General features: G+C 40.3%; 1 protein-coding gene across 3 annotated transcripts; it reads left to right on the top strand.

Annotated features, from left to right (window-relative positions):
• Positions 1-64,582: 64,582 nt before the first annotated feature.
• LOC142143973 (putative cation-transporting ATPase 13A4) lies at positions 64,583-202,531 on the top strand. 3 transcript variants are annotated; one of them, XM_075202275.1, is made up of 33 exons: positions 64,583-64,704; positions 119,050-119,223; positions 119,420-119,566; positions 119,770-119,840; positions 120,197-120,277; positions 120,965-121,034; positions 121,279-121,413; positions 121,721-121,793; positions 122,945-123,076; positions 125,253-125,423; positions 125,886-126,043; positions 127,248-127,436; positions 127,796-127,857; positions 128,070-128,220; positions 128,306-128,389; positions 128,577-128,733; positions 133,386-133,503; positions 142,213-142,337; positions 143,195-143,355; positions 144,738-144,860; positions 145,304-145,383; positions 148,175-148,217; positions 153,143-153,252; positions 158,518-158,614; positions 159,261-159,333; positions 159,443-159,617; positions 161,273-161,460; positions 170,563-170,651; positions 170,758-170,838; positions 172,086-173,728; positions 197,785-197,917; positions 201,643-201,936; positions 202,258-202,531. In XM_075202275.1, exons 1-30 carry the CDS (start codon positions 64,642-64,644, stop codon positions 172,329-172,331), a joined length of 3,627 nt encoding a protein of 1,208 aa, XP_075058376.1. In that variant the 5' UTR covers positions 64,583-64,641; the 3' UTR covers positions 172,332-173,728; positions 197,785-197,917; positions 201,643-201,936; positions 202,258-202,531. The 3 variants fall into 3 exon arrangements, with proteins under 3 accessions (XP_075058376.1, XP_075058378.1, XP_075058375.1); XM_075202277.1 differs by lacking the exon at positions 197,785-197,917; XM_075202274.1 differs by lacking the exons at positions 201,643-201,936; positions 202,258-202,531 and adding an exon at positions 198,627-198,807.
• Positions 202,532-265,957: the final 63,426 nt, after the last annotated feature.

Raw genomic sequence — 265,957 nt, forward strand, 5'->3', positions numbered from 1 at the left:
GCCATTTATCTATGGCGGGGGCGAGAACCGGGAGGTTTTCCTGCTCTCTGGGAGGTCTCCCGGAAATGCGGGAGTCTCCCGGACATTCCGGGAGAGTAGGCAACTATGCATTAAAGAAAAGCAGCTAATGAATCTCTAGAGACTGAAGTGTCTTTTACTTTTCTGTCTCCATTACTGAAGTCATGTTGTCTTACCTGTCAGTCTTTGATTAAAGTTTGGTCACCATGAAAATGGACACCTCCATAGGCATCAATAGATGGACATAGGACACAATTTCTGAACTGTGTCATCATGCCACAGATGGTGAAGCCAACCACATCTTGTACTGGCTCAGCATCAGGGAGAATTCCAGACTATTCAGGGAGTGATCACCCCTATTTCAGGGAGTCTCCTTGACATTCAGGGAGAGTTGGCAAGTATGAGATAAAGTAACTAATGGATCATAGATGCTGATCATGTACATTAGAATGCCACCACTGGTAGCTACTTCATGGATATTTGATCCAATTTTGTTAAAAGGCCTTATAAAAAAAAGTTGAACAAAACTCTTAAATCTAAACAAATATTTGCAATACATTCATGCAACAGTGAATATCCTCTAAATTAGTAACTGTGTATCTAAAATGCTCATGTCTGATATCCATCATCAACATAAAGTCATTTATATTCTTCCCCTGAATTGTGCTGCCCTTGACATATACTAGTTTGCATTTATTGTAAATGCAACTTGATTAGATTGTTTTGTGTATTATGTACATATGTTTCAAATACTATTAAAAACTATACTTTGCAAAATAGGTTAGCAGTAAGTTCTGGACAGATGCTACAGGAACATGGAAAGTAAAAATTGTGATAGGTTGAAGTGCTCTCTCCAGAAGGTGTCTTGACTGTTGCAAGACTAATATGACAGTTAGCAGCTTTCAATCTCACTGTTCCCACTCACCCCTAAGAAATATAGTGTTCTGCTAGAGCTGCATCCAAGAGTGGTTCATAACAGTAATTTGGGTGATGCAAACTATACTAAAGCAGCGCTTTCAGGGGATGTCATAGGAGATGGGCAGGATTTTTTTTTTTTTTTTTAGTAAGTGCATTTTTTTCCCTGTTTCCTAAAAATTGAGTTTTATGCCTTCCAAAAATCTTGCATATCACTATCTCATTTGTATTAAGACTTCTCCAGAAATTACTAGGAGATAGTTCATTGATATTCTACCTCTGGAGAAGTATTATCATTATTATAATTTATTTATTAAGCACCAACAAATTAAACAGTACACTACATTGAGGTGATCATGATAATAAATAACATACATGCAACAGAAGCTGAAGATGGCTCTGCTCAAATGAGATTTCAATCTCAATCTTATATTGACATATAGGGTTGCAAAATAATAATTGTAGCTGGAGCTGGGAAAGTGTGGTAGCTGTAAGCCAGAAGCATTATCAGTCACCTAGATTAAAGCAGCCAATTCCAACTGGCATTTCTTTTCAGCTAATGGTGGTGTGGTACTGTTGGTTTGAGGGTTGGAATAAAAAAAGGCAGAATAGTGGAACCAGTGACTGTATAAATGCCAAGATGGCTGCTGGCCACCATGACAGTCCCCCGACATGTGGCCACTGAGCGTGCAACAGAAGGGGACAGCGACCAAGAAAGGTCAAGACAAGATACTAATCACTTGGCAAAATGACTTTTCAGGGATAAATAATCAGTAGTCAAATACAGGCAATGTCAATACACAGTGATATACATGGAAATAATAGAGTAGCCCATTAGAAAATTACTAACTATATGAGGGCATTGAGCTAAATGAAATGCTTGCTTATAATTAGAGATGGGCAGGCTCGGTTTCGTGAAAACCGAACCCACCCGAACTTTGGGGTTCCGAGTACCGACCTGAGTCGGCTCGGTACTCTTGCGCCTATTCGGATTCCAAAACGAGGAAAAACATCATTGTGACGTCATCGGATCTCACAAGTTTAGGAATCTATAAATACGGCCCTCCACGGCGATCTAGCGCCATTTGAGAGAGGGACAGAGAAGGGGTAGGACATAGTATAGAGCAGTTAGGCAGTCAAAGAGATAGAAGAGAAAGAGGAGGGTGGTAGCAGTGTTAGAGAAAGCTCCATTGCTGAATTTGTCATTGCAGAAATACAAATTATAAATATACAAGTCCTTGCAGGCTTTTTTTCTGAATTTGCACTACAAAGTGTAGGGTCTGATGTACACCCTTATAGAAGAGCTGTGTTGGTAATTTGGTCATTGCTGAAATCCTAATATACCAGTCATTGCACTCTTTTTTTCTGAATTTGCACTACAAAGTGTAGGGTCTGATATACACCCTTATAGAAGAGCTGCGTTGGTCATTTGGTCATTGCTGAAATACTAATATACCAGTCATTGCACTCTTTTTTTCTGAATTTGCACTACAAATTGTAAGGTCTGATATACACCCTTATAGAAGAGTTGCATTGGTCATTTGGTGATTGCTGAAATACTAATATACCAGTAATTGCACTCTTTCTTTCTGAATTTGCACTACAAAGTGTGCGGTGTTATCAAAATGGATTCACCTTTTACCGTGTTGAAGAGAGAAAGAGCTCTAATCCAGGTAAAGTTAACTGCCGATAAAAAAAATTGCCAACATGCCATTCTACACACGCAGTGGCAATGAAAGTATGAGACCTTCACCTTTCTCTATAACTGCGAGATCTGAAATTGTTACTGAGGCTTCTTCTTGTAATGTCTCTCGTGAGCAAGCAAGACCAAGTAATTTGGAGTCCAAAAGTTGTGCACAAATACTGTTACGTGTAAAAGCCGAGCTGGAAGAAAACAGTAAGGCATTAGAGGAAAATGTATGTTTAGATTCAGAAATGACACCAATCCCTGAGGAGAGTCCATCCACAATTGGCATTCTGAGAGTGTACTCATAAAGAAGGCCCCTTTCAGCATTTCTGCTGATGTGTGCCTGAACAGCCTTAGTGTAGCCGGTGATACACCAATTGAGGATGCCACTTTGGAATTGTAAGAGAATGAGGGGGATATTTGTGTAGGCGACGAGGGTGCTAATGATGATGTTGATGAGGATGAGGTTGTTTGTGTAAGTCCTGAACCAGTGGAAGCAGTTCTGGTACGTGATAAGAAGAAGGCCATTGTCATGCCTGGACATAAGACCAAAAAAGTCAGTTCTTATGTGTGGAATTATTTCTACCCAAATCCTGACAACAGTTGTCTAGCCATTTGTAGTGTATGTAAAGCCACAGTCAGTCGAGGGAGGGACCTTAACCATCTTGGAACCTCATCCATGTTACGCTATTTGATGAACGTTCATGGCAAGGTGTTGAGAAAAGCTGAAAGTTATGGTAAAAAAATAACATCAGAAAGGACCCTTCTCTCACCTACATTCCAACGCCTGTAATCTACTCCCACAACACCGTCCTCATCAATATCCTTTGTAGCGATCGCAGTTAGTCCTGCATCCAAGTTGGTAAGGATCGATGACTCCTGCATTATCCTTGATTCCTCTGAAGAATTCTTGAGTGTTAGTCCCACTGCTGCTGCTTTTGTTGCTGCTGGGGGTGAATCTTCCTCCCATAAGCAGCCCAAGAAGATGACCACTAGTACTTTACAACAATTAACTGTGAAACAATCATTTGCTAGTGGAAGCAAGTATGACAGCAGTCACCCAGTCGCAAAGCGGATCACAGACGCCATGGTGACTATGCTAGTGTTAGATCTGCATCCAATATCCACTATAAATGCAGCTGGTTTTTCACTGTTAATTGAGGTTTTGTGTCCCTGTTACAAAATTGCATCGCGACACCATTTTTCAAGAAAAGCTATTGCTCAACTGTACCATAACGATTGTAAAAATGTAGTAATTGGGCTCAAAAATGCCATTCTACCCACTGTACACTTAACCACAGATATGTGGACAAGTGGAAGTGGGCAAGCAAAAGATTACATGACTGTGACAGCCCACTGGGTTGGTCATTTGCCTTCACAAGCAGGGACAGCAGCAGCATGTACACCACTACATAACATTTCTCACAGGCAGGCTTCTATTTGTATCACCAGCTTCACTAACAGTCATACAGCTGATAATTTGTTACGAAAACTAAGGGATGTCATTGATACATGGCTTATACGACTTGGACTCTCCCCAGGATATGTCATTTCTGATAATGATCCATTAGATTGTACGCTCCTCTGAGCAGGGCCATCTCTCCTCCTGTTTCCACCACTTCTAACTCTGCTCTCCAGCTACTTAGCCCTCCTCCTCGAGGGTCCTCCACCCCACGTCCACTCTCGCTCCCTCCTCCCCCCTGGGGGTCTCCCTGTCTTCCGCGCCCTCCTTCTTGGGCCCCATCGTTTGCGGATCCTCCCTCCCCCTTCCCCGCCCTCTCTAGCTGTGCATTGAACTTACTGAGTTGCTGTGTTTACTGTACTGTGCTGTCTCCCATTGTATTGTAATTTTGTTTGTCTCTGTACGGCGCTGCGGATGCCTTGTGGCGCCTTATAAATAAATATTAATAATAATAATAATAATAATAATGCCAACAATATTGTGCAAGCATTACAGCTGGGTGAATTCCATCACATTACCTGTTTTGCTCACACAATAAACTTAGTGGTGCAGAGCTTCTTGAAAAATACCCGTGAGGTGCAGGAGATGCTTTTGGTGGCCCATAAAATTTCGGGACATTTCCGGCATTCTGCCACAGCATGTAGGAGATTGTAGCAGCTCCAAGAACAATTTAATTTGCCCTACCACCAACTTAAGCAAGAGGTGTTAAGAAGGTGGAACTCCTCTCTATACATGCTTCAGAGGATGGAGGAACAGCGCAAAGCCATCCAAGCTTATTGCACAAGCCATGACATTGGGAAAGGAGGGAGAATGTATTTCAGTCTTGCACAGTGGAGAATCCTTTCTGTGCTGTGCAAGGTGCTGAAACCATTTGAAGTTGTGACATGTGAAGTGAGTTCAGACTCTGCTAGCTTGAGCCAAGTCATTCCTTTAATTCAACTTTTGGAAAAACAGCGTGACAAACTGAAGAAGGAGATGAAAGAAAGCAATTCCACAAAGTATGTTGGCCTTGTAGATCAAGTGCTTTATTCGCTTTGCAATGATCCAAGAGTTATTAAAATCTTGAAGTCAGATCACTATGTTTTGGCGACTGTGTTTGATCCTAGGTTTAAGACCTACGTCGATTCTTTGCTTCAAAATGACCGAGATCTGAACAGATGCAAGGAGCTCTTGGTCAGCAAATGGACCGCTGAACTGCTCCTTGGCTTGACGACGTCTCCTCCTTCAGTTTCTCAGGCAGCTGCTGCTCGTAAGAAATTGCACTTTCCAAAGAGAAGCAGCGATTGTGGCAGCCCTTGTCGCTGAAGTGCTTGGTTTGTTAAAGTGTTGGGAGGGCCCAAGGACAATTCCATCTATCTTGCACCATTAATCTTTCCTGGCACTGATGTGTGTTTCTGCCTTTACTCTAACAAACCCATTGTTAGCTTGTTTAGGGAGAGCCATGTTGGACTTACACTTCAGCCACAAAAGTGGCACTTCTTGTGGATAAACTGGTTGGCTTGATAAATTGTACATGCTACCTCTCCTAATTGTGGGTGACATTGTTATCTTGTTTATTGAGAGCCGAAAGAAAATAAGCACTTCAGCCACAAAAGTGGCACTCCTTGTGGGTGAACTGCTTGGCTTGATAAATTGTACATGCTAACTCTCCTAAAATTGAATGGAAATTACTGGAAATTAGTGTTAGTGAAGTTAATAATAATGTAGCTACAAAATAATACCGAAATGATGGGATTTTACCCCAAAAAATGAAATTTAGTAAAAAATAGCTAAACAAAACCAAAACCAAAACACGCAAGGGCGGTTTTGGCAAAACCAAAGCCCGAAAGTAATCCAGATCCAAAACTAAAACCAAAACACGGGGGTCAGTGAGCATCTCTACTTATAATGCTATTGAGTTTGATCTTAAACTGATATGTGTTTTTGTACCAGCAGAGGTCAGTAAATCCACATGACTTTAAGGTCTGGTAGAATTGAATAATTAACCCCATTACCATTTCTCCAAAATACACCAGACATAATTTGATTGAAAAAAAGTGTATGTACAAATATTTGACACATTTTCTATTTTATTTTAGTTTATTCTGTGGAATGGAAAAAACTACAGTGATATCACAAATCTCTTTATTAGTAACAGCAAGTGAATTATTCAACATGCCTATTTATTTATCCAGTAAAAAAAGACATCACTCTGCATGTGTGGCAAATCCATGAATCTTTTCATGATTGCCTGGTGTCAATCTAACATTTTAATGCATTTTTATTAACTATTAAATTATATTCCGAACTATGATTTTTTTTTAAATGTTTCAGGTTATATCAGGACAAGTTATTTAAATTGTATTTAACCTCTAACTCAGAGGGTGTACAGTAGAAAGGAGGGTGTATACCTAAGCATTTGTCATGCATAAATTAATTAAATGCTCTAGAACAAGTAAATAAAGTACTTAAGAATAAAACAAGTACTGTTATGAGTCACAAATTACAGGAATTGATTTACACATATAAGGTGAATCTGAAACAATCAAGTCTTTGAGATGTCATTATAGTTGGATTAAAAGGGTGAAACTAGTTGGACTGGTGACACCTTGTATGCAACATTCCAATATAATTGCTCCTTTGTTGTTTAACAAAAGATCTATACTAATTAATAACAGGAGACTGATAATTAATCATGTCTGTAAGAGCCATCATAGAATGCATTTAAGTATATTACCATGAAAAAAATCTGTCGCGGATGCGAAGCATTATATAAATGTAAATACTGCAGTTCACAGCATTCCCTTCTCACTGTAAAATATCTTGTGCTGTCCGGTTAAAAGTCATAGTTGAAGAAAGGTGTTTATAAGAATTTTGAACTAACCTAGAAAAAAAACAAAATAAAGAAACATGTTTTCTGTCCACATGTGAAAAACGTTTGCATTTTTTTGAAAGAGTCTTCTTGTAATTCTGAGGGTGCTTTCAGATGCATTTATTGCATATTGTTGCATGCATTTTATTTTCAAAGAGTCTCCACTCTTTTTATATGTTCCTTTTCTTTCTGTAATTAAACCATCAACTGTTCTATGGTTTCATGTTTTCCATCTCTGGTCCTTAAAACTACATTACTGCTAGAGATGCTTGTGCTAGTTTTTCTGGAAACCAAGCCCACCTGAACTTAGAGGATCCGAGTAGGCCCACAAAGCCGGCTTGGTACTTTCGCGTGTCCTCTGATCTGAATCGAGGCAAAACGTCATTGTTGCGTTGTTCGATCTCATGGGTTTTGGATTCCATAAGTACCTCTCTCCCCAGTAGATCCAGCGCCATTGCTCACACAGAAACAGGGGTAGCAGTGTTCTTGTCACTCTCCAGTCTCCAGTGCCATTGCTCAGTGCCATTGTTCATACAGAAACAGGAAGGGTAGCAGTGTTCTTGTCACTTGACAAAAATTTACTGGATACGACTGGAAATTAATGTTATTGAGGTCAATAATAATGTGGGAACAAACAAGGGCCAAATTATGTGATTTTAGCAAAAAAAAATAGGGATTTTAGAAAAAAAATAGGGATCCAAAACACACGAGGGCGGTTTTGCCAAACCAAAACCAAAACACAAAGTTAATCCAGATCCAAAACCAAAACCAAAACTAAAACATGGGGGTCAGTGAACATCTCTAATTACCGCCTAAAAATAATCTGGTCCTTACCCTCCCCAAAGCCTGTGCAGATGTTCTTTCCTTGGTTTCATAATTTGTTTCACAGCCCCGGATAAAAACTGGGCTATGTAACAAGTGAGCAGGAGGAAAAATCAGAACCACTGGTAGCAGTAGGCAGCTTTAGAGAGACATACTGCACTTTGGGGGCACCACTGAGGCACTACCCTGCCAGACAGGCAGGGTGGGCTACCCTGTGCCAGTTATATTTCAAATGCCTTGGTCGGGTCACAGGTATTTGTGTAGGCTAAGTGGACTGCAGTTACTCAGAGAAAGAAAAGCACCCTCTTAATTCCTCTCTCCTATTGCTGCAGAGGACTGCCCCTATATTACATTCTGCTGGCCCCTCTCTCTGACAGGCCTTGGAGAGGCAGCAGAAGGGAGGGCCCCCCTCCACCGCACCCTAGTGGGTATTGGCCACACTGTGTGGAAGTGTAAGAGACAGTTCCCCTCTGACTATTACAGTGATGACAGATCAGTAACATGCAAGTGGGGATGGAGGGAGGAATCAATAAAATTGGTGGAAAGTTAATGTTGAGGCGGTTACACATGATGACTGGTAGTTAATTATGAGTGTGAGGGGTTAACTGATCTTCATGGGTTACTTTGATGAGGCTGAGGGAGATAATGAATAAGGGGGTTTAACATGAAAGAAAGAAATTAATGATGTTGGAGTTAATTATGGAGATGAAGGAGTTAATGATTATATATAGAGATGCTCACTTGACCACCGTGAAGTGGTTTTGGTTTTGGTTTTAGATCTAGATTAGCTTCGTGTTTTGGGTTTGGTTTTGGTTATGGCAAAACCATCCTTGGGGTAAATGTATGAAGCTACGGGTTCTTCAACACCCGCAAGTTCGGCGTCTTCAGCGTTTAAATTTAAAGTGGCGCTGCCTTGTAAAGGGAAACTTCCCTTTACAAGGCAGCGCCGCTTTAAATTTAAGCGCTGAAGACGCCGAACTCGCGGGTGTTGAAGAACCCGGAGCTTCATACATTTACCCCCTTGTGTGTTTTAGTTTAGCACTACTAAACCCTTTGGTTTAATTATATATGACATGTTTTCCGTGGTTTCAACTGTGACAGAAGGCATTGTAGAGAGACTAGTCGACAAGCTTATTGGAGTCCTGTTTGAGGCCTGGTTTTTGTCTGTACGCTCTGCTTCACGACACCACCATACTGGATGACAGCCATAGAATTTATGGGTAATTGGAGACACTACCCAGTGTGCTAGCACTGTGAAGTAAAGCTTTTTGTACACTAAAATCCAGGCTGCTATGGTATACCTATGGTTCTTCATCTTTTCCTTTTAAGGTTTCAGAGTGAATTGTTGTTAGTGACAATGAATAATCTTGTAAAACAACATAGCAAGACACAACAAAAGGTTAGTTAAAGAAGACTAGGGGCTAGATTTACTAAACTGCGGGTTTGAAAAAGTGGAGATGTTGCCTATAGCAACCAATCAGATTATAGTTATCATTTATTTAGTACACTCTACAAAATGACAGCTAGAATTTGATTGGTTGCTATAGGCAACATCTCCACTTTCTCAAACCCGCAGTTTAGTAAATATACCCCTAAAACTGTTCTCAGGGATTAGGATTAAGTCTAGTCATACTGGAGAAGATACATATGAGTAATGGAGAGAGGCTGCTTCTCAATACCTTGAGGAGTGGAGTGGTCCTTATTCCACTAAAAGACAAAGGATAGTAGAAGGCTTACAGGAACCCGCAGTGAATATTGTGCAAGCCACCCTGCTTAGTGAACCATAAGCTACAGCCCGGGACTTCTTGGCTGCAGAATCCAGGAAGATTCTAAAAGAAGAAGAAGCACAGATGGAAGCCCGAGATAAAGTTGGGAACGTACCTAAATTATTAGACCCTAAATCTGAAAACCATCCCTGAGCAGAGCAGTTACTAAACTTGAGAAATAGAGTGAACAAATCAACTGACCGTTAGCTTTATATACAGCTTGTGACATAGAGAAAAAACATAGTTGTATGATCCACCAGCCAGAATTGAATAAGAGTTTTAGCTCTAGTTTTAGTAGATGTTGACATCCTGGACACTTGTCCTGGCAATGTGGGTGGAACTTGAAAATACCACCGTTGATCCTACAATGTTAAAATGAACCATTGGCTAATGAAAAAGGGGGATTCTCTCAAAGAATGGAATTGATTCTCCAAAGGATTAATGGGACAAGCCCTTCATGTGCCTGACATCTTGAATGGGAAAGTGGAAACTATGCAATGCTTTGCTGGATAGCGATTCACAAATGTTCATTGTGTTTGAGAAGTGGTTCCGATATTTAGGATACATTGTGACATCCTTAAGATTTCTGAGAGAGATAGTTCGAGTCGATAAAGAGCTTTAGATAATGAGTCAGAGGAAAACCATGAGCCGTACCGATCATCATAGGTACCACTGTAAATTTGTTTAGCAAAATAATTGAGCAGTGTTTTTTTAAGTCAGGGTAAGCAACAGTAAGCTGTTTTGCAGCTTATTATCGCAAAAGAGGAAAGAGAAAGTTTGGACGAAAGTTCCATTACAGTTGATCAGCTTCAAACAATATTCTGATTGGAGAGATCCACAGATGATAGGAAGAAGTTGAGTCATGAAATAATTAAGAGAACTGCAGTTGTTTACCTTCATATTGGGATTTGGGGCTAGCTAAAGAGGCAAAACATTTGATTCCATTGACCAATGAAGAAGCATTCAGGGAACGATCTAGAAGACTGGCCCCTGAAGACTTAAATGATGCTAAAGGCCATTTGAAAGGGATGTTACAAAGCAAAGTTATCAAAGAGTCAGAAATCCTTAGGCTTCACCCATCTTTGAGGCAAGAAAAAATAATAGGAAGTTAAGATTGTGCGTAAAATACAGGGCACTAAATAAGAGGACGGTCACAAACCAATATGCCATTCCGAAAGTTGATGAGAAGCTTTATTGTCTTTAAGGAAGAAAGTGGACCTCAGACACTGAAAAATGCCCTTTATATTCCTCGTAGCTTTCTTTCAATTTAACTGTATGCCACAGGGAATGAAGAGAATCCATCCAACCTTTCTGAGGTGCATGGATTGTGTAGTGGATGACATGATTTATCCATGAGGTGTTGGTCTATCTAGATGAACTCACTGTGTTTGATTGTATATTGGAAGAACATAACGGGAGGTTAATGAAGGTGTTGAATCATCTGATGAAAAATGGATTGAACAAATTAAAATTTTGCCAAACCTGAGTGAAGTATGGTGTCACTCACCGGACCGTGAGTGCCTCTTCCCGGACATTTAGGAACCGTGGCCGTCCACCATCCTGAGGGTCTGCGCATGCGCAGCCCTTTTCTATACTTCAGTGTATACCCCTTTAACTTAATTGGCAGATCAGGCAACCTCCCTATATTAAGCACCTGTGGTCACTACCACGTTGCCTGATCTTGGAGTCTCATTCCTCATGAGTCTCTGAAGGTGTTCCTGTATTACTTGTGTATTCAGTGCTGCTGATTCCTGTGGTTTCCAAACCACTTCTACTACTGTGGTTCCATACCACTTCTACCATCAACTGTATCATCATGACTGTTTGCTGATTCCTATCCGCTGCCTCCGTGCACTACAGTCTTCTACACCACTTCAACGTTATTTTATATCAGTGTGACTGTTTGCTCATTGCTATCCGCTGCCTCCGTGCACTCCAGCTTTTACCTCACTCACCTGCTTCTCATCAAGTCTGTTTGCTGATTGCTATCCGCTGCCTCCGTGCACTACAGTCTCCTGCTTGCAACTCGCCTGTGTTTAACATCGTGACTGCCAGCTGACTACTATCCGCTGCCTCTGTGCACTACAGTCTCCTGCTTGCAACTCGCCTGTGTTCAACATCGTGACTGCCAGCTGACTACTATCCGCTGCCTCTGTGCACTACAGTCTCCTGCTTGCAACTCGCCTGTGTTCAACATCGTGACTGCCAGCTGATTACTATCCGCTGCCTCCGTGCACTACACTCTCATCTCATCTTTGCTGTGCCTTCCTCGAGACTGCCGCTTTTCATTACCATCTGCTTCACTTCGTGATCTACAGCTCCTGCCCTGCGCTGCACTCCTGTTTCTCATCGCTGTTGGTTCCTGTGGTTGCTACTGGTTACCTCCGTGTGCCGCTGAGTCCTGCCGCTGTGGTCAGCGCTATCGTCCATCTCCTGCTGATCCACTCTCCACGCCTTCACGTGTTCCACTGGCCTCTACCCTCCTGTCAGCATTGGATTTGTATCTCTTCTACTACCCTCTGCTGGATCATCTCCATTCTCCTGGGTTTCCTAGGAGTCCAGTTCCACGTGTTGCTGACTCCTGTGGATTCGTGTCCCTGTCGGTCTACTCACCTGTGCGCTGCACCTGCTAGACCGCTGCTTCTCCTATCCAGGGACTTCCTATCCAGTCGGCCTCCAGCCGCTCAGGTACCGCTGCAATCCCATCTGACTGCTACTGCTGAACCACGGTATGCATACTTCTCATTGACTGTGCTGTGTATTGCATATCTTGCTGGACTGTGTTTGGTTCTCTCTGGAGTCCGCTCTCCGCTGAGTCTATTGCCATCATTGACTGTGTTATCATTGTGCTGGACTACTTCAAGAGACTTTCTAGATTGCAGACCTGATCAGTCATTTACATATATATATACCTATATTGTGCATATTACTGTGGATCGTGTATAAGGTGCCTGTGTATATCCTGTGTTGCAGTCTTCCCCCGTGCACCTCCTCACATATATATGCAGTGGTACAACTTGCTGATGTCAGACCACTGATCCCTGTTTCCGGTATCACCTGTTCCATTATCCTCTCACATAGCAGTGGTACAACCTGCTACCGCAGACCACTGACTACCTGGATACCTCCACTTGGATTCCATTCCTTCACTCAGACAGCGGTACAACTTGCTACTCGCAGACCGCTGACTCTCATCACCTCCTTGTTTCTGTTGGACATTCCTCCTCACTATAGCAGTGGTACAACTTGCTATCGCAGACCACTGACTACCTTCACGTGTCCTTGTCCATACAGTTCCTTGTGTATCATTACCTCATTATTACCAGTGTTGCTAGTCATAGACTTTCCTGAGCATCTCATCGGTCATCATTTCATGTTCCGTGATCACCCAGCTACCAGAGTACCCTATTACCATCTACATTGCTCTGGTAAGCCTACCATCTGGTGATCCCTGGGTAAAGACTCCTAGTGCCCGTGACAGTAAGATCAGGCCATGACAGACTCAGATGTGGAACCTACCGCCAAAGAGATGCTGCAACATCTGGTTAGCCGTGTGGAGCAACAGGATGCCCGCCAACAGCTGTTACTTCAGTGTTATCAGTCATTAACCTCCCAAGGAACATCTGGACAGACTGTGACAGCTACTACTGAAGCTCCTGTGCTTTCCTCCGTTTCCCCATTGCCATCCCAGGTGTCTATAGCTTCCACGCTTCACCTGCCTACTCCGTCAAAGTACGATGGAGACCCCAAAACTTGTAGGGGTTTCCTTAACCAATGTTCAGTCCATTTTGAGCTCCAACCTCAAAATTTTTCTACCCATCGTTCCAGAGTGGCCTATCTTATCTCTTTGTTTTCAGGACAAGCCCTGGCTTGGGCCTCCCCTCTGTGGGAGAGGAACGATCCAATATTACAAGATAGTGCCAAATTCATTTCTACATTCCGAAGTGTGTTCGATGAACCAGGTCGTGTGACCTCCGCTGCTTCCAGCATCCTCCGTCTGCGACAAGGATCTCATACTGTAGGCCAGTACGTCATTCAATTTAGGATCTTAGCCTCTGAACTTCAGTGGAACACTGAAGCCCTAGTTGCCGCCTTCTGGCAGGGGCTTTCCGATAAAATTAAAGATGCACTGACTACCCAAGAGCTTCCTTCGTCACTTGAAGATTTGATCTCTCTATGCCATCGTGTTGATATGAGATTTCGTGAAAGAGAGGCTGAGAAAACGACTTCTGCTAAAGCACCTTTTCGCTCTAACCCTCAATTTCGTCCAGTGTCACCCGCTGTGATTCCCATGGAGATTGGACGTTCCAAGTTATCTTCTGAGGAGAGGAAACGAAGAGTCAAGAATAGACTCTGTATCTATTGTGCTGATTCCACTCATGTCCTCAGCTCCTGCCCTAAGAGATCGGGAAATGCCAGGCCCTAACTAGTTCTGGAGAGGTGAAGTTAGGGTCCCTGGAGTCCTCTCCATCGTCTATGAAATCTAAAGTCTGCGCTTTTGATGTGACTATTTCCTTTGCTACCAAAACCTTTGAGTCACAGGCATTGATTGATTCCGGAGCAGCAGGAAATTTTATTTCCAAATCGTTAGTTAATCAATGGTCTCTACCAATGATTACCTTAAAAACTCCCATTACTGTGACGGCTATCGATGGATCACGTCTCATCAACGGTCTCATCACCCAGAGTATGTCTCCAGTAACCCTTCAGATTGGTGCTCTGCATCATGAAGAGATATCGTTTTTAATTCTTCCTGTTACGACAAGTCCGATTGTCCTAGGCCTTCCATGGCTTCAGTGTCACTCTCCCCAGATTGACTGGCGCACCCCTCAAGTCACGTCTTGGGGGCCTGAATGTCACCATCATTGCCTTTCCCAAGTCATTCCTCTCAAGGTACAGCAAGCTTCCATCTCAGCTATTTCACCGGGACTCCCCCCTCAATATGCTTCATTTACCGATGTTTTTGATAAAGCTCAGTCTGAACGTCTTCCTCCTCATCGTTCTTGGGATTGTCCGATTGATCTTCTTCCTGGCAAGACTCCTCCCAGAGGCCGGGTCTATCCACTCTCGTTACCTGAAACTCAAGCGACATCTGAATATATACGGGAGAACCTCCAGCGTGGGTTCATTCGACCTTCCACCTCGCCCGCTGGAGCTGGGTTCTTCTTTGTCAAAAAGAAGGATGGATCATTACGCCCTTGTATAGATTTTCGTGGACTCAATGCCATTACTATCAAGAACCGGTATCCCATTCCGTTGATCACTGAGCTATTTGACCGCATCAAGGGAGCCCGTATTTTTACTAAGTTGGATCTTCGTGGTGCTTACAATTTAATCAGAATCCGTTCCGGTGACGAATGGAAGACGGCGTTTAACACCAGAGACGGGCATTACGAATATCTGGTAATGCCTTTCGGGCTATGTAATGCCCCCGCTGTTTTTCAGGGCTTCATTAATGAGATTTTTCGGGACTTATTATATGTATGTGTCGTCGTCTACCTGGACGACATATTGATTTTTTCACAGGACCTGCCTTCTCACCACCAACATGTGGCAGAAGTCCTCTCCAGGCTACGGAAAAATTCATTGTTCTGTAAATTAGAAAAATGTTCATTCGAATTACCCCAGATTCCATTCTTGGGGTATATTGTTTCCGGAGTTGGTCTGAAGATGGATCCTGACAAAGTAAATGCTGTACTACATTGGCCCCAGCCAACTACTCTTCGTGCCATCCAGCGTTTTTTAGGTTTTGCCAATTACTATAGACGCTTCATTCAAGATTTTTCTTCCATTGCATCTCCTATTGTGGCCCTGACTCGTAAAGGGGCTAATCCTAAGCAATGGTCTACTGAGGCTATTCAAGCCTTTCAAACATTAAAAGAGTCCTTCTCTTCGGCTCCAATCCTTCGTCAGCCTGATGTGACACTCCCTTTTTTCCTAGAAGTAGATGCCTCTAATGTGGGCTTAGGAGCTATTCTCTCCCAACGCTCGGAACAGCAAAAATTCCACCCTTGTGCCTTCTATTCTCGGGGTCTCCTACCCGCAGAGAAGAATTATACCATCGGAGACAAGGAATTACTGGCTATCAAAGCCGCATTAGAGGAATGGAGATACTTGTTGGAGGGAGCTCGCCATCCGGTGACGATCTTCACGGATCATAAGAACTTGTCATATCTCCAGTCTGCCCAATGCTTGAACCCTCGTCAAGCAAGATGGTCTCTTTTCTTTTCCCGTTTTGAATTAATAATTACCTTCAAACCAGCTGCCAAGAACAAAAAAGCTGATGCCTTATCTAGAGCCTTTGCTACGTCCTCTGATATAGAAGAGGTTTCCAACCATACCATTCTAGACCCCAAATGTATCTCACTGGCTGCTTCATCCACCAAAACGCTACCATTTGGGAAGACCCTCGTGCCTTCTACTCTAAGGAGGAAAATCCTTTCGTGGTTCCATGCCTCTCGTTTTTCTGGACACGCCGGTGAACACAAGACTTTTGAGATCCTCTCTCGAAGTTACTGGTGGCCTTCAATGAGGAGAGACGTCAAAGAGTTCATTGCTTCCTGTGAATTATGTTCGCAATTCAAATCTTCCCGCAGAACCCCAGCAGGGTTGCTGCGACCACTACCCATTCCGTCCAAACCATGGACCCATATTAGTATGGATTTCGTTACTGACTTACCACCTAGTAAGAACCATAACACTATTTGGGTGGTAGTGGACAGATTTTCGAAGATGGCTCATTTCATCCCTCTGTCTGGTTTGCCTTCCTCGTCTATCCTGGCTGAACATTTCATTAAAGAGATCTTCCGTATCCATGGATGTCCATCTGAGATTGTGTCTGATAGAGGAGTACAATTCGTGTCCAGATTCTGGCGAGCCCTTTGTAAAACCTTGGGCATACGATTAGCACTCTCATCTTCTTACCATCCACAATCCAATGGACAAACCGAACGTGTCAATCAAGATCTTGAGACTTTTATAAGGATATTTTCATCAGCCAATCAAGACAACTGGGTAGAGTTACTCCCTTGGGCTGAGTTCGCCCATAACAACATGTACCATGAGTCATCATCCAAAACTCCATTCTTTGTGGTCTACGGTCACCATCCGTCTTTTCCGGAATTTCCTGCCCTCCCGCCCACCCAAGTTCCTGCGGTGGAGACTGTTTGTCAGACCTTTAAAAATATCTGGTCTCAGGTTAGAACCTGTTTAAAGAAGACATCTGTCAAATATAAATCTTTCGCTGATAAGAAGAGGCGGGCTATTCCACCACTAAAAATTGGAGATCGTGTCTGGTTATCCACAAAAAATATTCGTTTGAAGGTTCCATCCATGAAATTCGCCCCTCGTTTTATTGGTCCATATAGGATCATTCAAGTTATCAATCCAGTATGTGTGAAACTCCTTCTTCCTAAGAGTCTTCGGATTTCTAATGCCTTCCATGTATCTTTGCTCAAACCTCTTATTATCAACCGTTTTTCAACTCCTCCCTCAGCTCCGCAGCCAGTTCAAGTCCATCAGGAGGAGGATTTTGAGATTACCGAGGTACTAGATGCAAAAATTTCGCGAGGAGTCCTCCACTTCCTCGTTCATTGGAAGGGCTTTGGTCCTGAGGAGCGCTCTTGGATCAAAGCTGAAGATCTTAATGCTCCTGCCCTTTTGAAGAAGTTTTACTCCAAAAATCCGGACAAGCCCGGTTCCAGGCGTTCTGTGCCCACCTTTAAAAGGGGGGGTACTGTCACTCACCGGACCGTGAGTGCCTCTTCCCGGACATTTAGGAACCGTGGCCGTCCACCATCCTGAGGGTCTGCGCATGCGCAGCCCTTTTCTATACTTCAGTGTATACCCCTTTAACTTAATTGGCAGATCAGGCAACCTCCCTATATTAAGCACCTGTGGTCACTACCACGTTGCCTGATCTTGGAGTCTCATTCCTCATGAGTCTCTGAAGGTGTTCCTGTATTACTTGTGTATTCAGTGCTGCTGATTCCTGTGGTTTCCAAACCACTTCTACTACTGTGGTTCCATACCACTTCTACCATCAACTGTATCATCATGACTGTTTGCTGATTCCTATCCGCTGCCTCCGTGCACTACAGTCTTCTACACCACTTCAACGTTATTTTATATCAATGTGACTGTTTGCTCATTGCTATCCGCTGCCTCCGTGCACTCCAGCTTTTACCTCACTCACCTGCTTCTCATCAAGTCTGTTTGCTGATTGCTATCCGCTGCCTCCGTGCACTACAGTCTCCTGCTTGCAACTCGCCTGTGTTTAACATCGTGACTGCCAGCTGACTACTATCCGCTGCCTCTGTGCACTACAGTCTCCTGCTTGCAACTCGCCTGTGTTCAACATCGTGACTGCCAGCTGACTACTATCCGCTGCCTCTGTGCACTACAGTCTCCTGCTTGCAACTCGCCTGTGTTCAACATCGTGACTGCCAGCTGATTACTATCCGCTGCCTCCGTGCACTACACTCTCATCTCATCTTTGCTGTGCCTTCCTCGAGACTGCCGCTTTTCATTACCATCTGCTTCACTTCGTGATCTACAGCTCCTGCCCTGCGCTGCACTCCTGTTTCTCATCGCTGTTGGTTCCTGTGGTTGCTACTGGTTACCTCCGTGTGCCGCTGAGTCCTGCCGCTGTGGTCAGCGCTATCGTCCATCTCCTGCTGATCCACTCTCCACGCCTTCACGTGTTCCACTGGCCTCTACCCTCCTGTCAGCATTGGATTTGTATCTCTTCTACTACCCTCTGCTGGATCATCTCCATTCTCCTGGGTTTCCTAGGAGTCCAGTTCCACGTGTTGCTGACTCCTGTGGATTCGTGTCCCTGTCGGTCTACTCACCTGTGCGCTGCACCTGCTAGACCGCTGCTTCTCCTATCCAGGGACTTCCTATCCAGTCGGCCTCCAGCCGCTCAGGTACCGCTGCAATCCCATCTGACTGCTACTGCTGAACCACGGTATGCATACTTCTCATTGACTGTGCTGTGTATTGCATATCTTGCTGGACTGTGTTTGGTTCTCTCTGGAGTCCGCTCTCCGCTGAGTCTATTGCCATCATTGACTGTGTTATCATTGTGCTGGACTACTTCAAGAGACTTTCTAGATTGCAGACCTGATCAGTCATTTACATATATATATACCTATATTGTGCATATTACTGTGGATCGTGTATAAGGTGCCTGTGTATATCCTGTGTTGCAGTCTTCCCCCGTGCACCTCCTCACATATATATGCAGTGGTACAACTTGCTGATGTCAGACCACTGATCCCTGTTTCCGGTATCACCTGTTCCATTATCCTCTCACATAGCAGTGGTACAACCTGCTACCGCAGACCACTGACTACCTGGATACCTCCACTTGGATTCCATTCCTTCACTCAGACAGCGGTACAACTTGCTACTCGCAGACCGCTGACTCTCATCACCTCCTTGTTTCTGTTGGACATTCCTCCTCACTATAGCAGTGGTACAACTTGCTATCGCAGACCACTGACTACCTTCACGTGTCCTTGTCCATACAGTTCCTTGTGTATCATTACCTCATTATTACCAGTGTTGCTAGTCATAGACTTTCCTGAGCATCTCATCGGTCATCATTTCATGTTCCGTGATCACCCAGCTACCAGAGTACCCTATTACCATCTACATTGCTCTGGTAAGCCTACCATCTGGTGATCCCTGGGTAAAGACTCCTAGTGCCCGTGACATATGGTTTGGTGAACACATAGTGAGTAGAAAAGGAATCTCTACAGATCGTGAAAAGCCCATTAAGTTGAATGAGCTCCAGTTACTTCTAGGATTCTGTGGCTACTATTGATGGTTTGTGCTCAACTACAAAAATCTCTGATGGATTTAACTCTTGGCTACCCACACCCAAGAGAAATCAAACCAAGCAAAGATAAGAAGCCACTGTACTGAGTCAAGGAACTGTTCAGAGATTGGTGTATTGACACCAGCGAAGAAGCTTTAAAAGTTTAAAAGACCAGCCATTCTCAAGAACATGTTTTGGCCTACGCTGACCCAACATTACCATATGCCCTCCATGTAGATGTCTCTATCAAAAGGCTGGGGGAAGTATTATACCAGATCCAAAAAGGAAGACTGGGGACGAGTTATTATATAAGCAGAGGTTTGTCCCCAAGAAGAAAAAGTCTGGATTAAATTAAGCCAGAATTCCTGGCTCTCAAATGGGCAATTGTTTACATGTTCCGCAAGTATTTATGTGGGCATTTGTTTATCCACATTGACAATAATTCCTTAATGTGTGTGCAGACCACTATTACTAAATTAGATGCCACAGGACGTCGGTGGCTGTCAGCACTGGCCATCTATTTCACGTTGAAAAAAAAAACCCGGAAGGCCAAATGTAGATGAAAATGCTTTGTTAAGACTGCCAGGAACAAATGTGGAATCAGCAGAGGAAAAGTGGATTGAAGTGCCAGTGCTCGAAGATAGATGGATATGTTGTGAAGGTTGCGTAGATGTTTCCCCACCCAGTCAAAGAGGGCATCACGTCATTAAGAGCAAGTGAAAAGTCTAAGCCAAAAAGAGCTTGGTGATTTGCAGAATCTGAGTTGGGCACAAGTAAAGAAAGACTAACAAAACAACTCTTCCGTAGAAGCTGTGTGATCGTTTGTGAAGCATAAAATAAAGCTTATACAGTCAAGTGCATAAATATTGGGACATCGACACAATTCTCATATTTTGGGCTCCATACACTACCACAATGGATTTGAAATGAAACAAACAAAATTTGCTTTAACTGAAGACTTTCAGCTTTAATTTGAGGGAATTTACATCCAAATCTGGTGAACAGTGTAGGAATTACAATGGTTTCTATATGTGCCTCCCACTTTTTAAGGGACCAAAAGTAATGGGACAAACTAAACAATCCTACATCAAACTTTCACTTTTTAATACTTTGTTGCAAATCCTTTGCAGTCAATTACAGCCTGAAGTCTGGAAGGCATAGACATCACCAGACGCTGGGTTTCATCCCTGGTGATGCTCTGCCAGGCCTCTACTACAAATGTCTTCAGTTCCTGCTTGTTCTTGGGGCATTTTCCCTTCAGTTTTGTCTTCATCAAATGAAAGGCATGCTCAATCGGATTTAGGTCAGGTAATTGACTTGGCCATTGCATAACATTCCACTTGTTAGCCTTAAAAAACTCTTTGGTTGCTTTTGCAGTATGCTTCGGGTCATTGTCCATCTGCACTGTGAAGCGCCGTCCAATGAGTTCTGAAGCATTTGACTGAATATGAGCAGATAAAATTGCCCGAAACACTTCAGAATTCATCCTGCTGCTTTTGTCAGCAGTCACATCATCAATAAATACAAGGGAACCAGTTCCATTGGCAGCCATACATGCCCACGCCATGACACTACCACCACCATGCTTCACTGATGAGGTGGTATGTTTTGGATCATGAGCAGTTCCTTTCCTTCTCCATACTCTTCTCTTCCCATCGCTGTGGTACAAGTTGATCTTTGTCTCATCTGTCCATAGGATGTTGTTCCATAACTGTAATGGCTTTTTAGATGTTGTTTGTCAAACTCTAATCTGGTCTTCCTGTTTTTGTGGCTCACAAATGGTTTACATATTGTGGTGAACCCTCTATATTCACTCTTGTGAAGTCTTCTCTTGATTGTTGACTTTGACACATATACACCTACCTCCTGGAGAGTGTTCTTGATTTGGCCAACTGTTGTGAAGGGGTTTTTGTTCACCAGGGAAAAATTCTTCTGTCATCCACCACAGTTGTTTTCCATGGTCTTCCTGGTCTTTTGGTGTTGCTGAGCTCTCCGGTGCATTCTTTCTGTTTAAGAATGTTCCAAACAGTTGATTTGGCCACACCTAATGTTTTTGCTATCTCTTTGATGGGTTTGTTTTGATTTTTCAGCCTAATGATGGCTTGCTTCACTGATGGTGACAGTTCTTTGGATCTCATATTGAGAGTCGACAGCAACAGATTCCAAATGCAAATGTCACACCTAGAATCAACTCCAGACCTTTTACCTGCTTAATTGATGATGAAATAATGAGGGAATAGCCCACAAATGTCCATGAAATAGGTTTTAAATCGATTGTCCCATTACTTTTGGTCCCTTAAAAAGTGTGAGGCACATATACAAACCGTTGTAATTCCTACACCGTTCACCTGATTTGGATATAATTACCCTCAAATTAAATCTGAAAGTCTGCAGTTAAAGCATATCTTTTTAGTTTAATTTCAAATCCATTGTGGTGGTGTATAGAGTCCAAAATATGAGAATTGTGTCGATGTCCCAATATTTATGGACTTGACTGTATGAAATCCATGAAGTCCAAGGAGGCTATATTGTTGAAAAAACAGAAACTACACATAAGCACTGTAGAGTGAAGAGTCAGTTGGTGTTACCGATAAAGCATCATCGTATGGTTCTGAAGACCTTGTGATGAAGAGTATATAAATAATCTATTATTTTATATATGAACATAACATATAACAGGTTCAGCCACAATTGAATGAGCACACTGGCTTTGCACAAAACCTTCCTTCCCCCACTGGAAACATGTGGCTTGTGAATACTTGAGAAACAGGCTTTGAGCAGTTGTTCAAATTGGCATATGAATGCTGTGTAGTGGTTCCTGTGGAAGATAGTCTCCGCCCACAAGAGGTGGTTTACACGTGACACAAGGAGAAACTTCCTTTTTGGTGAACTTGCTGCCAGCCTGACCAGTCATGTAGACAGTTTCTAGCTGGACATGCAGGTAAGTGAGCAGCCTGACGGCCTTCACAGGCCCTGGCTAGTAGGAATGATGGAGTTTTTGAATGGAATGAATAAAAGGTGAGTAACTCTGGATACATAAATGTTATAAATGTTGTAATGTGTTGTTGAATGGAAGGTGGTCGAATCTGGATGCATATGTGGTGAAGTAAATGAGAATGAATGATCATTTGGCGTTAGTAATATGGAAGTTTATTTGAAGGTACAGTTGGTAAACGTGAACGGAATTGCCTGAGTTTAGTGCAAGAATTATTTCGAGATTGTGTTGGTTTTAAAAGTTAGACCTCGGTTTGGTATGGATAGTGTTAACTACATGCCTGGTAATAAGTTGCAATGCTGTGTAGATATAACATAGGTAATGGTATGGTGTTAGTCTGATTTGTATGTGATTGTGTATTCTAATAAGAGCTGGGCCCCGTTGCTATGAAAGCTGCATTGGCAGTGAATTGGGCCATTACAGGCACATGTTGTTTGGATGGCTGACCATGTGTTTGACTCCTGCAGTACTGTACAATTCTTGGATTTCCTGTTGTGTTTGGGATAGATTGTTGGTTTAAATGGAAGCATTTGTGTTTTACATAGTCCTGTGTGGTTCTGTGTTGGTTTAATGTTGTAATGGAGTTTTGAATGGAAATAGTTTGCTTTATGCAGCTTATTGTAAATGTATAGTAAGTGATTGGATTGTTCAGGAAGTGGTCAGATGGTTAAATATAACATTTTGTTAGACTGTTGGTTTAAAGGGCAAGTAGAGAAAATGGATCTGGCATGCTTATAAAATGGCTGCCATCTAGAAACTCATGTGAAGGGAATGTGGATAGTGTATAATGGATGTGGGACTTTGTGAGAATATTTGGAAGATTAAGATGTGTGCATGATTTTCCCTGTGTGCTCCCCCCCCCCTCTATACACACACACACACACACACACCTTTAGACAATAGTTATATATTACGGTAGTAAATGGTCATCCATACATTTGGAAATCCTTTTACACAATGCATGACCCATGGCCACCTAGGAGTGAAGAAAACAGCCAGACTCATTTCAGACCATTTCTAGAGACCAAAGATGGAGAGAGATGTGGAAGAAAATTGCAAGTCATGTGGGATGTGTGTACTTACTATACCTGCTTGGGCTGCTCCATTAAAGAACATCTCTAGCAATGGACCACTGCATCTAGTGTGCATAGACTTTTTATATTTGGAGCAACATTCTAGTTGTAATTGATCATTACACCCAATACACTAAAGCGTATCCTACAATGGACAAAAAAGCTATGACGGTAGCCAAAATACTATGGGGAAAATTATTCATCACTATGGATTGCTTGACCATATTCGTTCTGATTAGGGCCATGATTTTGAGATCAGATTAATTCATGAACTGGGTTCATGAAATCTAGAACCACTTTCTTCCATCCTCAAAAAGACCCACAGCCTAAGAGATTTAATTGCTTCTCAACATGATTGGCAATTTGATTTCTAGCATAAAGCACTTTGGAGTAAACATATTAGGAGTACACTTTGGAGTAAGCATTTACTTAACTAGTCCACAACTACAACTGAACCAAGAATTAGTCTACAGGGTACTCACCTTATTTGTTAGTGTTCAGGTGAGAAGTGCTATTGCCCATTGCTAAGTGTGAAGACAATTGGATGCAAACTGTTGTTTGATGCAAAGATCTCAGACAGCCAAGATTAGTGCTCTGAGAGATAGAAAAAGAGAGGTTGTCTAGAACATTTACTTTAATACTTAAAGCCTTCTGCCCAGTGCTGTAACTAGACATTTCAGTGCCCTGGGCGAGACAGGGCACCGGCGCCCCCCATCTAAGTGGGAGTGACGATTGCCAAGTGGGTGTGGCCAACCTAATGTGGGGGTGTGGCTAGCACTTTACTGAAAGAATTCTGTTACACATATTTACAAATGCATGATATATATATATATATATATATATATATATATATATATATATATATATAGCTAAACCTCTCATATATATATATATATATATATATATATATATATATATATATATACCTAATGACCATTTAAAGTATGCAAATATATATACCGAAAGGTATTCTAAAATTTAATGCACTTAATACTCAAATAAGAACAGTAAAAGAGATACACAAAACTAGTAAGAAAGAGTTTTAAAATGTTAAAGAAAAAATATTGCAGAATACCTTATCTGACAAAAATCTGTTATTTAATATTATATTCATATTATGGCACAGTAATGCTCCCAGTTCATATTATGCCAGAGTAATGCCCCCAGTTCATATTATGCCATAGTAATGGCTCTCTTCATCACACTCTGCCATGTAGCCTTCCTTTGCCCCTCAAAATACTACGATGCAGCTTCCTTTGCTCCTCAAAACACTGCGATGCAGCTTCCTTTGCCCCTCAAAACACTGCGATGCAGCTTCCTTTGCCCCTCAAAACACTCTGCCATGCTGCCTTCCTTTTTCACTTACCTTTACTATCTGCTTCTTTCTTCTCTTTTCTTCCCTTCTTGTCGCCGACTCCTCTCTGCGCCGCTCTCTGCGCCATTCTAGGACTCCTGCAGATTTTCCTCCAAGAATTGTCTGTCTTCCGTCACCCATTCTGACCTGTATGTTGACAAGTTTTCCAGTCCCTGAACTAGAACACTTCCCTGTAGCATTATGCTCCCGCGGCAAAGTCTCACAGTAGGAATAAGGTTTTTGGGATGATGCATAGTGTTAGGTTTGTGTCATACATAGTGTCAAGTATTGGGACAAAAATGTTTAATACCACTGAAGAATATGGCACTGGCAGTGCAGCACAGTCCTTTTGAGCTACAGGGGTGCATCCCGTGGTTCCAATTGGGTGTCCCAGTCTGAGTTCCGGCAGGTTCCCTGGCAGTACCAGATTGGGGTGGTGTTCCACTAGGATAAACGTGACCGTCTCGAGTTCCGGCAGTGCCACTGATGGTTCCGACTGGAAGTCGCTACCCTGGTGGCGCGTTGATCCAGCGGGCCCCGGTCATGCAGGTGGCAACTGGTCCTTGGGATTTTGTGAGTGGCCCCATAATGAGAAGATAGTCTTCTCGGTACGACCTGGGTGAGGGACAGGGTCAACCCTGGAGTAGAAGGGGAACATCGACTGGTGTTCCCGAAGGTAGAGGGAGGAGGTCTAAGGAGTGTACTACACCCAGTACTTAGCGAAGTTGAGTACCCAAACATTAGTTGTTTGTTGTAGGGTCAGGGGGCCTGTGTTAGCTAGTACCAGTTGTGTGGGTGGTACATTTAGCCTCATCTGTAGAGTGGAGGGATTATGTGTTGTGTTCTGTCTTCCACAGTTGATGGAGAGGAGCAGGAGAGCAGGGACTGGAAGTTGGAGTGCCCCGGGTGAGTATTGCTCTTGATTCTTTCTTCTGGTTAGGCCCTCACCAAGAGGTGAGTGGAGTATGTGGGGCGGGACTGTTCCTGGTCCCAAATACTTGTAGTCTCGTGCCCTTGGCAAGAACAAAATGAGGTGTTGGCAGATGGGGTTTAGTGAAGGTCTCTTCTCCTTGCCGTAGCCTCGGACAGTACCTTTATGGTAGGCACAGGTTGTAACTTCTGTTTCTCCCCCATAGAGAAGGGGAGTGATCTGATGGAAGTTCAGTTGCTGGTCTGTCAGAGGAAGGAAAAGAGACAGTGCAGAGGTGGTCATCTTTTGGAAGGTAAGATATCAGTGTGCGTCTGTCCTGTTCCCCCGCAGGAATTACATATGCTGGTTTTCACCAGTATGTTTTGCACCCACTACAGGGCAGGTGTAAATGTTGACTGATAGTGATGACTGGCACTGTATAGTCTATGATTTAAAAATTACAGTTATGTGTGCCAGTAGCTATCACAGAACAACAGCATGCAGCTAAGATTAAGACTATAAAAAATTGCTGTATGTGCAGTACGCACTGAAATTATCTTTATTTATGAAATTAATGTTAAAAAAATATATTTGCCAATAAATATTTATAGAAATAATTATATAATGATCTGTTGAGTTATTTTATGATAAAGAAATAAACGTTTTTTGCTGATATGGCATTTTATTGTATGTATGCATGGGCATATTCTGCAGTCTATTTTGTGTGTCTACGTATAGCAAGTGCTGCTTAGGCACAGTGTACTTTCATCCAAATTCAAATTGAAACATATCTTGAGATACACTTGAACTTGAATACAGCCAGAACTATTCTCAAGTTGCATGCTCTTTTTACACACGCAACTTATGCGTAAGTTGCATTTGGACATGAATCAAGCCCTCAGGTTTCATATGTTAGTGACTGAATGTAAAAGAGATTCAATCTGGTGTTAGGACAGGGAATTTCTTGAGTCAATCCCTGGAGGGTTGAACCAGTCCTTTACCAAAGGCATCAATCAAGACTAAGTGGAGGCACCACTAATGTCCCAGAAGTGAAAGAAGACCCAGTGGTTCATTTATCACCACTTCCTCTTTGTGTAATAGGGCATTTAAATTAAGATTGACTCTAATAAAACACATTCCATCATAATAATTTTGTGAGAGAGGGGCATGGTGTTTGAAGTGCTACATCTTAAAAAGTAATAAAGCTATTGAGCCATACTTGCCTACTTTCTCATAGCTCTTTCCGGGAGAGGGACGTGACTAGATGGCGGAAAGGGGGCGGGGAGCGACCAATCGCGTCATTTTGGCCTCGCCCCCTGCACCGTATGTCATATTGTCACGGGGCGGGACCAAAATGACGCGATTCACCGCGAATCGCGTCATTTTGGGGTGCCAGTAGCGGGATGCGGGAGATTTGCCAACTCTCCCGGGAGTCCGTGAGACTGACCCGAATTTCGGGAGTCTCCCGGGCATTGAGCTGAAATTTGGCGTGCAAATGGAAAACAGTCTGAGTGCTGCATGTCAAATTCAGAATAAAAAAATAAAGAAGTGACAAATTTGGAATAGTCTAAAGTTAAAAATATTAACTTTTTTACACTTCTAGTTTTGAAAAAAGTCACAGTTTTACGTTTTTTGGGGGGAGGGCATAACTCAATGTTAACACCAGTATTCTGCAATTTTTCCGGTGGTTTTTAAAGCCGCCAAATATACTAAAGGCCAAAATGCCTGTCATGATCTCCCTCCTGGAGCTCCTGTCTGCCAGGTACTATGTTGGACTTTTGCCTTGTATCCAGGCTGCAGTACCACTGTTCCACCAAAGGGGCCACTTTGGTACTTGGACTGCTTTCCAACCTGCCAGAGCTAAGCTCATTACTCCGGGAAGCTTAGCACCTGTCCCTGGCCTATAAAGACTACCTTGACTGATGCTGGCTCTTATGTGAGTTATCCTGTTTGACTTCCTGGTTTTGACCTCAGCTTGTCCTTCCATTTTGGCATCTCCTCATGTGACTCCTGATTCAGCTTTGTTATAAAATCACCCACAGTTTGCATCCTGTTTCCAGTCTCTTCTGTGTATCAGTTCGCAGACTATTGCACCCTGTGTATCATCTCTTTCTTATAATGGCCATACTCTGCTGACTTTTCATGCCTTACCATTTATTGCATCACCTGTGTAACCCGGGTTAAATAAAAACCACTGTGTTCCACTTGCATTTTCTCAGTGGTTTTTATATTGGGAATCCTGACACTGCCATTCAAACGGTCAGAATAAAAAATAATTAAAAACAGCACTTTACAAATTGCCATCATAATTTTAACAATGTTGAACATACAACCCGCAGGATTTATTAAGCTGGGGTTTGCAAAACCGCCATCCAAACGGCCAAAATAAAAGAGGTGGTTCTGAGTGGCGAGATTGAAGAAATCACAGTCAATTGCCCTGCAGTTAATCATGATGCCTATAAAAAGGGCCAAACAAGTGTTTGCAGGTGTGGGTTTGTTGGAGAATGTTTTTTCAAGGAATCTTGTGCATTCTTGCCACTGCATGTATGCTGCTTTGCAGTTGATGGAGGCAGAAAGGAGGGAGGAGGATAATGAGCAGCTAACACCTGTTCCGCGTAGCCCGCACCGAACATGCACTGCACGTGTTTTTTCTGTGCATTTGAACATGAACTTTCTGTCTGACGTAGAGGTAGTCCAAATGTTCTGCCTGAACCGTACTAACCTCCTGAGGCTTTATGAGCCAGTAAAGTTGGATTTGGGGCCTCAAACCTCTCGCTTCCATGCACTGCACAAACTATTGTGTGCTGTACACTTTATGGCCACATGCTCCTTTCAGTCTGTGTCCTCCAGAGTAGTTGGGATAACACAGCCCACATTTTCAAGACATTTCACCCAGGTCTTAAGTGCCCTAAAAAGAGTTCCCCCTTCATCTCTCTTCTTCCCCAGCCAGGAGTCACAGTGGCATGAGCTAAAGGTAGCTTTCTATAGGCTCTCAGGACTACCTAATGTATTGGGAGCTATAGATTGCAGTCATATTGGGCTGACACCACTTGAACACAGGGCTGAGGTTTACATTAATCCCCACCAGTAACACTCCCTCAATGTTCAGGTTGTCTGTGATGATAACATGCGTATAATAAGTGTTTTGGCTGGTTATCCTGGTTCATGCCATGACACCTATATCCTAAGGCAGTCCGCCCTTTATGCGAAATTTGAGAGTGGAGAAATGCCGAAGAGATGACTTTTGAATATGTAAATTGCATAATTTTATGCAACCTTATCCTTGTTTTATTTGCCTCACATGTACTACCTGCTGTAGAGCATTCTGCATTCAATGTTAGATAACATTTGTGTATAATTACAGGGGTATCAGGATATGAGTGTTACTCCTGGCTGATGGCTCCTTTGGCAATCCTAACACTCCTTGCCAGCACACCGCCACTAGAGGTGTGATAGAATGTATGTCTGGTGATGTGCTTCTCTATTCACCTGCAAAGGTGTCTGATATTGTGCTGGTTTGCTGTCTGCTGCATAATCTGGCTTTACAACACCTTAGCGCACAGACTATTGCAGTAGAGAGCGAACAAGTAGATGTCTGTGTACAGAGCTGGATTAAGGCTTTGGGGGGCCCGGGGCACTTAAGACAAGGGGGCCCCTAAGATCAAAAATTAAGGTAGTGGTTCCCAAACTTTTGCAGTTTGCGGCACCCTTAGAGTCATCCACACACTCTGTGCCCCTCTGCATCCACACACTGTGTGCCCCTGCATTGCCTCCACCCACTCTGTGCCCCTGCATCGCCTCCACACACTGTGCCTCTGCATCACATCCACACAATCTGTGCCCCTGCATCTCATCCACACACTCTGTGCCCCTGCATCATCATACACACACTCTGTGCCCCTGCATCATCATACACACACTCTGTGCCCCTACATCGCCTCCACACACTCTGTACCCCTGCATCGCCTCCCCACACTCTGTGCCCCTGCATTATCTCCACACACTCTGTGCCCCTGCATCGCCTCCACACACTCTGTGCCCTTGCATCATCTCCACACACTCTGTGCCCATCTGCATTCTCACTCTGCCCTCTCCTTCATTCTTTTGCCCCTCCATTGTTTCCTATCACCATTCCCCTCCATTTCTTTACTTACCATACTTCACCTTCTTTCTTTTATTTCTTCTGTCTTTTCTTCTTTCTTCTTACCAATTTGGCGGTGCCTGGGACCCAGCATCCTCTCTCCTTGCCGCTGCTCACTGAATGTCGGGCGTGATATATATATTAATATTAGTACAGGTACTTGTAAATTGTACAAGTACCTCTGTATAAAACGCATGTAAAATAACGCCATTGGATATAAGGCTATAGGCATTGACACATCCTGCATTACATCACCTACAGCCCACAGTATGACACTTACAGCTCTCCCAGAGGGCTCGCCTAGGTTGTCTGCATAAGACAAATTATTGCTTCCACAAACTAAAATACTGTACATTAAAACAATCATCAAAGGCCCACATTAAAATGGGTATTGACACAACACATTAAAACTAACATTGAAACTGCACATTAAAAATAGTATTGATAACATACACTAAAACAACCAATAATACCGCAAGCTAAAACTAGCACCGATACTGCACGCTAAAACTAGCATTGATACCGCACTTTAAAAATACCATTGATAATGCACATTAAAACTAGCAATGATACCGCATATTAAAACTAACATAAAAAATAAACATTGATAACATAACACCAATTTTGACTATATATGTCTAATATATATATATATATATATCAGGCATTGGCGCTACCAGTCTAATATTAATGTTCAATGTATATTTATTGAAACATAACTGATAAAATAAATAATCATATGTATATACATATTGAAGAAGACCCTTCATAGCAGGATTAATACTCTATTGCTTGATTAAATATGTCAAATGTAGCCCTAATATATATATATATATATATATATATATATATATATATATATACACACACACACACTCTTACTACTGCAGGTGGCTACATATTTAATCAAACAGTCAAGTAATAATCAAGCTATGAAGGGTCTTCTTAAATATGTATATACATATGATTATTTATTTTATCAGTTATGGTTCAATAATATAATTATGTATATACATAAAATAAATAATCATATGTATATACTTGTTTAAGAAGACCCTTCATAGTGAATGGCATATTTATTTATATATGATTCTCCTTTTGTTCTATGGGGACTCACCTTCTCTCCTTCATGTGAAGTGGGAGCTGCTGCACATGCGCAGCAGCTCCATTTCAGCCATTTTAGATGGTCCAGCAGCCGCGGTGCTGCTGACAGAGAGTGGATGCATGCATCAGTGGGGATCCCGCCGGCCGCCGCATCTGACAGCTGTCAGACAAAAAATGACAGCTGTCAGATGCGGCGGCTGGCGGGATCCCCACTGATGCATGCATCCACTCTCTGTCAGCAGCACCGCGGCTGTTATCAGCATGTGAGGGTATGCGGGCGGCGGGGGGCCCTTGGAGAGAGGGGGGCCTGGGGCACGTGCCCCCTGTGCCCCCCCCTTAATCCGGCCATGTCTGTGTACCATCTGGTGTTGTGCAGATTACAGTGGGGGGAGACAGATTAGAGACCGTCTGATTGCCAACTACTTCACATGTAAGTTGATAATAATAATAATACCCCAAATCTTTGCTCATTTGTGTGATGTGTTTGCAAGGCATTAAGTTTTATATTTGTTTTTTAGATTAAGGATTGTTGGAGCAGAGGGTAATGTGTCCTCTTCATGTGCACCCTTGAATATTGATAGGTAAGTGACATACAAGTGAGATTTTTGTACAATACAGACATTTTTTTTATACCAAGTTTACCAATGTTGTTTCAGTACCAGTAAAAAATGTAATTAAAAAAAAAAGTTACAAAAAATATTGGGGTATGTAACATAAAGTATAGCAAAAACACAAAAACTCCAATGTGCACACTATATTGGTGACGGCATAAATGTTCATTGAGCATAACTAAAAGGCCACAAAATAAGTGTTTACCAAATTAGTGACCCCAAAACAAATTAAATTTGAGGATTTGCAAACAAATATGTTACATTGTATGAATCTTTTTTGACATACATGTTGTTACTTGTGCCTTTTGGCATATAAATGCTCGCTTCTGGAGGCACACTCTCCTCTTCCTCACCCACCCCTGGTGCGAAGACCTCACCTTGGCGGAGTACTTTTGGTGGATCAAGCAGGTGTACTTGCTAGACTTGTTTCTCCAAAGGAACTTATAGAAAGTAACCTTCAAATTATGTCCTAATGAATTTGTGCACTCATCCTAAGCACTTTTGCATTTATATCCCTCACCACGGTGTGTAATAATTCAACTGCACCAGTCATTATGGCTTAGATTTGTTTGCTTAATAGCTGCAGCAATATGATTTAAAGCAATGTTGCTTTCAGTGTTGGGGCAGTACTCACGCCTCAAATGGGCTAGAATTTGAGACATGTGTCTAGTTTGTGTCTCCATAAAGTGTGATTGTTGCACCTGGAAATTAGCATGGATTGTGCCATATCTCTTCCTGGATCAAGTAGAGAAGGTTGAGATGGCTGCTGCTGTGACTTCAGCAAGATCAGTGGGTTCGTCCTGGCGGCTAGAAATGGATACATAAACTAGGTCTAGTCAGGGCTGGATTTACAGCTAGGAAACCTAGGCACCTGTCTAAGCTCCAACGGTCCACAGGGAGCCCGGTGGCAAGATGGGGGGATGCCAGTCAAGAAAAAAAAAATATTGCAGCCAAGAAAAAAAAAATCACCTGATTCCGCAGTACTCGGCAGCCTCCTTCTCTCCTCTCTGGTACATTGCGTTCCACTGAATGTCGAGCATGATTCACGTGATGTCATCACACCCGATGACATATTAAGTGAAGACTCAAACAGAAGCGGAAAGAAGCAGCGCGTGCGATGGGCAAAAAAGAAAATAAAACAAAGAGAGAAAACAGAAAAAAGAAAAAAGAAAACAGAAGAGAAGAAAACAGTAGAAAGGTAAGTAAACTAAAGGAGGCACAGTGGCACACTATGATAAAGGGGCACAGTGTGATGATAGAGGGACAAAAGTGACAAAGGACACATATGTGGTTTTATGTTTATTATTATTGCAAAGAACTTAAGTATTTCTGTCCTGATCTAAATACTTATTAAGTTATTTTGACTAGAGATGCTCACTTACCCCCGTATTTTGGTTTTGGTTTTGGCAAAACCGCCCTTGCGTGTTTTGGTTTTGGCTTTGGTTATGTTTTGCAATTTGTTAAAAAATTGATTTTTTTTTGGCTAAAATAACATAATTTAGTGCTCCACCTGTTTGTTGGATAAGTGAGGTAATTCTACAGCTAATAAATGTCAAGAGCCCTGAGCCCCCTTTTGGACTCCGAATTATTTGGTCTTGCTTGGTCACGAGGGCTCAGTAACGTTTTTAGATCTCGCACTAATAGAGAAAGGCGAAGGCCTCATTCTTTCTTTACCACTGCGTGTGTAGAATGGCATGTTGGCAATTTATTTTTTTCTCGGCAGTTAACTTTTCATCAGTTACAGCTCTTCTTCTATTAAACACGGTAAAAGGCTTTTTTGTGTGTGTTTTTTGCCCTGACTTAAAAAGACTATGTACTTTTACATAGGCTTTACCTGATGACGTACGGGGAAGACTACCATCAGGACTGGTGCCAGCAGCTGCTTCCTGATCCTACTTATATGTGGACTGCTGTGAATCCATTTTAATGAGACCCAAAACACTTGTAGTGCAAATTCAGAAATATATAGTGCTGGTATATAATAATTTCAACACCAGAAAATAGCCTTTTTCAAAGAGGGGAATATCTGACACCCCAAACACTTGTAGTGCAAATTCAGAAAGATATAGTGCTCGTATATAATAATTTCAACACCAGAAAATAGATTGTTTAGAACAGGGGAATATGTGACACCCCAAACACTTGTAGTGCAAATTCAGAAAGATATAGTGCTGGTATATAGTAATTTCAGCACCAGAAAATAGCTTTTTACTACAGGGGAATATGTGACACCCAACACTTGTAGTGCAAATTGAGAAAGAAATTGTGCTGGTATATTACAATTTCTGCAGGCAGAAAATAGTTTCTTTAGGAGGGAATATGACACTCCAAACAGTTTGTAATGTTTGGAAAAATGCCTCCTCTATACTCCTCTTGTCACACACCGCTCCCATAACTAGGTACTGCTGTGTGACTTGCCCTTTAAGGAACTATGCTGGTGCTTGTCTCCTGTTTCAGAGTCTCTACCTGTTCATGGCTGTTTTCTATTTTCCTAATTGGAACCTCCTTCTGAAGCTTATTGGTTACTGAAGACTATTTCAACCTCTTGTGATCAGGGACTCATTGCCTGATCTTCATGTTACTTACCCCAGAGCTGGATTAAGGCTTCGGGGGGCCCGGGGCACTTAAGACAGGGGGGCCCCTAAGATCTAAAATTAAGGGCATAGTGACACATCCTGCATTACATCACCTACAGCCTACAGTATGACACTTACAGCTCTCCCAGAGGGCTCGCTTAGGTTGTCTGCATAAGATAAATCATTGCTTCCACAAACTAAAATACTGTACATTAAAACAATCATCAAAACACCACATTAAAATGGGTATTGACACCACACATTAAAACTAGCAATGATATCACACATTAAAAATACCATTGATAACGTACACTAAAACTAGCAATGATACCGCACGCTAAAACTAGCAATGATATCGCAAATTAAAATACCATTGATAATGCATCATTGGGCATGGCCAGGCCACTCTCCTACAGACAAAAAACCTGCATTGTTGTGTACACCATTGAACAGTCACCAAAAATTGGGATTGTCCCACTAGAATAACAATATTTCACAGACTTTGCTGCTCTCTCCTACCTGTTCTTCTCACTTTCTCCACCTGTGCTGCAGGTTTGTTTAGTTGCTGCTTGTCTGGATCCTGGAATGTTAGGGGCCCTATTTGAAAAAAAAAATGGGTACATTTAGAAAATTACAGCCACCCCCAGCATTAAATCAGTACCACCCATGATTAATGATTAGGCCTTCCTCCAGCCCCAACATTAAAATAATAGTATTCACATTTAATAAATAAACCTATTTCCCTCCCTACAAACAGCCCCAGCAATAAATTAATAGTATTTACATTTCAGAAATATACCTATTTCCCGCAACCGTCACTACCATTAAATAATTCATAGGCACATTTAATAAAGGGACCTCATTCTTCCCAAACTCACCCCCACATTCAGTAGCGCCCAAACCACCCCATCTTAAATTAATTGTCCCCACTATTGTGCCTCTCTCCCCTCCCCCTTTTTCCTCATGATGTGTCTCTCCCCCTTTTTCCTTACTGTACCTCTCTTCTCCCCCTTTTTTCCTTACTGTGCCTCTCTTCTCCCCCTTTTTTTCCCTTACTGTGCCTCTCTTCTCCCCCTTTTTTCCTTACTGTGCCTCTCTTCTCCCCCTTTTTTCCTTACTGTGCCTCTCTTCTCCCCTTTTTTCCCTTACTGTGCCTCTCTTCTCCCCCTTTTTCCTCATGCTATGTCTCTCCCCCTTTTTCCTTACTGTGCCTCTCTTCTCCCCCTTTTTCCCTTACTGTGTCTCTCTTCTCCCCCTTTTTTCCTTACTGTGCCTCTCTTCTCCCCCTTTTTTCCTTACTGTGCCTCTCTTCTCCCCCTTTTTTCATTACTGTGCCTCTCTTCTCCCCCTTGTTCCTCCATACTGTGCCTCTCTTCTCCCCCTTTTTTTCCTTACTGTGCCTTTCTTCTTCCCCTTTTTTTTTTTTACTTACCTCTCTTTTAGCTTCTTTCTTCTCTTCTGTCTTCTTGTTTTTTTCCTGGTCCTCTCCGCGCTGCTCCTCACTGAATGACAGGCGTGACTTGATGACGTCACACCTGTCATTCAGTGTTAACAGTGCAGAGAGGAGAAAGGAGGGACGCCAGCGCCGCGGTGAGGTGAGTATATCTTTTTTTTTGTTTTTTCTTTCTTTTACTATCCTGCTCCCCCCACCAATGAAGGGAGCCCCGAACACGCCAGCCCGCAACCCCCCCCCCCCCTGCCGCCGCCACCGGGGGGGGGGGGGGGCGCCATAAAAAAAAAAAAAAAAAAAGAGTATAAAAAAAAAAATCAGAGGTTAGGAGCGCGGCGGCGGGGGGCCCTCGGAGAGAGGGGGGCTGTGCCTCCCCCTTAATCCGGCTATGACTTACCCTGCCATGGGTTCTGGCTGTATACCTTATCCTCTGAGTGTCTTCTGGATGTTATCGGTTGCCGAGATCGCCTGTCATCGCTGATCTCTATCTGGCTCCGCTGAATACCAGTTCATGGTTCATCTCTAGCTGCAATCATTACTTGAACTTTATCTGCACATTGAACTGTTCCGTGAGTTGCCTATTACAATTTGTGCATACTGATTGGCTCTATTACCTCTCTGCTCGGCAGTCTGTAATTCTTATTGAACTACAATCAAGTTCTGGTCATCGGTGGTTCTGGTCCGGCACGGCTATTATTGTCATTCTGCTGTTAGTATTGCTGGACTATTATCAAGTATTATTGCCGAGCTAGGAGCCGCTCTGTTAATCAAGTTCTGTGCGATATCAGCTGCTATTCTATCAAGTGATGACCTATGTTTCTCCGTGTATTGGAATCCTATTGTCACGCTGTACTTCTAGCAACATTCCTTGCATGTCTCTAGTACTTGGACTATATACATCTGTTGTTCCGCTGATAAAGAACCATTATATTACCTGCAACTACCTGCTTAAGTGAATCACATTCCATCTGGATCAGCCAAGTCTCTATACTATCTTCATCAGACTTTCAAGCTGTGTCAATTCTTCTCTATTGATATTGGTGTTACAAGGTGTCAAGTGTTCTGGATCATCATCATCTCAGCGTTGAACTATATTATTTGTTTGCATGCTGTTGCCTATGGTTACCACCTAAAGTACTGCTGTGATTATTTTATTTATGAATTTCTGTTGTAACAAAAGGAGGCATTTAGCTGGCAATATACAGAGAAAGCAGGGAAGTAGAGTAAAACATTTGTGCAGTAATGCACCTAGAGTGAAGACTTATGTATGAAAAGCAATAGTTTAAATTTGGTTAAACTTACATGATCTGAAATCCTTCCTCTCAGCAAACAGACAGGGCGTGTCTGGTTGTGCAAACAGAGGCAGTGATGGGTGTTTTCTTTTAAAGAGAAGGTGGGTGTGTCACCTGTCCATCAAGCTAAGGCTGGGGGAGGAGCATCATGTATAAAAGCTTGTTTGTTTCATTTGTTCAGAGAGACCAATGCTGGGTGAGCTGCCTGGTCCTGAGAGAGAGCTGGACTATGTATAGCTAGTGTTTAGGGTCTCCATGATTGCTGTACAAGTATACGGTGTCAAACATTTACCATCCTGACAATAAAGCACCATAAAAAGGAAGTTGTTGTTCGCGTGTGCTTCTGAAGTAGCGGGCTCTTGCCACAAGTGGTGTCAGGAGTGGGATGCTCCGGGAAGAAAGTTTCCGCTACCCAACCCGCGCAGACTTCAACATGGAGGAAGTACTGAAAACCCCTCGTTAATGTGGCCGCTGCGCAGCAACAGCAGCAAGCTCAGATGCTACGAGTTGCCGAGGCACAGGTGGAAAACACAAGGCTCTTAAGGGAAGAGTTAAGCCAGATGAGGCATGACAGAAATGAACCACCTGGTCCTGTTCTCCTGAAAATGTCGCCAGGTGATGACATAGAAGCATATCTGGTGTCCTTTGAGAGACTTGCAAAAAGGGCAAAATGGCCTCCTAAAGATTGGGCTGAGAGACTGGCGCCATATCTGACTGGTGAAGTTCAGCGAGCTTATATGGATCTAGATGAGGAAAGGAGCATCTGATTATTTGTGCCTAAAGTCTGAGATATTGGCTCATATTGGAGTTTCCGGGCCAGGCCGAGCCCAGCGCTATCACCAATGGCGCTATAACAAAGAAAAACCGTTCAGAGCGCAAGTGGCTGAGCTTTCTAACATTTTAAAGAAATGGCTGCAGCCTGAGGGGAATTCGCCTTCTCGGATTATTGAAGTTCTGGCGATAGATCACTGTATCCGGGGGCTGAACCGCAATTTGCAAAGGTGGGTGCTGCAATCAGACCCACAAACTTATGAAGAGCTTGCCACCGTGGTAGAAAGGTTTTGTGCGTTACAGCAAATGATTAAAGAACCTACATTTGTGCCAAAGCCGCTGCCACGCCAAAAGCCAGGTTTGACAATCCTTGCCACAGGGCCCAATGGCAAAACTGCTACAGACAGAGGGCCAGGTGCAAAGCTGTCCAATCTGAAGTGTTTTGAATGTGGTGAGCCAGGCCACTTTAAGGCAGAGTGTCCTAAACTACAGGAACCCATGGACTGTTCCGTGGCACATATTCGGCCTACGTTTCCGAGCTGTTTTACCATGAGTCCCACATCAGGAAGTCCTTGTTTGTTCCGGGTGACTGTGCTAATCAACCAAAACCTTGTTCTGGCCTTGGTTGACTCGGGGAGTGAACTCTCATTGGTTTCCAGCTCTGCCTTACCCAAAACCATAACTTCTCGGTTGCCCAAAGTGAAGGTTCTTTGCGTATATGGTACGACAGAGGAGTATGAAAGAACAATACTACCAGTCACACTCAAAGACAAAACTGTTATGGTGGTAGCTGCCATAGCACCTAAACTCCCATATCCACTCATTTTGGGGCGAGACTTTCCACTGTTTAATGATGTCCTCGGTGAGCGGATCCGGCCGGACATGTCGGCAACTGATGCAACGGTCGGAAGCCCGGTCTTAAAGGAACCGAGTAAGAATCCACAGCATCTGGACATCGATCTTTGGGAATCGCCAAACCGGAATGCCATCCTGGGAGTCATAGCAGGAGTTCCACAAAAGCATCCACCTGCGGGGAAACATGGACAGTCCAAACTAGCATTGGTCGGTGATGTCGCAGATGAGCCCACCCCGTCTGTCAGTGAGGACACGGACTGGTCCGCAATACCAATTTTGTTTCCTCTGCAGGACTTTGCTTGAGACCAACTTAATGATGCCACTTTGGAACATGCCTTTAAAAGTGTGACTGAGGTAAATGGGGTAGCGAAAGCCGCCCAGTCTGCAAAAGGTATACCATATTTTATTGTTAAAAATAATTTCCTGTATAGAGTTGCTACTGTACAGGGGGATAAAGTAGAACAATTAATGGTACTTCAGGTCCATGTAACCCTAGTGTTAAAAGCAGCACATACACATGTCTGTGGGGGACACCTAGGGGAGGATACAACATGGGAACGAGTTCTGCTTAGGTTTTACTGGCCCGGTGTACACAAGGCAGTGAAAAAGTATTGCCAGTCCTGTCCCATTTGTCAGAGAACCTGTCCCAAACCCATGTACAGGGCACCTCTCATTCCAATACCAATAGTACAAGTTCCCTTTGAACGGATAGCTATTGACCTTGTGGGGCCACTAGAAAAATCCGCATGTGGGCACCAATATATACTATTGGTGCTTGATTATGCAACCAGGTATCCAGAGGCAATTCCCCTACGAAACATAAAGTCAAGCACCATAGCTAAGGAACTTATATTGATGTTTACACGATTGGGAATACCCAAAGAAATTCTCACAGATCAGGGTACTCCTTTTATGTCGAAACTGATGAAGGACATGTGCCAGTTGCTAGGGGTAACGGCGCTTCACTCCTCTGTATACCATCCACAAACAGATGGCTTGGTGGAACGCTTTAACCGCACATTAAAGCACATGCTCAGGAAAGCAGTGGCTCAAGAAAAAAAAGATTGGGACACTCTTATTCTCTATTTGATGTTTGCCATCCGTGAGGTACCTCAAGCTTCAACAGGGTTTAGTCCCTTTGAGTTATTGTTTGGGAGACAGCCCAGGGGTATCTTGGATATGTTAAAAGAAGGGTGGGAGCAGCAAGGTCCCAGGGAGCCAAATCTGGTACAATATGTGTCCCAAATGTATGAGAGGCTAGGAAAGAAAGGGCCCATTGTGCAGCAACATGTAAAAGAGGCTCAGGAATGACAGAGAAAAAGTTATAATAAAAGTGCTGTTGTTCGATCTTTCAAGCCTGGGGACAAGGTCCTAGTCCTGGTTCCCACCCAGGAAAGCAAACTTTTTGCCCATTGGCAGGGTCCATATGAAGTTCTAGAGGCTGTCGGTCCTGTCAATTACAGAGTCCGCCAATTAGGTAGGAGAAGGGAGGAGCAAATATATCATGTCAACCTCCTTAAACCCTGGCATGATGAGGAAACCTCTCCTCATGTAGTGAGTACTGCCATTGAAAAGTCTGAAGTGCCCATAGAGCCAGCTTTATCCATTCAGCAGAGACAACAGACTGAAGAAATGGTTCGTCGGAACAGGGATGTCTTCTCTTCCATTCCTGGGCGCACTACCTTAATCGAACACGACATTATCACTGCGCCAGGAGTCATTGTAAAGCAGAAGCCGTATCGTATTCCAGAAGCCAGACGGGTGGATGTGAGAAAGAAGGTAGAGAAGATGCTCCAGTTAGATGTGATTGAAGAGTCTACTAGTGAATGGAATAGTCTTATTGTGCTTGTCCCAAAACCCAATGGGACAAATAGGTTCTGCAATGACTTTAGGCGCCTAAACAGTATGTTGCAGTTTGATGCCTATCCGATGCCACGTGTGGATGAACTAGTGGAAAATCTTGCTGGTAGCAATTATTTAACAACCCTTGATCTAACAAAGGGTTATTGGCAAGTTCCCCTGACTTCCACGGCCAAGCCAAAGACTGCATTTTCCACCCCTGATGGTCTCTATCAATATAAAGTCCTACCCTTTGGGTTGCATGGGGCACCTGCCACCTTCCAAAGGGCTAAATTGCTATGACCTCACACAGCTTATGCAGCTGCTTACATGGACGATATAGTGATTTATACCCCAGACTGGGGATCACATTTAGCCAAAGTTGAGGCGGTCTTAGCTTCATTACAGTCCGCAGGGTTAACAGCTAACCCAGAGAAATGTGCCATAGCCATGAGAGAAGCCAAATATCTGGGGTACATTGTTGGTCGAGGGCATGTAAAACCCCAGCTAGACAAAGTGGAGGCAGTCAAAAATTGGACAAGACCAGAGAAAAAGTCACAGTTAAGAACCTTTTTAGGCTTAGTAGGTTACTACAGACGGTTTGTAAGCCACTTCGCCACTAGAGCTGCTCCACTTACGGACATGTTAAAAAAAAGTTGTCCAGATAGATTAACCTGGTCATGTTTCTGCAGAAACCTCCTGGTCTGATCTTTGGTTAGCTCTTTGTTCCTCTCCAGTTCTACAAGCACCAGATTTTACCCGGTGGTTCTTCCTCCAAACTGATGCTTCTGGTGTTAGTTTAGGTGCAGTCTTGTCACAGGAGAAGAATGGAGTAGAAAATCCTATTATCTCCTAGGCAGAGAGTTCACTTTAATAACAGACCATGCACCATTGAGATGGATGCAGAGCAACCGGGAGGTAAATGCCAAGGTAACCCGCTGGTTCTTGGCACTACATCCTTTCAAGTTCTCAGTAGAACATAGACCTGGGATTCTGCACAAGAATGCAGATGCATTGTCACGAAAATATGCGTTCCTTGCGAAGTCCGCGTCCCCAGACTTGGAGACGCTAGGGGGAGGGATATGTAACAAAAGGAGGCATTTAGCTGGCAATATACAGAGAAAGTAGGGAAGTAGAGTAAAACATTTGTGCAGTAATGCACCTAGAGTGAAGACTAATGTATGAAAAGCAATAGTTACTACTCCCAAAAGTCATATATGATAATTTGTATAGGGATTATATATACAAAATTATATACAAATTGTCATATTTGACTTTTGGGAGTAGTACTTTCTCTATTAGGGATATTGTTATATTATCCAAATTATGATGGAAGATATTTTCTCTATGACATAAACAAATATTGATCAACATATCCTTTTACACACATAACAGGGCCTAGCAATTCTATCTGCTAGTTTTAACAATTCTAATTAAAGGTTATCACTTTCCAATTACAGTTTTAATATTTCGCTATTTTTATGTTACTGTTTGTTATTTTAATGCATACCTATAAATATATAATTTAAGTTTTATTAATATAGGGTTCTAAGTGCCCCACTTATACATTCCCTTTTTTACTCCTTCTTTGTATTCGCAAGAATTAAATAAACAATATATTTTTTTAAAAAAAACAGCATGGCCCCCTTACAAAGTTCAGGGCTTGAGTTCAGGCTGTGGGAAATCCCCATGTTATAAATATGACTGAACCACTGCTAAGAGCTCATTTGCAGCTCAGCAGCTAGCTTTGTGGTGTGTAAGAGGGTTTTTGTTTTGCCAACTCAAGAATCCCTGGATTTATTATAGATTAAGAGGATGCCCTGTCTGGATCTAGATGAGCAATAAAGAGGGTGATTGAGGGATGTGTTGGGGTGTTTTTATTTCAATTAATATTATTTTTGAACTCATATATGTGTTTTAGTTACATTTTACTTGGTGCACTAGAGGTAACAGCATGCCCAGAGTGCCAAGGCATGCTGGCAATTGTGGTGCTAGCATTTCCTGGCAGCCTTGGGTATGCTGGTGCATATAGTACTACAAACACTTAATGGCAGCAATTTTTTTGTAAGTCATTGAATTAATTATCATCATCCCACATGCACCGCAGGGGTGTGGGAAGAGCCATAGTGCTTTTCAGCATGGGCTTGTTAAACCAAGGTGGGAGGCTGGCATTTTTTTGTGGACCTGATCACCCTAGGAAATCTAGCTCCATGCTGACAAGCCTGGGGTTGGATTAGCACTATGGCAGGAGGACCCTTTGCTGTGGATTTCCCTGATATAGTGCCACCAGCCCAGGCTGGCAAAGCCTAGTGCTCATATTTGTAAATTTGGGGGAACCCCATGCTTTTTGTCCCCCCAATTTTGCAAGTGATAGCCTAGACAGGCAGCGCTTGGTCTGGTTAAAATTTGTAGAGGGGTGTCAGGCTGGTGTTTTTTTTTTACTATTATTGTATATTTAATTATCGACCTTACGGCGGGTCATTTAAAATGGATTCTGATACAAGTGTGATTTATGTAAATAGCCACCCTCTGTTGATTTTCAATGTCAAATTTGTGGCTTAAAGTGATTCACCCCTTGCATGTGACAGAAAAGTTGGTGCGTATATGGGGCACATAGAGAAAAGTTGGTGGGTATATTTTAGATGCAGGGGGTGATATGAAAGAAAAACTGATGGTCAGTTAGAGTGAGATGTGAAAGAAAAGCTAGTGGGCACATTGGGTGGCATGTGAGAATAAACTAGTGTGTATATGGAGTGGCACGTATGAGAAAATCTGTCAGCCATAAAGGGTGGCATGTGAAAGAAAAGCTGGTGGGCATATGGGTGGTATTTCAAAGAAATACTGGTGGACATAATGGCTGGCATGTAAGAGAAAAGCTGATGTGTATATGGGGTGGCAAGTGAGAGAAAATCTGTCAGGCATAAAGGGTGGCATGTAAGAGAAAAGCTGGTGGGAATATGTGGTGTGATGTGAGTGAAAACCTATTGTGCAGAGGGTGACATGTTAATGAAAAACTGGTGCAGAGGGTGGAGACAAGCACAAGAAATGCTGGTGGACAGAGGGGTATGTTTGAGAACAGCTGGTATGCACTGCATCACATGAAAAACTGCTGGGCAGTGGGGCAATGCCAGAGAAAATAAGATAGGGGTTTGCATGTGTGGCAAGAGCCCGCTACTGCAGAAGCACACGCGTACAACTTCTTCCTTTTATGGTTCTTTATTGTCAGGATGGTAATAATGTTTTGACACCGTATACTTGCACAGCAATTATGGAGACCCTCAACGCTTACTATACATAGTCCAGCTCTCTGTCCATATCAGCCAGCTAGCCCAGCGTTGATCTCCCTGAAAAATGAAACAAGCAGGGTTTTATACCTGACACTCCTCCCACAGGCCTAGCTTGATGGACAGGTGACACACCCACCTTCTCTTTAAAAGGAAACACCCATCCCTGGCTCTGTTTAGATTATCAGACCCACCCTGTCTGTTTGCCGAGAGGAAGCAGCTTTTAAATCATGTAAGTAAACCAATTTTAAACAACACATATGTTTTTACCTGGTTTAATCTCCACCTAGGTACATAACTGTGCCAATGTTTTACTCTACTTCCCTGCTTTCTCTGCATATTGCCAGCTAAATGCCTCCTTTTGTTACATATGCCTCCTCCTAGCGTCTCCAAGTAGGGGGACGCGGACTTCGCGAGGAGCGCATATTTTTGTGACAGTGCATCTGCATTTTTGTGTATAATCCCAGGCCTATGTTCTGCTGAGAACTTGAAAGGTTGTAGTGCCAAGAACCAGCGGGTTACCTTGGCATTTACCTCCCGGTTGTTCTGCATCCATCATAATGGTGCATGGTCTGTTATTAGGGTGAACTCTCTGCCTAGGAGATAATAGCGCAGAGCTTCTGTAGCCCATTTTATGGCGAGACACTCTTTCTCCACAGTGGCATTTTTTGTTCCCTTGGAAGCAACTTACGACTTAGGTACAGGACAGGATTTTCTACTCCATTCTTCTCATGTGACAAGACTGCACCTAAGCCAACACCAGAAGCATCAGTTTGGAGGAAGAACCTCCGGGTAAAATCTGGTGCTTGTAGAACTGGAGAGGAACAAAGAGCTAACCAAAGATCAGACCAGGCGGTTTCTGCAGAGTCAGACCAGGTTAATCTATCTGGACAACTTTTTTTTAACATGTCCGTAAGTGGAGCAGCTCTAGTGGCGAAGTTTCTTACAAACCGCCTGTAGTAACCTACTAAGCCTAAAAAGGTTCTTAACTGTGACTTTTTCTCTGGTCTTGTCCAATTTTTGACTGCCTCCACTTTGTCTAGCTGGGGTTTTACATGCCCTCGACCAACAATGTACCCCAAATATTTGGCTTCTCTCATGGCTATGGCACATTTCTCTGGGTTAGCTGTTAACCCTGCAGACCGTAATGAAGCTAAGACCGCCTCAACTTTGGCTAAATGTGATCCCCAGTCTGGGGTATAAATCACTATATCCAAGTATGCAGCTGCATAAGCTGTGTGAGGTCATAGCAATTTATTCATTGCCCTTTGGAAGGTGGCAGGTGCCCCATGCAACCCAAAGGGTAGGACTTTATATTGATAGAGACCATCAGGGGTGGAAAATGCAGTCTTTGGCTTGGCCGTGGAAGTCAGGGGAACTTGCCAATAACCCTTTGTTAGATCAAGGGTTGTTAAATAATTGCTACCAGCAAGATTTTCCACTAGTTCATCCACACGCGGCATTGGATAGGCATCAAACTGCAACATACTGTTTAGGCGCCTAAAGTCATTGCAGAACCTAATTGTCCCATTGGGTTTCGGGACAAGCACAATGGGACTATTCCATTCACTAGTGGACTCTTCAATCACATCTAACTGGAGCATCTTCTCTACCTTCTTTCTCACGTCCACCCGTCTGGCTTCTGGAATACGATATGGCTTCTGCTTGACAATGACTCCTGGCGCAGTGACAATGTCGTGTTCGATTAAGGTAGTGCGCCCAGGAATGGAAGAGAAGACATCCCTGTTTCGGCGAATCATTTCTTCAGTCTGTTGTCTCTGCTGAATGGACAAGGCTGGCTCTATTGGCACTTCAGACTTTTTAATGGCAGTACTCACTACCTGAGGAGAGGTTTCCTCATCATGCCAGGGTTTAAGGAGGTTCACATGATATATTTGCTCCTCCCTTCTCCTACCTAACTGGTGGACTCTGTAATTGACAGGACCGACAGCCTCTAGAACTTCATATGGACCCTGCCAATGGGCGAAAAGTTTGCTTTCCTGGGTAGGAACCAGGACTAGGACCTTGTCCCCAGGCTTGAAAGATCGAACAACATCACTTTTGTCATAACTTTTCTTCTGTCGTTCCTGAGCCTCTTTTACATGTTGCTGCACAATGGGCCCTATCTTTCCTAGCCTCTCATACATTTGGGACACAAATTGTACCAGATTTGGCTCCCTGGGACCTTGCTGCTCCCACCCTTCTTTTAACATATCCAAGATACCCCTGGGCTGTCTCCCAAACAATAACTCAAAGGGACTAAACCCTGTTGAAGCTTGAGGTACCTCACGGATGGCAAACATCAAATAGGGAATAAGAGTGTCCCAACCTTTTTTCTCTTGAGCCACTGCTTTCCTGAGCATGTGCTTTAATGTGCGGTTAAAGCGTTCCACCAAGCCATCTGTTTGTGAATGGTATACAGAGGTGTAAAGTGCCAAAACCCCTAGCAACTGGCATATGTCCTTCATCAGTTTAGATATGAATGGAGTACCCTGGTCTGTGAGAATTTCTTTGGGTATTCCCAAGCGTGTAAACATCAATACAAGTTCTTTAGCTATGTTGCTGGACTTTATGTTTCGTAGGGGAATTGCCTCTGGATACCTGGTTGCATAGTCAAGCACCACTAGTATATATTGGTGCCCACGTGCGGATTTTTCCAGGGGCCCCACAAGGTCCATAGCTATCCGTTCAAAGGGAACTTGTACTATTGGTATTGGAATGAGAGGTACCCTGTACATGGGTTTGGGACAGGTTCTCTGACAAATGGGACAGGACTGGCAATACTTTTTCACTGCCATGTGTACACAGGGCCAGTAAAACCTAAGCAGAACTCGTTCCCGTGTTTTATCCTCCCCTAGGTGTCCCCCACAGACATGTGTATGTGCTGCTTTTAACACTAGGGTTACATGGACCTGAGGAACCATTAATTGTTCTACTTTTTCCCCCTGTACATTAGCAACTCTATACAGGAAAATATTTTTAACAATAAAATATGGTATACCTTCTGCAGGCTGGACGACTTTCGCTACCCCATTTACCTCAGTCACACTTTTAAAGGCATGTTCCAAAGTGGCATCATTAAGTTGGTCTTGAGCAAAGTCCTGCAAAGGAAACAAAATTGGTATTGCGGACCAGTCCGTATCCTCACTGACAGGCGGGGTGGGCTCATCTGCGACATCACCGACCAATGCTAGTTTGGACTGTCCATGTTTCCCCACAGTTGGATGCTTTTGTGGAACTCCTGCTGTGACTCACAGGACGGCATTCCGGTTTGGCGGTTCCCAAAGATCGATGTCCAGATGTTGTGGAATGTATTAATGTATCCTTATATATATCAAACACAGGAGCCAAGAGACAGGCTAGGAGACTAGATACTCTGGCACCCTAGTGATACCAGAGTCTAGTTTAAATAGTGGTGCCAGAACTGCCATTGGTGGGAGCGGAGGTCAGCGGTCAGCTGGTGTGAACGCCATCAGGAAGCGCTGCTTAGCGTCTCCGTTGCCAATCTCTGCTGAAAAGGTGCAGACCTCGATCATTGTCTCTCAATGAATTTAGCCAGAAGACGAGGGGCATGAAGATCCTTCTTAAATACCCACAATCGTTCTTCGGGTCCGAAACTCTTCCAGTGGACTAGGTACTGGGGGCACCCACGGAAGTGACGGGTATCCAAAATATGACTGATCTCATATTCGTCACCGGTGGTAGTTAATAGAGGCTGAGGTGAAGAGGTCTTGCGGGAGAATCTGTTGAGAACCAATGGTTTTAGTAAGGAAACATGGAAAGAGTTGTGAATCTTCAGAGAGGGGCGGAGATGCAATTTGTAGGTTACTTGGTTAATGACATGTGTCACCGGAAATGGCAAAATGAATCGTGGGGCAAGTTTCATCAAAGGTACCCGGAGTCTAAGGTTCCGTGTGGAGAGCCACACTTTGTCGCCAATATGAAGGATGGGAACAACTCTACGATGGCGGTCAGCGGCTTGTTTATATCGTTGAGATGCTTTTAACAGGTTTTCCTTTGTTGATGCCCAGATGTGAGCCAAATCCCGAACAAGAGAGTGAGCAGCAGGAACAGAAGGTGCTGAGGGACGAGAGAAATCAGAAAGGATGGGATGGGCACCAGAGATAGTAAAAAAGGGAGAGGAACCAGTGGAATCATGTATATGATTTTTGTGTGTGAACTCTGCCCATGGGAGCAAATTATACCAGTCGTCTTGATTACCGTAGGAGAAACAGCGGATGAACATCTCAAGATCCTGATTTACCCGCTCCGTCTGGCCATTGGTCTGGGGGTGATATCCCGAGAACTTTACGTTGATTCCAAGGTCCTTACAGAAAGCCCTTCAGAACCGAGATATGAATTGTACCCCACGGTCCGATATAATTTCTTGAGGGCAACCATGGATCCGGAACACCTCTTTAATGAAGACTTGGGCCAGTTTAGGGGCGGAAAGCAGGCCCTTAAGGGGTACAAAATGGGCCATTTTCGAAAACCTATCGACAACCACCCAAATGGTATTGAAACATTCACTGGACAGCAGATCGGTGATAAAGTGCATGGAAATGCTAGTCCAGGGGCGCTCGGGCACAGGAAGAAGCAGGAGTAACCTGGAGGAAGGGAATCTAGGAATCTTGTTTTGGGCACATATCTCGCAAGAATCTATGAAATCCTTGAGATCTGATCGGAGCGTAGGCCACCAGTAACTCTGTGTGAGGAGAGAAGAAGATTTTTTAAATCCGGCATGTCCAGCAAATTTTGTGGTATGGACCCAGTGGAAGGCTTTCAAACGAAGGTGGGGTTCCAAGTAGGAACAGCCAACTGGGGGAGTTCTGGCTCTGTTTAGTGCAATTATGCTGGAAGGTTCGAGGATGTGAGGAGGTTCAGTTGCGGACACCATATCTGATTCGTTAAAGGATCGGGAAAGAGCATCCGCCCGAGAATTCTGTGAACCAGAGCGATAGGTGAGTTTAAAATCAAATCGGGCAAAGAAGGAGGACCACCTTGCCTGACGGAGATTTAGGCAGCGTGCCTCTCGGAGGCAGGTTAGATTTTTATGGTCTGTGAAGACGGTGACCGGGTGCCTAGCTCCTTCGAGAAGATGGCGATATTCCTCTAGTGCTAGCTTGATGGCCAGTAACTCTTTATCTCCGATTCCATAATTACAATCAGAGGAGGAGAATTAATTTTTTGGAATAGAATCCACAAGGCCGGAAAACACCAGAGGGAGATTTCTGGGAAAGGACAGCTCCTACCCCGACAGATGATGCGTCCACTTCTAGAAAGAAGGGTTCCTTTTGATCCGGTTGAGTAAGGACAGGAGCAGACAAAAAGGCTTGTTTCAAGGAGGTGAATGCAGAAATGGCCCGAACTTCCTGTCAGACCGGAAGTGACGTCCCGTTGCCTAGCAATGGGACAAGCAGCTGCAGAGAGGGCATCCGTCCCGGCACCAAGTAAGAGTGCGGGACGGCGCCTGACAATGCCCTACCCCAACAATAAATCTCTCCACACATTTTAAATGTATCTCCCCCTTCAATGCAACATGGGTTTGCCAGGTTGCAAAGTTACTAATTTTTCTTGCTTTGCTCTCCTTAATGACTCATGGCTCATAAACTTGAAATGGAGGGTACAAGCTTTAGAGGAAATCTAAGGAAATATTACTTTACCAAAACAATAGTGGATAGGTGGAATAAACATCCAACAGAGGCAATATAGCCTAATATATTGGAACAACTTAAACATGATTGGTTATCAGGGATTAAGAAAAATATTGGAAACTAGATTTCTCTTTCATCCATCTGGGGGACACTCCTTAACCATGGGGTTGAGTCGATGGGAGGAGTCTGGCACCCAAAGAGTTAACTTTTTTCAGCTGACAGAAGTGTTTGTGAATTTTGAAACGTGATTTAGTTTTTCTTATCTTGTGATGGCAGATAAAAGCAAAACAACACGTACCAAACATAATGTCTGTTCAAAATGTAATGTTAAATTAACAAGTGAACGGCTGGATCAGGGGGGGCTCTGTGCAGCCTGCACTGTGGCTCCTGTAAAACAGTCTATAGACACCTCCACCATAACGGTAGATACTCCTGAGTGGGCGGCTGCCTTAACACAGGGAGTTAATACCCTTGTAAATCTGTTATCTAAACCAGTTGAGATCCCAGCTACATCTGTGGTTTCTAATGGTATAACAGTAGGAAACAGATGAGTCATTTTTCCCAGGGGTCGGTGTATTTCCCTCCCCAGCCCTCCCAGGGGTTTCCCAGATGGGAGAGGTGGGTTGGTCAGTGGTATCTAAAAGCCTGGACCGGCTTACCCATCTACTGGAGAACCCCAGACACAAGCGTAGTGTTAAAAGACGTAGACAAACAGCTAAAGCGCTGTGGTCAGTGTCAGACTCTGAGAGTTCCTCAGAGGAGGAGGGGGAATTGTTGGACGATTCAGATGTGTCCATTATAGAGTCAGAAGGAAACTCTAGGCACCAGGGTATGGACGATCTGGTAAGAGCAGTTCGTCAGACCCTGAGGTTTGCTGAAGTAGAGGAGATGAAGTCTTTGGACCGCTCCCTCTTTAAGAAGGTTTCTAAGCAGGTGGTCTGGTTCCCTCCCTCAGTTGAGTTGAGGAATACTGTAGAGGCCTCTTGGAAATATCCAGATAAAAGGTTCTCTATGCCAAGGAAGTTTGGCGTATTGTATCCCCTTCAGGAGGAGGATATGATCCGTTGGGAACAGGTGGCAAAGGTAGATACACCTGTGGCGAGATTGGTTCGTCAGACTACACTGACAAGAAATTAGAATACCTGCTGAAGTCGATCTTTTCGGCCGCCGGTATTAGCCTCAGGCCCTCATTGTCCTCTACCTGGGTAGCTAGGGCCATGGAAGTCTGGGCAGGGCAGTTAGAGTCTGCCTTGCAGGATTCAGATTTACTGCCTCTGGCCATGCAGCTAAGGGAGGCAGCAGGCTATGTATATGAAGCGGCCCATAATTCGGCCTCCATAGCTTCGTCTATTTCAGCTACAGCTGTAGTAGCTAGAAGGGCGTTATGGTTAAGGGCTTGGAATGCGGATTCAGAGTCTAAACGATCATTAGAATCCATCCCATATACGGGTGGGATGTTATTTGGTCCAGAATAAGACTCTTGGATTTTACAGGCTTCAGGGGGCAAGAAGACGTCCTTGCCTGTAAATACTCCAAGACCTAGGGCTAGGCCTAGGTTTAGTTCTTTCAGACAGTCTCCTTACGGGGGCGGGTCTGGCAGAGGCCAGACTACCGATCCAGGGGCCGTGGAATCCAGGAGACAGTCCTGTAGGGGAAGGTCATCCTTTGCCCCTGTGGCGCGGAGAGCTTCTTCCGCCAAGCTGCCAGATAGACCAGCGGCATGACTACCACCCACCTCTGGTTCCAGAGGGTGGGGTGAGAGGACGGCTGCTTGGGTTTGCCCGGCAGCAGACAGCTGTCGATTTGCTTTGTTCAGACGAAGCTATACAGGCTTAGAATTTCCAGTAAGGGAAAAGGTTTTAGTCACACCCGTTCAGGGTGCTAAGGCTAGACGAGTTGTTCAGTCTATGACCGAACTTCTAGAGTCTGAAAGGGTCACAGAGAATCCCTTGTCTAAGAATGAGTTTCTTGAGACTAGTGAGGGACTTGGTACGCAGCAGAAGGTTGTCTCCACAGGACAAGTTGAGGTCCTAGATGGAGTGGACAGGCAGGATCCTGTCAGACAAGAGGCTGTCAGTAGCCAGGTCTTTGAAGCTGCTGGGAAAGATGGTGACATCTTTCGCGACCTTACCCTGGGCAGGGTCCCATCCCAGAGGAGCATTCCCGTGCTCGAGGTACCAGTAGAGGAGGTAGGTCCTCAGCTGGTGGTTGCTGGACAAGAACCAAACAGAAGAACAAAGACAAATAAATATTTGGACGTAGTGAGGGCATTACGTATATATGTTAAGAGATCTGCAAAGATACATAAGACAGAGTCTCTATTTGTGTTGTTTGACTTTTCCAAACGGGGATGGCCAGCATCTAAGCAAACTATCGCCAGATGGCTTACCCTGACTATCAGGGAGGCTTATGTCCAAAGTATTAATCTCCCTGTGCCGAAACGTATTGTTGCCCATTCTACCCGGTCGGTTGGGGCGTCTTGGGCGGTTCGTAATGGAGCCACGGCGGACCAGCTGTGCAGAGCAGCCACCTGGTCCTCGGTCCATACCTTTACGAAATTCTACCAATTTAATATATTTGCGTCTGGGGACGCCTCCTTTGGCCGTAGTGTTCTGCGTGCAAGGAGATCAGAGCGGTCCCACCCTTCAGAGGGATTGCTTTTGTAAGTCCCCATGGTTAAGGAGTGTCCCCCAGATGGATGAAAGAGAAAACGGGATTTATACTTACGATAAATCTTTTTCTCTGAGTCCATCTGGGGGACACTCCGATCCCCCCTGTCATTTCATTGTTTTGTCTCCACTCCCCCCTCTGTTGAGTGGTGTGTCTTGGTTGATTGGCCTATCTTCCTAATGGCTTTTGTAATCAAACTGAGGTATGTGGGAATTGGCGGGGGTGATATGCTGTCAGCTGAAAAAAGTTAACTCTTTGGGTGCCAGACTCCTCCCCCTGACTCAACCCCATGGTTAAGGAGTGTCCCCCAGATGGATGAAAGAGAAATCTAGTTTCCAATATTTTTCTTAATCCCTGATAACCAATCATGTTTAAGTTGTTCCAATATATTAGGCTATATTGCCTCTGTTGGATGTTTATTCCACCTATCCACTATTGTTTTGGTAAAGTAATATTTCCTTAGATTTCCTCTAAAGCTTGTACCCTCCATTTCAAGTATAAATCCTGTTTTCTTAAGTGGTTGTTATCTGCTGTCAAATTCTAGGGTTCTGAATAGGATACCTAGTCCAAAAATCTTCTTTTATTTTTTATTTTTGGGATAATCTTAATGTTTGTAAATATCTCGCAGAAAATTCAAAAAACAACAATTTTTAATAATGTATTATTTTGGTTTCAGCAAACTTTTTGTTCCATATACATGTAAAATCATTCGGTCAGTAAAAAAAAAGTGCAGTGAAATAATGATACGTGCAATGATACACTGATATAGCAATGATATAGCAATATCTGAATGAGTCCTTGAAATCATTTTCAACAATAAGTGAAAATATATAAAATGTGTAAGTAATCAGTCTTTTCTTTAAACTTCTTTTGATCTTAGATACAAGTACCACTCTACATAATATGGAGAGTGGAACTTGCATCAAAATAAAATAAAAAAAAAAACAGACTACTTCTTAAGGTATATTTGATGTTTCAAATAAAAAGGAGAAAACCAGCTGAAAGAAGTCTGTAATCACTAGAGATGCTCACTGACCCCCGTGTTTTGGTTTTGGTTTTGGACCTGTATTAGCTTTGGGCTTTGGTTTTGGTTTTGGTTTTGCCAAACTCGCCCTTGCGTGTTTTGGTTTTGGTTTTGTTTAGCAAGTTTTTACTAAATTATTTTTTTGGGGGTAAAATCACATAATTTCGTTATTATTTTGTACCTACATTATTATTAACCTCACTAACACTAATTTCCAGTGATTTCCATTAAATTTTAGGAGAGGTAGCATGTACATTTGATCAAGCCAAGCAGTTCATCCACAAGGAGTGCCACTTTTGTGTCTGCAGTGCCTATTTTCTATCGCCCCTCAATAAACAAGATAACAATGTCACCCACAATTACGAGAGGCAGCATGTATAATTGATCAAGCTAAGCAGTTCATCCTTAAGGAGTGCCACGTTTGTGGGTGAAGTGCAAATCCAACATGGCCCTCCCTAAACAAGCTAACAATGGGCTTGTTAGAGTAATGGCAGAAACACACATCAGTGCCAGGAAAGATTAATGGTGCAAGATGGAATTGTCCTTGAGCCCTTACAAAGGACATGCACACTTTAACAAACCAAGCACTTCAGCGACAAGGGCTGCCACTTTTGCTGAAGTGCTTGGTTTGTTTGGGCCCCCACTAAACCAGCTATCGATGCCTTAAAGGCATGTTAGACGAACAGTGGTGTGAAATTAATTCTACACTGTCAAGATGATGGTATTGCTAAGCAAGTTTGTACATGGGTTTCCAAATGGCTTGTTTTTCCTCCCAGTATGGAAAGGGACTGCCTGACATTTCCATTTCAATTAACTCTTGAAAATAATCCTCCACCATCCTTTGCATGTTAATATTAGGATTGGATGGAGTTATGGCCGAGGTCACACTTTTTTTGGTAAAATCTTTCAAAACCAGACCAGATGTCAAACTGTTGTGGTCTACCACCTGCGTCACCCATGCTTCTCTTTGGAAAGTGCAATTTCTTACAAATAGCAGCTGCCTGAGAAACTGAAGAAAGAGACGTTGTCAAGCCAAATACCAGTTCAGCAGTCAACTTGCTGACCAAGACCTCCTTGCATCTGTTCAGATCTCGGTCTTGGATCATTGCAAAGCAAATTAAGTACTTGATCTACAAGGACAACATACTTTGCGGAATTGCTTTCTTTCATCTCCTCCTTCAGTTTGTCGCGCTGTTTTTCCAAAAGTTGAATTAAGGGAATGACTTGGCTCAAGCTAGCAGAGTCTGAACTCACTTCACATGTCACAGCTTTAAATGGTTTCAGCACCTTGCACAGCACAGAAAGGATTCTCCACTGTGCAAGACTGAAATACATTCTCCCTCCTTTCCCAATGTCATGGCTTGTGCAATACGCTAGTATGGCTTTGCGCTGTTCCTCCATCCTCTGAAGCATGTACAGGGTGGAATTCCACCTTGTTAACACCGCTTGCTTAAGTTGGTGGCACTCAGAAAATACAGCTTTTTTATAAGGGTGTATATGAGACCCCAAACATTTTGTAGTGCAAATTCAGAAAAATACAGTGCTATATTAGGATTTCAGCACTCAGAAAATACAGCTTTTTTATAAGGGGGTATATGAGACCCCAAACACTTTGTGGTGCAAATTCACATTTTAAAAACACCAACAAATTGATTTACATTATCCTGTGGTCACAGTGGAAACTTTGCAGTGGTGGTATGAAAAATGTAATGGGAATGTCAGTGAATGTAATTTGATGGCTTTACAATGAAGCGGTGGTAATCAGTATACCTACAAAAAAACCCACAACAACGTAATTAAAATGTACACTTACCTTTACAGCGACGGAGGAGATTAGCGAAAGTACTGGTATGCGACCACTGCTAAATCCGAACATGTTGGATGCCAGTGCTTATTTTTTATGTTACCAAAGACGGCGACATCTATTTAAAGAGGTTTGTTAGGGTTAGGGGTTCGGGAACTTATGTCACGTCAAAATTAAGATCCGGAATCCAGCATCTTCTGAATTACCAGCAGTCACATACCAGTACTTTCGTTAATCTCTGCCATCGCTGTAAAGTTAATTGTACGTTTTAATTATGTAGTTATTTAAGTGTTCGTGTTATTTTTGTAGGTATACTGGGTGTCGGTATCCCAAGCTTCCGGATACCGCCAGGGCCGGATTAACCCGAGGTCTAACTGGGCTACAACCCAGTGGCCTCGGGCATCCAGGGGGCCCTTGACAGGGCTCAGTGCCCCTGGCTGCTGTCTTGTCATTGTAATCCTTCCCCGGCGCTCAGTAATCTCCTTACTGAGGAGATCTCGTGAGTCTCACGAGATCTCCTCAGTAAGGAGCTTACAGCGCGCCGCAAAAGGACTACATTGAAAAAACAGCAGAAAGAGGTAAGCGCTTGGGGTGGGGGGCGGCTGGCGGCCTACAGTGGGGGGGGCGGCTCACAGGGGGAGCCTCACGGGGGAATGGTGGCCCCCTTAGCCAAGGGGCCTCCATTCCCTTAATCCAGCCCTGGATACCGTACCCAACCCAATGAAGGTAGTAGGAGAAATGGCCATATGATATACCACTGTATACACCGCCACTTTGACCACTGACTATATCCATAAAAAAAAAATGTGCCAACCTTATATATGCAGTCCTTTTAATTGTGATTTTTCAAAGGATAATCACTGAAAATACATAGCACACATGACTGTGTTTTATTTTTAATGCATAATAACTACATGACTGTGTGGTGTGTTTAGAATTTTTTTGTGAGAAATGCGCAAACCAGCCGTTCGGCTTCGTGCCGACACTTCCATTGAGACCCTGTATGAAACGGACACACTAGAAATGTAGCTGCGTACCGTGTATGTCCAAGCTCTCAAAAACTTAGTGAAAATGATCAGAGGCTTCTCACTACAAATAGATATAATGGAGGAGTCTGTGTGACCACACGGACATACAGAGAGGCCCAGAGAGTATTACACTATGTGTATTATAAAAGCAAGCCTGCATCTGTATAACTGCATAAGAGTATATCTAAATATACAAGTGTCTGTTTCCTGATCGCTGTTGTACACCAAACCTACCAACTATGAGTACCTGCATATAATCAAGTGTTGTTACCAAGTTCAAAAAACAGCAACCTGTTTAAGTTAAAAATGTTTGTGGCTTCACATCCACCTAACACCGCTGACACCTTTCACAACATCAAAGGTATAACCAATAGGTTATGAGTCCAGCACCATGTGTTGAAGTAAACGCTGAAATGAAAAGAATGGTAGCAGAGGTACGCAAGAGTAAAAGGAAGCTGATATATCAGAAAGGTCCTTTAATTAAGTACACAAAGAAAAATGCACAGCACAGGCGCCAGTATGAGCTTTGCAAAATTAAAAGGCTCTGAGAATTATGCAACATTGAACTTCGCCATGCAAATGCAGTTAAAGCAGAAAAAATTGTGGAAAGTCACAATTGATCCAGAAGATAGTCCAAACGCTGATGAATTGGATAGAGCCATGGGCACCATGGGCTTAGCTGTAGAACAGCACGTGTACTCCATCATTAACAGTAAATATTTAACAAATGGTATGCGGACTGATTTACAAACTGTGTTTGAGGATAAGGTCTGATGAGAAGAATCAACATGAGGCGTACACTGTATGGGACAAAGTTAAGTAATTGTAAGAACATGAAGGAGTATATAGACAAAATGCTATCAATAGTCCAGCAATTGGCATCTGTTGGAGCACAGGTGAATGATGAGGAAGTTGTGATGGCGATGCTGCAGAATCTAACATCAGAGTTCGATTTCCTATTAGAAGCTTTGAAGTCCAATGATACCAAGTTGACAACAGAAATCATGAGAGCCCAGCTGCTGCAATTTCAACACAGAATTCCCGATAAGGCAAAAGCTGAGAGTACTGCTCTACTCACAAAAGGTACAAAGTACAAAAAGCCCAAGTATCAGTGCTGTGTATATCACAAGATGGGGCACAAGGCATCTGAATGTAGGCTGAGAGATACAAGGGGTGCGCAGAAGAAGCATGACAAACCTAATGAGTCAGCAATGATTGTAGCAGACACTCACAAGAAGTACTGCTGGTATATGGACTCAGGGGCCACTAGACACTTCAGCTGCACTAAAAGTGGTTCACTACGCTGAAACCATGTGAACCTATTTCAGTTAAAGGAGTTGGAGATAAAGTTCTTACCGCAACAAAAGTCAGGACAATCACAGTGTGCCAAAGCAGAAAAGGTAAGACTGTCATTACAGTCATCCAAGACATCCTGCTTGTACCAGATTTGGGAACCAACCTTATCGCTTTAAGCATCCTAGAGAGAAAAGGTTATAAGGTCCAATTCGCAGACGGCAAATGTGTGGTTCAAAACCAGAGAGGAACTGTAATTGCGACAGCAACCAGGTGTAACTAGCTTTAGTCCTAGACACCGAAGATTGTTGAGTGATGGCGACTTCAGATACCAATCAATCAATGGAGCTATGGCATAAGAGACTGGGTCATCTGGGATACGACAACGTCCAGAGACTTGCTGATGGGATGGTGGGAGGGATCAGTGTGAGCAGTTCTGAGAGAACAGAATGTGAGAGCTGCTTAAAGGGTAAGCAAACACTTGCCCCTTTCCAAAGTCAGCAACTAGGGCTGAAGTACCGCTAGCTCTAGTGCATAATGTGAAGGAGCGGTTGCTCCTGAACGCATCGCTAGCGATGATGACATTGCAGTGCGGTGTGAATTGGTACATCTTTATCGCAGATTGCACATGTGCCAATTGACACATGTGCAGTAGCTAATTACATGATACCCGCTGTGTTTATAGACACAGACTGATAAGGCATAACATATCTCCAGTGGGCAGCAAAGCTGCACATGTCCCCCTCTTCAGAACCTGCTGGAGCTGTTTAAGTCAAGTTAATTAACGCGTCTTAAGAAACCAAGGTAACCTATACTGGGACAGCCCACATTTGGGGCAAACACTTCACTAAGAAATACACAGAGGTTTTCTACTATTCACATGCAGGACAGAGAGAGAGAATGGAATTGTGGCTACCCTGCTTATGAGCTGTTTTGAGTTGATTGAAAAGGTTAAAGGAGATTACAAGTGATACTGTTAGTGTATTTAGAAAGTGACTTGGAAAGATTCTGACTTGGAAGATTAAAATGGTTATTTTGGGAAAGTGCATAGAAAAACATTGTGTTGTTTACACTGTTTGTACATAGAAGAACATTGTGAATATGTGCAGGGCTGCCAAGATAAATTCAGGGCCCCGTTACAACAAGTACATGGGGCTCCCCTTATAGTTGAGCATGGTAAAAACATTTGCGATGCCGCTCTGCCCCTTACATTGGGCAGAACAGTCAACAAAAATTGGGAATGTCCCACTAGAATTACAACAGTTCACACACTGTCCTGCTCCCTCCTACCTGTTCTTGTCACTTTCACCACCTGTGGCTACTGCTTTCTTTAGTTGCAGCTTGTCTGGATCCTGGAATGTTGGTAGCCTTATTTGGAAAAAAAAGGGGTACATTTAGAAAATTACAACCAGCCCCAGCGTTAAATCCATTGGAGCTTGCATGGCTGGTGTCAGCAAGATGTGGACTTTTCTCCCTTGTTTTCCTCGTATTTCAATGCAATTGAAGTTCCGGAAGAGCTTCCTCTCAACCTCGGTAAGCGCTAGGGCCACATCTTTGTGGATATCCGAAGTGTCTCTTGAGGAAAAGGTAGTCAGCAACATTTTGGAAACTTCCCCTCCCCTTCATCGATTGAACAAGATCACCTGTGCCAGAGTGACTTTTGCAAGCAGTGGCCAGTGTCACTCACCGGAGTGTGAGTGCCTCCACTCTGGTACGTGGTTCTCCATCTTTCCCGCTCACACCTGTGTTGAACCGCGGCCGTCCGCCATCCTGTTGCACTGGGCATGCGCAGGTCCCTTTAACAACTACACCTGACCACTAATGTGATTGATGGATCAATCACCCCTCCCTACTTAAGGCACCTGCAGCCTTAGGTAGTTGCCTGATCTTGAAGTCTCACTCCCAGTGAACTTCTATAGGTGTGTGCAGTTTCCAAACTGCTTCCAGCTCTACTCCTGTGTGCAGTTTCCAAACTGCTTCCAGCTCTACTCCTGTGTGCAGTTTCCAAACTGCTTCCAGCTCTACTCCTGTGTGCAGTTTCCAAACTGCTTCCAGCTCTACTCCTGTGTGCAGTTTCCAAACTGCTTCCAGCTCTACTCCTGTGTGCAGTTTCCAAACTGCTTCCAGCTCTACTCCTGTGTGCAGTTTCCAAACTGCTTCCAGCTCTACTCCTGTGTGCAGTTTCCAAACTGCTTCCAGCTCTAATCTTGTGTGCAGTTTCCAAACTGCTTCCAGCTCTACTTGTGTGTACAGTTTCCAAACTGCTTCCAGCTCTACTCGTGCTTCAGCTTCCACGCTGCTCCCTGCTCAACTCAGCGGCGGTTCCCATACCGCTACAACGCTTCACTTCTCAGCTGATTCCGGATCTACACAACTGGGTATGCTCTACTGACTATTGACTATTGCCTATTGCTCGCATACCAGTTGTATCCATTGTTGTTTGCTGCACAGGGTACAAGTACCCACATAGACTGTGTTACTGCATTGCTTCATTTAGGACAAGCTTTCACTCAAGCTACGATATCTCCTCACGCTACTACTTAGCGTTATTGTGCATATCTGCTGTGACCAGATTCTCCTCCCTGCAAGGCATCTACTCCATACAGACTATTCATTGTGCCTTCCATCCCTGCCTCACAAGACATTGCTCTACTCGCGCTGTTTCCATACAGCCACAGTTTGCCTTTCAACTTCACTCTCCTGCACCTGGACAAGTCCTCATTCCTTCTCACAGCAGTGGTACAACTTGCTGCACGCAGACCACTGACTTTCCTGCTACCTACCCGCACCTGGACAAGTCCTCCTATCACAGCGGTGGTACAACTTGCTATACGCAGACCACTGACTCTCCTATTACCTACCTACACCTGGACCAGACTCCTCACCATAGCGGTGGTACAACTTGCTGAACGCAGACCACCGACTACCCTGCTTCCTACCTGCACCAGTACTATTCTTCCCATCACTGCAGTGGTACAACTTGCTGTACGCAGACCACTGACTCCTCCCCTACCTACCATCACCTATCCACGTCCACTCCTCGTGTCTACATTATCTTCAGCCTCCAGTTTACTGCTCCAAGTCGCTGACTTTCCTCTAACCATAGCTGCAAGTCGCTGACTTCCTCAGACTATCTCTACTCTCCTGCTGTTGTGTCACTCCAATCATTCACCTGCCTGTTTTGAGGTGTGTGCCATAACCCCGCCTCTCTAGCAGAGTTCCATCTGGTGAAAATCGGGTAAGCAACTCCTAGTGCCCGTGACAGCCAGTTGTTAATCGTAGGCTCGGTGGATAGTTCACTTCGGTATTCTTGCTGCTTCTTATCATGGTACAAGTGCTTTTTCACATCTTTCACATCTTCTGTGAAAGGTAAGAGATAAGACATGTTCCACTTGGACTTCTTAAGAGTTTTCAAGGCAGCCGATGAGATCAACTCTTTCATCTTGCTTCGTAAATCTTCCTGAAGTTTCATGTGTTTTCAACCACAGCAGTGCAGCCCTCCCTCATGCCTCGGCACTCCACAATGCTCGCTATCTTTGGCAGGCCGTGCCCAACTTTGAGTGCAAGCAAGGGCCTCTTAAATCTGCCTCTCTTCTCATCATAGCCAGCTACCAGCTTCACAGTGTCTACTACTTGCATAAAGTTCGATGGGGTGGTAAAGACTTCCATTCTCTCCAAAGGGGTAGCTCTTCTGGCCTGTAAAAAGTAGCCTGCCCATTTCTCTAAGCATCTGACGGATATTCTCGTACCTGCCAACATCTGAACCTGGTTGAAGAGATGCTGCCCCATCTGCATGATGTATTGGTCATTTTTGACTGCGAGTAAGACTTTATCCTGGTTCATGATGCCTAAGAGCTTCCACCACTGATATCAGGTGGAACAGGCTGAGCAAAGGAGCACAGTGACTGGACTCTGTTTTTGTCAAGTGTGGGCTTGTTGCCCCCTTGGTTTAGCTTACATCTATTCAAGTGTGGCCACAGGTATTTCTTTGCAAACAAGCCTTGACAAGCTGCACAGTGCATGAAACCTTCGGCATCCATCTCTTTGCCTGGAAGTTTGCATGGGACCAGAATGCCATGTCCTGTACTCACTACCTCAGCGTTGTGTGCTAAATTGCCCCAATTGCAAAGTTGTGCCAAGCGCATGCATCTTTCTTTCAAGTGCTTTGTGAATTGCATGGCCTGGGCTACTTCAGTTTAATTGCGGTGAACATGTTCCACGTGCCGGGCTATTTTTGAGAGGGTCTTCTTACAGTACAGGCAGTATTGCTTTTTGCTATATGCCCTGGAGCCATCACTGTTTCTGGATATCGTTTGGACAGACACCACATTTTCTCTCCGACCCTCTGTGTTTAAGACACTGCTGCCAGCAGGTTGGAAATGGACCTGTGTAGAACACATCGCTGGGTACGTGCACTTTGCTCCACTGGCAGGCAATGGGGCATTACCACTGTTGTCTGCACCCTTAACTGTAGAAAGATTACTGTTGGCATGCACAGTACGTCATTTTGTGCTGCAGCCATTTTAATTAATCGCATTTCCTCGGATTCAGTATAGCAAACAGTTGTTTTGAAGAAAAGGTTGCGCTCCTCAATATTCATACTGAAGCTGTCGTCATCACTCTTGTCGGGGTTGCCAGCATCGGGTATTAGATTAGCACCAGGATGTACAGGCAGCGAAAAGCGTGTCTGAGCCTGAAAATGTTAATGCGGATATCCAACCGGAATGCAAAAGTTCTGTGAGCAGTATCAAAGGTATTCCCCTAAGAGATATAGTGAGGAATTCGCAAACATAGACTTCTGTGAACCGCAAAACATACAAGAGGTAAAATCAAGTAGCGACTGGGAAGAGTGGAAGTTGGCTGTAGATAAAGAGTTGGCAACTCTGGATGACAACAATACATGGACTGTAGTTGACAGGCTGAATGACCGAGAAAATAGGAACTATATCTTGACTGTGTTTCATCTTTATTTAAAGGACATATGCAAAGATTTTGTTTACGTAGCAAAGAAACTAACACTATTAATTAGTAACTACTATGATTCTTTTCAAGGGAATTGTCAAAAGCTAGTATTACTATTATTATATGCCCATATTATCATTCAACATATAGGAATTTAAAGTTTAAAAATTATCTATTTTATTGCTGCTTAAAGACTATTAAACCTAAAAAGTTTTTTAAAATGCATTTTTTTCCATATATTAAGTGGTGTTGTTTGCTATTATTAAATATGAAAAGTAGATTATTGTCTGACAGTAAGGTATTATAGGTTGCTGGAGCTAGTGAAGCCTCTTAGGTGAAGCAGGACTGTTTGCAGTGCTTGTGAATTGCTTGCACAATCTCCCTAAAATTATTTTAAATAATTGCCATGTATGCCAATTGAGAAAGATAAATCACAAAGAAAAATGAACAGCCAGGGAATAGTCTGAATAGTAAGTAGTATTAAAATATATATGTGTATAGACCAAGTAAGGGCCGAACACAATATAGCAAGAGAACCGATATAATCAAATTAACAGTTTATTAATTTAAACTCAGTTTTCAAATTAAAAAATAAAAGCTACAGCATACTATTTAAAATGATAAATGGACAGATAACAACAGTATGATGACTTTTGAATAAAAATAATTATTTCAATATTCTATAAATATAGTTGCACAGCAGAATAAAGTATAAAGACATAGGAGCAGATTCAATTGACAGCGTTACTCTAGAAAGTAACGAGGCCCACGCACAATTACTGTTACTCTGGTAATAGTGCGCATTATTACCGTTAGTACTGAAATTTCAACGCTGATTGTTGATCGCGGCTCAGGGAGAGATCCGGTGTAAAATTACCGTATTAACAGTAATAATGTGCAGCCCGCGTTACTCGCGAGAGTAACGCAGTCATTTGAATCTGTCCCACGTAATACTAACGCTGCATTTCCCGATTAGGAACTAAATATTATAACAGACACACAAGGATCTCCTCTTGATATAATATAGAAATATCTCTCCTATATCTTAAATAAGAAAATGTGGTGAGTAGCTTAATAAAATAGTTAATGGCAGAAATTCCTGGATCTTTTCGAGTGTTCTCCTTAGGACAGGGTTTCCCAAACCCAGTCCTCAGGGCCCCTAACAGGGCAGGTTTTCCAGATGATAAGTGAAATAATTATAGCACCTGTGGATCAGTTACAATGTGTCAGTCAGCAATGAGAGCACCTGTGCTCCAGCAAGGAGATATGGAAAACCTGCACTGTTAGGGAGCCCTGAGGACTGGCTTTGGGAATACCTGCCTTAGGAGATATACCTCTCCAATCAGGGTTTTCGTTCGTTCCATTCAGAAAGTTTCAGCATACAGATGAAAGACAACTTGCATGTGTCTTCATAATCTGAATAAAAGTGACACTTGTTGATCTGTATCTGCAGAGCTTCTTGTTTTCACTCATTTCTAATTTGTTTTTTGGGAGTCAAACTACTTTCTTCAGGTGCTGCATGCTTTGAATATGGAGGCTTAGGGAAGGTTTTAAGTGTGAAACCCTGAGTCCACTTATTGCTACAGAGGCTAGGGACTTAGCTACAGGAGATGCCATGATATTGGCAGATGAGCTTATCCCAATATAGCTATATTGTGCACAAAGTTATCCTGTTTATGTATATGCTGACACATAGGGCCTGATTCATTAAGGAACTTAGGCAAGAAATTTCTTACTTAAGTCTCCTAAACAAAACCATGTTAAAATAAAAGAGGTGAAAACTAGTTTTATATTTTGCACATAAGTTAAATACTAGCTGTTTTTTTCATGTAGTACACAAATGCTCGATAGCTTATTTGTACACTGAAATTTAAAGTTGATATTTTTGAGCTACATGAAAAAACAGACAGTATTTAACTTATGTGCAAAATAGAAAACTAGTTTTCCCCCCTTTCATTTTATCATGGTTTTGTCCAGGAGACTTTAGTAAGAAATTTCTTGCCTAAGTTACTTAATGAATCAGGCCCATGGCGATTTATATATTGCCAGACTATATTTTCTTTTGTATCTCTATTTCAGCTGGTGCCTCCCGATAGTTGCTGAATGGATTTGGTCATCTTTTTGTGTCATGTAAATACTCATGTATGACACTAATCACTGCCTACATTAGGATATATGTCTTTCTACATAAGATTTTACATCTGTTAAACAATATCTAAAAGTATAAACTAAAGAACTTGTTATGATGAAGTTTAAAGAAAATAAAAAGTTTTCTAAGATTAACAGAACTCTTTATCCATTATTGTACAACAATAAGAAGGAAATCTGCATCACATTTGCACAAAATATTATTTAACTATTACAATTAAAATACGTTTATTTTGTATATCTGTAAGGCATTGTTGATCAATTTTGCAATCTATTTTAGAATAACTTCCAAGAATCAGCAGCAAGACATTCCTACAGTGTAAATTAAAGAGGCGTGTGCACTATGTAAAGAGGTGTATATAATCGCTTTCCAGATCTAGTGCTGCTCAGTGAGGTGAAAGTGGTCTGTTCTACCCTGACAGTAGGATTGCAAATTGCAAGGCTCTTTAACCTTGAAACATGAAATCTAAAGAATGCAAAGATCATAGTGCCATTATTAATGAAGGTCAAGATAATGAGATGGTGAGTACTTCAATGCCATATTTGTTTTCTAATTATAATTATATGCTACTAATACAGGGCAGGGCAGCATACACATTTTGAAAAAATGTTTTACCTGCTTCAGTCTGTATAATCTGCAATATTACTCTTGTCATGTACTCAAAAATTATAAAAAGTTTAATAATGAATAATGAAATAAATGGCACATATATTTTACTATTTTTGCTACTATTTTATATAATGATTTTATATTTCACTATTTTAGCCCCTTTACCACTTTTTTTCCCTCACAGCTCTTCTATCTTTCACCCTATGTTCCTCCCTATCCCCTCCCACGTATCTCTCAAAAATCAATACCTAGCTCCTTCCCACTCCTGTCTCTACCATCCATGCCCCCACCAGATCAGCATCATTTCCACTTCTCTTCAACCCGCAGTTCCCCTCCTCCTTTCCTCTGCTCCCACTGTGGCCCCCCTTGCAGTTCTGTTTCTCATCTCTTCCCCCCATATTTCCCCGTCACCCATCTTATTTGAAACTTTGCCAACCCTTGCAATTCAACAACCTCACCTCTTCTTTTCCCTCTTTCTCTCTAACCTGTGCTCTGGAATGCCAGATCAGTATGTAACAAACTGGCCTCCATCTATGATCTAGCTTCTTAAATTGACTTGCCATCAGTGAAACTTGGATATTCCCTGACAACACCACCACTCCTGCTTCTCTCCTTTTCATGGGCTTGTCTTTTTCCCATACACCCAGGCATGGGGGGCAGTAGTGTGTCAGTGTTGGAATCCTTCTTTGCTACTGCTGCTCTTTCTGGGATATTTTCCCTAAACCATCCTTGTGGCATTTATCTACTGTCCCCTTGGTACTGTGCTACTGTCTCTCAATTATTTGATCGCTTCTACACCTGGCACCCTCACTTTCTCTCCTCTGACCTTCCCTTCCTCATATTGGCAGACTTCTCTATAGACAATCCCTCTGACCATGCTGCTTCCAAACTACTCTATCTCTCCTCACTCGGTTTCTCTCAATGGACCTCATCTCTCTCCCCAGCAGTGGGGTCTCCATTGATCTGATCTTTTCCCACCTATGTACTGTCTCTGATTTTAACAATTCATATTTTCCTCTCTTTGAACACTATCTCCTTATTCTCCTTATTCTCACCAGGAGCAACCTGGATGCCATTGATCCTACCACTTTCTCCTCCTTTCAGGTCTCACTCCTCTCCCCCATCACCACCCTTTCTTGCCCTGATAAGGCTGTCTCCTTTTACAGTCACAACCTTATCACTGCTCTTGACTTTGTCGTCCTGGATGCCACTATCATTCTTTGTTGGTCCCCACCTCGACGTTGGTACTCAAAACTATGCATTCTCTTCAAAATTGTGCCCATAGAGAGGAACAGCTCTGGAGGAAGTCACACTCTCACATGGGCCTACTTAAAGGCTCTCATTTCCCCCTAATCCTCCAACCTTTTCCCCTTCCCATTTAATTTCTTGCTCACAGCTCTCAACTTTGCAATCCATTTCTTCTCCAAAAGTAAGTCCATTTATCAAGAGATCCCCTTCCATTAGCCCCTTTTGGTTCATACTCTCCCCCCCCCCTTGCTACCTACTTTGTCCCACCTCATACCCTCTCCTGGGAATGCTCTTTTTACCCTCCACTCCCCTTATTAGCCTCTACTTTTTGGTTTCTACACCCAACACTACCTTACCACTCTTCCCTTACCTTTCCGAATTCCCAATTCCCCAAGGATCCATTCTTGGCTCCATGCACCTTTCTCTTTACACCTTCTCATTTGGTGACTTCCTAAGTTCCTTTGCCCTTCAGTACCAACTATGTATGATGATAACATCTAAATCTATCTTTATTAAAGTCATTATTTCTAAGACTGAAATCATTGTCTTCCCCTCCAGTTCTCCCTAACCTACATCTTCTCTCTTTCTGATTATAACATTACCCTCTTCTTTGTCCTGCTCGATTCTTTGATTTAATTCAAACCTCACATCCAGTCCCTTTCCAAGTACTTCAACTTCCATCTCCAGTATATATATATAAGATCTGGTCCTTTCTCACTGTGGAGAAAATGAAAACTCCTATTCACTCCTTTGTAATCTCTTGCCTTGATTACAGTAACCTTCTCCTCTCTGGCCTACCCAACACTTGCCTTGCCCCTCTTCAGTCTGTCCTCAATGTAGCTGCATGCCCTATTTTTTTATCTCTCACTAGCTCTGCTGTCCCTCTCTGAAAATAAATGGTAGGAAGTGTCCTGTTTATGAGAGCTTGCACTCTAATTGGTAGTGGCCACAGCTGAACAAGAGGAGCGAATGTGGCTCAGAATAGAGATTTGGACAGTTGTGAGGGTGCAATAGTGTGAGTAGTATCAGTAAGAGTAGGGTAAGTAGGGTGTATCTTAGCTAATGTAGGACACAATGGACAATATACACACCTGAAATATTATCGGATAAAAGATCTTATTTTCTCAAGTACTATAACTCACAGATTTAGTACAGGCTTTGAATTGCCTGTACTTCACACTTAAGACCATGTAACAGAGGTGATAGTTCATCTTTAAAAAAACAAACAAAAAAAACCAGATGGTAACAGCAACAGTGATATAGTGATGCTGGATGATCAGGACATTCCTTCAAAATTGGTACTATCTTGATTGAATCAAGACAGTTAAGAAGTAAAGTCATGTTCTTTTACTGACCATAGTATCAACCATGAACACATTTTTATATATAGAATAAACATATAGAAATAATATATAATATATATCAGAAACTTTTTAAAATAATTTCATATATTTTATTGCCCATGAGATACTGGCCTTAATCTGCCTTATTTCATAATATACAGTGGTCAAAGTGGGAATGTAGAAGTGCTGGAATGGAAACTTTAAATGAATGGGCGAGGGCCAATGACCCCCAAAGCTTTAAAGATTTTGGTAATTTAGAATTGATTTTAGTTGTATTTTAACCCTATATAGTATAATATAAAATGTATTTAATGACGCATGCCTATCCACCTTGTGTCACCCACCACTCCTGTGAGCAATTATCACTCCCTAATGTCTCCTATGTTACTTTAGCATTTCCTAATGTCTCCTGTGTTTACACATCTCTCTCATGTCTCCTTTGTGCACTTATATGCACTTCATATCTCTTGTGTATCTTCAAGTTTCCTAATGTCTCCCCTGTGTTTCTTTACCACACCATTATGTCTTTTATGCATCCTTTCTCCTTTCCCTTATCTGTTTCATTTTCTGCCCACTGTCTCCATGTGCCATAATCTTCATTGCATCCCCTCTCTCCCTCTGCCCTGTGCCTCACCACCTGCTTCTTTCTTTCGCTCCTTCCTTACCCCATGCACCTCTTTGCCAATCCCTGTCCTTGCTCCTATTTTTCCCTCTTACCCACAACAGACAAGATGTAGAGATTGCTACTGTCTCATTGAACCCTCTGTAAAGCCCATATTCTACCCTCCTTTGACCACTTGGAATGTGTTCATGTACTAATACTGATCTGAACAAAGACTTGAACCTTTAAGACACTACTGATTGAAATATATCCAAATTTATAATTGCTCAACAACCATAAATTGTTTCTGTTACCAAGAGTGCAATAACTAAATGCCAGTTACACTTTTATGATGAATAAGTATATACTGCGGGTCTAGCATATCCACATTTGACTGAGTATTTTAATTAATGAATGGCGTGAATGAATATTTTATAAGCATAATATTTATGCAAGACAAGGCACCTCAGTTTCTACATTAAATTATATACATGTAATCAGACAGGATATTACCTGTCGATAGTTATGCCTGGGGCGGTACATCTGTCAAACCGTAACGCAGGTGTCCTAAGGCGGGCTCAGGGAGGACAGAAACCTCCCGTGGAGCAGTAGGGCTCCAAGGGAGGTTTCTGTCCTCCCTGAGCCCGCCTTAGGACACCTGCATTACGGTTTGACAGGTGTACCGCCCCAGTCAAACTCCCCACCTGCCACTGTCCTCGGAGAGGGCATTATTGTTATGTATTAGAGATGCTCACTGATCACCGTGAAGTGGTTTTGGTTTTAGTTTTGGATCTGAATTAGCTTTGTTTTTTGGTTTTGATTTTGGCAAAACCACCCTCATGTGTTTTGGTTTTGGTTATGTTAGAAAAATTGATCCTACATTATTATTAACCTCAATAACACTAATTTCAAGTCATTTGAAGTCAATTTTGACCACCTCACAGGTCACAATATTATTTTCATGCACCTTCAAACAGAGATTGCAGCAGTTCTTGCCAGTGATAAGAAAAAGGCCATTGTCATGCCTGGGCATAAGACCAAAAATCCACCTCTTATGTGTGCAATTATTTTTACACAAATCCTGACAACAGTTGTCTAGCCATTTGTAGTGTTTGTAAAGCCACACTCAGTATAGGTAGGGACCTTAACCATCTAGGATCCTCATCCATGTTATGGAATTTGAATCGAGTTCATGGAAAGCTGTTGGGAAAATCAGAAACTTATGTTAAAAAAATAACAACAAGCAGTCCAGCATCAGCTACCTCCCTTCTCTTATCTATATCCCAGCACCTGCAATCTACACCCATAACACCTTCATCATCAATATCCTCAAAAGTGATGGGAGTTAGTCCTGCATCCAAGTTGCTAAGGCTAGATGTCTCCTCCACTAACCATGATTCCTCTGAAGAATTATTAAGCGTTAATCCCGCCGCTGCTGCTAGGGATGGATCTTCAACACAGAAGAAGACTACTAGTAGTTTACAACAATTGACTGTTAAACAATCCTTTGCAAGAGCAAGCAAGTATGAAAGCTGTCATCCAGTGGCAAAGCAGATCACAGACGCCATGGCGACTATGCTAGTATTAGATCTGCGTACAATATCCACTATTAATGCAGCTGGTGTTAGACAATTACTTGAGGTCTTGTGTCCCCGTTACCAAATTCCATCACAACACCATTTTACTAGAAAGCTATCCCTCACCTCTACCAGAAGGTTAATAAAAATGTAATTATTGGGCTACAAAATGCCATTCTACCCACTATACACTTAACCACAGATACAAGCGGAACTGGGCAAACTAAAGATTATATGACTGTGACAGCCCACTGGGTCTGTGTTTTGCCTTCACCAGCAGGGACAGCAGCACCATGTACTAAAGTACGTCACATTTTTCTGAGGCAGGCTACTCTGTGTATCATCTGCTTCACTAAGAGGCATATTATTGTTATTATATATTATTATTATTAGTGTCAATAGTGTTATCGAGAATAAGGTTACCTCTAAAAAAGAGATGGGTTTGCAAAGAGCTGCTAAAGATTTAAAGGCTGTGTGAAAGTTGGATTGAGCGTGGTAGGTAATTCCATAAGTGGTGGTTATCAGACACGACACAAGGCGCAGGTCAGAGATAATACCACTGACAACCTGTTTTAAAAACTAAGGGATTTCATTGCAAGATGGCTTATCCTACTTCAACTCTCCTGAGGATATGTGATTTCTGATAACGCCACCAATATTGTTAGAGCATTACAGTGGGGGGAATTCCGTCACATTTCCTGTTTTGCTCACACAATCAACTTTGTGGTACAGAACTTTTTAAAAAATTACAATGACATGCAGGAGATGCTGTCTGCGTCCCGGAAAATGTAGGGTCATTTTCGGGATTGTGCAACAGCATGTAGGAGAATGCAGCAGCTGCAAGAAGACTAGAATTTGATGGGGAATGTACTTAAGTCCAGCGAAGTAGCCACCTGTGAAGAGAGTGCAGACACGGGTTAGCTTGAGTCAAGTGATTGCCTTAATTATACTTTTTGAGAAGCAGCTAGAGAAATTGAAGGAGGAAATTAAACTAAACAAATCTGCTTACTGTATTGTAATTGTAGATTAAGTACTTAATGTGTTTCGCCAGGATCAAAGAGCTATCAACATCTGTTAATGATGTCTCCTCCTTCAGTTTCTCTGCTTCTAGGATAAAACTAAGCTTTACAAAGAAACCCAGTGGTGATGCAGATGAGTGAGCACAGCATGTTGACATTTGCTCTGCTCTAAAAGAATTGCCCAAAAATTGTGACAGCTCTGCCATAAAATGAACTACAAATTCCATGAGGAAGGCCATTATCGGCAATTACATCAAAGTACACAGACTTCTGTGATGGTGGATTTCAGCGGGGATGAATTAGTATTGTTTGAGTAAGATATACACAATGATGAGGGTGAATATGATGACAGTGTAGATTACAGGTGCTGAAATCTAGCTAAGAGAATGGAGCTACCTGATGCTGGTATGCCTGGTAATATTTTGGGTAGAATAGCATCTTGGCAATTTTATGTTTTTTTACAGTAAACTTTCACCTTTTATAGAGATGTTTTTTTTCTTTAAAAAGGTACAAGCTTTTGATTTAATTTTTTTTTCCCTGACTTAAAACACTATGTACTTCAACGTAAGCTTTTGCACATGAGGTAAAGGAATTAGTATCATCATGACTGACACTGGAGAGGGACAATAACAATGTCACCCCTCCTGTTTCTCTATGAGCTAATGTCACTAGAGACTTTTAAGAACACTGACAGCCCTATTATTACAATTTCTGTTTCAGCACTGAACCCTGCCATCTCTCCTGTTTCTGAGTGAGCTATGGTACAGTAACATGTAACTGCAGATTTAGACCAAGACAGACAGCCCTATAATTTCTATGTCTGCAATGACTCTTAGCAATGGAGCACTGCTCTTTGTGTGTTACCTATATAACACATTAGAATTTTCTCTGCAAATTCAGAATACAAGCCTGCTAGCCCTCATATTTGTATTTCAATGTATCTTAGAAATGGAGCACTCCTCTTTATGTGTTATCTATATAACACAGTACAATTTGCCTGCAAATTCAGAAGACAAGCCTGCAAGCCCTCCTATTTGTATTTCAGCAATGACTCTTAGCAATTTTGTATTTCAGCAATGTCTCTTAGCAATGGAGTACTCCTCTTTGTGTGCTACCTATATAAAACAGTAGAATTTGCCTGCAAATTCAGAAGACAAGCCTGCTAGTCCTCCTATTTGTATTTCAGCAATGACTGTTAGCAATGGAGCACTCCTCTTTGTGTGTTACCTATATAACACAGTAGAATTTGACTGCAGAATTACACCAACCCTGACAGCACTAATATTTGTATTTTCTGCAATGAGAATTGGCAATGGACCTCTCCTGAATGTCACTGTAGACTTTGTTTAACACTGCTACCTCCTCCTCTTTCATCTCTATCTACTTGGCTGACCAACTGCTCTACACAGTGTGCTACACCTTCTGTGTCTCTCTTTCAAATGGCGCCAGATCGCCGTGGAGAGTGGTATTTATAGATTTCAAAGCTCGCAAGTTCCGAGATCCCACAACGTAACAATGACGTTTTGCCTCGTTTTCGATTCCGAAAAAGCGCAAAAGTACCGAGCCAACCCGGCTCGGTACTCGGATCCCCTAAGTTTGGGAGTGTTCGGTTCCCGAGGAACCGAGCCTGAGCATCTCTAATTTATTTATATATATATTATATATATATATATATATATATATATATATCTATATATATATATATATATATATATATATATTCATTATATAATGAATAATACATTTCACAAAGCATGGCTCACCTCTGGAGCCTGCAAGTGGAGTCTACACTCTTGAGCTCCGCAAATGCCCAGCTCTGTTTTGGACACTTTAATTTGTACTGTAGCTGTGCTGCTTCTCTAATGTAGAGACAGCAGTTGTAGTGCTATCTCTTAAATGGCCAACACAAAACATAAAGTTTTGGGATGTGGTGGTGGTGGTGGGGGTTCTGGTCTTCTGAACCTATTTGAGTGGATTTGATCTGTAGCTCAGTCAGTCCCATGGTCAAATTGGCTTGGGGCATAAGATGTGTAACACTGTTGTATTGGTCAGACAACTTTGTACCAAACGCAGAGTGCACAGAAGTATAAAGAAGAAAATAGTTTGTGTCACTGATAATTGTAGACAAGTCACGAAACAGAGAGAACTCCACCGACAAACCCATATATATTTATATCCGTTACACATTGTTGATCAATTTTGCAATCCATTTTATAATGACGTTGAGAATCAACAGCTAGGCATTCCTACAGTGTCAATTAAAGAGGTGTGAGCACTATGCAAAGTGGTGAAAGTAATCTTTTCCAAATTTAATGCTGCTCATTGAGGTCAAAGTGACCTGTTCTATCCTGTCAGTAGAAAACATCTCTTATAATTTTAAGTCCAAAGAGTGCAATTATCAAAGTATAAATATTAATGAGGGTTAAAATATTGAGATGGTGATTATTTCCTGCCATATTTGTTTTTTAATTACAACAAATACATGACTGTTATATTTTGTAGAGCTCTTTCTAGTTTAAAAAATAAGGTGTTCTAATTTCTGTGCATATATACTAAAAGAAAATGCCTTATATACTCCAGCCCTACAATAGCTTTAAGCTGTTGCAATAGTGAATTTGAAAATCCCTAAAACCCTTTTTGTACGCAATATGTTAACAAGAGAGAATAGTGTCTAAACCAGTGGTTCTCAAACTTTTGCAGTTCGCGGCACCCTTAGAGTCTCCAAATTTTTTCAAGGCACCCCTCCAAAATAATTATTGAGCAGTCCTGTTTTAGAAGAAGTTGGGTCAAAAAATTGTAATAAGTATTTAGGTCAGGACAGAAATACTTATTTAGTTGTATGCAAAATGCCCCCTCTGCATCCAGACACTCTGCCCTCAGGCACTCTGTCCCCTCTGCATCCAGACACACTGCCTCCTCTGCATCCAGACACACTGCCCCCTCTACATCCAGACACACTGCCCTCTCTCACACTGCCCCCCCTCCTCTGCCCTCTCTCACAATGTCCCCCCTCCTCTGCCCTCTCTCACAATATCCCCCCTTCTCTGCCCTCTCTCACGATGTCCCCCCTCCTCTACCCTCTCTCACGATGTCCCCCCTCCTCTGCCCACTGTCACGCTGTCCCCCTCCTCTGCCCACTGTCACGCTGTCACACTCCTCTGCCCCTGTTACACTCCTCTGCCCCCTGTTACACTCCTCTGCCCCATTGTGCCCCAGCTGTCACCCCCCCCTCTGCCCCCTGTTACTCTCCTCCGCCCCTGTGACACTCCTCTGCCCCGTTGTGCCCCAGCTGTCACCCTCTCTGCCCCTGTTACACTCCTCTGCCCCGTTGTGCCCCAGCTGTCACCCTCTCTGCCCCGTTGTGCCCCAGCTGTCACCCTCTCTGCCCCCTGTTACTCTCCTCTGCCCCTGTTACACTCCTCTGCCCCGTTGTGCCCCAGCTGTCACCCCCCTCTGCCCCCTGTTACTCTCCTCTGCCCCTGTTACACTCCTCTGCCCCGTTGTGCCCCAGCTGTCACCCCCCCTCTGCCCCCTGTTACTCTCCTCTGCCCCTGTTACACTCCTCTGCCCCGTTGTGCCCCAGCTGTCACCCTCTCTGCCCCGTTGTGCCCCAGCTGTCACCCTCTCTGCCCCCTGTTACTCTCCTCTGCCCCTGTTACACTCCTCTGCCCCGTTGTTCCCCAGCTGTCACCCCCCTCTGCCCCCTGTTACTCTCCTCTGCCCCTGTTACACTCCTCTGCCCCGTTGTGCCCCAGCTGTCACCCTCTCTGCCCCCTGTTACTCTCCTCTGCCCCTGTTACACTCCTCTGCCCCGTTGTGCCCCAGCTGTCACCCCCTCTGCCCCCTGTTACTCTCCTCTGCCCCTGTTACACTCCTCTGCCCCGTTGTGCCCCAGCTGTCACCCTCTCTGCCCCCTGTTACTCTCCTCTGCCCCTGTTACACTCCTCTGCCCCGTTGTGCCCCAGCTGTCACCCCCCTCTGCCCCCTGTTACTCTCCTCTGCCCCTGTTACACTCCTCTGCCCCGTTGTGCCCCAGCTGTCACCCTCTCTGCCCCTGTTACACTCCTCTGCCCCGTTGTGCCCCAGCTGTCACCCTCTCTGCCCCGTTGTGCCCCAGCTGTCACCCTCTCTGCCCCGCTGTCACCCTCTTTGCCCCACTGTCACCCTCTCTGCCCCAGCTGTCACCCTCTCTGCCCAGCTGTCACCCTCTCTGCCCCGCTGTCACGCTCTCTGCCCCGCTGTCACGCTCTGCCCCAGCTGTCACGCTCTCTGCCCCAGCTGTCGCGCTCTCTGCCCCAGCTGTCGCGCTCTCTGCCCCAGCTGTCGCGCTCTCTGCCCCAGATGTCACCCTCTCTGCCCCAGCTGTCACCCTCTCTGCCCCAGCTGTCACCCTCTCTTCCCCGCTGTCACCCTCTCTGCTCCAGCTGTCACCCTCTCTTCCCCGCTGTCACCCTCTCTGCCCCAGCTGTCACCCTCTCTTCCCCGCTGTCACCCTCTCTGCTCCAGCTGTCACCCTCTCTTCCCCGCTGTCACGCTCCCTCTCTGCTCTGCCGCGCACCAGCCATAGAAAAAAAAGAAAAAGCACAGAAACTTACCAATCCGTCTTCTGGGTCCCGGCGCCCGGCGGATTGGTAAGTTTCTGTGCTTTTTCTTTTTTTCAATGCATGGCCCGCGGCACCCCAGTGACAGCGCTGCGGCACCCCTGGGAGCCGCGGCGCACAGTTTGGGAACCGCCGGTCTAAACAATGTTATTAATAAATGCAAAAATCGCACCATATAAAGTATAATTAAAAATAAATATCTGCTGCTTTCTGCTCTAAAAACCAAATGGGAATATTCTTTCCTGCCTTGGTACAAATGGAAATATCAATTAAGTAGTGCGAATAGACGGCCACAGTTTCAGATAATATGGCAGTCACACTAATGAATTAAGTACTATCTGCAGCACCTGCAAGATATATGCCTCCTGACAGGAGTATATATATCTACATCCCAGTCTACCTCAGACGCAAATACCTGAATATGCCCTTATTGTATTTCGCCTAAGTTTGCCTGTCACTTCCCTCCCGTGTTCTGCCTCTCCAGGTGTGTATGTGTAATATGCAACAAGATTTGCATATGGATGATAGGTGTCATATCTTTGCGGGAAATAAAAAGTAAAATACAGAAATATATAGCTTATATCATGGTTATATATTATTAAAAAATATAGGTCTTTATAATGAAATGTGTAGTGATCTCACCTTGATTGCAGAATATAAGCTAAAGTATAGGTATACTGTATATTGACTATACCTTTAGAAATAAAAATATATATTAAGAGCATATTATAGCACCCGGGTGCACTGTAAGGAAATAAATGATAGCTTAAAGCTGCAATCAGCAGACCAGAAAATGGATAAATAAAAAAGATAGAAACAGCCAATAGAGTAAAGAAGATATAGTTAAGCAGAAGCATAAAGGCTGTAACAGAAAAAGTCAGTGGCTTAATGTATAATGACAAGGAGCAGCAGGGAATACAACATAGTGAGGAGTAAATGAGCTAGGGAAAGATATGCCACTAAAATAAAAGATAATAGTATCAGGACAACATGTCCTATCAGGTAGTATCAGGTCTTAAATGGTACAGTGCCCTAGATGGTGCATATAATGTTCTGAATTCATTTTATGGGAGACATGGGAAGACCCCGATTTGGTTACAAATCCCCAATTAACGTTTGAGAAGAAGAACAGAGATTAGTATCTAAAGGGCACTCTTTTGACACAAATACTTGATTATATAATGAAAATATAAAATCTTTAAACTTTATTGAGATCAATTTTAAAATACTATAAAGCGAAATATCAAAAAAGAATAGAAATTTTATTTGACCTGATTTGGAAACAGTTAAAATGTAGAAGCACTACCCTGCTGGCTTGCTGCTCTTAATAAATATAAGTTTAAGCTGACTGATACTATAAGTATCTTATAGTGAAAGTATTGGTATACTAATGTATAGGAGTGAACCCTGCATAGTCTCACTAATCCTCACTTGACTTTATGGGGTTAATGCAGAGTCCCTTACTATAGCTTTTTATAAAACTTCGATGTAATAAAGATAGGTTGGTTGGCTATATGGTTCTATGTGGTATTAGAACCGTTACCTCTGTATGGACAGATTTAAGTCTGATTGTAATCTGCCCCTTGTATATATCTCTCTTGATAGGTAAGTATTGGTCAATTGGTGCTGCTTAGTTTGGTTGTAGTAGCAATAAGCAGCTTTACCCTGCCAATCAATACTAATGCATGGATAGCTAAATTAGTTGTCACAATTCCCTGGAGGTTTCTTATAATGCCTTCTCTGGAGATTGCCGCTTTACTGCTAATTACATCATTTGATTAACACGCTATCCTAATGGATAGCGTGTTGATGGATGTTATATGTTTGTAAGTACACATGTTTTGTGTTCATTTTTCTGCAACTCAAAATTATGCCTTTTATGAGAGTCTGGTGACTTGAGGATGAAATTTCCAGAGAATAGGTGCAGTATGAAAAAAAATCAGAGACAAGGTGCCTCGTTTAGAGATAGGAACACATCAAGCTGAAAAGTAAAATTTGCACCAGGACAAATCATGTGTGCCAATGTAATTTTTGTATACAGGGAAAATACAGTCACATTTTAAATCCCCCCTGCAGGGCACCATGACTTTGAGTCTATTGGGGTTCATCAGAGGAGCCTGTAATGGGATTTTAGCTAATGACAATACGCTTTCCTTAATATTATTTTCAATGAGTAGCCTCAGTAATTCTGACTTTGTTTTTGTTGTTCTCATTCCTACACATTAGCCACCTTATATCTCTCCCTGAATTTGAGCCACTGTCCAGTCTTGCCAGAGCTGTGTGCTCAAAATTATTTGTGGAGCCTAATTCCTCATTGTTTGCACTTGTGTTCCCAATGTTGCCAACCAGGAAGTTCCCTGGATATTTATTTATTTTTACATTTTCACATAAAAGCTGTAAGGGTGGACTGGCTTGGAGGGAAATATAGTAGAGATGCTCTGGCTCGGTTCCTCGAGAACCGAACACACCAGAACTTAGGGTACCGAGCTGAGCCGGCTCTCAGTACTAACGCGCACCCTCGGAATTGAAAACGAGGCAAAATGAGTTTTGAATTCCTTTTTAAGTTCCAACATAGGAGGGGTGGGATGGAGGGCGGACCCACATTTTTCTTTTCTGCCACTGCTGTGTGCTAATGTATCCTAGATGTGCTAGGAACTGCCGTGTGTTTGTGTCATTGCTCTGTCGCTTATAATCCAGCCAGGTCGCTGCAGTATTTGTCTGAAAGTGTATGAAAATAGTATTGTGACCTGTGAGCAGCGCCGGTGCTAGGGTCCTTGGCGCCCTAGGCACAGTGTGAAAATCGCCGCCCCCCCTCCCGTGTGAAAATCGCCGCCCCCCTCCCGTGTGAAAATCACCAACCCCCCCCTTTAAAAATCACTGCTGCGCTTCCCTCCCCACCCCTCCCCATGTCTTTCTTTAACTTACCTGCATGAAGCTGCTCCTCTCTGCTCTGTCTTCTCCCCTCCACTCACAGACACTGTCGGGCCGTGATGATGACATCATCACGGCCTGTCACTGTCAGTGAGCGGAGGGGAGAAGACAGAGCAGAGAGGAGCAGCTTCATGCAGGTAAGATTCAATAGCCCCTTCCCTCCTCTCCTCCCCGTGGATTTCCGTTTTTTTTTTTATTTCGAGGCGCCCTGCAGGTCTTAACTTTGCCTAACCTTGCCTAATGGGAGCGCCGGGCCTGCCTGTGAGGTGGTCTAAATTGACTGCAAATGACTTGAAATTAGTGTTATTGAGGTTAACAATAATGTAGGAACAAAAAAAGATAACAATGTATGGTGCATTGTTTTTGATTATGCAGGGCCGTGAGTTGTGTATTAACTTATAAAAACTCACACGCAGTAGTAACTGCAGTTATGTAAATATTTCACATATAATATTATATGTCATGGAAAATATATATTTTTTCAGTTTGCTCTGCTAGCCACATTAAGCATTTCCCATGAACAACACTGTGAAAAAATATTGAGGTTGACAGGTCTAATGGTCTGTGACGTTGTGTTACATCTAGAGATGTGCGCAGCAAAGATTAGCAGCTCGAATTCGGAGAAATCCGACAGATCTGTATTCTGGGTACCAAGTTGTACCGAGTCATGACACGCGCCAAAATAGAACTTTCTAACACACGCTAATGACAGTTCCACACTGCTCTTTCTTCTAGTAATTACAAGTTTGCTAGTATCACACTCAATATTGTTTCCAAAAATAGTAATACGTATATGTAAAAAGTGCTGGAATCCTAGAGGTGGTAATTAGTAATTATATTTATTTGTATTATATCTCCTGACATCTCCTTATTTGTTTCATCAAATAAGAGTGATTTCATCAGAGGAGCATTCAGTGTAAGCACGATCTCAGCTTTTGGGCTTCTAAGAAGCTGAGATTGTGCTCAGCTTCTCAAATTGGATGCATATCCAGATGCATTGACACTAGCTGATAGGATGGTCATTCTAGACAAGTAGATAGATGAAGGTGATCTGGACCCAGAAGAAATTGTATTAAACCTTCTGGCAGCCCACTTGATCAAGATGAACTAATGTGGGGATCAGAGGGGCTCTGGGGAAGAGGTCAGAGGAGATATGTAAGCGTGCCATTCTTATGGCATGTGCACAAAGACATTAATTTCTGGATACCATGAAGTGGTCACTTCTGTGACTTCAAATGTGCTCTGTTTTTATAAAACACAACATAAAAACCATGGATGATCATGATGAAGCTACAGGCGCTGCTGCTGTTGATAGCAAATACACCTACCCTGTGAGCTGTCATGGCCTTTGTTTAAAAAGTACCGCTTGTCCACATATCCATAGTTAAGTTGATAGTCAGTACAATGACAATTTCTAGAGACTGAATTACTTTTTCTTTAACCTTCTGATACAGCTGAGGAATTGCTGTTCAGGAGAAATGTACTAGAGATGGAATTTGGTAGTGTGGACACATGACCTCAAATAATCGGCTAAAACCTGATGCGTTAATGGTGAAAATTGGACACATTCAATGCTAACATAGCAGTCATGGCTTTAATGATCTGCTGTGCAACAGGATGCTGACTGTCATACTTGGTTCATTTTACAAACGGTTGCAGACAATTGTTGTTTAAAACTGTTTACTCTTGTTGGTCCTTTTCTCTATAGAAGTATCAGCTCCAGCAGCAGCAGCAGCTGTAGCATGCATGGATGTCTCTTGGGAATCATGGATTGCATTAGGAGAGTCAGTTGGAATATTAGATGCTGCACTATGTACTAATAATGAGATGGTTGATGATGGAGATGTGTCACGATCCGCGGCGGTACGCCGCATCCTGGCATGAACTAGCAGCCGGGCGTGTGTTTTAGTTTCTGTGCTCTGTAATTATCCTTATGGCATAGATGTAGGAAGGTGTAGGGACAGCCTCCAACACCAGAGGGAGCTCTCTTATGATTTAAACTGGTTGACTTATATTTTTATACATGCTTCCTGGTTACGTTATTACCTATGTTAGTTCTAGCTAGTAATTAATTAGCTGCCTCCTGAGGCTGATTGTCAGCCCTATCCTCCTCTGTCCTGATTGGCTCTTAGTACTATATAAGGCAGTGAGATCTGAGCCTCACTGCCGGTTATAGCGTCCTGTTTCAGTACTGCTGCCTGCTCCTTTGTCCCTGTGTTTGGTGTTTAACCTAAGATTGATTCTCCGTGTATGACCCTTGCCTGTCCCTGGATTCCGAACCTGTGCCTGTGACCTCTGACCTTGGTTTGTTCTGTGGATATGCTGTCTGCTGCCGGCACCGACTCTGCCTGGACCCAGCGCTGCTGTCTGCCATAACACTCTATTCCTGAGTTCTCCTTAGCCAGTACACAACTCTCGACCCTCTGTTAGTCTGCGGCCAAGTCTGTCCCCACTACTAGGGGCTTCAGTGAACACCAGGCTTTCGGAACAGACTCCGGATTTTGTTGTACCGGCTGGAGGGGTTCCTAACAAGATGTTGAATTTTCTACCTTTTGACAAACTTGAATGAACTCGGTGCAAATGACGTTAACAGGGAAAAGGTGCCTAGATGATCAACATTCTTACCCCTACTTATTGTGCATCACAATGGCTACAGATGCCTTGACAAATTTAATTTGGGTCAGTGGTCGAAGTCGAAATTTAGAAGTGGGGGATCATCATCATAAGCTATTTATATAGTGCTACTAATTCCACAGTGCTGTACAGAGAACTCACTCACATCATCCCTGCCCCATTGGAGCTTACAATCTAAATCCCCAAACATACACACACACACACACACACACACACACACACAGACACATGGAAATTTTGTGGTAAACGTGAAAGTTCCAAGGTACAAAGTGTCACAGTATATAGATAGATAGATGGATGGATTTTTGTACAAAAAAAATCAGTAATACATATCAATCACAATGTAGCAATAATAGAGTAGCATAAATGTGTACAATAACTTATATTCATATATGAATCATAAGGTCCAATGATAAAATTTACCGTTAAGACAGGAAGGTTTAAATTAGCTGTAGAGCATTGCTGATAGCGGATAGTCCCAAAAATAATATTTGTGATCAAAATCCTCTGTCTTAGGCAGGAGACTTAATTCTCTGTTATTGTAGGCTGCTGTTAGTAAATGGCTATATGGTTTTTATATTCCAATAGGGGAGGGGTGGAAGTGGGAAAAAAACAATCCTGTTTTGATAATGAATGCGCAGCACTGCGTTTGTTCAGAAATAGTTGGTAATATAGACCAAGATGTTGTTCAGTAGATGTCTCACCTCACTGGCCTTTTAGTGTAGGAAAATGCTTTGGGCTACTATAGTCCTTAATCGTAAGATATAATCGTACAGAAGTTAACACATTTATTTATTAGCATTTACTCATATAGCATCATCATACTCCACGGTGCTCTACCATGGGGAATACACACATTAATTAAACAAGACTGGGTATTAGCAGACAGACAAAGTAGTTAGAGGGTCCTATTTGCAAGCATACAGTATATAGGAAAATATAAATATTTCGTAAGACCTGGCAAGATAAAGAAATGAATAACAATTGTACACAAAAACAGGGCATAAAGAGAATTTTTTGGCAACGGTAGAGCAACTTCTTGGGGCCCCTTCCATAGCCACCAAATGGGGCATCAAAACACCAGGTTTGTGGCTCATCCCTCTACACAGGCAGGCCAGGGCCTCCAGGCATGCCCAGGCCCCAGTACTTTGTATCTGCCCAACTCTCTCTGTGCCCCTGCACGAAAATGAGAGTGAATACTTTCAGTAGCATAAGACTACTCTATTAAGAGGAAGGAAAACCATGCCTTACTCAGCAGTCTATTGGAACTCACAAGCTATTATGATTCGTAGGGTCTGATTCAAATTAGACCACAACTTGCATGTAACTTGAACGTGGTTCCCACCATATTCAAATTCAAGCTGATCTCAAGATGCATATGTTAACAGACAGAACAGATTGCAGTATATGCACAGCATATGTGCAATATAAGGTCACATCAGAACGCATACAAAAAATGCTCTCTCTCTCTATCTATATCTATATCTATATCTATATCTATATAAAGTTCGTTTGTTTCTTTGTTGGTAAATATCTTCCACAGCCCTCAAGGTAAAAGTGCCAAAACTCACATAGTTATTTAGTATCAAAAAAAATAATCTATTACAAAACATGCCGACAACGCGACAGAGCGACAATTATTGAAAACATCATTTTTGGGTTGCAAACAATTGTTTGACAGTTGGAAGGAAACTGCGACAACACGACATAGCAAGAATGCAACAAATCAACCAATCTCGCAACAATTGCATTTTTTAAGTGAAAGTATAACTTTAAAATAGAATCTCTAAGTATGTCATACAAATGTATAATTTTTGAATCATAGCTGCAATAAAATTAATTTAATTTTACTGAAATAAGATTTTGTTTAGTTAAAATTTTATTTTATTTCTCTAATCAGAGCATTTGTATATTTTTGAAATAGCATTTTTGGTCTATTTACCAAATAATTTGCTAATATATAAAAACTGCTGCACACAACAAATCGGACCCGCACAACATCGGGTGACCCTGCTTGTTGTAACATAAATAAACAACTCTAAACAGTATAAAATCATTAATATGGTTGATTTAAGAAAAAAAAAAAGTTTATTTCTTTTACCTTAAATACATAAATCAAGATGCTCTAAATGCGTACAATACATACAATGCATTTTTATAGTCATTCTTATTTGCATACACATGTTCTGTGCTAGCTAGTGGCACTCTTATGTGCACTTTTCCAAACAAAGATTGGGCCGTACCAGTCATTAATTACACCGGCCCTGTAGCTGGTGTAAATGATTTGGCTAAAAACTAGTGTACTTAAGAGTAATCCAAAATTTGAATTGGGAACATCTACTTCGGCATGTCCTAACTACGTTTGCCCCTTTCGACCCGCGTTCTGCCCTTCACGTCATAAGCAGTCATAAGTGTCATTTGTGTTGAGACATTAACTGCATGCAATTGAGTTAATTGGCATAAGGTTTCAGAGCATACGCAGAGATAATTCATGTAAGATACAGTGCGCAAATGGACTTACGTCTGAACATGGGATAGAAATGATAAATAGACCCCAGAGTTTCTATTATCAAACTTAGAGCAGTAGACAATTCAGGAATCTCTAAGCAGGAAAATTCTTCAGGTATTAAGGACAATTTGCATTGCTGTAGCATTTTGGTACATTTTGTGTAAGTAAAGACTGTACATTTTTTTTTCTTGTAAACTAAATTTTGAAAATACCATACTGTGTTAATAATTTATATCATTATATGTAGGAAGAGACATAACTTTATATATTTAATTTCTTTAGGGATTGCATTGCACCATTGTTTAAGAATAATATTATTTTTTATGAAACTCATGCATACTATATGAATAGACCATTTTAGTAGACTGTCTCTATTTTTTATTTTATTTAACTAATGTCTTTTTGGAGACAGGGCATCCAGGAATGTACACGGTACTCAAGGTGTGGTCTTACCAGTGCCCTATAAAAAGCCAATATAACCTCCCTTTTGCTGCTAATTATACCTCTTTCTGTACAACCAAGCATTCTTCTGACTGTTCCCACTGCTTGACTACACTGTTTGTTAATCTTTATACCATCTGAAACTTTAACTGCATGATCCCTTGCCTTTGTTGTTGGTTATATTATATTACCATTCATTCTGTATTCTGATTTTGGATTTTGTGTCCCACATACATTATTTTAAAAGTCTGTTAAAATTCCAAGGGAGTTGGTTTACACACCCTAATTTACAAATACATTAAAAGGCATTACACTGCTGTGACAGGACACACTTAGAGCATTAAGCCAAAATGTATACATATTTACAGCAGATATGTGTTAAACTCTGCAATAATCTAAATGATAAATTATAATCTTAGAATAAATATGAGGCTTTTAGTACTTATTTTAATCAAATTGTGAATGTCCCTCAACCACAACAAGGTGACCCCATTCAGATGGGTTCTTACTAGAGATGGTCACTGACCCCCGTGTTTTGGTTTTGGATTCGGTTTTGGATCTGGATTACCGTCGTGTTTTGGTTTTGGTTTTGCAAAACCGCCATTGCGTGTTTTGGTTTTGTTTGGTTTTGTTTTGCTATTTTGTTGGAAAATCAATGTTTTTGGGCCTAAAATAACCCAATTTAGTGCTCCAAATGTTTCATAGATAAGTTAATCTAATTGTAGAGGTAATAAATCATCCAAAAAACAGTTTAATTCCTGGTAGGTAGGCCTTCATTTATTCTACACACAAAACAGATTGTCTTCCTCTTCATCTATGCATATTGGCAATGCAGCCATCATCTTTGGATGTATATTACACCCTACACTTATAGTTTAATATGTAAAGAAATGGAAAAAGGCAGTTTGCTTTCTGTCTCTATAGGCCCCCCTCCACTTGTTTAAAAAAACCAAAAAATTCAGCTGTTATAGACTGTACAATATTAATTGAAATGGACAAAGCCATTTTTGTTTCTGGCTCTCTAGGCCCCCCTCCACTTGTCGAAAATACCAAAAAATTCAGCCGTTATATTTTTTTTTTTTATCGGCACTTAACTTTTGCTCAGTAACACTTCTTTTTCGCTTCAACACAGTAAATTTTAATTCTTTTTTTGTTTTTTGGACTGATTTCGAAACACTCTGTAGTTTGACATCGCCTTGCCCAGAAGACGTACTGGGAACACTAACATCAGGACTGGTGACAGAACCTGGTTGCTCATTCTGATCATATGTGGACTGCTTTGAATCCATTCTGAGCGCAAAGCACTTGTAGTGGTAAAAATTATTTGGTAAGATACTGCTGACAGATATGACTTTTGACAGCCAGAAATATTTATGCACAATTATGGGGGACATCCCAAAAGCACTGGGGAGTGCTAAAAATTATTTGGTAGATACTGCTGACAGATATAACTTTTGACAGCCAGAAATATTTATGCACAATTAGGGGGGACACCCCAAAAGCACTGGGGAGTGCTAAAAATTAGTTGGTAGATACTGCTGACAGATAGTAATTTTGACAGCCAGAAATATTTATGCACAATTATGGGGGACACCCCAAAAGCACTGGGGAGTGCCAAATATTAAACAAATAAAATAAACCTCTATCCTCCTCTCTTCTCTAGCGATTTTTGTTACAGCAATTGGAATAAGAATATTGTATTCTCTGTCCCTGCTCTAATCAGCCTATGACTACACCCTGCTCTCTCCCTCTGTCAAATGGTGATGGATTGCTGTGGAGGCGTGTATTTATAATCTTGAAGTATCGAGAGAACCGAGCCACGAGATCCGACAACGTCACAATGACGTTCAGCCTCGATTTGGATTCGGAGCAGGCTGGAGAATACCGAGCTACTCAGCTCGATACTCGGATACCCAAAGTTCGAGTGGGTTCGGTTCTCGGGGAACCGGACACGCCCATCTCTAGTTCTTACACTAACAATTTTACTTCTTTGACATTGGACTTATCTTTCTTAGCGCCTCTAAACTACAAATTCTATCGATAAAAATAAATGTTTCAATCTAAACAAATAGACAGGTGGGGACCAATGCAGCATATCATCCACTGTATGGGATAGCTTCAGATGAAGCATAGTATGGTGTTTGCAGCATCAAATGGCGCCATTGAAGTTTTCTCTGAACAGAAGTCACACTTTTGTCAGTCATAGAGATGTTCAAATTTTGGGGCAAGGCAAGCTGACCAAAAGCTGTAGTTGCAAGAAGACAAGTGATCATGGTATGAGTACTTCCAGCATCTCTTCTAAAGTGTGGGCTCTGTCCTTCCCTAGAGCCATCTTGTTATCTGACTACCTGAATTTATTGCAGAACTAATAGGTTAAGAAACAACATACAGCTACTTCAATAACTATTTCTGTACATGTGCAAAGATTATTAAGCAACAGGTTCCAATATTATTATTATTATCTTTAATTTATAAGATACCATAAAGTTTCTGAAGAGCTGTACATGGAGGGATGAATAAAGTACAAATTTACAAGTAAAAACGATGACTACATGATACATTCTTATACAATAAACAAAGAGCTGCAAATTAGAAGAATACATGACAAATCATACAAACAAAAAAACGTACATGAGAAGAGTAAACATACATAGGCACAGATAAGGAGAATAAAAATGTATGGATGCAATAAGACAGCAAATTGCATAGCAAAGAGAAACAATTCAGCATATGGCATAATAGGGACAAGTGAAGAAGATGTAGAGTGTACAGACAGGAGACTATCATAGATCTTGTCCATGAGAGCTGATATTCTAAAGGGAGGAGAAATGAGAGACAATAAAGAGCAAATGGAACATAGGACAGAGGGGGTCTTATACGAAGCAGGGTCCAGATGGTGTATATAACGTTCTACATTAGAATGATAGTCATGTGAGACATAGGGAGACCTGGATTTGGTGACATATGACCAGATAATAGTAAAGAAATGGGAGATAAAAATGATGATTGAAAGATTCATGAGATTTTCTTCTCTGGTGACAGCTTGCGGATATTACATTTAAGCATTTAAGATAGGAAAAGAGTTCCAGAGTGTTAATTAGTCGGGAGTGTTGGTGGTACTCGCTTTCCTGATGGCCTAAACCCTGACAACACTTACCCCGGCAACTTCAGGGCGATGCTGTCATTTCCGGCTGACTTGTAATGCCTACTGTTAGTTTAAGTGACGTGAAACTAACGCGATGACTGAAGATCCCGACATGATGAAATGACGCCAATCTGCGATGCAACTCTCTTATTGCTGTTGTTAAAGGCGGTAATGGAAGCAGCCGGCGGATGTAAAATAATATTTTACAAACACTTTTACTTTGTACTGCCACCGCCTGCTTCCATTACCCCCTTAACAGCTGTAAGAGAGTTGCATCGCAGACTAACGTCATTTCATCGTGTCGGGATCTTCAGTCATTCAGTCATTTCACATCAGTTAAACTAACAGTAGGCATTAGAAGTCAGCCGGAAATGACAGCATCGCTCTGAAGTTTCTGGGGTAAGTGTTGTCGGGGTTTAGGCCATCGGAAAAGGGTACCAACCCCATATGAATACACTATTTTAGTAGACTGTTTCAATTTTTTTTTTATTTAACTAATGTCTTTTTTGGAGACAGGGCCTCCAGGAATGTACACAGTACTCAAGGTGAGGTCTTACCAGTGCCCTATAAAAGGCCAATATAATCTCCCTTTTGCTGCTAATTATTCCTCTTTCTATATAACTAAGCATTCTTATGGCTGTTCCCACTGCTTGACTACACTGTTTGCTAATCTTTATATCATCTGATAATTGCATGATCACTTCCCTTTGTTGTTGGTTATATTATATTACCATTCATTCTGTATTCTGATTTTGGATTTTGTGTTCCACATACATTATTTTAAAAGTCTGTTAAAATTCCAAGGGAGTTGGTTCACACACCCTAATTTACAAATACATTAACAGACATTGCACTGCTGTGACAGAACACACTTTAAGCATTAAGTCAAAATATATACATATTTACAGACATATATGTCTGGGGAGAAAACCAAATAGATTACTGATAGGCAGGATTACCAGATAGAAAGAATGCAATGTCTGAGGCGACGGCAGGAAGTAGAGATACTTCACTCTACCCCGATTGGCGTCACTTCATTTTATTCTGGGCCTGGGAGCGGGACCCCAGAATATCTTACTCACCGTGAAATGGGTCAGGGGTTCCTACTAAGAGAGATGACCCTGAAAGACAGTACTCACTGGGACCTGGTCGTCTCCTCTTTGTTGCAGTCTGCAACTCTGCAAGTTGAACACCTAGTAACAGAGGAGACACAACACACAACCACTCCACAGAGCTATCTACCCTCAGAAGTGTGCCTCCCACACTAATGTTATCGACAACTACAACAAAGCAGCGCCCTGAACCTAACAACAAACTATGTGATCAGGTGCTGCATAACTTTAACGCTACTACACTAGGTGTGTTGCTCTACCCTAGCTCACATTCCACAGTTCAAAGATACAACTGGCAAAACGCAGATAGTATAATGGAAACCAAGGGCCTACATTTAATGGGGGCGACTCCTGGATCCTAGAAGGGAAGATTCCTGAACTGGGTAATAAACCCACCTTTATTCCAGGGAGTCAGTGTCCTAATCCCTGGACTTTACTGTGAAAGTTACCCTTTAACTGACTAGGAAATGTTAATTTCCTCTAGGACCCATTGACACTGTAGTCCAGCAAGGGGCAGTCAGGAACAGCACAACACTGGGTGAGGAGTCCCCATCTGGAACCATCACCGGCTGCTGGTGGAACTCAGGACAAGTACTACCAACACCCATGGAACACACCGCCTAAATTGGAACAGCTGAACTAACCGCTGTAAGTCAAAAATAGGCATCTCAAATTGGAACCGCCAGCATCCGCCTTTGTAAATCAAAAAAGGAACTGTGCTGTGCCAACTGGGAACCATGCCACCAATCCTCCGAGTATGGTGAACACATCAGGGGACTTAAATGCCAAGGCCTTAATTGCGGCCTATGGGGAGAATTTGGCAAGGAATCTACTGTTACCTAGCCAGAGACCAATCAGAGGAAGAGGGATAGTCCTCCACTAAATAATACTGTCCACCTACCCACTGACAGTTAGGAATGCACAAACACTCTAGAGTGCTGTGCGAGAAAGCACAGAACACTACCTTAAATAGGTCACTACATAAAATGGCCACTTGCTTTTCATCAGGGAGAACAGAAAGGTTACAGTCTCACTATGAGAAATGCCCCCTAATAATTTCAGACCCAACTTACTGGGACCCCAGTATAATTCTGGCTGTCACTACTTCCACAGACTGATCTGGAATGACATGCCACCTCAGGTTTAGAGCCTGAACCTAATTGCCTCCACAGGCCTAAAGCCTGAATTAATTGTGCCCACAGGCCTAGAGCCTAATCTAATCATGCTCACAGGCCTAGAGCCCTGACCTAAGTGTGGCCACATGTCTAGAGCTTTAGGTGATTACTTCCTAAACACCTATTGCTGCCAGGCCTTATGCCTAATGGCCCAATGCTGCTGCTTGGGCCTAGTTCCTGGATGTAGCCAAGTGCCTTGTGCCCAAATGTAAAGAAAAAGAAGTATAGAGAGTGCAGGTCCAGGCCTGGGAGAGTTGTGTCCTACTCTGTCCATCTCCAAGGATTGTCTTAGCGTTCCCGCAGCTGTACTACACACTGCTGCAGTCCTCAATGCTCTTACTCCTGACAAGGGCGATGTTCTGCTTCCAGCACTGTTCATCTTGCTTGCAGGTCTCCAGCTATGTCCTTCCCCTACTGGCTCTGCTGACGGACTGAAAATGGTGCAGAGCGAGATGGCTTATATAGCAGCCGTCATGGTGGCGCAGGGAGCCCTGATTGACTTGCTGCAGCGCCAAGAATTCAAAAGGCCTTCATTTGGCTAATGGCGAATCACTGCTGATTCGCCGAGGCTGGAGCTCGCTGCAGAAGAACCGAAAAACTTAAGCGCGCTCAATCCCGGACCAGGTTGTTTTGGCTTATTTTGTTCGCACTCTTCACATTTTTCGACTCTTCACACGGGCATAGACAAAGGGGTGTGAAGCAGGGGGGTGTAAAGAATGTTGTATTTTGAACAATAATGCCAAGGAAGGAAAGTAAGATAAACTGTATAGTAAACATTGTGAGGTTTGAAAGTGGTTAGTAAATATGTGACAAGGTAATAATACAAAAAACAAATAAATTAAGTAGAGAGATCCATACTTAACAGGTTTCATTGTCCAGGTAGAAACATGAGTCTCTGGAGAGAACAGCTGAAGGTGTACTGTTTATTGCTCTCACAAGTTGTTCAAGTGTACCTGTGTTTTTAACTGTGAAGTTCAAACACTGTGGAAAAAAATCACTTGCAGAAAAATCTAAATTGCTCCTACCCCTAGCAATAGCTTTCAACAAGGGTATCTCAAAGATAGAGTTTGGCTTATTAGTGAAACTAGACACATAAGGGCTGATTTGCAACTGTTCTAAGTAATTCAATTGGTGAGATTTAGGCTGATTAAAGCTTGTTGTTGGAGAATCATAAAATGTGCATCACTGACCACAACTTTACCATGGGAATAAGCATTCTTTATAATTAGGAAGGTATATGTAATGCAAATCAGAACACATTCATATGTATTCCAGATTTTGATTGTACTCAGATGTGTTTCAAGCAGAGAAGTTGAAGTAGGGTTGGACATCAAAAGAAAAACCTGTGGATGAAAGAGAAGAAAGATGGTTAGGTCCAAATCATACCTTTTTCTATCATGATACCTGATACCTTCCACCTTCATGCCCTTCCATTATCACCCATCTTTTTCATACTTTACCTTCATCACCCCCCTTCACAAGTCTCCCCCTTTGTCATCCTCATTGATATTGTTCTCACTTCATCACCCCAGTTTATCATTCTCCCTTTTATTTACACCCTCTATCATTCTGGGTGAATGATAGAAGCAGGGATGAAGGGGAGAAATAACAAGGGGGGATTGGAGTTCTATCACCCCATTTTATTATTTCCCACCATCTATCATCCCCTTTTTTATTCTTCCGATTCTATTGCCCAATTTATCATTCTCACCCCTCTATCACCACCATAATCATTCTCCCTCTTCTATAACCACCTTTATAATTCTCCTCCTTCTATCATCCCTCGCCCCCCCACCAGCATTCTTCCTTTTATTATTCTTCCCCTTCTATCAATCTCCATTTATAATTTTTCTAAAAATCGTCTATTGCCCATTTCTGGCAATCACTCCTTATAGTTCACCCCTTCTATCAATAGCCCCTTATCATTTACCCCTTTCCATCACTCACCCTTTATCAGTCTCCACTTCTATCGTTTATCTTTTATCATTCACTACCTTCTATCATTCACCTTTCCTTCATGACTGCTCCTGTGAGGATCCAACAGTTCACAATGACAGCTACAATCACCTTCTTTCAATTCCTGTAATCAGCACTCTGATCTAGATTTGCATATTTTAAGCTTGAAGCCCTTACATTTTTTTAGGGATGGAAAAGCGTAAACTGACTACAGTAAGGGAATGTTCACATACAAGTGCTACTTGAACGATTTCCCAGATATTCTTAGGAGGGATATCTCTTGCGTGTACTGGAGTGCTGGTGTAAACATAAGCAATAATGACCATCAGTAGCACGGTGTAGCGACTTCTGTGTGATGGCCTCCAGCTGGTAGTACTTAAAGCTTTAGTGTTTTGGCTATATTATTTCAATTCACGGCTGCCTATTCACATTACTAATCTGTCATTTCTCATTTGGATTACTGCAGGAAGGATGATTCTCATTTATTTTTTTAAGGTTTAAACAAAGTATGTGGAGGTGTTTGCGTTTATTTATACTCTATGTGGTAAATGGGACTTTCCCTTTTATTAATAACTGGGTAATGCGATTGTTGTATTTACTAAAACTGTCAAACCATATCTCCATTGTCAATGTCCCCAAGCAGTTATTTTACTGATCCGCAGCTAGTTATCCAGTTCTCTGCCGTGTACTTGCTCAAAATCCTTGGTGGAGTCTAATTGCTCACTGTTTGCACTTGTGTTCCTTATGTTGCCAACCAGGAAGTTCCCTTGATATTTACACCTGTGGGAGCTTAACAAAAATGACATGCTGTAGGAACTGCAGTTATTAAATGCTTTTCACATAGAATTATGAATGTCATGGCAATTAGATGGAAAATACTGTGAAAAAAAATATTAAAATTTGCAGGTCTGTGATGTTGTGTTACAACTGAAACTTTCAATGACATGAAGAAAAGTAAGGTAAAAAGAGCCAATGCATTTTTGCAAAAAGAACTTGAAGTTAAATTAGACTCTCAGAATAAAGCACGGCCCTCTAAGAAATTGAAGAAAGAAATTACTCTAGTAAGAGCTCATCTTCAGAAAATGCTACTGTCTAAGACTCAATTAGCGTTAACTAGACTTCGACAAAAATACTACGTGGCTGGGAACCGAGCAGGGAAGCTCTTGGCTAGGAAATTGAGAGGCCAACAGGCTCAGAATAGAATTAGATATCTGATAGATGTGTCAGGAAAGAAAGTCTCTAATCCCAGGGATATTGCCAACATGTTCGCTCAATACTATTCCAAGCTTTATAACTTGAATGACGATGGCTCTACTTACCAACGTAAGCCCAGCAGACATAGAGGGGTTTTTACATAGTCTAAACTAGAGATGGGCCCGAACTCTGCCTATCCGAGTACCGAGGCGAGCAGGCTTGGTACTCTCCCGCCCGCTCGGATTCGAAATCGAGGCAAAACGTCATTGTGACGTATTCGTTTTTCTGAGCTCGGTTCTCGCGAGATTTGAAAAGCATAAATACCAGCCTCCACAGCAATCCATCACCATTTGACAGAGGGACAGAGCAGGGTGTAGTCACAGGCTGATTAGAGCAGGGACAGAGAATATACCTTATTCTTCATCCAAATCTGTTAACAATTCTGATTACAATTCTGATACCAATTGATAGAGAAGAGAAGAGAGGAGGATAGATGAGTCTTTTTTTTCAATATTTGGCACTACAAGTGCTTTGGGGTGTCACATATCCCCCAGTGTAAAACAACAATTGTACTGGTGCTGAAAGTCTTATCTAACAGCACTATCTGGTTAATTCTTTGCACTCCAAATGCTTTTGGGGTGTCCCCCATTCTTTTGCATTAATTTTTCTGGCTGTCAAAAGTCATATTTGTCAGCAGTATCTAAAACAATTTGTAGCACTACAAGTGCTTTGGGCTCACAATGGATTCAAAGCAGTCCACATATGAGCAGAATCAGCAACCAGGTTCTGTCACCAGTCCTGATGGTAGTGCTCCCAGTACATCATCTGGGAAAAGCGATGTCAAACTACACAGTCTTTTGAAATCAGTCAAAAAAACACACACAAATTTTTTTTTTACTGTGTTGAAGTGAAAAAGAAGTGTAACTGAGGAGAGTTAAGTGCCGATTAAAAAAAAAAATTGCAAGCATGCCATTCTACACACGCAGTGGCAGAGAGAGAATGAGGCCTTCACCTTTCTCTATTAGTGGCAGATCCAAAAATGTTACCGAGCCTACAAATGGTGCACAACTACTGTTATGCGTCAAAGCCGAGCTGCAAGATAACAGCAAGGCATTAGAGGATAATGTATGCTCTGAATCAAAAATTACACCAATCCCTGTGGAGAGTCCATCCACCAGTGGTATGTCAAATCGTGAGCATTCTGATAATGTACCCATAAAGAAGGGCCCTTTCAGCAGTTCTGCTGATGTGTGCCTGAACAGCCCGAGTGATACACCAAGTGAGGATGACACTTTGGAATTAGAAGAGGATGAGGGGGAGATTTGGGTAGCCAACGAGGGCACTGATGATGATGCGTTTGATTGTGTAAGTCCTGCACCAGTGGCAGCAGTTCTGGCACGTGAGGTTCTGGCACCAATTTGCACTTTCCAAACACAAGCAGGGATGACGCAGGTGGCAGACCACAACAGTTTGACATCTGGGCTGGTTTGAAGGATTTGACAAAAAAATGTGTGGCCTTGACCATAACTCCAACCAATCCTACTATTCACATGCAAAGGATGGTGGAGGGCCTATCAGGGATTAAACTGTATTTTTCCTAATTTGCAGTAATAAGGTTTGGATGTAATATACACCCAAAGACGAGTGCTCAATTGCTAAGAGTCATTGATGAAGAGGAAGACAAGCAGGCTTGTCTATAGAATTTGCAAGACCAAGTAATTTGAATTCCAAAGGTGGAGCACAACTACTGTTACGTGCGAAAGCCGAGCTGCAAGAAAACAGTGAGGCCAATCCCTGTGGAGAGTCCATCCACCAGTGGTATGTCTAATCGTGAGCATTCTGATAATGTACCCATAAAGAAGGGCCCTTTCAGCAGTTCTGCTCATGTGTGCCTGAAAAGCCAGAGTGTAGCCGATGATACACAAATTGAGGATGCCACTTTTGAATTAGAAGAGGATGAGGGGGAGATTTGTGTAGGCGACGAGGGCGCTAATGATGATGTTGATGATTATGATGCAGACAGATACCAAACTACCTTGGTTCATTTATTTTTTATATTGTTCAGTCTATCCAGGCTGCTTTTTTTCTATTCAACTACAAGTGGAGGGGGGGGGGGCTATAGAGACAGAAACCAAACTGGCTTTGTCCATTTCTTTACATATTTAACTATAAGTGTAGGGTGTAATATACACCCAAAGACGATGGCTGCATTGCCAATATGCGTAGACAATCTGGTTTGTGTGTAGAATTAATGAAGGCCTACCTACCAGGAATTAAACTGGTTTTTTTCATAATTTATTAGCTTTACAATTACATTACTTATTCAAGAAACAAGTGGAGCACTAAATTTGGTTATTTTATGCCCAAAAACAGTGATTTTCCAACAAAATAGCAAAACAAAACCAAATAAAACCAAAACCAAAACACGCAATGGCAGTTTTACAAAACCAAAACATGATAGTAATCCAGATCCAAAACCAAAACACGTGGGTCAGTGAGCATCTCTAGCCTAAACATACCAACAATTGACTCAGAGACAGGGACAGCCCTGGCAGCTCCATGGTCTCGAGTTGAAATCCAGGAAGTTATTAAGAATCTCCCTTCAGATAAAGCTCCAGGGCCAGATGGCTATATAAATGGCTTCTATGTAACATTTCAGGAAGAGCTCCTCCCAGTGTTTGAACACTTGTTTAATGAAGGCACATCTTAAGGATCTTTTCCTCCTGAGATGTTGGAGTTTCAGTTGGTTACCATTCCTAAGCCGGGGAAGGACCCTACCTCGTGTCTCAATTACAGACCAATAGCCCTCCTAAACTCAGATATCAAAATTTACGCAAAACTGATAGCGAATAGACCAAACGGACTTCTCCCGGAACTCGTTCACCCTGACCAGGTGGGATTTGTGCTAGGGCATCAGGTCTCAGACAATACTAGAAGGGTGCTCGACATTCTAGAATGGGTGTCTAGCTCCCAGACACAAGTGGTGGCTCTCTCTCTTGACGCTGAGAAGGCTTTCGATAGATTACATTGGGGATGTATGGAGAGGGTCCTTCTCCGGTTTGGATTTCATGGTCAATTTCTGTCAGCTATCTCTGCATTATACTCTAACCCTTCAGCTAGGGTGTTTTGTAATGGTTTTGTGTCAGATGGTTTTCGGATTTCAAAAGGTACTAGACAGGGTTGCCCGTTATCGCCACTGATTTTTGTTTTGGCAATGGAACCCCTGGCGATAGCTATTAGATCGTCATTACTGTTCCCTGGTATCAACATTAAGATTACGATTCACAAATTATGTCTGTTTGCCGATGATGTCTTACTATTTGTGACCAGCCTGGAGACTTCGTTGCCGGCCCTCCACAGTATACCTGATGTATACAGTCGAGCGTCATATTACAAATTAAACTCAACCAAATCAGAGGCCCTCCCAGTAAAAACCCCCCCTTTGAGGATAGAGCATCTTAAGAAAACTTTTAAATACTCTTGGAAAACAATAGCACTCCCTTATTTAGGTATAAAGATCACCCCAACCTTGGATAGCACAATCAATCTAAATTATACGGCTTTAATACAGCAGCTACTCACATTAACCAAATCATGGGCCTGTTGCGAGGTCTCTTGGCTGGGGAGGTTGGCAACCTTTAAGATGTCTGTACTACCGAAAATGATGTATCTATTTCGAAACATACCTACTAAAACCATTGTTTGATAAATTGCAGTCAATCATGATAACCTATGTATGGAAAGGTAAACCCCCTCGTATAGCTGGCTCTCGGATGTGTCTGCCTAAGCAACAGGGTGGTTTAGCATTACCAGATTTGCATAAGTATCACCACTCTTGTCTATTATCCCAAATTAGAGATTGGTCTCTGCCCCCAAGCCAAAAACCGTGGGTTGATTTAGAGAGAGCATTGTGTTTACGGTTCCCACTAGGGGACTTGATTTGGGTCCCTAAGTCATGGCGCCCAGTAACTGCCCTTCTTCCCAAAATAATTAAAGACTCCCTGGCGGTGTGGGATAGATTTATTATCAATAGCCAGAATTTCACGGTCCCTACTACGAATATCTCACTAGAGAAAGGGGCTAAATTTTGGTCTGATCTACTTGAGGATGAGAAGCTTTTGTCATTTATGCAAATGCGGGATAAATTTCGCCTCCCCGCCCAGGAATTCTATAAATACCTACAGATTAGACATTGGTTCTCTACCCTCCCTGGACAGGGACTGGAAATGTCCCGTGTTCCAGCCCCAATATATACGATATTGACAAAAGGATCTAACAGGGCAGGTATTCCCTTTTGGTACAAATTTCTCTTTCCTCCCCCATTGGATACCAAGTCCAGATCCCAACTACAATGGGAAGCAGATCTTGATATTATGCTCACCACTGAACAATGGAGGAAGTTATTTGTTAACTCCTTCCAAATGTCCAAATGTGTGAATCATTCGGAAATGATGGTGAAGCTAATTAATAGACTATACATTACTCCGACCCGTTTACATAAAATGTGGCCCACCCAATCCAAATTCTGTTGGAGACAATGCGGTTCACCAGGGGATATAATGCACATATTCTGGGACTGTACCCTCATTCGTCCATTTTGGGAGCAGGTGTTTGAGTTAGCCAATAAGGTCACCTCTCAAAGATTAGACCCTACTCCGGAAGTGGCTTTATTACAGCATTTTCCACCACAATTCCCTCTACATGCTTGATATGTGTATTGCCACATTCTGATAGCTGTTAGAGCAGCGTTGGATCAGAACTGGAAATCCTCGAACGTGCCCGTGCTAAATAAAGTGATTGCTAAAATACAGTTTAGCTTCAAGATGGAGACCTGGGGGATGCCATATTCCTCTTCCCCTTCATCACCCCTAATAAAGTGGTTTGCCTGGCATGTGTATAGTACAGAGGGTGAGGAGGCAACCAGAGCTCAAGCAGATTCGTTGCTACCCCTTTCACAGTTCTCCTTGAATGAACCCTCCCCTCGCCAGGTTCCATATAGTTTTCAGAGATGGATAACCCAATGAGAGTTTGACCTCTTTGCATTTGTTTTTTTTGCTGTATAATTGACCTACAGACCTGATAGCTTCTATTGTATTAAGTACTATAAATTTTTGATGCTGTGTAATGTGTTCTACCCTACTATGTACCCCCCCCCCCTTTCCCTCTCTTTTTTCTGGCCTTCCCTTCTCCTACCCATTTATATTTTTTTTCTGTATCCCTTAAATTTGGAGAAAAAAAAAATACTATTGAAGTTAAAAGTAAGGTAGATGAGATAGAGATTAGAGAGGAAAGACTATGGATTAGTTTGCCAATCATGCCTGAATTGGATGAGTTTAACCAAATGACGTGCCACTAGAAACTAAAATGTATTGTTACTAATATGTGTTTTTATATATGGTGCCACAAAGGGTCCGCTGCACCATACATAAACCATGGACAAAACATGGTATACAAGGTAGTACAAATTCAAAAAGAGAGTGCAATAAAAGAAAAACCAACTCAACAGAGAACAGGTTTACAAAGCAAAGAGGTATAAGTGAATACCAGAACACATAGAAGCTAGGAAAATGAAGGAAGAGAGGTGGGGAGTGAACTAAAACAGGTTGAGCTGTGCACAGCAGAGGGGCGCAACTAACAGGAACAGCGCAGTGATGGAGATGGGAAGGAAAGAAGAAGAGAACCAAGGACAGGGGCTTATTGTAGAGTTGTAAAATGAATCGGGGGATCTGAAGGCAATGGTAAACAAAAGGAGGAGGACACAAGGAAAAGAGAAGCTGTTTGAGTAATTTAAATGCGAAAGTGAGGAATGAGATGTGATGGTAGTTGGACAGGGTGGTGGAATCAAGATTCTTTTTTCAAGAATGGGAGATACAAGGGACTTCACCACACAAGCTGGGGCAAAAGGAGCACATAGGGTGATTGCTTGGGTGGATCTGAGAGAATTGGGAAGAGGAGATTTCTTTCCTGGGGTAAGTGTATCAAGCTCCGATTTTTTTTCACCAATTAAAAAACGTGGCAAATCACGGGTTATCCCGCAATTTTAGTCCCGCGATTTTAGTCCCCAGGTCGCCAGATGTATTAAGCTGAGATTTTTACTCTGATCTTTAAAATCACTGGTCATCTCTGGCATTTTGCCTGGATTTCAAACACTCACATGTTTAGCCAACTCTCCCGTATTTAGCTAAATCTCCCATGTTTAGGTTAAAAATTAGTAAACACATCACTGTTACACTGCCCTACCTATAGAGCCAGATTTCCGACGGCTGTCAAAAGTTTAAAAATAGATAAATGTTCCCACAAAAAAATGTGTGACGTCCCCCCCCCCACCATCCATGCATTATTAATCCTATTGCTGCCAGCCTACTGCTGGTTACGTGAAAATTGGGAAAACATTTGCGTGGGATTCCCCCAATTGTCACATAACCAGCACTAGACAAAACAGCCGGGGTGGTTGGCACTATAGCAGAGGGACATACAGCAGGGATCCCCCTGTCATAATGACATGCCGATCGCAGGCTGTTCAGCACTGGGCTGGATTTCCTAGGGAGTGGGGGCCACAAAAAATGTGCGGGCCACCCCCCTCTAGGAATAACCAGCCAAGTGCGGGCAGTGGATGTAGGGTAATGTCTGCGATTATAAAGCAAAAAAAAAAGACACCATTTTTTTTAATGGAATTACAAGTTCCAGTCATGCCAGGGTGCCATAAACAGTGTGGGCGTGCTGATTCTTCTGTAACTATAAGCACCAGCATACCCTTGGCAGCCAGGTCATACTGGCACTTGGAGAACCACAAGTGTCAACATGGCCTGACACCCATGCCTGGCTGAGACCTGTATTTCTACAAAGCAAAATGTTTAAAAAAAAACCACAACACTCTCATTAAAACCACATACTTCTAATAAAAAGTAAAAAAAAAACCAATAAAAACATAACACAGCCTCTTTTTTACCACATAAATTTAATAAAAATAATAAAACCCAAAATACTCACCTGTCACACAGCGCTAATTCGGCTTCCATAACCGAAGACTAAGACATTCACCTGTCCCTCATTAAACAGACTTCAGCTCCTAGTGTTGGATCTGCACATGCACAGACCTAGTACCTGTCTGTCTGTACCAAGATTCCTATTGGTTCCTGGTTCTGGCTCTAAACTTGAAAAGGCACTTCCTCCCTTTCCTCTGGGCCTGTTGATCACGTTACCTTTCTGATGAGGATCCTGCCTATTCCCTGTGCCTCCACCTGGATCGTCAGTGCCTCTGCTGTGTGTTGCTGTTCCACGGGCTATACTGCTCAAGCTGCACCTGTCTCCGCTGTGTTGCTGTTCCACGGGCTATACTACTCCAAGCTGCACCTGTCTCCGCTGTACTGCCATTCCACAGGCTGGACCGCTTAAGCTACACTTGTCTCCGCTGTGTCACTGCTACACAAGCTGTGCCGCTCAAGCTACATCTGATGCTGCTGTGTTACCACTCCACGGGCTGAACTACTCAAGCTACACCTGTCTCTGCTAGGTCACAGCTCTCCAGGCTTTCCTGCTCAAATCGCTCCAACTCCCATGGTCGTGCTGCCTGGCTCATCTACTCTGCATCTGTCTCTGTGACTCGATTGCATTACAGGTCGTATTATTCAAGCTGCTTGATCTCATCTTCTTCTGCTAGCTGTACCGTTCCTGCTGCACTGTTATCCATGTACATAGTTGTACTACGGGGTATTCCACTTTGTTTCCACTCATCATGATTACTTTGCTGGCTGGACTGTTACCTTTCTTATCATGCTGCCATATTTGTGGTTACAAATACTTAAGCTGCATTTGTCATTACCATACTGCTGCTGGACTGTTCATGCTATTACTACTATTGAATATGCCGTTATATTACTAAAGCTGTATTCATTCTTGTTACACTGCTAGTGGAATGGTTCACGCTGCCATTTGATCTCCTTGTGTCAATATACTAAGACTGTTCTGTTCAACATCTAGTCATCAATAATGTATTGTTCATCCTGCATCTGTCTTCACTCCGCTGTTTGGTCTTAGAACTTACATCTCAACATCACCTGTGTGTTACAGACCACTCCCCTGGGACCTTGCCTAACACTCCTGGTAGGGACCGCGACCTGCGGGCGAACGCCGCTAAATCCAAGTCACCTTGTGGTGACCCCTGGTGAAGACCATTTGTCCGTTAGACTCCGCGCCCTGCTAGGAGTCACATCTAGTTGGGCAGGTCCAAAAGTCCAGAGTACCAAACCGTGACATCAACAATCTGAATTTTTCTTCTTTTGTCAGCAGCATTTAATCCAAATGTGTTTGAAAAACATGTCCATAAAGAATTGTATATCCAAATGTCCATGCTTGACACCATGTCCATAAATAATTGTATATCCAAATGTCCATGCTTGAAACCATGTCCATAAATAATTGTATATCCAAATGTCCATGTTTGAAAATATCTTATATTCTTCTGGTCATCAAGACCCACTAGTTGCTTGCAGCCTTCTTATCTTCAGGCAACAAGGGCCCCCATATTTGTAAATCCAAATCCAGAACATGTTTGAATAAAAAAATAAACCCAATTTACAAACAACGCAACTTCTGCTTGCACAGTGTACAAACAGTCCGATACTAATGAATAGAATCCAGCCGCAAGGTCTACTTATACTCAATGTGGATTTCCCACGCTTTCATGGGTATTCACAAGTCATTGCAAAGTTGTCAAGTACTTGTGAGATGGGGCCAGGGGTATGATAAATGACTGCAAGATGGAGGTGAAATGGATAGAAGAGACAGATCATCATCATCAACATTTATGTATATAGCACCAGCAGATTCTGTAGCGCTTTGATGGAGTGGACCTCAAAGGAGGAGAACGTAAGGCAAGGCTCATGAGGAATGACTAACAAGGTACAAGTGGGGGATGGATCCCCACGCAGGACAGGCACCAAGCCTGATGGTGTGGGTGAAGGAAAGGCCTCCATATGAGTGACCAACAGGGGAAGTGGTGTCAGAGACGGATAGCCAGGTTTCAGTAAAGGCAAGAAGGTTAAGAGAGTTGGATATGAAGAGGTCGTGGACTGAGAGCAATTTATTGCAGATGGATCTGGCATTCCACATTGCACAGGAGAAAGGGAGAGTGGGGAAATGTGGATGAGATTGGCAGAATTACAGATGCGCAGGAGTGTCCTCAGTCTAGGACGCTGAAAAGAGCAGGGGGAGAGAATGGGACTTCAACAAGGAGGCATGGTATAAGGAAAGGGAGGAGGGGAAAGATATAAGGAATAAAAGATGAGGCTTAGCAAGAGAGATAGAAGGAGGGTACGGGGCTGCTAGGTTGGGGACAACAGGGTGTGAGGGTGCATTAGAAAGATGAAAGTAAGAGGGAGAGTCCCGGGGAGGTGACAAGAGGCAGAAAGTGAGGCAATGTTAATATGAAAGGTAGCAAATAACAGGATATTTAGCAGGATATTTATAGAGATATAAAGTTAGAGAAATCAAGAGTATCAAAAACAGAGTAGTGAGATGACATTATAGTACAGCATAGAGTGAATTACAGTGCATCAATGGGTTATATACCATATGTATCATACGGTAACTATAGAGCAGTAGTTCTTAAATCAATGAAAGGGATGTAAATAGTCCATGAGCAAAAGGGATGGAGGGTGTACAAAACCCCAAAAAGTAGGGTGGGAGATTGTCTATGGTGTTGATTGGTATAGAGGAGACCAGAGGCAGCGGAGATTCCAGAGGCAGTGGAGATTGGTGTTAGTGTCCAGACACCACAAAAGGAAGCCAGGAGTTGCAGGCGGGCAACTAGGCTGGGTCCATGGCCTCGAGTAGAGGAAGAGGGCCAGGTCAGGAAACAGAGAGATGGCACCAGCGGGAGCTCTGGAGGACAAGTTAGGAGCAGGGACTGTCCCAGGGATGGATATGGAGCATAAGGGTGGTAGGCCTCAGAGCATGTAAGACAAGGTTATTGTGCAGTGAGCACAAGAGCAATACAAAGGATCCAATATGACTAGGTTGAAGCCTCGGCTTAGATTGGTATTAGTAGGCCTGATAGCTACCTGAGGTACCCCAGTGCAGTGTGAGGCCCAGATCAGCAGCAACAGCAGGGGGCTGACCAGCAGATGGAGAGTGGGATGAAGTACAGGTAATGCTTAACTCACTGGAGCGGAGCAGTGATGCCGGGGACTATGGTGAATGGAGGGCCTTAATATGAGGGACAGATCAAATTAGAGAGGATAAGGAGCAGAGCAGCGTGGAGGACAACTTCATGGAACAGGACAGCATGGAGGACATCGGCTCAAGACAAGCATCAGGTCGGTGTGGATGGCCTGGAAGCAGAACTAAGCCGAAGCCATGACCTCAGTTACCCAGGACTTGAAACAACCACATCTGCATCGACATGCCCTTACTATACAATGCCTACATCTGTCCGCCCCTTTCCAGCGCCGTTCTGCACTTCAAGTCGTAGGCACTCATAATTGTCATTTGTGCTCAGACTTTAATTGGCGTAAGGTCCGTTTCTGACCATGCACAGAGATATTTAATGCAAGATACAGTGCGCAAACTGACTTACATCCGAACATGAGAAAGAATTAATAAATATATCCTATAGTTTCTCTTACTGAACTAAGAGCAGCTGGAAATTCAGTAAACTCTATGCAGGAAAATTGTTTAGGTATAAAGGACAATTTGCATTCCTGTAGCATTTCGATACATCTTCCCTAGTATAGATTGCATACTTTTTTTTTTTGTGCACTGTGCTAATAATTTATGTTTTTATGCTACCCATGCATACCATTTGAGTAGATCATTTATTTTTTCTGAACATACTGTGCTAATAATTTATACCATGTTTTTTTGCTACCCATGCATATCATTTGAGTAAACCATTTTAATAGACTGTCTCTAAATTTTTCTATATTTAACTAATGTTTTTTTGGAGTATCCTGTAGATTCCTAGGGACTCCAGGAATGTACACGATACTCAAGGTGAGGTCTTAACAGTGCCCTATAAAGTGGCAATATAACCTCTCTCTTGCTGCTAATTATACCTCTTTCTATACAACCAAACATTCTTCTGGCTTTTTCCACTGCTTGACTACGCTGCTTGCTAATCTTTATATCATCTGAAGCTATAACTGCATGATTCCTTCTCTTTAGTTACATTACATTACCATTCATTCTGTTTTATGAATTTGGATTTTGTGAACCACATACATTATTTTAAAAGTCTGTTAAAATTCCAAGGGAGTTGGTCCTCACACCCTAGTTTACAAATACATTAAAAGGCATTCCTGTGGCATAACACAATTAAGCACTAAGTTAATATTTATACATATTTACAGACAGTTATGTGTTAAATTCTGCAGTAATGCAAATTCTAAATTATAATTTTAGAATAAATATGAGGCTTTTAGTTCACATTTTAATCAAATTGTGGATGTCCATCTACCACAGCAAGGTGACCCCATTATGATGGGTACTTACACTAACAATTTATATTTACATCTTTAACATTGGACTTATGTCTCTTAGTGCCTCTAAACTATAAATGATATTCATAAGAATAAATGTTTAAATAAAAAAAATAGATAGACGTGAGGGAGGAGGCCAATGCAGCATATCATCCATGGTATGGTACAGCTACAGATGACGCATATCATGGTGTTTGCAGCATTAAATGGTGCCATGGAAGTCTTCTCCGAACAGAGGACCTCTGTCAGTCATACAGGTGTTCGAATGGTGGGGCAAGAGCTGTAGTAGTACAAGTAAAAACAATTAATACATGATGCATTCTTATACAATGAACAAACAACTGCAAATTTGAAGAGTAGATGACAAATCATGAAAAAAACGTACATGAGAAGAGTAAGCATACACGTGCAAAGATAAGAAGAATAAAAAAATGTATGGATGTAATAAGACAGCAAATTGCATAGTATACAGAAACAATTCAGCATATGGCATAATAGGGACAAGTGAAGAATATAAAGAGTGACCAGACAGGAGAGTTAGGGCAGAGCCTGTCCATGAGAAATTATATTCTAAAGGGAGGGGTAATGACAGACAATAAGGAGCAAATGGAACATTAGGCACAGCGGGTGTTCTATTTTTTAGGGCCCCAGATGGTGCATTTAGTGTTCTAAATCAAAATTATATTTATAGGAAACATGGGGAGACCTGGATTTGGTGACATATCACCAGCTAACAGTAAAGAAAAGAGAGATTAAAAAAGATAAGAGAGATGTATGAGATTTTCTTATCTGAAGACAGTTTGCAGATATTACATTTAAGAATTTAAGAAAAGAGTTTCAGGGAGTAAATTAGTTGGGAGTGCAGTAGAGAGGGGACAATATAGACAAAGGGGTGTGAAGCAGGGGGTGTAAATAATGTTGTAATTTGAACAATAATGCCATGGAAGAAAAGTAAGATAAACCATATAGTAAAAATTGCGAGCTTTGAAAGTGGTCAGTGAATATGCAAAAAAGCAAATTAAGTAGAGAGATACATACTTAACAGGTATCATTGTCCAGATAGACGCATGAGCAGATACTGGAGATAACAGCTGAAGGTGTATTGTTTGTTGTTCTCACAAGTTGTTCACTGGTTGTATACCTGTGTTTTAAACTGTGAAGCTACAAACTTTGTGAAAAAAATCTAAATTGCTCACTTAACTGGGTGGATGGTTGGCACCCCTGAAGTAGTGTAAGATAAGATACCACAGGCCCGGTGGTACGATAGAGAGGCAAAGGGTCCCCAGTAGTCTTGGAATGAAACAAGGATCACGGCTAAAACTGCATAAACCCGTGGGTTTATTCTCTTTGCTTGTGGCATAAGGTTTTACCACAGCAGCAGATAAGTAGTGGTGTAGGTAGGAAATACCGGGCCTGATTCATTAAGGATCTCAAATGAAGAGGATACTCATTTCAGTCTCCTGGACAAAACCATGTTACAATGGAAGGGGTGCAAATAAGTGTTCTGTTTTACACATAAGTTAAATACTGCCTGTTTTTTCATGTAACACACAAATATTTGATAGCTTATTTGTACACTGAAATTTAAAGTTGATATTTGTGTGTTACATGAAAAAACAGTCAGTATTTAACTTATGTGTAAAACAGAACACTTATTTGCACCCCTTCCATTGTAACATGGTTTTGTCCAGGAGACTGAAATGAGAATCCTCTTCATTTAAGAACCTTGATGAATCAGGCCCACCATGAGACCTTCAATATGTAATGTGATTCAAAATGTCATAAAATAAAAGATAATTTAGTTGCTTTAACAATATAAGCAATATGCAAACGTAATTCACTACAATACATAGGTCACTGAATAAATATATGTCACTTGAAGTTAGACACTAGGGGCCTGATTCATTAAGGATCTTAACTTAAGAAACTTCTTATTTAAGTCTCCTGGACAAAACCATGTTACAATGCAAGGGGTGCAAATTAGTATTTTGTTTGCTCTGATGAATCTGTAACCACCGTCAGTGCCCTTATATCACTCGGGTCCTTGGGAGCGCAGCCCGGAGGTCTCGGGGATGGTGTATAGCGAGCACCGGTCTCTTATGTGAACGACCTTGGGAGCGCAGCCCGGAGGTCTCGGGGATGGTGTATAGCGAGCACCGGTCTCTTATGTGAACGGACCTTGGGAGCGCAGCCCGGAGGTCTCGGGGATGGTGTATAGCGAGCACCGGTCTCTTATGTGAACGGACCCGAGTGATATAAGGGCACTGACGGTGGTTACAGATTCATCAGAGCAAACTGTCGGAGGATCCAAGATACAGCCTACAACACCCAGAATTCCCTGATTGCATTCTGTTGGCTGGATTTTGACACAATAATCAGCGCTCACCATCAGGCGGCCAGCCTTTCTCCAGGAACACAGTGGTTATCATCAGATGCATTACGGATTTAATACATAAATTGCAGTCCTTGGGAGGATGGATACCACCAAACGGAGTAATACTTTTTGTTCAGAATTGAGCCTACAATGGTATTTATGCTATATAAACTATATTGATTAGTGTTAAGCCTACCTGAAAGCTGGAGAGTCATTAGTGCTTTTATCGTTGTGGAACACCATATATACATATTTCTACGCGCTAAAGTATTGTGTTTAAGTGTGTTTGTAGATGTGTTTTGTTACATGTACCGTCACTGAGCGCTGCAGAAACTATTTTCAATGAGTCAGCGACTAGCTGATATTGTGGAAAGGCAGATTTGAACACGGAGATCAGGATGGACGTGAGCAGATGCGGGGAGGTAGTAGGGAAGTCAGTGTTCTGCGTACAGCAAGTTGTACCACTGCTTATGGTGAGAAGACTTGTCCGGGTCCAGGTAGGTAGCGGGGAAGTCAGTGGTCTGCGTACAGCAAGTTGTACCACTGCTTATGATGAGAAGACTTGTCCAGGTGCAGGTAGGTAGCGGGGAAGTCAGTGGTCTGCGTACAGCAAGTTGTACCACTGCTTAATAGGTGAGGATGTGTACAGGTGTAGATGAGTGGAAGCATACAAAGGATAATAGGATGCAGACACTGAGAGCACAGAGGAACTTGATCCCAATAGATATGCAGCATATCCAGCAAAGTCTATAGCGGTATGTGGCGCTGCTTGGTAGAGACTTGCTCAGCACAGATATGCAGGCCAATAAAGGATAGTCAATCTCAATTATGCATATAAGACTGAGTAGTACGGTTAATTCCAAACAGATATGCAGCGTAACAATAACAGTCTATAGCGGGTATGGATACCGCTGCTGAGAGTGGAAACTTGTCCTAGCGGATATGCAGAGTAAACGTAGAAAGACAATAACAGATAGGCATACCCCTATTCAGTAGAACAGTCTGTCCACAGGAAGATGCAGGGACTGCAGAGATGCTGAACGGCAGAGACGAGTGTAGGAACCACAGGTGAGTAGATCCGGTAATCAGAGTCCAGCTGAGGACACAGGCAGGAAACAGGAGACTGTAGCAGGTATGGAAACCAGCGATGAGTAGCACAGGGAATCCACAGGAACTGAAGACACTAGTAGTACACAGGAGACAGTAGCGGGTATGGAGACCATCGATGAGTAGAACAGGAATCAGCAGGAAACTGAAGACACTAGTAGAACACAGGAGACACCTTAAGAGACTCACAGGGAATGAGACTCAAGATCAGGCAATGAGGTAATGAGCACAGGTGCCTTAAATAGGGAGAGTTGCCTGATCAACCAATTAGATTAAAAGCAACAGTCACAAGAGTTCTTGGGTGCTGTGCATGCGCAGTCCACAGGATGGCGGACGGCCGTGGTTCAAGATAGGTCTGGCAGGAAGGCTAGGGAGCCACACACCAGCGTAGAGGCACTCACTGTCTGGTGAGTGACACCCAGTATTTAACGTATGTGCAAAATAATCAACTAATTTGCATTGAATCATGGTTTGTCCAGGAGCAAATATACACCTTTCTTTGCCTTACTTTCCTTAATGACTCAGGCCCCATGAGTTTGCCAAAAGCAAAAATGCACTTTACATATAAATCTTCACTTCAAGCTCTAAATAGGGCCCATAAGTGACAATAGGTGTTCAGAAGAGAGAAGGATAATTATTAGAGCGAAAGTAAGTGGAGATTAGGGATAACATTTAATGAGATGAATAATACTTGAACACAGAATGAAAGGTTTATGAATTAAGTTGCAGATATCCTAATAGATTGGATAGAGGCCATCTCTTCACTGGTAAAACAGGGTGGTTGCAGTACAGTGACTGGGATATGACTAGATCATGCACCAATATTTTAGTTGTTTTTGAACTGAAGACAGCAGATAAGCAAGAGCATGAAAGTAAGGAGTCAGACTTCGAGCTTTCTTACCAATCCATGTGAAATTCCAGTTATAGCTTTCAAAGACTCAGTTTGGAGTTGTGTCAGATGAGAAGAAGTCAACAGTAATCAAAAATGCTGAGGCAGCACACCTTAATATACAAGATACTTGCCAACTCTCCCTGAATGTCAGGGAGACTCCCTGAAATAGGGGTGATCTCCCTCACTCCCTGAAGTGTCTGTCATTCTCCCTGATGCTGAGCCAGTACAAGATGTGATTGACTTCACCATCTGTGGCATGATAAAACAGTTCATAGGCATCAATACATGTCCTATGTCCATGTATTGATGCCTATGAAGGTGTCCATTTTCTTGGAGACCAAGATTTAATCAAAAACATGACTTCAGTAATGGAGACAGAAATGTAAAAGATGCTTCAGTCTCTAGAGATTCATTAGCTGCTTTTCTTTAACACATAGTTGCCTACTCTCCTGGAATGTCTGGGAGACTCCAGCATTTCTGGGAGATCTCCCAGGCTCCCGGGAGAGCAGGGCAACCTTCCGGTTCTTGCCCCCACAATAGATAAGTTGGGGGGGCTTAATGACGAAAATATTGTGTCATCTTAGTCTTGCCCCCTGCTGTAATTGTCCAACATTTTGACAATCGTATGGGGGTGGGGCCAAAATGATGTGATTCATCAAGCCCTGCCCCCGCACGCATGATATACAGTAAGCAGTTGGTAGCAACTTTTCACTGTTCTTTGTTACTGCTATATAGTGTTTTGGTTTCTTTCCTCATAGCTGACCAGAATTCTATATAGGAAATCCATAGCATTTGATAACATTGCAAATAGCTACCTATAAACCCTGACTTTGTATTTTTGTAAATATGTCACAATCCTTGAAATCAATTTGGACTGTCATTAGGGGCACTGAGTCTAATGGCTCTGGCTTTCATCAGAGGAGCCTGCAAGGGTATTTTAGCCAATGACAATACACATTCATGAATATTACTTTCAATGAGAGGCAGCCCCAGTAATGCTGGCTTCTGTCTTTGACTTGTTTTGTTATACTCATTCCTATACACTTTACCCACCTTTATATCTCTTCCTGAGTTTGAGCCACTGTCCACAGGCAGTTATTTTACTGATCCGCAGCTAGTTCTCCAGTTCTCTGCTGTGTACTTGCTCAAAATCATTTGTGGAGTCTAACTGCTCAATGTGTGCACTTCCAACCAGGAAGTTCCCTTGATATTTAAATTTGTGGGGTCCTTTGGAGCTTAGCAAAACTAGACATGATGTAGGAACTGCAGTTATTTTTTTTCACATATTATAATGAATGTCATGGTAATTAGATGGAAAATACTGTGAAACAATATTAAAATTGGCAGGTCTGTGATGTTGTGTTACAACTGAAGCTTTCAATGACCTCAAGAAGACGATAAGTGAAGGAGATGAGGTAGAGATTAGAGAGGAGCGACTATGGATTAATTTGCCAATCAAGTCTGAATTGTATGAGTTTAGGCAAATGGCTGAACTTAGCATTTGCTTATATATCATCAGCAAACTCCACAGGTTTGTTCCATTCAGAAAACAGGCTATAATATAAAAAAGACAAGTTATTTTGCAGACAAAGAGGTAAGATGGCCCTGTTTGCAAGCTTACAATATATTGGAAAATTGGAATTTGATCAATGACGTTAAACACTAGTGCATATTAGTAGTGGCTATACATTAGATCAGCTCTGTGCCCTATCTATTAGATGATCATCTTCCCACAAACATAAACAAATAAAAACAATTGTGAAAGCAGTGGGAAATTACATAGTTGTCCTGATGAGTGTCATCACAGCAAAAATGTACACTGAATACCATCAGTGAGTTCAACTGTCATTGCTGTCAGCTGTCATCATGGCCGGACTGGGACTAAAAAATCAGCCCTGGCATTTAAAGCGCACAGGCACACCTCTGTTCCAGATAATAATAATATTAATAATAATAATTACAGTACTTTTTGCAAAGGTCATTGTTATACTGTGTCCCAAATGTATTACGCTCAGCTTGACTCTATTTGCAGCATAGGACACGCCAGTATCAGATAATGGTATGTACAGGACCGGCAAGAGAAATTTGGGACACTGGTACAGTGAACTTTCTGGGGTCCCCCTCTAGAGATGAGTAGCAAACAAACTGTGTGCCGAAAAGGGCGTGACTTCCTTGTGCTGGAGGCGTGATCAACATGGGGCATTTACATATGTATTGTAATAAAACATTACATTTATCACGCCCTCCCAGCCACATTATGACACCCCCAGCCCACTGTATCTATGCTTCTGGTGCTGCTGACATCCATAAGGATGGGAACTTTCTGAAGAGTGAACAGGGAAGTTCTTTGTCTCACGAGATTACCAAATCTTGTGATACTTAGAGCTCCTCGACTTCCTCTGCAGTCTGTGTCCTGTCCGTGGACCGGGAGCAGCTATCAGCTCCCTTTCCCTAACCAGAGCTGGCTTAAGACTTGGAGGGCCCAGGGTATTTAAGACAACAGGGCCCCTGTTATGTAACATGGTTATCATTTTAGACAAATTTTAGACAAATACACACACTATATTAAAATACTGCGCCCACACACCCACACTATATTAACATAACACGCACACTATATTAGCATATTATGCCCACACACACTATATTAACTAGAGATGTTCACTGACCCTCATGTTCTGGTTTTGGCTTTAGTTTTGGAACTGGATTAACTTTGTGCTTTGGTTTTGAATCCCAATTTTTTTCTAAAATCAATTTTTTTTGCTTTTTTCCCCCCTACATTATTATTAACCTCAATAACACTAATTTCAAGTAATTTTCAGTCAATTTTGACCACCTCACAGGTCACAATATTATTTTCATACACTTTCAAACTAAGACTGCAGCGACCTGGCTGGATGCTAAGCGACAGAGCAATGACACACAACACATGACAGTTCATAGCACATCTAGGAAACATTGCCACACAGCAGTGGCAGAAAAGAAAAGTGGTGCCAGATGGAATTGTCCTTGGATCATGAAATCAGTTATGGTTCATTTGATCACTCCACCCATTACTTGGATAACTGTGGTAATTCTAGAGCTTGTACATGGCGACGAGCGCTGACCCCCCTGGAATGCGTGCTTTTATCAGACCCAGACCAATCCAGGGTTCCAAACAATACACTAAAAAGAGCCATTGTAATTCACAGCAAAAAGCAAGTTACTCACTGAACTTCGAATCAGCCTCAATTCCCAAAAAATTATAATATAGTTAGGCACCTTTGACGTAAAGTGCAGATTACAAACACTTTGTGTAATACTGATGAAACCGCAGCAAAGTGGAAGGTAATACATATACACATCTATTTAGTCATCCATGCTTACAGTACTTCTGCAAGCAACGTTGTTCTTTGTTATTAAAACTGTTGTCTTTATACCGTTCAAAAAAATTAAAAATAATCCTCCACCATTCTTTTGATGTTAATAGTTACAGGTCTTTTTTTCTTGACCAAGGTGACAGGAGTTTTTTTTACATTTTTGTTTTTCTGACTTAAAAACACTATGCACTTTAACATAGGCTTTTGCCAGGAGTGCCAGATGGCAAGTCCGGCCCTGGCTGTCATTGCTGTTCTCATCTCTGTTTCTTCTTTAATAATCTCCACTGCCTTCTTGGTGGCAGCAGCTGTCGCTGAACATGTTGAACCAGTGTCCTGGCTCAGTATCCAGCAGTGAGAATAAAGCTAAAGAAAGTCACCAAGCTACACCCATCTATTCCAAGCCAGCTAGCACAGCTGGCTCCTCTTCATGTACAGTTCTGCATAATATGTCATTCCTTTATAAATAAATGATAATAATAATAATGCAATTAGAAAAAGTAATTAGTTGGGCCACATGATCCATATGGCCAATACTGGTTTGGCGGTCCAGGGTTGTTGTTTGGTGAGGAGAATAAATGTAAATTATGCCCGATTTTTGAATAGGATTAGTAATTGGGTCAAATAGGCTGAGTGTTGTTTAGGAATTTGATAAGCTTACTTAGTAATTTGAGTTTTTACAGAACACTTGAAGATTTGGTGGCTAGAGAAAGTCTTGTTGTAAGGGGGGAAAGGAGGATACAGACTGAAAAAAAGAACTGCAACTGGGATTAGGGGTAACTAAATGTGTGGATGAGCGGTGTGGGGCACAGGGGAAGTGAGTGTTTGATAATGTCAAATCCAACACAAAAGATAAGGAGAATTAGAAATGAGTAGTGTACTTTAGATTTAATAATGATTACATTAATTTCCACCTTAGTAAGTGCAGTCTCTGCATATGGTTGGGAATAGGATGGTTGGGAGTGTTGGGAATAAGAGCCTTACAACAGAACGTGGCCTTAATTCACATATGGGCAGTCAGTATGACGTCACTGACTGCCAGAATTATTATTGGACTGCCTGTATAAGGCAAACTCTGGCACTGACCCAGTGACAGAGAATTGAATCACCTTTCAGCAGTCTTGTTCTAGTTGTGCTTCCAAAATTATTTCAGTTCCACTGTTCTCCTGTGGCTGTGTTTAGATTTTGATGTTCCTTGTTTGACTCCTACTTGTTTACGACTATACTTCTGCTACCTCTTGATTTGGTTCTGCTTGTATCTCCTGGTACTGACCTCAGCTGTCACAACTATTCTGCTGTTTTTCCCTCTGAACTTCTATTGTTCGTTCTGGTTCTGACCCACCTTGTCAAATATGCTCTACTAATGATTCCAGCTACCTTGCCAGTGAATGGCTTTGAGGGCCATGACCTGCACTTCTCATGCTGGTTAGACAAAAGCTCATTGCGGGAGTCCCTTGTAAACAAAGGGAGCATGTTAAACTCCATGCCTCTTTGTTCAATAATGCCAACTGCTAACAGGTATTTGTCCATTTGCCCCAGTGAATTTGTGACAATAACAGTGGAGTGGAAGAGAGAGATATTAGTTAAGGCTGGGATGAGTAAAACAGTTAGCGATCAATGATTTCTAAGAGATAGGGCTGAGTGGATAGATATTTGAGTGGAAGAAGAGAGAAGAGAAGAGGACAGAGACATTGGACCTGATTAAAGAAAGTAAGGCAAAAAAATCAGTGAGTTTTCTGCTGGACAAAACCATGTTACAATGCAAAGGGTGCAAATTAATGTATTATTTTGCACATAAGATATATACTGTCTGTTTTTTAATGTGGCACACAAATACTTAATAGCTTATTTGTAAACTGAAATTTAAAGTTGATCAAGGAGATGCTCTACCCCAATTACAAATCTGTCCTCACATTTTAAATTTACCTCCCCCTTCAACACAACATAGTTTTAACAAGGTTCAAAGTTACTTAATTTTTTTTCTTTACTTTCCTTAATGAATCAAGCCCTTCATCTTTATTTATGGGTTAAAAGGAAGGGAAGGTGCTAAAGGACGCAGGAAAGAGATTGAGCATGTTATTGCTTGGGGAACAGGATTTAATATCATAATGGAGCTTTTCAATCTTGTCTTTGAAGTAGGAAGCAAAATCTTTGGCAGATATGATGGTAAGAGGCATTAGTGTAAGAGAGTTTAGAAGAGAGTTAAATGTATAAAAGAGGCATTTGAAGCTAGAGACCTGAGTGGAAATGAAAGATTGGAAGGTAATTTATGTGGCCAGAGCATTTCAGTAGAAGTGGTAGATGGCAGCATATTTGAGGAAGGCATGAGATGTACTAGACTTTTCCCAATGATGTTAGGGGAAGGGAGGTATTTAAAAGCGGAATATTATTTTGTGTGACAGCGGAGATCATGATCAATGGTAGGAAAAAAATTAGCTGCATTCACTTGATCAAGCGCTGTTGCTAGGTTATGAGTAAGATGTGGGGTCAGGTCAGGATAGGTGAATGCAGACAATTCAAAATTAATAGATCTGAGATTTTTGTGGGTATGGGAAGGTTTCTATGAGATAGAGTGCAAAGAGGTTAAAATGGTGGAGGCGAAATTGCAGACGATCAGTTGATGGCCTGAGAGAGGGAAAGGAGTGAGGAAGGAGAAATCAGAAATAGAATTAGGAAGCAGAAGGAGAATGTGAACAATCAAATTGGATTCTGAAATAAAGGAGCCAGGAATAAAATGTTCAATGTATTGTTGGGGTGATTCAGTGGAATGATAGATCACAACAAAACAGAGAGAAGAATTTTAAATGTCCAGAGTAGGGAAAGTAGTCCAATCTCACCACTTTGTCTATTGCCAAACCGGAATGTGTGGGTAAAGTGTAAAACACCATGTGGAAAGGGGTGTATGAGAGGCAGTGTCTGATTGTGTTAGCCATGTTTCTGTTATTGCAAAAAGGTTGAGATCTGTGTGGAGTTTGTATGTTCTCCCAGTGTTTGGGTGGGTTTCCCCCGGGTGCTCCAGTTTCCTCCCACACTCCAAATACATACTAGTAGGTTAATTGGCTGTACAGTGCTGCGGAATTAGTGGCGCTATATGAATAGCTACTGATGATGATACAATACACATAGCATACTTGCGACTGCCATAAAATGCACAAATCATGCTTGTGACCACCATACAATACATAGTATTCTTATGACCACCATACAATACACATAGCATTTTTGTGACAGCCATACAGTATAGAGAGCATTCTTGTGACCACCATACAGTACAGAGTGCAGTCTTGTTACCGCCATACAACACAAGGAGTATTTTTGTGACAGCCATACTATACAAAGAGCATTCTTGTTACCGCCATACAATACATATAGCATTCATATGATCGCCATACAATACACTTAACATTTGTGTCACCGCCATACAATACACATAGCATACTTTGGACTGCCATAAAATACACATAGCATTCTTATGACGCCATACAATACACATTGTATACTTATGACCCTATACAATACACATAGCATTCTTTTGACCACCAGACAATAAAAGAAAGCATTCGTATCACCACCATACAAGACAAGAAAGCCTTCTTATGACTGTGATACAATACAAAGAGCATTCTTGTGGCCACAATAGAATACAAGAAAGCATTCGTATGACTGTGATACAATACAAAGAGCATTCTTGTGACCACAATAGAATACAGAGAGCATCCTAGTGACCTCCATATATAACAAAGGACATTTTTGTGAGCTACACAATATCATCCCATTGAACATCATTAACCCCTTTATAATCATTAACTATTACCCATTATTAATGAACTCCCACATCATCAATGAATCCAATTCATATTCATTAACTCCCTCTTTATCACCCTCAGTCTCATCAAAAGAACCCCTTATTATAATTAACTACATTAAGATAATTAACTCCGTCACCATTATAATCAAGCAACCTTATTCTCAATAGTGACTTCACTCAATTATTTTCCTCCCTCCACTCCCACTCACCCGTTGCTGATCTGATGTTAATTCTCCTTGTTGCTAACACACAGCCAACCATAGTGTGGATGAATGAGGATCCTGCCACAGAGTGTGAAAAGGAGAAGCTATGAAACACGAAGTAGGGGGTCACCGCGCTGTAGCAATACAGAAAGCATTCTTGTGACCGCCATACAATAGACATAGCGTTCTTATGACTGCGGTACAATACAAAGATCATTCTTGTGACCACAATGGAATACAGAGAGAATAATAGTGATCACCATACACTATACATAGCATTCTTGTGACCGCCATACAATACACATAACATTCTTATGACCGCTATACCATATAAGAAAGCATTCTTATGACTGTGATACAATACACAGTCATAATAATATGTTATTGATGTTTTTTCAATCCCACAGGAGTCAATTTGTCACGAACAGCACTCAGCGGAGCCTGCGTGGCATGTGTTTGAGAAAGGATTAAACAACCACCTGGTCTGTCTAAAATTATTAAATCCTTCCTGATTTATGCCACACACTAGCTTTGCCGTACCAATTATGCCACCAACAAGGTTTTTAATGAAGAGTTCTCACTCTTATTTAGGAAGCCTTAGGTTCTCCCTTAGAACTAATCTAGCACAATCTACTTTAATCAGAGTTAACATAGACCACAATGTTCTTCCTGATTTCAACTATGCAGCATTTTTACCAAACTGTCACATGAATTCGTAAGAACACAGATACTTGAACTTATTTTAGTGTAATTTAATAATACATCCACAATGCTTAAGACAAAACATTTAATAAAATGACATACAAATATAATGCAATGGTTTCTTATAAAATAAAAAGAACAAAACACAGAATTGATAACTCACGAATAATCAAGTTTCTGGTGCTGGGAGAAGCAGAAAAATGGGATAATCTTCAATATCAGATTGACTCCCAAGCATACTTCCAGTCTCTCATCTATGCTCAAGCTTCTGACCCCAAACACATTTTTAACACATTTAAATCTCTTCTCAATCCTCTCATCCCAAACCCTCTGACTACCATCAGTACCCAGGATCTTGCTTCCTATTTCAAGGACAAGATCGATAAGATCCGACTTCAAACGGCATCATCTCCCTCAACTAGCACTCACCTCAATTCCTTCCCAGCAAACTCTGACACCCTCTCTTCATTGATCCAAAAAATGACATTTCTACTCTCTTATTATCTTCCTACTCTACCTCCTGTCCTCTCGATCCCATACCCTCATAAATTTGCATTCTAGCTGGACAAATATTTATTATGATGTAGCACTTACCCTTGTGTATCAAACCATTGTCCCATAGATTGTAAGCTTGCAAGAAGGGCCCTCTTACCTCTCTGTATGTATCACCCAGTATTGTTTTATTACTGTTTGTTCCCAGTTGTAAAGTGCTACGAAATTTGCTGGCACTATGTAAATAAATGTTGATGATGATGATTCAAGATTTCTAATCAATGTTCTGGAGCTCAGAGCAATCTCAACTGCTCTTGTCAGTGCTCAACCTTTTCTAAAGTGTAATAAAATTGCAATCATACAATGTCACAGCTGTGGCATATATCACTCACCAGGGAGGCATCAAGATGAAACAGGTTAAGGACATCATGGGTGGAACTCAAGATTTCTGCATTCTCAGAGGTATTCATTCTGGGAGTAGAGAACTTGACTTTTCCAACAAAATGCACTACATCCTGGAGAATGGTTCCTTCATCCAGTCCTTCAGCTGGTTGAAAAGTGGGATCAAATGGTTGTTGCTGGCATAATGACATCTTGGCTAAACCACAAAGTAGACTGCTACTGTTCAATAGGCTTTTTGACTAAAAAATATCTCTAGAAGATGCCATGTCGGTTCCGTGGAACTTTCATCTGCTTTATATCTTGCCTTCAGTAGCAGTGCTACCAAAGGTTCTAAAAAGTTGTTCAGGGAAAAGGTTCAAGCAATCCTCCTAATTGGCCAAGAAGATCTTGATATGTAGAGTTTGTAAAGAGTTTTAGCTATACATTGTGGCACCTTCCACGAAGACAAAATCTACAATCCCATGGTTGTTTCCATAATCAAGATTTATATCAATTTGCTTTAATGGCATAGTTGTTTAGTCATTATTTTGAAATCCAAAGGTTTATCTGACAGAGTAGTATAAACCATGTTGAAGGGTGGAAAGCCATCTTCAGCTAATAACTACCATAGTGTTTAGAAGAATTCTAACTCTTGTTGTGAGCGAAAAGAACTTTCTATTTATTCATTTAAACTCACTAGGTTGCTTCAGTTTTTACAAGAGGGAACAGCTTGAGACTTAGTTTCTTAAAGGGCCAGAATCAGTAATTTTTCTGAAAAGAATTGCAATTTTCTGCATAAAATTCTCAATGTCCAACAACCATACATTCCTCCCATTGCACAGTTGGATATTAACCTTGTTCTAAATGCCTAACAGCATCCCCCGTTTGAACCTTTAGACTTTGTGGAACTGAAGTCTCTTACTTGGAAAACAGTGGTTATATCATCTATGTCCACTGCGGATCTCCTTTCATTGCCTTTCATGATGGCTGGGCTATTTTACATACTTTGCTTTCATTTCAGCCAAAGGTAGTTTCTAAATTTCACCTAAATCGGGAGATATTCATCCCTAAATTCAGGATTGATCAGTCTTGTAATGTAAAAGATTCATTTATTTTGCTGGACATTGTCAGACTAGTTTCCGTAAGACAGAGGACCTCCTTGTCCTCTATTATGCTCAAAAGACAGGATAGCCTGAAACCAATCAGTCGATAGATGTATTACCTTAGTTAAGTTGTCAGGCAAACATTGGAGCAGGTATGTCTGTTCCAGAAAATGAGAGGGCACATTCCACCAAGTTGGTGAGTGCCTTTTAGGTGATGCAGCATGGGTACTTGATGGAATAGCTGTGCCAGTCAGCTACCTGGTCTTCTGTCCAAACATTGACTAAGTTCTATACATTTTATGTTTTTGCATCCAAGGATGCTAGTTGTGGGTGGAGTTTTGACCTCAGCAAGAGAAGTTTACAATTCACAAAGATTTTCTTATTTCTCTACGTTATGGTACCCACTTCCGATAAAAGGATTTAATGTAAATGCAAAACTCTCTTTTTTCTTATAATTCAGATGCATGATGCTATCAAAGTAAGAGGACTTGTGAGTTTAGGTTCTATAACTTTTTAACTTAGAAAATGCTTTACACATTGTACCAAAATTCTATACCCCACAAATTGCACCAGCAACCAATATATGGCAGTCTGTGTTATTTTAACATGCAGTCCTGATACTATGACATTAGACAGTGTCCCTTATTTTAAAAACAGTCAGCATTCCCATAGTATACAAGGGTGTATATTTGAAGAGAGGGATTCAACTTGAATAAGAGAGGAAAAATATGTTACCTTTACCTCTGCCAATTATTTAGAATTGATGGCCCCATGTTGCACATCACACATCTTATATATGCATATACCATCTGTTATAATAATTGAAATCTATTGCTATAGATATTGGTTACAATATCAATTATATTTTGTTAATAGGACATTTTTGGCTACAGACTGAGTGTTCCCTGGATTATCCTGTGTGTGATTGGTTACTGTATATCAGGTGGGACTCTTCTGCTGCTCTTTTATTGGAAGCCAGAGTGGAGCGTGTGGGCAAACTGTGTCCCATCTTCTTTGGAAAAAGCCAATGTGGTTTTACTAAGATCAACAGTAAGTAGTTAATATTGTTATACTATAAATAAAATATGCAAAAGATCAAATTGCTTTTTAAAATTCTGATGCCTGCTCATATGCAGAATGCCTTTCCAACAGTATAGAATATGTATAGAGGGTATATAATTTACATTATATGTATTTTTGCCATGATTAGTAGTAGGACAGTAGTGACTCTCTCTATTTTGTTTAGGATGAAAGAAAAAAATACACCAGGAAGAAAGTGCGTTCCATTATTCTGGATGCATATAAAGATTCACTTTTGAGTGGGTCAGAATGTTCTATCATCTCTGATAAAAATTCAGTTTTAAATAAAGCCATAAGAAGGCCAGATCTTAAAGTACGTATTCAATGAATTTGTTGCAAAAAGTATGCATTTCACTTTCTTTTTTATTATTTCTTCTACTTGTAATTTTACTGTTCACATTTTTTATATTTAAATTTTTTGACAAAAAAGTATCATAAATATTAAATTGTTACATCAATACCTGAACATTACTATATTGAAAGTATAATGAATTTATTTTACATAACTTTTAACAGGTTAAATTCATTAGAGTACAGAAAATTCGATATGTGTGGAACTACCCTGAAAAGAAGTTTCAAAACATTGGGTGAGTGTCAAAATAATGCACATCCTATGGCTTACTGTTAAAGTGTTTTATAGTGTTTAGATATCATATGTAACCATCCATAAGTCATATATTCTTTTACAGACATAACTAGAAAATTCTGTGCCCTATAGCAACATTTAGATACCCAAATTGTTTCATACCCAACTGTTAAAATCCCCCACTCACCAATATGTACTCTGAAAACACCCAGCACTGACATATTTAGCAACCTGACACATGTTCTGAACTAGCTGTCAAATGAATAACAGTTTCACGGTCCTCTATGTTACAGTGTCTTGCAGCATTCGTTTGAACAGTCATGACTCTAGTTACACCTGTGCTTTCTGTTATTACAGGACTTTAGAAGAAGAACATTCTTGCTTTAGCATACATTCAAATTATGCATCTGGCCTGAATAAAGAAGAGCAAGCTATCAAGTAAACTTAATCAATTTACATTTTATAGCAAATAATCCAGTGTTTCATCTGTCTGCAGTGTTTTAGGGGGTGCCTAAAACACTGAATGAGTGGCAAATTTTTTCCTGTCATTGATCACATTGAAGGACAATGTAGCCAGCAACTTTAAGCCTCCTTTCGCAGAACATGGCAGAGAACATTAGCTTGCATTATACTGCACAGCAAATATAAATATAATGTCAGTCTTTTACATATATATTTGATGGATGTTTAAATAGCTTTTTTACTCAAGGCAGATTATATTTCAGTTTTTGAGGCCATTTAAGCTCACAGTGGGGAGAAACACTTGCATATTTTCACTAATAACTCCTAAAACAGACCTCTGCCAGCATATAGTAAGCCCCTAAAACAAGCCTCTGCCAGCAGATAGATAGCCGATAGCTTGCAAGGTATGCTGGGAATTGTAGTTACACAACACCTGAAAAGCCACAGGTTGGCTAGGTCTGCCATAAAAGAGTCTAATAAGTCAAAATCATCATGTGACAACTGTGAATAATTATTGTAATATTGAAAATATGCCATACAAAAATAAATATAGATCATTTTGGGGACTGTTGCAAATGAGCTCATTATTCTTCCAACTTTAGACTATTATATGAGGTCCATATTTCACTGTCTGTGTTCATTATTTTGCCTCACCTATTTCAGGAAGTTAGTCTGTGGATATAACACAATTGAAGTTGAAGTTGCTCCACTTTGGAAACTATTCATTTATAAGGTACCTTCATATTTTGTTATTTAGTCATGCGCAGGCTTTAATATTGCCTTATCACTACTAGTATGCATCATGCGACTAAGGGTTGTCCACCCTTTTAATTTTTTTTACATTATACATTATAAAAGCACATTGAAAATGGATAGGAGACAAGTATTGTCCCACGCTTTATGTAAAATAGCTTAGGACTGATCGGATTACTCGTTGTTCATACACAATAATTTTTAATACTGTTTTCTATACACAGGTGTTAAATTTTCTCTATATCTACCAGTTCTTTGCTATTACTCTTATGCTGGTTGAAGGCTATCTTGGCTATGCCATTGCCATTCTACTGTTGTGTGTCTGCAATGTAACCTTATCACTCATTGAACTCCGAAAGGTAATTTATTAAAATATGTTTCCAAAATATACTTCAATACAGAGAATTTAAGTTATATTATCCTTGCAGTTACAAAAATATCATGTTGTACATAATTTACATTAATATGATACTACTATTACTACTACTACTGATAATATTATTATTATTAATAATAATAATAATAATAATAACTGTCTAGGATTCTAGCAATAGAATCATAATGTGTTATTGAAAATTAATATTAACTAGTTATGTAGTGTATAAGATACATCTGATGCATGGATTATGTTACAATTTTGTATATTTTATCCTTTCTTATATACAGCAATCTTCAAAGATTCACAATTTGGTCAAGGCTCATAACAACATGAAGGTGTCTGTCTATCAAAGAGATGGTGGTATGTTTACAAATTGCTGTTCAATGATAACATTAATTTTATAATTGCTTCTGAGAAAAGTAATTGGGAGAATTAGGAATCAAAACGTGTTGTGAAACCTAGTCACCTTTATGGAGTTGGTGTTTCAAAATTGTGCCTTTGGTTATATAAGCCTGGTAAGATATTGTCAACACATTTCCATGCAAAGTGAATCCATACTCTTGCAATTCATTAATGTTTGTCAATTGTACAGTTAGTATTTAACTTATGTGCAAAATAGAACACTCATTTGCACCCCTTGCATTGTAACATGGTTTGTCCAGGAGACTGAAATAAGAATCCTCTTCATTTAAGATCCTTAATGAATCAGGCCCATGGTCGGGAATCGAACTCAAGACCCCAGTGCTGTGAGGCAGAAGTGCTAACCACTAAGCCACTGTGCTGCCCAAAATGATGGTTTATCCATAATACCCTATGAATACAAGCAGTTTCTTCTTTGAATTTTGCTTACTAGTGATCTGTATACCTGATCATCTACTCCTGCTCTATTTCACAAATTCACTAAACACCTATTAGAATCATATATGGTATAGTGTGACACAGAAAAGTGCAGTGTAACTCAGCTGTGTTAATGTTGTGACACATGTCCTCTTGTAATCTAATTTTTCATAACACACATATGTTAAGATATTGTGATTGATCATTATACTGTGAGAAACCAATCTCAATACTAAATCTTTCTTTCAATTTTAATATATTCCATATATCACTATAATTGCAAATGTTTTGATTCTTTAACACTTGTCACCTCTCAGAACCTAAATTCTATGATATAAAATTTTCCCTAGTTGGGAATGATCGTAATGAATTCAGATTTTTAATTAACCTTAGCTGACCAATGACCACACTTAGTTTGAAAATATTTCCTGAACTTTTGCAGCTTTGGGTGCGATGGGTCTTCCAAAAAGACAGTAATACTCATAATCTGAGTAAAGCCCTTTAAACACAAAATATGCATTATGGCATAATCAAGTTTTTTCAAACTAGAATTAACCTACAGCTTGTTCTTTAGTTCAGACACTTGTGTTTTTATAGATCTGTATATGTGTGTTGCTCATGCTATAAGGAATACATAGCTTATTTATATCTGTCATGTATCTATGTTCTTGCAGTTTGCAGCCAAGTTGAGTCTCGTCACTTAGTTCCAGGGGACATTGTTGTTTTATCTGGGAAAAACTTTTTTATGTCATGTGATGCCATTCTAGTTAATGGGACATGTGTAGTGAACGAAGGAATGTTAACAGGTGAGTCGCATCTATCTGGGGAAAAAAACTGTAGGCAAAATATAATAATGTATGTATTTTCAGTAAACCTTTTATGTGGCTATCTTTGGCTATATATTTTGTCTCCTTTGTACCACTTTTTCTGTAGAGTATTTTATATATATATATATATATATATATATATATATATATATATATATATATCTATAATATAAATGCTTAGTGGCGTGTGTTTGTGTGTGTGTGTGTGTGTGTGGAAAAAATAAAACCAAGCTGCAGCGCCACCTGCTGGGCGGAGTTATACACTGACCTACTAAATTCTTAGTGTGTGTGGAAAAAAAATTCAGAAAGGGCTGAAATTTGGTCTACTAAGATGTTTTTAATTTGTTAATTTAATTTGTTAATTGTTAAAAGTGTTTATAAAGATTTTAAAAAAATATATATATATTTCTTGAAGGAGAAGTGGAAGTTGGGAGTGGCTGGTGGTTGCCGGGGGTGACAGTGAGGAGTGGTTGGTGGTTGCCGGGGGTGACAGAGTGAGAGGAGTGTGATACTCAGGACCGCTGAGAGAGATACCTGTGTCCGGATAGACATCTGGATAGATGTGGCAATGAAAATGAAGGATGAGGTGATGGAGAAGAATGATGAGGTGGTGACATGTGGACAAAACCATGTTAAAAAAGGGAGCTTACGTCGGGAAGTAACGCTCTTCCCCTGAGGAGGCCTGGGCTATGGCCCAAATGCATTACAAGAACCTTTTTAACACCTTAAGTAGCTTTATTTGACTAGAATGCATGAGTATCATGCACGGGTTAACTTGTTTGTATGTATATATATATATATATATATATATATTATACTGCACATATGTAAGTTATATGTACGCATGTCTCTCCAACTATAGCCTTATTCCTCTCCTCCAATTTGCCTACAAACTATCTGAGCAGCTTATGTACAACCACCTAACTCACTTTCTCTCCTCTTACTCCCTTCTTGACCATCTGCAATTAGTCACAAAAGTGACCAATGATTTAATCACGGCAAAGTCTAAGGGTCGCTTCTCTATACTAATCCTTATGAACCTCTCTGTCGCTTTCAACACCTTGACCACCCTCTTCTTCAGCACATAGTTCACTGGCTTTCATAGTACAGTTCTTTTGCAGTTCACTTCTCCCTATCCAACTACTCCTACAGTGTCTCCCCACTAACTGCTGGGTTCCCACAAGCCTCTACTCTTGCTTTACTCACTGAACAACCTTTCTCTTGGTGAACTTATTTGCTCATTTGGCTTCCAGAACCACTTCCACACCGACAACACCCAAATCTACCTCTCCCATCCCCTACTATCTTGTGTGACTACTGCCTGTCTGCAATTTCCACAAGGGTTTTCCAATGCTTAATAAAGCACAACATGTCAAAAAAAAATAGCTTAGCATCTAACCAGAGTCACCATCTCCCCCCAATTCTTACTCACCTCTAACACCACCACAATTTCCTCAATTTCCCAAACCCGCTGGCGTGATGTCACCCTCTGCATTACTTCCTATGATTTCTCTTTAGAAGCTGAATGTGTACAGCTTACATGTGCTAGGTGCAAAGCTATGTCTGAGCACTGCCTACTTGTGTCCCTACCTCCTCATTAAAAAAACATGGGTAAAATGAGTAGCTCACTGGTGGTGAGAACCAGTTTAGTTGTTTAGTGTACTTAATGCAATACAGTAAATTTTTTGAGATTTGCTGAAGATCCTTTCTTGTTCAAAACCTAGTGTCAGTTCCTAGTGACCTTGAAGAAATATTTTGTTATCTGTGTACCCACCGCACAAAAATATATTAAAGCTCAAATTAAGGAAGTCTATATCTACAATTGTTGACATTTATAGAGCCATATCCCGTTATGTCAGAGACATCCACCATGACCTGCCAACCAGGCACAGTGTGTGTTGGCCAGAGGGTGACTGATGATCTGACTGTAGCAGTGATGAACCAATCAGTCAACCACCCACTCTGCTCTCCATACTTAACCAGTATAAGTTTGCTTTCTTTTCAAGTTCTCCATACATACAGAACAATGGCTCCATTACTTTTTATTCTTTAACATGGGATTGGGGGTGGGACTGTAGAACCAGAGTGAGGTCAGCACTGGTACTGGGCAAGTTACAGTTATACTAGCAAATTTTAATTCTTTGTTTTTTCTCAGGAGAGTCCATTCCTGTTACAAAAACTCAGCTGCCCCACTTAGATGACACAATGCCTTGGAAACAGTATAGTGGAGAAGATTATAAGCGCCATGTATTATTCTGTGGTACTGAGGTGATACGGACTGAATCCACTACACAGGGCCCAGCCAGAGCTGTGGTATTAAGGACTGGTGAGCTGATTATGGCTTGGTTTCTGAAATTGTATATTTTCAAAATTGTTGGTATGGAGTTTCAAATTAGTTGACAACAGGCCTTATTTTGAGATGAAGCAGGCCTAGGCCTCGGCAGTGAGTATCCCCTAAATTATTAATTATACACCAAAAATGCTCATGAACAATATCAAAGACCCCTGTTATTATTTTTACAAGGAAAAATTTGTGGTTTGGAAACACCAAGTAAGAAAATATATATAAAGTAATAATAATTAACATAAACCCATTTCTCTTCTGACCACTTAACTGTGCTGTTGTTGGCATGCACCTAGTTTGCCTATACTGTAAGTACATCATTGGTTAACAGTCCATTTTTTGGGTCAAAGAGAACATTTTTAAATATAGTGTACATAGTTAATACATTGAAAAATGTTTTAAGGACATGTAAAATATATTGTTGTTCTTTTATTTTTATCATAGGCTTCAATACAACTAAAGGTGACATGGTGAGATCCATATTGTATCCAAAGCCTTTAAACTTCAAGCTTAACAGAGACGTAAAGGGGTTTTTCATATTTTTGACATGTCTCGCTATTATTGGCATCATCTATGCTGTTACCATATATGTACAGAGAAAGGTATTGTACTCCATTCCATGATTATTAATGTCATCTGCTTTTTTCTGGTGTACTATAACATTTCAACTTATTATCATTAGTATTAACATAGAGCACAATTATAGCACAATGATTCTCTACTGAAATATATGCAGAGGGTCATTTACAAAGTGTAGTGACAGGCAAGTCAATTTTTGTGTCAGAGTAGTACTGATGTTGCCTATACACTCATTTTGAGAGAGAAACCAAGTGGGTGTTCTAAAATGTGCCTCTGTGATGTTAATAAGAAAAGTTCTGATTGAGAGTTCAGTCGTCTGGATTATGATTTATTCCACATTGATTTAAAGTAACTGAGGTGTTCCAGTTTTTCCAATTGTGAACTCAGTTTAGTGTTTTACCTGAGAAGTACATTTTAGTTTTTTGTGTGAGTAGTAATCAATAGCTTTAATTTGTATAAGTTTGCATATTATATTCCCCTAACTCTTTAATTCTGTCCACCTTTTCACTTCTGATTTTTCTGCTGGTCTGAAAGCTGTCTTTAACATGAAAAGCACTTCTCAGCAAATTGAAGCCAGTTCTTTTTACTTCTATCATATTTCTCCAGTCCTCATTAATGAACCCTGTACAAAGTACATCCATTTTACTACTCATTTTACCCTCAATTAAAATAACTCCACTTTTTAAAAAACGCTTTTAAAAATAATCTATCCCCTGCCCTAATGTCAGAACTTGTTCCCAGTACCGTTGATATTGGGTCCACCAATAGCAGCATCATGTTGCCATTTCGGCTTAATGATGTAATAACATTTGAACATTCTGGTGCCAATAGTTACTAGACTTTATGGTTAATAGACTTTAAAATGATGTTGAATCAGTGAACTGAAGCAGTGTAAGGATCCAGAACTGTTAAATCAGCTCGACAGAAGAATTGGTTGCCAGCAGCAGCAGTTTAATAGAATGGGTAAACTTAATTATGCTTGCTGGGAGGCCTGTACCACCCATTGTATGATCTTGTTCTAAGCATACTGATAAACTCAACAGCTTTTCACACAATTGCTCCAGTTTGTCCATTTTATCTGTTCCAAAAGTGGAAAAATAAGTGCAGTGATGTAAAATGTAAGAAGATGAATGGGCTATTGTATTTCTGTATATATGTGTTAGGTTTCTCTATCATACATTTTATATTATTGTCTGTCAGCAAATAAATCATTTTACATATTAATAGGTTCCTGCTTGGAGAATTATTGTGGAGTCTCTCGTTCTTGTAGTTTGTGCAATCTCTCCAGTTATACCAGCCGCTCTGATGATTGGGATTCTATACGCACAAAGGAGATTGAAAAAAAAGCATATATTCTGTATCAGCCCAGACAGAATAAACATGTGTGGTCAGGTTAACCTTTTTTGCTTTGATAAGGTAAATGCATTGCCCCAGTTTTGCACTTCATTTTCTCCTTTAGCAACGTTTTGAATAATTTTCCTCTACATGGTGTATTCACCTATCTATAGTCAACTAGTTGATCCTGATATATGAAATTGTATTACATATAAATCTACAGTCCATTAGCAATAGTTACTGATGTTTTGTAGCACACTACTGCATTGTAAAATCTATATAGCTTCATATCTGAATTAAAAAAATGTTGCACGATTTGTATAGCGTAAAAGCCACTATTACTTTAATATATTTTGTCTAATCATTTCTTACAGTGCTCATTACTATCACGCAAGTTTCCCTGGTTATTAATTATGTATTTGTATTTATTTGGCATGTAGACTGGAACTTTGACAGAAGATGGACTTGATTTAATGGGCGTAATACCAACAGAAGGCACATGGTACTGCTTACAGCGTATTACTGCATATTTTACATAATTTTCCATTATCTTATATCTTTCTTTCAAAGAGCCATAGTTCAAAACTGAATGTAAGAATTTGTGATATCAGTACAAGCTGTAGTCAGGAGAATTACTTAATGAAATTCTTTCTTATATGACAGATGTTTCTTTATTGTTTGTCTTTTGTATAGCAGTTAAATATACTTGCTTAGCTTTCAGAAAATGGTAACTCATAAAGAAGTGAATGAACTCTCTTGGGGTCCGCTGTATGCTGCTATGACATGCTGTCACTCTTTGATCATGGTCGATGAGAAATTACAAGGCGATCCTCTGGATCTGAAAATGTTTGAAGCCACTGGCTGGGTAAATTTTTAACTGTTTTGTGTGTAATTAAGCACAATATGAATGCATCCACTTTAGGAGTGATATAATTTTTTTCATATTTCAGGTAATAGAAGACACCGGCACCGATATTTATGATGAGTACTCTTCCCACAATATGACTGTCCGACCTGGGTCAAACTCAAACAAAGTAGGTCAATCATCCTGGAGCTGTTGAATGCCATTGCCCACTGTTTTATGTCAAGCATATATTATAAAGCAAACAAAGCTTGCACAGTAATAGAATTAAAAATCGGTGTTGCTGGCTTTTATGTATTGTTGGCTTGACTCCCTAAAATTCTGACACGTTCATGATGTCATTTTTTTTTTCTTAACAGCAAACAGTGGAAGGAGTAACTGTTTTGTTCCAGTACCCGTTCTCCTCCACATTGCAACGTATGTTTGTTATTACTGAGGTTATCGGAGGAAATGAGTTTATTGCTTATATGAAGGGAGCTCCTGAGATGGTGGCAAGTTTTTGCAGACCTGAAACAGGTACAGTCTGCTTTCTTAAATTATTATTATTCTGCTAAAAGAATGCTGTTGAAATTAGAGCATAGAACAATGAATGAATTGTTCTTATTATGAGTGTATTTATTTTTAAAGAAAAACATGTACAGAAAAATCAAATCACCACTAACCATAACAAAAATAATTCACACTGCATCTTGTTGAGCAGTTTATTTGCTTAGTAATCTCTTTAATTTGGATGCACAAGTAAACCAAAAAAATGAAACTTTTATATATGAAGTTTGACGGTAAAATGATGTTCAGTATTTCCCTGTCTTTATACTGTATTTCTCTTACAAAGTAAAGTTTTGCCTAATTGTAGACGCTGAAGACACACCTTATTATTATAACACTGTCATAATATAATATTGAATAAGAAACACACACACACAGCTATCTGTTACTCACACTCTGCTGCTTCAGGGTAATAAGATATAGACGTACCTTAATTTTAACATGTCAACCTTCTGAAATGCGCTGTAGTATAAAGAGCAATGAACAATATATCCAAACTTATAAACACTTTGGGTATAATATTCATGTTGGTAATGCATGGTTTTTGATATGTATTAAATTAAAATAAGGTGGTTGAGTACTCTTTAAATTACAGCAACAAAAAAAACACAAAAATGTCTTCTCCATTATTTTTATTTTACTCTGTTTCAATGGACATCTGTACTTTTTATGCTATTTTTAAATGCAAAAATAAAAACTTGAATGAGGGTGTTTGAGTCAGGTATGTAATATGAATTGAATGTGTCTGTAGGTAAACATGTGCATGGACCCCTCCACAGGGACAGTGGGGGTCATATGTGACAAAGGGAGGTTGGTGAGGTAACATATGTGACAAGAGGAGAGTGGATCTCCTCTTGTCGGACATGCTTCTTCTCCATTCTCCTCTTGACACATTTGCCTAACCCTTCCACAGGTTCCTACCTCCTGCAGTGAAGGAGTTATCTTTCCTCCACAGCAGTTCCCAGGTATGCTGCTCCATGTGGAGAGAAATTTAGTGTGGAAAGTTGGTGACTCTCACTGATGATGTCATCAGCGCTCTACGCAGACCAGCTAATGTCATGGAGCAGCAGTGTGTGCTGCTGCTTTGTAATGCAGCACTTTTTCTCTTACTCCATCAAAAATTGCAGCAGGGTAAGAGCCGCTGGCAGGGGCAGATTGAGAGAGTAGCGTGAATTGTGAAATACCTTCCGAATGCCCATGCAAGCAGGAAAAAGTCCTGACTGTGCAGAAGAGTTCTCCAAAATCGTGACTGTTCTGACAGAATCAGTTGACAGATTGTGCTGCCCTCTCCTACCTAATTTTGCAGCTTTGACTACCTGCTGCATCTAGTGTCTTAAGCTCTGTAACTAATTTGCCGGATCCTAGAATTATGGGAGCCTTTTTGGAAAAGGGATAGGTATAATTTGCCTGCTAGCAAGTCGAGCAACAAGTGAATACTCTAGGCTTCCCTGCCTCCAACAAGCCCTAATATTAAATCAATAACACCCACATTTAATAAATCAGCCTCCACCACCAAACTAGGCCCATAATTAAATTATTAGCTCCCACATTAATGCAAAGAGCCCACAATGCATTATTAGCCCCTACAATCTTTCAAAGCCCTGTCAAGCTCAAATTAGAAGTATAGCTCTCACATTTAATAAACAAATACCCCAAATGAATAACCGTTATCTGCTTCATATTACATGAATAGCAGCCTACCAGCCCTCATATTAGTCCCCACCAGCAGCCACATTACCTCAATACCTTCAACATTACATTAATACTCTCACAATACATTAATAGCCCCCAACAACTCCCCCATTAAATTTTGACTCCTAATATTTCTTAATAACTTTACTGCATAAGCTTAATAGTCCCCACTACTTTACATTAATAGCTCTCTCATTAAATTAATATCCTCCACCACAATACATTAATGTTACTTTAATACCAAACCACCACACTTATCTGCTAGACTGCTTTGCTTTGGATCCAGCACCAGCCCAATGTGTCCTGAAGAATGTAGGGCAGCTGGCCCACACATAAGGAATTTGAAGGGGAATAGCAGAGTGGAAATGGAGGGGATGCGTACATGGAAATGGGAGGAGAGGAAAAGAAGAGTAGCCAGTCAGATCATAAGGGAAGAGGAGTAGATCAGCTTCCTGCCCTGACTGGCTGTGCACCCTGACTGTCAGTCTAGTCTAACTGCTCAGGCCGACCAAACAAGGGCCCTGGGCACCCTTTCCTACAGGTCAGCAAAACAAAAAAAATCAAAAATAAAACATAAGCCGTTACTTGAACCCCTTGACTGATAAAACATGGAAAATATGTAGAATATAGTGACTTATAATATCAGTTCTTATCTTGTCAGCCCTGAATTATAGATACCATGACATTCTCTCTGAAAATCTAAATTTCTTCTATTACACTTTTGCTATTAAATTTTTCTTCATGAATTAATGCCCCCCTGTAATATATATAGTGGGCTGGCATGAACTCTTCCTAGTGATGTCTCATTCATGTGATGGATTCCTGCTGACTTAACAGGGTGCACAATTCCTCTCAAGCACACCAAATGGCAACACACTGAACCATCTATAGCGTGCTTGTATGCAAGGAAGGTGGCGGGCATGGATCTAAATATGCATTGTACCACAATTTAAATTCCACATAGACTTGAATAATACTACCCTCCAAATATTCAACCTGCAATCCACTCCTTTGTTGGTAAATCCCTAATTTTGCCAGGGCTTCCACTTAGCCTACTAGACAGAATTAGATTTCTAAAATAATAATTAGGATATATTTTCAAATAGATTTTTATTTTCCAAAATGTTTATCTATATCATTACAGTCTAGTTTATTTACCTAATCACATGATCCCTTTGCCATTAAGTCCGCCGTCTCAGACTTTAATTGGGTATATTTGGCCCAAGATTTATCAAATTTATAAAATATTATACCCTTTTCAACAAAAAGGCAAAAAGTTCAGCATTACACTTACAATAGAAGATGCCAAACTGGACAGCCATATTGCAACCAGAAATCAGTAATCTAATCACTGCTCCACTCCAGTTACACAGCCACACAGGGGAAACAGGTAAAATTAAATTAAATATATATCTGGAAGGCGCTGTAAGTTACTAAGTAAATTAATAGGAGTCAATTTTCCTGGTCTTTAATATAGCTCAGCTGGGTTATGATGAGGCCTGGGTAATTGGTACTAGTCCCACCCACTCTCAGTGCCCATGGGTATACTGAAAGAGTTTATAATGCCTAATTATGACACTTCTTCTTTTGCCTAGCCCTGTTTTATGATGTAAAGGCTTTTGCTATCTCTTGAAAATACACCATATTTATCACAGTGAACTCACCATAACAACTTCAGGAGGAAATACAGGAAGTTAAATCATACTTGCCAATCTCCCGGATTGTCCGGGAGACTCCTGAAATTCGGGTCGGTCTCACGGACTTCCGGGAGAGCTGTCAAGTCTCCCGCACCCCGCAATTGCGGGGCTAAAATGATGCGATTCACGGTGAATCGCATCATTTTGGCCTCGCCCCCGTATCAAAATGGCATATTTGCCGCGGGGCGGGGCCAAAATGAAGCATTTGGTCGCGTCCCGCCCCCTCCCGCCCTCTAGACACGCCCCTCTCCTGCATACAACTTGCCAAAAGTAGGCAAGTATGAGTTAAATTACCATAATAGTAGCTAGCCCAACAACATTTGACTGTTCCCTAAACAGTGATACATTGCTTTCTGTTTGTATGTGTGTGGACAATGTGTGTTATTTCCTGTGAAGCCAAACCAGTATAACAGAGCAAAAAATTGGTTATAAGGGTAAACTGAAGAGAATAATTATTTGTAAAGCATGTATATGCATAAATATTCTAAAGAGGAAATGTGGCATAGACTAGCTGTAAAAGCAATTAGAGCAATTTTCCACCAAAAATGGAAAAGAATGGGCACAATAGGCAACTAGTCTACTTAAGTGAATTTTGTAGAAAATACTACGTGTGTAAAGACTAGCTGGTTGAGAACTGTCCCAACATATATTGTAGTATAATCAGGGGAACAGGTATCATCTCCTGGGTGAACAGCAGCAGTAAGACACACGAGTCCAGGAGTTTCTGAATAACAGCCACAGCCAGTTTATTCACCAGCTTGAAAATAGGAACAAAACACAAATAAAATCCTAGCCGTCTGGCTTCTAGCTAATACATTTATGGAGGCCCTCTCTCATGTGTAGGACCTTATGTCCCACACATTCATCAAACCACATGTAACTGTTGCTCCCTGCACCTCTCCCAGGTCTGAGACACTGGCTGCATATCCCAGCTGCCTTATTACAAGCACCTCACAGGTGCATCCCTTGATCAGTCTGTTAGAGACTGATAGAACAGAAGACCCGGACTGGGTTTTATGTATACAATGCCGGAAGCATGGGACGCATACCTCTGTCACAATATATATACACAGTGTACATATATATATTTATATATATATATATATATATATACATATATATATATATATATATATATATGTATTTATTATATTATTTTCAAGGAGTTTGTGAGCGCTGCTGTACTGCATTTAAGATGAAGCAATTTACTTTACTCATTCTATCTTTTTCAAGTCCCCAGCAACTTTTTAGATGAACTGGAACATTACACATTTCAAGGTTTACGAGTCATTGCATTGGCCTTCAAAATTCTCAAACATTGTAATTATGATGATTTGGAAAACATTGAAAGGTACGTTTAAAGAACAATGTGCCTTTTCTTGTACTTAGAATGTTTACCAGTTTTAGTTGTAATAAATTTCATATATGTCTTTGATAAACATATTACAACCATACAGCCTAATTGCATGATTGATAGCCCTAGTGGAACTGTACAGTCAGTGGTCGAAGTGAAAATTTAGAAGTGCTGGTATGGAACTTCCACTTTGAAGTGAACGGCCAGGGTCCTGGGGACCACCTAGGCCCCCAAAGGTTTAGGGGTTTTGATAAAGTACAATTAATTTTAGATGCATTTTAACACTATATACTGTAGTATAATGTAAAACATATTAAATGATGCAAGGCTATTCACCCGGTGTCTCCCACCTCTCCTTTCCTCCGTGTCCCTCACCTCTCCCTCATGTCTCCTTTGTGTACTTACATTCTCCCTCATATCTCCATATTATGTTAAAACTTTCCAAAATACTTCCCTTATATCTTCCATGTTACCCTTTCCCTTTCCCTTATGTGTTTCCTTTCTCTGTTTCTCTCTGACTGGCTTTGCTGAAAATTTTACTTGTACTCGAATATTGCCATGTATCTGAGCGACATGACAGCAGCAAGAAGGAAGAAATTGTTTGATCTGGTTCCCATCTATAATGTAATTTGCTGTGATGTACAAGGTTGCCATCAAAAATTGTGTGACCTAGTGCAGTCTAAACAGGCAGGGCCCCCACCCCTTCCTCCTTGACCTGGCCCCAAACCCCCGACCCCCTAGTACAGTGAACACAGAGGTGTATAGTAGAGCTATGGCACCCACAACAACCACATGCCCTCCAGACCTCGACACATGCCATGTTCACACACCTCCCCACTTGCCATTTACATGCTCCTCAGACCTCCTCACATGCCACTTATATGAACATCGGACCTCACCACATGCCAGCCCCTCATACTTCTCCACACGTCCCTTTAAACTTACAGATTGAGACTCCTCCACACTGTCACTGGCTGAGAATAGGAGATCTGATGCAATGCAGACTGATATTGAATGCAGCAATGCAGCCAAAACGCTCCTTCCTTTTCACTGTACTGCCATGGTGGGAAGATGAGTGTGACATCAGTTTACATCATAACTTGGCTGCAACTGTCATTTACGGGACAACTGTCACTGGTGTGGACAGAGAGGCTTTCCTCCCCACTGGACTGGTGCAGAGAAGCTCGCTGCTGCCTTGGTACTTGATAGGTAACCTGGTAAATCCAGGACCTTATATTAGTAACCCCCATACTCCGATGATGGCAGCCCTGGTTATGCATACCCAAATTTGATTCACATACAATATAAATGCTTTTTTTTTCAGGTGTGCAGTCATAAAGGCATGAGCCATATCTTGTGCCAAGTATACAAAGCTGAGCTATATTAGGTGACAAGTATATTATTTAGAGCCATAAACAGTGCTAAGTAAAACATATAGGCTTATGTAGTGCCAAGTATAGCATACAGAGCTACAACTGGTGTCAAATTTAATATGCAAAGCCATGTCTGGTGCTATGTGTAATATGCAGATCCATATCTGTTAAGTAGAGTTAAGAAAATCTGTAAAAAATTCTTTAGGGAATGTTTTGTTGGATCTCATAGCAGAATTTTTAAATCCACAAATTGAACCATCAATTTAATGGGTAAAAATAAATGTCATACATGAAGTAACTGTCAAGAGTCACCTTTGTTTCTCCGTGGATTCACTTTTTCTGAATGGGAAGTATAGAAGGTGCTTTCTAGCCTTGTTTGTCTTTTTCTGCTTTTTAAATTTGCAGTTCTTTTGGTTTTAAACTCCACATAATTCATGACTTTCTTGTTGTTAATTACATAGTTACTTAGATTTCACATTTGCTTATTGCATTTTCATTTAATGCAATAAAGTTAGATTATATAAATTTAAGTTAAATTCAGTTAGATTTAAATTGTGAAATCTTATTCTCAACTCAATATGAATGAGGAGGAGACTATATAGGAGTCTCACTTGCCTTTGTTTTAGTACACCCAAAGATTCTGGTAACAAGGAAAGTCATGAATCATGTAGCAGCACCATTAGCCTTTGTGCTGACACACAAAACAACAGCAGTGCTACAGTAAATCTGCTGTTACATTACCTCAGGGTGCTGTAAGTGTAAAATCGCAAATTAGTACTGACTCATGTACTGAAAAGCTTTTAGATTGTAAAAGGTGGTATGTAGACCCATGTTTGGAGCAAGATAGTTTAACCAGTGAATGCCATGATATCCATTTCAGTATTGGACAGCTGGAAGACCTAACTGCCGCTCTTACTAATGACCTATGGAAACATTGCAAGGTTTGTCTGAGACAGAAGAAGGTGTGTCAACAGAAGTAGTTCAGACAGTGGTAGCCTTATCTTACATTCTTCTGCTGTCTTGGATGCTTAATGGAAGGTTTCCTCGGCTTCTGATAACTCATGCCCTCAGTGTTATTAGCAGTAGTGCAGAAGAGACAATTGCTACTGTAGCTGCTTAGGCTCTAGTGCCCATTATATCTGTTTCACCTGAAGTTACTTCATTAATATGTGGATTGATGCACTGCTTTCTTCTCTGCTTCTGGGTTTCATTGTTATCTGCAGCTAAGTGTTCTCCTTTCAAATCCTAGTGGCTGCATATTCTTAATTTATTATAGGTCTAATTCTTCAGGTCTTTCTCAGACGTTTTGCAGTTAAAAAAATAAATCAATTGTTGATTTATTAGTCTTACTTTTACTAGTTATAGTACAGAATATTTAATCCACTGTAGGTTGTGAATGGAGTCTAGTTTCATTTTTGATTACTTGTTTTTGTTAATAAGTGAAAGCATAAAAAGAAGCTAGCAGTAAGGGAGATTTCCTCTGCTTTGTTCAAGTCAACAGGATAATCTACAACACATCACAAGCCAAGTGTTGAGACCTGTAAATACCTGTAAAGTATGCATGTAATTAGTCTGGCTTTTACATTGATAGTAGACACACCAGTTGCACATTGAGAGACTCCAAGACAGTTCTGGGGTGGAGTAATTTGGCTATACCTATAGAAAGCTATATGACACTATAGTTACTAATTGCTGTTACTGTTGTAAACCTTCATGGTTTTGTTACATAATTAAATGTAAATAATACTGTTATGATACAGTATTTATTATACTGCAAGAATACTTTTATTAAGACATATGAAGGAAACAACTTAACAAACATTATAATTATGCTTAAAGGAAACATACATATAATACCCCATTCATACTGCACCAAAATCCCGGGTTTTTGCCGGGGCGAGCTCAAACGATCCGGGTCTTGGTGCAGTATGAATGGTACAAGTCCAAAATCCCGGGTCTAAAAACCCGGGTCTTCAACCCGGGATTTATCGAGGGGTAATTCCCGGGTCGGACCCGGGTTGCCTGCACTATGAATGGTGCAACCCGGGTTTTTCAACTCGGGTTGCACAGAAAACAAGCTGATTGGCTGTCTGCCAATTCTATTGTCTATTCTATTAATCCAATTGTCTACCTTTCAATGACATCTCCATTTTTCAGCCAATGAAAACTGCTCTGGTGATGACTCCCACAAATTGCCAGGGCACAGACTTGTGCAGTATGAATGGGGTCAACCCGGGAAATTCCCGGGTCTGAGGTGCAGTATGAATGGTGTTTCTGAGCTGGGACGCTCCGAGCCCGGGCAAAAACCCGGCTTGAAAAACCCGGGATATTGCCGGGGCGGCAGTATGAAAGCGGTATAATTTACAGGGCCAATTTACAAAATTCATCTATGACAATAATGGAAAGAGACAGGGCACTTAAATCAGTTCCAAGCAAGCCACTACATCTGTATTAGTTTAAAAATTAAAATAATAACAATGGCACGGGAGGATATCACCGAGGTACAAGAGAGGGTTTTACAGTAAAACTAAACAGGGAAATAAACAAACAATCTCACTATTAATAAAATAAAAAAAAAATGTAAAATAATGAAGAGTGTGCGCCTAAAGTATTAGTAGATGGATCTTGAAGTGACATTTTTACTCTCCACACTGTTTTGCTCCCAAATCATGACTTCTGAATTTTAACAAATTATTGTAGAGGTATCCTGCCGAGCTATACACAAGGATTGCACCAGAGCAGTGGTGGGTAACAGACCTGCCGAGCCTTCACCTGTGACCTCCCAGCCGCAAGCCCGGCGCTCCCATTAGGCAACGTTAGGCAGTTGCCTAGGGCGCCGGGCTCTGAAGGGCGCCACAGGATTAAAAAGCAGGTATACTTTATACTGTAAAACTGTGTGGCGACCGCGGGCATACCTTCCACGGCAGGGGCGGATCTAGGAAATTACTATACCCCGGGCGATGTAGGGGGGGGGGGGGCAATTTAGGCCCCGCCCCCTTTCCGACTCCTAAGGCTGCCGGCGGCTGCACAGTATGTGCAGGTCCGTTCAGCAGTGACAGTGTGCTGTCCCGCTGCTCTGATTGTGTTTAAAACACAATCAGAGCAGCCGGGCAGCACACTGTTACTGCTGAACGGACCTGCACAGTGTGTAGCTGTCGGCAGCAAGCCCCTGCTAGGGCCCCGATCGCCCCCCCCCCCCCCTGCGTCCGCCACTGTTCCACGGCCGCCGCACAGCTATGGATCACCATCGCCGCAACGGCCCCCTACAACAGCTCATGGGGCGGGTGCACCTCCGTCTCCTCCACTCCCCCTCCCCTCACTGACTGTCGGGCGTGACATCATCATCAGGGCCCGACAGTGTCAGTGAGGGACGGGACCCTGCAGAGAGGAGCAGCGTTATGGAGTGTAAGGTAAGGAAAGTCCTGGGGGCGGATATTTTGGGGGGGGTGGCAGATTTTTTTTTGGGGGGGGGGGATATTTTGGGGGTGGGTGGCGGATTTATTTTGGAGGGGGGGGGGCGGATTTCAAAATTGGGCCTAGGGCGCCGGGGATCCTAGCACCGGCCCTGCCCAGCCGGCTATCCCAGATCTTATTCTCTGCTTTAAGGAGATCACACTACATAACAGATGCAGCCCTCCAAGAAGACAGAGTTCCCCATCACTGCAATAGAGGGGAGGGAAGGAGTTACCACCCAACTTTCCAATGATATCTTATTTCTAAGTTCCAGCCCTATAGAGATATACAAAAAATAAATCTTTCCACTGCATAGCAATTCTCCTGGAACTTTTACTTTCCTGCTGGACAAACAAATCACCAACACTTTCTCATAAATATAGTATGCTATCATTTTTGGCAATACTGGTGAACCATTTGTTTACTATTTTACCAGATGCATTGAATACATGTTGAGAAAATACACTTCATCATCATCATCATCTATTTATATAGCGCCACTAATTCCGCAGCTCTGTACTCACTCACATCAGTCCCTGCCCCATTGGAGCTTGCAGTCTAAATTCCCTAACAAATCCACACAGACACACAGATGAGGGTCAATTTGATAGCAGCCAATTAACTGACTAGCATGGTTTTTTTGGAGTGTGGGAGGAATACGGAGCACCCCGAGGAAACCCAAGCTAACACGGGGAGGACAGATAAGGCCATGGGAGGCAGAAGTGTTAGCCACTAAGCCACAATAGCAAATTTAGCTAATTCTCGCCACTGGTTGAGCCTCTTCTGTCAGTGGATCACCTTGCGGTGCAAGTTCAAGACGGAAATTCATTTATGCCTCCACCACCAACACCAGCATTGTTTTGTTCTTGGCTGCCAAAGATTCGGGCTATCATAATTTCCACTGTATTGTTTACAATGATTGGTTGTGCTGTACCATTCACAGGTGTGCGCATTTGTGAAAGTGACATTTGAGAAAGATGTCTTCAACATCATTTCCTTACTACATACTGCTTAATGATTGGTAAAGTGAGCCATTAAGGCTACAGTAATCCCTACTAACAAACCTGGCTCTTTCATCAAAGATCTTTCATTTGCTTAGGTGGAAAAAACAAATTCTAAAAAATTTTGAATTTTAAAATCTACATAGCCATTGATGGTATTTCTCTGCTTATGGTCTCTTTCGATAGTGGCTATGGTTGAATTCCACCTAGTTTAGCAGATACTACTAATTATTTTTGCAGGGCTGTAAGATATTTCTTTGCAATAATACAATATATTGAAAAGTGGACTAATATTGGTAATGTGCTTCATACTACTAGGTTAAATACTTACGCAAAGAAAGAATATAAGAAATTTGTTCAAGACAGCAAAAATGTTTCACTCATTGTGAGATATCATATTTTTGATTTGTAATTATCTGGGGGATATCCACTGAACAATTTTGAAAAGTGTGCAGGAATTTTTATAGTTAAATGCAAAGTCTTACCTGTAGTAAACAGAAAAATGTTTAGACATTCTGTCAATGATGGATAACAGTTATAGTTATTTTGATATTTTTAGAAATTTTAAATAGAATCTGAAATATTTCTTGATGAAAGCTTACAGTTTACATTTCAGAAAAATGAACATGTGTATTGTCATTCAAGATCAACATCAAAATCATGGGATGTGTATTATCAGCAAGATCAACATCACAATCATGGGAAGACAGACAATGCAATGCCAATTGAATTAGTTTTTTTTGTTCTGACATCTGTATTGCTGTTTTAAGTGCATTCAGTTAGGGTATCTTCTCAACATTTTTCTCTCAAATAACACTATAAAGCCTTTTCATGTCATGTATTAGCGTAGACATTAATGGGTTTGTTCCCCAATGACCTCCACACAGCTTTTGAGCTCACTGTTCACGTGGATATTGACATATCCTTATTAGTTTCAAACATTTTAATGACTAATAACTTTCAAATAACTGGCTCTTGGATTATGTTTGACTTTCATATAGTATACTGGATGTGTACCTGGCACATTTTTAATAAGCTGTAGATGTTGAACTTGCTGCCTGGGCACTTTATTGCATTGTCATTTTAAGTCACTCTTTGAACTGATATACGTTCATTGATTTTTTTGGGGGGGATTGTATTGCTATTATGTCTTCTTCTTGGAGGTTATCACTGATCCATTTGGTGTTATGGAGACTTTTTTAAAAGCGTTTTTCACAAATCTGCTGATTGTAGCTGCGTAGAGTTCTCCTTGATACTATATGTAATTGACACACATGCTATTTGGAGAGTGTTGTTTACCCAACATAGTACATTGATTTAGTTAATTGATGCCTAAATATTTGATTGAATCTAGTCTCCATTGTAAGCAAAATATCAGGTTAAGAAGTTTTTGCAAGTGGTGTAGTAGGTTTAAGCTTCAGATTGTGATTATTAACCATGTGCCAAAACATAGAGCCAAAGTCAGACAATTACTTGAGTATAATTTGGAGGAACGAAAGTGGTTTGGTGTAATCAATAAGACATCATCAGAAAAATGGCAATTTTATACTGAGATTTGCTGTTGATGTCAGAGACAGGGGCCAGCTAGGGGCTCGATGACCACAGTAATAAACAGGGGAAAGAGTGGATAATATCGTCTAGTCTCAATCGCTTGGTTGAAGGAGTTGGGTGCCAAGTCATTGACAAGAACTGTTTTGGAGGGATTGTAGTACAGAGGGCTAATTGCCCATAAAAATGTGTCCTTAAAGCCATATTGTATTAGAGTTTGTGTCTTAAAAGGTCACGCAACCCTTTTAAAGGCTTTTTCCTCATTCAGAGCAAGCACCAGTGAGGAAATACTGTTTTTGTTGATATACTGTAGTGTATTATATCAAGTGTTATGTTAAGTATTATCAAGCACCTGGATGGGAAAAGCCTTTCTGGTCTCAGTAAATTAAGCTGGGCAATAAAGGTTCAGATTATAGCAAAGATATTATGGTCTATATTTAGTAGGGAGATTGGGCAGTAATTTGAGCAAACCAAAGGGTCCTTCCACGATTTCAGAATAACGCTTATCTTTGCTGTAGTTGTGTCCAGGTGGAAGGCTTCTCCATTCAGGATGCTGTTAAAAACATCTTTATGTGGGGTATTAGATTTGATGTAAATGATTTAAAATAGAGCATAGGATATCCATTATGGCCCAAGGTTTTGGAGGGCTTTTGTGAGTTTATAGCATATGCTAATTCTTCCTCTGTCATATCTTCACGCAGCTTGTCTGAGATGGTGGGATCAAGTTTGGGAGCTTGCTCAAAGAGAGATAATTCCGCCCTTTCAAATCAGAAGTATCTCCTGTCTGATCATTCTTGTGTACAGTGTTTTTTAAAATATGTTTTAAAGATTTTATTTATTTATTTTGGCTGAAGTTGGTGGGTTAAAAAAGGTAGAATCATGAGGGATGAAGTCAATAAACAGGCAAACAAAACAAGACTCTTGAAGCACCAGCAGAGGAATTAAATTCCAACTTTGCTTGTACAAAGCTTGGTATAAATTTTGTGCACATCTGTTCAGAGAGATTTTGAAAAGGAGATGCTTGCTTAAACGGTGCTTAACTTGCTATTTTAAGATAAAAACCTTCATGTGGGATTGCTGATTTAAGAAAATAGCTGATTATTATATATGGTAGTAATATAACAAACTTATTTAGTAGTAGAGATGTTCTATTGACCCACGAAGAGAACATGTTTAAAAATAAAACACCAGCTCTGAAACACAGATGGGTTCAAAACAAACTTTTTCCTTCTCTCATCATGTGTTCAGCATAAATTATTGTTAAAATTTAGTTTACTTGACAATTCTTAAACTTATTATTTAATTTGCTATTTTTCTTTGTATATCTGAAGGGAAGAAATGGAATGTGACATGGAGTTTCTTGGTTTGCTGATATTAGAAAACCGTCTTAAACCAGAGACCAAGCCAGTCCTGGAGGAACTGCATAAAGCCAACATCAGGACTGTTATGATCACAGGTGTGAATACAGGCGATGAACACATTAATAAATATTTTATTGATGCCAGAACATATCTAATTTAGCCATCATTTAATTATCAGTAACCAGTAACGTTGATAAAAACATCAAATAAAAGAGTAAGGAAGAATAGCAAAATAATCAAAAATAAACAAAATAAACTCTTTCTATAGCTAAATTTCCATGGATCAAGTGTCTCTTTAAAACTGCTGGAATTACTGTTAATATCTTTTCTTCAAATTTGTATACAGTAAAACAGTGTAAAATGTTACATAAAAATAAAAAAAACACATAGGTATATCTGGAACAAGTAGCAAGCATGACATATTAATAATTATTAATTGCAATTTACTATTAAGTTTTAAAATATGCTAATTAACAGTGATAGTGGTGTATAGTTGAGAATACATGTAATATTTAATTGTGTACTTTATTTTATCAGTTATAATTGTAAATTTTATGTATATTTGTTTTAACTTTTAGTCTGTGTGCAATTGAAAACAGAAAATAATATCATGTAATATAATCTGTTTATAGCTCATCTGTCAGATACAATGCAAACTGTTTATCATCTATTCAGTAGTTGGTTTATGTAAATAGCATTTTACATGTTGAGGTAAGGAATTCTATTTATAAAACATGACTATTATATATATCATTGCTTGTTGTTTTCTGTATGTTCTGGGAAGATCAATCTCTTGACTGCAGCTTGTCACTCAAGAGGACTGTAAGAGGAATAGAGGAGCTCTGGAAAAAACAGCTTTGTCTAGGGGGTGGAGCACCTTAGTGAAATCATTAAAAGAACTGATGAACAATGATAAAATAAATGTATGATATTTTATTACTATTGTTTCTAGGTGACAATATACAAACAGCGACCACAGTTGCAAAGAACTGTTGCATGATTCCTGACGGCAGCAAAATTATTCTGGTAGAAGCTCATGGACCTGAGGACTATTCTCCAGCTTTTGTCACATGGAAACTTTTGGAGTATCCGCTGGATAAAGAAAATGCAAACGTAGTTTAGATCTCAAAATATGTTTTTTAATGTTTTTGTAATTTAATCATATTATTTATTTTACAAATAATGTCCAAAATAACCCAACTGATATTGGTCACTACACATGTTTTGGCAGTGCTATCAAGTCAATACAATATAAAACGATTGACTAAGAACACTTAAGGGGGTATTCAATTGTTGCTCCGGACCGCAAAAAAACTAGCGCGTTAAAACTATTACCGTATATACGATAAACTTGCGCATAAAAACCGTTAATACGGTAGTTTACTCGCTGAATTTCATCTCGCAGCTCAGGGAGCTGCGAGATGAAATTCAGCGAGTGGTTACCGTATAAACGGTAATAGTTTTAACGCGCTCGTTCTTCCGGCGGCCGGAGCAACAATTGAATACGCCCCTTAGATTACTTTGCGCCATGACACGCTCATATCTTTAAAAGATAAACTAAATATTACATAAAATAAAACAACAATTTATGAGAAGCATTGAGACCTGCATCAATAAACATAACTTGTTGCCATATCAAGGAAAAGCAGAACATAAGTGCGGATTCAAAGAAGTGACACTGTACAGTTATTGATACACAAACACTAAGAACAAACATTAATAATTACATATAATACAATAAAAAGTGGTATGGTGCAGTATTATAGGCAGGCATATTATCCAAGACACATTTTTTTATTTTTTTAAATGTACTACCCTAGACATCATACTATTTCCAAGAGGAAAAATGGAACTAGGGTGGTGATTGAAAACTTCTGGCATGCACTACATTAAAATCAGCCATTAAAAACTTAAGGCTTTATTTATCAAACTTATAAAAGCCCTATATCTGGTAAAAGTTGGTGTTTTTCTGGAGATAGGGCTTCTCTATCACTGCCAGAAATAGCAGTGCTATCGTTGTCGGTAGACCCCACAGGCGAAATGATTCCCTGGGTTTCACCAGCAAGTACAGATGCAATCCTTTTTCTGTTATCCCCACTTCAGGATGACGATACCAGAAGAGAATGAAAGAAAAAAGCCTTGTATTCTTAGAATAAAGCATTTTTTATGCAAATTGTTTTTTGGTTTTTTTTTTAAACTATTTATTTTTTGGTATTTTTTTCCATCTACTAAGTGGAACTGAAAGCACAAGCCCCAGCATCCTCTATCAGCCTTTATCTGCCAGTGCACAGAACTAATAATTTCACAACAGATAAAGAACCACCTGGTGCTTTGCTGACGCATACAGTCCTGTCTGCACCCAACCACCACCAGTGCGTTACAAACCTGATGTCAACAAGTTTTAACTGCTAACATATTATCTATGGGATTTGTACTGTACATTATGCAGTTAAACTTTTGTTTTATGCTGAACCATATTGCTTGAATGTTAACAGGATCTCCACATCAAAATTGAAGACGTGTTGCACACCAAAAACCAGAAGAGTGATTATCATTTTTCAATGAGTGGGAAGACTTATGAAAATCTAGAAAAATACTTTTATAATTTGCTCCCAAAAGTAAGTGAAACTATAACCATTGGATAAATACATTGGATTGACTGTCTATTTATAATACATGGTATATTGATTGAAATGTAATCTAGTTTTGTAGTTGATAAACAAGGTAATAATCATACGTATATACTATATACTGTAGCATATTGAATTTGAGACTTAATTATCAAGATTTCAGCCTCTATGATGAAGGTGATAGGTTCTTGTATCTCTGGGAGTGTTGAGTTTATTATAATTGATTAATGATGTGGACACTCTGTAAAGACATGACCATCCTGCTTCCCTTTTCCGGGCTTAGAGGTCCAGACCAAATGAAATATTCTTTACCTTAGGCTTTTATTCTTTATTTTGTACATTGAACAGAAAATATTATACAGCACAATATTATCCATACTTTCAGTTTATTGCATATTTTATGAAAATGCCTTTACATTGTTTTTATACAGATATTGATGAATGGCACAGTTTTTGCGAGAATGTCACCAGGACAGAAATCAACAATTATAGATGAATTTCGAAAGCTTCAGTAAGTATCATTGTATATTTTTATAAATAGCATGCTTGCCATATTCAGGGACTATGGCTGGGCACACTCTACAGGATTTTCACTCGATTATTGTGCCAATCAAACGATAAGCAACCGTTCGGCCCGATATCGCATTATTGTGTACGCGCCAATGATCATGTTATATTACACCAAAGCACATCGTACTATTTCATTTGATTTTATAAACGTACTAAAAATCTGTATAAATGATAGAGTGATGTTGGGCAAATTCTGCAGTGTGTACGCACTCACGACCAGCAGTGTAGGCAGATCTCCATAGCGTTTACAGAGTCACAATCATTTCAGCTGATGGGTATGACAGATGAAGAGCAGAGATCTGAAGATAAATCTTGTAAAACGTGTATAGTAAGTATGCATGAATCGGCAGCTGATCGGGAATTTCAGTTGTTGGTAAAATCGTTAACGATATTGCATCGGGAGAAATTTTCTGTAGTGTGTACCCAGCTAAATAACGAATAAAACAAGTGGCTCAACTGCGCTCCTAAATGGTGCAGCCACATAGAGAGGAGGTGGGGAAAAGGATTCCTGAATTCCCAATAGGTACAAATTAAAGCAGTATCTCCCTTGGTGCAAGTGGTGATGTATCTTAGGATCCAAATGCAGAATCACTAATATGGAATGAAGTATAAGATATGAATGTTTATTCACAGGAAGTGCAATTTATTGTTCTGGCCAGAACAAATAAATTATAAGCATAACATATGACTTACATGTATAATGTGACTTACATGTAGGGGCAGCACGTGGCTTAGTGGTTAGCACCTCTGCCTTACAGCACTGGGGTCATGAGTTCGATTCCCGACCATGGCCTTATCTGTGAGGAGTATGTATGTTCTCCCCATGTTTGTGTGGGTTTCCTCCCACACTCCAAAAACATACTAGTAGGTTAATTGGCAGCTAACAAATAGACTCTAGTCTGTGTATGTGTGTGTGTGTGTGTGTGTGTGTTAGGGAATTTAGAATGTAAGCCCCAATGGGGCAGAGACTGATGTAAGTGAGTTCTCTGTACAGCGCTGCGGAATTAGTGGCGCTATATAAATAAATGATGATGATGATGATGTATAATGTTGCCGCGAATCCTGCCTTGGGTCCTTTAGTTGATTCGTCCCTCTACCACCCCATGGTTTTGGGTGGCGTCGATTACGGGTGATCACTCAATATTTCATTACCGGATATTTGCATTTACAGCTGGATTTGGACTTTATGTGATTATACATTTGGGCGACTGTGAAAACATATCTAGTGACTGCAACTCAAGCCCCAAGAGGGATGATTTTGAGTATCTTTCCATATATTTGGATATGCAGTATGTACACTATTATCACATTGCCATAGGCTCTAATAAGCCTGCAGGACTATATATGTTATGATTATATTTTATGTGTTGTAGCCAGAACGTTAAATTGTACTTCCTGTGAATAAACATTCATAACTTATACTTCATTCCATATTAGTGATTCTGTATTTGGATTCTTAGACGCATCACCACTTGCACCAAGATATACTGCTTTAGTTTGTACCAAGCTAAAATCAGCATGTTTATGGGAATATTACTTTAATGATAAATTAAATACACACAATAATGTAACAAATTCAAATCACATAACATAACATACATACATACATACATACATGTAATGTATGTTTCTAGTATAGTTTAGAAAAAGAGAGCAAACATAAAATTCATATTCATGTTTGGGCAACACTACCATTTTCCCTTGTTCCAGTTCCCATAAGTGTCACAAATATATCGATATACACGCTAAATTTATTTAACTTCTCTGCTTAGACTTGTTCTAGAAAGGGCAATTCTATCTGCAACATGGAGAAACAAGAGAAACCAAATTCAACACAAAAATATTCCCTGTTTCTTTTTATTTATGAAAACATTAAACCATTCTTGTAAATGTGTCACCATGAAGGTAAGAAACAGTAGCTCCTTCTGCACTCTGCTTCTGCACTGAGTAAACGGAGTAAAATGCAAATTATTTATTTGATGAGTGGCAGGTCCCAGTTCAAAGAAATATTTGTTTCTTGAACAACTTGTTATTTTGATAAACTAAAATCTAAAAATATATATTCCTGACCACTCTATGCAGAGGAAAACATGAAAATTATCACTGTGGTGAAATCCTATGTTCCACCAAAAATTAAAAACAGATATAAATTTCAATTTGAATTGAATGATTAGCTGTTGAGACCCTATTTATGAGAGCAGAGTGCTTGCTTTAAGTGCAATTTGACATTTACAGCAACAGAAAATCACCTGCTACATTTTGCTTTGATTACATTTTTGAGTGTCTAAAGTCTAAAATAATTAAAATCCAGAGGAGTCTTTGTGAAATCCAGATTTTCAACTTTTCAACAGTTATATATTTCTGACAGTGATATAAGTTTTTGATGGTGTAAATCAAGGGAAAACCATATGTAAACTAAAAATGAGGCAGATGGGTCTAGCAGCCAATTTCTAAAAAAAAATGACAATAAATCATTGATCAAAAGAGACGATGTTTAATTGTATTACTTGTACAAGAAAACTGAAATAGTTATATTGAAATTTGTCTCAATAAATTTGCACCAATTCTGGTACTAGAAACATTTTTTCTTGTAAACATTAGGGACACAGTAACATCAGCTATAGATAGATTTTTTTTCTTGTTACAGCAGGATTTGTCTGTGCCTCAACGAAGGAAAGAAATGCTGAGTGCATAATTTCCTTCTCAAATAAATTAACTATTTTTTGTTCTAGTTATTATGTGGGGATGTGTGGAGATGGAGCCAATGATTGCGCAGTAAGTAAACATTTTCAGCCAGAAAGTTTATATTTCCACTCTTGAATTTTGACTAATTGTTACCTTTCAGCATTTAATGCAAGTAATGTAAGTAAAGTACTGATGTACCTACAAAGACCAACAATGGTGAAGTTGTACACAGTTCAGATTTGGTATCTCCTGCTTCAGACTTATCATTAACAGATGCCTCCCATTTTTGATTAACGGATATAAGTAATCAAGTCTAATGATTTTTTGGGGGGAGATATAGGGCTGTTATGGATATAATTATTTAAAGCATTGCTTTTATTTCTTCCCTCTTCTATACTGCTTTGAAGGGAATAGGTAAGCACAAATATTCTCAGCCAGCAGAATCCTACCTAGAAAACTATCATGTTTTTGTTTTTATTTACTAATCACAGGATGCAATTAGTTGATACTTCAACCAATTCAATCATTTTACCTCTTGCCCCCCTTCTCCCACCCAAAGTCGCTTGCACACTGCGTCCCATCAATAGCATTGACCCCATCATCTTTGCGTCCTCCCTGAAACCCTTACTTGCTCCCATTTCTTCCCTATCATGCCCCAACACTACTGTCTCTCTTTATAACACAACACTCTGTGTTGTCCTTAATACTGCAGCTCAAGTCACCCCCATTCATCCCCACCAATCCAAACCCCAACCGTGCACTTCCCTCATACTCGTCTCCTCAAAAAGTGCACCTGCTTCTCTCAACACAAATGGAGGAAATTTTACTTCATTGCTGACTTCATCTACTTTAAATTCATAATTTCTTCCTACTAATCTGCACTCTCTCTTGCCAAAAAACCTATTTCACACCTCTTTGCTACCATTAATTCTCCACTGTGTCCTTCCCACCTACTCACCCCTCATCCATTACTGCTCTTGACTTTGCCACCTACTTCAAAAACAAAATTGACGCTATCCACAATTATATCTGTTCTCGTCAGACTTGTCTCCCCCCATCTGTCCTTTCTATCACTCACTCTGCCACCCTTGGCTCCTACCATCCTGTAACAGTGCCTGATATCATCTCTCTTCTCTCCTTCTCTTCTTCAATGTCCTGTCCTCTTGATCCTATCCCCTCCAAATTCCTTTGCTCACTCTCTTCCAATGCCTGTCGTCACCTTGCTCACCTCTTTAACCTCTCTCTCTCCACTGGTATCTTCCCCTAGGTCTTCAAGCATGCTCTCATCTCCCCTATTCTTAAGAAACCTTCCCTCGACCTATCCTCTCTCTCCAACTATCGCTCCATATCTATCTGCTTCCCTTTGCTTTTAACATTCTGAAACAACTTGTCTTCAATTGTCTAAACCACTTTTTCTCTTCCCATTCTATTTTTGACCCTCTCCAGTCTGGCTTCCATCTCTTTCACTTAACTGAAACTGCCCTCACTAAAGTAACAAATGACTAACCCTCAGCTAAGTCCAAAGGTCACTTCTCCCTTCATGTACGTCTCGAACTCTCTGCTGCTTTTGACATAATTGATCAGTCTCTTCTCCTCAGCACTCTTCACTCCCTAGGTTTCCGCGAAACAGCTTTTTTCCTGGTTTGCCTCCTACCTCTCTGGCCGAAACTCCACATCTCCAAATCCGAGCTCATCATATTTCTTTCTGCCAATATTGCTATCCCTCCCAATATCTCCATCTTGGTTGACGACATCACTTTTTCTCCTGTCGCCCTAGCCCGCTGCCTTGGAATCACCCTTGACTCAGCCCTCAGCTTTACTCCTCATATCCAGTCCCTCATCAAATACTGCCACTTTCTCCCCTGCAACATTACGAACATCTGTCCTTTCCTCTCTTAGGAAGCGAACAAAATCCTGGTCCATTTACTTAATATTTCTTGTCTCGCCTATTGCAACCTCTTTCTCTCTGCCTTTCCTGACTCATTTTTGAACTTCAATCCATACAGAATGCTGCGGGTAGGCTCATTTTTCTCTCCCACCGCACCACTTCTCTTCTACATAAATCCATAATTGGCTCCCTATCCACTTCAGAATTCAGTTTAAGCTCTTTACCCTCATTTACAAAGCCCTGACAAACACTTCTCCCCCTTACATCTAAGACCTTGTCTTGAGGTACATACCTACCTGGCCACTCCACTCTGACTCTGACATCTGCTTCAAATCTCCTCTCATTACCTCCTCCCATGCTCACCTCTAATAACTCTGCTGTGCTGCCCTTAATCTTCAGAACTCCCTACCCCATCTCACTCAATTCTCCCCCAACCTTAAGTCCTTCAAACGCTCACTCAAATCTCACCTTTCAAGCTTGCCTATCCTACCACCTCCTAATAATTTTTCCCATCACCTCCTCTTCCTTGTCTGCCATCTCCATCTCTTCCAAATTGGTCCTACTCTCTCTCACCACCTCGCCCTCTAGAATGTAAACTCTCGCTGTCTGACTCCCTCGTTTATCCTGTCACGTCATTTGCTGATCTCTCTGTGATTCCCCATAGCATTACTCACACTCATCTGGCTACTTATACGTATTACCTCATCTATTTGTTACTTGCTTCTGTATTCGGCGCTGCAAAATCTGTGGCACCATATAAATAAATTAATTATTAATAATAATAATAATAATAATAATAACAATAAGGCAACACATTCAACTGCCAAATAACAAACATCAATAATTTACATGATTAAGCATTTTTTACCCTCAGACATGGGTTTATAGCTTTAATTGTTCATATGTTTGTACCATGAGATGACTGTTTAGGAAAATCACTAATGAAACTTTTTTCAGTTGTATGAATGTGTCCTATTTCCTTTAACCTGCCAACATCAGAAAGGTGATGATTGGAAATGCTCTAAAATGATTTCAAAGCAGTTTTAAAACAGGTTCTAGAGTTTGGATTTTTGCTACAAACTCTCAAATTGTAAATAGAAAAAAATGAAAGCTAAATTCAAATAAAAGGGACAAGTTTAACCCTGTTTGAGTCAGCTTAATTATGTCTGAGCTTGTTTGAGCTTAAATGGCTACATTGTAGTGTGTTTTTTATCTTTTTATATGCAAACTGCAAATGCGAACTTAAAACATAGTAGTATTTGCTAATGCTACAATCCAAAGCAATATGTGGACAGGAGGTGAACTCCATCATAGCTGGTTGGCAAGAGAGCTTTGTAAATCATTGTTTACATTGGCAGGAGCCTCAAATACCACACATTACTTCCAATAAGCGACCAGTAATTTATCATATCCCATAATATGAAGTTTACTTGTGAAGTGAAGTGAAGTTTACTTCCATAATATTCCACTGTGTGCTGATACTTGAGTATAAAGCAGATTTTGAAATAGATTTCTAAATACCTTGACAAAATAGCGTTATTGAGTACCAGTAACAAACAGGAATGGATCTAGACTTTTTTCAGGTAGCTGATTTTGTCCCCTCCTGTCCTATATTTGCTGGATAGCTCCAGCCAATCACTTATCAGAATGTGAAGACCCTTCACTACTCTGATTGGTGAATGGTTACCAAACAGTGGGTTATTATGTATAACATACACTGCATTGCTACTGCTGGCTGAGATGCAGGCAGAGGATGTTGTGTTTTAAATTGAAGTGGACTTGCAGGATCCTCAGCCTGTCTCTTGACTTCCAGACACATCTAAGCAGTGTGCAGTTACAGGCAAATTATCCCTGCTGATCCCCCGCCCCATTGGATCCCCCACTGGTTGCAATGTGTGTCAATCATGATACTCGTTTAATGCTGCATTGATACCATTTGAATAGAATGGAGAATGGGCCTAGTTGTAGCAAGATTTATCTTTGTGATGCACTTCACTGTCACTCAGAAATGCATAACTTTGAAAAGTGAAAAAAATTATTCAAAACAGTTCATTGTCTATTTTCACTATTGAACCTATCCGCTCATTAATGTAAATCAAATTTATAACTCGTTTGACCTTCATTTAAGTTTTATATACATTAAGTTATGAAATGAAAGGGACATTGGGCTGCCTACATTTCAAGTTTCACAATTTTACATTTAAAATGTTTAAATATATTTTTGTATTTGCACATATTAATTGCCACATTTTATAAAATGTAACTAGACAGAGGTAAACGTATACAACTAAGGGTAGTGCATACTTCCCAACATGTCTGTCCCTGACTCTGGGACAGGGGTCATGGGACATGGGTAAGGGGACATGGCCACGTTGCAGTGGGGGAACGTGGCCACGATGTGATGGGGCATGGACATGCCCTCAGAGAGCTGCCTAGTGCTGTAAAGTGCTACACTGCCCATTACGTACCCCCCTTCCTCCAACATTCCTACCTACAGGACCAACATGTCCCCAGGCAAGACAGCATGACAGAGCCCTAAAATTGAGACCGTCCTGTTAGAAACAGGACAGTTGGGAGGTATGTGGAAGTGGCTGACTAAGGATTACAGCTATATCTGAACTAGTACAAAATCTATTTTTTATGGTTAAAAAGTCTTGAAAAGTTTTTACACTGCATCTCAACATTTTTTAGTGTAGGAAATCAGAGGCATAGCTATAAATTTGGCTCCAACAAGTCAGTAACTGATCAAGGAAGTAATGTCCAAATAATAAACCAAATGCCCAAGTAATCTACAGTGAATAATACATTTTAGATTTAGCTAAGCAAGCATCTTTCCTTATGCAGGGACAGTACAGTGTACAGAGTCATTACAATACTATATGGAGCCTTGATCCTAAGCCCCTTGCAACACAGGGATCACAGCAGCCACATGGTCAGCTATGTTCATATCCCCGCAACTGTTGGAAGTGATACCTGTTGAGTACCTAATTCACTTATGTGGATTTAGAAAATATAATCTATTCCTAGTCTGTATTATTTTGGCATGTTCATGTCTTTATCTGCTTGAGGGCAAATAATGCGTACTTTATAATGAAAATATGGCATTAATTTATATCTTCTCTGCCAGGCTTTAAAAATGGCCAATGCTGGGATTTCTTTATCTGAACAAGAAGCCTCTGTTGCTGCACCTTTTAACTCACAAGTCACAAACATAGCCTGTGTTCCAGAATTACTCAAGTAAGTAAGATTATGTTTGGAAGAAGGAGACTTTAAACCAGTATACATGCTTTTAATAAAAATAACAAGTAACCTGTAATTCAACTAACAATGCAAACTGTCTTTAAACAATGTACCCAATTTAATTTGCACAAAAAATAACATTATTTTTGATCCAGATATTTTTCCTTCTTGCTGAGGGCCACTGTTACTTTGGGGTGGGGTTTTGCACACAGGCACTTGGTAGTTAGGGGTTAACCTTTATTAAGGGTTTGTTATGCTGTATTTTTCTTCATTATGCATTATTTCACTTGCATGCTGTTTTTCAGGTTGGAAGGAGGTGGTGCCTTTTCCGGCTACACATCTCTCTCCTCTGCCCCAGTTTGATCGTGGAGGACTCTGGGAGGAATCCCTCCTCACTTAAACCTTATCTCAGGGGAACTCTTAAACCTCAAAAAGTTTAAGAGTTCCCCTGAGATACTCTGAAGGGCTGGTCTGGTTTTGAAGATGGTGGTCGCAACCAGAGCCAGATCTATATTATATTAACCCCTGCTCATTAAAGATCATGGAGGGGTTTGTTTTGGCCGCTTCCCTGGACCAGTGTTAAAGTGGGCAGGGGACACCCCTTTTATATGACATAAGTGCTGGCAGGGGCTTGTCCTAAGAACAGGAAGCCCTCTTTGTTTCTCCAGGTTTTCTGACTTAATAATGCTGCTGATGCTCCTCTCCTTCCCTCTCAAGAAGACTCCTTCTGAATCAGTTTGGAAGCCTACTGGGTCTAATAACCTGATGATTTCTCTTCCCTGTGTATATGTGTTTGGAAGTTCATAGGTACTAATTTCTATTGTGTGCGCTAATATAGTTTAATATATTTTGAGCAACTTTTTCTGTCCTAGTGTACCCTTATCAGAATATATTTTATTCTAAGTCACTTATACTTAAAATGTATGGTATTTCTGTATCCCTTATTGTCTAATAAAGGGACTAGTACCAAGTCTAAATGTGGAGGACGAAAGTTAGTTACACTTTTACCTAATGGACGGCAGGAACTGGATTCCTAATATGTCACCTGTGAAGTGTAGGAACACAGATCCAGCACATCTGGAGGTGATGCAGCTGAGATGGTGGAGCCTGGTTGGGCAAATCCATTGGCTTTTCCTATTGCTGAGCTAAATAGACTTGCTGCTCATCCTAAGAAGGAGAGTGTAAATCCTTCCTTTTCCCTTCATTTAGGGTATCTTGGACATACACTCTCTCTCTCTCTCTCTCTCTCTCTCTCTCTCTCTGGAGATTGTTACAGATTCCGCCATTGTGGCCCAGGTTTTACCTCTGTAGGACAAAACACTTGAGAGATCTGTTATGGGATTGACACGTGTGTCTTCATCGTTGGAGAAACTTCTTGAGATTCCCACTAATCATACCTCACGCAAGCCTAGGGAAGTTTTACCAAGTAGCCCAGGTACACCTGGGTGATAATTTGGATTCAGAAATCTCATTATAGGAAAAGGGATAACTTCTGGGTTGGAGGATCTATCTGGATGTTATCTGAACTGCATGAGAGGCTTGGTCTAGCCGGACAATAAATTTCTTGCAAAGCAAGAATTTCCTATTTTTTATCCCTTGCCTTCTGACGATATGATTAAACGGGAACTACTGCCAAGGATGGACATTTCAGTGACACGCCTTTCAAAACTACTACTTTGTCCATAATAACAAACCAAGTACAGCAGCGCACAGGAGTTACTAATATAAGAACATATTCTCTGAATCAGTGTGTATAGTTAAAACTACTTATTAAAATATAATCTGCTTTAGTTCATGCAAAAAAACACATATAAATGAGCTCACATACATCCAAAGAATCAGATGGACACAAAGAGGTATTGCAAATGCTTAATCAACAGAATTAATGATGCTAACAATTTTTTGAACAGACTGCTTACTACAAACAGTATTGCATACGTCTGTCACCGCTAATATTAGTTTTGAAATCAAAGAAGCTCGCAACTGACAGCAAGGTAGATGATAATTGGTATTATATATATATATATATATATAACATCAATGTATTGATGTAAAGAACATCTGCTGTCGCTGAAAGTAAATTAGCTGTTCAAAAAAGTCACTTCTGACGCTCCTATGTAAATGTGCTCACAGATACAATACGATGGAATTCCGATTTTGAAGGTTTTGCAAACCCTTGGTGAACATATTAAGGAAGTATTTGAATAACTTGAATACTCGGCTTTAAATACAGCTTTAATTGACTCTATGATGTCTAGCAGTGGTTGCTAGGCAAGCACTTTGACTCAGGTCTGGGATGAAGATATTCAGAGGACAAGATCCTATTTCAGAGGACAAGATCTTATTTATCCAGAAACTGGTGAAGAATGACTTGAGCATCAAGAAACCATTGGTTCCTCTCTGCATGAAACTCATTGAAAAAATGGTCTCCGCATTTGAAGAAGTCAAGTATGCTTGGTTCAACTCAGATTGACTTCCTGCAGAAGTGGTCAGGGTCCAATTTGCAGCTAGCTTCTCAGCTCTTCAAACTGTCACCAGAAGCTCATCTGTGTCTTCTGTGGTGGTTGAGGTCAGGCATTGTGAACAGGGGCAGCCCTTTTTGAATGGACCATAGTGACAATGGATGACAATCTTCAGAGGTTGGGAGTTGTGACCTTGCATCTTCACTTACAAGGTCTTTGGTCAAATAAGGAAGCAAGACTCCCTATCAATGTCCTGGAATTGAGAGCAGTAGTGAACTCTCTAACAGGGGTCCGTTTGGTACTGAAAAACAAGTCAGTCCGAATTCAGTCAGACAAAGCCACGTCTGTGCCATATATAAACCATCAGGGAGGAACAAAGAGTATCCTAGTGATGAGAGTCTTACATGATTATGACATGAATGAGTGATTTGCCCCAGCAATATCAGTGGTTTACATTCTCGCTGAGGAGAATTTGGAAGTGATACCTAAGCAGATGTTCCATTCTCCCAGGAGAATAATCTCTCTACCTGGAGGTGTTTTGTCCACTGGTGAAAAAATGAGGTTAGCTAGAGGTCGGCACAACAACAAAGTGGACTCAGTTTTTGCTATAGAACCAGGGATCCACTGGCATTACTAGTGGATCACAAAACTGTACCATGGAGATTCTCAATATTACCAAAAAGTTTGTAGAACACCGACATTCTAAGGATGGCAGCAGAGCCAGGATGGACGATTTCCACTAAGGAGCACCTCCTGTCTCAGAGTCCACTTCTAGGATCTTCATTGTTTAGCTTTAACAACAGATTTTCAGAGGAAGTTATCCAAACCATGCTGAAATCAAGAAATACGGTGTCCGATAAGAATTACCACAGGGTGGGGAAAACATATATTGCTTGGTACAAACAAAAAAGGTTCTCACACTTCTTACTTTATACTTTCTCGTCTTAATTCATTTTTAGGACAGTTTTGACAGTGGACAAATACTTAGTTCCCGTAAGGTTTAGGTCTCAGTCCTGTCTGTTTACTTTGAAAGATATTGGCCCTTATTCCACAGGTGCAGAGTTTCTTGCAGGAAGTTTTACACATTCAGGAATTTTTTTCTTCCCAGCTTCCATAGTTTGAGCAGTTGGAAATAATTTAGCTGAGATTTTTATCATGGAAAATCATATTTCTTCTTTCCCTATCTTCAGCCAGAAGGGTCTCAGAGTTGGGAGCGCTATCCTGCAAATCTCCTTAATCAAGAGATCATTATCCCTTTTTCTGAAGAAATTGGGATCTTCTTTTGATCAGGACCGAGCTGGTCCTGATCCCCTTATTGGATGTGGTCAGAACGTTAAAAATGTACTTGGACAGGACTATTCGTAGGATGGATTAATTTCTGGTTCTTTACTATGCACAGAAGAGGGGTTGGCCAGCCAAGAAAAACACTATTGCCAGGAGGGTCAGAGCCACTATTCATCATGTTTATATTAGTTCCAGAAAACTGATTCTGGAAAAGATATCAGCCCACTCCACTACATCAACAAGTGCTTCTTGGGCAGCATGGCATAGGGCCTCGGCTGAGCTGCTATGTCAGGCAATCCTCTGTTCACACTTTACTAGGTTTTACCATTTTAATGTTTTTACATCCAAAAAGATTAGCACTAGATGAAAAGTTTTATGCACAGCTTTCTCTAAGCGAACCATCCTCTAGGGTTGACATTTGAACATCTCCCAAGGAGAGCCTTGAGCTGGCAAGAAGGAGAAAATAGGATTTTTGTATTCATATTGAATCTGTTGAATCCATCAGGGTACACAGCGTTCCACCCTTTATATTTGGTGATTCAGTTCTGAAGGTTTGTTTACAGTGTGAATTTTTTCTTTGTGCTCTTCTGTTTACCCTATTCTTTGGAGTTGTGTAAGTTATGAACTGCAGAGTTGCTGAAGAGGGGAGGAACTTAACACTTTCAAATGCTTAACCCCTGTGTCCAGCTATTGCATGTCTAGCTCAACCCCAAGCTAGCAATGTCCCCCAAATGAAATTGGAGAAATGGACTTTACATGAGTACAAAAATCCTCTTTTTATTGTTTTCAAAATACCTTGGTCAATTACCAACCTCAATGCTAAACCTTTTCCCTGCTGACAATGACATGTTATGTGCCCATCTGTGCAATAAATAGTTTCAGGGTTCTATTCCCTAAGGGCCAAAAAAATGCGGCCCACACCATAAGATCAACCAACCCCATGCTAAATTTCACTAAGGCTACCCTGAGTGGTAAGTGTGAATTAATAATGTAAAAAACAGATATATATAATAATTGTATGTTTGGTGAACTACAAGTCCCAGTATGCACAGGCCGTCATAAAGTGGTTGGGCATGCTGGCATTTGGTCAACCATAAGTGCCAGCATGCTGTGGCACCTAGGTCTCAGTAAGACCTCTGGTGCACCAAAGAAAAATGGAAATAAAACATAGAATATTTAAAAATACTTTAATATGAAAACCCTGGTCTTCCTAAAATAAAAAAGCATAATTGGCAATGCTAAACTAAACTAAGAGCTCCTGTCGCGAAAGAGCACTTAGCAGTTATGTTTTCATTTTTATTTATATCTGGTGGAATTCTCATGCCCTGACCTCCGATAAATAAATAATAAAAAGAAAATATATAATAAGCCAACAAAGAAAGTATAGCAAGTGTAACAATACCAAAAAAGGCACATTGTGGTCTGATTTAATTTAGTTGTCAATTGAATTGCTGTAATTCCCAACAAAAAATGGCTGCATTTATGTGACAGTGTCTTTCATCTTGGTCTTTAACAGGGAAGGACGAGCAGCTCTTGTCACATCTTTCTGCATGTTTAAATACATGGCTATGTTTGGATTAGTGGAATATATCAATACACTGTTGCTCTATTGGGTAAGATTTATTTGACCTTTGCTACACATAACGGTATGCGTTCAACAGTTAGACATTAATTTGGTCGACATTCAGACAGTCGACAACATCAGGTTGACAATTCAAGTGTGGACAGTATTATTAGGTTGACAGTTTGAATGTAAACAGTATTGTAAGGTTAGGGTTAGGCTCACAGATAGGGTTAATAATGCTGTCTACATTTGAATTGGTCTACCTAATAATACTGTCTACATTTGAATTGTAGACCTAATAATACTGTCTACATTTGAATTGTCTCCCTAACAGTATTGTTGTTGTCATTATTGTTGACTTTTCAAACCTGTTTATATTATGGTGTCCACCATATAAATGTTGATAATGTGAATGTCAAACATATGTATTACAACAATATAGTAACCACAAACCCTGCTGATCCGTTTGCATCACTATAGGCAAACCTCTGGCTATATCTGTTAGAGCTACATAATCAGTGGGGCAAAGCAAACTTGCATGAAAGTCAAATGGTCCCACTGTGTGACATGGGGGGATATAGCTATATTTTGTAGAATTATGAGGCTATTATATTACATCGTGGAAGTAGAATTATTTTATCGACAGCTGGATGTAAATTGGTTGTAAATTTGCATTGATTTGCTTTGTATTTCAGCAACGAAACATTTTTGGAAATAATCAATGGCTCATACATGATTTTCCTATTGTGTTTGCAATTTTTTTTATAAGTAAGTATATCCAATGTATTAAGTCTCTTGTATTGATTGATAAATCATTGCAATGCAATATTTTTTAATTTCCATGTAGTGCACAAACCATTGTTTATTGCTTTTTCAGTGAGTTCTACTCCAGCATATCCAACTCTGGCAACATACAGACCACCAGGACAGATGATTTCACCTCCTATGCTGTTTTCTGTGCTCTTCAATGTTCTGTTTACGATAGCCATGCAGACATATGCATTTCTCAGAGTACAGCAGCAGCCATGGTACAGCAGGAATGACATTTACAGGTAAATGTGTCACACCATCAGATCTTGCACCTTGAAATCTATTGGCTGTAATCAGGGGTGTAACTTGCAAAATTTTGATGGTGCTGCTGAGGTTTCTAGGCCAAAGGGCACGCTCCCCTCACTTGTCTTACTGAGTCATATGCTCCCACCCCACATTTTCTTGTTGTCTGCCACTCTGCTCAAATCGCAAAGGAATATCACAGTTTCCTTTTCTGTTGAGCAGAATTTCAGAGCCCTAGAACTACAGGGCTTAAAATGTCTTGCTGTGTTACCGGAAATGAACAAGTACTTCATTAAACTTCCTGCTGACCGTGGACATCATGCTATTCTTCTATCAGTGCTCAGAGACTATGCACTTATATGAGAACCAGCAGCTGAGAGGCCCTGACATGTCCCTTCAGCTGGCAGGTCCCATAGCAGCTGTTACCCCTACCACACCAATAGAATACATGCATGGTTGTAAAAGATTGTTCTGAGAATGTCATTTAATTTTTTTATATTTTGGTTGCTGACTATTATCTTATGATGTTTGGATAGTTTCTTTTTCATATTCTCTATATAAATTTGACATTACAAGTCACTAATTTTATCCACAACTTGTATGCCATACTAAATGTTATATTGTTATGCTACACATTGTTTCACATTCTTGGCCTGATTCATCTTCAGACGTAAGTCTTGTTACGTGCTGTATCTTGCGTGAAATTGCACTGTGCATGCTCAGAAATGGATTTTACGCTAGAGATCGCAAGTGCATGCAATTCAAGTCTAAAGGCAACTGACACTTCAGACAGCCTACGATTTGAAGGATGGAATGGGGAGGAAAGGGGCGGACATAAGTAGGCAATGTATAGAAAGAGCATGCCAAGCTCGAGCATTGGATTCATACTCCAGACCTCTCTGAGGAACATGTGTTTTAGCTGTATTACTTGCATCACCTGCAGGACAGGTGTAAGTGCCAATTGTTAGTGATGATGGACGTGTATGTGTGCCAGAACACGTGTTTAGAAGTAAGAGAAACTTTAAAAATGTACAATATGTACAGTAGGCATTAAGAACATCTTGGTATATGTATTTTATGTAAAAATAAATGAAAAAAATGAATAAAAAATGTTAAATGTATTTTTATTTATGATTATACTATTTAGACTTGTTAATGTATTTACATTTTTTGAATGTGTTTTGATGGGACTTTATTTTGCACACATGCATTGTGCGTATCCTACAGTGTGTTAGGTCTGTCTGCATACGACAAGTGTCAAATATCCAGAACTTACTTAATCAAATGGGAACGTATCTTGAGGTCCACTTGAATACGAGCATATCTGCGTGCAATTTATGTCCTATTATTTTAAAGTGCAAATTAATCTGTCTTTAGCTAGTTTCATTATCCAGTGCATTCTTTGACATATTTATTCCATAACTAGTGCCAAAATTGTATTGCTTACTATATAATACACAATATTTTAATTGGTTCATTTTGTATATAATATTGAAGGGAACATGTTATATTGGTCTTTTTAAGGCACATTTGTTACAAAAAATATATTTGATGGTTCTGTTGGTAAGAAGGGAAAATCTCTAGAACTCTACTAAGGTGTTGCTGAAGTAATGGTGTAGTATGTTGAAGTAAGGTTTTCTTTTATTTCTCCCAGTGCATGTCATCCAGGAAACGAAAGTTTGAACAGGAATTTTACATATGTGTTAATTCATGAAAGGACTAAAATAAACTATGAAAGCTTTGAGGGTACAACCTTGTGGCTGATAACATGTGTACACCTTGTGATCCTGGCCTTTATTTTCTCTAAGGGGAAACCTTTTCGGAAGCCAATTTACACCAATTGTGAGTTTATTCATTTTATGCACGTTTACTTTATTGAGAAACATTTGCTTATTGTTACATCACTTTAATTGTCATGCCTCAATCTTATGTATCTCTCGGGGCTTATCTAATATTTCTTAACTTTCACACACTAAAGTACACTACTGAATACATATAAATCAAAATAACAGTCCAAACTCCACAGAACTATAAAATAGGGCCTGATCCCACTCTCTCTGCTACCTTAAACTCTCTAGCTATGTCCATACATTGGAACTCTTTACCTCGAGACTTTCATCATCATCATCATTTGCGAGTATATTACACTTAAATAACAGCAAAAAAAGAAACCAAATACAAAGCTTGTTGAAGCTGTTAAAATTGGGGAAATTGCTAAAACTCACTTATTAAAAAATGTTTTAAAAAAAATGTAATATAGATCAGTGCAGTGCAAGGTTGTATATTTATATATACAGGTACCTATTTTTCATACACCTATGTACCTATTCACCATACATCACAGAAGCAAAAATCTAGAGAATCGATTTCTTATTTATTCAAACAACAAAATAAAAAAATACGCATTCATCTTATCATGCATTGTATTCGTCACACTGGCATTGACACCTGCCCTGGGTCCTGTTGACAAACAACGATAATGCAGTTCATGCAACAGTTATCAGATTATTCAAGATTATGTGGTTGAACTAGTTAATTAAAGCAGTGCTAAGGTTTAACAATTCTCTTGTATCTTTAATGGTTTCCATGCAAACTTGAACACAGTAATGTTTGTTTTAAAAAAGTGTCCAGGTTCAACATTTAAGAGCAAGGCAGCAAAGGCAGAGATAAGTAAGAGGTCCTTGAGCTGGCTAAATTTGATCAAACTTTGAACCAGTTTTATGTTTATTGTAACGCCTCTAGTCAAGTTCGTGGGTCACATGCAAACTTGCAGAATCCAAGAAACAAGGCCAACACCAGAAATTTAGAACAAGGTAGAACTGGAGTTTGCGTAAAAACAGGACCAGGAACAGGAACTCAAGTTCAGGAAATGTTGTACTGAAACAAAAAGAACTAGATATAAGGCATGGGTACAGCAGGACTGCATTAATGCCTTCAGAAGTATAAAACTATGCAAGAGCACTGAAAAGATGCAAACCCCTCTCATATATTAAGTTTAGAAAAGGCACATGTGACTCATTAGCAATCTAATGAGCCTGAACAGTTGCACCATGCTCATGTGATTCAGTATAGATGTAATTCATGCAGGGCCGGCGCTTCCATTAGGCAAGCTTAGGCAGCTGCCTAGGGCGCCGTGCTCTGGGGGGCACCATTGACTCAAGGTAATAATGTCTCTTAATGTTAGCGGCAGACGCTGGCATAATTAAGCTCACCGCTGCACATCATTTGAATTTACCAGGGGTTCAGCGAATCATTGCACAGCAGAGAAGCAAGGCGCTCTTCTTTCTCACTTCCGCACACCTATTCTCCACCCACAGAGGAGTTCATTAAGTAATAATGGCGCCCAGAGCCTCAGTATAGGTGGGATCCCAGATGGCAACTCACAGTCTGGGTGATATGAATATTCTTTGGGTGTCAGTGGCAGCGGGGGTGCCGCTGCCGACTCCTCGTCTATTGATCTGTGAGAGTGGCGAAGTGAGGGGTATTCTGTAAAATCGGAGGCAGCTTTAGAAGCAGTCTCTGGGGGAAGCTTGAATGTGTGTCCAGCCAAACCACCCAGTGGATTTCCAGCCTTGCTACATTCAGCTGCAGCCTGAAGGCAGCCGAGAGAGCTAAGAGTCAGGCAGGGGAGGTGCTGTGATGGAAACACTGCTTAAAATGGCTGTGAGACAGGAGCAGCTCTGTTCAGTTGGACTAGGAAACTTGGAGTGTAAGGTAATTAAACCTTTCCTGATATCTTCTAATAAACTGATTTTTAGGCTATTATTTAACTAAAGAAGTCATGGGCATTGGCTTTACTTCAAGTGATTTTTTGGAGTTTGTGAATTTAGTGCAATGGACTATTTACGTAACATCTTGTGGAAATGGCACTTCATTGAATAATGACAAATAATGAAACATCAGAACTGTGTGTTAAAAACACAGCACAAAGCTTTTACAATGGGCAAAAAGGTAGCGTCTTCGAGCACTCTCATTTATTACAGCTCATTTGAATATCTCAGGTACAGAGGCAAAGTATTGTTTTTTCACTATTGCTCTGTATCTGGTCCACAATTGTGACTAGATGGCCTATGGAGAAGGACCTCCCCAGTCTGTCCAGGAATTGTGTACGCCAACGCAAAACCTAGTGGAAGGGTACAAAGCCTGGTGCAAAACCCAGTAAACACTGCTTGTACTCCTATGTGTCACTGTGCCTAAATACATCCATCATAAAATATAAAAAGATTGCATTGCAGATCGAGAGCACCATAGGCGCCCATTTGTCCCCCTGCCCATGTGTGCCCATGTGTCCCCCTACCCATGTGTCCCCGTGCCCATATGTATCAATGATTCACAAATTGCTTTTCTTAGTCTCATTTCATGGCATGATCTTTAGGACTGTGTCATCTTTCACCCCTCCACCAACACACAAATTTGTTCATATTGCACCTGCATTACTCCACTCACCTCTATTTAACACCCATGAACTGTTGTCCTATTTATTATCTCTAACAAGTACAGCCTCCACCTGTCGCCAGAAAATAAAAGGCCACACATCTTACAATCCCCTTGCCTATCTTTCGCTCACTCTGCTTCTATTAGCTGGTGATATATCACCTAATCCAGGTCCCCCACACTCCTCACACACACATACATCAGAACACTACCGTTCTATAGCAAACCTCAAACACATCACCTGTCTACCCTCTCTTCCCAAGTCCTTTAAATGTGCCCTTTGGAATGCACGCTCTGTTTGTAACAAACTTACCTCCGTTCATGATCTCTTCCTCTCAAAAAACCTCAACCTTCTGGCAATAACAGAAACATGGCTCATGCAATCAGACACTGCCTCACCTGCAGCACTTTCACATGGTGGCCTCCATCTCACCCACACCTCCAGACCTGAAGGCAGACAGGGAGGTGGGGTTGGACTACTTCTCTCCCCACAGTGCACATACACAGTTCTACCAAATGTCCCATCACTCACGTTCACATCTTTTGAAGTACATGCTATTCGCATTTTTAATCCATTCTCCCTACGTGTTGCGGTGATCTATCGTCCCCCTGGAGCACACCAACAATTTATTGAGGATTTCTCTGCATGGCTCCCTCACTTCTTATCTTCAGACATCCCCACCATCATCATGGGTGACTTCAACATCCCCATTGATAACCCACCTTCCAAAGCTGCTTCCAAACTACTCTCTCTAACATCCTCACTTGACCTCTCCCAGTGGATTGAATCATCTACTCATAAGGATGGCCACTGCCTTGATCTTGTTTTCTCTAGACTATGCTCAGTTTCTAATTTTATTAATACACCCTTCCCCCTCTCGGATCATCACCTTATCAGCTACACTCTCACCCCCACTGCTCTAACCTCTCTACTGTCTAACTCTACCAAGCCTCCTCATACTCGTAGAAATCTTAATTCTATTAATCTTCAACAATTTTCCACCTCTCTCCAACACCTTCTCTCCCCTATCTCTACATTCTCATCCCCTGAGATGGCAGTACCTCATTTTCACCTAACCTTAGCAACGGCCCTTGATCAAGTGGCTCCAGCGACACTTCATACTACACGTCGACTTCGATGTCAACCGTGGCACACCAAAGCAACACGAAATCTTCAAAAACTGTCCCGTAAAGCAGAACGTCACTGGCGTAAATCTCGAAGCTCTAATGACTTCTTCACATATACTTCTGTCTACCACTCCTATCGAAATGCTCTGGACACTGCAAAACAAACATACTTTCAATCTCTTATCTATGCTCAGGCTTCTAACCCCAAACGCCTTTTCAATACATTTAATCATCTTCTCAATCCTCCCACCCCGAACCCTCCATCTACTATCAGTGCTCAGGATCTTGCTTCCTACTTCAAGGACAAGATTGACAAGATCAGACTAGAAATGGTATCCTCCTCCTCAACAAGCCATCAGCTCATTTCCTTCCCACTACCCTCTGACACCCTTTCTTCATTTGACCCCACAAATGAAGAGGAAATTTCTACGCTCTTCTTATCTTCCTACTCTACCTCCTGTCCTCTTGATCCTATTCCCTCGCAAATTGGTAGATCCCTGTCTTCTGTGCTCATTTCACCTCTAACTCAAATCTGTAATCTCTCACTCTCTACTGGCATCTTTCCATCACTATACAAGCATGCAGTGATTACTCCTATTCTAAAAAAACAAAACTCCGACCCAAACTCTCTCTCAAATTACCGTCCCATCTCTCAGCTCCCTTGCCCCTCCAAGCTTCTAGAGAGACTTGCCTACACTCGCCTCACACGCTTTCTTTCCGCAAACAACCTGTTGGATCCTCTTCAGTCTGGCTTTCGTTCTCAACACTCCACAGAGACTGCGCTGACCAAGGTTGTTAATGATCTGATCACTGCTAAGACTGAACGCCATTACTCTCTCCTAATTCTCCTTGATCTCTCGGCTGCATTTGACACCGTTGACCACTCTCTTCTCATACAAACGCTGCAATCCCTAGGTCTTCAAGACACAGTTCTATCCTGGTTCTCATCTTACCTCTCTAATCGCTCTTTCACTGTTAATTTCTCTGGAGCCACATCTGCTCCGCTTCCCCTATCAGTTGGAGTACCACAAGGCTCGGTGCTAGGTCCTCTGCTGTTCTCTATCTATACCGCTTCTCTTGGAAATCTAATAAGTTCCTTTGGCTTTCAGTATCATCTCTATGCGGATGATACCCAAATCTATCTATCCTCTCCTGATATCTCGACATCTGTGTTGTCCCGTGTAACTGACTGTCTTTCTGCCATTTCATCTTGGATGTCCTCTCGTCAACTCAAACTTAATCTTTCTAAAACAGAGTTAATAATATTCCCACCCGCCAACAAGAGCATACCTGACATTTCTATCTCTGTTGATAACATGACCATAAATCCCACCCCACAAGCTCGCTGCCTAGGTGTAATCCTTGATTCACGCCTATCCTTTGTTCCCCACATTGACTCTATATCTAAATCATGTTACATACATCTAAAGAACATTTCCAGAATCCGCACATATCTCACACAAGACACTGCTAAAACCTTAATTCATGCACTAATCATCTCCCGCATTGACTATTGCAATTCCCTCCTTACTGGTCTTCCCAAAAACAGACTCAAACCCCTAAAATCTATTTTGCATGCTTCGGCAAGACTGATTTTCCTTGCAAATAGCTATTCCTCTGTTGAATCACTCTGTATGTCTCTACACTGGCTGCCTGTCTTCTACCGAATCCAATATAAAATACTTTTACTAACCTACAAGGCCATCAACAAAGCTGCACCAACATACATCTCCTCTCTTGTCTCAAAATATCTCCCAACTCGGCAACTCCGTTCTGCAAAAGATCTGCGTCTCTCATCCACCCTCATTACATCCTCCCATTCCCGGTTACAGGACTTTTTTCGGGCTGCACCCACTCTATGGAACTCTCTCCCTCGCACAATAAGACTCTCCTCTGTTCTACAAACTTTCAAGCGTTCTCTGAAAACCTACCTATTCAGACAAGCTTATAATATTCCTCAACCACCATCTTAACCTCACTACCTTTAGCCTGTTACACAATTTCACACAAGACAACTACCCCCGGACCAACATTGTTGTGTGACGGGATCATTTAGCTTATGAGTCACCCTACCTTTGCAGTCTGGCTGGGCCAAGATGCAAAATGTATACTTAACCTCATGTGTCAATCTCCCATTGTCCCATAGATTGTAAGCTTGCGAGCAGGGCCTTCTCACCTCTTTGTCTGTTTTACCCAGTTTGTTTATTAGTTTATTACGTTTGTCCCCAATTGTAAAGCGCTACGGAATATGTTGGCGCTATATAAATAAATGATGATGATGATGATGATGTGTCCCCGTGTCCATGTGTCCCCTTGCCCACGTATGCCTGTGCCCCCCCCTTTGAATGTGCGCAACTCTGTTTAGACAATAGGAAACCCTCTGAATTGCTCTGGGCTCCCCAAAGCCTTAAGCCAACTCTGATGGTGCCTATGTAACGTAGGCCTTGAAGAACAACAGCAACAGCAGTTGAGCCTCCAGCTTTGTGTCAGCCTTTCATTTTTAGGTAAGATTATGAGTATGGGTCGAATTTTTTTATTTTTTTTGGGGGGAGGGGGGGGGGAAGGGAGGCTGAAGGTGCCCAGAAACCTTGCACCGGCCCTGAATGCATGAGAATGCATTGACAGAATACAATAGCTTCTATCACATGAGTATGGGTATATGGGCATTAGTGATGGCATACCAGCAGCCTGGATTACCTTAACCAATTTTTTGTAATATTACACTGAGGCCCTCTTTCAGCCTGAGCGGCATCCAAATTCTGAAGTGTGGAGAGGGGGAGGCAGGTTGACTGGAGTCTACCACCTGTGTGGTCATATTTTAATAAAGAGTTCAGTGATCTAACTATGTTGTGGGTGCAGTCATAGCAACCAATAGAAGCAGCCCTTTGTCATACTCAGTAGCCAATAGAGTTCAATATAGGAAAAGCAGCCTTCTGACTAATGATCAATCACAATGTAGGTTGCTATTATTCGTTATGACAGAATTATACTTGTAAATGTGCTGTATTTCTTAAGGAGTGTATGCTAAGAGGAGTGCACTGTAGGTTGATTGCAATATCTAGCTACTGTGAAACTTCCCATTAGAAATGAATAACCATTCACGTGTGTCTAGAGAATAGGCTTTAAGTACATCCCTGGGGCCAATTGCTCTATATGAAATAATTAAAACTATTTTAAAATAAAGAAACTGTATGATATACTATAATTTAAATATAACCTTTAATCAAATTTTTTTAAATTGTTCAATGTTTATTATTTAGTTGTTTTGGCGCACAAATTAAACTGAGAGACTGTGCCCATAATTATCAACATAAGAGTTAATCCCACAGTCATTACATAATAAATCTGTGCAATTTACATTTTATGTTCTAGGCATTTTTCCAGAAATTAATCTAAAATGTATGAAGGACTGGCAGCTATACTCTACAGAGCAGCGCATTCAGCACTGATCATGCATTGTCCTTCACTCTGTTATATGCTGTCAGGACTTGGCCCACATTCATCTAATAGTATTTTGGTGCTCATGTGACTCACAGTGAGGTCACTGAGTGGGCCTCAACATCTAACTGCCATTGGCCATCGGCAATGTAGGATCAACTTAGCTGCCACCTATCCATGAGGAGTATTAGAAACTGCTCCAACCCCACACTGCACCAATAGCAAAAGCAGGTAGTTAAACCCACCCCACCCCCTCTACACACACCTCGTTGCTTCCTATTTTGGTATTTGTTTTACTTCTATCACAACAGTTCCATATCTGCTAAAGATATCTTAATGTCAGACCCTGAGAAAGACTCACAACTCTGATGTAATTACATTACAACTTATCACACTATTTAAGACCCCACTTTCCAGCAGGGACTATTTGATAAGGATAGTTCATTATTTTAAAATTAAAATTGTAATAAGGTGTGTTTAAATTCACAAAATGAAAGAGGTGTTTAAAAATCTCTGGTTAAAGTAAAATAAATAAATCTCTGCCTGAAAGAAAATTCTTGATTCAATCAATAAAAAATATAAAAGGGAAACCTGTTTCAAGTATTATATAGTTACTAACAACATATAAATATTTCAATCCAAATGACATATTTATATATATATATTTTGAGGAGGTAAAGTTGTGGTAAATAATGTGCATACTTAGAAATGTTTGCACTAAAGATACTGTAATAGAGTTAACTGTATGCAGGAATCCTACTGTAAATAACCGAAGAGCTAAGCTCAGGTATATATATATATATATATATATATATATATATAATATCCAAGCATCAGGTAGTAGCTTAATTGCACATCTTGAGAAACATGAGAATCTTTAGAAGATAAATGTATTTTTCAACATCATAAAGTCTTTGGGGAATCAGGCTATTTACTCTCCTCCAGCAAGAAAATCTAAGGCTTCATGGCTTATGGTTGAAACTAGTCTACTATCTTGCTGCTGTCCTGCTGAGTATGAAATTGACTTGTTGGTTTGGTGTGGAGTTACCAGAAAGGGACTGCAATGGGGATTGCATAGTCTGTAATGCAGTTGGGTTTGACAGATACAGCCAGGGGTCACAGCAAACACAAGACACAAGGAATCAAGTCCAATGTTACTGGGGGTTGCTTGGATACATGGCATGGGCAAAGCTGTACTGCATCAACTCCTTCAGAGATAGAGACCTATGCTAGTGCACTAACAAAGTACACTTATATAGAATGACTCATTAATGATGCCATCAGCAGGCAATTCTCCAAATAAAGTGCTTACCAAATACAGTGCTTACCACAATTTGCGATGAAGCAAATTATGTCATTCCGCCCCACCCACCTCAGTCAACATAAAGTGTGCAAGGGGTGTGATGTCTCAATTAGTGTTATCATACACTTTGCCCCACCCCAATGATGACAAGAATTGAATCACTAGCTTATGTCCACCTCTTCTTTTAATACTTTAACAGTGTATCTCCTGAAACTAGCTATGAAAGGAAGGCAAATATGAGTAGGAGTCTGGTAAGCAGGAGCCATCTTGGAAGTAGCAATGAAGTACAAACAGAGACAAAATAAATAAAGATACAGGGGATGCCCAGCCAATAAAAGTAGTACTCAATAACCGTGCACTGGTATTTTTTTATTTTTTTGATAACCTCTGTCTACCATCAGTAAGTTTAATACACAGCTAAAATGGCCAGCTCAGAAGTACCCATCTCTAGTTATATTTAATTATAGTACAGGTGACTCAATGATGGATTATATTACTCTTTAAAATAACTAAATATAGAAGAAGAGACTGTTTGCTTTAAGTCACTTTTTCTAACGTTAATTTGAATTAATTTTGAAATGCATTGTTCTAAGTGGTTTATACAAAACAAATTTGCTAAAGTGTTATTTCTTATCTTCCAGATGTATTTGTGGCTCTACTAATTATAGAAGCTACCTTCACCATATTCTTCATTTTTGCTGATTTCGAAAACATCTATCCTGTCTTGGAAGTAAGCTATTTTTGCTATTACAAAAACTGGTAACAATTTTCTTTTTTTTTAGGATTCTAGATTTTATGACATAGATATTAATATGACTGTGACTCTTTATTTACAGCTTGTCTGCACTCCCATGAGCTGGAGAATACATATCATAGTGTTATTGGTTATTTGTCTTGTTGTGTCATTTCTAATGGAGGTCAGTATTATTCTAATCAAATTATTTGTATTATAAGCAAACTGGTTGAATTTGTCTTTTCTTCTTCTTCTTTGTTAATATGTATAAACTTCAGTGCATAATATCTGTATAAACCATGAATTCTGATGCCAATTCAGTTTTCCTATGAAAAAAGAAGACTAATGTACCCCCAGGGCCACCTTAACAATAGTATGGGCCCCGGGCACAGCAGTACACCGGGGCTCCTATATATAAATATATAAGTAAAAAAAAAAAAAAAAGGATTATATATACTTACCTTTCAATCACGATGCGTTGAATCCTCTTCTGTGCTCCTCCATGCTGTGCTCGCAGTGAATGTCTGTCATCACGCCAGACATTCACTGTGAGCGCATCACGGAAGAGAGAACCAGGGACTGAGCCGGATCGTCACCTGACCGCAAAAGGTAATTTTTTTTTTTTCTTTACAGGATTTTTTTTACAGCAGACCTGCCAGGGCCCCCTTTCCTCCTGGGCCCCCGGGCACCTGCCCATCGTGCCCAATGGGAAAGACGGCCCTGTGTACCCCTTACTATAATGGATATTAGAGAACATTTTGGATTTCTGTGAACTGTATAAAAAACCTTTGGCCTACAGCCTTCTTGCTTTTACAGAACTCCTTCACATATTCATATCATTTATAATTGGGAATGCATTAGTCTATATATTATGATTGTTGTGATATATAAGTAAATGTATTTGTCATTTTTTTTTAACTCTTTTAGTAAAACACACAGGTAACTATTATTGTAAAATCTTATTTTCTGCATTATTTGCATGAATGAAAGGGAGATTTTTTTCTTTTATATTTGTTGAGGTACCCACTAACATCAACAGAAGCAACATAAAGTGATTAAACTTAGTGAGGACTGTATGTGGTTATCTATATTTACAATGTAGGCCTGGAAAGGCTTAAGTGTATTGTACCTCTTTGAGGTTTCATAACAGAAAGCATTTTTCATCTATTTTATATTGTTGTTGACCTGTTTTTATTTACTTGTCTAGAGTTTTAAAGTATTTATCTGGCATTTTATACCTGATACTGAGGAAAGAAAATTTGACACCAACAAGTGCCTAGCTGTGTGTGCTGAATTTAGTCCTATTTAGATATTTTGTTCTATTTGTATTATTAAACAACATATTTTCTCCTTTTTTCTTCATTAATCGTTTTAAAATACACAAACAATTTTGAAAAGTTTCCAATGTTACAAGTTCCATTTTTTTTTCAGGAGTTTATTTTGGATAACAGAGCCCTCTGGTTGGCTTTGAAGAGGTGTCTAAAATTAAAACCTGGAAGTAACTATAAAAAGCTTAAGATCATTTTGGAGGAAGACACAGAATGGCCGCCTGTTGGAACTACAATGTATAGTAACATGACCAATGAGGACAATAAAGTCTACACTAACCCAGCTTACGAGCATGAAGATGTTTATCAAAATGTACAGCATAAAAGAAAAGCTACTTTACATTTTTAAAGGATTACACAGGGTCCTACTTCTCTTCCAGCTAGTTTAAAAAATATAATGTACTTCTGCATCTTATTTAAGTGTCCACAATCTTTTTGTTAATTTGTTAGATTGCATTCCCAAAATTGTTAGGTACATTCCCACATCTGAATCTCCACAATATTTTGAAAGCATATGTGAAGTTGAACAAATAGTTGGTGTCCACTTCATATAAAGAAATTAATTATAACATTTTGCACAGAGCATATCTCACATAAAAATATACTATCAGAAGCGTACTAAAGTCTTACTGTTATAAATTTTAGCAACCAGATGCAGAAATATTACATTGTTTATGGTCATGTCCTAAGATAAAGGACTTTTAGAATGGTGTTCAGGAGTTTATCACACATACTCTTAGAATTTCATTCACGGTAACCATGATTGGATATTTTGGAATATATATGCTGAAGACATGAATCAACAATTAACAATTGGCAAAAAAAAACAATTGTTAATGAAATTCAGTGGCCTCGAAAAAAAATATCACCGGACACCCTTAATACAAATCTAATGACTAGCTAAATTTCCTTTCTTTTCCATATGGATTGGGTAGAAAATTCTACCAGTAAAGAAATTTTAGCAGGAAAAGCTTTTGAGACATGGATACCCTATATCCACACATTGTCCACACCTACAAACTTAGTATTCACAAGTTATTACAAATTTGTTAATGATTTTATAACAAAAACAAAAGCTGTGTATAGTTTTGTTCACCTTTTTGATATCAGGAAAAATAATGGTGACACAACAAATATATAGTTTTCATACTCATTCAATTTGGATGGCTATGAATTTGTTGCATTGTGTACTATCACTTCTTCTAATAAAATTAATTTTAAAAAAAGAAACTTGGTTAAAGTGCATCTACATACAAACTTTCTAGTAGAAGACTCCCCTCCTGCCTCCCTATCAACTTGCAAGTTTAGGAGCCAGTTTGACATCATCGACTACAGGTTAAAAAAGTAAATCTAGGACCATTTGGAGACAGAAACGAGATTTGTCAAAGGAGTCAGATACCGCCTGACAGAGCCTCAACAAGGCCATTGTGTGTCCTGTGAGAGACAGTAGGTCTGAGGAAACAGCTCATAAAGAGCTGACGAGACATTGGAGAGAGCTTTTGTGACAGCTGAGTGATGGGATGTGGTGTGACCTGCAGGAGGCAGGTGCAAGTGAAAGAAACTGCAAGCTCTGACAAGTTGAAGACAGACAGGTGATCTGTTTACTACAAGTAGCATGTGCAAGACAGGAGCCAAGGAGAATACTGTCCTAAAGAGAGAGAGAGAGAGACTACAGTGACTGGCTAAGAAGGGAATACCAGATAATGAAGGACTTTGTGTTCCTGTGTGCAGCCATTAAAGAAAGTGGTGAGTGTCCTAGCTTCCCACTGATTAGACAAGGTCCAAGATGTGAAGTAGTTCCCTGAATGGGGACTAGGTATTTGCTAATTTCAGATACTTTACTGCTGACAATTAAAGCACTTTAATGTTTAACCTTGGAGTTTGCTTCCTGTTATGGCACATACACACATTCAGATTGTCTCTATCCAAAATGGGCAAAATTTGGACTGCTTGATCATCTTAAACGCTAGACAGTAGTCTTCTGCTATATATTTGGTGGTGCGATTAAATATTTTGAAGGTGACTTGAGGACACATTTTACAGGAATATCATAACATTTTCAGCTTCCTTGTGTGAGTCTATGTTTAGAGTGTTTTACATTCTCAGATTCTTATCTTGCTTAAAGTGAGCATTGCTCAATATTTGTCTATGCCTTATTGTGAAAGATGATTTGAAAACATTTAATTATCAGTGGCTGTATCATTTTTATTTTGCGTACATCAGGTGAAACACACATTGATATTGAAAAAATCCAGCAGTCATGTATTTGCAATTACAATATTAAGAGAAATTAACTCTGAATTCAAATGTTCTTGGTCAGTCTAATAGATCATGAATCCATTGCCCAAAGACCACTCTTGTGTCAGTGTTTCCTTCTGTTACTTTTCTCTGACAATCCACTCAATCACTACTACCACCTCAACTACTACACCAATAAAGCACTGTTAACATACTCATACTTTTATTAATCTCTAATTTTTCTTAATTTTACCCTCCCTACTTTCTCATATTGCAGAATATAGGACCTGATTTAAAATTGGATGTAAGGTGTACAATTCTGCTTTGTTTTCTTAAATATTAGCATAAGATGTACTTGTTGCCCCCAATTCCAGGAGAGGCAGATCTGGGGTGTGCAAGTGCAACTGTTTTAAGTAAAAGTATGGGTATGCATATGTAAGTGCGCCACATCCCCTGGATATACATTCTATACTGAGTAGGGCCGCTTCTTCAGATAAGGATTTTGTGGTACAAACATACCATAACAGAGAAACCCAATGTCATAAAGTGAACCAGATTGATCAGCATGGGGCTTCCCTAGGAGAACTGGGTCAGCAAAAATAACTTTATACCCTATGGAAAACAAGCCCTTGCTGAATAGCACTTGAGGTGTCCCAGTCTCCCTATCCAGTGGGGATTGGTGTAATAATTTAAAGTTATTAAAACTACCTTTAGTGTATGTGACTAAAAGTCACAGCAAACCTCGGCAGCCAGTTACTGCTTGGGTATGCTGGCACTTGTAAAACTACTTTTGCAGGCCGAATTACTCTAGTGAATTCAGTCCTGCTGACCAGGCTGAGGCTGGTTCCCACTATGACCGGGGACCCCGTGTTGTTTACCCCCTCGAAGTTTGTCCACCAGCATTAGTGACAAACTTGGAGCTGGTTTAAATTTTTTGCAAAGGAAATTTAATTATTTTTTTTCAATGTAATTATTTATTCTTTTTAAGAAACACTTTAATCACCAAGCATCAAAATGAAGATAACCGGAATATCTTTTAGTGTACTTTGATGTGACCGCATTGATTGTATTGTGAGCTGTATACATTTAAGATACGTGCAAAGAAATACAAAATACACAAATGGCAAATCTGCAAACTACTCTAAATGAATCCCGTAATTTTCAGAAGAAGAAGCTATGTAACATCCTGTGTGTCTTAAAGAACATGTCAACAAGTCATCAGGCATCGTAGACACGTTTTTTTTACTGTTTACATTTGTTACTATGCAACACAAAAACAATAATAAGGTTATAATTTGCCCTAAGTTTGTATTATTTACACATCTTACACCCTAACTACAACACTGGTCGCTGATTGCCGTATTTGCCATTAGCTCTATTACCTATCCGGTGTAGAAATGCACAGACATAGAAATTCATTGTGATCTAAATCTATGTATTTGTTTAAATAAACAATACTCAAATTGTATTTCATTAGCACATTTCCAAGAAATGCTTACACCAACCCTTCTATTCATACAGCAAGACAATGAAATATGTCAGAGAGAAAATGCATCAGTGTGTTCACAACAGCCTCATGTCAGTAGTAATGAGCATAACAATGGGATTTAGCAAATTGTAACCAACTCCCTCCTAGGGAAAGACTACTAACAGCAAGATTACCTGAATTGCCCTATAGTACTTTCACCTGGTTATAATCCACTGGAATATTAGAAGAATTTAAAAAAATAATTGCCATTTGATACACTCTACTGCCCATGTTCTAGTGTTAACTGAACATGTGTTCGTTACTGCTAATGGAATAATAATCAAAATACAGTTAGCTATCCCCCAATACAGGAAATACTGCCAGTTATATAAATAAATCAGCATTGGATAACCCGTAAATTGACTCACAAGACCAATTAGAATGCTATGTAAAAATGTATCATACTATGATAGGAGTATCTTTATATTGATTTGGAACAAATAATTATTCAAAAACAAATTGAAACTAGAATCCATAAGATATTCAACTGTAAATAAAAATGTTTTGGTGGTCATTTATGATGTTAAAAAATGCACAGAGACAGTGTAAAATCCATTTTGGTGATGGCATGAGCTTCCATTTGCACTGGTACACCTAGTACACCTAGTTTTCTGCCAAAGTGTTTTGAGTGCTGGTGTTTTCAAAGATGCAAAAATTTGCACCAGCTGATGGAAGGAGTTTAGTGGAGTGAGGACATCCCTTGCAAAGTTCAGAGTGAGCTTTGGTTTTAGTTTTAATCAGGAAATAATTAAAAGGCAAAGGTGGAAATAAAAGAGGGATGGAGAGTAGAGGGGAGTAGGGGTTTGATGCAACCTGATGCAACCTGTTTAGAACTATGCACCAGTGGTATAAAAGCTTATATTAATTTTATTTCACACACACACTGAGTTGACCACATCTGTCCACACATAAGAGCAATCTTCTATATCCAGAACCTCATAGAAATATCTTTCCCACTATTGATTTATACAGCAGTGATATGAGTACAGTTTTGAGCATACTATTGCGCTTGGCTTGTGTGGGTGTTGGTGTGTGCGCGCTACTAACATGGGTGCCTCCACCTAGTAGAACTACAAATAGATAATACCTGTCTTTCCATAGCCGTGGAGTGCAGGCTGTAGTAAGGTGCCATGGTGTGGTTTTGTGGCTGTTGTCCATGCAGTGTGGTCATTGCAATCTGGTCGAGGTTCGTGGAAACAGATAGTACTTTAGGCATCGAGCTAGCGGTAGAATGGGTAAAAATGTGAGTAAGGAGAAGGATGTTTTGGGTAAAGGAAGGTGATAGAGTTAGGTGGAAGAGGAGGAGTTCAGGGGCTGGTAGTGTAGGAAGTAGGGGGTGAGTGTATGACATCTAAGGACAGATCTGATGGATTTGTTATAGAAGTGTGTTCAGGACAGAAAGTGTGGTGAAAGTGATAGTTAATAGTGTGATAGGAGAGATATGTAGAATATTAGGTGAGGTAGGAGTAACAAAGTAGGAATTTGAACAGGGAATGGGGGCAAAGAATATGTATAAAGGAAGCGAGTACAATGGAATCAACATATGGTATACACAGCTGTAAAATCATATAAGAATGCAGAATTTATAGCAGGGCCATGAGTGTAGATGGAAAACACTGTACAAAGTGGATCCAGACTGGTAAACAGGGTATACTGGTGCAGGATAGAATGAAGATAAAGGTTAAAGGATCAGAAAATATAAATAAGAATGTTTTTCTTAGCTATGGCCAGACTGGTAGATTTATGGGCATTCAAAAGAATTAAGGGGGAGAATATCTTATATATAAATGCTTAGTGGCGTCTGTGTGTGGAAAATAAAAACCAAGTTGCAGCGCCACCTGCTGGGCAGAGTTATACACTGACCTACTAAATTCTTAGTGTGTGTGGGAAAAAAAATTCAAAAAGGGCTGAAATTTGGCAGGGCTCAAACTCATTTTCGTGAGGTAATTTTACCTCATGAACACACATGTGTAGAGGCGTGCGTTAGTGTGTGTGTGTGTGTGTGTGTAAAAAACTATTTTCTCAGAAAGGGCTCATCCAATTGACCTGAAATTTGGTATACTGACATTATTTGATAAAAAAATTAGAATAGTCAAGTCAGTTAACTTACGTCATCCCCCCTTTCCCACGTGGGAGGGATAGTAAAGGCTAAATTTACGAGTTGAGGGGTCAAACTCATTTTCGTGAGGTAATTTTACCTCATAAACACACATTAAAAAGGGCGCTTGCGTCGGGAAGTAACGATCTTCCCCTGAGGAGGCCTGGGCTAGGCCCAAATGCATGACAAGAACCTTTTTAAGACCTTAAGTATCTTGATTTGACTAGAATGCATGAGTATCATGCACGGGTTAACTTGTCTATTATATACCTTATCGGGAAATAGCCATTTAATGTATCTACTGCCTTGGAGCAAACTGTCAGATTCAGCAACAGAGTATAATCAAGCTTCCAAGACAAATTTCTTGAAGAAAGGTGTGAAATATCAATAAAAACTAGATTAGCTGCATGGCCCATCCAGGAGAATGTGACTATTTCTTCACTCTCATGACAAATTTTGGATCAACAAAAAGAAAGTGACACTATGCAGGAGTCAGCCAATGAATGTTCTTTAAGAATCAAATCAAACCTTTTAAGAGAACCCTTGTTAACATATTTTCAATCTGGGAATTATCTTAGGTGGGATCTAATATGAGATTGAAATCCTCTCCAAAGACCAAGTGTCTCCTTGCATGAAGATCAATTTTTGCCAGTATTTTTAGCATAACAGGAAACAAAAGACAGTTGTAAAGATCCTACTCCAATAAGAACTCTCCCGTCTGGGTCCGAGTATGTGTAGTATACTGTGAAAGGAACCTTGTTCTGAATTAGAATTGCAACCCCTTTCCATTTAGCATTTAGCACTTGCTGAGGGAAAAAAGTCTGGGAACAAGTTTTACAATTGAGCATAAAGTGGGGAGATGTAAAATGTATCTATTGCAAAAAGACAATATCATGTTGTCTTTATTTCAAGGCTGCCAACAGGACTGAACACTTTTTAGGATAATAGGCTTACTAGAAATTGACCTTTGTTACTCAAACTGTAAGGATTATCTTAAAAAAAAGTACCTTACTTTAGCTGTTGAAGTATTGTCCGAGAGTGGAGTTAGAACCTGATAAACAATAATGGAGGTGAGAAATACACAAAACAGTACCTAATATATGAAATTATAAATCAACCTGAATTTAGCTCTAGTATATCTGAGGAAGGAAATTCAACCCAGTAGTGGAAAGGGGGGAAACGTAGGTGTAAATGAAAGGGGGGAAGGGAAGAGTATGCATATTGTTATTGAATGGTGAGTCAAGGGGGGAACCGGGATTCAGGTTATAATTTGAAGATGCATGTAAAGGCTGTAGTGAGATGCAACCAAGAACAGGTAAGGCCATTATTTTATCTAGCATTTCGATATCTAATTGTGTATTAAAACATGAAAATAACTAGGAGCTTACATTGCTTAGGTAACCAAAAAGAAAATGTTTATGCCTTGGCCCGTGAGATCAAAAGCAGGGAAGGTCATGAAAAGATGAATAAACAGGTGGACACACACAAACCTAAGTAAATGCACAAACTAAAAACAGCAGCAATTAACAAACACACAATAGCAAGTAGGCTTAAAAATTTGTCTGACAATTTAACTCACAATAGTCAAGAGTTAAAAGGGAGAGGAGTGTGTGTAGCACAACTGTCAGAGTTAAGAAGTTCAATAATTGTCTCTTTAGCTTAAACAGAAGAGTTTGTTTAATTCAAACAGCCATCTGCTATTTGGTCGGTTCACAAATATTTACATTACACATATAAGAGTTAATGAGAAACTTCTGCCACTCTGGAGGCGGAAACTGTGGTTTCACGGCAAGGGGAGGCCCCTGATCGGGGTGAAGACATAGTGGTGTTTCCTATTCCCAGACTCTTCAGAAGGTCCTTCCTTTGGGGTTATTGCAAAGAGGATCTGGATTCTGTAAAGACCTGTAACTTGATTGGAAAACACGACCTGTACATGTACCCATGTTGTCTCAGTGACCTGGTCACGTCCTGAAGAGCTTTTCTTTTTTGGATGGTAACGTGGTACAAATCATTACGTCATTAAATAAATGGACCTCTGAGTTCTCATACTTGAAGGAGGTCAAAGATTATGATGCGAACATCCGTTTTTCTATAATGAGGAAGTATTGCATTCTGAGAATTATGTCTCACTGTGCCTGATCAGAACTAGACTTAAAGTCATAACAACTATGCCTAGCCTGTTTTAGAACTTTTGGGCTGATCACATTCCACCATCATTATGAGTAATTGTTCTGTGGAGTACCACACAAAGCGTACTGTTTTTTCAGAAGATTTTCAGAAAATACCATTGGTTTATTTAATACCCCTGACACAGCAAATAAAATCTACCCAAAATGGCCTCCTTTTTCTGATTACATAAATTCACATTAGATTGTATTGTCTATTTATATCCAGATATCAAATTCTAAGAGGTGACTTCTCTCTTTCCAACCAAGGTTGTCCTCTGTTTCTAGGAGTTAGAGTGTGTAATGCACATCTCCTTCAAATGAGGGTACCTCTGACTTTTTAGGAGGCCGGGTGGTAAGATCTGGATGATTTTAAATTGCTAACCCACATTCTCCAGTTGCATTATTTGCATTACCTTCTATTGTCCGGTGATTTTCAGACAATATGTGAAAAGAGATACTCTTGTTTGAAAGAAGGAGTTTCAGTAGAATGGAGCGAGGTAAGGTTTCTAAAAGTGCGCCCCCCTTTTCTTTACATAAATATACTGTGTTTCTTAGTCTGGTAATCACAAGTGCTTAATAGACAATAGACGAAAAGGTCACACTTGTTTGTAAGACTGGACTCCCTTCTTTGAAATGTGAGTGCCCCCAATTTTTTTTGTATGGGGCCTGAGATTTGGTTTCTAAAATCCTCCCATTGGCAAGGAGAGCTAAGGTTATTGTGTCAATCCGAGATGTTTTTGACCCAGGAGGCACGCTGTTTTCTTTTCAACAGCTCAAAGTTAAATTCCACCTTAGTAACGAGCACTTCTTCATGTGTCTGCAACTATGCCACAATATCATGCTTTATACTGAGGGTAAATTGACTCTACTTACTTCCAGTGCCTTGGATGACTTGTTGCATTTTTCTAGAGGTCAGAAATATAGAATTGAATTCTTACATAAGGATTTACTTCCTCCAGATATCTCAACACTGGAAACACCATTACTGCATGTGTTTAGGATTCCTTATCACTGTCCTCTCAGGTTATTTTAACTAAATATCATGATAACATAATGAAATGGTTGCACTTCGCCAGGTTACAGGAGGTTCACTTACAAATACTGAACAGAGCCTTCATTTCACAGGCCCCGAGGAAACACTATGTGGCAGATGAGACAGGGATGTGTCCCAAATTTAAAAAATACCTCAGGCTCATTCTTCCATAATATCTGGTTTTGCAGGAAGATACAGAAGTTTTAGAATAAGATTCTGAATTTTCTCAGTTCATGCTTAGGCTTTACTCTACCCATTGACCTAGTTGCTATCCTTTTATGTAATTATGACAACTGGATACAGTTCTTCCCCCGAGAGATATTGAGGATGTCAAACCATTTATTACATTTGTCCTTACCATTGTCAAAAAAACAATCCTTCGCAATTAGATTATTCCTTCTCCCACCTTTCTCTATGATGTTAAGGTTGAACTCCTAGACACACTTTATTTTGATAGAAGGGCAACGCTTCCAGACATCAAGAAGACGGTAGGTAAATTTTATGCTAAATGGGGATCCTATAAAGAATCCTTCCATAGAAATATAAGTGATGAGGTGATATCTTAAAAATGTTCGATAATATCACTTGGTTTCTTTACAGGATCATGGGGTTTAATTTGTTTCCTTATCCCTTTGTGTCTCCTGCTTAGTGGTACAACCCTGGGGATGATGCCCCCACCCCCCCTACACCCCTGCCTAGCTTCCACCCCCTCTTATGCCTTCAGACAAGTCATGGCGATTCATGGTAATACTACAGGAGTGCACACTGCTGGTTTAGCATACTCCTGTATTTTCTTTAACTTTGCAGTCGGGTGAATAGTTGGATAACTCCTTGTTGTTATAAGGTTTATATTGTGTAATTGTATGATTTTGATTCATTGTTCCTTTCAACAACTCCATCCATCTGAGGAGCCATTTTTCAGTAATATGCATTCTTGTTCTTTCTTTTTATCTTACATTTATATGTCTTGCACATTATTAATGTATTTGTGCCACAAATTTCAATAAAGCAGATGTTTAAATATAAAAAAAAAAGAAAAAAGAGGGGCAAAGATCTAAAGTCTTAAAGATCCCATCCTTCTATATACATCAATGTTATTTATTCCCTGTGATCAAAAAGGATTAGTATGCAATAAACATTAAATAAACTGTGGGAGTCTTTAGTAGATTGAAAGGCTATAGAAGAATGTGCATTGAAATGAAAATGTTCATTTATGGTAATATTATAGTTATTTCCTCCGTGCCAGAAACAGTAATAGCATAAGTTGCAGTTCCTGTCTTCAGGTAATGAAACACTAAATATTGCAATGCTATTAAGTTAGGCAGGATAAATGCAGAGGATCAATGTTATCACTAGGAGAATAAGAGATAATTCAAACTCTCAAATGATATTTTAGACCTGCTGCAGAAGTGGATCTAGTGCAGGAGTGAAACGTGGGAGGCGAATGTTACATGGAAGCCCCAGTCTCAGTTGTATGGCCATTGGGCCGTGACTGGGCTGCTCGGCCACAGTGGTTCTACGGTTGGGGAGAAGATCAGGTCCCAAACTACTGAAGTTGCTGGCATTGAAAATGAATTCAAGACATTGAATTGGCCAAAATCTGTCAAATTATTAAGATAAATAAATTTTACCACTCATGTAAGTGCTGATCTAAAATTAAGGCTATTGCAGTGTAGGACTAAGCTTTTAACACAACATTTACATGGAGTAACTGTGAAACAGACTCAATTTTTAATGTGTCACACTTTCCTTCCTAATATCTGTTTTGAGCATCAGTTCAGTGTCTGCCGACAATAGCAGTTTCTCTTTCGGATACATCACCTTTCAAAACAATGTTCATGGAAAGGGTGTCTTATCACTAAAGCAAGGGTGCATCTTTCCCAGCAAGTCTATTGCCATTGTTCAACATATTTCTTCATTAGACAACAAACAAGAAAAATGTAATGTTGCCATCACTTAAATCTAAATGGGCAAAAAAAAAAGCCAATAAACAGAAGCATAAAGTAACATTTTAATTTATGATACACCAGTGTACTGGAATAAAACCAATGATGTAATCCAAAGTTGTTAAATGTAAAGTAATAGAAATACTGTACTAAAATCAGTTGCATTCTCATGCAAAAACAGTTGACCAATACATCACTTATAGCTTTAACTACAGTAACTAGAAAATCATTTTGCAGATTTCAGTCTCTTCAGCCATCAGTTATTTTGAGCTCAGGTCCAGACTGACAATCTGATAATTCTGGCATTTATTATAAGGGACAATTTGGCCTACTAAACTTTTGATCATATCTCCTTCTTGGCTCCAGTAAGTCTCCCTACCTTGCTTTTATAAAATGCAGTTCAGTATTTGGCCCCAAGTACTATTCTGGATCAGTGATGCACCAATAGGCAGTAAGCCATCCAGTGAATGAAGGAGCAATCTGTTCAAAACTTTTAACATTTTGGGACAGTAAAAGCACATTAACTGGTGTGCAAGGGCTTCTTGGTTGTCCCAGTCTGGCTCTGTTTATGCTGCTATTGTAGATTTATTACAGTAGACAGCATTTTGCTCAGGTCAGTTTGAGGGGTGGAGATAATGCAAAAAGATTTTTCATATTCTTATTTTTATTTTGAATCACAGAAATACTTAACACCAAAATGCTGCTCAGTGATGCATATATGATATGTTAGCACTTGTACATCTGATTAGGATTTTCAAATATTTTCGGTGTGTTCTTTTAAGTAAATCGAGCAATGTATTAACTAAACAGTACAGAATTTGCACACAAAGAAATCACAAAGGCTTAAAATATTCATATAACTTAAATAAAATTTAAAAGTCAACAAACCAAAAAGTATTTCATCAACACCTTACAAAAGCATAGTTTTAATATGGTCAGTTCATGACCAATGCATAAATCATATTCAAAATAAACAGTAATGCTGCTTTCACTTCTGAAAATCTCATCCACTATCATTAATAAAGAAATAACGTTTCACATTTCATTCCACTTATTGATAGCATTTGCTCAGTATCAGCATATCCATCAGTGCTGGATGTACAATTACACATACATCCCTCATGCTTCACAAAAGTAAAGCTCCTGGAATAGGCTTGGCCAATATATTTCAGTAATGATTTTCAGAAGCTAACTTGTTAACTTCTGTCCTACAATTGAATTTAAAAATCATCCAAAATATGATGGATTACAAAATTACCCACTCATCTCTAACCATGAATTCTCCTCCCTACACACACGCATTGAAAAATAAGTATCCCCATGCAATATAAATTTGCCCTATGTGTCCTCTCACAAAAAAAGATCCTTAGTCATCAATATTGATCCCCATAGTAAAAAAAACAGTAATCCAGTCGATATTATTTAAGGCCAGGGCAGGTTTGCCTTCAAATTCAGCCTTCAATTGGTAAGCAAATGCATTACTGTCCAAATTGTATTAAATATTAAAATATCGTCCTGTTAATTGCCCACAAAAATAAGCCATTAAGCCTATCCTCTAAATTTCTTCTTTCATTCTCTCAACCTTGTCTTATTCAAATGACTCATAGCAAACTCTATTTAATCCAATAAGATTCCCTACTATACTTCAATACTTCAAGTCAGTCCATATCAAGTCTCATGATTTTATAATGTTGGTCATGTCTGGTCCTCTGAATCTTATTCTTCATTACTTGCTTTAGATTTACTATACTATAGGCACAGTGTCGGACTGGGGCATGAAGGGCCCACCGGGGGAATTCAGTGATAGGGGCCCACTATATTGGGGTGTGGCCAACTTTAGGAGTGGGTGTGGCCAGTAAAGGGGGTGTGGTCAGGCTATGGAGGACAACTTATAGCACTATTTTAAATGTGCACCTTTTGCATTAGACCCTGCCCATTCTACTGGTAGGGAACTACATGGGACCCATTAATAAAACACTTGTGGTTTGGAAGAAACTCCAGTACCAGCTCCTGTCGTCTCCTAATGCACCAAGACAGTTACTTATGATAAGTGCATCATTTGGTTACCTCCAACCCTCGCCTCATATGTTGTTATTGCCCATCATGTATTGAGCTTATTAAAAGCCATTACAAGGGCTACACAAACCAAATAATAACATCATCAATTAGAAGACATAAACTGCACAATTAATTTTTTAGTACAATGGTTACCAACCTGTTGTTGCTGTGACATGTCCTGGAATAAAAGTCAATTCATAAAAAAACAAGTGATTGTAATTCTCAACTAATCTCAGTGAAATCCATCTAATTTCATTTTAAATACGGTTGATATATGCCTATAATACTTTCACTATATCACCCCTAAATTCTAAACAGGACAACCATCAAAAAGAATGCACAATAGGCAAAAGGAAAAATATATAAATATAATTATGTTCTCCTATGCATGTGCCTTTCTACACTAACATACAATATAGACCAACATATTATACAACCCTGAATGATTATATTTTCAACTGGATGCAATTGGAATACTAGACTACATGAAAAGCACCCTTCATTTGCCAGATCTTGTATACACAGTCTGATTATTAAAATGACTCTTTGTTATAATTATTTTTTAAGGACTCTTACAGAATATGCCACTCGTCAAAGACCATACACACAGCATCAGTGCTACTACGGTTGCGTACTTCACCAATGAATGCTTGTTGAGAAGGGAAATTTTAAAAAACAAAAAAATGAACAGAATACAGCCCATCTAAAGCCTGTCACATTTATTCCATATATGCTGGTATGCTGCCAGTGTTGTATGAAAGAGAATATAAATATCAAAGGACGGGCGCAAATGGGGGAAGGGTAAAGAAACACAAGGATTGGGTCAATGAATAAGTCAAGGGGAAAACGGTCCCAAAGTCATTAAAGGATGTTGGTCTTCTAGTTCCACCTATACCGATGTCCCAGATGGTAAACTTACATCAATGTGACCTTTTCTATTCCATACAGTATTTGAATAATGTGTCCTCTTGCTTCAAAAAGCACCACCACGATGTACTTTTACTCCCCTCTAAACCTGTTTCTTCTCCTCACCAGAGTGCAAATATGGGAGACCAGGGAGAGAACAGAGAAAGATCTCATGGTGTTTTACGTTCTCTATTTATTAAGTTAAAACATGGGGTTAAAAACACTCACATTTTGTATGTTAAAAAGGTATCTTTCAGTCCATATGTTTCCTCGATCAAACGGCAGTATCCAGCTTCTGTATCCCAGCCACGATCAAACTGGCTGGGCTTCAGATAACCCGGGGAAACTCTGCAGCGTCAGAGGGGACGTGGTCTATTGCGTCCAGTGTTGCATGAACCTATGATGACCAAACTGACCTTGGATCAGTATGTTGATATCAGGACGTCCTCCTCCCCTGCTCAAACTGCTGAAAAACACACTACCGCGCCTGGGCTCTCTGCATCTGCGCGGTAGTGTGGTTACAGGAGATGTGACCGCCGCCGCCATCTAAACAAAGTTCAACATCAAGCTCCGCCCTAACAACGGAGGGGGCGGAGCTTCAACCCCGCTGGGCCTACCGGTGGATTGACCGGCTGTCCGGCGGGCCAGTCCGAGGCTGTATAGGCACCCTACTGTTGTTACCGAATGATGTTACATGTATACCTGTATTTGTTTTTTCCATTGATATAGCTGTGAGGATAGATAGATAGATAGATACACACAAAAAAGGGAAGATGCAAAATCAATTTATAGTAAAAGCATGTGATATAAAGAAATAGGTTTTATAGAAAAAGAATCATATACAAAATAATGAAACTACCTTCCTTTTATAAATAAAATGTAAAAGTCTTACAAACAATTGAAAATATATGATAAGCAACACACAACCTCATGGCTCTTCTGCTAATAGCAAAGTCCTAACTCTAGATAATTAATCTATACAATATATTAATAAAAAAATAAAGGAAATTTCAGCACTGTCACAAATCAAATATTATTGTATGTGTTGGAAGGGGAAGGGAGTATGCAGTGTCCTGACGTTTATTGTGACATCTATTGAATCCAATACTTGGTGGTTGCAGAAGTCCATTTTTACTAGAGATGCTCAGGCTCAGTTCTACGAGAACCAAGCCCACCGAACTTTGCCGGTCCGAGTACCAGGCTGAGCCGGCTCAGTACTTTCACGCGCACTCGGAAGTGAAACGAGACAAAATGTCATTGTTGCGTAGTCGGATCTTGCTAATTTTGGATTCTATAAGTACCGCCCTCCACGGCGATCCAGTGCCATTTCACAGAGAGACAGAGAAGGGGTAGCATGGTTCTTGGCAGTCTCTAGTGCAGTTGGGAAGCATCATATCTAAAACAGAAAGAGGAGGGGTGGCAGTTTTCTTAAAAGTATTGAGTGACATTCTACTGAGTTATAGCTCACACAGAAACAGGAGAGGTCCAAGTGTTGTTGCTAGTCTACAGACTATGTGGCATTGCTCCATTGCTAATTGTCATTGTTGAAATAGAAATAATAGGGCTGTCAGTGTTCTTCAAAATCTGCAGTCACATTGCACTGTGTTATTATAGCTCACACAGAAACAGGAGAGGTCCTAGTGTTGTTAATAGATATACAGACTATGTGGCATTGTCCTATTTTTACCCTATATCCACTACTATCCTACATTTTAATCAACGGTCATATCCCTGGATACACCATTCCGCTAAAAATTTGTCTAACCCTTTCTTAAACATATCTATTGAATCTGCCATCACAACCTTCCCTGGCAATGAATTCCATATCTTGACTGCCCTTATTGTAAAAAACCCCTTCCTTTGCTGGTTGTGAAATTTCCTCTCCTCTAACCTTAGGGGGTGACCACGTGTCCTGTGTATAGTCCTTGGGGCAAAAAGTTCCCATGAAAGTTCTCTGTATTGACCCCTAATGTATTTGTATATAGTAATCATATCTCCCCTTTGACACCTCTTTTCTAAAGTAAACATGCCTAAACTGGCTAACCTTTCCTCATAACTTAATGACTCCATACCCTTTATCAATTTTGTCGCCCTTCTCTGAACCCTTTCTAGTTCCAAATGATCTTTTTTATAGAGCGGTGCCCAGAACTGTACTGCATATTCAAGATGAGGTCTTACCAACGATTTATACAGTGGCAAAATTACACTGTCTTCCCTTGCATCTATGCCCCTTTTTATGCATGTCAATACTTTGTTAGCCCTTGCAGCTGCAGCTTGACATTGAGCACTATTGCTAAGTCTACTGTCTATGAGCACTCCCAAATCCTTTTCCATTATACATTCTACTAAATTAATTCCATTTAATTTATAGATTGCATTCTTGTTTTTGATCCCTGAATGCATAACCTTACATTTATCTGTGTTAAACCTCATATTCCATTTGGCCGCCCAATCCTCCAGTTTATTTAAGTCCCTCTGTAGAGAAGCTACATCTTGCTCTGATTTTATTACCTTACAGAGTTTAGTGTCATCTGCAAAAATAGAAACTTTACTCTCTAAACCATCACCAAGGTCATTAATGAATATATTAAAAAGGAGTGGCCCTAGCACGGAACCTTGAGGTACTCCACTTAAGACTTTTGACCAATTAGAAAATGTTCCATTTATCACAGCTCTCTGTTCCCTATTCTCTTACCAGTTTTCGATCCAAGTACAAATGTTAATTCCTAGACCCAGTTCCCTAATTTTGTAAACCAACCTCTTGTGTGGCACTGTATCAAAGGCCTTTGCAAAATCTAAGTAGACCACATCTACTGTGCTGCCCTGGTCTAAGTTTCCACTAACTTCCTCGTAGAAACTAATTAGATTAGTTTGACATGACCTATCCCTCACAAATCCATGTTGATTCCCAATAATAATTTTATGACGTACCAAGTAATCCTGAATACTATCCCTTAAAATACTTTCCAGTAGTTTCCCCACTATTGATGTCAGGCTCACAGGTCTATAATTCCCTGGTTGTGATCTCGTCCCCTTTTTAAACAACGGCACCACATCTGCTATTCGCCAATCCCTTGGTACTGAGCCTGATGAGATTGAATCTCTGAAAATTAAGAATAGCGGTCTAGCTATTTCCGAGTTTAACTCCATAAGGATCCTTGGGTGTATGCCATCTGGACCTGGAGCTTTATTTATCTTAATTTTCTTCAATCGCCTTTGGACTTCTTCCTCTGACAACCAAGTATTAATTAATGGCATGGTTTCATTTCCATTTTTATGTATTACTTCTACCATTTGTTCCTCTCTGGTAAATACTGAAGAAAAGAAAGTGTTTAATACCACTGTTTTTCCCTTAGTATCATTTATCAATTCACCCATCTCACTTCTTAGGGGTCCTATATTATCTTTTTTAATCCTTTTGCCATTTATATACTTAAAAAACTTTTCTGTGTTTGTCTTACTTTCTTTTGCTATGTGCCTTTCATTTTCTAATTTATCCAATCTAATTTCCTTTTTGCATGTTTTATTACATTCCTTGTACCTACGGCAGGACTCCTCTGACCCTTCAGACTTAAACAATTAAATGCATGTTTCTTATTTTGCATATCTTCCCTTACTTTTTTATTTAGCCACATTGGTTTAGACTTAAATCTTTTACATTTATTTCCCATAGGAATGAACTTATACTTGAATGTTTCCAACAACATTTTAAAGACAGCCGACCTTTCTTCCGTATTTTTTCCTTCAAAGGCCTTGTCCCAGTCTATGCTTTTTATAGACTCCTTTAGCATCTTAAAATTTGCCTTTCTAAAGTTTAAAGCCCTAGTTGATCCCTTATACCGTTGCTTCTGAAAACTAATTTCAAATGAGACCATATTATGATCACTGTTTCCCAAGTGATTCCTTACTTGAATATTTGATATTACGTCTACATTGTTTGTTATTACTAGGTCTAGTATAGTCCGGTTCCTAGTTGGTTCCTCTACTAAATGGAACATGTAATGGTCTTTTAGCATGATCAGAACCTATTTCCCCTAGCTGTACCGCAGGTCTCAGTACTCCAATCAATCTCCGGATAATTAAAATCCCCCATAATTAAAATTTGACCTAGTTGTGTAGCCTTTTCAATTTGCTGTAGAAGTTGGGCTTCTTCAATCGTACTAATATCTGGCGGTTTATAGCATATCCCTATCAGCAACTTCTCTGAACTTTTTCCTCCGCTTGATATTTCCACCCACAATGCCTCTATATTATCACCAATATTCTCATATATAACTTCCTGAATACTTGGTTTTAATTCTGGCTTCATTTAAAGACATACTCCTACTTCCCTTTTATTTACCCTATCCCTCCTGAAGAGAGAATAGCCTTCCAAGTTAACTGCCCAGTCATGTGTATCAGCCCACCAGGTCTCCGTAATACCTATAATATCAAACTGCTCATTCATTGCTACTAGCTCTAACTCCCCCATTTTACCTGTCAGGCTTCTTGCATTTGCAAGCATACACTTAAGTCTATTGCATCCCTTAGGTATTTCTTTTTGCTTTAAAATGGGCCTCTCCTTATCGGCTATGCTTCCCTTTCCTCCCTCTCCACCCCCTTGACTCTTGTTAAATTCCTCCTTACTACTCTCAATGTCTATCCCATAAATACTTGCTTGCCCCTCCCCCCCAGAGCCTAGTTTAAAATCTCCTCCAACATTCTAACCATCCTCTCCCCTAGCACTGCAGCCCCCTCCTCATTCAGGTGCAATCCATCACGACAATAAAGATGACAACTGACCGAGAAATGAGCCCAGTGCTCTAAGAATCCAAAACCCTTCTTCCTACACCAATCTTTTAGCCACGCATTAACCTCCCTAATCTCCCACTGCCTCCCTGGACTAGCGCGTGGCACAGGTAGTATTTCTGAAAATACTACCTTGGATGTCCTTGCCTTAAGTTTGCGACCTATGTCCCTGAAATCATTCTTTAGGACACCCCTTCTTCCTCTAACTCGGTCATTGGTGCCAACATGCATCAAAACCGCTGGGTCATTCCCAGCCCCTCCCAACAATCTGTCCACCCAATCCGCAATATGCCGAGCCCGAGCACCCGGGAGACAACACACTGTTCGGCATGCACGGTCCCGGTAACAGATTGCCCTATCTATCTTCCTAATAATTGAATCCCCTACCACCACAATCTGCCTGGGTCCCTGAGTAACTTTGGTCCCCTCTATGCTGAAGAGACCATTCCCCTGGTTGCTAGAGGAAGCAGTCTCATCCAACTCCACCAATTCTGAACTGCCTTCCACAGTATCTTCATCCAATCTGGGAAATCTGCTGGGATTGCTTAGCTCAGAGCTGGCCTGCCTCTTCCTCCCTCTGCTACCCCTAGTAACTGTTACCCAGCTGCCTACCTGTGCATCCTCCTCTGTCTCTGCTCCACCCTGCTCAGCTAACGCATCAACGGTGAGCTGTAAACTCTGCTCCAGGTTGGCAATGTCTCTCAATGTTGCAATGGTCGGCTTTAGATCAGTTACCTGGGCTTCCAAAGAGACCAGTTGCTCACATTTCTCACAGAGGTATAAACCTTGGAACACTTGCTCCAAGTGTGCATACATATGACAAGATATGCATTGAGTGAGATCATCAAGCCTGCTACTACTCATCTTATGATGGCTAACCTAACTTCTTATAGCCTACAGTGAACTTGAACGTACTAACCTTTGCTAGCCACTTACCAGATTGAACCCCTTCCTGGATTCAACTCCTTACTGGATCTAACTCCACACTTTAAACAAACAGCAACTGAAATCAGACAGCAGTGAAATCACAAGCTCAATGAAATCGCTTACTACTTCCTGTTAAATAGAGCTTGCACTAACCGGCTGTATTTACTTATGCAATTAAACCACATCCACTAGCTCTAACAGAAAGAAGAAAAAAAAAGAGAAAAAAAGAAAAATGGGACACTTAATAACACACAGAAAAATTAATCCTCTTCAATAAACACACAGAATAATTCCCCAAACTATATCACTCTCTCAACACAGCACAGCAATCCTTACTGGATCTAACTCCACACTTTAAACAAACAGCACTTGAAATCAGACAGCAGTGAAATCACAAGCTGTAATTAAGTACAGTCTCCTCAACTGAATCTATATATTGGTTTAAGTCTCTGTTCAATGCAGCGTATTCCAACATGACGGATTGCATGCTGCCCACATGTTCCGTGTCACAGTCTGTCTGAAGCAGATGTAATGTCACTCCAGTTGTAATATCCATTCCTGTGTCTATATTAGTTTGGCTGTTCTTCACGGATGAGAGGGAGGTATCCAGAGAGGAGAAGGAGATTAAAGATGCAGCACAAGCAGACATGGTTTACTTATGTAGAGTTTATTGACAACACTATTGGGCTTAAGGCAGCTAAGCTATTGGTAGCTTGTATTGTGGGGGCCCAAACAAACCAAGCTTTTAAGCCACAAAAGTGACACTCCTTGTCGCTGGAGTGCTTGCTTTGTTAAAATGTACATGTCCTTTTCAATATCTTACATAAGGGTGGGTGGGAGGACAATTCCATCTTGCACCACTTTCTTTTCTGAGACTGCTATGTGGCAATGTTTCCTAGATGTGCTATGAACTGCTGTTTGTGCCGTTGCTCTGTCACTTAGCATCCAGCCAGGTCGCTGCAGTCTTTGTCTGAAAGTGGATGAAAATAATATTGTGACCTGTGAGGTGGTCATAATTGACTGGAAATGACTGGAAATTAGTGTTACTGAGGTTAATAATAAGGGAAGAACAAAAAAGAGCAAAAATATGTGATTTTAGCATATTTTAGCTATTTTTCTAAAAAATACAGATCCAAAACCAAAACCAAAACATGTGAGGCCGGTTTTGCCAAAACCAAAATCAAAATCAAAGCACAAACCTAATCCTGATCCAAAACCAAAACACGGGGGTCAGTGAACATTTTTACAGCATACAATTGTGATAATTGAGCTTTCGTTTTTGTAGGAAGACTTGCAATCTTTCTAGGATTTGGATTTATTGGAATACATGTTTGTTTTAATTGTATATATTGTTAAAAGCCCATTTCCAAATTGCATAAATTAAGTGCATCACCAAAAGGGGAGAACTACAGTGGAGCAAAACTATCCCTACCTAAAAGTCTTTACAGATGAAACCTCTCTGGAATATAAACACATTTCTCATTTTGAGCTCATTTTAAATGGTTTATCACTCACAACCTTATAATATTTTACTATATTGTTACTGTACTCTCCATTTCATGTGGGGAGAAAATTGAAGACATCACATGTTTGACTGGAAGGAGGAATCCGTTGACACGGGGATCCTAACACTACCTATCAGAGCTGTTGGAAATAAGTATTTATTAACATATAGGTAAACATTTACAAAATAAATTATGAATACACATTTTGTCACAAGACCACTGTGAATCCATTGTACCGCCCTGCTAGATAGCCGCTGACAAGAGAAGGACCAAGGAACAGAACACAAAAAACAATGTTAAACAATGTTAAAGACAGTCCAAATGTCAATCCAAGACAATCCAATAAAACAGGGATGATAAGGAAGCAGGGTGAGTCAGTAAAGACAGATCAGACACTAAAAAAAGCACAAATAGTAATGCAAAACTGATCTCAGGTACAGATCTCTGCACTTTTGAGCTTGGTGCTTAGTCTTGCATGTAAAGTACACAGATAAATGGATAGGATAGAAACCCATCTATCTTTATGTTGGATATTAAAAAGAACTTGCATAGTTTAACAAACCAAGCCCTTCAGCAACATGAAATTCCACTTTTGCAGCTGAAGTGCTTGAATTGTTTTGGCCCTAACAAAATAAAACATTCTGGTTATTGTTTGTTGACCTGTAGAATAGATAGGAATTTTCACCAATATCACCAACACACAAAATTAGTTCACCTGCAATGAAATCCTGCATTAGAAATTCTGTTTGCAATTGGCAGCAACAATGGTATTCTTCATACAATTTGTAGTCACCAGTTAATCAACATTTTTGAGAAGTAGCCTCCTATGACGATTGTACACAATGTTCATTTTCAGAAAAGACATTGGAGGAATGGGTAGCTTAAGTACAACTCTACATTATCACTAATATACTAATATATTCTATTAATACAGATTGATATGTGGTAGAGGTCTCAATAGATTTCAGCATCTCTTTTAAGCCTGACCAAATGTCATAATCTTTCACACTGGTGAGCTGTGATGGCTCATCATCAGTGTAACTGTTTGAAAAAGTAAAACAAAATTATTATTTTTTTAATATTTCTTTATTTTTCAGTGGTCAAAAAGATTACAGATAACAATGCAATGAGACAATAACAGAGAAAACCTCAAATGACGTATACAGAATATCACAATATATCCAAGTCCCTAATCAAACAGCAAAAAAAGAATCTAAAAAGCGATATCAGAAGTGAAAAATGTTTCACCAATTTAAAGACAACACTAGTAGTAAGGTAGATGGGGAAGAGGTAGGGAAGAGGAAGGAAGGGTATAGAGGGCCAGAAATGAGGGTGAGGGGTGGTTACATAGCATTTTGCAATAGGGTAATGCAGAGTTGGACAAAATAAAACATTTTTAATAATAATATTAGCTTGGTTTCTGAAATGTGAAAATGAGATGTTATACATTTTCAGTTTAGATCAGGACAACTTATCAAAATTGTAAATGCCTTAAAATTTAAGAAGCATAAAATTGAGTTAATACTGTAGAACAATTGTTTAATTGCTGAATCTTCCCCCATGTATTTGGGTTGCCAAGGAACACCAGTCTTCATACAATTAAAGAATTAAGAAATAAAACTGGTATGAGTCACTCAATATAGAAGTCACTGAAATTAAATCTGAATGTTGAAATAATTAAGTGTTTGCGATGCTATTATAGTTGGATTACAAAGGTGAAACTAGTCGGATAGGTTACACCTTTTATACATTCAACCAGAATAATTGCTCCTGTGATATTTAAATAAAGACTAATAACAAGAGACTGTTAATCAGCTTTATCTCTGAGAACCATCATGGAGTGTATTTTAAGCATATTCAGTATACAAAATATGTTCCAGAGTTTAAATATATATATATATATATATATATATATATATATATATATATATATATATATTTCAGGCCACTTGCCTTCTCACTTGGCTGTTTGGAAACCTGTTTTATTCTGTTGAGAGCTACTGTTTCATCATTTTGAGAGTCATAGTTGTAGAAGGGTGTTTATAAAGAATTTTAATTAACCTTGAAATGGCAGAGTATATAAAAATCCATTCAGATGGTATGGGAAATGTGTGCTTGGTTTTAAAAGAGTATTTCCTTAAATTTGAGTGTGCCTCTAGATACATATGCATACAGGAGAAGTGACAGTGATTGTCATTTATACTGCTGCTTGCATTTGCATTATTTAAAGAGTCTCTGATCCTTCCACATACCTCTCCTCTTTTCTAATCTTCTCTCTTCTGTACTGTCAATGTTTAACTATCAACCATCTATTCATTCCTTATTGTACCAATACACCTAAATTTCAAATTGCTAATAATACTTATTTTCTCTAATATCAAGTATTTCAGACAAAAAAGCAACCCTTGTGTACATTAATGGAATTGCTGACAAGAAGTCTCTCGATACGGAGGGAATATATCTGCTCTCACTATAAGAACTTTATCTAAAATATCCTTAAATCCTGTTAAGCTTTTACGCTGACTACACACAGGCAGATCCTCTGCTTTGGCATGACCACTAGGCTACAGAACCAGTTTCCAAACAATCCACATATATAGGTGGTCAGATTAGGTCTGGCTGTTTGGCACTCAGTCCTGGGAAGCTAAATCTCTAGTGCCGAGAGAAGACTGCGCACAGTCCCAAATTAAGTTTATCTGGCAGTCAGAAATTCTAAATTCTTGACATGTAAAAACAATGATAATGTCGCGTACATTGAGAAACTCAAGAAGTAAAGTACCTTTTATTGTAAGCTTCAATTTTTAAATGGAACTGACTGTATTATTTAATCCAACGAACAGCCTTCATTATTAAATGCAGTAATTATTTAGAATTCTATAGACCAAAAACATTAAGACCAGCTGTACTCCTAGGGGCATCCCATAAGCAAAAGTCTATGGCTGGGCATCCAGCACAAAGATAATTGTGCTGAAATATAAGTGTGTAGTATTCCTTATTGATAATCAGTAATAGGTGGTCATGTTACTAATTCAACCCACAATTGCAGATTATGTTTAATACTGCCAGCTAAGGAGATTCTTGTACAGCAGACCCAGCCTCCAATAGTAAAAGATTAGTAGTGAAAGGTCTCAGCTTATGGTTCTTACCTGCTGACATGTTTTATCATATATGAGACTTTCCCAGATACCCTTTCACAATCATTTATTGATTCATTAATTATCTGCTGTGTTAATTGATCACTTAGATCACTGCTGTGATAACATTTTAAGAGCACACTTTACCAACATTAAAAACATAAAAAGAAATAAGCACATTCTTTAATTTATATTTTCTTTATATTTGCCTACTTCAATTGCCCAAAAAGGAAACATCCATCTATCAAAGTTTTAGGTTTAGTGGTTCTACTATTTCCTGATTCTAGGTCTGTCAGAAAACAGCCAATCACAAGTGTTTTCCCATGCTGGGTAATGAAGGGGAGTTCTACAGACTCCTTTTAATCAATTATCTCCAATCTGGTGCACTCTGTGTAGCAGGGGTAATTGTTTTGGCTCAAATAAAGGTTTGGATAGTCTTTTATTCTAACAAAGTTTACCTATTCTCCTGGTATTTCCAGAAGACTCCCGTCTTAGGTGAACCACGTTATCAAGCAGCGCCATCCTTGGTAAACAGTGGCAGAGGCATGATGATGTTAAAGCCCTGCTCACCTGATTATCTTGGTTTCTGAAATGTGAAAATGAGATGTTATTAAGTTTCAGGTTATCTTAGGACAGCTTATTAAATGTGTATTAAATCTTCAAATCTGAGTATGGACAGTAAAAGAAGGGTTAATGCCTAATAATTTAAGAAACATAAAATTGAGTTAATACTGTAGAATATTTATTGAATTACTGGCATTTCTCCTAGGTGTTTAAGTTGCCAATGAACACCTGCTTTCAGATTAATAAAGAATTATTGGTCTGAGTCACTCAATACAGAAGTCGCTCTAAAGCCCTGAGGTGGAAATTTAATATGAATGTTGAAATTATCAAGTGAGATTACAAGGGTGAAACTAGTTGGATAGGTGACACCTTTAATGTATTCTTCCAAAATAATCGCTTTTTAAACAAAATATTTATACTGATTATTAACAAGAGAATGTCACTCAGCTTTATATGTGAGAGCCATCATGAAATACGTTTTAAGCCTATCCAGGTGTACAAATTTTGTTCCGGATAAAACGGATGTTAATATTGCAGTCCCCTTGTCTTCTCATCTGGCTTAATGGAAATCTGCTTTATTGTGTAGTCAATGTGTTTGATTCATTAAGGAGTGTAATTGCGATACGTTGTGTATAATGTACACAATTACTCTGTGCATGCCCAGAACTGTAGCATATGTCACAGAAAGCAGCAGCTTCCAATTCATCTTCGGGTGCAAAGGACACTTAAGACTGCTTATGATTTCAGGGGCGGAACGTGGTACGTCAGTCACATGCAGAAATGCACTGTTTTGCAGACGTAGGGTTTGCACCTGCTTGGGGTCATGTCTAACTCATGGATCATAGTGATGACCAAACACAGCAGTCACAACTTCCTCTACTAATGGGAGAATTGACTATTCACCTGCAGACCTGCACACCTGGACACACTTATTGTTATTCAACAAGACTGCCAGAGGGAGATGACTATGGTGCCATTTTGTTAAAAGGATTGATTGTAGTGGTGATTGCTGAGCATTATAGGATGGTTATATACCAAGGAGGTAGGTGCATTCATTTATATTTTACAAGCACTGCATACTTGTGCAAATGTTAAAAATTATATTTTCATACTTTTTTAAAACATTTTAACATGAGTTTGAACATTACCAATGCTTGTCTCTTTTTAAATGTTATGTGTGTGTTGTATAGTTCCTACATGCTTGCATACATGTGCATTGTGGTTTTGTGCTTTAAAAGCTTTAAAAAATGTCTATGTTGTCTACTATGTATGCCTATATCATAGTATACATTTGTAATATTTTTTTATTTTATAATTTTAATGAAATTGTCATGTTTATTAAATTTCATGTCACTTTTATAGATTTTTCAACTATTTTACAGAAACTTGGGGATGAGCATTAATAGATCTATGCTAGTTGTAAGTAGGGATACTACAAAATCTGCAGATTGCAACAGAGGCAAGGAGATACAAAGCCACATGATGACATGGCTATTAGATACTATTTATTAACACATCAATTTTTACAAGTAACCCTTTGTTGTCCTAAATAGGTTGATATACACTGCAGTCATAAATGGTAGGTCTACCACCTTTGCAAAATATTAACACTCTGCATTATGGTGTACTTGTAGAATCAACTGTCAAATATTGTAGCATTATAATAGCACCATACCTTGTTGAAATATCCCCTTAAATGTGTGAATGTTTAGTTTCTCAGTACTAATTTTTTTTTTTTTTACTCTTTATAGGTTTCCCTATAAAGACTATTCCAGCTATAAAGAATATGGGATTTCATCATACTTTACATGTTTTTGGGCTTTTCTTCAAATGTAATGCTTAAAATAAATGGACAAAAAAACAAGGCAACCAATATTTTAAACAGATTTTTGTATTAGTGCAAACAAACACATAAAGTGATAAACAAAACCACATGTGCAAATTAGTCTATCTTTTTACAAGCACGCTTGCCTCCTGGGCCGACATTAGGAACAGTGTTTTGCTTGTCCTGATTTCTAGTTACCTGTTATGTGGATTGCAACAGCGGTGGAGAAGCAGATGGCAATCGGGTAGCAGAGGGTGAAGGGGCAACAGATGGTGGCTGGACAACAGAGGACACAATAGCAACTGAGAGTGGAGGACCATTAAAGGGCAGTGGAGCAGCAAAGGATAGTGGGGAAACAGATGTTGGTAGGGCAACAGATGGTAGTGGGGTAACAGATGGGGCATAGGGGCCTGGGAAGAGAAAATTGGCAGATTGGCAGGAATAAGGAAATGTGGCATAGGGCAGGAGAGGAAATTTGTTTCACAGGGCAAGGAGTGATATCATGTGGCATAGGGCAGGAGAGTTAGTGGTGACATATTGTACAACAAGGTTGGTGAGATGGGTCAGGGTAGTGTCAATATGTTGGAAAGTGTGAATGAGATGGGTTAGGGTTGTGCTGATGTCATGGGTGGTGTTTCCTAGGAATTGATTTGACAGGAACATTTTATAGAAGAAATCTTGTATGTTGGAGGCTGCCCATTGACCCCTTCTTCCTCATCCATCTGTGTCTCTTACACATTACGGGTCTCCTTCACCGGGTCCTCCTCTTCTTCCACTGTATCTGCATCTTCAGCTAACATAGTAGATGAAAAAAAAGAAGAAGCATAAACATCTATGCTTGACTCAATAACATCCACATTTTGCTTCATATTAGTAGATTTCATAACATTTTTTATTTTTTAAAATGAAAGTCAGTGTGCTTATGTGGGATCATCTTTTATAAATATTTTTCAAATTTATTGTACCATATAAATTTAACAGCCAGTATATTTGTGTCTTGAGTGGAGTTTTACCTGTGCAACTTTTTGAAATCTCTTAGTGATCTTCTCTAAAAACACTCTTGAAGACCATGGCCAGATTCTACAATAGGCTGGCTAAGTGGCAATATATTTATGTAAACAAAACATTAGTCATTGTTTTTTTATGCATGTATTGTGATCTGAAATTTACATCTGGGGGAACTTGGTGTGATTAGGGCAGAGGGGGGATGTCTCCACTATCAATCCTGTCCACCCCCTGAACCAACTGATTGTCTATGGAGGTCAATGTCATGGTCCCCAGGGGACTGAGGTCCAGCACAGCTGGGGGACCACCTCCTCTCCCCCTTGCATGCCTGCAGTAGTCACAAATTTTGTCTTTGAGCTGATGCTTAAAGTTCTGTCTCCTGTGTGAGATGTTCAAAGATGAGAATGTTGCAAAGTATACTATTCAAAATATTTTTTAAAAAAACTTGTGCACACATACATATAGAAAGAAATGTATCGGGCCTAAAGGTCACATTTTAATAACAGAAAGCTACCAAGCGCTAATGATTATTTTGAAGACTTGTACAAGTTTTTAAAGTTATTAAAGATGTTGGTCTGCCATAACTTGGACAATGTTTTTAAGGTTTGTCAAATTTACAGAGAACTGTACTAGGTATGTACAGCATAATGTAAAAATTTTGAACTAAAAAATAAAATATGCTTACCTATTTTTAACTGTTCTTCTAATTGTAGACATGGCATTGACCTGCATAGTGATATCTTTCAAAATCCTTAATTTGCTGGGGCAAAGAGCTGCCGGTTGGTGGTGTGCAGCCCCTCCGCCACCAGCTGTACCAGCACTCCCACCTCTCTTATATTGAAGTTTGGCTGCCTCTGCTTATAGTTCAAAGCAGAGAAGCCAGAGCTTTGTCTTTGCACTGGTTGCTGTGGCTCATTCATTAATCTAAACAGGGGGAAAAAGCAGTAATTAATAAAAGGCATTTAAGGTCCAATGAACTGTCTCACATATGTCCTTGTACTCATTAACACAACACAATGGAGGGCAGACTGAAGACCAAGCGAGGTATCACAAATCATACATAGATATTAAATCAATTTAGAAGCACTGAACTCTGCTGAGAGGGCTGAATAATTGCCTCTCCATCTGCTGTATAGGACGTGCAGGTGCATTCTCCTGTTATTACCTGTGTGTGAATAGCTAGGTGTTGTCACGTCCCTGTTTGCCTGAAAACGGATGATTATTGAGATTGATTGACAGAACTGAATTGACAAAAATTCAGCCATTTTAGATATGGTATAGAATGGATCTGCGACTGACATGCCTATGCCCATATGTGGCCGAGAAACAATTAGTGATGAGACTGTTGAAAAGTCTCATTCACTTGCAAACATGAGAGCCGCAACATTTTCTCATGCTGAGCTTTGGGTACTTACTGCTACAATGGACCATTGTTTTGGTCCAGCAGCTCAGTACATCTCCAATGAGAAAAATAATGAAGCCTGCAAGGCCTTCAAGCTGTGTCTGCTGCACAGATTCGGACACAGACACAGCATAGTTCAACTACAACGCTGGTAGAGTGATTTGTGGAGGAGGCAACCAGAGCTTCTCTCTGATCGAGGAGTGAAATTGCTTGGCATAAGTTTACAATTAATAAAACATTTTTTTTTTTTTAGCAAAGATTACTGTTATTTCTGGCCCATTACAAATCTATATGACTTATAATAACCATCATCAGTCAAAGTACAAGGCCTGCTATGTAATAGTAATGTTTCAGAATCCATATGTAAAAAGTCCATATGAAAGTAATGTAGAGATGTGTTTATTTGGCCAATGATGGACCATGTGTGGTAGTGGATATTTCAAATTGCAACCTAACACTATCTGGAAGTCTCTATGTATGTATGAGACAGATATAACTTTGTAAATAAATTAATGTGTCATATTTTCTCCATCAGAACATTTAAGCCTACGCCAATCCCCTCACCTATGCTGGCATATTCTGCAGGCGAGAGAGGAGGCCCAGGTGGATGACTAGGAGGTGGCCCAGAAGGATGTCAGGAAGGATGCCCAGGAGGAGGTGGTCCTTTCCCCACTCCCCTACCAAGCCCTATCCCAACTCCCAGAAGAGGAGTCCACCGCTGAATTCTGGGAGGAATCCTTGGTGATAGCAGAGAAGGCCCTGAAGGAAGAGGTCATGGAATAGACCCTTGTGGAGGTGTCAGAGCCATCCAAGGCCCATGCAGAAAAATGTAAGTATCTTGACATCATAATGTAGTCTATTAATAATTATTATGTTTTGCAGAAAAAAAGTATAGTCCCCAGAAAGCCTTTCTTTCCTAAATGTAACTTTCCCTAGGCCTATGCAAACTGTGACATTTCACAGGTCTGACATGGTGGGCCAATAGCCAGCATAATATAAACCTTTGCAGAGAGTTTTACTTTATGTGCCACTTCTGAACTCTGCTGAGCTTAGAAAATGTGTGAACCATGTACACCCATAGTGGTAAGATATGTTTTAAAAATGTCAAATGATTGCGATTGTACAATTATTATTTTTTTTTTCTTTCCAGCTGATGAAGAAATTCCACCCACCCAAGTTGCCATCCCCCTTGCCCATGTATTGTTACAAAATATAAAACATTTTATTAAACTCCCCAAAAAAGTTAGACTTTTAGAAAAATATTATTTTAACACTTACGTTTTCTTGTATTTTTGCATTTTTATATTTAAACAAAAATGTAATTTATAAAAAAAAAGTTTGTTTTTAAAATTGATGTGTTTTTTTGGGTATGGAAAATTTGTACTAATGTACTTTTATACCATAATGAAGGGACATTTGGAACATAACTGAATATGTGAAATACATTTGTCCATTTTGACCGGACATTAACTACAATACATTTTCTATCATAATAAAGTGTGTGTTGAGGAGACCTGAGATAAAAAAAAGTATAGTAACTTGTCCACTATTAGTGTTAGAGATCAGGTACAGTTTGTCTGGCTGATAATCGTTTCCTTTCCTTATACAGTATATAGCAACATAGCCATTATAATCACACAGTATACGGAAGCACAGCCATTCTTCCGATATCATCATATATGCTTTTCTCATGTCATGGATTATCATACAAACAGTATACATACTGCAGCATACAAAGGGTTAATGAGCAGGGTTAGTATGAAATTATGACCATAACTATGATAATAAAGCATGAGTGTAAGCAAGAAATTGCAAGCATGTGCATTCCATTGTCAATCGGCAATACAAATGCATATCGTACTCAAACGTAAGTCTACCGGGGAATTGGTTAAAGGGGCAAATAATAAAGCACTGCTACATGCGCTAAGTTTTACATCACATACATCACACATTGACTTATTACCGTATTTATCATGGAACGTTTCTTTAGATCGGCTCCTTTTTGAATACGGACGCTCGTATACCAGATATATGTGCGTTTATTTTTAAAAAAAACGCACATTACGTTGGTTTTGTATTCCTCAATCAATGAGGCCCACTGTGTCATTATGATGAGGACCATAGTTGAAGAAGGTGCTTAAATAACTTTGAAAGGACAAAATCTAGAATAAATTTTGAATGGTAACATTTTTTCCCATTCAGATGATATGGAAAATATTTGTATGGTTTAAAAGTGTATATATATCCTTATATATGAGTGTGCCTCTGGATACAGGAAAAGTGGGTCCGCATTGAGTGTCATTTATACTGTTGCTTGCATTTACATTATTTAAAGAACCTGCATTTTTTTCTATATTAGTCTCTTCCTTCCTAATGTTCTCTATTCTGCATTGTCAACATTTAACCATCATCTGCAATAAAGGTTCCATCTATACACTCCTTAATATATCACTACATTTCAAATTGAAGTTAGTTTTGTTAAATAATACTTATGTTCTCTGTTATCAAGTACTTCAGACAAAATACAGTAAATCGTTGTGCACATTAATGGAATTGCTGACAGGAAGTCTGTCAATACAGAGGAAAATTAACTGCCCTACACTATCAGGACTTTATCTAAAAAATCTTGAGATCTAAATAAACTTTTATGCTGGCTACACACAGGTAGATCCTTCTGATTTGGCATGACCACTAGACTACACATGATCCACATAAATGGGTGGTCAAATTAGGTCTGGCTGTTTGGCGCTCAGTCCTAAAAAGCTAAATCACTAGCATGAGAGATGACTACACACAGACCCAAAATGTGATTATCTGGCAAGTTCCTTAGCTATGGTGATGGACTTTATGTTTCGTAGGGGAACTGCCTCTGGATACCTGGTTGCATAGTCAAGCACCACTAGTATATATTGGTGCCCACGTGCAGATTTTTCCAGGGGCCCCACAAGGTCCATAGCTATCCGTTCAAAGGGAACTTGTACTATTGGTATTTAAATGAGAGGTGCCCTGTACATGAGTTTGGGACAGGTAATCTGACAAATGGGACAGGACCGGCAATACTTTTTCACTGCCATGTGTACCCCAGGCCTGTAAAACCTAAGCAGAACTCGTTCCCATGTTTTATCATCCCCTAGGTGTCCCCCACAGACATGTGTGTGTGCTGCTTTTAACACTAGGGTTACATGGACCTGAGGAACCATTAATTGTTCTACTTTTTCCCCCTGTACACTAGCAACTCTATACAGGAAATTATTTTTAACAATAAAATATGGTATACCTTCAGCAGGCTGGGCGGCTTTCGCTACCCCATTTACCTCAGTCACACTTTTAAAGGCATGTTCCAAAGTGGCATCATTAAGTTGGTCTGCAGAGGAAACAAAATTGGTATTGCGAACCAGTCCGTATCCTCACTGACAGGTGGGGTGGGCTCATCTGCGACATCACCGACCAATGCTAGTTTGGACTGTCCATGTTTCCCCGCAGGTGGATGCTTTTGTGGAACTCCTGCTGTGACTCCCAGGATGGCATTCCGGTTTGGCGGTTCCCAAAGATCGATGTCCAGATGTTGTGGATTCTTAGGCGGTTCTTTTAAGAACGGGCTTCCGACCGTTGCATCAGTTGCCGGCATGTCCGGCCGGATCCGCTCACCGAAAACATCATTAAACAGTGGGAAGTCTCGCCCCAAAATGAGTGGATATGGGAGTTTAGGTGCCATGGCAGCTACCACCATAACAGTTTTGTCTTTGAGTGTGACTGGTAGTATTGTTCTTTCATACTCCTCTGTTGTGCCATGTACGCAAAGAACCTTCACCTTGGGCAAGCAAGAAGTTATGGTTTCGGGTAAGGCAGAGCTGGAAACCAATGAGAGTTCACTCCCAGAGTCAACCAAGGCCAGAAAAAAGTTTTGGTTGATTAGCACAGTCACCCGGAACAAACAAGGACTTCCTGATGTGGGACTCATGGTAAAACAGCTTGAAAAAGTAGGCCCAATATGTGCCACGGAACAGTCCATGGGTTCCGGTAGTTTAGGACACTCTGCCTTAAAGTGGCCTAGCTCACCACATTCAAAACACTTCAGATTAGACAGCTTTGCACCTGGCCCTCTGTCCGTAGCAGTTTTGCCATTGAGCCCTGTAACAAGGATTGTCAAACCTGGCTTTTGGCGTGGCAGTGGCTTTGGAACAGATGCAGGTTCTTTAGTCATTTGCTGTAGCGCACAAAACCTTTCTACCACGGTGGCAAGCTCTTCATAAGTTTGTGGGTCTGATTGCAGCACCCACCTTTGCAAATCGCGGTTCAGCCCCCGGATGCAGTGATCTATTGCCAGAACTTCAATAATCCGAGAAGGCGAATTCTCCTAAGGCTGCAGCCATTTCTTTAAAATTTTAGAAAGCTCAGCCACTTGCGCTCTGACCGGTTTTTCTTTATCATAGCGCCATTGGTGATAGCGCTGGCCTCGGCCTGGCCCGGAAACTCCAATGTGAGCCAATATCTCAGACTTTAGGCACAAATAATCAAAGGCCCGTTCCTCATCTACATCCATATACGCTCGCTGAACTTCACCAGTCAGATATGGCGCCAGCGTCTCAGCCCAATCTTTAGGAGGCCATTTTGCCCTTTTTGCAAGTCTCTCAAAGGACACCAGAAATGCTTCTATGTCATCACCTGGCGACATTTTTTGGAGAACAGGACTAAGTGGTTCATTTCTGTCATGTCTCACCTGGCTTAACTCTTCTCTTAAGAGCCTTGTGTTTTCCACCTGTGCCTCGGTGACTTGTAGCATCTGAGCTTGCTGCTGTTGCTGCGCAGCGGCCACATTCACGAGGGTTTTCAGTACTTCCTCCATGTTGAGGTCTGCGCGGGTTGGGTAGCGGAAACTTGCTTCCCGGAGTATCCCACTCCTGACACCACTTGTGGCAAGAGCCTGCTACTGCAGAAGCACACGCGAACAACAACTTCCTTTTTATGGTGCTTTATTGTCAGGATGGTAAATGTTTGACACCGTATACTTGTACAGCAATCATGGAGACCCTAAACACTAGCTATACATAGTCCAGCTCTCTCTCAGGACCAGCCAGCTCACCCAGCATTGGTCTCAGTGCACAAATGATATAAACAAGCTTTTATACCTGATGCTCCTCCCCCAGCCTTAGCTTGATGGACAGGTGACACACCCACCTTCTCTTTAAAAGGAAACGCCCATCACTGGCTCTGTAATTCAGACACACCCTGTCTGTTTGCTGAGAGGAAGGATTTCAAGTCATGTAAGTTAAACCAAACTTAAACTATTGCTTTCCATACATAGGTCTTTACATTCAATCAAGGTGCATTACTGCACAAATGTTTTACTCTACTTCCCTGCTTTCTTTGCATATTGCCAGCTAAATGCCTCCTTTTGTTACACTATATATATATATATATATATATATATATATATATACTTTGTTTCTAACGTAGACATGGTAGATATATAATTACCTCCCCTCCAATTTTTGGATACACATTTGATACCCAAAAAAAATAAACCAGTGGTGTTTTTGTTGTGTTGTGTGATTTTGTGATGCCTTTTCTAATATTTTGAACGTGTTCCATTATTCAAACTTTTAATTTTCTATTTTCTTTTAGTTCTGCCTATATATTGGAGGCCACTTGGGAACTCCAAAAGATATATAACTCCTTCTGAGTTACAATTGATCATTTCTTTAATTTTGTTTGGTGATCTTAGATGTATAAGTGGTGAGTGTTTTAGTAGAGTTTATTTGAGAATTTTTGCATCCTGCACATTCTGTGCAGTGAATAAATTTATACATCTTTTTTTTTGTGTTTTTATTGATAAGTCAGTTCACATATGTTCACATATGTTAGTTAGAACCAGGAATATATATGGTACATTCATAGTCCCAATGAAGAGGAAGAACATATTTTTTTCTTGGAGAATACATCTTAGAAATCCATATAAGTCTATGTAAGCTGTTCCAGATAGGCTTGAAGAACCTGCAAGGGTAAGGTCAGGCAGTTTGAGGAGCAAGCCACACTCCAGCTTATGATCTCCCCCTTAGACCAATCAACATAGTGATTGTGAGTCTGAAGCCTGGGATGTTCCAAAATCAGAGAACCAGAAGGTCATGAGATCAGATAGCAAGAGAGTCTCGGAATGTAGATTTCCCACCAAAGCCTGGCAATAATCCTGCCACCAGTCAATGGATACTATTTTAAACGCAGGCGGTAATACTGGATTCCAATTTAACTGAAGGAATCACTAGTGTTCGAGCAAGGCCCAAATCAAGGAAATTTTTGGTTGCGCCACTATCCAAGAAGGCAAATACAGAACTGGAAAGTGAGCCATAGGTGAGACGACCTGGAACCAAAACACAATTTTTGGAAGAGACTATTTGAAGGTTTAGGCGCACCCCTTCTCACTACCTAAGCCTGGTCTTTTCCCGCCATGTTGGGACACGAACCAAGGAGGTGACCCTTGTTACCACAGTACAGGCAGAGACCCAAAGAGCACCGTATAGATCTCTCCTCAGGGGAAAGATGATAATCTCCAAGCTGCATGGGTTCTGAAGTATCTGAAGATGCAAGATAGGAGACCAGAGGAGGGTAGAAGGATGATGATGTGTCCTTTTTTGCCTTTCTTTCTTTAATTCTTCAGTCCATTTTAATGACCAGCTGCATAAGGTCTTCCAGGGTAGTTGGCGAGATATACTGCACCAAGGAGTCCTTGATCTCCTTGACCGAGACGGAATTGACTGCGAAGTCAATGACTGTCAGTGGACCAATGTCTAAACTTGGCACAATATTCCTCGTCAGTCAGCAGATCTTGTCTCAGGGTTCTAAGATGCGATTCAGCTGAGGCCACTCAGTCAGGATCGTCAAAGAGGAGGCCCAGAGTATTAAAGAAGGCCTTCACAGATAGTAGGGCAGGGCTGGTGATGCCAGACTGAAGGCCCAGGATTGTGGATCCCTTTGAAGTAGGAACATCATAATACCAACACTGTGTTATTCTGAGCCTGAAGAGCGGGGCCTCAGACGGAAATAGAGCTTGCAAATTATATGGAAGTTGTGGAACAAGGACCAGTCCGCAGAAAATCAATCTATTAGGTTCAACTTAGGTTTAGCCACAGGAGGCAAGGTGGTCTGAGAAGAAGTTCAGCACCGACAAATGGTGAGACAGTACCTGGACCACATAGGACAGGGTATTTAGTTGACCAGTCAGGACTTGGGATGGGGTAGGACTTGGCCTGCTGTCATCCATTGCAGCAAATTGCTCACACTACTTTTAAGGGTGGTTATAAAATTATTGCTGAGATACTGACATTAACTACCAAAACAGATGGTAGAGGTCTTCACCTTTAGCAGCTGTCTTTCCCGTAGAGTTTGTTATGCTCACAGATACTTGGATTCCCCCAGGTCTTAAACTCAGCGTAGTGGGAGTTTATGTACAAAAACCACAGCGCAGATGATAGGAGGCAATGGTCAAACACAGGAATGGATGGTCAAGAGAAAGCTGGGATCAGGGGGTCCAAAGCAGGCAGAGTAGTCAGGGACAGGCCAAGGATCAGGACTGGCAGCAAGCAGGGAAGGTCCAATAAAAAGGCAAGGATCAGGGGCATTTAGCAAACAAGAGGGTCCAGAGCAAGCAGCAGTCACAACAGGTATCAGTCAGGAAACTACCAATGAATCTACAGAGATATTGAGCAGATTAGCAGACATGTAAGACTCCCTGCCTTAAATATACACATGGACCAATAGAAACATTACATCCATGCAGGCTGCAAGTAGTGAGCCGAGGCGGTGTTCATGCTGCCGAGACTCATGACACCAACATATTACGCAGTGCTTTACATTGAGGGGATAATGATATGAATAAATTACCAAAGCACACCGCATCGTTTGATTTGGTTTTATAAACTTCCTAAAGATCACAATTAATGATGGAACGTAGTTGTGCAAATGTGGACATTTGTACGCACTCAGGACTGGCTGTTCAACATTTATGCCCATATATAGATTTATGTATATACATCTATATATATATATATATATATATATATATATATATATATATATAAAATATATAAAAGCTTAGCGGCGTGTGTTAGTGTGTGTGTGTGTGTGTGTGTATGGAAAAAACTACCGGGTGACAGAGTGCTCAAGCTGCAGCGCCACCTGCTGGGCGGAGATATATACTACACTGACCTACTAAATTCTTAGCATTATCTAATATATAAAAGCCTAGCGGCGTGTGTAAGTATGTGTGTGTGTGTGTGGAAAAAACTATTTCCTCAGAAAGGGCTCATCCAATTGACCTGAAATTTGGTATACTGACATTATTTGACAAAAAAATTATAATAGTGAAGTCAGTTAACTTCCATCATCCCCCCTTCCCCCTGTGGGACGGGTAGTAAAGGCTAAATTTACGAGTTGAGGGCTCAAACTCATTTTCGTGAGGTAATTTTACCTCATGAACACACATGCTGTGTTAGTGTGTGTGTGTGTGTGTGTGTGTGTGTAAGTGTGTGTGGAAAAAACTAACGGGTGACAGAGTGCTCAAGCTGCAGCGCCACCTGCTGGGCGGAGTTATATACTACACTGACCTACTAAATTCTTAGCATTATCTAATATATAAAAGCCAGCGGCGTGTGTGTGTGGCGATGAAGATGACAAGAACCTTTTTAACACCTTAAGTAGCTTGATTTGACTAGAATGCATGAGTATCATGCACGGGTTAACTTGTGTGTGTGTGTATATATATATATATATATATATATATATATATACAAAAGCATTTTGCCACACCTGTTAATTATTGCATTGAGGTGTTTCAATCAGACCCGTTGCCAGAGGTATATAAAACACCCATTGCCAGAGGTGTATAGGATGCCACCTTTGCAATAAGACGGTTCATGAATTTCAATCCCTAATGGATATACCACGGTCAACTGTAAGTGATTTTATTAGAAAGTAGATGTGTTTTAGAACAACAGCAACTCAGGCACGAAGCGGAAGACCACCTAAAATCAAAAGTGGTAAGGCGCATGGTGCATAAAAGTCCCATATGCTCTGATGATTCCATAGCTGAAGTGTTCAGCACTTCCACTGGCATTAATGTAGGCACAAAAACTGTGCAGCGAGAGTTTAATGGAATGGGTTTCCATGGCTGAGCAGCTAAATGCAAGCCTCACATCACCAAGACCAATGCCAAGTGTTGGATGGAGTGTTGTAAAGCACACTGACAGTGGACTCAGGGTCAGTGGAAACGTGTTCTGTGGAGAATGAATCACGGTTAATCTGTTTGGCAGTCAGATGGGTGAGGTTTGGTGGATGCTGGAAGAACATTACTTGCCTGACTGCTTTACACCAACTGTGATGTTTGGTGGAGGAGGGATAATGGTATGGGGCTGTTTTTCAGGGTTTGGGCTAGGCCCCTTATCTCCAGTGAAGGGCAATCTTCATTTTGGACAATGCTATGCTTCCATTTTTTGGCAACAGTTTTGTGAAGACCCTTTTCTATTACAACATGACTGTGCCCCAGTGCACTAAACAAGAGCTACAAAGACATGGTTTGATGAGTTCGGTGTGGAAGAACTTAACTGGCCCGCACAGAGCCTGACCTCAACCCCATCAAACACCTTTGGGATTAACTGGAATGGAGATTGCGGGTCAGGTCTTCTCGTCCAACATCAGTGCCTGACCTCATAAATGCTCTACAGAATGAATGGGCACAAATTCCCACAGAAACACACCAACATCATGTGGAAAGCCTTCCAAGAAGAGTGGAAGCTGTTATCTCTGCAAATGGGGGACCAACTCCATATTGGCCAATTGCAAGTTGTTTAACCCTACAGTTGCTGGGAGAGAGCTGCTTATTCCATTAGACGGATTGCTAAGTGGACACTGTCCTTTACACTGGAAATCATTTATTGTGCAGAATTGCTGTTGTTTACGGAGCTTTGGAGTCACGCATGTGTCAATTTCATTACTGATTTCTCCTTGTAGAAGTAAATAAACTTCATGTGTCGGCTGAAACTTTACTTAAATCTGTGGATTATAACTTACCTACCTGGGTTTTGTATATAGTAAAGTCACCCTGGTCTACAGTCATTTCTTCTAAAGCATCTAACCTGAACCAGTCGAATTATTCCGTGTTGGATCTATACTGATTTTTATGCGATACCTATACTCTGTATAATTGCACTAAAAGTATTGTTATTGATTGGTATATATTATCTGCTGCCACAGCATTTAGTGTAATGGTCTAATTAACCGGTTGTCTCCTAAAGTATCTATCCAGTGAAATCCATTTCACAGAAGCACAGTGCCTACATTTAAAGTGGGATATATTTATTCAGTGACCTATGTGTTGTGTTGATTTATGTTTGCTTATTGTTGAACCAAGATTCCTAAAATTTTATTTATTTTTGTAACATGTTGAATAACATTGCATGCTCATGGTATCGTGTTATTACTTCCCTTCACTACCGCTACTTATCTGCTTGGGGTTGATAAAGCCTTATGCCACAAGCAAAGAGAATAAACCCACAAGTTTATATAACACCCTTCTAAAAGTATAAGTGTATCTCTCATGGTCCATAGTATCATTTACCAAGGCCTTCCAGTTGTGGTAATCTGGTTTTACGTTTGCAAGCCAGTTACATGCTATGATAACTTTTGCTAAAGTTAATGCTATGAAAACAAATTTATACAGAGGTACATTTAAGTTATCCTCTAGTGATATCCAAAATAGGCATAACTTAGGTTCCAGAGGAGAGATTCCAGGTACAACCCCAACAATACATTTCCATACTCTTTTCCAGAAGGTGTGAACCACCTGACAATCCCATAGCAAATGCCAGAAATCGCATCCTGGCTGACTACACTTAGGGCAATTAGCTTTCCGTGTCCTGTCCATAGTTGCCAAGGATATTGGAGTGTGATATACCCTGTGTAAAATATAAAAGTGAATTTGTTGGAAACGGTCTGAAGAAGTGTCGAGTTTTATGATTTTTTACAATTTAACAGCACTCCTCCTCATCAATTGTGCCAATATTGGATTCCCACTTTGCTTTAAGAGGTAATAAGCTATTACTAATTTGATGATGGTTAAGTTCCGTATACACAGATGAAATACCTCTGCGACCTTTCATACTCTCTAATAGCGATCTAATAGGAGAGGTTACCAATGTGGAGGGAGTGTTCCCGAACTGAGAAAGAGTAGCATGTCTGATTTGCAAATAACGAAAGAAGGCCCTCTGAGGGATCTGGAAATCTCTTTTAAATTACTCAAAAGATTTGAAGAGACTTGTTTCATAGACCTGACCCAACGAGGACATCCCCAGACTACACCAGAAACAGTCCCCGCTCAATTTACACAATTCAGGTAGAGTATCATTTTACCAGATCGGAGTATCTGCATCCACTCCATTCCCACCAAGGATTTTATACGCCATTTTCCAGATCCTAATTGCCTGCATAATGATAGGAGCATCTAGTTAACGAGTCCGACCCATCAAAAGTACTTGCAATGGGATGAACTGAGGCCCCGTCCGCTCACCAACAAAGCCCAACAAAGAGCCGGTATCACATCCATTCAACCATTCAATCAAATGTGACAACTGAGCTGCCATGTAATATAGTTTGAGATTAGACAAAGCCAGGTCCCCATCAAACTTGGAGTTGCATAGGGTACTAAATTTTATTCTAGCCCTTTTATCACCCCCAAACAAATGAGGAGAGTATTGAGTTTATGAGCTGAAAATTTTTATTAGGAATGTATATGGAAGAATGTTGTAGCACATAAAGGTATTTAGGTTGCATTATCATTTTAAAAAGATTAATCCTTTCAATCACAGTCAGTGGCAGGCGTTTCCAAGTGTGGGACCTAAGTTTGAAGTAATTAGTAATAGGATCAACATTTAATTTAACATAATCTGCTGACCTAGAAGAGACCCAGATACCGAGGTACTTGAAACTGAGCGTCCATTTAATAGGATGATCGGATGAAGACTGAGTTGGAAGAGTGCCATTCACTGGAAAAATAATAGATTTGTCCCAATTAATTTTAACTCCAGAGTAATGTCCAAAATTATCAACAATCTCCAATAGGTTATCAAGAGAACTATCTGCCTCAGACAGAAACAATTGCATGTCATCCGCATATAAAACAATAGTATCTGTAACCTTCCCAGCAAGGAGGCCCCGTATACCCGGATGAGAGCCAATCAAACATGCCAGTGGTTCAATAGCTATGCTGAATAGAGCAGAAGATAAAGGGCAGCCTTGACGAGTACCCCTACCCAAATCAAACAGAGCTGAAGTATATCCATTCACACATATCCACGCCACGGGAGCACTATACAACAGTTGAAGCCAGTGGATGAATGTCGGTCCAAAGCCAAACCTATTCAACACCTCCCACAGATAGACCCACTCCACCGAATCAAAGGCCTTGGCAGCATTTAGAGATACCACCGCAGCCCTCGGCTCAGCAAGATGAGCCATCTGTCAATGTGTAAACAGACGTCTCAAATTGACAGTAGTGGATCTGCCTGGCATAAATCCCATCTGGTCAGGATGAATAATCTCAGTAATAACAAAATTAAGTCTTGTGGCCAAAATTTTCTCAAAGGATTTTAACATCAGAACCCAGCAGAGAAATTGGATGATATGAATCTGCGTACAAAGGATTTTTCCCCGGTTTGGGCAATACAACAATTAAAGCCTCTGACATTGTAGCAGGCATTACATCTGATTCCAGTATTCTAGCATAGTGAGCGTGTAGTTCTAGGACAAAAAACGTATCAATTTTTTTATACAATTCCACTGGAATGCCATCTGACCCTGGGGACTTCCCGCTAGGAAAGGATTTAATTGCCAATTCAACTTCTTCAATTGTGAGAGGGGCATCCAAGGAGGCAACAGAGTCACTGGTCAAACTAGGGAGATGGATAGAGTCTAAATATGTGTGAAGCTCTGCATTCATAAAGGATGCCTTGGAAGCGTAAAGTTCTTTATAATAATGCAAAAAGGAGTTGGCAATATCCACCCCTGCATATTGTTTCACTCCATTTTGATCTAAATTGGCTGTAATTACCCTGCTATCCCTTTCCTCCCGAGATAAACAGGCCAGGTAACTGCCACCCATTTCGGCCACCGAATATTGTGCATGTCTAGCAAATAATAACCTCCTTTTTGATTTGTCCAATAAAAAATCAGACCATTTTTGCTGTGCAACCAACCACTATCCTCCATTGAACACGATATCAAATATGTGGACTCTAGATTTCTACAAGACTGTTCCAATTCCACCTCCCTGGAGCTATTGAATTTTTTAGTATCTGTCACTTTCTTTATAAGTGTTTTCCTCAAAAGGCCTTAAAGGTATCCCATAACAAGGCTGGATTAGCATAGGAATTATTCCCAAAGTAACCCTCCCATAATACTATGAGATCAGCTCCACCCGCCATCGGTTGCAGCCAGGCTGGATGCAATTTCCAAAAATGAGTTCCCCTATCTACCATAGTGTCTACCTGAACTAAAACAGGAGAATGATCTGATATACCTCTTGTCAGGTATTCAATCTTGGAAACTAGAGGTAACAAAATGGGGGACAGAAGGATAACATCTATCCGGGAAAGTGTATTATATGTGGTAGAATGACAAGAGAATTGTTGCACGCCTGGATAACGAACTCGCCAAACATCCACAAGCCCCATTTCCTGAAGAAGTTTATAAAATGCAGTTGGACGTGAGGAACCTAAGGGTCTCATAGTAGGAGTTTCTCTCAATCTGTCAAGCCTAGGATCTGGAACATTATTAAATTCCCTCATACAAATAACTGGAGTATCTGGAGATTGGGATATAAAGGATGCCTCCTTTCCAAACACCTCTGTACCATATGGAGGAGGAATATATATTGCAAGAATTATTATTGGAGAAGAATCAATTATTGCTCTTATAAAAACGTATCTACCATAAGGGTCTAATTGTAAACATTCTAGAGTAAAATGCAAATTTTTTTTTTATTAACAGAGAAACCCCCCTGGAACTAGGCGAGTGAACAGAGTGGTACGCCCACCCCACCCATGGTTTTTAAGTGCCATTACTTTACCACCATGCAAATGCGTTTTCACCAAACAAACAACATCAGGTGTATATTTTTTAAGCTGAGAAAGTACCAATTTACGCTTGACCCTCTCATTCAAACCTCTTTCATTCCAGGTGAGCAGATGGAGCCCCCCCCACCACCCGGCTAACCCCTACCATGACATGTTAGGTAGTGTATATCTGAGGATAGCAGGGCCACAATAGCACAATCCCAGTATAACTGAAGCATAACATTTACACAGCAAATATACATTATCACGTTATGCATTTAAATGCAATCTGAACCTGCCCCGCACTGATCTCAAAAAGCTTCATTATCAAAGCGTAACATAGATTTCCACGGCTGACATTACAGGAACATAATGAAAACAAATTAAAGAAAAACAAAAGTGTAAAATGGAGTACACAATTCAAACCATCCCTTCCCACTCCGCATACTCAGCAAAACACTAACAGCAAGAGTACACTTAGATCCCTAAACTAGTAAAGATTACCCCAATTTAACCTAACTATCTATCTAATTGCAAGAATTGGGAGAGTAGCTATAACTAGCAGGAGGTCTCCCGTATTTTAAATCCTCCAACCAATTCTGCCTGAGTAAACCTTCTACCTCAAGGCTGTTTTAGAAGAGTAATGAAAAAGCATAATCAATTTTAGAAACATCAATTATTAAATTGAAGACAAAAGGGAAAAGATTGAAAATTTAAAACTTAAGCTTTCAAGTGTCCAAGTCCAAAGCTGCAGTCTACGATCCAACCAGTCGACAGCATCCTTAGGTGACGTGAAGAAGTGTTGCTTCCCATCCGCTGATATGTGCAGCCTCACCGGGTATAACATGGCATATGGCAATTGTAGATCTCTCAATCTTCTTTTAACAGCAACAAACTGGGATCTGGACTTTTGTACATCCATGGCAAAATCAGGGAAAACTGAAACAATATGGTTGTTGCACTTTAAAGGGCCTTGTTGTTGCACAAAACGAAGAACAGCATCCCTGTCCTTGAAATGTAAGATCTTTGCAATGAATGTACGAGGTGAGGCTCCAGGCGGTGGAGCCTGAGAAGGGAGGCGATGTGCTCTTTCAACTGAGAAAAGAGGAGAGAAGGCTGCTTTCCCGAATTCTTGGGTCAACCAATTATCCAAAAAGGCTTCAGGGTTATGGCCCTCGGATTTCTCCGGAAGACCCACAAGGTTACTGCGCCACAGTCGCCCTTCCGTATCTGAGAATTTCTGTTTACATTGATTTAACTGAGTCACCAAATCCGCAATCTGCCTCTGTACAGGAGCGCCAGCATCTTCCAAAGACGAAATTCTATGCTCCGCTTCTCCCAGTCGTTCATGCGTTTTTTGAAGGTCATGTTGGATAAGTGAGAGGTCGGCCTGCACCTCCCCTTTCCTATCTGTGACCTTTTTTTCACTAGTATTTATAGCTTGAAGTATCTGCTGTAGGGATGGAGGAGTCTCCATGAGCTGCGGGCTCAGAGTGGGTGGGTTTTCTGGTGCTGCAGCTGGTTGCCCAGCATCTTTACGGGCAGATGATGTAGATTGGCGAGCGTAACGCTCCAAATTAGCCGCTGCGGCTGTTGCGGGGGTTATGCTTTCCCATAGTGCTACAGAGATAATATATCAGAGTAAACCGCAGTAAGTGTCCAGGCTTATTCTTCCCTTTTACTCCCCTTGTCTTGTTTCTTCGCACAGGAATACAGAGTAATAATAAAGTCATCACCCCACAGAGAGTATCCCACAGTCACTCTCTTACAGAGTTATTAAAATTATTAACCTCCACAAAACTAGTCAGAATGATGGATGTGGCCTTATAGGATACTGATGTATGCAACAGGTTTGTATAGAGTGTAGATTTCCCTGTCAGATCAGGATACAAATTACGCCTGCCACTAGAGTTCAGCCTGCTAATATCTAAAATGGCGGGCAAAGGTCTCACAGTGCTCTCCCTGCACCCAGAAGAACAGACAGGGCTATATTAGGAGTCACAACCTAATAATCACCTCGCTGGCTAGATGCTCGCAATCTATATTTACTGTGTAAGTTCAACATGCAGTGCTGCTTCCATACACTTCCACAGACAGGCACCTTCGCCGACAGGCAGCGCTTTTGTGCCAACATATGTTCACTTTCCTCACTCTACCGAATTTAGACACCCAGATGACTGCACAGCAATATGCACGCAGCAAGTGAAGGGATATACGTTCAGGGCCAGGTTCAACCACGGGCACCCGGAAGAGGCAGCGGGCCGGGGTCCGGCACAAAGAACACGTCCACCTCACCTCTCAACAGCAGTTAGCAGGCATCCATGATGGTGGACGCTGTCCTCACCACAATCTCTCTGCTCTCCGATGACTAGACAGTGCAGCAGCAGGAGCGCCCTCCTCAGATGAGTCTATGTACCCAGGCACGAAAATGGTAGGTGACACACAGGAGGGAGATGCTGGCCAAATCTTTAAGTCCCTTCACCGTACACATGAAGAATCAGCAGGCCAGCAATCAACACAGAGGTCCCGATCTCCTCCTGTCAGTGTGACAGCGCAGGGTCACCGAGGCACCCGAAATCTTCAACCCTGGCTCAGGAGAAGGTAGGTGTTGTAAGGCTGCAGAATTGGGTTGCAGCAGCAATCGGAGAGAGGATTCAGGATATAAAATATAAAGGATTTTGCGGGAGCTGATGGAACTAGTGCCTTACTCCATGCTGCTCCAGGCCATGCCCCCCCCTTGCACAGACCTTTTTAAAGGGACCAAACACATATATCAATATCTGGGGTACTACATTTTCATCTAGCAATATCAGTTGTCAGGAATAAGTTTGGCAACACATAATCGGGGATCAAAAACAGGCAAAGTCAATACACAGTGGTATACATGGTAAGAATGGTGTAGCGCACACGCTAGACTAACTATTTTAGGGCACTGAGCAATCTGAAATGCTTGCTTACAATGCTATTAGGTTTGAATTTAAAATTACATGTTTCTTTGTACCAGCAGAGGTAAGTGAATCCACATTTCTTTAAGGTCTGGTAGAATTAAATAATTAAGCCCATCACCATTTCTCCACATAGTCTTTCATGCCTTCTTAGGTCATCAGTATGCATGTGTGGAAAATTCATGAATTGTTTCATGCTTGACTGGTGTCATTCTACCATTTTAAGGAATTTTGGGATAATGTATTAACTATTAAATTGAATTCTGAAATATGAAAATGAGATGTTTTAAGACTTCAGATTATGTCAGGGCAATTTATTAAAATTGTATTAAGTCTCCAGCTAAGCAGAAAGAAGGGTGTATGCCTAAGCATTTACCATGCATAAAATTAACTCAATGCTCTAGAACAATTATTGAATTATTGGACCTGTTTCAATGTACTTAGGTTGCCATTGAAAACATGGTATCATACTAATAAAGTACTTAAAGATAAGAAAATTACTAGTCTGAGTCACAAGGAACAGGAATTAATCTACATGCATAAGGTGAATGCTGAAACAATCAAGTAATTGAGAAGTTATTATAGTTGGATTAAATTATGGGTGAAACTAGGTGAACTGATGACACATTTTATCTAACAACTCATAGTAATTGCTCCTGTGTTATATAACAAAAGATCTTTTTTAGAATGGCTGTATTGTAGGGGTAGAGCTGCGAGCTCTATAAAATATAGGTTATGAGTTTTCCATCACTGGGTAGGGAGGTTAACTCTCCAGAATACGCACTGTACAGCTCATCCGGTCTTGGACATTCAGGAAGCGTGCGCTCCACGGTTGGGGCGCACGCCGCTACTCCACTCGTTACAATAGTTCACCAGAACTCCGTGGACTCCCTTGATCGGGCATTCTATCATCCACCGTTAGGATCACCTTCCACCATCTGTACCGCACTTGGACTTAACTGGATACCTCAGGACCAGTCAGCATACCCGGGACTACCTTCAAGCGCAAGTATCCCTCTATATTTCTCTGGACAATACTAATATTACACTGGACAATCTATATTCATAAGGACTGCCTTATTTTGACCCTCAGATATCAGGATCCCTCTATTGGATCACAGCATTATATCAGTTATCAGTGCTTTACTGTTTTTCGTGACATATGGTTTTTTCACCAATGTTATTGTTTTTATGACATGTGATTTTTGCATTTATTGTTTTTATATTGGTGTCCACCCACCATTATCAATGATAAAGATCATTTCTCTTACACATCCAGATATATCATCATTATTTAAGTTATAGCGCAGAATATTCTATTTATATCTATTAGCCAGACGGTTGATTGCAGCAGGGATCTGGCTATTGGAGCGGTGTATCCGCCTCAACTGGGCCGCAATTTGGGACATGTGGCGAGTTTGGCTCTGCATGAATATGGTTTGCTGCTGCTGGAAAGCGCCAATAGACAACGCCATTTCTCTGGCTGGGTCCATACTTGGAGGTGCAGGTTGCTGGAGTGCTGGTTGTTCAGCAGGGCCAGGTGAAACACCCTGGAGGCCAGACACAGGGGCATCCACTATTTCCAGGGTGATGATGGTTTGATCATCTGGCTCAGGGGACATTTGCAGGGACTCCGGGTGACTCCGGGTATGTTCCTTGCAGGATAACCCCACCCTTTCAAGCACCTGTTATGGCCTATAAATTGATTTGAGCAGCTTCCACTTTTGTATTTGTCTGAGAGGCATGTTGGTGTCAGTAGCTGAGAGGGGGTACTGGCACTGAATTGCTGTTTGGAGGCTTCTGGGGTACCTCTTTGGTAAGTTGGCTCTCAATTTAAAAACACATATGTATGGCCCAAATATATGGGACTCTCATTGTTTAGAGTAGGACCATCCTATTAGCAAAAGCGCCTTGGCGTGGCGGATGGCTTAAACATACATTTGCAAATGTGTGCAACAAAGACTTTTGCATTTTTATCTACAGTAGAAATGGCAGATCTGTTGCTGGCTATAGCAGTGTGCTGGGGGAAAAAATGTTGTGTGTATGTTCCTTGCAGTATAACCCCACCCTTTCAAGCACCTGTTATGGCCTATAAATTGATTTGAGCAGCTTCCACTTTTGTACTCCGGGTGAGGTGCCTGGTATGAAGAGGGCCCTGTGTATGAAAAATGACGGTAAGTATATAGGATATAATATGTTTGTATATTGCATTCTGAACACTGGATAGGAAAGAATAATGTTTTGCAACTACAGATTGTTTCACAATGTTTGCATTCCTGATTTCTTGTCCTATGCTACCTGCTTCAGGATGCACTTTTTATCTTTTGAATACACATTATCATTTGCACTATGTATGGCTGAGGGGGGTAAAAAAGCAAAGTATTTTTAACCTACAAATATGAGGATTTAGTCAGCCAAATGCTGCTAGACCGTGCTTTGGGGTAAACTAATACTATTTTAGTACTCCCTCTGTGTAGTACATGCTGAGGTATTTTGACTAAACTGCGTGGTTGCAAAAGTGGAGATGTTGCCTATAGCAACCAATCAGATTTTAGCTGTCATTTTGTTGAATGCAATAAATAAAGTAAAGGTATATTCTGATTGGTTGCTATAGGCAACATCTAGTTTAGTAAATGTAGCCCTAAGTTCTCATTGCAAACCATAAAAAAAATAAAAAAAATAACATTGACAGCAACATTTGCACAGAAAATCAATTAACTCCATTATTTCTCTCCTAAACAGAAATCACGCACCTGCTTGCTCGTCTGTGCCCGAATCTCTCACTGAAGGTGGAGGTGTAGGTCTCGGACTGGGACTGAACTGCGGTCCTGGCGAATCTGGATGTATTAGAAAAAGCATACAATATATTTGCAGCAAAAAACAATTTAAATATATACAGTTTATTAAAAAAACAGGTTTTAAAAAAAAAAAATCCTTTACAAACTAATAGAGTAAAAAATACACTTTTAAAATAAAAAAGTCACTTTTAAAAAGAAAAAAGCATATAAAAAAAGAAAAAAGCATTTTAAATACTGTTAGGGTAAAAAAAACCAAATAACTCACCAACTACTTGGCCAAAAGAGGGCGAATCCGCCGGCGGCTTTGAGCATTACATCCCGCCGTGACATCGCCGGCGGTTTTTAAATTGAACATGAAATGTGCCCATTAGTAAATCCGGCTGTTTGCAATGCAAACCCGCCGGAAAACCGCCGCGATGCATGGCGGCTTCAAGCCGCAAGCCGCCATGCATCACGCCTGTTAGTAAATCTAGCCCTAAGGGTGTACATGAGTTGATTTAGATATAGAAATTAAGGATTCTACTTTGAAAGTTAATACTGTGCAACATGATGAGATAGATAATTGTGGATCTGACAATGATAAATGTGTTGTACTTCAACAAGATTATGAGGATGATGTTGATTGTGTCCAAGTAAAGCAGCCACTGGTCTAGCTTCCTCATGCCCATGATAAGCTCATTGTCATGCCTGGGCAAAAGACCAAAAAAGCCACCTCTTGTGTGTGTGGAAATACTTTTATCCCAACACAGACAACATTTGTGAGCACATTTGTAGCCTTTGTGACACCACAATAAGTAGAGGTAGAAGGGATGAAATTCTAGGCACCTCTTCCCTGTTAGTTCAATTGCAGCGAGTTCACTCAACTAGTTTATCAAAAGCAGGAACATTATGTATAGTAACATGCATTCCAGCATCAGCTACCAGCAGAATGGATAGATATATCATGCTCTTTTCACCTTCAACACCTTCATCAGCAACCTCCTTGTTTTTCACACATAGTCTAGCATCCAGTTTGCAAATGCAAATTGACTCCCCTAATGCAATCCATGATTCCCATGAAGAATCCTTGTGTGCTAGGGCTAGCGCTGCTGGAGGTGACATTTCTATACAGAACCAAGAAGAGTAAGCATTAAACAACAATTACCTTTGAAGCAAGCGTTTGCAAGAGGAACCAAGTGACAAACAGCATCATGTTGCACATCTGATCATTAAAGTCATTGACAGATATGTTAGCATTGGATGTGCATTGCATTTTCGCCATCAATGCATCAGGTTTTAGCAGATTAGTTGAGGTTATGTGTTCATGTTACCAAATACCATCTAGATTCCATTTCTCCTGAACAGCAATTCCTCAGCTGTACCAGTAGGTTAAACACAAAGTAATTCAGTCCCTAGAAAATGTCATTATACCAACTATCCACTTAACTATAGATAAATGGACGAACAGTACTGGTCTACATCAATGGGACAGCCCACTGGGTAGGTGTATTGCTTTCAGCAGCAACTCCTGGAGCATCATCATCCACCTCAATCTTTCAACATAATAGGCAATCTACTCTCTGTATCACAAGCTTCACTAACAAACATACCTCTGTCAATCTGTTGGAAAAACTCAGAGATGTCATAGCAATACTGGTAGGTTAATTGGCTGCTATCAAAAATTGACCCTAGTCTCTGTGTGTGTGTGTGTGTGTGTGTGTGTGTGTGTGTGTGTGTGTGTGTGTGTGTGTGTGTGTGTGTGTGTGTGTGTGTGTGTGTGTGTGTGCGTGTATGTTAGGCAATTTAGACTGTATGCTCCAATGGGGTAGGGACTGATGTGAATGAGTTTTCTGTACAGCGCTGCGGAATCAGTGGCGCTATATAAATAAATGGTGATGATGATGATTAAAATGGCTCACCCTGCTAAGACTTTCCAAAGGATTCCTCATTGCCAATAATGAAGCAAATATTGTGTGTGTATTAAAAATGGGTGAATTTCAACACACACCATGCTTTGCCACAAAATAAACTCGATGGTTCAGAGTTTCTTAAAGAATTAGAGATCAGCGCAAGAAATGCTCTATGGCCTGTAAAATTTCTGGCTATTTTCAGCATTCAGTGACTGCATGTATAACATTGCTGCAGCTGCAAAAAAATATCATCTGCCATGCCAACAACTGAAGCAGGAGGTAGTAACAAGGTGATATTCCTTTATATGCTTTAGCAACTGGAGGAACAGCAACAAGCCATCAAGACCTACACATGAAGCCATGAGATACAGAAAGGGCATCAAAGACTATGTCCTGGGACCAGTGGTTAGTGGCTGTTGGCCTTACACTGTTTGGTTTTACTATTAGTTGTTAGCACATTGCTTTCGCAAGCACCATTTCTTTTTTAATTCAGTAAACTGTGACCTATTGTCAACATTTAAATTGTTGTCTGTGTCTTTATTTACTTATGGATTAGAGTGTTAAGTCTTAAATGGTAAGAGAGGTTTTGTGCAATGAAGAAATGGCATCAACAGTATGCAGTTTATAATATTTTGAAACAATATTTTTTTTCCATTGCCATACTCTGGGTGGCCACTGGTTCATATATTGAAGAAGTACTCCCTGATTTGCTATAAGAAGAGCTTGATTTGTTCATGGCATGGACACAAGAAAAGTGCAGCATGTGAAAGGCAAAAAAGTTGTGGGGAAGGGGGTGCCCACATGTGCACCATTTGGAATTTAGAGCTTTACACTTTACTGTACAATCCAGCAGAAAGTTTTAAAGTTGGTGTTGATACTGCTGCAGCATTAAAATAGCCACACACATTTTCCTCACCAGCGTAATATGTTTTATGCTTTATGTATAAAAGATAATAATAATACAAAAACAAAACAGAACATAAAAAAATTACTATTGGACTTCACACTGCTTATAAACAGTCATACAGTGCAACCTGCACTCAGAATATGACGTCCAAGTTTTCGCTTTCCATGTGGCCGAATTCATCAAGCCATGGATCACAAGATCCGTTGCCTGTTGAATTCAGGCACAGGTCTCTGTAGTACTCAGGCGCTGCATATACGTATGTACCTGTCGGCGCCTGCTGAGCCTGCGAATCAGGCGGTATTACAACCGCTGACCCGTCGGCTCTCTAAAGTGTTAAAAAATAGATTTAAAAAAAAAAATGCTATTAAAATTATGCTCATTATGGTGCCATTTCATCAAAGTGGATTGTGCAAAGATAAAGAGAGTTACCCTCCAGCAATATATTTGAATATTTTTTTTCTTTTTTTGGGTTAATGTTTACTTATACATTTAACCCCTAGAAAGGTGCAACATTGTTTCTTTTCTTTTTTCTTGTTATGTGCTTGTTTAATGGAAGTTTAAGCTTTTTTTTTTTTCTTTGTTGTTGATTTTACTCATTACAGTTTCTCAAAGTTTCCCAAATATTTTTATTTTATTTGTGCCACTGACTGGTTCCAGATGACAGTGAGAGTCATGGCAGGAATGTCCCAGAAGACCTTCAGTCATGCGCTGAAGGCTGTTCTGTGGGCATTCATGCCACGGGGCTCAAGCCATTCATCCATCTGCCACTTGTTGAGGAGTCCTTTGTGCCAAAAAAATCAGCAGTTTCCACCATAACCAGCTTTTCCACTTTATAAATTTCCAGGCTATATGTAATCCCTCTCTCCTCTTTTGAGACCTGGTAGTTGTCTGGCCAGGGAGTACACATGACTCCTTTGCCTTCCAGCAATCAGGGATGTGCCAAAAATTGCAACAAAGGCAAGAGGGTACAAGGACACATGGTGACATGTGGCTATTAGGAATTCAATCCATTCTATAAATTATTTATAAATAAGTATTTTTGTGGGGAAGCCCTTGCTATTTGATGTACTTCGAATTGGGAACCAGACCATAATATGTTAAAATGTACACCATTGCCAATAGATAGCATGTAACAATGGCAATTTTTATAGGGTTTGCTTTTTTCTTTAGGATACTGGCAGATTAGAATGGAGCAGTCAAATATGTTTTTAATTATAATGTTTCCCTAGATATACCCCATGGCCAGTTTCCCGATTTTTTTTTTTTAAAAAAAGGACCTTCCCTCTTTGTTTTTTTAAATTTAGTCCTCTTTGCTTCTCAGAATTAATCAGGCCGATATCTTGACATAGGTAAAATATGTAAATATATGTATATATGTAAATATGGCACCATTTGTCATACGACATTTTTGGCTAGTAATTTGTCATTAATACTTGTCACCTCTTATAGGAGACAACGCGTACCCTTTTCACCCTTGGCTCCTCACTTCTATTTTTAATCCACACATGTAGCAGGAAGTTGCATATGACTTGGCGCATACGGTCGCCAGATATTATTATTATTTATGTATGTTTGAGACAGAAGCACCATTTCCAAATAAAGTAATGGGTCATATTTATCTAACTGAACACTGACGCATCCCACGCCGTGACCACCACCATGAGGAGGGGCCACAGGAGATGTCAGGCCAGGAGGAGGCCTAGGAGGAGGCAGTGGTGGCCCAGGATGAGACGGATGCCCAGGAAGTGGAGGGGCAGGAGGGCGCAAGTTTGGATCAATCGCTGCTACTATTTAGCAGCCACCATCACCAGGAGGTAGAGGAGCCACAGGTGCTGGTTGAATAATGTAAGTATAAGAATGTTGTAATGTAGTACACTTTTACTAATTCAAGTGTGGGCATCTGAAACATTTTTGACATAAAAATGATGTTCCCTTCCTCTGGTCAAAGTTTACAGTACCAGAGGGCACCCTAAGTAACCCTAATTCGAAACCTGCTCCCTCCACTTCTTGTGTGGAGCTGGGTGGAACAGCAGGGGCACGCAGCAAAATTGTTGCCCGGGGGATGAGACTGAGTTTACCGAGTTTGCAAAATGTATGTACAAAGTACACCCATAGAGCTAGGATATCACAATACTGATGAAGTAAAAGTGCATTTTCAATTTGTATTTCCTTTTTTGCAGCTGATCAAGAACTAATGTCTAGACATCAGAGCCAATCTCACAATCAGGGACGCCCCCCGCCCCAAGTTATTTTGAAGCAACTAAAAAAAGAAGAAAAAAATGCAAAATACATAAAAAAAAGTAGCAAAAACAGCAAAAAATAATCCATTATTTATTTAAATTGTTAGATAAAAATTTAAGCTATAACATTAAAATATTTTTATTTTCGTTCCAAAATCTTATGTGTGTGCTTGATTCATGTAAAAAAAAATGTAAACTGTAGTGCCACCAACACTGCCCCCCCCCCCCCCCCCCATAGCTGTACCCAGCTCTGGGCTGATAGCACTCACCCCTCACCCCACAGGGCGGTGGGTGTGGGGATAATAGTAATTTAATTACTATAAAAATACTTATTGCCCCAGGTGCAATAGAGGTCTAAAGATGCCATTAAGTGTCTGGGCATGGTGGCACTAGTAGTACAACAAGTACAAGAATACCTATGGCACTTTTGGATTCTCAAGTACCAGCATGCTCTGATACCCGAAAGCCGCTGGTGCCTATAGGTCATTAAAGTAACATGAAAAAAACCACTAGGAAAAACAGATATAAAAATAAATTGCAATCACCATTACACAACCCTCATTTTGAATGTTCATTGCACATCATCAAGAGTATTTCATCTAATATCCGTGTATTGTTTGGTAAATAACAAAGAAGGATAGACAATGATAAACTTGCCCCTAATAGCTCCACTGCAATGTTCCTATTTCTAACAGTCTTCCCATTCAAATGCATAGCATACACTATCGTACGTAAATCCAAAAAGTACCTAGCGGACACATGCATTTCGGAGACAGGCGGAGTAGCTCAGTCAATACGCCATTGTGAACGTAACATAAATGCTGTTACTACCAAAGTCATCAAGCAGCGTGTGTAACAATCCATGCCTTAACTTCAGGTGTACGCAGAGGCGTTTTACGCATGTTTAACTCTGAACACAGGATGTGCTCAATATGTGTGCCCTAATTACTTAGACCCTTCATGTCATCGCCAAGGCCAATGTCCATTTGCATAGAATTTAGCTTAACACACTACATATTCATTACTGATAGTTTGCTACATGTTTTTGAAAAGCATACTAAATCGTCCCTCAGACAATTTGTATCTATGCATAATACAATGCTATAGTTAGAATAGCAGATTCCTGTAGTAAAGATATTGTCGTTAAAAATGATCGTTATCAGATGGGTTTGTTTTTTGCATACCCTTTTACAGAAGCAAAGTTCTGTTTTGAATAATTAAATTGTCTCACTATAAATGTTGCTATAGACAACATCTCCAAGCAGAGATTAGTGGAAAACTGACAAGAGGTCATTATATATATATATATATATCTACTATATAAATGCCTAGTGGCGTGTGTGGAAAAAAAAAAGCCAAGCTGCAGCGCCACCTGCTGGGCAGAGTTATACACTGACCTATATATTTCTTGAAGGAGAAGTGACAGTTGGGAGTGGTTGGTGTTTGCCGGGGGTGACAGTGGGGAGTTTTTAACACCTTAAGTAGCTTGATGAAGGATGTGGCGATGAAGATGAAGGATGAGGTAATGGAGAAAAATGATGAGGTGGTGACATGTGGACAAAACCACGTTAAAAAAGGACGCTTGCGTCGGGAAGTAACGCTCTTCCCCTGAGGAGGCCTGGGCTAGGCCCAAATGCATGACAATAACCTTTTTAACACCTTAAGTAGCTTGATTTGACTAGAATGCATGAGTATCATGCACGGGTTAACTTATATACATATAAATATATATATATATATTATTGGAAAAAACTGCACTCATGTCTTCAAGTAAATCCTCTTTGGGGTGCTCCACAATAGCTCCCATTTCCATAGTGGCTAGTACATGTTCAAAAAATAGAGAGGGCACTCACCATTTGAAACAGATAGATTATTCTTTATTTTCAATCCAGTTCCTTTATATTATAGTCGATGTTTCGACAAGCATAGTCTATGCTTGTCTTGTCTGCTGTTCAATGAAAATCTGTCTTGAAAATGGTCTGGATGTAAGACCGAAACGTTGACTATAATATAAAGGACCAGGATTGAAAATAAAGAATAATCTATCTGTTTTAAATGGTGAGTGCGCTCTCTATTTTTTGAATATATATATATATATATATATATATATATATATATATATATACATACGCTTACTGTATATACATGGTAAAACTCTTACAGACCAAGAACCCTAGGTTTAAAACACACATGTGGAGAATAGAGTCTAATGGGATAATTAGACCAAATGGAGGAACTTTGTGTATTTAGGCCTGCTTTTTCAGTTGTAAGATGTAACTGATGCAGTTGGCCAGTGGCTAGAGAGCTGCACTGTGTTAGTTATCATTGGGTTCACATGGAGGTGTAGGCAACTTGATTTTGTTTACTGTTGTCATCCTGACGAAGTTTGCTGTTTGTTGTGATGTGAATAATAAAGCCCCGTTAATTTCAAGATGTTTGTGATTGATGTCTGTGAAGTGTCAGTGTCACAAGGGATGTCAGAAGTTTTACAAGTGGTGTCATCGGATTTGTAAAGGACAGCCAATGCACAGTTGTCCACCCAGCCAACCAGATGTAATTGTGGTGAGTGAAACGTATTGAATGCCAGTATCACACACCAAACTGTTTATAAAGCTTTCAGTTGCAGCGGTGATATTGCTGTATTGCAGAGAAAGCAAATATTCTTTCTGTGGAGAGATAGAAAGGAGTTTTAAACATTGCTGATTATTTTATTGCCAGACCTATTCACTGACCTGTGAGTCGGGTGTGGTCCACAGAAAAACTTTGTGCATAGAAGTTTGCTATTTGCCTGTGTGGGATGCTAAAGCACCTGTTTGTTTGGTAATTGCCTGTGGAAAGTGCTGGATATACGTAAAGATCAAGTTTTATGTTTAAAGTCTGCAACAGACTGTAATTTTTGGCAGTTCAAATTTTATTTACTTTAGCCAAGATGGGCAATAGAAAGAATAAAATATGTCAAAAAGAAAGTTTACAAACAGATGTATCTGAAATTCAGTCCCAGCAGGAAAATTTGGAAAACCTGCACTGGAGTTTGCAGAGCCTGAGTTGACAGCAGAGAAATGATGAAAGCAACCTTGGTGCGCTAAGAGGGAAAAGATCCGGAATTACATTCAAAGTGGATAGAACAGTGGTTGAAAATTCCCCAGAACTTTTTAGGATATCCATCAAATTTTTCCAGTGGCGGGAGCCGCATTGAGGAAAGTTTGACTGCCGCAGGAGCCGGAGCAGATGGACTAGCTCCGGAGGTGGTAACAGTCACATGCTGGGAGGCAGATAAAGAGGCCTGAAGTGAATCCAGATGGGAAACTACTTCCTGAATACACTGGAGTAGTTAGGTTGCTCGGAGTCATGTTGCTCGACCTTGTGGGCCAGATGGAGCAACAAGTCACGGGCCGACGGTTCACCAGGACCTTCAGAGGATATGGCCAGAGTATACTATCACGGTTTATATGAATTCTGAAGGTCTTACCTGCTGGTATTGGTGTTGTTAAGCTGAGAGGCGTGGAGTCTAATGTGCCTCCAGTCTTCACCAGGGATCCCCGCAAGGGAGTTTGGGGTTCACTGAGAGAGACATGCAGGTTGTGGCCCTCCCAGATAGTTACCAGCAGGGTGTTAGGTGAGTAAATGCAATCATGCGGTCCTAAGTCAATTTGTGTGGGCAATACCAGTACCAAAGGCGCAAACAGAAACAGAGTAAGGAAGCCAGGGGTCAGTACAGAAGATCAGTGTAACCAAAGGAAGATCCAAAAGTAAAGTCAGGCAGAACCGGGTCGGAATCCAGGGAGACAGGCAGAAGACTTACAGGCTGACAAGAATGCTGGAGCATAGGGTTGACCTAGATACTCTGGCACCCTAAGGGCGCCAGAGCCAGGTTTAAATAGAATACAATGCTCTGTAATTCCTGGAAGTGAGATCAGTGATCAGAGCATGGAGGATTCTCCCTATACACTTATGACCTCTCTTCGGGGGTGGGGTTGGCGGTCAAAGGCTGACTGCCAAGAGGAAGGAGCTGCTTTCGTCTCCGTTGCCTAGCAATGGAGATGTAATGTTCAAGTGCATACGCCCGCACTGCCAAGCTGGAAAGTAGCATCCCGTTGCTAGGCACACGAGGAGGCAGAGAAGGCAACCGTCCCTGGCACCTACAGAGCATGCAGGGTCGACACCTAACAGTCCTGGCTGGAGTCAATATCTCGTGGTTACCCAGAGTTAAAGTGCGCTGCACACATGGGGTAATCGAGCGGTTAAAAAGTTTTCTTTTGGCCATAACATACAAAGGCCAAACCATGGAGTTAATGGCTGCCATAATGCCGAGGCTGCCATATCTGCTTTTCTGGGACGAGATTTTCCACTGTGTGAAGAGGTCCTCTGTGAGCAAGTCCAGCCGTATATGCAAGCAACTGAGTCAATGGTCAAAAGCCTGGTCTTAAAGGACCTGCCAAAGCCCTCACAGTATGTGGTTTTCGACATGGCAGGACTTCCACGAAGGTCTCATAATTCAGGCAAGCCTGGACAGACAAAAACAAAGTTGGCTGGTGAAGTCACGGATGAGCATTCCCTGAAGTGTATGTGGCAAAGAGGCCTATTTGCCACAACTCTCCTGCTTAGGGACAGGTGAGGTAATGGAAAGTCTGCAGGTATAGACTGCAAAATGGGTTAAGCTCTTACAGACCAAGAACCCTAGGTTTAACACACATATGTGGAGAATAGGGTCTAATGGAGTAATTAGACCAAAAGAAGGAGCTTTGTGTATTTAAGTATGTCTTTTTCTGTTTTAAGATGTGACTGATGCTGAACACGTTGGCCAGTGGCTAGAGAGCCGCATTGTGTTTGCTAGTATTAGGGTCACAAGGAGGTGTGGGCAACTTGCTGTTGTTTATTAAAGCCACCTGATGAAGTTTGCAGTTTATTTTGATATGAATAATAAAGCACTGTTGATTTCAAGCAAGAAGCTGTTTGTGATTGATGTCTGCAGGATGTCAGAAGGTTTTTAATATATAGTGCGTGTGTGTATATATATATATATATATATATATATATATATATATATATATATATATACACAGAGAGAGAGACATACATATATATATATATATATATATATATATATATATATATGTTTATATATTAAAAATGTGTATAAATATAGATATATATATGTATATATGTATATATGTATATACATACATCACACAACACATATTGAGAATGACTAGAAGGGGAATAGCTAGAATTGTCTAGATTGTAAGTACATAATGTAGACCCCTTGACCCTCTATCATAAAACCTTACTGATTTGCTAATATGTTAGTCAGTACAATTAAATATTTTGAAGGTGACTTGAGGACACACTATAAAAGAATAACATAATATTTGTGGCTTCCTTGTGTGAGTCTATGTTTTGAATCTTTTACATTCTGAGATTCTTATCTCGCTTAGAGAAAGCATTACACATTAACTGTGTATGCCTTATTTCAAAAGAGGACTTGAAAACATTTTTTTATCATTGACTGTTTATGTTGAATTGGTCTTGAATTCTTTATTACCGTATATACTCGTGTATAAGCCGAGTTTTTCAGCACATTTTTTTATGCTGAAAAAGCCCCCCTCGGCTTATACACGGGTGAACTTACCTGGTCTCCGTTCCCTCAGCTCTTCAGTTCCGCAGTGGAACGCATGTGCGTTCCACCGACAGGAAGTTCGGCACAAATGCCGAACTTCCTGTCATTGGAACACACATGCGTTCCACTGCGGAACTGAAGAGCTGAGGGAACGGAGACCAGGTAAGTTCGTTCTCTCTCCCTCACTCGCTCCCTCCCTCCCTCTCTCCCCCTTCAATATTAAGATAACGTTATTTCCCTATTCTTTGGGGGTGAATTTCAGATATGGCATTTGCTGGGTCTCATAATACATTATTATTCAGGATACCGTACATTATGATGTCTCACAAAGTAGTTGATGGTTCTAATTTATACAATTCATTTATAAAACAGTTTTTTCAAATTAAATCAATAAAGTAGAGTACCATGCTTACAAATCAGGGGGTGTGGAAATATTAATGCACACATATATAAAGATATTTATTTACAGTGTCCCCCTGCACCCCATTTTGAAATGTGTCAGGGCTTCACTAAAATGGCAAGCTTATATCAGAACCATAAAGCCATATTTATTGAGCAGTTGTGAAAAAATGGCAAACTGTGTATTTTTTTTTTAAATTGATGCTGGGTGTCACACCTACAAGACCACGTTCAAAATCAGTCCTGCTTTTTCTAGATATGCTCCCGAAGCTGGTTGTTTTCATGCCTGCTTTCTGCAAGATAGGGGACAGATAGCATGCCAAAAAGATTTAGCTTTGTATCAACTCTGTGTTTCAGGAATAATAGTTCAATAATTTCTTCTGTGTACCAAGAAATATTCTCTGATTCATTTTTAAAGAAAGAAAGGTACATATGTCCAAAGAACCAGTCAGATTAAAAATACATGAATCATTCAGTAGCTAATCAATCAAAAACACACATGATATAAAAATGTGTAAAATAAAAATGCATATACAGATGTAAATAAAAAACATAATAATGAATAAATCTTCAAAAATTACCAGTAGCTGCTGCATTTCCCACCCTAGGCTTATACTCGAGTCAATAAATTTTCCCAGTTTTTTGAGGTAAAATTAGGTGCCTCGGCTTATATTCGGGTCGACTTATACTCGAGTATATACGGTAAGTAATTTTTTAATGTCACATTACAAGTGAATTTCTGCAGATCAATAAATGTTTTAAATGTATTCAGTTTGCTATGTGGTGCAAATTTTAAACCTTTCTGTAACATGACAAGGTGCCCTGCTTTCAGGTTAAAACTGCTCAAATTGAAAATTTCCTTGGTGTCATTGTAGGTGCATCTACATGTTCTCTTGATATTTTGTGTTTTTATTTATTGTCTCCTCTTGTTCCTCATATAATGAGATATCCCTTCTTCTTGTTAATGATGTTGTTGCACCGGGTAACGTGTTTTGTATCTAAAAAAGTGAGCTGATGTTGGTGTATCCAGACAACTTATTGTATCATCTCTTTTATTCCCCGACCGGTCAAAAGGATCCATTGGAGGTTATAGAATGGAATGTTCATATATTTCTTCAGTATTTCTTGCTCCATATCTGTTATCAGAATCTCCATATAAATTCTTCCTCTACTGAAGGACCTTTGGTTAATTGTGTGTATGTTCCCAATTTGTCCAGTGTTCTATGAAGCTCATCCTTCACTTCACAGGTTTTGGAACCTGTTTAGTGTATTGATTTCATATACTGTTGGTAGGTCAACTCAAGTTTCTCATATATCTTTTCTCTTACCTGTTGGACTGATTCCCTGTGTATGACCCCCTGCCTGGATTTGGACCCTACCTGTGTTTCTCGTGACTCTGACCTCTGGCTTGTTTACCGACCTCCCTGTCTGCTCGTGACCCTTGACCTCGGCTTGTTTATTGGAATTGCTACCTGCTGCCGGCCCTTAACCTCTGCTTGGACTTAACTCCGCTTGCCTGGGTTCTCCCCAGCCGGTACACACTTCACGACCCTCTGTCAGTCTGCAGCCCAGTTTGTCCCCACCATCATGGGCTCCAGTGAACACCTGACTGGCAGAGTAGATTCCGGGTTGTGTTGTGCCGGCTGGAGGGGTTCCTAACATCTATGCCTTATTTCAAAAGAGGACTTGAAAACATTTCATTATTAGTGGCTGTATTATTGTCATTGTATGTATATCGGGTGAAATACACAATGATATTTTAAAAAGCTAACTGTCATGTATTTGCACTTACAAGATTAACAAAAATTTGCGTTGAAATGCATTGTCCTTGATCAAGCTAATAGACCATGAATCCATTGCCCAAACAACACTCCATTGTGTAAGTGTTTCCTTCTTTCACTTTTCTCTGACAATCCAGTCAATCATTATCTCAACTACTAGACCAAGTAAAGGACTCTCAACATACACAACTCATTATCCTTTTCTTAATCTCTGCTTTTTCTTCATTTTACCCTCTCTACTTTCTTTTCTTAAAACGAAGCATATGAATCCTAACTTAGAGTTGGATGTTGGATGTAAGATGTAAAATCCTGATTTGTTTTAATGCGCATTAAAACAATGTAGAATTTAAATAATAGCGGAAGTTGCACTTGTAGGGCCCTATGCCAGAAGAAGCAGATCTAGGGTGTGCAATGCAACTGTTTTAAAGTAAGGGCACACATATGTGTGTCATATCCCCTGAATATTCTGAGTAGGTCAACATTTCCAGATATGTCAGTTAGGATGTTGGGTTACAAACTGGAGTCCCCCCCGCAACAGCTGCAATTGGCACCAGGCCGCTGGGTGCATTACCCATATGGTCATCGCTGCTTGGCCACAGTCCTCCCTACTAATCCAGGATATCTCACCGAGGATCACCGTTTTTCCAAGTAAGACTTATTAATCAGTTCCGTCTGGGCCTTAAGCATATCGAGTACGAGGACTCGCGAATACCCGCTCACCGTCTACTACACTCCCTCTGGGTTTTACTACTATTGATATTGGACCTCGCTTTTGGACATTTGATGGACATTAGATTGTGTCATGCATTATTGATATTTGTTTTAGTGTCCTCTATCCACGGTCTTTTTAAACATATTTGTTATATGTCACACACGCTGTGGCCGGCACACATGTTATGTCATTTTATTAAATGCATGTATTTTATCTGTTAGTATCGAATCCACATGTTGATTATTATTATCTAGATATTATTGTATGTGGTCGCAATTTTTATCCACTTAGTATGCAATAAGTCCATTTATTTAAGATTCAGCGCTCCAGACCACTGACCACTGATCCCCAAAAGGAGCAATTGAGCGCTCACTTCTTACCAATTTATCAGCATAGGAAGGGATTCCTTTTTTAGTTGAGCCGCTCTTGCTACCTAAAGAGTAGAGCGCGAGTTCCATACCCGATATTGTCATTATCTCCTTTACTTTCCTTGTGAGGTACTTGATTTTTTTCCCTTCTGGACCCACTGTAAACCGTATTTTTATCTCTTTTATATTTTCTGTTTCTTCACTACAATTATTTTCTCTTGCTCCTCTAATCTCCTACTAATATCACATTCAATTTCTCTATAATCCTCCAACTCAGAAAAGGGGGTAACTAGAGTTTTGAATATATCAATCTCATGACTTATATTTAAGTCATAAGATCCCTTTTTCTTTCTTCTACTATCAGTTCCATCAGTGAAAAGGAGCATCTATTTAAGATCTTATACTACTTTTCAGCAAATTCTACCAAATTAGTATTAAATGTAGGTGTTTTGCCTACACCTGACTGCTTCTTAATGCCACCTGGCTGGAAAAAAATTCAGGGGAGATCACTGCTAATGAAAATTGATTCTCAGACACAATTCTCTAAATTGAGTGTCCTTTTGAACCCGGCACAGTTGCGTGTGAAGTACATAGATAAATGGATAGCAGAGACAAATACAAGTTCCGAAGTAGGACAAATTTTCACCTGGAATGACAGAATTCTTGGGGACACTGCAGAGGACTTTTCTCTGGAAAAGCCTTTACTTACAGCTCCTATGTTTGCTGTTTTTGGCTTAAGACCATTGTTGATCATGATTCAAGCACTTAATTGCTAAATATGTTTCTTGGAATAGGTTTCAACATCCTTGTTGCTCAATATCCATTCTTCTCTGATTAGCATTTGGATATGAATGAATAGGTTTCAAAGTCAGCAACAGCATTTTATTTCACCTTACAATTCAGAAAATACATGGAACAGTAGCAATTTAAAGAAGAACTAAACCCACCAAAAGTATAAACAATTATTTTAAAACACCTTGGGCATCAGTTAGAGTTGGACGCATTTTGTATTCTGAATGTACATGTAAAAATGTTGCTGTTAAATAAATGTGTACTGTATGTTGAAATGTATGCATTTTATGGTGCGTCCAACTCCAAAACGGCAGTATTTATTCATCATGTAAAAGTACTTAAGTCCCATTACCCGATTTATACACAATATAATTTAATAAAGTGTTATATACACAAACTTAGAAATAGGAGTAAATCCATCTAGAAAGGTTTGGACATTGGCAAAACTAAGTTGAGCTGCAAGGCTAGAGGGCAAGATTAAAATGGTCCGATAGATAGGGAATTATAGGGGAGGGTTCTAACTCAACTCTAAACTGCAGTGTAAAAATAAGCTGCCTAACATTTGTGTACTTCATGATAGAATTAGTGTCCTTAGAGCTGGCAGGATTGTCCCTGCCGGCAAAAAAAAAATTCCATTGCATCACAACATGGTTTGTCCAGGTTCAAATTTACATCCTTTAGCTGGACCTGCTCCTAACTCTAGATGAGGCCCATTATGGGTATCTATTGTGCTGTAGTGTAGTTTACACCAGCACAACTATCTTCTGTCTTCTGAAGTGCAGCCAAAGGACATAGGAGCTGCTGCTGAGTTTAATATAAGCTACACCTTCTGGTTTATCAGTAGTATCGGTGTGAAACGTAACCCGGGCTACTGTCTATAACATTACTATATGGAAGTATTAGGAATCAGTGTGCTCAGGTGTGTGTGTGTGTGTGTGTGTGTGTGTGTAGGTCTGATTCCTATGACTTTCATTACTGTCTGACTACTGATATCTTCTGAGCATGTGTGAAGTTTCCTTTCTGGTCCGTATAATAAATCAACCTCATCTTTAAGCCACATGTCGCTGAACTCGATATATTCTCACTGTACCACTCACCAAAAGCCACAGTGTCATCAGTATCCCTTCCATAAAAAGTCTGCTAACAGGAAATTGTTGGTCACCAATATACTGTACAGTGGACTCGATTCCCAGGAAACTTTTATGTAGCAGAATTCCCTGGGCTATATAAGTGGAGATTTTGACAACATTTTCCCAGTGTGTAGGTAATTATTCTCCTAGTGTTGGGATGTAAAGACTGCCCTTTGAATTTATATTTTCTTTATATTTCTTTCTTTTTTTCTTTATGGTGGAAGAAAGACTGTGAGTCACGTCTAATTTCACAGATGAGACTAGGAATTATTATTGTACCATGTGATGCGAATAAAAACCTCATCATGTATTAAGATATGCATTTTATTATTATATATGCATTTTATATGCATTTTTAAAATTGGAAAAACCCTGAACCCCCCACAATTCCTGCCCTAATTGCCAATATCTGGCAAATATATAAAATGGAACACATCACTAGCTTACTTCACGACGATCCTACCCAACCTACTTTTATCAAGATGGAATACTTGGACGGATTACTATGATACCTAAGGTCCTTTCCGATTCTTTGTTTTCACAAAAGAGATGAGAGTTCTTTACACATTTTTTTATCCACCACCCCCCTCTCATCTCCACTCCCCTCTGTCTTTCCCTACTTCTTTCTCCACCTACTAACATTTCCCACCCCCCCCCCTCTTTCCTCCCCTTGTTCCATTTCTCTCTTCTGATCTATACATCTGTCTGTACTATTTTGATTCATATATCAGCAATCTTACACTGAGATACTCTCATACTTTTATTCTCTTTATGAAAAATTGTATTATGGATTTGCACTTGTTCTGATATGTATATGTTAGCATTCCAATCTCAATCACCTCCCCCCTCTTTTCTTTTTTACACCCCTCCTTCACACCTTTGATTTCAGTGAAACTTCAATAAAATGTTATTTATTTAAAAAAAGATATGCATTTTACTATAAACTGATAAAAAAAAACCTTTTTATGATTGTATCTCTAAAATAAAAGTTTTATATGTTGTATAATGCGCTGTAGCCAATTCCTATGACAGGTAATGTCTGCCTAATTTATTGATGTTATTTTTATGAAAATTAGTTTACTATCTAATGAAGAGTTAAATAATGCAGAGTGCTGTTTTAACTTGGAGACACATTGCAGATATATTGAGGGGGAATTGCTTTGCAGAAAACACTTATTAGGGCCATGAAGTAAGACACCTGTAGAAGAGCAATCTTTGCATAGGCCTAGGTAAAGACACAGTAAAGTAAGGATTTCTGAGGCCAACACTTTTATTCTACAAAAAAAGCACTAATATAATACTAGTTTATATGGAAGGACAAGCAGCCCAGAGTTAAAACAAGTATCCTCCAGAGGCCAGGTCTGTCCAATGGATTGAGGCAATTGTACGCTGCTCAACTTGCAAAATGTATTTAGTGGCACTCACCCTCTAGATGGATATAGAGTCTTCTTCCCTTCCCTCTACTTCAACCTCAGCAATTCCCTTGTCCCCAGGTTCTCTTGGCCCCTGGAGGCTCGCTCCCATGCAGTTATCTGTCTCTCACGTTATGGTCCTGCTGCAACAGACTTCCCTGGCTCCATCTCCATCCCCACTTGTATCCCGCTGGATTTTCCCCCAGGTCCCTCCCCTGCTACCTTTACTTATTAGTTTACCTCTCACATTAATTTCCTTAATGACCTTGCACAGAGCGGCCTATTCCCCACATTGGCTTTGTCTCCAAGAAAAATACAGTCTCCTAACCCGTATCTTTCATCAATATTTACAAATACGGTACTTCAAACAACATATGGGGCTAGATTTGCTAAGCTGCAGGTTTGAAAAAGTGGGGATGTTGCCTATAGCAACCAATCAGATTCTAGCTTTCATTTATTTAGTACCTTCTACAAAATGATAGCTAGAATCTGATTGGTTGCTATAGGCAACATCCCCACTTTTTCAAACCCGCAACTTAGTAAATCTAGCCCATGAACTTTATTATTATTATTATTATTATTATTATTATCTTCTATTTATGAGGCACCACAAAAGGGTCCGCAGAGCTACACATAGAGCATAGGTAAAACAGAACTTGGCATAGAGGGAAGTACAAACAATAGAAACAAAGTGAATTGAAATCAATTCAGCATTGACAATGCTGCACAGGGCAAGGGAAATAAGGTGAATTACAGAACAAAGACAAAATAGAAAGTGGGTGCAGGAGGGGTGTATAATGAACCAAGGGCAGGGGCCAAGGGTTAAGATGTAAAAATGCTTCTAGGGAGCCGAAGGCAACGTAAGCATGAACAGGAGGTCAAAATGATAGAGGGTTCTGCTCAAGGGAGCTTACAATCATGACATGAATCATTAAGTGGGGACTAGAACTCAGAAGGGAGAGATGAACGAAAGTGGATAGTAAGAGGAATGAAGGAAGAATGAGGGTGAGGTATAGCACAGTTATTGAAGAAGGATTGCGAAGAGGGGTAGAGGAGGGTAAGGGGACATAGGAAGAATAGGCTTTCCAGAACAGATCAGTTTTAATGGAGCATTTGACATTTTGCAGGGTATGATAGCTTGCTAGAATGAGGGAGATTGTTCCAGAGAACAGGGGTAGCACTGGAGAAATCCTGAGTATGGGAGTGAGACGTAGTAACCATATGAGAGGTGAGGTGGCAGTCGGCTGACCGTAATGGGCAAGAACAATTTGAATGGATATGAGGTTGGCAGCATAAGGAGCAGTGGAGTAAGAGAGGGCTTTATAGGTGAGGTTGATGAGTTTAAAGAGGATTTTGTAATGGAGAGGGAGCCAGTGCAGTGCTTGACAGAGAGGGGAAGCAGATGAAGAACAGCGAGACAGGAAGATTAGTTGGGTAGCAGCATTGAGTATGGACAAAAGAGGAGCGAGATGGGTGCAGGGGAAGCCAGTATAGAGAATGTTGCAGCAATTAAGGTGTGGAATGATTAAAAAATGAATGAGAGTTTTGATGGCATCAATGAGAGAAAGGGTGTGATCCGGGCTATATTGTGGATGTGAAAGTGACAGGATTGGGTAAAAGATTAGATGTGGGGAGTGAAGGAAAGGGAGGGAATCAAAGGGAGGAGTCAAGGATGACACCCAGGCATTGGACTTGAGGAAGAAGAGAAGAAGTTGATATTTTCGATAGTGGTGGAGAGGATTGGCTGAAAGGAGGCTCTTGTGGGAAGATAGACTATAAGTTCAGATTTGGACATGAAGAGTTTAAGGAAATGTTGGGACATCCAGGATGAGATGGCAGAAAGTCAGCATCTCTTGGCTAGGGAGAGGGCAGAGCTGTAAGAGGAGAGGATGAACTTAAAATGAAGAAAACCTTCCAGGGAATGAGATTTCCTCCAGTAGCACTCAGCAGTACATGAACAAAGTATTAGGAAACTGTAAGCTTAGAGTGCCAAATTCAGGGGTTAGAATGGAGAAGGCAAACAGAGTCAAGGACAGAAAAGAGTGAGTGGTTGTAGAGGGCTGTTGCTTGATTGGGACAGGTCAGTTTGGTTAAGGGGGAGAGTAAAGTTTCAAGGGAGGAGTTAAAGGTAGCAGGGTGCAGGGTGTCAAGATTACACCAAGTGAGAGAGAGTTTGGGTGTAGGGAGAGGTAAGGCAGATTAGAAGAGCGTAAAGGGGAGGAAATTATAGTCAGAAAGAGGAAATGGAGAAGTCAAAAAGAGAACAAAGGCTAAGGGAATAGTCAAGAGAGTCAGTGGGGGAGGAGGTCCATTGAGAAAGGCCAAACGGACAAGAAGATTGATGGAACCCGGGCCAGAGAACTTATTCATGGAAATGTTAAAGGATGATGGAGGGGAGGTCTGACGAGAGGTAGTGGGGGAGCCAGGCCACAATGTTATCAAGGAATTGGGAGATGGGGCCAGGGGTGTGGCAAATGACTGCAATACAAAGATGAAATGGATAGAAGAGATAGATAGAGCAGACCTCAAAGGAGGAGAACGCTTGGGAAGCCTCAGGAGGGATGACAGGGCGGTGTCAGTGGGGAAAAGGAGGATACCCACGCCACCACCAGGAATGTCGTCAGGCCTGATGGTTTGGGTGACTGAAAGGCCCACATGTGAGAGAGCAGCAGGGGAAGTGGTATTAGAGGTGAACAGCCAGGTTTCAGTGGCGGCAAGGAGTTGGATATGAAGAGATTGTGGAATGAGAGGAATTTATTACAGATGGATCTGGCATAACTAGGGGCACAGGATAAAGGGAGAGTGGGAAGTGAGGAAATGTGAATGGGATTGTAGGGTAACAGGTGCATATGGTGTGCTTGTTCTGGGACACAGAATAGTGCAAGGGGACAATTTGGGAATAGCATCTGAGCAGGGAGGCATGGTCGAATGGGAGGCAGTGGAAGAAGAGATGGAGGGGGAAGGAAGATGGAATATAAAGAAGAGGCTTTAGCGAGAGAGAGAATTGGATGGAGTCTATGGGGACAATTAGTGAGAACACAGTAGGGGAGAGGGATGAAACAAAGGGAGGTGATAAGAGGCTGCAAGGGTGGCAATGGATATATGATACACATTAAATAACAGGATAAAGAGTAAACAGTCTGAAGAGAAAGGTATCATAATAGAGTAATAAGAAGAAATAACATATAACAAACAGTAACATATAGTGCAACAGTGGAACAGTGGGAACGATATCACTGATAAAGATGTAAATAGTTCATGAGGTAATGGAAGGAGCAGGGCCGCCAAGAGGGGGGGGGGAGCGGGTACATTTTCACCCGGGCCGGGGCTTGCCAGGGGGCCCGGGGCGGGTCCACGCGTGCTAATTTGTAATTTTTTTATTTTTTCTATTTGGCATTTTTGTGAATAATTTTTTATTTTACTTTTCCGCGGGGGGGGTCCGTCGTTGGTGGGGGGAGCTGGAAAGAAAAAAAAAAAAGAAAAAAGATTCATACTCACGTGATCGGCGCTGCGTCCCTCCTTCCTCTCTTCTTCATTCACACTGACTGCCGGGCGTGACGTTATCAAGTCACGCCCGTCAGTCAGTGAGGAGCACCAGACAAGACCAGGAGAAAGAAGAGAAGACAGAAGAGAAGAAAAGAAAGAAGGTAAGTAAAGAAGCGGAGAGGCAAGGGGAGGGAAACAGAAATGGACAGTGCTATAAAGAAGAGGGAGTAAAAAAAAACAGGGGATAGAGGCAAAGAGTAAAAAAAAAAAAAAAAAAAAAAGGAGAGAAGCACTTATTAAAAAAAAGGAAGAGAAACACTAATTAAAATAAAAAGGGGAGAGAAACACTAATTAAAAAAAAAAGAGGAGAGAAACACTAATTAAAATAAAATGGGGAGAGAAACACTAATTAAAATAAAAATGGGAGAGAAGCACTAATTAAAAAAAAGGAAGAGAAACACTAAAAAAAAAGGGGAGAGAAACACTAATTAAAAAAAAAGGGGAGAGAAGCACTAATTAAAAAAAAAAGGGGAGAGAAGCACTAATTTTTTTTAAAAAAAGGGGAGAGAAGCACTAATTAATTGGTGCTATTTTGTTTGTAGGGTGATGGTGGGGCAATTTAATAGTGGGGACTATTAATTTAAGATGGGGTGGTTTGGGGGCTATTGAATATGGGGGTGAAATTAGGGAGAATGAGGTCTATTTATTAAATGTGACTATGAGTTATTTAATGGCAGTAATGATTGCGGGAAATAGGTATTGCTGTTTGCAGGAAGGGAATAGGTTTATTTATTAAATGTGAATACTATTATTTTAATGTTGGGGCTGGAGGAAGGCTTAATTATTAATCGTGGGTGCTATTGATTTAACGCCGGGGCTGGCTATAATTTTCTAAATGTAGCCATTTTTTTCCCCAAATAGGTCCTTCAACATTCCAGGATCCGGACAAGCCGCAACTAAAGAAAGCAGCAGTCACAGGTGGTGAAAGTGAGAAGAACAGGTAGGAGAGAGCAGCAGAGTGTGTGAAATATTGTGATTCTAGTAGGGACAATGTAAATTTTTGGTGAGTGTTGTGCCCAATGTAAGGTGCAGGCCAAGACTAAACTGTTTGTGTACACACTACATTCTTTGTATACTACACTGTTGTGCTAGATGTCTTAAAAGTCAGGAGGGCTGGGACATATGTGACGCTCTGGTGAATTCAGGACCTAGTGATTTTGATGCTAGCCACGCCCCAATGGTGCATTACCACGCCCCCAAATGTATGACCACACCCCCGAACATTTTTGCACCGCCGTTAGCCTAGCCACGCCCCAACAGCGCATTGCCACGCCCCTGAATGCACGATCACACCACTGAAATTTTTTGCTTACTCGACTATGAGGGGGGGCCCCATGAATTTATTGTACCCGGGCCCTAGATTCCTCTTGGCAGCCCTGGGAAGGAGGATGGCCAAAATGAAAAATGGAGAGTGGGAGAATGACCATGTGGTGACAGGGCCATCTCAACAGCATTATAAGCTCTTGGGCAAAGAAGTGCACTGGGCCCTACCTACACAACTAGTCACAGAAATAAGAATGTAAATTATTGATAAAATAAGCTTATATTTATTGGTATCTCCAACAAAATCAGTGTTTAAACATTAAAAAAATGCTGTACAGCAGAGATTAATCCACACAAACGTTTGTACAATCTAACATGAGCCTTAAAGTTGAAATACAAGAAATTCAACATAAAAATGGTAGTTAGTTGGTAAATTATACAGATTGAGATAACACAGTATGAAATTACTATGAATTATTTATTATTAATCAAGTGTTCAACAACAACACAAACATTTGTGAAATTTCTTAGCAGAGAATTGCTTCAAAAATTGCTTCAAGAAAGTATGTGTGTTGATTTTGTCTAGCTTAAGTACAATTAGTACGTGTACATTGTTTTTGTCATAAAAGCAAGATCGCATGCACTGATAACAGCTGATACTAAGGTGCAGGAGAATGAAGTATACAGTGAAATATGTATCTAGAGAGTTAACTAAAGGACCAAAGTAATAAATAATGGGTATGACCAAATGAAAAATCTTGCAAGTGAGCAGGGAATGGAAATCAGGTCTGGGACACAGAATAGGTCTAGAAGTAGTTGGGAGAAGATCCTGGAGGAGAGGTGAAGGTGGGAGGTAATGGAGATCTGAAAGTCAGATGAAGGGAGCAGGATCACGAAGGTCCAGCGTACAGGAGAGTCAAATGGTTTTGGTTGGGAGGTTTGGAAGTGCAGTGGAGAAGAAAGGCATCGAGCTTTGCAGGGAACTCGAACTCCAGAAAGGAGAATGCAGTGGAGGATGCTGGATGTGGCAAGTCAGCGGGACAAAGAGGGCAGCAAAGCGGTAACCAAATGAAGTGGAGCTGAGAAGGTCCCAGGGACATCAGGTGCACTTGCAGAGGCTGGACTAAAGAGGTCAGCTGGAGAAGGAAGACTGCAGATAGAGCCAGGCAGGGAGGCACGCAGGGGGGGTTTCTGGTTCTCCAGAAACCCCTCCCCTCTGTGAATATCGGGGGCTAAACAGTGCCCCTACATAGTACTGTACAGCAGCTGCGGCGCTGTCAAAGAAGCGTCTGTGGCGGTGCTGTATTGTTATACAATACAGCACTGCCGCGGAAGCTTCTATTAGAGTGTTGTGGCTGCTGTACAATACAGTGCCGCCGAAATGGAGCTGCTGCGCATGTGCAGCAGCTCTCTCTATTTTATTTTTTAAATCCTGCGTGCGCCCCTGCCAGGACGGAGTGCGAGCCGGTGAAGCAGGCTGAAACAAAGACAATGTCATCTGGGAGTCAATATTTTAAAACAAATCCAGAGAAAAAAACAAGCCCCCGCTCAGAATATCCCATATTATATATAGATTTTTGTTTTGTATACATACATGTACTATATACAATATGGTATATACTGAGCACAGTTTATTGCCATACAGTTGGTACCACATATAATATGAGATATACCGAGTGCGGGCTTGTTTTTCTTTCTAATGTTGTTTCAAAATATTGTCCATCAAGCCTATTTAAGGCACATTTGTGTGTGGCTCCAAGCCAGCTCTTGCTAGATGTAAACCCCTATACATGGAAGGTAGGTGCATCTGATTTTAACTGCATTTTAATGGGGTTTAAAGCATATAGGTCAGTGTAGAACCTGCATATATTGAGGTGCCCTTGATGCTGGGATGCAGGTTTAAATGTTTTGATCAAAATATGAACTAATACCTCATGTTTTCAATTTGCTAGTTACACACGGATATGCAGTGCAAAGGATAAGCGCTGACAACTGTCTTTTTGTTTTGTATACCCGAAAAGTGTTCCCTAGACCTACAGAAATTACTGAGAGGCTTTGTGTGTGGAGGAAAGAAACCCTGTTTCAAACACGACATCCTATACACTTCGGAGGCCTACAATGCCCACACTTTCCTTCATACCATGATGCAGTCACCTTGGGTAGGATTCTGGAGTGGACAAAACCTAATTGTGATAAACAATGGGTTAATATAGAGGGGTCATACCTATCCTCCTCAACCAAATACATCCACTGGCTGAGTAAATTGCCTTCTGTTAAGCATCCCACAATTGACTCTACTATCACTAGGTGATCCAAACTTAGAACACTCACACATATCTCCTCACCCATTTCACTCATGTCCCCTATCTTTGATAACCCCTCATTCCCTCCGAGTTGCCTTAATAATGCTTTCAAGGCATAGGTTTGGGCAGGGATGACACGTTTCAGTCAGCTGATAGGTTACACGGGCGTGTCTACCTTTGAGGAGGTACAGTCTAAAGGGCTTACCAAACTCAGAAATATGGAGATACCTTCAAATCAAACACTTCCTGTTCTCGGGTCTTCCACATACAGCTATACTCAGAGACCTCACAGAATTTGAAAAGAATTTGTGCTCAGCCACGATCTACCCTCCACATTTACTCTCCAATATCTATAAACTTCTTATCAAAAACTTATTTAACTCCATGCCCAAGTTTAACATGGCTTGGGAACAAGACCTAGGTGACCTGATTCAAGAAAGAGACTGGCCAACTATTTTTGAGACAGTCCATGCATGTTCCACCAGTGTATCTGTAGTAGAAACGCATTATAAAGCACTCACTAGATCATAATCATGAGCTATTTATATAGCGCCACTAATTCTGCAGCGCTGTAAACAAAACTCACTCACATCAGTCCCTGCCCTAATAGAGCTTAAGTCTAAATTCACTAACACAGAGAGTAGGGTCAATTTTGGTAGCAGCCAATTAACCTACTAGTATGTTTTTTGGATTGTGAGAGGAAACCGGAGCACCCGTAGGAAACCTACAGAAACACGGGGAGAACATACAAACTCAACACAGATAAGGCCACGGTCGGGAATTGAACTCTTGACCCTAGTGCTGTGAGGCAGAAGTGAAAACCACTAAGCCACTGTGCTGCTCAATTGCCAAAATTGGTATAGATGTCCTGCCCAATTGGCAAAAATCTATCTAGAAATACCTAATTCCTGTTGGAGATACCAAATGCTACTGGCGCTCCTTTACATATCTGGTGGGGCTGTACAGTGCTTCATCCCTTTTGGACTAAGATTATTGAGATATCTTCAAAAATACTAGGTGACAAGGTGCCCGATAGGCCTGTCTTCTGGTTAAACAACAAAATTTACATACCAATCTCCCAATTCAAAAAATCTCTTTTGAAACACCTTATTTTAGCGTTCAAAGCAGTAATACCAATCCACTGGAAATCAACAATACCCTTGTCTATCCGAGATTGGTCCAGAGACTGGAATTTTATAGAGCCATGGACGAATTAATATTAATCCCTATCTATCCCGACAAACGCCCCTTCATGACATCTCTTATGTTCAACCATCACTCTTTCTCTATGAATCAGTGTTGAGAAACCCCTGAGTAATGTCAGCAACTTTCTGGTTATTCTAGGAAACACCTTATTCTCCCCCACACCTTTCTATCATTTCTTTCTCTTTTATCTTCCTCCATTCTTCCTTCATATTGACATCATAAATTGTATTTGATTGCCTGTTTAAGCCATGATGTATTTTAATTTGTTGGTTTTACCAATTGTGCACTGTATTTCTGGTACAATTGTTATTGATGTCTTTAAAATTTAATAAAGAAAAAGTATGTAAAAAAAATTGGTGTATTGTAACAAATGTTGGATTGTAAGGGTTTATTCAAATTTCTCTGTTTTTAATGCCCATTTTAAAAACACATGAAAACACAATAAAATAGGGGAAATAAGAGTCAAGAGTGCTGCTCCCACTATTGCATTGTAAAATTCTAATGCTGCATTTAACATTTTAGAACGCAGCATGCTCTACTTCTCAGATTTTAAAGCATACTACTAATACAATCAATTGAATTGGTAAAATCACAATGTATATGTTTTTTCAGTGTCTATGGACCTGATTTATTAAGGAAAGTTAATCAAAAGTAAGTAAGGCAAAACCATGTTGCATTGGAGGGGGAGGTAAAGTTAAAATGTGATGGCAGATTGATATTTGGGGTGGAGCATGTCCTAGATCAACTTTAAATTTCAGTGTACAAATAAGCTATCAAGTATTTGTGTGCTAGTCTTTTCATTATGTGCAAAATAATAAACTAATCTGCATCCCTTGCATTGCGACATAGTTTAGCCCAGAAAACTTGAGTAAAAAAACTTAGTCAATTTTTAGCTTAACTTTCCTTAATGAATCAGGTCCTATATGTCAACAAACCTGGAGAGTGTAGATGCAAGCTATGAAGATACAGTTTTACACTGTATTCTGCAATAATACCAATAAAGTGCCAGCATGTGCATGGAAATTCATTGATGGGAAATCGGATTAACGACACTATTGCTAAAGCTATGTATAACGATAACAACTTTGATGACAACTGTACTTTAATAGTGTCTAATTTACAGATTTATCCTGATAGCAAACAGTAGTTATTTGTTGTTGCATGTGTTGAAATCTTTTGTAAAGTACCGTAGGTCACTGCAGTCATAGTTTATTTTGGATATGATATGTTGAAGATACAATGTAATGTTTATAATATTTTTTTATTATTGTTTTGAGTAAGCTCTAAACAAAAAGGTTAATCCTACATAGTTAATCATTTTTTCTTATTTTTATTCTTTACTTATATAACACCAAAATATTGTGCAGCACTTTACAGAGATTGTTTAACCATTTGCAACTTATAGCCTAAAATCTTTACTACACACACATACACCAGGGTCAGTTTTGTCAGAGACCAATGAACCTATCAGAATGTTTGTGGAATGTGGAAGGAAACTGGATTACCTGATGGCAACCTATGCAAACACAGAGTGAACATATAGGGCCTGATTCATTAAGGAAAGTTAAGCAAAAATTGAGTAAGTTTTCTTACTCAAGTTTTCTGGACAAATCTATGTTGCAATGAATGGGATGCAGATTAGTTTATTATTTAGCACATAATGAAAAGACTGTCTGTTTTTTCATGAAGCACACAAATACTTGATAGCTTATTTGTTCACTGAAATTTAAAGTTGATCTAGGACATGCCTTACCCCAAATATAAATCTTCCATCAGATTTTAACTTTACCTCCCTCTCCAATGCAACATGGTTTTGCCTTACTAACTTTTGCTTAACTTTCCTTAATGAATCAGACCTGTAAACTCCCTAAAGTGGCCTGGCGGGAATGTTAAACACTATGCCATTGTGCTGCCGCCAGGTCACCAAATGTGTTATATTAGTATAATTTAAGGACACGTGTATGTTCATGACATGAAACCTCAGGGGTCTTCAAATATCTTGTTCAACAAAGTTGGAAGTAACACATGCATGTTGGAAACAAATTCTGTGATACTGAACCAAGTATGCCTCTAGCAGTTCCTTTGGCATTGTGACACACAATAATTTCATCATCCTTAATAGCACAAATGTAACAGTGTAAGAAAAAATTAAATAAATCATATTTAGTATACTTTTTTGCTCACATATCAGTACTTACATTTAAAAGAGCTTTAGCAGTTTTATTATATTTAACCTTTATTTATTTTCTGTAGTGCCAACTTTTTACACAATCGGTAGTGACAAATTGTTGCACAATCAGAGCCAATGCAGACCTAGGATCTCATGTGGTCCTTGGCAACATATTGGTATTGGTTTCCGATCGGTATATACCACTCTATTTACTTACCCTATCCATACGAACCACTATACACAGGTCCAGGGCTGCCATAAGAAAATGTGGGTCTCGGTATAAATGAAATAGGCAAGTCCCTTCTCCAGTATGAAATTGCATCAGGGGAATTGATGTGGTCAGTATGTGGGAACAAGTAAAAGTGGAAAAAAAACTATAGTTGTTCTCTGACAAACATCAGTATGTATATCATACATACATCCAACCTTCAATTTTTTGGAGAATGAGAAAACAGCCTGAAAATGCTCACATCACTTGCTCCAAAATGCCACCACATACCCTCAAACCCTCTCTTGCCACAAAATGCACCCACATGCACTCAGAATACCACAAGCTCTCAAGTCCCACATGCCAATCAGACTTCTTCACTTGACCCTCAAAACCTCCCCACATGCCATCAGACTTCCACTAGACATCAGACCTCCACACATGCTCCTTACAAGTTCATCAGACTTTCCCACATGCCCTCAGACCTCCCTACATAACATTTAAATGCACCTTAGACCTTCCTATATGCCATCACACTTACACACATGCCATGAGACGTCCCTACATGCCATTTACATGCCCCTCAGACTTCTCCACATGCCCTCAGATTTCCTCACATACTCAGTGCATGCCAATCAGACCTCCATTTATGCCCCTTACATGCACCTACCATGCCATTAGACCATTTGCTAACACTTAAAGTTGGAGACACCGTATTGTCACTAACAGTCCTGGTGAGATGACTAGATCTGATGCAGCCAGAGCCAGCAAAGATGAGCTGCCTCCATTCTCCTTCCAGCAGCCTCTAACACACTCTCGCTAGTGTTAACAGGACAGGGGCAGGGTGTCTACCGCCAGGGTTTATAATGTCAATTCCTTCCTTTTCATCTATATCAGAAGCTTCAATTGTTCGTGTCATAGCCGGGATAATCGGTGGGCAGCAGGCACCCTAGTCAGTCCAAGGCATTTGTATATGTACCTCCTGTATTTCCCAGATGGCAGCCCTGCATATGCTACTCTAACATCATACACCTACAACATACTTATCACTATAAACAGGTTCCATCGATATCACGCAACATGCACACACTGACATGCCCCCCACTGCCCACCAGTGTTTTCCCTCACATGCCCCCTTGCCCACAAGCTTTTCTCTCACATCCTTTCCTACCCGCCGGCTTTTCTCTCACAGGCCGCCTGCACTGGGTATCACATGACTGCAGCAGGCACATGACGTTAAAGATGATTTAGCTGAAGGGAAACTAGCTACTACCAACGCTCAATCTCAATCACTATCCTTACACTCAGTCTCAAATATGTGAAGCTGAGCACCGGGGTCATATGCTGAGCTCCTCCAATCAGGACTCAGGACACACTCCTCTCACTCAACCTCACATGGTTAAGTCTGTCACTAGAGTAAATATAGTAATCTGTGTCCTTCCAATAACCATCCTGACTGCACAATCTTAACACCATACACACAGTGGAACATAGTCACTCTATTTAGTTTTTATTAAAAATAATCAAAATATGGACTTAACCGTCCAGCGGTGGGTGGCAGGCAAGCAGTTAATCCAGCCCTTTGTACAATGCTTTGCAAAGAATGTTTACCCATTCACATTAGACCCTGCCCCAGTGGAGCTTACAGTCTAAAGTCTCTACCGCCCAAACACTAACATTAACCTACCAGTATGTTTTTGGAAAGAAGCTAGAAAACCCACCATACTTTCTGCTCAAAATTTACAATTATTTTTATGTTACTATGGCACATGGACTACCTGGATTTTATGAGAACAGGACAATGTGTTTTCACACCCTAGATGGAGATACCAGCCATACATATCATCATGCAAGGGACTGCATACTAATTCTTATGATACCATCTTTTAAAGTAAATTGTTGACAATTACTTAAGCTATGTTATAAAATACAAGAAATTATATTATGATCTTAAATGTAATACATTTCAGTGGAATTGCAGGAAAAAATGATGGGTCATATAGACAATATTGTTTAAAAGCAAAATGCATTAAAAACCCTTGTGCTGGCATGTATATTTTACAATACACACAACCGACTATTCATATTACTCAAACAATAAAGTCATACTTACCAACTTTATAAAGTTGGTTTTCCGGGAGCCTGCCGGAGGAGGTGGGCGTGATGGGGGCCGGAGCTCAAAAATGCGCGTCATTTTGGACATCGGGGGCGGGGCCAAAGCCACGATTCACCGGGAATCGCGGCGTTTGGGACCTAATTCTGCCCACTTCGCTAGGAAGTGGGCAGATCCGGGAGATTGCCACACTCTCCCTGGAGTCCGTGAGACTCTCGCAAAATGCGGGAGTCTCCCGGACATTCCGGGAGAGTTGGCAAGTATGAATAAAGTCAATGTGAAATTCTTTTTACATGCTTCAAATTCCATATTTCATTTTCTTCCTTTTGCCTTCTTCTTAAAATCCAAGATGTTGTGCAAACATTTGTGTATCCAAAATATATGGGGAAGAAAATGTAAACATTAATACAATGTAGTGTAGTATTCTGTAAAAATGCACAAAAGCAATGTTTTTTGCAGGGCCTGATGATTCAATATGCTGATTAGGCTGCAGTCTAGGGCTCGAGGCTTTTGGAGGGAGCAAAATTGTGTGGCTATAAACTGAAATTGGAACTTATATATCATTTGTTGGACTAACAGGAGTTTATTTATTAATTTTGCAGATTCTTGTGGCTAGTATCTTCTTTTGGCAAAAACAATAAGGAATGACTACCTATTTTTCGGACTAACTGTTATGAACATTTCAGAAAGACCCTTTGAACTACATTTAGTTAAGAACACTAGTTCCTCATTAGGAACATATTATTTTTCTGACAATTTCAGTCCCTTATTCGAGGGAGGCATCTAGGTGTGTCCTTTATAATCGTAAGTCTTCATTGCGACAAATCGATTACTTGTGTAACTGTTCCGTATGTGTATATATGTGTATATGTTTATATTTTGTTTAAAGAGACTGTAATTACTCTCATACAGGCTGCAGCTTAGAGAAGTTAGCTTCAATATATTGTATACGAGGATTACATGTGTTGCATATGCAGATAACCAATATTTTGACCTGTTTTTGTGTCAAACAGAAATAAAGTGAAAGTAATCTTCTTTTATCTAACCACAATTTTTAAGATGGAGCTGTAGGAGATTAATATTGATCACCAATTACCAAGAAGCCACTTTTTATATTGCACTTAGTCTCCAAATTTTAAATTCTTTTATCTTATCTCCAATGATGGTGTTCTTATTTGCTCTTCAACACAAAAGCCATGTCACCATAAACAGAGAGAGAGAAACTATCTATCATAATACCTTTTTATATACGATAATACACTCAAAGAATTACCACTGTAATGACTTAGAAATAATGCTGATGAGATCCCACAATAATCTCTCCGATATACATCTGCATTTTCTCATACAGGAAATGCAGGTTTGGATCACAGTGTAAGCTCAAAGGGGCCCCAGTATGTCCTTCAAATGTAAGAAGCTGCAGAATGTTGCCCCTCCATGTAAATGGCTAGTGCATAGTGAGGGGACACCGCAGTTACAATAAAGACACTGAATGAGGACATTTATGTCACTAATTCAGTGGTTTATGTGCACCCTAAACCCTTCCGCAATAGGTGGCCCTCTAGGTACTGCTCTGCCCAATTGATTTGTAAATCATCTTTGTAAACTATGCCACCTCATACCCTTCCATGTGTCTTCTGCCTTGGCCCATATTTCAAATCCCTCCCTTGTGTTCCCACGAAATTTATATCCTCAATCATGTGACTCATCCCTGACCCATTAATCTCTTCTCCCACACATCTGACACTTTTGTCTTCCCAAGTCTCTTTTTTGGTATTGTTCAGTCGCATGATTATTTCACTCCCTATACCTCACCTAGACTCCTGCTGAGTTGCTTTGTTTGTTAGGACCATGGACTGAAGACTGTGTAGATTAGATTGCATTGCACAGTGCTACATCAACGTACATAATATTAAAGCCATCTTTTTTTAGACGGTTTTCATACACTGCATATTGCAATTAGCAGGAAGACATGTAGAATGCAAAATAACAGGCAATGTAGATTCAATGCAAAAGAAAGAATTGCAAATAAATAGACACAAATATGCACACCCCCCTTATCTGTTTTCTGCCCCTGGGCTCATATCTTGTATACCCTTCTTATGCATGCCTTCCAACTGTCCCCATTTCAGCAGACAAGACCCAATTTGTGTGCCCCAAAGGAGTGGGTCTTAGGAGAAAGAGTGTGTGGCTTTATATTAAAGTGAGATTGGTGGGATAGAAAGTTTGTGTGGTTGGGTGGATTTTAGGAGAATTGGGGAAGTGGTTTGTTCAGATCAGGGACACTTATTGTGCCCTGATTCTGGCTGGATAAATGTTAAGGGGTATACATATGACTTGTTTCTCTCTCTCTCTCTCTTGTTTGCCCACAACTCCATGTCTGTTGTCTTTGTCTCTTTCCATTGTCTGTTCAACTTCTCTTCCAAGTCAGATGTTACCCTCCTATTCTGCCCCACTGTTCCTCAGCTGACCTTATGTTTGCTAACCCCAATCTATTTTATTGATCCTCAAATTTATTCTCCTACTCTTCATCCACTGAATGTTCCTTATGTACCTTTAATTAAGAAATTGAGTGCATTACTGATCTCTTGCTCCTGAAGTCCCTTATAGTATGTTTGCTGTTTTAACACACAATGGGAATGTTGGTGTTAAGACACAATGGGAACATCAGTGGAAACAATAAATATAATTAATAACACAGGTCTACAACCAAAAAGCTGTTTTCATAATTTTATCTGATTCTTATGTTTTTTGGTGCGCTGAATTCGAAAATGACCACCGTTTTTTTCCTGGGATGTCAGATTTTTTTTTACAATCGAAATGTGCCTTGGTCAAACAGGTAGCTGGAAATTGCTAAATTTCAAATTCATCATACTTGGGGGAAAAAAACTGAACATGGAAAAATAAATTTATTTTCACTGCCAGTGCCAGTGCTCCGAAAGCGAGCCCCTTTGAAGGGGTACAATTCAAAGTGGAAGTGCACAATCACGTATCCCAATCTTCCTTCTGCTATTCGTCCCATTCCCCATGGTCCAAACATCCCTGTGCCTGACCCTCCTACAAACCTGGATGAAGGCAATTGGCCTAACGAGAATGGAACTGTACCTCAGCCTGAAGATGGATCAGGTTCTTCAGATGTTGAAGTTGACGAACCAAAACTTTTCTCGCAAGAGGAACTCAATGATTTGGTGAGAGACCTAGATCTACCTAAGCAATCTGCTGAATTACTTGGTTCTAGACTTAAAAGCAAAAATTTTTTGAGGGAAGGTACATCTTTTGCATGGTACAGACATTGGGAAAAAGACTTTCTGTCTTACTTTTTTCATGAAGTAATTTGGTGTTTTGCTCTGATTTAGAGGGGTTGATGGCTCAGTTCCACATTCAGTATGATTCTTCTGAATGGAGGATTTTCATTGACTCTTCCAAAAGAAGCTTAAAAGCAGTTTTACTTCACAATGGTGGCCGTTATGCATCCATTCCTGTTGCTCATTCGGTGTACTTGAAGGAGACTTATGAGAACTTGGAGTTGCTATTCAAGAAAGTGGGTTATCAAAGCCAAAACTGGCTGGTATGTGGGGATTTAAAAGTATTGTGCATGCTGCTGGGACAACAGGCTGGGTACACCAAATACCCTTGTTTTCTATGTTTATGGGACAGTAGAGACCGACAAAATCACTGGAAGCAAAAAAATTGGCCACCAAGAAGTCTAGTTGTTGGTGAATAGAATGTTCTCAGAGATACATTGGTACCCCCTGAGAAGGTTTTATTACCACCACTCCATATAAAATTAGGATTAATGAAGCAATTTGTTAAGGCACTTCCCAAAGATAGCGCATGCTTCAAGTACTTGGGATCCAAGTTTCCAGGTTTAACGGAGGCAAAACTGAAAGAGTGGGGGTTTTTGTTGGCCCGGATATTAGAAAACTCATATCCGACAAAGACTTCATCAGTTCAATGACTCCAACTCAAAAAGAAGCGTGGGTTGCCTTTACTGTGGTCATAAAAAACTTTTTGGGAAACCAAAAGGACCCAAATTACAAGGAAATGGTGGAGACAATGTTGAAAGCGTTCCACAAGCTTGGTTGCTCCATGAGCTTAAAAGTCCATTTTCTCAACTCACACCTTGACTATTTTCCTGAAAATTTGGGAGCAGTGAGTGAAGAGCAGGGAGAACATTTCCATCAGGATATAAAAGAAATGGAAAGAAGGTATCAAGTTAAATGGAGTGTTACGATGATGGCTGACTACTGCTGGATGTTGTACATGGATCTTCCGGAAGCCACCTACAAGAGGAAAAGCTCAAAAAGAAGTTTAGAGTTTAAAAAAAGACGATTTCACAAGCAATCTACTTCAGTGTGGTGTTAATTTTGTTGTCACCTGTGCAAATGAGTTAATATTTTTCATGTAAATAAAAAATTTGCGTTAAGAGATTTTTTTAAACGATGACCACCTGTTTGTTCGAAAACCTGACGTCCAAGGACAAAGCGGCTGTCATTTTTGGATTCAGGGCACCAAAAAACGTAAGAATCAGTCAACTAAACCAAAACAGCTGTCCAAAAAAATTTTTTGCAGACCTGTGGAATTTTTGGTATCAGGAATTACTAGAGATTAACATTTAAATTGCAAAAATATACTGGAAATAGGAATAATCTATCCATTTGCAATATTCAGGCTTAGAGAACACTTTTCACCTAACTTAAATGAATTGTGACACTAATTAATTGCTAACAAAGGTAATTTATCATTCGCACTCACCCTTGTTAAAGAAAACTTACACAATTCATTCTACTGAATGCATACTGTTGAAATTATAGAGATTACATTAATTCAGGTGCAACAGAAATCAATAAATTCTGTCATTTTGAAATTTCAAGTGTAACTTTGGGGATTCACACAGAGGGTAATAGGAGACTTACTCTATGGTAAAGAATTGTAACTTTGGAGACTAAACATTTGTTAATGCTTTATCACATTATGTTAAGTTTACAATATTTTTAAACTCAACAAAACCCACCAATAAAGGCTCCATACTTTCCAGTATTACAGTATAAGAAAAAAAAAACAGGTTTTCTGCAACATTTGGCCTTTTGTCTTCATCACAATGACTAATTTGTATATGATGATGGTAATAAATATTCAACTTCCTTTTCAAGCTTGCTTAAGCTGCCAAATTTGTGTGAACACTCTCTTGTTCAGGTGGATCTGATAGACTTCCAGTTTTATATATTTTGTATTTAGAATTGTAATATTTAATATATATTCTGATCACAAGCAAATGAAATTTATTTGAAACTAAGTTATCTTGGTTTGAGTTACTGGATAAAAGGTTTGTACCTATTTTCAGACTTAGATGGCCACTTAGACATTATTTGATGTAAAGCTATCCATATACTAAAATAAATTTAATATACATTAATTTACATAATGTTTAAGATATTGTTTTAATTAATTAATTTAGTTCCCATTGTCCACCTACTGTTTTAGATCCATCGTTGTGTCACCAATGAGGATCACTACTTACAGTAGCTTTGATGAAAAATAGTAGTTCTTTTATAAAAACTTTAACCATGTCACACATTCTTTGTATTGCATGTCAGAGTTATCATTATATTTTAATTACAATGTGTCACAAAATCTGTGACACCTTACAATCAACAACATATGATACTAAACTTAACATTAGGTACATAGGTACAAATCCCGGCCTTCCTACCTGTTATGTCCCTGTCCTATTATTAACATTGGATCAATCTGATTTTTAGTGGCCATTTGGTGGCCCTACCATGGTTAGTCAGAGACTGAAAGGTGTCTTTTCTCTTCACAGTACATTTTTTCTCCTCAGCAATGAAAAATATACTGTATAAATAAGAAATTGAGAAAGAAACAATTGATTTTAAATAAGGCTGGTGGGGAAACCTATGGAGGATTTACATATTGGATTTATTTATTTTGAAGAACAGGATTTACCTGAAGAGGGAATCAACCGTAAAGGGTACTTTTAATGCATTCTGCTTTGTAACTTGACCACCAAATTTGTGATGTGGACAGTGGATGGGGTGTAGGTCAGTGCACCACAGAGCCTCCAGCCTCCAGTGAGTTATAGCTGTTCCTAGGCAGAAGCCACTATAGTGACTCATTACTCTACAAAATTTGGGTAGATTATTAATATCTACAGTGTAATCCTTGGTGTCCATTGAGGTCAGTTTATGCTGACTTTACTTTGATTGTTTACATTTTTCTATTTCAACAGTTCATTACATGTCCAGGATGTTGCCTTGATATCCATATTAATTTCTCAAGAGGGCATGGTGCACTCCTATCTGCTGATTTTAGCCATTGTTCTCCAACACAGTTCCAGCAAAGAAAAGCTCCTTAATAGTGTAAATCAGTGACAAAAGAGCTGTAGGCTTCCATAATTATGAGAGCTGATTTAATAATAAAAAGGTATGCAGTACAACAACCTAATAACAGGCCTGCCCTGAGAATCTCACCCATGTATACACTGCATAGGTGACATGAGGCAAAGATGGATGAATATGTTTATACTGCACCTGTTTATTGTAAATAAACTCCAGAACTTCCAACTGGGAAACAGCAACAACATAACAGTAAACACTAAATGCACATGAAGGCTACCCCATGCTCAAGCTTATTCCTATCGGCAACAGTGACATAGTAGCATTGGCCTTCTCATTGACTTGGTCAAAAAAACAGTAGGTTGCAAATATCTGTCTAAAGTGGCAACACATACATTAGACTCATAAAAATAGTTTTCCAGGGTAATGACATGTGGGCAGAAGCCTATTGATCTGTGGACTTTGACTTATCATTCAACCATATTTTTTATGTTTGTGACATGATTAATGCTTTGAACTATTCACAAAGAGCCCTCAATGTACACTGCAAAACACCTTGGATTTGTACAAGTGCATCTGAATTAATCAATTAATCAAGTTGCATGCCTACTTTCTCCACTTTAGGTCTACCCCCTTTAACCAAAATCAACTTTTATTTTTTCTCTCCTAATATACTTCTGAGTTTAGCCTAATTTAATTGGTTTAACGTAATCATGTGTATCCAAATAATTTTATTACATTCCTTGCATTGTGCCTAAAAATGTGCTTTCCATCAAAGTGCAACATGGAAGCACAAGATTGGTACCATTAAAAGAATAGAATGAACCTTGACAAAGATTAACTTAATTGAAATGCGTTGGTAATGGTGAGCTAATGTGTGAAGCAGTTGTCTTCTTACCCAGAGAACTGTGAAGCACATGCTGGCACCCTGGGTATCCGTCTTGAAGGGTTTGTGTATTCATGCTCATTTACCATTTTGTTGTGGTGAGAACCCATCTGCAAATGTGTCGGATATTGAATAACAGAAATATGTTTTGATGTAATTTTTCCAGTATTGTTTCTCGTAATAAAGCAAGTTTTAATTTTTACACTTTATAAGCATTATTCCATTTTTAAATGGTAAAAGGCACCAATATTGTTGGATAAAAGTGTCACAGCTAATTTACACTATATGATTTGCGATATAATAAAGTCAAGTATATGAAACAACTATGATGTGTTTTTTCATTTCATTGCATATAACAATGGATTTCTAAAATATCTTGGAGGAATTTCATCTGAACAAAGAACACTGTGAACTTACACAAGATAATTATTTCACAACAGAATCATGACAGATTGGAAACATTTCTTTTCGTTTGTATTATAATTTATTGTTTGCTATTTTACACAAGGTGAATTGTATATGAAGAAAAATTGATCAAAACAAACGACATTTGATCAGGCACACAAGCTTCCACCTGCTTTGTTGTTTGTAGACCTGTTTTGAGCAAGATTGCCTATTTCCACTCCGGAACATCAGGAGCATCTAAGCTGGCAATTTGTGGTATCACCATCACCATACAGCGTTACTAATTCCGCAGCACTGTACAGAGAACTGACTCACATCAGTCCCTGCCCCATTGGAGCTTACAGTCTAAATTCCGTAACACACACACAGACTAAGAGCGACTAAGGTCAATTTAATAGTCGCCAATTAACCTACTAGTATGTTTTTGGCACTCTCTACATCAGCAGTGGCCAGTGTGCTAGATTTTGAGGGCCTCACATGAAGTCTCAGGCTACTACATTTTCTTTTTAATTTGCATAGTGATTTGAACAATGAGCAGTTATTGACCTCTACTGCTGGCTCTTTTATTTCCTCTCTACCTTTTTAAATGCATGTCATTAAATATTAACTCATAAACAATAAAAAGGACAATTGTATCCAGTTAGAAAAAACAATGTAGTGATTAAACCGTACAGTTCTATGAAAACCTGGGACAGTCCCTGGGAATTTAGTACAGTTGGCAACTATGGTCCAATAATATTCAAATTAGCACTAATAGAGAGGCTGTGCTGCAAGGGAAAGATTGTTTTGCATACGTATTGGTAGATACAAATTGATCCATACTGGAAAACATACCTAATTGCACAGTGAGGATTAACTATGATTTCCTAATACAAATATCCTTTTATTATACCAATGCTAACAAAATACTTCAGTGTATGTTCCTTTAGTTTATTAGTAACTTCATTCATTCTCTGAGAATAATAAAGTCAGTTATCAGGAATTAAACAAACAGTGGTATTGAACTGACATAGTCAGTTTGGAGGCCCTGAGAATTAGGTCAGAGCAAAAATGGATATGCTATTGACTCTCTTTACTTGAGAGGCTTGAAAAATTGTAACTGGTTTGAATTTAACCGGTTTGTGGCCAGGAGCATATTGTGCTACAGTCGTCAATACACTCCATTCTGAACAGCAATTTGCGTTCAAGGTTTGCAGTTTGATTATGAAAGAAATTGAAAAAATGAATATTACACAAAGCTCCCGAATTTGACATCCAAAGAAAGGAAGGCCCTACGAGATTTACAACAAGATGAGTCCTTTATAATTAAACCTGCAGATAAAGGGAAAAGGGGAATTGTGCTTCTCAATAAATCTGCTTACATTACAGAAGCCTCCAATTTGCTACAGGATCCACACACATACCAACGTCTAAGATATGACCACACCAGTAAATATAAGGAACTCTTCAGTAAACTTCTCAAATGTGGCCTTGAAAAAGGCATCTTCACTAAGAAGGATTTTGACTTCATATATATTAAACACCTAGTAATTCCGGTCTTTTACCATTTGGCCACGATTCACAAGAATGTACACAATCCACCGGGGCTTCCAATTATTTCCGGAATAAATTTACTTACTGCTAACTTATCGCAATAGATTTTTTTATTACAAATATACATGAAATCACAACCCTCATACCTTTAAGACACAAAACAGATACTACAGAATCTACAGAATGTGACTTAGCAAGATGACTATTGACTGGTCACTAGCAACAATCGCTATACATGGTGATTTATCACTCCCAAGCCATTGCCAGTATTAACTACTATCTCCAATGAGATCAGAATAATAATCCAGAACAAATTGGTTTTATTCTAGATAGATTTCATTTCACACTTAAACACAACTATTTTTGACTTCAGGATCAATTTAAACTGCAAATTAGAGGACCAGCCATGGGGACCAGGTTTGCTCAGAGTTATGCTAACCTCTTTATGAGTAAGTGGGAGGACGAATCCATCTGGTCCACCATGGCATCGGAGCAAACCTGGTCCTATGACGAAGATATATAGATGACATCTATCTCATTTGGCAAGGAGAAGAACAGTCTTTCCTCGATTTCAACACTCAGTTAAATGACAATCCATACCACTGGAAGGTCACTACCAAGCACAGTAGAACAGAGATTGATTTTTGGATTTGTTCATATACATACACAGTGGCCAATTAGAAACTAAGATGCATTACAAGCAGGTAGATGTAAACAGTTATATCTTTGTCACTAGCAATCATTATTCCCAATGGCTCCTTAACATCCCAATAGGTCAGTTCAAAAGAATTAGAAGAAGCTGTTCAACCATCAATAATTATAGAGTAGAAGGCAGACATTTAAAAACACAATTTGAGGAAAGGCTGTACAATCAAGGTACACTGTATACGGCATTCACAACAATAGAAAATAGGATAGAAAAGAACTCCTCAGATATAAAGATAAATAAAGAGATACAGAAGCAAAAGGACAAGTATACTTTATAACTAATTACAGCAATTCGGCTGCTAGAATTAAAATAATCATTAGGAACAAGGGGGAGATCCTCTTACAAGATGAGGATCTCAAAAAAATTTTACCCACTCAACCCAGTATAGATTTGAAAACCAGATTAGTTAAAAATCACTTTAGACCTAAGCAACAGATTTAACAGGTTCTCTCAACTAGTTAGGTACCTGAAGGTTTCTGTTGCTCTGGCCACTCTGTAGGATGTTTATTCTCCAACCATATCAGAACAAAGTCCATCACTGAGATCACTTCATCCCATACAGGTCAGATTTACAAGATCAGGGACTTTCTGACCTGCAACACAAGAGACGTGATTTATTTGTTACAGTGCCCGTGTAAGCTTCAGTACGTGAGGCGTACTATTAGACTCTTCAAAACCCATATAGGAGAACATGTACGGAATATAAAAAAAATAGATTAGACACACACAGCGTGTCGCATCATTATAAACAAACACATAATCAAGATCCCTCTACTTTGCAATCCAATGCCATACAAAAGATACAGAGAAATCGGAGGGGAGGTCACTTCTACAAGACCATCAATACCATAGAAACCAGGTTTATATATGAGCTTAAAATTCTAACACCTATGGGCCTTAATATAGATTTTGAAATCCAGAGCTGTATATAGGAACATACTCTGAGTGTCAAATCCCTATAAAGGTGTGCCGAGCTGCAGTTTACAGCCATACCATCTTGAAAAAACACCCAAATCCATCTGCACTTGGAAGCTAAGCCAGGTCTGGCTAGGTAAGTACCAAGGTCTAACAGTCTTGAGAACACCTAGTGATGTAAACCAATAGTAAGCACTACCTGGGATAGACTGGTCAGAAGTAATCCATATAGATAATTCTGGTTTTCTTTGCTCATATTCGCACTCCCATCTGGTTCTTGACTCCTGGTCACTATGTGCCTTATTTAAGAGAAAGGTCGATATACCACCTTTTAGATCCTATCTACAATCCTTTCTGGCTAGATATCAATATTCCCTGCTGCTGGATATTTGTATAATTGTATTCTCTGCATAATGTGAAACATTTACTGTTGCATGGAGTTTTTCTGACACCATCCCTATCTCCAATATTGCAGCCATATAATACACTCGGCAATTTTGTACCTATAGCATACCAGATCAACTTAGTTCTAATTAATGGCCTTTATTCTTGGCCACTTTTTACTAGTATTTTGATTATTATATTATACCTTTAATAGTGTTGTAATTCATTTATCCCATCCTACATTGATAATTCTTAATTGTTCCTTCTGGTTTCCTTGCTGTGATTATATTGGATCTATTATTATAGTCCTCTCTGGAAATATTGTATGTACATTTTACTATGAGTATTGTACCATTATTTTAAGTTTTAATGCAATTGAATTGGTGTAATTTGTGTAAAATTCCTATATAGCAAATTGTATTTAGTCACAGTGTGATGAGCCCTAACTGATCGTTGGTAACCTGATCCCTCCCCCCTTTTTTATATCCATTCTATTTTTCCACACGTATATGGGAGAATAAATATATGCTCCCTATGGACTCTTTATATAAGACAAACACATTGCATTACTATAAAGAATGAACACTATTAGTGACTGCTTACAACCTCCAATCATTTGCAGCATCAAGAATGACATCATCTATACTTCACTATTAACATCAGCGCAATTATAGGCAACAACATCTGCCCTTGAGAAAGTCACCGGAAGTGACATAATGCGTTGGTAACTCCCATTCAACACACAGGAAGTAACCAACATACAGCTCAAGACATCAGGACTTCACTTTTTCACCCTGTTGGGATGCTGGCCATCATTTAAAAGAGTACAACTTTTTTCATGTGATGACCTAACAGCTATTATAGAGAATTTGCTTAATCCATTTAGAACTTGGAACTTATCAGCTTGGAAAAAGTTGCTATCTGATGTTTTTAATTGTGCACAAGGATTTTACACCCTGAGATTAGGGGCTAAATGTATCAAGCTGAGAGTTTTCCATCGGGTTTGAAAAAACAATCAGATTCTAGCTATCATTTTTTTAGTACATTCTACAAAATTATTGCTAGAATCTGATTGATTGCTATAGGCAACATTTCCACTTTTCAAACCCGCCAGAAAACTCTCAGCTTGATACATTTAACCCTAGATGTTGGACTTATTCTTATGTTGCAAAACACTTTTTTCCTATAGCCTGTTTTAATTGCGTATTTCTCCCTGCATATGTATGTTTGCATGTGTTTCATATTGATGAGCCTATCAGCTGCACTTATAAAAAATCCATGTGTTTACTTTTAACCTGGTACATCCATATATTTCATCCATAGTTTTCCCCTCATTTCATTAACCCTAGGAGCTAGATTTACTAAGCTGCGGGTTTGAAAAAGTGGGGATGTTGCCTATAGCAACCAATCAGATTCTAGCTTTCATTTATTTAGTACCTTCTACAAAATGACAGCTAGAATCTGATTGGTTGCTATAGGCAACATCCCCACTTTTTCAAACCCGCAGCTTAGTAAATCTAGCCCTAGGTGTTTTACCATCAGATACCAGTCTCATGTTCTCACTATCACCTAGCATTATAGTGGTCAGTTCCTATTACCAAAGTTTATTAGCCTATGCCCCCTTATTCACTCTGGTAGTGCTGGATCAACCCTTGTATGTTGAAGGTTTGCAGTTTGCATTTGAGGTTTGATTGAAAAGATATTCATGTTTTTACTTTTTTTAACAGTATTTGAAAAATATTTTTATCAAATAAAAAACTATTTTACATTTTTTATTAAAATAGATCTTCAGTCACAGTACAAATTTTAGATTTGATTTGTTGAATCAATTTGTTGAACCATTTTGAGAAGCGATATGCGGCCGGTTCAAGCATCTCTACCTCTTACAGTGATCAAACCATCACTTATACTGCATAAAGACCAACATGTCACTCACAATTTAATGGAACTATTTGCTAAGTAATAATTGTATTAGGGCTCAGAAAATACATAAGTACAAGTCCACTGACTTGTATATAGATAAAAAAATGCAAAAAACAATAATGACATGAGATCCTCCTGAGAAAGTCTGTAAGACAAAACGCTTGGGGGAGGGATTACGAATTGTTAACAACCTTACACTTTTCTTCAGCTGAGAGTGAGCCTGTCTTAAACTGACTGGTTCTTTCTCTCTAGTGGAAGACAGAGGGAGCAGCCCAGATATAACAATAAGAAATACATTTAATTGTAATGCCTTGTGATTTACGAGTACAGCATCCTCGTTTTGTTGTACTTTAAACCTCCCAATTTGAGGACACCCAGATAAAACTAAATATATTCATTTAAATTGCATAACCTATTTATTCTACTTGTTTACATACTTATTACACTATATAGGTGTCTCCTGTTTTTTTTGTTTATCATGCTAGTAATCTAGAACATATACAGTCACGGCCAAAAAAATTGCCACCCTTGCACTAAACATATGGTGAAATTAATAACAGTATTTGGTCTCAACAATTTTTTTATGTTAATACACAAACCTTTGTTTTTTATTCTGAATTTAACATTGTATATCATTTTAAATTAGAATATGAAAAGAAATGGCATTGACAAAATTATTGATACTATAGACTTAGAAAATTGTTAGCACAGCCTGTGTCAAAATAACTGCACTCAAATGCTACCTATAACCATAAATGAACTTCCTACACTTCTCTGCACAAAAACAGTGGGACAATTTGCCAATAAACTGTTCCAGTTCTCCCAGCTATGAAGGGAGCCTACTCCTAAAGCTATTTTCAGGTTCTCTGTGGACTTTAGAACTAGACTCATTGCAGACCACTTCAGAACAGCATTTTGTCTTCAAACTTTTTTGTTTTCTTCGAAGTATGTTTGGGCTTATTCTCCTGCTAGAAGATACATGACCTGCAACAGAGGCCCAGTTTTCTGACACTAGTTTCAAGATTGCGCACCAAAATGGCCTGGTAATTTCCAGATGTCATAATGCCATGTATACGTTCAAGACATCCAGTGTCAGATGCAGCACAGCTGTGAGAGAGTGTCCCCTGCATCCAGAGCCTGTGAAGAGGGCAAAAAAAAGAAGAAGAGCAGAGCGTATGAAGAGGGTGAAGAATAGACTTACTCATCCCGGAATCTAGTGCAGGTAGGGCACTCCTCCCCTTCTTTTCCGGTCCTGGAGGAAACGATTTGCTGGCAGCCAATCAGTTGCCAGGAAAGGTGAGCCAATCGAGGTTCACCACCGGCCATTCAAATTTTTGGCACCGCAACAAGCCAATCAAGACTTTTTTGCCACATCACCGTGTAGAACTGTCGGAATGGCTGCTATATATACCATGACGACCGGTAGGATTTTGAGTTCAACAGCAGATCAACAGTGAGAGGACATCAAGGGATGTCCAGAGAAGGCCGGTGACAGAAAAGCTGAGAAAAATGAAGAAAAGAAGCCGTTGGGTCAAGAAAAGAAGACGACAGCGGCAGCAGTGAGCCCTTTTCGTGGCTAGGAGCACCCCTGGCGAAGAGAAGGAGCAGAAACATCAAAGAGGAGAAGAGGCTCCGCCGGCTGGAGGATCTTGAAGAGATGGATATGACGAGAAGGAAGTAGGAAATGCTACATGGAGCAGGTAAGTGTGGCTCCAGCTAGATAGGCCAGCACAAGGCCTGTAGCACATCTCGGGCATTAGACCCGTTTGGAAATAGTTGGCATAAGGCCCTGTGGAAGTAAGTGGTAGGTTAAAAATGAGTGATTCTTATATTGCATGCTT

This window comes from Mixophyes fleayi, chromosome 3 (genome assembly GCF_038048845.1).
Source record: "Mixophyes fleayi isolate aMixFle1 chromosome 3, aMixFle1.hap1, whole genome shotgun sequence".
NCBI classification, from domain to species: domain Eukaryota; kingdom Metazoa; phylum Chordata; class Amphibia; order Anura; family Limnodynastidae; genus Mixophyes; species Mixophyes fleayi.

What these genes read in the sequence shown, in the direction of transcription:
- LOC142143973 (XM_075202275.1), top strand. Translation starts at nt 64,642, where the DNA reads ATGAAATCTAAAGAATGCAAAGATCATAGTGCCATTATTAATGAAGGT. An exon ending in GAACGAAGGAATGTTAACAG is followed by an intron (nt 123,077 to 125,252) that starts GTGAGTCGCATC and finishes GTTTTTTCTCAG; the next exon opens with GAGAGTCCATTCCTGTTACA. An exon ending in GAAGCCAATTTACACCAATT is followed by an intron (nt 161,461 to 170,562) that starts GTGAGTTTATTC and finishes CTTATCTTCCAG; the next exon opens with ATGTATTTGTGGCTCTACTA.